Genomic DNA, 288,358 nt, shown 5'->3' on the forward strand with positions numbered 1-288,358 from the left:
AAAAGTCCATTCCGGGCGAAAAATTAAAGAGGACAGATCAGAAAATTAAATTGACTTTTTTCTTGTTATTGACTTTCAACTTGGGAATTTACGCCACATAACAACCGATGAACTATGGAATCCTATTTTATTTTTTTTATTATTAGTTTTAATTGTGACATTAATAGATGTTCAAGATTCAAACATTTTTTATGTAAAAAAAAAAAAAAACACCCCCACACGCAGAGGAATAAGCTATTATCCTACAATAATAAATTCGTTCTTTGTTACATTAATATTTATTTGCAAAAAAAAAATTTGGGAGTTGCTTTTACTCTACGGTGGAATATACTCTTTGTATCTAAAAAAAAAAAAGTAATCCCGTTATTTTTCATAGGAAATAAACTTTACAATCACAATTTTGTTGTGATTATAAACTAATGTTTTTGTTCATTTAATTTAGAATAATATGATCTTTTAGGATAATATATTATAGTTAATAAAGAACCTAAAATTACAATATTATTACCTATAAGATTTGAATTATCAATATATATTGTGTTTACTTTACAATAGTTAAGAATTAAAGTTCATTTTAATGTCTATTATAATAATAATAAAAAAGGTCCATGTTTAATGTGCACTCAATTCTTGAAATGACACTCTGTATTTATCTTAGAATTTAATTTGTTTCAATAATTCAAAGGGGTAAAATTTTTTTGGAAGGTTTTTATTGAAAAAATATTTAGTAATTAATGACTAAATTGATAGGCAAGTAATCTTTTCAATATTAAATTAAGAGATTTCATTTTATAGACTAATATAAGAAAAAAAAAATTTCAAAGACGAAGTTATTGACATACTTTATAAAAAAATTGACAATTTGGCAGGAAAAGATTTTCGACAAAAAAAAATTGTAATTTCTAACCAGGTTAATTATATAGATTTTTTTTTTCTGTTGCGATATGGATGTATAGATTAATAGCTTTACCTAAAATATATTAATATGAATTTTTTTGGGGCCAAAATTGAATTTTTTTAATAATATTAATATGGATTTTTTATTGTCAAAATTGACTTTTTTTTAATGATATTACGTGATCGAATTAAGATACACTTGGTTGTTTCTGGTTGTTTGTATCCAAAGAAAATCATGCTCGATTTATGTTACCTAAAAACTATAGGATAAGAGAGTAATTCATTATCTTGGGATTCGTTTGATATAAGAAAAATGGAGAGAATGAAAAGGGAAGGGGATAAAATTTTAACGAGCTCCTTTCGAAAAATTGAAGAAGTGGAATGAAATTTTTTTAATTAATTTTAATTACTCTTTTATCTTAACTGTTCTCTTTATCAAAATTTTATAAACTCATTTTTTTTATTTTTTAAAATAAGCTCATTAAATTTTTTTTCCTCCTTTTTCGTTCTCTCTATTTTCCTCCTACCAAGCAGACTTTCAGGTTATCAATTTTTTACCTAAATCTCAGGTTGTCAATTTGAACATTTGGGGAAAAAAATAATTTTCATTTATGGTATTACTATTTCATCTCTAGCCAAATCTTTTATCTATTTAATTTTTTAAAAATTAAAATCACACATAAACATAATTGACAAATCGGTGTTAATGTGTTTTAATATCAATTATTACTATTTATTAATTATTATATATGAGAGAGAGAATCTCAAAAAAATGATATTGACAAGACCAAAATATGGACCTTCTTTCCATGTGTATCGATCTTTAATACAAAAACTAATTAATTAATTTAAATAAATTAAAAAAATTAGTCAAGTTAATAAATAAGTATTATTTTTCCTAAAACACTATTGCTAATTATGTGTGTTGGTTAGAACTATCATTTGATGAAAATATATAACTATTACGATGACTACCTTGATAAAAATATCAATATAAAAAACAAAGTATGTTAAAGTTTAATATTAAGGACCAAATTGAATATCAAATTAGTTTTTATATTAAAAATAAGAGAGATAGTATTTGGGAAAGGCCGGGATCCTGTCAAGTGTCAACCAGTTTAACTTTTTTTAAAACAAAACTTAATAAAAAAATAATTAATTTGAAAAATCCTACATTTGTTTTCCCAAATCCACTTGTTGACAAGTATTACTTGAAGTAATTCATTACATGATAATTATGTTTTGATTATGATTATTGAAATTACTGAATAACAAGCTACACAAAGTAAGACATATTATTGAGAACATGAATATGAAAGATAAAAATACAAATCATTTATGATTTAAACAATTAATTTTGTAAGAATAATAATATTTTGCATAAGTTATTTTGATATCACCTTTAGGTTTAGCATTCGAGAAATTAAGATGATCTCCATTCCTTTTCTTTTTTTTTCAGGCAATATCTATATTCCAAAATTCAGCAATGGACCAATTAAATGATTTAATATATTCTTTTCACATAATTAATTATTTAATCATTAATAAATATTGGCGACATTTTGATTTTCATTTTTTTTTAAGAAGGAATATAAAAATTAATTTTTTATGCTAGTAAATTTGAAAGCAACTAGTGAATATTCTTTCTGGTTATGCCATATTTTTTTTTTTTATTTCACAGATAAAATTTATGTTATGGTTTCTTTTTTTGAACGTTTGAATTGGTATTGAAACATGAAAGCTACTGAATTTATGGCATTTATTTGTTTTTTAACATCCAATATTCAATACCATTTGACTACTTGTTAAAACGAAAAAAAGGTATATATCATTCATATAATTTTTGAAATAGATAGATTATATTTTTTTTTTTGATAATTCAGATTTAAATATTTTTAGAGACTGAAAAGTCTGAGTTGTCGGAATCATTTCATTTGCATAGATCCATTTTTAAAATAATTTCCTCAAGGACCTAATTTATTTACATTTCATTCTATCAATCCTTTTCGGACAACTAAAGACATTAAGATATTGGAAAGTAAAAAGATCAATTTATTTATTTATCAAAATTTCAAATAAACAAATTTTTAAAATGAAACTACATGGCCAAGGAAAAAAAAATATTGGAAAGGAAAAAGCTCAAAAAAGTGATAATTATAACTGACTAATTAAAAAGACTTTACTACAAAAGTAAGGCAATCCACGTGAGAATCCAATGTGAGAAGGAGAAAAGGGACTCTTCTAGAAAGGCAAACGGGTCCACTATGAACAAAACTTCTGGCCCACCTAAATACTTCCCCGAATAAAAATAATTGTTTTGAAAGTGATTGTTTTAATTTTTTGCCAATTTTTTTATTCTTTGAATGATTATGAAGTCCCCCGTCACAAAAATTTACAATTTTACAATCTTGACTTGAATGAAAATGTCAGGGAATTTTCCAAATGCTACTGTTAATATAACCAAAATATATATATTTAGAACCAAATTCAATTTAAAAAAAAGTAATATGCATTTTTTATTAAAGCCATTGAAAATGTGTTCCATTGAAATAGAATTTTGGGATGTCCAATAATGGTTCCAACAAAATGAAGAATTGTCTGCTCCCTCATTAGAAGAGGTATTTACATTTAGGACATGAAAGTACTTTAAATAAAATTGTCTCTAATAAAAAAATGTACTCTTTCAGTCCTTAATATAAGACCTGATTATTGAGTTGATTTTGATGCTAAATATAAGACTCATTTCTCATATTTATCAATTTTCTCTGAATTATCCCGATAGATACTCCATCAACCGTGATCAAATAGAAGAGAAAGATGGAGTATTAAGAAAAATGATAATGGTATTTTAGGAAAAACGTTTCACATTTCTTATAATTAACTAACTTACCTAACTTTCTTAATCTAATCAAATTAGTTAAATGGGTCTTATATTAAATATTGGAAAAGTATATACTTAGAAAACTTCTATTGGTCACAGGTCACGCCCGCAAATTGGATTTGGAGACCTCATACGCGGTTCCAGTTTCTTATTGATGAGGACATGTTTGTAGGGGGGTAATGGTTGAACTGATTACGGTTTTGGAACCTGGTTATTATGTTCTGTAGACTTACTTCGATGGAATGCAATTATGAAAGTTTGTTTTCTATGGCCAAAAAATTGAAAGTCATGCTGACTATATACTTATTCTCTGAGCTTTTTTGTAAGGTACTTCCAGCATATTTCATACAGATAAAAAAAAAATTTAAATGTATTAACTTTTCATTAAAATATAATGATTTTTTAACTTTATCTATATTTAATATATACACATTTTAAAGACGATAACTACTTACACCATAATAAATGGAGGATAAAATAATACATTCATACTAAAAATTTAATAACCTGACCTATAAATGGGACAAAAAAAACATTCTATCTCTGTACTATAAATAAAACCAGAGGAGTACGTGTGTATATTAGTATAAAAGCATGAGACTTGGTCGAGTTTGGTAAATATATCATTTAATTTTATTTGTTAGGATTTTTTTAAAAAAAATTGATTCTAGAAGGCTAATCCATTTTGACATCACGACTAGAGGTAGAAACAGGCCAGGCGGCCTGTCAGGGGCCTACGGCCTGGCCTGTATTTGGCCTGGTCTGGCCTGGCCTGTTTTCCAAAAGAGACAGGCTCAGACCTGTTTGAAGGCCTGTTTAAGTTAATAGGTCAGGCTTAGGCTCTCTAAAAGGCCTGTTAAGCCTATTAGGCCGGCCTGAGCCTGTTAGAAATTTATAATTATAATATATAAAAAAATTAGTTAATGGTATTGTTAATGTGAACTTTTAATTTATTTTTTAATTTTAATATATAGTTAATAGCTTAGTTCTTCCTTAGATTTGAAGTTTAGTTGACAAGTAAAGATAAAAATATAATTTAAAATAAAAATATCAATAAATAATATGATCTTTAAATCTTAAAAATATAAATAAAATAGGAAAGAAAATTTTTGTTCCAAGAATGATAGATTAATTAACTTATGTATTATATTAATTAAATTATGATACTCTCTTTATTCATTGTAAAATTAATAGTTTTTTTCTTAATTTTTTTGTACTTAAACAAAGTTTTGTCCCAAATTTTAACGTATAATTAGAATTAGTTTTCAATAATATCCTTATAAATTGTAATTAAGATTTAAAACATTACCTATGATACTAAAATTTAAATAAAAGACAAAACTAAAAAAATTAATTATTATGTATACTTTTTTTTATTTTAGCTTTTTTCTTAAAAAAATTATTGTAATTTGAATTTTAAAAAAAAAAACAGGCTTTTTAACAGGCTTCAGGCCAGACCAGGCCTTTATACAGGCCAGGCTCAGGCTGAAAGATAAGCCTGTAACAGGCCACAGGCCAGGCTCAGGCCTATAGGCTACAAAACAGGCCTGGCCTGTTAAGAGTAAAGCCTGATCTGGTCTAGCCTGTTTCCACCCTTAATCACGACGTGCCACGCTTTCCTCCCCTAAGCTGGACTTGCGCATATAAAGAGAATTAATATTCGTGCGTTGCTTTTACGGTGGAAGTTTTTTTTTTGGGAAAAATTACTCTTTTGATTTTTTTAAATTTTAATTTAGTTATAACTCAATCTTTTAATTGCAATTTACAACCCAATCACTCAAATTTTAAACAAGTCGAGAATTGAGGGACTAATTGTACTAAATTATAGTTGAAGAATTAAGTCATAACTAAATTCAACCTTGCAGGCCTAACTGATTAATTTTTCCTAATTTATTTTGCCAGATATGTTGGACTATTAATAAGTCATATAAGATTTGTCCGTGTCTTTAAAATTTAGGATCAACTTAAAAAAAGTTGGATTTTTTTTTTTTTGAAAAAGTTAACTTTAGCGAGTGCGACTGTAGGAAGTTGGAACAAAATTTAAAGCTCAAGAGATCATACCAACGTATTGGAAATAAACTTTATTTTAGGATTTTTAATACTATCTCCTATCCTTAATATAAGACCTTATTTGATTTTTATTTTGATAAAAAATATAAGACCCCAATCTATTTTGTCTCTCATATTTATGCATTTTTTTCAAAATAGTTTTCTTAATAATGGTAGTTATAGCCAATACACTTAATTGGTAAGGATATTTTAGGAAAGACAATATATATTTATTACAAATAACTAACTTAACTTTTTTCCTTAATCTCCTCAAATTAGTCAACTATCTCTTATAATTAGAAGCGGAGGTGGTATTAGTTGCAACAAAAATTAATATATTTTCCTTTATAACGTTGAGAGCTCAAATTTTATGAATTAAAAATTCATGTTGTAATCGTTACTTCTAGTAATAATCCATTTGTTTGATCTTTTTTACTGAAAAAAAATCACCTTTTATTTTTTAAAAAATTACAATGGTTATTTAACTTCGAACAATAATCAGAATATTAAAAAAAAAAAAACAGCCGCATAAAAGTATCATAAAATTTAAAAAATTATAAAAAATAATTAGATCTAAATATGCAATAGCCGATAGAGAATATATTTATAAAACTAGGGGCACAGATAAAGATATAACTAAATTTTAAATTTTCTAAATAATAAATTTTTTTCCATTAGAAATACACAAGGATATTATACAATCTTAAAGCATTTAAATAACAAAAATTAAAGGTGATAAAGTTGTGGGGAAAGCCTGTGAAGTAAAACACACATAAAGGAGAGACTTTTAAACTCTAGGAATTTTATTGGTGGGAAGAAAAAGAAGTCACGGCGCAGACAATGGGAAAAGTCAAGATGTGATTCCATAATTTGTTTTAATAAATAAATAACTCATAATTACTTGCATCCTTCATCATTGCTTATGCACGTTTGGTGGAGGAACACTGTTAAGAAATGGGACGCTGCCAACGCAATTTATTTCGGCTGCTACAATTGGAAAGTCGACGTATTAGGATCCCAAGGATTTGCAACCTTATGACTGCGAGGGTTTTTTTAATGACCTCATCCAGTATCCTAAACAGATTATCTTTCAGCTATATTAACAATTCAGATTAATTTGGATTTTCTAATTGTAGGCGGTGAGATAACTGGTCAAAGGATTTAACACTTTTCATGTCTAACCGGAATCAAACCCGACCTTAGTTAAGGAAAGATGAGTCCCTACCGCTCAACCACACATCCCTAGTTTATGACGGTGAGACTTTGAACGAAGGCCAAAATTACAACAGTGTTGAGATATGATTTACAAAGGAGTTAATAACTTTTTTTAAAAAAATAGTTTTCACATGAATTGAAATAAAATTTATCTCATATATTTATTTTATATATGGCAAAATTATTTCAAGAAACTAATCCAAATACCCTTGATGTTATGGTAATTGTCAAGAACACAACTCGCCCTTTTTTTTTTAATCCAAGTTTAGGACCAACAATAAAACATAATCACAAGAATCAGATTTTGAATAAAATGGAATGGCATCATGCAATTTATATAATCGATCATATTTAGTGAAATAAGAAGAGTTTTGTTGTTGTTGATATTTTAACATTAGATATGATTTTCTATGCATTTTATAACTTGCTAATTGAGTCTTGACATGAATGATTTATAAGTAATAAGTTTTTTTTTGGGTACAAATTTTATTATATACAGAATATTAATATGATAAGATATGTACATATATGTTTTGCTAAGAAGACATATTAATATTAATATATGGCAAAATCTATTATAAAACATACTAACCCTAATCCTAATTATAAGATTTTATTTGTAGACTACAAACGAGATCTTATAATTAAGATCGAAGGTAGTATTATTCATAAAATGAAGTCATGAGACAAACTGGACCCAGACATCAACCAGGCCCAAAAACCTACCAATTGAGTTTTAACCAAAAGAAGAAAGAACAGGAAAGAGCAGAGATTGAAAACAATAACTCTTTGAAAAATCCTCAATCACTTTCTTTTGGGCCTTCTACAAAGAGTTAAAATGCAAATTTTTTTTTTGGTAAACATTAAAATGCAAATTTATTCCAAGAGTTTTCACTTATAAGTATTGGGTACTCATAAGTTTTTTTAGGAGTAAATTTATCCTAAAAGTTCAAAACGATAACATTATGAAGTAAATTTGCACCTAAACCCTTTTTATAAATATTTAATTAACTTGCCAACTTATGATAGATTAGGTCTACCTAAAATCTCTTACCATTTGCTGCAAAAGCTATAGATAGAACCTGTCTGCTCCACCGTGTAAGAGAGTGAAAATTGGGCACCAAGTTCACTGAGAGCAATTGGTTGGGTTGTACTTTCAGTCTAAGTAATGACTTTTCCTTATAATTACAAACAGCATCATCACACGGCGTGAAAGAAGATTATCCACATGATGGATAAGCACTGATCAAACTCTAATTTAAATTTGAATAATTCAGAGAGTAGGCCATTCATGCAAAAGCAAAGAGACACACATATATACAAATAATTATGCAGAACAATAATTAGACCCATCCGTTGTCCTCCAAAGATATGATGATGCCATTGCCCGACATTGTAGGTAAAAGCAAAAGGTTCAATAAAAGGATGGTAACAGCTCATATTCCATCATTTCTGCCATACGTCATCAAGCCAGAAAAGATTTCGTACGAATCACACAGAGTTATGCATTTGGATAGCGAATAACAAGGAAGTGATCTTATATGAATTTATCTTCTCTGTTATCTATTCCCCAATAAATATGCAGTCATTTATATGTGATTATACAGGATCTAAAACATAAGGATAAAACCCAGAACTGAGTAGGGTTCCGGGGGGGGGGGGGGGAATCTAAGCTTCTAATCCAAGGCATTTGCCATCTGGTTTCTTTGAAAAAACGTAATATGAGCAACTTTTTAAAAGACCCAATGCACATGTTGCTGAACTGTTATAGAATATATTATCTACATGAATCTCATTTTTATTCGGGTAGCAAAGATTTAAAAAAACAAAAAAACTATACCTAAATTTTTTCCAATTCAAAACTGTTTTGACAAAATATTGAGCTCAGTGAACTATTAAGGATATTTACATTCTTAAACGCACAAGAAGCAAAATGAGATACTGGTAAATCATATGTAAGCGAAGCATGGTTTTCATACACTTAGTATACACTTTATAGTACAAGATTTAGGAGCTTTCGCAGGTCTTCCATATAGCACTTTGGCTGCGTCTTTTCTTCAAACTTACCTGGAAAATAAAGGGTGATGGTTAGCAATAGGTACATGATGACTCAATATGCAAATATGGAACCTCTCGGCTCAGTTGAATCCAAAAGGCAACTACGGGAAGGACCCAACTCAGAGTTCCACACGAGTTTGATATGAGGCTGCCTTTAAAATATAAAAGGACAGCGGTGGAATTTTCTCTGGAAAACTCAATCATGTCTTGTTGAACTGTAAAAGATTTCCACTTATTGTTGTAATTTTTTTATTATAAAACTTGACAGCAAATACTTAAAACTTGTATCCCAAACTGTTCATTGAGTTGGTATCAGCTACTATCCCATTGATAAGAAAGGAACATTGATCATCCGCCAAAATACAAAAGAAATCTCATTGATGAACAAGCAGTTGACATTTCCATTCTTTGAAAAGAACTAGAACATACATGCTCGATTTGCGAACTTCAGTTGAGGTACGCTTGAAGACGAGGAAGAAAACTATTAAAACAGTTCAGATTTCAGACGTTCCCAAATGATCAGACTAAAATTATTAACTAAATTCTTTTGGCAACTCATGAACTCCACAGATCAATACTTCGACTTATCTGTCAAATTTGATTGCAATCAGATAATACAATAACAGCAAGACACACTTTCATTTTAACTAGATTAGCAACCTAACAGCTAAGGTGCTAAAAGTTAAATTATTAGTCTTATACAAATTGCATAATACTGACAGAGTTTTTATACAGCAACAGAGTTATACAGAAAGTAAAAGTTGTGTTCTTTCACCCCAGAAAATTGTAAGAATTCCAACGGTCTACATCAAATCCACTTGCCAAACAGTCCCAGGTTTTTATTTATATCATGTATGATACAAGAATATACCCATTAGAAACTTAAGGGTGAAATCATCACACTTGGTTCAGTGAATAACCTGATAAGCCTATGACTTAAGATTTATTGCTCAAGCATGCCTTCAAAGACTAGCTTCTTTATTAAAATCAACGTGATGACAAAGAACAAGTCTTACACCATACCTTAGCAGATGAGGGGGGTAAGGAAGACCCACGAACCGGGTTTCTCAGCTGTTTAATCTCTTGAAGATGGTTTGCTATCTCCTCCAGAAGCTTCAGCTGAACCTTTTTACTTTCTTCATTCTCTGAAAAGAAAGTCAATTTTTCTTTTTCATGCTTTAGCATCCTCAGTCTTTCTCCAAGCATCTCAATCTCAGAGCCAATCTTTAACTTTTCATCAATGTTGGCATCAGCACCATCATCACTTTCTGCCTTACTTGCCATAGGAAAGTCACTCACTGCAATACTGTTCAGAACTTCAAGACTTCCTGAAGTGAGATTATCTCGAGGTTCATCTGAAGCAGTATTAAATGAAACGCCATTTGTCTTTTGAACTTCCTCCTTCTTAAGTTCTACGTTGTCATCTATGACATGTACATCAAGAACATCTGGCTCAGTATCAAGGCAAGAACTGAGCAGAGTCCCATGATACTGATCCTTGAGTTGTCTGCTTTTCTTTATCTCTTCATCATTTATTTTGATACAAGTTTGATCCACTGTATGATTTGATTGAAGATGTGCAATCTTGGCCATTGAAATGGAACTGTCAGTCTGCAGGGGAGATTCATGTGTTTCAACTGAAAATGATATCTTTTGTCCCAAATCATCTAGCTGAAAATTTGACTTTCCATTTGGTTGCTCAATTACTCTTAAATTCATCTGTCTATAGGTCTCAAGTTCCTTTTCAAGAAAGTGATTCTCCCTTTCCCTTCTTATAAGAATTTCTTGCAGAATATTCATCTCTTCTTCCTCATAAGCAACTCTTTCTTCTATCATCCTCTGGTATTGCCTGGTTTCAATTTCTATGAAAGCCTTCTCTTCCTGCAGACGAGATATCATTGCCATCGCTTCATCGGCAGCAGTTGCAGCAGCAGACCTCTCTTTCTCTAGCTCTAAGCAAAGAGCAGCATAGGCAGCTTTCTCTTCTTCAAGTGCTGCCTCCAACATCTTGATACGGCTCTCTCCACTCTCAACAACCTGCACCTTGTCTTGCCCATTACTCATGTAGATTTCAGTTGAGGATGAGGATTTGTCCCGTGGTGGGCTATCAACCAGGGATCCACGAAATTCATAGCTGCGGCAGGTTCTTTCTTCCATATCATGATCCATGTGAGCATCTTTGACATCTGAGTAGAAGAATCACGACAACAGAAAGTTAAAAACCAACATCCAGCATGCACAACAAAATAAAATATAGTGATCAGGTTTTAAATAAAATTCGACCACATATAATTGCTAATCAAACTCAATTTTTCATCCACTTGCCAAAGTAGTTTGAAATCAAAATAGCTACTACATATCAATGTAATCGCAATTAGTTGAACTTTTTTTACAATTTCAACCAGGAAGGATTGAATGAATTATAAATCCATTAACATAAGGTAGCTCAATGCTGCAGAAGAATCCATATTCACATTAAGAATATGCCAATTGAACAAAAATCATAGACAAAGAATAATATAAGCAAAGATCATTTCTCTCACTTACCAAGTAAACTAACTTCTCTCCCTGAAGTAGGATTCGTTTCAGTCGTTTTACTTCCAATTGCATCACCCTCATAAGGCAAGGAGGAAACCCGGGTAACATCAGACCGAGGATTTTCAGAAGGAAAAACTGAAAAGAACTTCCCGCATTCGTAATTACCCTTCCTCCTCCTCCGAATTCCTGACCTTTTTCTCAGATTGACAGTTCTCTTACCCTTAGTATCATATCCATTTTCCCTATCAGTTGAGGCAAGCAAATGTGGGCTAGACCATGAACTGCAAGATGCCTCATCTTCCAAATCGCGAAGCTCATTCGCAGATTTCTTCTGTGCAGTTATTTTCTCATTCAAAGTGCATGTATGATCCTTAACCCTCACCAGATCATAAGGAAACCTCTTTACAGCCATCACCTGAATTGAGCATATCTTTCTTAACGGCCAGTCATAAAGCACTTTATGCAGACAGAAATCACCATTCTTATACCCCAAAACTCCCTTACAAGGACACGGCAAGTAAAGTCCGAAAAGCATCAAGAATTTCGAGGCAAAGAAAGCAACAGCCGATCCACATAGCAAGAAATAGGCAAGAACTAGGTCAATAAAGGCTCCCACAAGACCTCCCAACGTCCAAGAATGAATTTCCCGAAGAGCCATCCTTCTCTAAAAAGCTCAGAAACCCATAGAATTTCACGCGGAATCTCAAGAAGCAATTGACTATTTACAAGAGCCAAAATAACAGAACATGCAGGAACACGAGTAACAGAACCCCTGAAGCAAATTACAAAGCTTTCATTTGACCAGGATAGCAAAACCTCCGATCAAAAGAACCCACGAACACAAAGCACAATTCAGATCATTACAGAAGACCAAAAGGAACCCACGATAATACAAGAAAGTTCACAGCAGCTCAAAGCTTAGCTCAAAGGAAGAAAATGAACGGGGGAAAAACATAACCTTTATAATCTGAAATCATAACCCCAACAAGAATCAACGAGATGGGTAACGATGATTCTGCCAGAACTTGAAAGATTCCCATAAGAACTTAAAGTTAGCGAAATTGATTATTGCAACCTCCATTGCTCCAACAGTCCAACGACCTTTTTTGCGTCGGACAGGGACTCACCTGAGGACATTCCTGCGCGGGTTTTTAACCAGGTGATGAAAGTGAAACAGGAAGCCGCTGATGGAAACGACGTCGTAGGAATGTTTTCGGCATGTTGGAGAAACGACAACAATGAAAAATGCACGTGGCTCATGAAGAAGACGAGCGAAGTCTGACTAAGAGATGAGTTGGCTTCGTCTTCAAGGAATCCATCGATAGGCCGAAGAAGTGATGCCAAAACTACGCCGAAAGCTCCAGTTTCCGCATGTTCCCAGTGAGATGGCGGTTGCTTATAGATTGGCTTTAAATCTGGTGAATTATCTCTTGTTTTTTCTTTGAGGTTTCAAAGGTTCAATCATATCAACATTTTTATGCATTTCATATCAAATTTTAGTTCTACTATTTATAATTTATAAATTATTAAAAAAAATGTGGAGAAGGCAAGCGTTGTTTTCTTAGTATAATTCTTACAAATAGCCAAAAAGAAGAGAAAATTACACTCAGGTCCCATATAAGACAATTAATTCACAAAAAGTCCCTCGAAATCTCAAAATAACTCTCAAATCCTCAGGGACCTGTGTGTAATAAATTATAATTATGAAATTACCTATTTACCCCATTCATTTACAACTTCAACAGTAGCTGTTGACAACCCGAGGAGAAGTGGTTAACAACCTCAGCAGTGCTCCTGATATCTCACAGAGTGAGTTGTCAGGGGCATTGCCGAGGTTGTTAATCACTTCTCCTCGAGTTGTCAACAGTCATTGTTGAGGTTGTAAATGAACTACTGTAATAAAATTAATGGGGTAAATGGGTAATTTCATAATTTCAATTTATTACACACAGGTCCCTGGAGAGTTAGGAATCATTTTGGAATTTTCAGAGACATTTTATGAATTAATTATCTTATGTGGGACCTATGTGTAATTTTCTCCAAAAAGAAACCAACACGCTTCTCACTGCCAGCCAACTTTACATAGATTAAGCTATTTACTTAAAAAGTTAAAATTAATTGTTTTTAATAATTTTAAAATTATCTTTAATAAAATTTATTATTGAGTATAATTAATATAAGAGTTAAAAATTTTTTATCAATGAATATAAGAGCTAAACTTAGAACTTTCATCTGCTAGTTTAAATAATGAGAGCATATATGTCAACCTAAGTTGATAGAAAATATTTTATTTAACTGCAATATAACTGTTGACTAAATTATATAATATAATTTTTGATTTATGAAGTTTGCAAGAATCTTGATTTTAGTTCCTTAGAGAATAAAATGATTAAAAATTTTATTAAATTAAAAAGATTACTATTTTAAATAGAAAAAAAATTCAAGAAGCCAAAACTTATAATTTAAAATTTAATGAATCAGAATTAAAATGAGTACAAATTTAAGGAGCCAAAAAATTGTATTAATCCTTATTCTTTTATCTCCTAAATGTAATTCCAACCCCTTTCACTTGACTCTTCTTGTTATGCGAATAATCAATTAATTTTATTTTTTTTGTCTTATTCCCAAAAAATTAATTTTATTTTTAAAAGTTCACATATAATATTATAATTCGATCTTACTACACATGGCCTATTCCTATTAATTAAGATAATGAAAAAGTCAGGAAAAGGATCAACGCACGTGCCAATATATAAGCAAATTTCTTTTAAAACATTCAAAATGTGTTGATAGAATTTCACTTTAAAAAAAAAATGTGAATACAAGTACTTTTTTTTAATATGTATTTATTATTAAAGGTAAGTGACTTAAATGCATAACAAAATAATTTTGGTTATAATTTCTGCCCTCTCTTGCTCTCAAAATAGACATATGTCATATATACCCCACATATATTTATATAATAAATACTCCTCCGGTCCTTAATATAAGACCCATTTAACTAATTTGATTAGATTAAGGAAGTTAGGTAAGTTAGTTAATTATAAAAAAAGTGACGCATTTTTCCTAAAACACCATAATCATCTTTCTTAATACCCCATCTCCCTCTTCTACATGATTATGGTTGAGGGAGTATCCATAGGGGTAATTTAGAAAAAATTGATAAATATGAGAAATGGGTCTTATATTTAGGACCAAAACCAACTCAAGAATTGGGTCTTATATTAAGGACCGGAGGAGTACTACATATGATATCCAATCGAATTATTTCCTTGTGACATTATTATTTGCAAATTATGCGAGTTATATATTCTCATAAAAATATAATAGCAAGTGTCCTTAGCATGCTGGTGGGAAAAAAATCATATCTGTTACCGTTAAACTATATGCCTTCATATTGAATAAATATTATGCATGTCGTCACCTCTCCCTTGTGTTGTCTCTCACTCGTATACAGTCAAAATATTGGCTTTCCTTTAATTTGATTTCAAATGTAACTAGTTAAGAGATTTATTTTAATTTTAAATGTGAGACATTAAATCACTTTAGCTTAAAAAGTTATAATTAATTTTTCAACCAATCATATTGATTGTATGTACTAAAAAGCTCTAATCTTTTTCTTTTTTTAAAAAAAATAAACAAAAGAGACTTTTACCAGTAATAGTAATTTCCAATGTAAATGGTTATAAAATATATTTTATAAATCCAACAGATATTTGCCACACATGTACCGGGTAAAAAATCAAAAGGCACAAACTAATATTGAAATAATTTTTGAACTTTATTGAAATTTTTACGTTGAATATGATAAATTATGAATAATGATGAATTTAATTTTAATGATTTGATAATTTCTCATGATATCTTTTATTTTTAAGGAGGTTTTCTCTATATGACTCTTTTATTGAATTTGTATTTTGAATATTTTATCTTTTACTTTATAACATGATTACTTTTTATTAAGAAAATTCAGTGATTAGAATTTAAAATATAGTTAATAAAATTATTGTCATTTTTCTATTTTAATCATTTAATTATATAGTACTTTTAATAACTATAACCATTTATTAATAAAAATAGAGTACTATAAATTTAGCATCCGAACTCACTCTATGATCAGTTCCTGCGAGTTTGACAATCTTGACCCTGGTTTTGTATCATCATTTTTTTTTGGGTGTAGTGCAAACTCAATAGGTTTAAGGGTGTGTTTGGATGAAACCAAATCATGGTTTGGAGAATAGCTTCTGGAGAATAGATTCTAAAAAAAATAGATTTTGGGACGAATAGATTTTGTGAAAAAGTGATTTTGAGAAGTGTGAGTGTTTGGATAGTTGTTATTAGAAGTACTTTTTATATATACAAATTGGCATAAATTAATATGATAATTATAGAAAAAATATATTTTATGATATATTTTAATTTAAAGGAATAAAATTGTTAATAATATATTTTTTATTAACATATATTAATAATATATAAGATAATATAATTAATAAATAATTAATATGTATATATATTTATAAGATATAAGATTAAATATGTTTATAAAAAATATGTTTATAAAAAAAACAACAAGATACATATCCTATAGGCTCTCACACTCTCCCTTTTTCCTCCAAAAGTAAAAAATTTCTGCTTTTCCCAAAACCATGGTTTTAGAGTCAAAACTATGGTTTTGAACCCAAATCATGGTTTTGATTTTTTTAAGGGTGTTTGGCTAACATTTTTCCCAAATCATGGTTTGGGTCCCAAAACCATGGTTTGGGTTGCTTGCCAAACACATCCTTAGACTAATTCAAATTCGAGGCATGACAAGAATTATTAAGGTTGGTGTCTTTGACTCTTAGGTCTCGTTTGGTATAAAGCATTGAAAATAATGGATTAGAATTGTGATTGCAATTGAAAAAAATTACTCCTCCGGTCCTTATTATAAGACTCAATTGACTTTTATTTGGTCCTAATTATAAGACCCAATCCATTTTCTCTCTTATATTTATGCATTTTTTTCCAAGATAATCCTTCTAATAATGATAGTTTTAGCCAATATACTTAATTAGCAAGGATATTTTAGGAATGACAACACTTATTTATTATAAATAATCAACTTAACTTACTTCCTTAATCTCCTCAAATAAGTCAATTGGGTCTTATAATTAGGACCGGAGGAGTATTAAAATAGTATTTAGCATAAGTAATTGCTTATTATATAGGATTAAACAAACCAATAGAGGTGGGATTGGGAATACCACTTTTTCCCATGGTATTCTCCAATCACACGTACATGAGTTTGGCTAATTTTATATAACAAGTAATCTCTTATACTAAACACTTTTTTAATAAATTTTCTCAATTGCAATCTCAATTCAAATCCCTCATTTTTATTACTTTCTACCAAACATGACATTAGGGTGCTACATTTCCATGCCTCAAATTCGAAACCTGTGATTAAGTTGGAACGGAACGGCTCCGTATAGTTGATACAATTTGTCAGGGTTACTTGTATCATCATATTCATCCATATGAAGTTGCCTTGAGATAGAATATTATTAACGGGTAAGTAATGGTGTGATGGGAAACCTTCATGATAAACACTCCATAACCTTAGAAAGAAACTACTCTTTTAATCCTTAATATAAGATTTATTCAACTAATTTAGTTAGATTAAGAAAGTTAAGTGAGCTAGTTAATTATAGAAAATATTAAATGCTTTTCTTAAAATACCATAATTATCTTTCTTAATATCCTCACTTTCTTTTCTATTTGATAATAGTTGAGGGAGCATCAATATGGATAATTTTAAAAAAATTGACAAATATAATAAATGAGTCTTATATTTAAGATCAAGATCATTTAATAATTTAGTTCTATATTAAGGATTAGAGGAGCATAAGACATGAAAATAATGTTGGTTGTATTTTCATGCTTGGCTAACAATTTGTTTTGGAATCATGATTTCTTATGAAACCCATATTTTACATCTTCGTGGGATGCTTGGTCACTTAAAATCTAAGCTACGATGATTCCCATGCCTAAGAGTGGATTCATTGATCATCTTAACACATCTTCATTGGTCTCTCTTTTCTTTTTATTTTTATTTTTTAACTTTTTGTTGTGAAGGGTAATTTTGTTATTTTACTTTTCTTGTACATGATCAAATATTAAAAAAAATTAATTTAAATATATTTTAAAAAAATTAATTAATTGTAACAAATATCACCCAATACATCTAAAAAATTTCTTATTTAAAATTAGATTATATAGTAGTTTATAAGTTTTTTCTTACGCATAGATATCTTACTATTGAAAGTAATTTTATTCAAGACATTATCAGATACTGAATGTGTGTATTTCTTCTAACGGAAACACCATGTTGTAATAGACTTGCCCTTTTCAGTAGATCTAAAATAAATTAGTTTAAACAAATATAAATATAAAAGATAAAATTAATTAAACTTTTATATTTAGAATTAAATCCCACCTTTCAACTAATTGTTATGTTAAAACTTAGAGCCGCTGTTTCGTTTCACTGCTTCATCATAACACCTATTTGGCTTCTAAATTAATTATCCATTATGGTTTTTAAACTCTATTTTAAATCACACTATTTATACATTTTAATTTAACTCATCTCATATTTCTGAAATGACTATCTATACCCTTCGCACCCTTCGCCGCTGAGTCGACGCTATCGGCTACAGTACTACACCCTTTCTACTGACTGCAATGGTTCGCACCCCAAGCTTGTCTTAATCAGTCGTTCGCCGTCGCCATCGTCAAGCCATTGGTCTACGTCAGCTCGGGCTCATCAAATGGTTATGTTGGTTTTTCTCAATCTTATTTATAGTCTTTTTCCGCTTTTTATTCTCCTGCAATGGAGCCTGTTCAGGAAATCATCTGGTATCGACTATCGGATCTTTTCTTGAACAGGGTTCGTGCCAAGGTTTGTTATGGAGAAGTTCGATTGCCCTGATGTGGGGTTTTAATAACAAATGTGGGGTTGTCCGTGAACCTTATTTTATGGGATCTTGACAAATTTGGGTACGTGGCATTGAATGTCCAAACCATGAATTAACAGTTCCTTCTCCGTACTATATGTGGGAATTTTATTTTTAAATATCGATTTTATGGTGACGATCTCTTTTTCAATTCTCGATTGTTTGTCAACATGTTAGGTAATTTCTGTTACTTCCCGCTTTAACATTTATCTCGTTCCAGTGGCATGCGAATTTGGGCGATTATATTTGCCCGTTTTACTGTCATATGGATGTGAGGAGCAAACTTAGAATTAGTAGTCCTTAAAGCTTAGTATTCTTCCGTTTTTCAGTGGCTTTCACTCCTACCTCTCAGAATTTCCCTATCTGAAGCAATTTTCTTACTGTGGTGTTTCTAGCATTCTACCTTATGCATATATTCTTTCCCTTTGTTTGTACTGCTTTGAGAGTCCGGCTGAGAATCCAATGGCTCCCTGCTCTCTCTCATGTCCTACATGGCAAAGGTTTTTTCTTGTAACCAAGTCTGACTTTGAAACGCTATATCAGCATTGAATGTTTTCTAAAATTTGACTCGAGCCAGGCCATTTGATGCTTGCTCAAGCGATAAAGGTGAGGTGGGGTGTGGCGTATGATCAAAGGTTCACCTTGAGATGTAATTTGACTTGAAACAGGTGCAAAGTGATTGCAAACCTAACTATAGGGGGGTAAATAATTGTAACTTATCCAGGATTTTCTTATGAAACAAACATACAAGATTCCGTTACAGTATTGCTATGATTAGAAAAATTATATGAAGAACTAACTTTCTATATATGCATGCAGGTAAATTTTCCTGTAATTTTTTCCTTCAAATCATTCAAGTATAGCTCTCATTGTGTGTTTTTCTAACTTTTTTACTTTTAATCAATTATAATTGTTATTCTTGATTACTAGTAGGCTATTAGGCTCCTTGGTATTAATTGAATGGAGGAAACAAGCTTTTGGTGCCAGCTGGGAGCCTATTGGGGGAGGGGGAGTGGGGAATCAAACCTCATTTATGAAGCCTTGCCTGGAAATAAGCACCTATAATTTCCAAGGAAGTGCTACTTGAACCAAGACTCTTGGAAAGACTAAGTGCCACTTGAACCAAGACTCTTGGGAAGACTAAGTTCTTTTGATTTCTTAAAAGTTGAGGTTAATGGTCATTTCTTTTATTTGTTTTGAGGATGTGAAATTAAAATGCCCAAGTCCTTTGGTTTTTATTTTTGGGTAACTTGTTTCCTTTATTTGGCGACTATTTTGGCTAGGTTTGATTCTATATGGCTGCCAAATGAAACATTGTAAATAGATTCTTTTAGAGCTTTCAGCTGAATTAACATTCAATGAAGCTTTGCTTATGACAATTCTGAAGTGGACTTATTTTCCCAGGAGATTCCAAGGGAAAGAAAAAAAAGAGAAGAAAGAAAAATTAGCAGTTGGTGATTTATCACCATGAACAAGTTGGTAGACTTTGGGAGGAGAGCCTTATTTTACGTGCGAGTCCTTTCTGGTTATGAACAATGGAGAATAAGATCTTGTAGGCTGCAGCTTGAAAACCGTCTCCAGCAGGTCTGGCATCGTTCCATATCTTAAAAGTTATATTTTGGGTCAGTAGCTTTTCTCTTTCAGAACCCACAGGTGTGGTTGGTAACCCCTAAAAGCGCTTAAAAAAAATGCTTTCACACAAGTCAATATAAAGCTCATCTCATGTACTTATCTCGCACACTATAAAATCACTTCTAACAAGCTTATCCAAACACCCTTGAGCTGGAACTTGGGTTTTCGGTTTGAGTTGATGCTCTAAGCAAGGCCCAAGTAATGAGCACCATATCCTAAAATGTAAAAACCAAGGGACAACTCTCAGTATCTATTGAGAAAATGGAAGAAAGTTTTCTGAGATAGCTGGGGATCGAAACCTGAGCATTTTTCAACTCAAAATGAAGCAATGATATATCTAGTAAGTGGAAGTTAGTGTAATATAGTTTCTGTAGAATACCAAAGGTGATTAATTATGTCAAGTGTTATAGATGTACCAATCTGGGGTACTAAAAAGCACTACTTCAACATGCGCCACATAAGGCGTGTTCTTGTTGAAGAAACTTTGGCTCTTATACTGGGCTAAATGATGATATTTCATTTGTGTGTCATCATAATTTGTCTTCTGTCTTGTCATCAAGCTCGCCACGAGGGTGTAAATTAAGCTTAACCTATTTCTGTTCCAAGTGTGAAGGCAAATGGGGATTTTGCGCTTAAATGCCACTAACCTAATGCTTGACCTCTTGGTCTTTTTACTGTGTAATATCTTCCTTTACGTCCTTTTGATGCGTGTGAAATTTTCCCTGGAAAAGGCACAAGAAAGGAAGGAAGCAGTTAGAAAAATACCTGAGCAGATTATTTTATCCGAGGTTCGTCGTATGGTAGAAGAGATGCAAGCTTTAAACAAGAAGCTTGAAGAAACAGTAAGTTGCATCTTTACTAGAATTTTAAAATTTGGGAACTTCAGATTCAAATAAATATCTGGGGTTTTTCAGTATTATTTTAGATCAAATTATAATACCAAACTTTGTTGAACTTTAGAATTTGAACCATGTGAAAATAGCCTCCTTGACCTTGAAAACTTATCCAGAAATTCTTCCAATTTTTTTTTTTTTGGGGATAAATAAACCTCTCGTCCTCAATTATTTTGTTATTTTACAAATGGAGCATAATATATTATTGTACCCCTCAAACGTTTGTTTTTTTGGTGTGGATAGAAAACTTCTTCAAACTGAGTTATAACCCTTTAAATTTTAGGTCACGTGCTGATACATTTCTTGCCAAAAAAATATTTTATTCTTTTAGTGACAATGGGATAGACTAATGGCATGGGAATTATTTGCATGCATTTAAAAATTTTGGGATTTCCATTGTTAAAGGTCAAGAAGATTACTTGCGTGATATGTGTAGAAGAGAGAAAAACCAAAATTCATTCAACAACCGTAAGAGTGACGATCATACAATCCATATACCTCCTACCAGGCACGTAGCGCCCACTCACTCTCTCTATCTTCGTAACTAACTCTATAACCATTTTACGGATATACCCTTCACTAGAGATTCTGTCATAGTAATAATCAGCAGAATATGAAATACTGTAAAATAACATGTATCAATACTCCCCCCCTAAAAAAGGATCCTTGTCCACAAGGATGGTATTGGTTGGAGGAGCCACCGTCGGAAAGTGAGGAAATTGCTGTTGAATTGCTGAAAGGTCTTCCCAAGTCGCATCCTCAGCATTAGCAAACTTCCAACGGACCAGTATTTGTGTTACTGGCAGATCATGTCGCTTGACAATTTTCCGGCCCAAGATTTCTTCTGGTTCCAACATAAAATGGCCCTGATCATCAATGGGAGGCAGAGTGGCAGTCACTGGTGTAAGAGAGCCGGCGTGTTTCTTAAGAAGAGAAACATGGAAAACTGGATGCACCCTTGTGTGAGGGGGTAACTGCAATTCATAAGCAACAGGCCCCACCTTTTTTATGACCTTGAAGGGCCCAAAATATCTAGCAGCCAGCTTATGCAGTGAGGAGTTATTGATTAAATTCCTCCTAAATGGGTGGAGCTTGAGGTAAACCATATCACCAACCTCAAAGTGTCGTTCAGTGCGATGTTTATTTGCTTGTTGAATCATTCGATGTTGAGCCTTCAACAAGTGCTGTTTGAGAACTTGCAGCACCAACTCCCTTGCAAGACAAGTCCGATCAACCATATCATTAGGAGAATCTCCTGCTATGTAAGGTAAATGAACCGGAGGAGGAACCCCATATACAGCTTCAAAAGGGGTCATGCCAATAGAAGAATGATAGGTCGTATTGTACCAGAGTTCAGCAAGAGGCAACCACTTGACCCATTGTTTAGGGAAATCACCGGTCATGCAACGGAGGTAACACTCCAAGCAGCGATTGAGAACTTCTGTTTGTCCATCCGTTTGTGGATGATACACGGAAGAGTATTGTAGGTTGACCCCATAGAGGCAGAATAATTCCTTCCAGAATTTCCCACAGAATACTGGATCTCGATCTGTCACTATGGATTTAGGGAAGCCATGCAACTTAACCACATTGTCCAGGAATAATTGGGCCACCTGTACTGCTGTGAAGGGATGCTTTAGTGGAAAAAAATGGGCAGCTTTAGATAATCGATCCACTACCACGAGGATTGTAGTCTTAGAGTAGGAGTTGGGCAGCCCGCTAATGAAATCCATAGATAATTCTGTCCAAACATGCTCTGGTATAGGCAAAGGTTGGATTAATCCTGGTGAAGCCACCAACTCAGGTTTGAACCGTTGGCAGATAGTGCATTCCCGTACATAGTTCCTAACATCCCTTTCCATGCCCTTCCAATAGAAAAAGGAAGAGAGACGTTTAAAGGTAGCATGTATACCTGAATGACCACCAATTCCGGCAGCATGGAAATAATGGAGTAAATCCTGGCGAAGTCCTTTATCAGCCCCTACGACAAGTTTCCCATTGCGCTTTAATAACTGGTGCTGCCAAGTATATTTAGAATGAGACAAAGAGTCCTGCTCCAGATCCTTAATTAACTGTTGGAGCTGGTCATCAAGTAACCAAGAGTCCCGTACTCTGTTATAAAGAGGAGAAACCGGAATTGTGATTGCAAAACAGCCTCCTTCATCCTTCCGAGAGAGTGCATCTGCTGCTGTGTTGTCACTACCCTTCCTATATACAATCTCGTAATGTAAACCCCATAACTTATGGAGCCATTTAAACTGGTCCGGGTTCAAGTTCTGCTGTTCCAGTAGATGTTTGAGGGGCAAATGGTCAGTTTTAATGATAAATTTACGACCACAGAGGTAAGAACGCCACTGCTTAACAGCAAAAATGATGGCAAGTAATTCCCTTTCATATGCTGATAAGGGCTTCTTGTTAGGGGCCAATGCTTTGCTAGCAAAAGCTACAGGATGCCCATTCTGAGATAGTACAGCTCCCAATCCACGGCCAGAAGCATCAGTCTCTACCACAAAGGTGGCATCAAAATTAGGAAGGATTAAGACCGGTGGTGATGTCATAATCTGCTTCAGCTTACTAAAGGCATCCTGAGCAGCAGATGACCAACGAAAGGGTGTATTCTTCTTAAGCAGCTCTGTCAAAGGCTGACTGATAAGGCCATAATGCCTTATAAACCTTCTATAATAGCTCGTAAGGCCTAGGAATCCTCTCAACTCCTTCAAGGTAGTTGGTATGGGCCATGAATTAATAGCATCTAGTTTTTTAGGATTTGCTTGGACCCCATTTACAGAGATAATATGTCCCAAATAATCGATTTGGGTGGCAGCAAAAAGACATTTGGAGGATTTGGCATATAGTTGATGCTGTCGCAAGGTTGATAAAATAATCTCTAGGTGTTTAAGATGAGAGCTCCAATCTCTATTGTAGACCAGTATGTCATCAAAGAAAACTAAGATGAATTTCCTCAAAAATGCTTTGAAAACTGAATTCATAAGACCTTGAAAGGTGGCTGGGGCATTTGTAAGCCCAAAAGGCATAACCAGGAACTCATAAAGCCCCTCATGTGTCTTGAAAGCTGTTTTATGAATGTCATCTGCCCTCATTCTAATTTGATGGTAACCTGCCCTCAAATCCAGCTTCGAAAAATAAGTAGCTCCAGTTAATTCTTCCAGCAATTCTTTAATTACAGGAATAGGGAATTTGTTCTTGATGGTGGCCTCGTTCAACCTTCGGTAATCAACACAAAAGCGCCACGTTCCCTCCTTCTTTTGAACCAAGACAACCGGTGCAGCAAAAGAACTAGAACTTTCCCTTATAATCCCAGACGACAGCATTTCCTGGACTTGTCTTTCAATTTCAGACTTCTGAGTAGGGCCGTATCTGTAGGGTTTACAACTTATAGGTTTGTCATGATGAAGGTGAATAGAGTGATCAAACTGGCGGGAAGGAGGCAGGCCTTTGGGTTCATCAAACACATCCGTAAAAGTCTCTAAGAGATGCCTCAACTCACGTTGCTGGCATTCAGACAGAGGGGAAGGAATCTTGAGACCCAAGTGTAGGTGAGTTGAATCCTGGATTAAGAAAACATGTGCTGCAACTACCAGATCACGTGCAGAATTAATCTCTTCAGTTTTCGAAAGTTCTCTATACCCAATCCCATGCAACTCAAGTAATGCCCCATCAACCTTGAATTCAAAAAGCTTGGCTTCCATATCCATAGAAAATTTCCCAATGGTACGCAGCCACTGAGTGCCCAAAATCATGTCATAGCTTCCTATTTTCATAACTAGGAAATCAGTCGAGAATGTATGATTACCCATTTCCCATTCCAGGTTCGAACAACACTTATTAACTGTTACCTGGCGATTATCGGCTACTGTGAGGATGACATCGCTTCGTTCTTGAGGTTTCAGCTGGAGACGCTTAGCAATGGATGTGTTTAGCACGTTATGTGTGCTGCCGGTATCCACCAGTATAACAACCTGTTGGTTCTTAATTCGGCCCAAGAGCTTCAAGGTGGATGCTCCTTCTTTCCCTTCAATGGCGTTAATAGTCCCTACAGAATCTGAAGGAGGTTCCTCCAAAGCATCTTCAAAATGTTCTTCATCGTCATCTACCACCAGCATAAAAAGGTGCGACTCTTTGCATCTATGGCTGCTAGAGTACTTCTCCGGGCACCAATAGCACAATCCCTTGCGCCTCCTCTCATCCATCTCCTTTTTTGATAATTGCCGAGAAGGTTTGGAAGACCCAGGGGTCGACGGTGATGATGCTGCAAATGAGGGAGCTGAGTTCTTGGGCACGGACAGCGACTCGGGCGATTTGGGCTTTGAGAAGGGGGACGAATTTGACATTAGGCTCATGTTAAAACCCAAAGGAGCAGTTGCTCGAGGCCCAACGAAATCCCCTGGCCCCCTGGATGATGACGGCCCCCTGGATGATGACGGAGCTGTCCTTCGACCCAACAGAGCTGCTGACGGAGCGTTCTCATGTAAAGCTCGGATCGTCCCTTCTTGTCGCCGGGCACAGCTCATCGTGCTCGAAAGAGATGTAGGTTGGAAATTAAGAACACATTTCTGGATATCTGGACGCAGGCCACCAACAAATAAACTTATCGCAACCTCCTCTGAAATGTCGATCTCAGAGAGCAGTTCATCAAACTTCTGCTCGTATTCAAGAACGGTACCGTCGAGTTGCTGTAGTTTCTTAAGGCCAATTGTGGGACTCTCCTCCCTGACATCAGCAAACTTCAGCTCCATTTGATGGAAGTATTCGGACCAGCTAACCTCAGAGAATGCTCGGTGACGCATAAAAGTCTGATGCCAGCGAAGTGCATGACCCTCCAGGTGGATACTCAGTATACGGATGCGTTGATCCGGTGGAGTGCCGTCTACTTCAAAAAATTATCGAACACGATAGGCCCAACCACGGAAATCTGAGCCGTCGAACCTGGGAAATTCCACACGACTCTGTTTCGTCGAGACAGAATAAGTAGGAGAGGAATGGGAAGCTTCTGCAAAAGAACCGAAGGCGGGGAAGCGAGGAGGAGTTAAAGAAGAGGAACCATCTTCTGCGTGCTTCCCATGCTCAGTTGACAGAGCCGAGACCTTCGCAACCAGGTCCTTGAAGTAGTCTTCAAATCTCGCAGCAGACGTTTTCAGGGAAGCAATATCCTGGCCTTGCTGATCCAAACGGCCATTTACCGATGCCATCGCGGCTTGCTGAAGCTCCAGCTGATGCTCCAGTTCACCTAAGCGCCCATTAGATCGCGTCTCCGGAGCCATTACCGGAGAGGTGGCTCTGATACCTTTGATATGTGTAGAAGAGAGAAAAACCAGAATTCATTCAACAACCGTTAGAGTGACGATCATACAATCCATATACCTCCTACCAGGCACGTAGCGCCTACTCACTCTCTCTCTCTTCGTGACTAACTCTATAACCATTTTACGGATATACCCTTTACTAGAGATTCTGTCATAGTAATAATCAGCAGAATATGAAATACTGTAAAATAACATGTATCACTGCGTGTAACCCAAAATCCAGGGAGTTGTGAATAATTTAGCCTGTATTTTATCTGGCATATTTCCAAGGTGTGACAAAACACTAATTTTTATGCAGGAGGCAACCATTCAAGAATACTTCAAACCAATCGACAAGGAAGCTGAGATGATAATGAAGATGCAGCTAGAAGAGGAAGAGAAAACCATGACGGATATGATGAAGACAATGCATCAACAAGTTTTGCTTGAGGAGGCTGAAGCAGGAAAGATCTCAAGTATGCAACAAGCAGAGGAGTCCCAGACCAAACAGAAGAACCCAACAGCATCCACAACCACTTCCACCACAAAGGAAGCTGAGATGAGATGACTTTGAGACCAGTGATGGTGCCTCAAACTGGATAACGCATTTCTTGGTGAAATTTTGTTTAGTTTGACTTGGTGAAATTTTGTTTAGTTTGAATAACCGAGACAACTTTAGGGCATTGTTCATACTTCATAGTTGTTGTGTTTTGCACTGTTAGTTATTCGATGTAATAATAATCGTACAAATCTGCTAGTGATATTGTGGTGGGGTTCAAAATGCTGTCTTGTATGAATGGTTCAGATTATTATATTATGATATCTGAAAAACAAAGGATGGAAGGCCATGACTCCCACCCCCGCCTTGCCCCCTCGGCCCGGGGGGTTGGTGGGGAAGGGTCACGGTTTTAAAAGAATAATGAATAAATTTTGTTCAAAAGTACTACCTCCGATCCTAATTATAAGACCCAGTTGACTTATTTGAGGAGATTAAGGAAGTAAGTTAAGGTAGTTATTTGTAATAAATAAGTGTTGTCATTCTTAAAATATCCTTGCTAATTAAGTGTATTGGCTAGAATTATCATTATTAGAAGGATTATCTTGGAAAAAAAATACATAAATATGAGAGAAAAAATGGATTGGGGTCTTATAATTAGAACCAAACAAAAAGTCAAATGGGGTCTTATATTAAGGACCGAAGGGTAGTATTTAAAAAACAGTCAAAAGATTACACACATACGTGTTTGTGTGTGGGTTTGTCACACTGTTGGGTAATTTATTATTACTAAGGAGGTGTTTGGATAGAATCCGAACCATGATTTTAGAAGTATTTTTACGGATTACGAAGTAAATATATGGAGGAGATTATCTCGTTTTACGGAAAAGTGCTTCTGAAACCATGGTTTTGGGTTTCCCAAACACCCCCTAAATAATTGGGCGTTTCTCAAGTCAACAATTTTCGGAGTATTTGAATGTCTCTAAGTACACAAATTGAAATAAAATTTTTCTTATATATTATATTATAAAATTATTTTTAAAACTATAATTTAGTTTCTATATAAACATTCCTGTTTATAATTATGATATTTATTCTAATTATATTTTGCTTATTGAAATTATATAAAGATTAATCAGTGTAATATAGTTTTTGTTTGTATCTGTTATTATAAAAAAGTTAGTTTGATAGAAATTATTGAGATTACATGTTCTCAGGTCATGTTTAGAATTTTCAAATTTAAAAACTAGTCAAAAACTAAAAATCAGAACATCCAAAAATAAATTTTTACTTTTCTTTTTAAACCTAAAAAGCATAATAATAAAAGAAAAAACTGTTATTTTTATGTAAATACCAAACATAACGAAGCACATTAGCTTTCTTGACACCCATTTCATTGGCACGAGCCTTTTAATCACTAACTAGGGTTCGCAGACAATGATCATAGTAACTTGTTCTTTTCATTCTTACACAAAATCCAATTTTGTTCCTGGTAAATTCTAATCACAAACAAACAAGACAATTCCCAGAGACTCCCTATCGAGAATATCCCTGTTATCTTTTGATTCGCAGTCCACGTACCTCCACATGGACCAGAAACTTCCGCTCGTCTCTGTGCCAAATGGGCACATTCCAACCCATCAACACCAGACTTGTTGCTGGTGGTGACTGGAGTTGCTCCAGCTCCAAGAACATCTCCAATGGCGGTTTTGGCACAGGGCTTAACGTTCAATCTGTGCATAACACATCCTAAAATATGTTATATGAAGCAATTGAGCTGTTTCCCCGTATGCCGCAGACTGTTTGCCAACAAGAATGGACCTGTGCTTGTCTCGCGCCTTGCCAGGTTCTTGCTTATTCTTTTGATGTGCATCGTCCATTATGTTGCTTTTCCTCTATTTGAAAACTTTCTTGACCTATTCAGAACTTATTCCAGTGGCACTTAAAATGGTTATTGCCAAAATTGAATTTGTTTGTTGATTTTGAATGGATTGAGTGTTTTACGTATTCTTTGTACAGAAGTTTACACCTTTACCTTTCTTGTTCTATTTCCATCCCTTTTAAGGGAATGTGAGGCACATGATATCTGAGATTAACTTATCAAAAACAAATGAATTCATAATTGCCAAGACTTGCTTCCAGAAAAGTTGTTCTCTTCTTCTGTCTTCTGTGGGCTATTTATCAATAAGGTTGATTAAACGGCATGCTTGTTTTCTTCTGTATTTAATTTATTATTATTTTTCTAAAAATTTTCTTTTACTCTTATCAGGGAAAGTTGTAAAGTAGCCATATTGCGTGATTGATTTGAGTCTCAAAGTTTCAGTTGTGCTATTGAGCCAATCACTGAACATATAGGTTATTATGAATATGTCTTAAATTTCTATTATTTATGGAAATTTGGGAATATAGGTGTTGTGGGAACAAGATTATTACATTCACAGAGAATCAGCTTAAGATTGCTTCTCAAGAATTTTATCCAAATGTACTGTGGTTGAAATAGGCTGAAAGTAATTATTATCATTATAATTATATGAAGTTAATGGAACAATTCTGTATGTCTCTTATTATTCAATGAGAAGGAATACATCATATGTATATATAACCGAACAAGGAAGACTAAAGATAAGATACTGTTATCTATCTCTATCTAATCTAAGACGGAAAGATAAATGAGTAACTGAAAAAAAAACTACTTAATAAATAAAACTAAGTTTATTTGGCTTGGGCCTTGGGCTTTGTCTTTCAACACTCCCCCTCAAGCTGGAGAATAAATGTTGACCATTCCCAGCTTGCTCTTTAGTCCTTCAAATGAATCTCTTGGTAATGGCTTAGTAAGTAAATCTGCTACTTGACTTTTGGTTCTGATGTAGGACAATTTGATAGTGCCTTCTTCAATTTTCTCCCTGATGAAGTGTCTATCAATTTCGACATGTTTTGTCCTGTCATGATGAACAGGGTTTCTAGCCATTTCTATAGCTGACTTATTATCACACCATAGTTTCATTGGTGCATTGTGCATAAGTCTCAGTTCTTTTAGAACTCTGATTATCCAGATCCCTTCACAGACTCCGAGAGCCAATGCTCTTAGTTCTGCTTCAGCACTGCTCCTAGAGACCACAGGTTGTTTCTTACTTCGCCAAGTCACTAGGTTGCCCCACAAGAAAGTAGTATACCCTGTGGTAGATCTTCGATCCAACCACGATCTTCCATGGTCTGCATCAGTATAAATTTCTATACTTCTAGACCCATCCTTTCCAAAAAACAATCCCTTTCCTGGATTCATTTTTAAGTAGTGCAGAATTCTCTGGACTGCTCCCATATGATGCTCTTGGGGTTTATTCATGAATTGACTTACTACCCCTACAGCATAACTTATATCTGGACGAGTATGAGCTAAGTAGATAAGTTTTCCTACTAGCCTTTGATACCTTCCTGTGTCGACAGGTATACCATCTGCTTTGTATTCTAAGTTACAGTCAGCCTCCATGGGAGTTTCTGCAGGTTTGGCTCCAAGCATCCCAGTCTCTTGCAGTAAATCAAGAGTATACTTCCTTTGGGAGACACTAATTCCCCTTTTAGATCTAGCGATCTCCATCCCGAGAAAATATCTTAGTTGTCCAAGATCCTTCATCTCAAACTCAGTTGCCAAGGATTTCTTCAATCTTCTTATGGCATCCTCGTCATTTCCTGTAATTACAATATCATCCACATATACTATAAGGACAGTTATTCGGTTGCCTGCATGCCTTATGAACAGGGTATGATCTGATTGGCCTTGTGAGTATCCCATGTTTTTCATGGTACGAGAAAATCTCCCAAACCAAGCTCGAGGGGATTGTTTCAGCCCATACAACGACTTCTGCAGTTTACAAACCTTCGGATAATTATTACTGGAATTCTGTAATCCAGCTGGCATCTCCATATATACTTCCTCTTCGAGATCCCCATTTAGAAAAGCGTTTTTTACATCTAGCTGGTAGAGAGGCCACTCTAGATTTGCTGCTACTGATAAGAGAACCTTAATGGTGTTAAGTTTTGCTACTGGGGCAAAGGTTTCCTGATAGTCAATTCCGTAGGACTGTGTATATCCCCGGGCTACAAGCCTGGCCTTATACTTACTTATGCTTCCATCTGGATTGTATTTTATGGTAAACACCCATCTGCAACCCACTGTCTTCTTTCCTGGGGGTAGATCAGTGATTTCCCATGTTCTGTTTTTCTTTAACGCTTCCAATTCTTCTTTAACAGCCTGCTTCCAATCTGGGTTCTCAATTGCCTCATGGAATGTCCTTGGTATCCTCTCATTTGAGAGATTTGTAGTAAATGCCTGCATTCTCGGTGATAATTTATCATATGAAACAAATTTACTAATTGGATGCTGAGTACAAGATCTCACACCTTTTCTGAGAGCAATAGGCCAACCGAGATCATCAGGATTTAACATTGAGTCAGAGTCCTGGTCATGCCTTGGAATGGGAGGGACTCCAGTTTCTTGTTGCTCGTCTACATCATCTGACTCGGCGTTTTGCTGCTGGTCCACCCCTATGTCATTTTCCGCACTAGTTCCCAAGTTGGTGTGGTTAGGTTGAGAGTTTTGGTGTTGTGGGGCTGTTGGTTCGAGGTTGTCTATTAGCTCAGGTTCAGGGACAATAGGTGAATTAGTAGGGATGTCGATGTTTAGGTGTGTTGAATCTGGAGTTAGCCATTCGTTAATGTCATAATTCTCCCCCTGAATGGGTATTTTGGGATAATAAGCATCGGCTTCAGAAAAAACAGCATCTTTAGTGACATAGACCCTTTTTGTTGTCGGGTGGTAACATCGATACCCTTTTTGAGATGGGGAATAACCAAGGAAGATACATTTTAATGCTCGGGGCTCAAGCTTGTTACCATCATTATGGTGTATGTATACTACACAGCCAAATACTCTCAGGGGAATGTCTGAGACTAAGGGTGAATTGGGGTAGGTTGCAAGCAATTTTTGTATAGGGGTTTTGTAGTTTAGGACTCTTGAGGGCATTCTATTGATCAGGTAGGTTGCAGTGAGAATAGCTTCTCCCCAGAATGAGTTTGGAACATTTCGGGCAATCATAATGGCTCGAGTTATTTCTAGGAGGTGTCGGTTTTTTCTCTCAGCAATCCCATTTTGTTGGGGTGTGTAAGTACATGAGGTTTGATGGTGGATTCCCTGTTGATCAAGAAATTCCTTGAAGGCTGTACTAAGGTATTCTCGTCCATTGTCACTTCGTAGTATTCTAATTACCCCTTGAAACTGAGTTTTTATAAATGCGTGGAAGCTTTTGAAAACTCTAAGAATTTAAGATTTTTCTTTCATCAAGTATACCCAAGTCACTCGAGTGTGGTCATCAATAAAAGTCACAAACCACCTAGCATTAGAAGTTGATTTAATTCTTGTGGGTCCCCAAATGTCACTATGTATTAGGGTGAATGGTGATGTTGGTTTATAAGGTTGTTTAGGATAGGAAGTTCTTGTTTGTTTGGCAAGTTGACAGGTTTCACACAAAAGGGGGGCTGAATTCTTATTAAATAAGTCTGGAAACAAGTGCTTCATATAATCAAAATTGGGGTGGCCTAGCCTAGAGTGCCACAATAATACATCTTTATTCAAGGAATCTGAACTAAATAATGCCTTGCTCACATATTTATCTGTGCCTTCAAGATAATAGAGTCCATCCCATTCCTTAGCAACGCCAATCCTCCTCTTCGCTGTCAAATCCTGAAAAATACAACCAACATCGTCAAAGATCACTCTACATTGATGACTCTTAGTTACTTTGCTTATTGAAAGCAAATTACATGCCAGTTCTGGAACAAATAAAACATTCTGCAGTTCTAGTTTCTCAAGAATTTTGACAGTTCCAACACCACAGACTTTGGAAAATATTCCATTTGCAACTTTCACTTTAGGTTCTCATGGTGGCAGTACTTTAAGGATTGGAATAAAGATTTGTTACCGGTCATATGATCTGTAGCTCCTGAGTCCACGATCCAAGTATTATCATTGGTCATTATGGCGTTTAGAGCTATGATAGAATTACCTGACTTTACCAGATTCGCCTTTGGAGTCACGGATGAGTTATTGTGTCTCTCAAGGATCCGTTTGAGTACTTGTAATTCTTCCCGGCTTAAGGTTTCTCCATTCTTCTCCTCATCAACTACTGCAGAATAGCTCTTGCTTTCAGGTCTTCTTCTTTGTTTCAGATTAGCCGGTTTGCCATGCAGCTTCCAGCAAATGTCCCTAGTATGACCATTTTTGTTGCAATGATCACACCAGCCTTTTGAATTTTTCTTTCCTCTTGGTTCAGGTACATTACTGCCTTGTACTGTCAAGGCAGAGTTTTCTGATGGTGTAAATATATTCTGAGTGAGTTGCTTTCTGCTCTCTTCACATTTTACCATGTTGAATGCTTCAAATAATGATGGCAGCGGCTTTAATCCCATGATTCTTCCTCTCACGTCTTCAAATGCATCTATAAGGCCGAGCAAAAATTCATAGGTCCTTTCTTTCTCAACTATTTTTCTGTATAATTGAGCATCACCACTGCAACTCCATTCATGGATATCAAACATATCCAGCTGCTGCCACAGGCGCGTAAGGGCAGTATAATACTGAGTTACAGTCATAGAACCCTGTTTTAGCTCTCTTTGTAGTCTCTTGATATGAAATAGTGCTGCAGTGTTGTCTATGGCAGAATAGGTTCTTCTTGCTGCGTCCCATATCTCCTTTGCTGTCTTAGCAAGTAGGTAACCTTCACTAATCTCTACGGTCATTGAGTTACACAGCCAAGTCATTACAAGGTTGTTCTCAGCAAACCATGTATTATAATTACTGTCACCAGGTTTTGGCTGTGGGGCTTCTCCCGTGATGTATTCTTCCTTCCTTCTTCCTCTCAAATACATGAGAACACTTTGAGACCACTGTAAGTAATTGCTTCCATTCAGTTTATGGGCAATTATCATTTGTTGTGTCTCAGCAGAAGATACTGGCTCTGTTCCCATCGGTGATGATGTAGAAGAAGAGGAAGTAGATTGTTGTGATATTACACCTGCTGTAAGAGCCGAGGGTGGCGCGTTTGGGTTTCCTCCGGATCGTCTCATTGACCCGAACAAGGGTGGAAGTTCCTCAAGTGTCATCGTTGTCTGTGTCCGATTCGTGTAACTGGTTCTTCAAGTCGCGACTCGTGTAACCGGTTCCTGGGTGCGTCGAGAGGCAGTAATTAGTGTACGTTGCCGAGTACCTCTAGTCACGAGGAGGTTTCAGGTCGCTGGCACACGTCTCCAAATCGCCGAGTACTTCTGGTCGCAAGGAGTCTCCTGGTCGCAGGTTCACGTCTCCGAGTCGCCGAATGTCTCTGGTCGCGAGGAGTCTTCTGTTCTGGTCGCAAGTTCCCGTCTCCAAGTCGCCGAATATCTCTGGTCGCGAGGGGACTTCGGGTCACGTTGCAAGTTCTCGTCTCCAAGTCGCCGAATGTCTCTGGTTGCAAGGAGGCTTTACGTGACTTTAACAGATCGTGAAGAACAGGGCCGAATTCGCACCCGCTCTGATACCATGAAGTTAATGGAACAATTCTGTATGTCTCTTATTATTCAATGAGAAGGAATACATCATATGTATATATAACCGAACAAGGAAGACTAAAGATAAGATACTGTTATCTATCTCTATCTAATCTAAGACGGAAAGATAAATGAGTAACTGAAAAAAAAACTACTTAATAAATAAAACTAAGTTTATTTGGCTTGGGCCTTGGGCTTTGTCTTTCAACATTATATGCTGGATCGGATATTGCATCTGTTCTTCTATACCTCTTATTATAATCAAATAGTGAACTCTTATGTGGAAACTTTGACCTTTTCTTATGATGTCTGAGATAATGTGCAGATTTTACGTAGAAGGTCACAGATATTTTGTTGAGGATTGTGATATTTAATTTGTTAGAAATATAAGGCTAAAGGTTAAGAAGTTAGTTACCTTTTTTAGCTATCTTTCTTACGCAATAATTTATTTATATTTGTTATAAATATAGCCCACTTTGGGAAGTTCTTTAGTTATTCTGCTGCTCTTTCTCTGTTTCTTAATTGCATTTGTATTCAGCATAATGAAGCGATGTTTTTCAACTACAGAATCAAAACTAGAAGCTTTAAATATGATGATAAGGAAAGTTATGAGGCTTCAAGGTCTAAAGATATGCTAGAAAGTGAAGGTAGCATCAAGAATGAGGTGCATTTAGACGGAAAAGAGGGTCATAATTTTGGAATCCCATTCCTTGCTTTGATAGCAGTTGCAATGGGCATAGCTGTAACGGCAACGCTAATATCCATTTACCAGCAGCCTATCCTTGGATCATCTTTCGTTGTGCAGTCTCTTTCTGAAAGCTCATCCTCTTCAACGGTTGCTCCAGCCACTGCTGGTTTCAGTTTCCAAGCTTTTGGATACAAAATTATACTTCCAGAATATGCACCAGGGTATGCCTTGTGATGATAGATTTGCTATGAATTAGTTTTATTCAACATCTTAGACTTGGAATCAAGCAATATTTTCTAGTTAAAAGTACATGTAAGAGCTGGCTAGTTTATAGTCCTTTTCCTCCATTGCATGGGTACTATTTTTAATTCTCCTAATTAAGGAGCAGAGCATTGTAAAGAAGATTGGCCACTCTTCTGAATTGAAATAGCATCGTTCCATTGCTATCTAATCGATGCTACCCTTCATCTGAACTTCCTGTAGATGGATCTACTTCTGGTTGCTTATGGCTGCAGGATGTGGACTTTTCATTAGTGAAGAGGCTCTAAATGTTTGGGTCTGTCTTTTTCACTGGTATTTCTGTTTTACTGGTACTTTTCATTGTTAATTTTTCTGTAATGATATACTGCTTAGTTTCTCGATTTGTTTGAATCCTTTAATTATCTTTAAGCAATTAATTTAGGTTGGCATATCACTATCTCGGTTTCTGTCTCTGGATGGAACATGGAGGTCTTTTGCAGAATCTTTCTCAAGGAATAGTTCATATGTGATATCAACGGTTTTCTGGGTTTACTGGTAGTTAGCTACTCCATCTTAATCTGCATTTCTTTCCTTCGATTATGTTATTTTTGTCAAAGAGCTGGTACTTCTGAAAATTCCAGTCAAACCATGGCATCACATCTAGTTACTGTTCTCTTGTTTCCAAAACTTGTTGATCATGGAACTTGAATTTTACTTGGCAACTCTGGATTTCAGGGGTGTTTGCATTAGCGATATGGTGCCCTTTTACTTGGGGAAGCTTTTCAGACGGTCTGGGGTATCTGATGATGTTTCTACAAGGGTTAGTTCTGCCTACTTTATTCTGTGCTCCAATGGGCTAGATTGAGATCATACATTTGGCCAAAAAAAAAAGTTCATGTTACTGTGTTAGTCCAGGCCTAGGTCCTTCTAACCCACCTTTTTTTTTTTTGGGGGGGGGGGGGGATGCATTTTCATGGTAATTTTCAATCTTATCTGATGATTTTGTTACTTTTGTAAATTTTTAATTTCTGGTGATATTTGTAGTTAGGAATTGGCAAGGAGAAGGCCCTGGAGATCACAAAGGCAGTGCAGAAGTATGGCAATCTAATAGGTTTTGGTAAGCTGAAGACCTTTGCTATCTCCAATGAGTGTATTTTGGTTTAAAACCTTTATGTGCATATAGTTATTAAATATTTGTTGACGCCAAAATATTCCCAAATTAATGACGTAACAAATATTACTTATTTGATAAAAATCAAATAGTTAATTATTATAGTAATACACAAAATTATGATGCAAGATACTCTTCTAATCCTTAATATAGGACCTAATTGTTGAGTTGATTTTGGTCCTAAATATAAAACCTATTTTTCTCATATTTATCAATTTTTCCTAAGTTACCCCTATAGATACTCCCTCAACCATAATCAAGTAAAAGAGGGAGAAAGGATATTAAAGAAGATGATTATGGTGTTTTAGGAAAAACATATCATATTTCTCATAATTAACTAACTTCCTTAATCTAATCAAATTAGTTAAATAGGTCTTATATTAAGGACCGGAGGAGTATTACAAATCTCATGTTTGTAACCGTATAAGAACCCTCTTTAGTTTCTAGGAATCATCTGTGGCTTCAATTGCATCATCATCAACACCCCCCCCCGGGGCTTCGTCCCTTCTCATCCATTCTCTCTGTGACTAGATCCCTAGTATAGTGTTGGACCCTGAAGTACTTGTTATATTATTGCATAGTTCACACTTTATATAGGCAGTTGCAGATTCTCGTATCATCTGCTCATCCTAATTATTGACTATGTCAATGTCATTCCTTTAAGGTTCTCACCAATATTTTTAGTTCTTTATTACCATATCCTCACAAACGTAATCATTGCATTGCAGACAAATATATGATGATTGGCCATGTATTGAAAGATTATGCTTTTATGAATTACTAAACCAAGGAGCATTTTTCCTAAAAGAATATCTAAAGGGCGAAGTAAACTCATCCTTTGTGTGGTTTGAGTTGAGTCCCTGTTTTCACTTATTACTCACCTGATCTTCACTTAGTTATTTATTCTGCTTGATCTCTCCGGAAGGCTACATGTGATTGTTAGGTGTCCTGAGAAACCCGTAGAGAAGATGCCAAATGGTTGTTTGCATCCACAAAAACCACAGTTGGGCAAAGTGGAATCCTTTTCTTTTATGTCTATACTATTTTCTATTTTACAGTTGATTTAGTTCTTTGATTGATTTATGGTGTTCATGTGACTTGTATTTTTGCAGTTGAACGATTTTCCCTTGGGGTAAGGAACCCCACGGCTTTCCTAGCAGGTGCCATGGTTAGTAACTTTGTTTAATGTACTTGCAATCGAGTTTTACTGTGGTCAGTCTGATTTTGATGTATAAAGTGAGGACAAATGAGTGATTTTCTTCCATGGTAAGGTAGGGTTTTGATCTATAGCCCTCCAAATTATGGATAATTGAGAACATCTTCATAATTATGCCCTCCTTTTCCCCTTTACCATTAGGATCAATCGCCTAGAAATTCTCCTTGAGTGAAGGCCCGCATCAGACCCTGATATTCCCACAAATAAATTCTTTTAAAAAAGGGATCTATATTAAATACTTGCAGCAAATTTTCCTTCAGTCCTGATGATAATTAGACTCATTTATTTTGGTTATAGGTTTTGAAAGTTGAGGTCATTGTCTTATCATTACCATGTGGAAACATAATGTTCAGATCTATGCATTGGGATAGCTAGCCTCTGTCCTCTTGTAGAGATGATAGGGATATTCATTCTCTACATAACTTCTTAAACTGAGAAACTCAGTGGCATGTGGCCACAGTGGCGTTTTAATCTTGTCTCCTTGAGGGAGGGTGCGGGCTCTAGTCTGCATAGGTGTGTGTAATGTGTTTACAATTTAATTGTTCATAGCTTTTTTTTTTAAAAAAAAAAAAACTACTAAGAAACTCACGAGCTATGATGATAAAATTTCATCTCTTTCCAGTATTTGTTGAATTATGCCTTGAAGAATGCTATTTTATCCAATTTGGCAGAAGTCAAGTAATGATGATAAGAGTCCAATGTTAGGGATAGTTTACAAATTAGCTATTTGCAGTTATTTTTAATCTTCAGTTTTAGGTGGTTATATTCAGTTATCCTTTGAGACTGTTACAGTGGGGTTATTTAAATATTACTTATTGTCAGTTATTGATAATCCTTATCCTAGAATGTAAGAGGTTATTGGGAAGTTATTAGTTGGTTATTCACAGTTATGTTTTCAGCCTATTTAAATCTATTGTATGATGACATTAGTTGTGTGAATGAAGTATGTTATTCAGGAATTTCCCTCTTCTCTCCTAGGATTTCAGATACTGATTCTAGGCTCGCTCTCTCTCTCTCTCACTCACTCACTCACTCAAACACACATCTCTCTTCTACCTTCTCATCTGTTCTTTCCCCTCTCTTCAGTCTCCCAATTCTTATTCTCTCTTCTTCGAAATCTAACAAGTGAACATAACTGTTGTTACTTACGTATTGCGTGGGTTAGAAAATAAATGACTAAAAGGGAGTGGAAGATTTTCGTGGTTGGATGTGCAGTGTTTAACTGTTCATGAGAGGGAAGAAAAGGTTTGGTGGATGATGGATATATTTTATATTTTATATTCATCTTTTGTCTGGACCACAGACACACACACACACACACACACAGAGGCTTCTTTTCACGACTGAGCTCCTTGATAGTTTTCTTGTTCTTGTTGAGGAGTTAGTTCTTCTAATTTCTTAAGCTTCAGTCAATTTCACATGTTAATCTATGCTTTATTGAGGAGTTAGTTCTTCTAATTTCTTAAGCTTCAGTCAATTTCACATCTTAATCTATGCTTTTTGGTAATTATGCTTGCCCTGGTTAGAGCTTTTCTGTACTCTGTAAATGTTGTTTCTGCCTGTGTCTGTATCTGTCTTGATTGGTAGGTGATACAGATTAATTCTGGGGAATAACCACTGGTCCTTTTCCTTGTTTTGGTTTTTGTTCATCTTTTTATTTTGAAAAAAAAATCCATTTCCGTTTAGAATTATTAATCCTTTAAAGGATTAGGAAAAATTAATCTCCCAGTCCATAATAAAAGGCTTTTGGTTAAATGCAGGGCATATCTCCTGAGTTATTTTTTGCAGGAGTCTGTTGTGGTGGTCTATTCACACTTCCCCTTCAGGTGAATATATTTTCACTGGGAAACATGCAGGATTAATCACAGCGGTTATTATTTTTCGCTGAATAATTTGTTGATAGACTTAGATCTGTTACAATACCTATTAACAATCTAATTCTTGGGACTTGGATGTTATTGCTCAGTCAAATCTCTCGTTTTTTTTTTTGGCTTCTTCTTCCTCTTCTTCTTTCTTCTGATTAAATGTTATTCGTACCTTTTTTAAGGCTCTGACTTGTTGCTTGCATCAATGAGGGTCTTCTCAATGAAAATTCTAGGGCCTGGAAACAAAATCCTGGGAGTTTCTCCCAATCTAGATGCTCAATTTAAATAAGCAAACTAAGATATTTTTTCTTATCATATAGCTTATCCTTATTTACGGCTTTGCACAGGTTTTAGACAAAGCAATAACTAGAGAGTAGCAAAACAGATAATCTACTTCAATTTTTATTCCTTGGGTTTGTCCGAGATGATTCATGATGGCTTTAATTATTTCACTTTAATAGATCCCTTGCAATGTCATAACTAACATGAGTTTTCCCTTTTCTTGTATGGTCAGCTCGGAGTAGGTTTTCTTTTGAGAGAACGCCCTATGTTTGCTCTTGCAACTGTTGCAACTGTGATGGTATGGTATAATTGACTTGTGAGAAATAAAATCCATATCCATATACTTCTTAGAATGTGCATACTTAACATGTACTTTTATACAGGGAATTTGGACCATTTTTCCATATGCTTTGGCTGGATTAACTGCATTATTCTTCTATCTTCGAAGGCGTTCCTCTGCTTAGTCATTGAATTACTTTGTAGGTCAGCTTAAATATTATCATGTATATGCGATCAATTGACATGTAAATTTTAATTGTAATCATTCTTGAACATATTCCTGCTTTAGGAGGGTCATTACCTTGGGCAAATCACGACGATATTATGGAACTTGGGTGTTGTACCATTTTTCCGGAGATAATCAAGTGGAAAATGGCAAAATATTTCATCATAACTTAATATATTTATATTACATTGATATTTCTCATGTTTTCTTTGCTTTGAGAATCCAACTTTTCCTTGCACTCAACCGTGAGTGTTAATATAACAACATAATTTAGTTTGATCTGGACTATTTTTAACTTCACTATCGTTTAGAGAGACTCAAGGTATCTGAGCTGAATATCGTAGGCTTCCTTCAGTTCTGCTAATACTTCTGCAATAGTTGGTCTGAGTGATGCATCCCTTTCCACTGACTTCACAGCAATGTAGGCGGTCTTCCTCATGCTCTCGAGATCAAAATTTCCTTTTATGCTGTCATCCACAATTTCATATGCTTCTGCCTGCAAGTAAGGTTTTGCCTGCAGTTGGTTGTTAGGAAAAGGAAGATGTAAACTCCTCAAAGTATACACTAATAGAAACAAGGAAGAATTATAAATAGGAGCAATATAGTAACTATTTGTACACTCAAGAACAAATGCTCAAAGAGTGCTTATTCATGTGAATTTTGAACTAAATAGTCACATTTTCACTTTACTGGGTGATAAACAGTAAAAAAAAAATGATGCTTATTCGTAATTACTCCATGAAGGATAGTTAAGAGATAAGGTTTCATATGGGCTTTCCCTTACATTTTTGTTTTTTTGTTTGTTTTTTTAAGTGAAATCAAGCTTTCTTTGATTGTTCTACCAGTCTCAATGACTGAGTGGCTAGAAGTCTGATGTTTCTTGCTTCTATTCTCTCAACTAAAATTATCCTGCATAATTAAGCCTATGTCTTTGTCCATGATTTAAGCCGGAAGGCCTTTCATGTGAAGGGGCATGCTGAAGATTATAATAAGAGTAATAATTTGTCATTACTTAACATCTTAAACTTTTGAATGGAGGTGGTCCTAGAAACCATGTCAAGCTATTGCATTGCAGAAAAGCCAAAAAGAAGATTTGAGTTACCCATAACACCAAATTGAAAGAATCAGGAGATCCAGAGTGATTCAATGGCTCTCTACCACAGATGAGTTCCAAAAGGACTACTCCAAAGCTATATACATCACTTTTCTCAGTGAGCTGTTGGGTGGAATAATACCTGTACATAGAAACAAGTTTAAAATAGCATAGATTTTTCAGGTAATCATTATTTTCTTGATGCTAGGAACATACTCAGGGTCTAGATAGCCAGCAGTGCCCTTGACAACAGTGGTGACATGAGTTGCATCTGCCTTGGTCACTTGCTTAGAGAGGCCAAAGTCACAGACTTTTCCATTCATCTCCACATCCAAGAGGATATTACTGCACTTGACATCACGGTGTATGATTCGTGGTTCACTTCCATTATGTAAATAATCCAATCCTTCAGGAATGGAAAAAGGAGAGAAAGAAAGAGCCTTAGGCATATAAGTATAAACATGACTTTCCTCAATCAATGAAGATACAAACACACCCATTGGAGCGACAGAATCTAACGTTGTAACAACATATTAACTTGTCCGTAGTTGTTGGAACAACAGCAATGTTTCCTTTTGCTTTATTGGCTCATGCTCGCCAGACATGACTTCGCTGGCTTAAAGATGGATCATTGAGGTAGCTTTTGAGATTACAAATATGTAATTTGTAGTCGTCGTGTTTTTCAAAATTTATGTCACAGTTTATTGAGGTACCAGTCATGTCCGTCTGATTTTTGTGTCACTTTCATATTACAAGTTTCTTTTAGAGATGTCGGATGCTTGCAAAGACATTGGATGGGAGAATTTGAGAAGGGTTACCTGTGGTACTAACAAACATTCATCTCTTGACCTAGACCAGTTCTTATTTAAGAATCTAGGTTGACAATAAAAGATAAGAATAGGGATTAGGATTGAGAAAAACCATTAAATAATGTTTAGTATGAGTAATTTCTTGTCACATGGGATTAAACAATCCAATGTAAAGGGGATTGGGGAATACCACATCCCCCCATAGTATTCTCTAATCTCACATATATAGATTTGTCTAATCCCGAGTAATAAGCAATCACTCATACTAAATATTCTTTTAACATATTTTTTCAATTCCAATCCTAGTTCTTATTCTCATTTTCAATGTTTTGTACCAAACGGGAATCTAGTTTGTACCTTTTGCTGCATCCACTGCAATTTTCAATCTTCGAACCCAGCTTAATGACCTTTTTTGGCTGTTTGTACCTGGTAGAAAAGAAAATAAGTGTTAGAACCCTTGAATCTGACAGCATATGGGAATATTTGAAGCAGAAGTAGAAAAGATAGGGCAAAATTTTTTGTTCAAGCAAGTAGAGTACCGTATAGATGATCAGCTAGTGATCCACCAGCCAAGTACTCATACACTAGTATCTGATGCCTTGATTCATGACAGAATCCTTCCAATGACACAAGATTTTGATGGCGGATTTTTGACAGAAGATGAACCTAAGCACAACAGAAGTTGAGAGAAAGAATTAACTCACCAAAAGGGAAAGAAAAATGATAGAATCAAGGTTCTCAGTAATAGATATGGCAGAGAGACAACATAAATGATTCAAGATAATGCTTAAGAGGTATTTGATTCTTCCTTTAGTAACAAAAATGAAGCCAATGCTTTTCATGTAATTCAGTGAAACCTTTATTTGATAAATTATACTCATTGAAAACTTCCTTTGAGCTCGCACCAAAGGGGAAAACAATCCAAGAATCATTATGATAGGGGCAATATGAGTTCACGTGCAAGCTCACTTAAGAACAGTTCTGCAGACCGTGTCATCGGCTAACCTAAGGGGTCCTAGAACGAGAGTCTAGTGCACTACTTCGTTAGAGATGTCCTTTTGTCTCATCTGCAAGTTAGCTCAATTATAATGCCATCGAAAAGATTGTTGTATGGAAGTCTTAATTAGTGAACCTCATTGATGAAAGAATCAGCTCCTAGTTGGGTTTTGTCCAGCCGAACTTTGACAGCGACTGATTTACCATCTGGAAGCTTTCCATAGTAAACTGATCCAAAACTGCCTCTTCCTATAACTTCTTTAAAGTTTCCAGTAGCTACTTTAATTTCTTTGTATGAAAACATTTTTGCTGCACCCCAGTTCCTCATATCAATTTCTGCTCCTGGAAGGTAGAAAGAACATCTGTATAACACAAGAAAAGCTAACGAAATACGCAGGCAGTAAAAAAAAGAAATTGCATACTTGCTGTGTGAGAAACTTCATATCTTCTTCTGGTCATGTGTAGCAGTCCTGAAAGTAAGATCAAGAAAAGCACAAGTGTGGTTCCACCAACCAAGCCTAGTATAATTGCTAGATGTTTATGTGATTTGTGCTTCCTTCTGGGAATTATTGTAACTTGTGGCGTCTCAATTGAAGGACTGAATGCTTCACCATCACATATGGCTGCAGAGAACGAAAGACACAAATTCCCAGATGTTCTGCAAAAGGAAAGAAACAAGGTATCATCGTGCAAAGTTTTAAGGAAGCAGATCTAATACTTCATCTGTTCCCGTTCCTCCATACCTGATCTCTATGGTTGGTTTGTTCAAGGACTCTGGTAGTGGACCTTGCAGCTTGTTGTTTTCTAGATTCCTGAAGAATGTAAAACAATGTATTATACAAAGCAAAGAGACAAAGTAAAACAAATGGAAAGGCAAAAATTGTCATATGATTTTATTAGATTTTTTTTTTCCCCTGATGCTAAACTTACAGAAAGTGGAGGTTTTCTAACTCTCCCAGGCTATCAGGAACCAATCCTTGGAGGCTATTGTTATGCAAGTCTCTAAAAATACAGTGAAAAAGAAAAAGAATGTAAGATTAATGTTTCACTTTGCATTTGCAATATCGTTTTTGAGATAGAATATTTTGAGAGAAGAGAAAATTATAATCAGAAGTATAGTATTCATAGAACTATTAATCGACTTTTACTTGGTTTCTTAAACTCATAAGATGAAATGGCATTTGGACATGGCATTGGAACCTTCGTAACCAAGAAGTTCACTTGGCAATTTAAGCTTATAATCATATCAGTATGATTAGTGAAGGGTTCAAACTTCTTAGGTCTGAAGTCTTGTAAACATTAAGAAGTTTTGAACTTACAATATTTGAAGGCTAATCAAGTTATCCAGCTCCACTCCAAAGGATTTTAGCTTGTTGAAACTCAGGTTCCTGAAATTTTTGAGCAGTTGTTAAATATCTTCTGCATAAAACCAAAGGTCAAGTTCTTACTCTCGGGAGGTATTACAGTTTCTCAAGTTGTTGCAGGCTACCCAAGTTCTGTATTTCACCAGCAAGCGATGTGTTGTGCAAATCTCTGATAAATAATTAACGCCAAAACAGATTAAAATAAGAAGGGAAAGAAAAAAAGAATATGAGCACACGTATAAACGATATAAATGAAGTTTTTCTAGCTGAGGAAATTTACAATTTTTTGAGGTCCAACAAGTCACCAAATGTAGGAGTAATTGATCTGAAATTTACACCAGAGAGATCCCTGAAAAAAAAAAATAATTACTACTATTAGATCATTTATTAAATACCTGGAAGAACCATTGGTTTGGAGAGGAAATAAAATGAGACACACACAGTGATGTGACAAGGCTTCCTTCACACCCAATATGATCCCATGGTGAAGGAGAGCATGGATCATCTTGCCATCCTAGATCCAACCCAGCTGACTGCTGAATAACTTGTAGTGCTGAGACTGGAAAAAGAACAGCTCATCAGTGTATTAAATCAACTGTAGCGAATTTGTAATAATGTGTATTCTCAGAAAATACGGTAAGGCACCTGTGGTTGAAGAAACTTCAGGTGGAATATCAACCATCTGATATACCTCAAATGCATTGATTTGAGGGTAAAAGCTGATGCTCTTTAATGTTATATTCAAACTGCTGATTCCCTTTCGAGTCACATATAGAGCACTGATTTCTGTACTATTTATTGTGTAGTTTGATTTTATGATATCTCCATTTATGAACACATCAAAGGTGGGAAAAACAGGAAGTATGCCGGCAAAATAAAGAATGATATAATAGTCCCCTACTGCTTCAAGAGGGAGGTTATATGTCAGCAGATTTCGCCGTGCCAGAACTCTACTGGTTTGAAGAACAGCAGCCGGTGGTTTTTCCATCAGACTGGACTGATTGAAAGTAAGCTGAACCTTGAATCCAGTTGCAATATGAAAGGGTGTAAAACTTCTATCAGCTTCCCATATTCTATCATATGGATCCAAAGGGTACCTGTGTTTTACAATGCTAGACCTTGAGATTATAGTACCAAAAAATTTGAGAAAGTTACAAATACTCCCCTTTAGCTTTGAGCCATTTTGCAAGCATTTCCATCGATTTTGAAAAGCAGGAAATAACTCCTTCAACTTTCACCCATCAAGAGTTCAAGATTTGATTCCTTTTATCCATTCTATTAATCATATCAATGAAGATGTCATCTCAAACTCTGTCATTTATCACACGACGGACTATCATTCGATTAGAAATAGCAAATGACAGAATTTGAAGTAGAATCTTCATTAGTGGAGTTAGAGGAAACTGGACAGAAAAAGTTTCAAGTCCTGAAGAGATATTAAAGAGGATGTTTGTAAATGGTATAAAGTTGAGGATATGTACTTTCAATTTCTCTGACAATATTTATATCGGAAAAGGACATGATGGTTCTTACCGGATAGACTCATTAGTGTATCCACAATCAATTCGATAACTCTTCCTCAGCAACTTATTTGAGAAATCTTCCATGCCATTTGTGTAGGCTCCTCGAGGAAGTGGTCGGATTTCGAGGGAAGAAATTACAGGAAATCCACTATTTGAGGTAGCAAGTAAACAGAAGGGCAGCGAGTCCTTATTGACAGTCCATAGAAACTCTTCAGTCCATGGACCATCTTTAGTAAGATTTACAATAGCAGCGATGGCTGTCCCAAGAGAGACAGAGAATGTAGGAGGATGTTTAAGTCCATCATAGTTGTTGTACACAAACTTAGCTCTAACAAGAACAAGACTTGTGGCATTGCTCAATGGTAATTTATAGCATTTCCGACCTTGGGAATCCGGGAAGAACCGAAGAGAGACATTTGATGAGGAATTATTATCAGTGTAACTGATGGCTGTAGTGCCTGTGCTTATGTATGCAGTGTCTGGGGTCCATAAGATGTTTGATGAGTCATTGAAACTGGTTCTTCCACCACAAGATAGACTTAAGAAACCTGTCCCATGAATGAGAAAGATCTGCTCATGTCTTTTCATATATACGAGGAATAAAGTTTCAGCTCATTTTCTATAAAAAGAACCCAAAAAAAAAAAAGCTTGCTCTGACGTGTATGACTTGCTTGACATTATATAAATTCATATCTAATCACTCATTTTGATGTGCTCTATTGGTCCTAATTTTTGGATGAAAACGTATCTATTTTACTGAAGTGGTCTGTGATCTTTCAGCTCACCAAATGCTTTAGTTCAAAGAATTTGGAATTGGCATGTGAAAGAAGTTAAATGCTGACGAATTCTGAATAAGAAAATGCAGGGATGAATGATATCGTTGAGAAAAGTACAAAACCTTACCATCTTGATCACAGAAAACGCCAACCCAGAAGCTAAACAACAGAAAGAAGCCAACCCATGAATCCCAAAACTCCATGAAACTCAGATTCCTATTTTGGAGCCAGCTGCTTTTCAATGTCTTCCTCAGAACCAAATATGCTTACAACAAACTAGTCTGAGTCAAAGGAAAAATTGTACAAATGTTTGAATGAATAGACCCATGAACATTGATCACTTTAAGGTGGCACTGAAAGAAGAAAAATGAGTGAAGAATGATTGAAAGGGACAAAGGAAAGCTTAAAGGAAGGGAAAAGTACGCAAAGTTGGAAAATATATCCTGTTTTGTTAGGTGACAGCATCATTGAAAGTAGAATAATGAAGAAAGAAACACTATAGAATGATGAAGAAAGAGGAAATAACTATGAATCCAGAAGAAGAGGTAATAATTAAAGAAGTTTTGTTGAGTCCCTGGCACTAAGCAACGATTATAGTTAGTTATGTTGCCATACTATTATCACTATCTTTACTATCACCATACTCCATAATCAGTGGTGTTCATATATTTATACTGAGTCTAAGATTAATCGCATTATTTATAGTTTGATAACAGTGTGACTCTCTATGTTTTTAATATATATAGATTATTAATTAAGATGACAGTATTGATTCAGGTAAAAGTCCTTTATATGCATTTTTCTATGTATAAGGAGCTATAATCAATTCTTTATGAAATTAAAAGAAATAATTGTAAAGATGTAAAATAGTTTTATATTTATAATAAAATAATAGCAATTATTTAATAATGATTGAAAGATATAATAAAAAATAAATGAAAAGAAAAAGGGAAAATGACAAATAAAGACCCTTGAATTAGCAAAATCACAAGGAGGTCACCTAAATAAGCTAAATTACCAAGAAGGACCCGGTCTCAAATTGTAATTATGAAATCAGGCTAAAAAGACAAAAATACCCTTCTTCTCTTTCTTCCATCACCCCATCTCTTTCTCTTTCCCTCTTCTCTTTCTCTTCGTCTCCGTCCTTCTCTCCCTCTTCATCTCCCTCTCTCTCTTCTTCCTTCTGTTCCTCTTCCTCTCAAAAATATTCATCTCCCGTCTATGCATTTATCAATATGATTAAGGTTGTGGCCATTCCCATCAATCTCTATTACAAAAAAGATGGTGACCCATCATTAATGCTAGTTGGCAGAGGTAATCAGATTGAAGTTGATAGCAATAGTGTTTTGGAGATGGTATACAGAATCAATGTTGGAGAGGATGAGACTCAAGCTACCCAAGACACTACATGTATATATACTTCATGATTGGCACGACATCATCTTGGTGGGTTGCGGTGTGGTCACTAGGTTATACGATGGAAGAGAATGAAACGTGAAGTTAATGATGGAAAATGTTAGTTGGAGGATGTTGTAGTTAGTTTGAGATACACTTGTCACCGAATCTTGCAGAAACTGGTTGCTGTCAAAACACCTCTGGTTTTTTGTTATTTGACTTACTATTGTTGTAATTTTACTTAGTAGTGTTGTAACTACAGATTGGTTAGTTTGATCACAGCAACATGATATGACAATCTGAAAATGTTAGTATTTTGTTTATGGGCAGAGCAATGTTAACATTTAGTATTTATAGTTGTTAATGGTATCAATGTAAATCCATTTAATATTCTGAATTCATGACAAATCTCCTCATAGACTTATAATTTCACTTATCACAGTTGTTATTTGGCTTTCTACTCTTGTCAATTGATTTTCATAACTTATCATTCGCCTTACTCAACTTGTCATAAATTACTTATCAGAATTGGTCATCTGCTAAAGAAATTTGAAAATTCTGTCATTTGAAAAGAGAAAATTAAATTTTTATGAATTGCTTATCAGAAGTTGTCATTCGCCTTACTAAACTTGTCATTCGTCTTAGTCAACTTGTCATTGAATGGATCTACATTGATATCATTTACAACTATAAATACTAAATGTTAACATTGCTCTGCCATAAACAAAATACCAACATTTTTATATTGTCATGCCATGCTGCTGTGATTAAACTAACCAATCTGTAGTTACAACACTACTAAGTAAAATTACAACAATAGTTAGTCAAATAACAAAAAACCAAAGGTGTTTTGACAGCAACCAGTTTCTGAATCTTGTAGAAACTGGTGTATGACAACTTCTGATAAGAACTCATAGGAATTTAAGATTCTGGATTAAAATGACAATTTGCACAATTCCTTGGCAAATGACAATTTTAGTTTTATTTAGCAGATGACAAGTTTTGATAAACAATTTATGACAAGTTTAGTAAGACGAATGACAAGTTTAGTAAGGCGAATGACAACTTCTGATAAGCAATTCATAAAAATTCAATTTTCTCTTTTCAAATGACAGAATTTTCAGATTTCTTTAGCAGATGACCAGTTCTGATAAGTAATTTATGACAAGTTGAGTAAGGCGAATGATAAGTTATGAAAATTAATTGACAAGAGTGGAAAGCCAAATAACAACTGTGATAAGTGAAATTATAAGTCTGTGAGGAGATTTGTCATGAATTCAGAATATTAAATGGATCTACATTGATACCATTAACAACTATAAATACTAAATGTCAACATTGCTCTGCCCATAAACAAAATACTAACATTTTCATATTGTCATATCATGTTGCTGTGATCAAACTAACCAATCTGTAATTACAACACTACTAAGTAAAATTACAACAATAGTAAATCAAATAACAAAAAACCAGAGGTGTTTTGACAGCAACCAGTTTCTGCAAAATTCGGTGACAAGTGTATCTCAAACTAACTACAACATCCTCCAACTAACATTTTCCATCATTAACTTCACGTTTCATTCTCTTCCATCGTATAACCTAGTGACCACACCGCAACCCACCAAGATGATGTCGTGCCAATCATGAAGTATATATACATGTAGTGTCTTGGGTAGCTTGAGTCTCATCCTCTCCAACATTGATTCTGTATACCATCTCCAAAACACTATTGCTATCAACTTCAATCTGATTACCTCTGCCAACTAGCATTAATGATGGGTCACCATCTTTTTTGTAATAGAGATTGATGGGAATGGCCACAACCTTAATCATATTGATAAATGCATAGACGGGAGATGAATATTTTTGAGAGGAAGAGGAACAGAAGGAAGAAGAGAGAGAGGGAGATGAAGAGGGAGAGAAGGACGGAGACGAAGAGAAAGAGAAGAGGGAAAGAGAAAGAGATGGGGTGATGGAAGAAAGAGAAGAAGGGTATTTTTGTCTTTTTAGCCTGATTTCATAATTACAATTTGAGACCGGGTCCTTCTTGGTAATTTAGCTTATTTAGGTGACCTCTTTGTGATTTTGCTAATTCAAAGGTCTTTATTTGTCATTTCCCCAAAGAAAAACGTTGCTTAAACCTTTTTTTTCCCCTCCAGTTTTTGGTGAAAAGACGGAGGCATGCTTCACGTATTTATTGGAGGTACGCTAGGCTTCAGATTGAATATAGACCCTCAAATGCTTTTTGTTAGAGTGATGAATGTAGGCCGTCGGATGAAAAATGATAGATGAAATAAATCTAAACCGTTATATCTATTTTTAACTTCTATGTAAACTTTCCGGTTTTGGAAAATTGAGAGAGAGGGTCTCTCTGTAAACTTGTGCGCGTGTGTGTGATCTTTAGGAAGTCTTGTCACAAGTAGTTTTCAATACTCCTCTGATCCTATTTATAGGACAGAAAGAGAAGGATTTTTTTAGTCTTATTTATAAGTCACTTCATTAAATTTTTATCATGAATATACTATATTGTCCTTCATTTATTATAGTATAGATAGTTATTCTTTTCGAAAGATATATATATTAAAGAGATATAAAGTTGGAAAGTTGATATATTTTAATAAAGAGTTAATACATTTTAATATTTTTCTTAATCTGTGTAAAACATGTTGAAAATGTCTTATAAATAGGACCAAAAGAGTATAAATTAAATCACTACCACAAGTTAATTATGGATATTAATTTCTAGTTTCTCAGATAATCAAATTGAGTTTGGTTCTAGATCCAAAACTCTTGGCAGCATTATTAGCCAGAAGAATTAAAGCTGTGATATCAGAAATCAAAGCTTAGAATACAAGTTTTAGTGTCAGTCAAAGTAGTCATAATTGGTAGGTCTCTTTATTTTATTTTATTGCCTTTCGGCTTTGCTTTAAACTTCATACAAAGTTCAATCCACTATGTAAAGAAAAATAAACTTGTCAACGAAGCCATAATCAATGCCATTCTATTTCTACTTCAAGGAACTGAGAAAGATTCACTCAATTGTCTCATGATTCTCTTGGATAAATGAAAATATAAAATAAGAAAAAAAAATTAAATTATATAAAATTCTCCCAAACTTTGAGCCAAGCATAAGTAACTCTCTTAACATTTAAACCTTAATAATGAACTGCCCTAAAAAAAATTTGTGCAAATAATCCTCAATCATCAATTATAAACCCCACAACTTTGAGTGACATACATATAACCCACTTGAATTGGAAAAAAGAAAAAGTTCATTTGAACTTTTTTTTCGATATATTGTATTTGACTAAATCATATTCAAGTTTTATCAAAACCTAACTAGAAATAGCTCTCTCAAAAATATTTTCTGCATTCATAGATACTCCTCCAGTCCTAAATGTAAGACATATTTTATAGTATATATAAGGATATTATATTTATGACTGAAAGAGTACTTAAACTTTTATTTTTGTACTTAAGCAGCCAAAGCTCTTTTTAATAAGATCAACGCCTGATAATAACTCTTTCAAACTCTAAACTGTATAGATAAGTAATGAACAAAACTAATAACAAAGCAGTTAAGGATTATTGTAAAGTTTTGAAGATAAGAATATTACCTATACATAATATATAAAGTTTAGGAGTTGTGTATAATTTATTCAATAAAAATTAATCTTATTGATAGAATTTTTTTTAATAAATTTAGATAAAAGTAATAAGCATATTAATAAATAATAATATTAAATTAATATATAATAAACGTTACGCATCTTAAAGTTGCCAAAGGAATCGTGAAGTGCTATACCGACTTACTAATTTCTTAAATAATCATGGATTAATATTATCATAAATTGTGTGATTTCTTGTTGGGCCGGTTAAATTATAATTGTTGCTTCCTTGTGTTTAAAAAAAAAAATCATCTTAACCAACATAAATTGAGTTTAGTAGAAAAGACTAATCTCCCATATCGTGATGAACGAAAGTTTAAATTCTCATTAGGAGAGGCAACCATGTTAGTGTCTCCCAGTGTATCAAACATAATTGCTTTTAATAAGAGGATATTTGTGCCTGCCAAAAAAAATCACATTTATGCAAATGGTTCTGTATAAATATTTGTTTTTCAATTGAAAAATCATTTAGATCAAAGAGAGATCACGTTTTATATATATATATATATATATATATATATATAAAAGAGAAAAATTTATTCTAATCAAATTTTCTTATTATGATGACTTAGATTGATGAAGCAAAATTGATTAAATGTCGTTAGACTGATGAGCGCACTGATTAGGAATCGAGAATTACAAATTACGTTAGTTTGAATAATCAATACATATTGTTTATATAAATAATTAAGTTCTGTTACTGATGATTACATCCACCTCGACCCTTTTTTTTTTTTTAATGAAACAAAGTAAATCCACCACAATGAATCATTACTGAATGAATTATTAGTCGGCAATTCTTTTGAACTTATACTAATACAATCTTTGATTTTTTTTCCCATATCAGTCATTATAATTGAATTTATATATTTACTTTTTTGTCGTTTATTTATACATATTTATTAAAAAGAAAAATATTCTATAATATATCTAAATCTAAATATAATTTATGTATTATTTATATGATCGGTCTAAATCTAAAATATCACTGAGTAGATATATATAAAATATGTTATGTATGCTTCTTCTTTTTTTCATGTTATCATCCAGCTAATCCGGTTCGGGGTTCATGACTTTCTTTCTTTACAAAAGTGTCTCCTCTAAAACTCTAATTCGAGATCCAAAAAGATCTTAGGAAACCAATTTATTTTTTAGAATAAAAATAACATTCTTTTAATTTAATAAATTTAAAAATATACACTATATTCAAATTCATCCAAGTGCGAAGATGGCATTGCTACTAAAATAACTTGCCATGAATTAAAAAAAAAAATTTGTGGATCGACTAAGAGTGAACAAACCTAAGTTTGGTCAAAAAAAAAAAAAACAAACCTAAGTATCCCAATTGGCTAATTTTTTGGGCTTGAAGTTTGCCCAATGCCCACAAATTTAGAAAGTATCTTGGTGCCCCTGGGCACTTCGGTGGAGTCTGCAAATACAAGCCGGTTTTATAGGGTCATAATCTTAAATGGGCCAGTTTTGTAAAGTTGAAATTTTAAAAACATCTCATTTTTCTAAGCTCAACCTTTAAACTAATGGGCTCAGAGCATACCCACAAGCTTTTGGCCCATTTAAAGAAAAATATAATTTTTATATTTTCCATCTGTTTTATAAAAAAATAAAAATAAAACAATAAAATTACTAAACATTCATCATATTTTAAACATTCATCAACCTCCAAGAACATCTAAAATATCTATCAACAAAACAACAATATTTAAAAGTTTCATTAAAAGTGTAAATGTGCAATAAACAAACACTATTATTAATTTTTAAAATTTTGTCATCACTATTATCAATTACTCTTATTTATGAGTATGCTCTTCTTTAGTGACAAAAATATCAAGTTTTTCTTTTTCATAAAAATTTTACTTTTAAATTTCGCACCCTAGCTATTAATTAAACAAATTATTTTTTAAAACCAAATAAATCAAATCATTTTATGAACTTTAATTTCAAAATTATAATAATAACTAATAATTAAAATATTATTAACAATTAAAAAATTAATAATATTATGATTATAAAAAAATTTGAAAAAAAAACAAAAAATATAAAAGGGCCTAAGTGGGCTAGCCCTTGCCTCTGCAGGACTAGCCTGTTACAAGGCTAGTTCTTTTAAGCTTGTTTCCTATTTGAATGGGAAAATTTCAAACCCTCCCTCACAAATTTTGAATCTAAATGGGCCAACCCGACGGGTATAACCTGTTTTCTCAGCTATGGGTCTCAGTTTATATCAAAATATTAGAAAAGGTTGGATCAAAAGCTTCGAGTGTGGAATGCTTTAATTTTCATCTCAGGCGAGGAGATTAACATTAATAAAATTCGTCTCTATTACTACCTTCGGTTAGGGGATGTTTGGATTAACTTTTTAGAAGTGATTTTATAGTATAGAAAGTAAATATGAGAGGAGTTTTGTCTTAACTTATGTGAAAGTATTTTTTCTTTTAACATAAGAGCTATTTAAGAATTTGATTTGGTCATAAATATAAGACATCAATCCACTTTGTCTTCTAAATTTATAATTCATTTTTCAAGGCAGCCCTATTAATTATACATATTAAGGGATTTCCATCTAAAGGTAGTGATGATCCAAAAAAGTATTTTAGAAAAATCAACTTATATTTGTTACAAATAACTAATTTAACTAACTTTCTTGATCAAATTAATTAAATAGCTCTTGTATTAATAAACAAAAATGGTATTATTTGTATCAAAAGTTTATCACCTTAGTTTCATGGGAAATCATGATTTCATAGTCTTGAAACTATGGCTTTGGCATAATTAATCAATTCGTGGGTGTTTGGGTGCTCTTCTTCAAAATCATGGTTTTTGAGTCAAACAAGTGCATTTTTTTTCCTTACATCCAAAACACCCACTTAAAGATGGGTCTAAGAGGATGCACCTGCTAATGGTAACTTGTGAAATTATCATGTCATTTTGATCAAACTCCATCTCCTAAGCATGGGAGATGGGAGGATGATGGAGGAAGCAAGACCAGTCTCTTTTCCCATTTAAAGGAACAAAAGTTATACTCCCTCTTATTCTAAATATAAAACTTGTTTTGTAATATAAATTATATTATAAAATAGATCTTATATTTAGGATCGGAAGAGTATTATCAAAAAAGAGTAAAAGTACATCTTTAATCTTTTGACTTTATACAATGTTTTATTTGATCTTTTTAATCTTCTAATTCTTTCCTGGTTACTCTCAAAAGTTAGAGGATTAAACTATAAATATGTTTTTATTGATTATTATACTATTAAAATATATGGTATTACAACAAGGTTGATTTTTTTTCTTTTTGCAATGCAAAGGTATCATCTTGCTAGAGATATTTTTTTTTGAGATATTATTGAATACTAAATATAAACATATTTTTTAGCTGAGATTTAAATTTTAATTAGCCACATTGTGAGAACTAATCACTTCCGCTAGACTCAATCTCATTGTAACAATATTGATTGTATGATTGAATAAATCATCTAATTAAGTTCAAAATGGTACAGAATTAGTGAATCATGCAGCCACCTTGACCCCCAAAAAAAAAAAAAAAGGCACATGATGATTGAAAATAGTCGATCAAATTCAACATTACATATTTATAAGCCGTCTGAGGCTAACTCGGATGATAAGAATGGGATGAAGTACATATAAAGGCCAGAAGTATAAACTTTAAATTATGATAATATATTATCTCTAGTCGTAAATATAAAAATTAGATAACTAATTTACATATATTAAAAAATTAATTAGTTAAATGGATTATTTGTAATAAATAAATATTGTTTTTCATAAAATATCACTGTTATGTCATATGCATTAGAATCATCTTTTAATAAAACTTCTTAACATGTATAATTACGGCAGGAAGATAAATAGTGGAGATATAATGGATTGAATATTATCTATCAGATTAAATCTCCAACTAACTCTTATATTAAAAACTGAAAGTCGTAATAAAAAAAATGACATATTTATTTTTAAATTGAGTTGAGGTCATGTTTTTACAGGGGAAAAAAAAGTTTATTCCACTAAAGTGTTAGGGTGTTGTTTTACAATTCAGAGATCCTATTATTGGCCATGATCTTCTAGAGCTATATGTCATCTAGCTATCTTAATATCTTAGAAGTAAATTACTCCTTCGATTATTAATATAGGACCTAATTATTGAATTGATTTTGACTCCAAATATAAGATATATTTCTCATATTTATCAATTTTTTCTAAATTATTCTTATGATACTCTCTAAACCATAATCGAGTAGAAGAGAGTGATGTGATATTAAGAAAGATGATTATAATATTTTAAAAAAATATGTCATATTTTTTATAATTAACTAACATACGTAACTTTCTTAATATAATCAAATTAATTAAATACATCTTATATTAAGAATTAGAAGAGGATTTATTTTTGTTGACTTTGTACCATTCATGGCCACATCCATTTGTAGAAAAACAAATGCGCTTTTCTGCGTGCAGTGTTAATCAAATGTACAGTGACCAAAGCAGAAGATGTGGCATGAGAAAAAAGAACATAGGCTGGATTGGACAGCTCAGTAGAAAAAAGTGACAAACAAAGAGACATGACACTGTGGCTCATCTAAGTCCACACATTTTCTGATAATGTACTTTTGAATGTTCAATATACTTTACCCAGTGGCTTTAAAGATTGAAATAATTAGAAAATAATATTGTAGATATAATACTATTACATTTTAATTTTCATGCACAAAAATTAAAAAAATAATAAATAATTAATTTCAACAAAATGTAATGTATTTTATTAAATCCCCCTTATTTACCATAACATCTTAAAATATACAATTTTCATTTGATGAATATAACAAAACAATTAATGCTTTTAAAACAAAACTAAAATGGCAATATTTCAGCACAAACTCAAATCTGACCTATTAGTACTAGTCTACTAGATTTCAGAATGTTGCATTAAAAAATAAAGCCAACAGTTCTTTGAAAAGTTGGAAATATATCAGCACGTAACATTGCTACATTAAAGAAGTGCAAGTGCCGATTTGGATTAGCCTGAGAAAAATAATTTTGAGCTATATATAGTAAATATTGTTAAAAAAAAAAGAAAAATGACCAAAAAAATAAAAATTACTAAATATCAAATAAAAAATGTCAACAAAAATTTGTTATTATTTACAAATTTAATATTTTCAAAACCAAATAAAGTGTTGTTACCAAATTTGATTTGAAATTCAGTAATTTTTAACTTTTTTTTTGTCATTTTCTCTAAAAAAATTTATTTCATAAAAATGCAAAATTCCTTGTAAGCTGACTCAAACACAGGAAAAAACTACAAAAAATAAGAAGGTAAATAATTACATAATATTGTGATTCCTAATATAAGATATATTTGACTAATTTGAAGATATTAATGAAACTAAATAAATTATATAAATTATTATATTTATTATTTTCTTTTCAATTAATTTGCGTGACTTATAAATTGACATAAGTATTTCATAAAGATTATATAATATATATATTATAATTAAGTGATTTGTTTAGTTTTCCTAGTCTTCCTAAATTAGCTTACTAGCTCTGCTACTAAGAATTGGAACTAATATGTCTATATATATTAAAAATTCTTTATATATATTTTCCAAATACTGTGCAATGTGATTAAAAAGTGGCGGTTGTGTAGACAACAACGTGTTCAATTGTGAACCAAACTCTTAGGTGCCATTCCCATGCCTTAAATGGTTCGTTCTGCGATGAGATGATTCCAAGCAAGCATTCACACTTCCTTCACTTCACTTGTAATTTTCTAAGGAAAAAAAGGCTCTCCAAAAAGAAGAAAGAGACATTATGTCTGTTCAGCTCAGCAGGGAAGGATTAGTGTCTGCTTCTTCTTCATCTTCTTCATGGAACCACAGGCTCAACAACCATACGCACACCCCTTTCCCTCTTCACAAGACCAGCAAAATCGGTGAGTTCATTAATCTGCAATACACCCAAAAGTTTCACTTTTGAAGTTTGATCCTTAGTTTTCTTCCTCTTAGTAAGAACATATTCTAAGTTTGTTCATGGGATAATAATGAGAGATATACGAGGAAGATGGAATATTGTTAGGAACAAAAGTAGAGTTCATTGTGATGATATGAGAGTAGTGTAGATTGAAGTGGATAGTGTTGCAGAAGAAAGCGATGAGGATCTGTTCAGAGTGCCGGACATGGAAGCCACGGCGGCCGGTGGCAGCGGAGAGCGTGGAGGAGGAGGAGGAGGGGCTGTTGTTTCAAATGGGAATGCGAGCTTAAGCAATGTGACAGTGACAGTGACAGAAGCTCAGCCTCAGAGTGGAAAACGAAGAAGAGGAAGAAACCCTGCAGATAAAGAGGGCAGACGCCTCAAGAGGTATATTTATCTGAAGATCTCATATTCCTAGTCACATGAAAATTGTGGTGGTTGCTTCAATCTCAATTATAATATCAGGCAGTTAGTAAGGTTAATGCAAAGTTTAGTCGTATGAGTTTGTCTTCATTTTAATCCCTCAATTTTTTTTATTTCTATTTATTTCTAACATTAATTCTTATAATTTAGTATAAATTGGACCATTTTACTGGAAGCACATTCCACACTCATCACAATTTGAATCATCCAGATATATTTTAGATGGTTAATTTAAATTTTTTATATATTTTAATCAATTCTTTGTTTTAATATATATAATTTAAAATAAATATAATATCATAACTAACATATCTTTAAAAAACAAGTTTATCATTGAAAAAATTATATATTAAAAATTTTAAATCTGAATTATCCATATTAGATTTTAGATGGTTTAGATTACATTACAGTATGCCCATCATAATGATAAGCACTAAATAAAAACCTTCATTTTACCTCCTCACCGAAAGTTGTAATTTAATATTGAGAGACCAAAATGAAGACTAATTTGAAAGAGTAAAGATTATAGTAACTCCAATTAGTATTTATCATTTTATGTGTATTTATAAGTCATTTGCATCCTAAGCCTACAAAAGAAGGGTATTAAAAATATGTTCTACATTTTTTCTACTATATTTTATGTTATCTCTTTCTGCATTTATTAAGTGAAAAAGGGATAAGATTAGGGAAAAAAATCTTTAATTATTTTATAAGTGACTTATAAATAGTTAAATAGTGGTACTTTTTTAAATTAGATTTCTTTTTCTTTATGTTTTCTCAGTTTCATGTGACCATGAGATTAACCATTGTTTACACACACATACACATATATGAATGAGCAGGCTGTTGAGGAATAGGGTATCAGCACAGCAGGCAAGAGAAAGGAAGAAGGTGTATGTGAATGAGTTGGAAGCGAAGGCTAAGGAGTTGCAAGACAAGAATTACAAGTTGGAAGAGCGTATCTCTACTGTGATCAATGAGAACACCATGCTTCGTAAGGTATATTTAATTTTGTTGAACTTACATCAATATTATTATTTTTATTATACTACTATCTCCGGTCCTAATTATAAGAGCTAGTTGACTAATTTGAGAATATGAAGAAAACAAGTTAAGTTAGTTTTTTGTAATAAATGAATGTTGTCATTCTTAAAATATCCTTACTAATCAAGTGTGTTGGCTAAAATTATAATTATTAGAAAAATTGTCTTGAAAAAAATTGCATAAAAATGAGAGATAAAATAGATTTGGGTCTTATATTTATGACCAAAATAAAAATCAAACGAGATGTTATATTAAGAACTGGAGGTAGTATTATTTATTTTCACCTAGCCTTTTCTCCTTGATATCGTATGAGAAATAGATAATAGGGAGAAAGACATTTAAACGAGATCCCAATCGTCTCTTTAAATGATTTATAATTATTTGGGTGGAATTCAAACTATGATTTTAAAAATAATTTTACAGTACACAAAGTAAATTTGTAAAGGAGTTTATCTTAATTTGTAAAAAAATGATTTTAAAAAACAATTTTGATGGTATCCAAACACCCTTAAACAACATTGTTATGTACTATTCTAGTATTTATTTCTTTTTCTGAAATGACATAATTGTCCTCTGTGAAATTACTTGCCAATGCCTTTGTTGCTACTTAATATAATAAGTTAAAGTGGTTGCTTATTGCTGTTTTCAGTTCACTATAAAATTTAATCTCAGACTAAGTTTTGAGGATTTCAAAGTGAGTAGGATATTTAGGGTCTTAAATTAAGATTTTTAGATTTGGGATTATTTTTGTGTCCGTCTCCCTGATTAATATATAAAAGAAATTAGCACGGAAAAGGGCTTTCTAGGATAAAAGTTCACAAAAAAATAAGGATGGTATAGAATCAAATAATAAGAGTTTAATTAAAGGTAAGCGGAACCAAACTATAGGCTAGATGATAGGCTTTTAAACTAATTTCTTAAGAGGATGTTTGGGTTAAAACCAAACTATGGTTTTAAAAGTATTTTTAGGATTTATGAAATAAATATGTAGAAGAGTTTGCATCATTTTGCAGAAAATTACTCTTTAAAAACACTTTTGAGAATTACTAAACACCCCCAAGTCGATTTACTTTTTCACCTTGAAGAGAAATTTATGAATATGTTAGTCTAGATGATAGGAGGGATTGCGTATAATTTCAGTAAAATATTAGGAAATCTATACAATTTACTCATTATATATAATTCAATTAAGATATTGCATGAAAGTCTGATTTCTTCTATTTTGGATTTCTTCCCCAAAAAATTATGATGACAAGTGTGTCAAAATTTAATTAATTATAACGAAAATTTTCCATGGTTAATAGTCAATTTAATTTTGCTAATGTGTGATTGGCAGGTTCTTATGAACACAAGGCCTAAAGTTGATGAAAGCAGTGAACCAAAGCAGGATCAATTAAGTAAAAGTTAACAGAATGTGTGAGAGCTATAAACACATCAATGATTCCTTCATGCTACTACAAGAAATTGGAAATTCCGATCATACCCTTGTCCTTTCTTAATTTGTTACTGAATGATTAATTGAAGATTATATAATTAAACTAAGGATAATGACAATTTCTTTCTAGGTAGATAAGGCCAAGCTTGTTCCTCTTGAGAATTCTTCCTCTGCAATTACTTGTACTGATGGATCATGAAATCGAATGTTAAAAAAAAAAAAATTATATTTTCCTCGTTCTCGTGACTTGGTGTCATGCAAACTGTTTTTACAAACCTCATCTCGTTAATACCTGCTTCTCTAATTAATAAGACTATGGACTTGGCAATCTTTACAAAAGTGATTCTGGACCCAAACCATGATTTGGACCCAAAAATTGCCAAACAGTGACAAAAATACTCAAAACATGATTTGAGCCAAAACCATGATTTGCGAAGGAAAATGAAACTACTTCTAGCCTAATAATTGAGGACCGTCGATGATGAGCTGTCAGACAATTTTGTACATGACAAAAAAACACCCTAGAATTCAATTATTCAATTATACCTTCAGCCTTCTGTCCTCTGTTATTCAATCATTTTTCTATAAACATTAATCTCATATTTTATAAATATATAAACACATTATTCATATATTATTAATTATGTTGGTAAAAACATATTATTAATAATTTTATTCCTTCAAATTAAAATATATTATAACATCTATCTTTCATGTAATTATCATATTAACTTATGTTTTTTTTAGTAATTTGCATATAAAAAGTGTTTTTGATAATAACTATCCAAACACTTTCACTTTATCAGAATCTTCCAAAATCTATTCTAAAAAATAACTAAATTCCTAGAAGCTATTTTCCAAACCATAGTTTGGTGTTATCCAAACACCCCTTATGTTTTTATCGCCACAACAAAATTAAGCAAGAGACAGATTTGGCCGGTTTTCAGGAGCAAGCTATAGATTCATGTGCTTATACTGTCATAAAGAAATATCTAACTACAAAATTTGTGTGATCGTAGAATGAATCTATATACAGCAATGCAAAAAATAGGGAGAAAAAGAATTGGTGAAAAAAAAATTGAAAAAATGAAATGCAGATCACTAACATAATATATAACTAATCAGCATCCTGATATTAGAGCTATTGGTCATCCTTGACTTGATCAAAATAGTAAAGTGAAGCCCAACATGTGAAGATGTCTGTAAGGAGAAGACCAACCACATCGAAAACAAACTTGGGAGCAAATAAACCCCATACCTGCGAGAACATGAAACATCGACTTTACTGGATTAACAACAAAAAACAGCAAATGTGTTGACCCCAAAAAAAGGAAAAAAAAAACATCTGACATCATTTTTACCATCAAGTGTCGCCTCTGAACCGTGACACATAATATTGCAAAAGTTGTTGTAATTGCTGTACTTAGCCCATACATCACATACGCCTTAACAAGACATTGTATTTAAGAGTGTCAGAAAACAGAACATTCCATGGTTAAGTAGGGGGAACCCTAACAACTTACGAGTAAAGGGAACTCACTTGAGATAATTGTGTGTAGATAAAATGTTTTGTTTGATTAGCCTGTTTCATGGTTGCTACAAGAAATGGGAGACCGAGTACTGGAAGGATGATCGAAAAACCAAAGGTATCAATTGTTAGGAGGATTGCTTGACGAATGAGAACAAATTCTTCAAACCTGAAATGAATGTATTAAAATCATTAAAATGCCAAGCAAACAGTAAAACATGTGAAAAAGACCCCATTAAGATCAGTTATTGATCGTTTCCAAGAGATAGAGAAGTTTAATGTTCTGCAATGTTGGCCTTGAATCGCAAGAGATCTAGTGATTATATTTCTATCTGAAATATGGATAAATACTATTTTAAAAATGGCAAACATTAATGTAATGTACCCCACAAATGCAGCACCATAACGAAGACCATCAAAAGCACACCTGAAAATAAAAATGCAGAAGTCTATCATGTTCAAGGGTTAATAATTAATCTGTTGAATGTGCTTAACGCACGCTGAAGGAAGATGCAGAAACCACGAGAGAGCTCACGAGATAAAGCTGAAATAATACATCCTAACCTCAGACAGAAACAGCTAACATACCAGTGACCGCTGCAGAAAAAGAGGCACACAGCAAAAAGGCTCCATTGCATCACACGGAAGGGATCAACAGCCGAACTGCTGCTTGGTCTTTCCGTAGTACGCTCTCCTGTATTATCCATCCTCAATATACAATAACCTGGAAGGTAGTTTGATAGCATGGGGAAAAATCTTAAGAAAAAATGGATGTAGCTTCATGCTCATAAAGATGAAGGAAAATACATCACTGATTTGTTAACAATAGCAGGAAGGAACCATGACAGTAACATGTTTTAAGCATTAGACAGCAGGATCTAGTAAAATAACACAAGACAGTAGTAAAGAGAACCTCCAATTGTGGATGCACAGGCAATCATGGGACCCTGCTTTCCAGAAAGAAGAATGACAGTCGAACTCCACGCAGATAAAATGGCCACTGTTTTTGTGATTAAATTTTTCTTGCAATCCAAAGAGTTATCCTCAAATAGAGCACCAAATGACAGCAATAACAGCTGCCCCAAAGAAATAGCATAGATGATCCTGGGAACGTAATTTCTTCCAATGCTTTCAGGCATCAGTGCAAAACCGATCCTATTACCGTCTGAAATCCAATGCAACAGTATTAGCATGTAACTCAAGATGGTACTCCGAATAGTATACTTCCATGCCCACTTGAAGGAACTGTTATTGGTGGCCTTGTACAGTAGAAATGCCAACAGGATCAGAGCTAGCATGGGTGCAACTTCAGCCACAAACTCCCACACTGGAAAACCGGATGTGATGTTGAGGATCCATGAAGTGTGTTCTTTCATGAAAGCAGATGTGGCAGCCTGTTTTGTCAGCCCAACTTCAATGGAAAATTGACAAAACGCGCACAAGAGAAGGAATCCAAAACTCTGCAGAAAATAAAAATGATGTTCAGGGACTTCTTACTATGAAAATCAATGGAAGTTCTTATAAGAATTTATGCCTTGTCAAGTAAGAAAGTTCTCAAATAACAATAAACTTGCCAAACAGGAGAATGAAACCAAGGTGAGATACACACCTCTGGTAATAGCTTCTCCTTCCTGACTGCGTATCGTAACATCACAATCCCAGATGTGGCCAAAAGGAAATTTGCCACTTTTCCTTCCTCCACTGACAACAAACTCCAAGCCAAAAAGAAATGAGAAGAATGTCTAGGAAAGCTAAGGTGTAATGCGCACCAATATAAATATACAAGTGCTTCAGACTTACAGATGTAACTGTTTGAAAGGAAACTGCATGCACGGATTGCCAGTAAAACATATGCCAAAGTTGAGATGGAGAAAATTCCAGAAGCTCCAGATAGTGGCATAAATATACCAAGCTGCTTGTTCCCTCTTAACATGGAGAGAATTTGAAAAATGATTGATAGAAGCATGATTAAAATGCCAGATATCATCAGTTTCAAGTCAAACTCGGTCCATTTGAGGCGAGCTAACTCAGCAACAGTAGCTAGAAAATTAAAGTATGCATCAATTTGCTTCTGAAGCGTAGGCAAAATTGTATCACTGCCATTTTTGCTGCCTGACAGTAACTTCTTAGTTGAATGCAACCAATGGCTCTCTGCTTGAGCATAAGTGCTTGCTATTCGAGACAAGTCATCAGAGGAAAATCCAACAGCTGATGAAGCTGAATAAACATCTATATATCTCTTCACCTGAAAAAGTGCATCCTCAAAATGAGTAAAATGAGACAGCGGAAGAGCATAGATATACTTGTGTGCATGCACGTGCGTGCACAGAGAACATATGATCATTCTCCTGACAACTCATTTCACTTTCAGAATTGTCAAATAAGCACCCAGAATGTCATGTTAAAGCAAAGAGGGTATACTCAAACTACAATGCTGTTGGAAAGCATAAAAAACAAGAATGTAACAATCCGAAACAAGATTTACTTGCATTAAAATTGCATCAAGTGTAAATTTTACATGCAAGTATTTTGTTAACAAAAGAGAGATGATATGAGTTTGTTAGATTATGTACAAGAATCAGCTCTATAGTATTTTGCAGCATTGGACTGTCAAATCCAACAGTAAATACTTTTTCTTGAGAATTAGCACAAGTTTTATGAAAAAAATTTAATGAAGAAACTCCACAAGAACTGATGGCAACTTTATATGTTTGTGGAGGGATAAGACTACGAAATAATGCACTAGTCCAGAAACAGAAATATGGGAACTTTTGAAGCGCATAATTGAGTACTCAAAGTTTCGTAATTACCTAGCCAAATCTGTGATTGGTAAAATTGAAGAGAAGACAATATACTTATTCTGTAATTGGGAATTAAAAGTTCAAAGGCTTAAAAACCTGCCAAGAATTGACACATAGCACGTTAGCATAATTCTGCATCCAGACATCTGATTCTGATGGCTCCTGAGGGGCTCCCAAATCCCACCTCCGAGCTCCTAGAGCATACAGCTCAGGATTGATACGACCAATACTGAGAACAAAATTAATACTGCCTCATGAGTTCTTAAATTAGTTCCCAAGACATTTCTTTTACAGTGTGAGTACACCATGATGATGTAAGGAAAGCATAATCAGACATCAAAACAGAATTTCCATATTTAAAGCATACATTGACTTAAAATAGCAATGTAACCTACAAAAAATAAAGCGAAATATCTTGGAAAGAGATTGAAAGAATGGGATAAAACTACCAAAAAGGATTTGGTCCATTCAGACAATAAACGGGGGAGAACCAAATGAATATTGCACACGCAGTCATGGCCTTGGCTTTTAGGGCAAAAAATCTGAAGGACAATGAATATATAAGTTTTTGTGTTTCCCCCTCTGTGGATTAACCAGACTTGATTGCAAGAGTAGCTCATGGGCAAAAGGACCGAATGGCTCAAATATTTGGGGAAAATGACCTAACGTGCAGAATATGGAAGAAAAGCTGCAGAATCATGGAAGAAAAATTGCAGATTCTTTTTTTTTTTTTTGGGTAAGAAAAAATTGCAGATTCTGAATTCGGTCCTTTTCCCCAAATGTTTGAACCATTTGGTCCTTTTGACCAATTTTCCCTTGATTTTATCTAGTCCTTCCTCTCTTTACAATTAATTAAACTAACAACAGTCCAAAAGTCCTCTGACAACTCTGAATCATTTATATTTTTGGACAGTACTGTTAATTTTAATTATTTGTTTGACTATTTTTGGATTTTTTGCCTCATGTATTTATAATTAGTTGTTCTATTTTAATAAGGATAATGTTATACAATTTTGATTATGATAAGATCATTTAAATATTTTGTTTGTATGAAACTTTATCACTTAATCACTTGAGAGCTATGGGATCTTTCTTTCATTATCTATAAAGGTAATATTTCCATCTAACAAAATAAATTCAGAGGAAAATTGAACCCAGAATTTTGTCTCATGATTATAATTAGGAATGAGAGAGAAAGGTAGGGAAACTAAAAGGACGAGGGGAACAGAGGGGGAAAGAGAGAAGAACTAGAGAAGGGTTGAGAGAATTCATTCACATTAAATCTGATTCAATATAAGATGAAAATACACAACAGAAACATTGACAGCATGCTTAAACCGCACCTTCCATAAGGGAAAGGGATACCAATCAATGCTGAAACTGTTGCTGCAAAGTCAAGCTGCAAAAGTACAGTCAAAGAGGGATAATTATGGGTTTTCATAAATTTAAGTGCTTGAAGGGAATCACACTAAACAAAAGTGCCTTTCAAACCTGTTGCATGGAGCTGATGCAGACATTATTCCCATCCTGTAATCAAAGACAATATTAGTGATTTTAGAGAAGAAAAAAAATATACAGAGTAAATCACTGGTCACCTCCCTTGAAAAATGCTCAAATTAAATTACACGCATAAAATTTATTCTGGGTAGATTACTCATTCCTCCCGTTAGAGATGTTCAAATCATACAGCCCCCTTTTCTAGTATAAAAATATATAAAATATATCCTATAAAACTCTGTAACATGCGTCCAACTCTAGATAGGGATTTGACATTGTCCCACAAGCTGCAAATTGTATAAGCTCTCAGCTTGTTACAAAGAATGAACATGAGTGTCACTAAGAACAGTCCCTCATAGTTTTATACTAAACTAAGTACACAAGATAAGGCTTCAAGATAATAAAAGCTCCGGAAGATGATGATAATACAATTACCTAAAGATATGTTCTGATAATTTCCTACCTAAAGAAGATTTCATAAACTAATCCATACTGATTTTACAGCTTTTATATTCCAGTCGCTCACCACAGCTTCCCCATGTATACATAACTTCCATTCAGTTGTCTATTTTTCTGGCATAATTATGACTCTGTGTGAAGCCAGTAATGAAAGATATACTAATACCATGTCAAGTCGACAAGCAGAACTATCAAATTCTGGTGGTATGGAAGATGGAGGCTTCTTAAAGTTCATAGCAAAGACAGCAGTTTCCACCTGCAAGATGAGGCAGTAGATGTCCTAAATAAAATAGAAAGAACGAAAGACAAGGGATACTCATGTACCCAAATGTGTGGACAGACACTGTATAACACACCTCTTCAGAACCTCCACCACCATGATCACCGTTTAGGGTTTGTCCATGATCACCCATCACAATAAGCATAGTATTCTCATGTAAACCCCCAGGTCCAGATTGACTTTCGAGCTCTTCAATTACTCTCTGCGTCAAAATGCTAAGTTTGTTTATTAAATTGAAATGGGATAAAGCAAACACCAAATGAGCTAAATAGGGCTTAAGTAAGATAACACAATACAATCACACAATTTAAAATAATGGGGAGGTCCCAAAAAATTAAGAGTGCAGCGGATCTTCATGATTTGTGCTGTCCACATCTTAGTATTAATAATTAATATTGTGATAAGTCTCTAAACAAACTAAAAAAAGTATTAGCATATAAAACACTTGAGAGAACTATTGAGAACAAAAATATAAACTTGAACATACACTGAAGCTGCCCAATCCCTTAACATATAAAGTGAGTTCCCCAAGAAAAACAATGAACATAACCTCATAAATCTACAAAATGTTCTACCCCATGATTCATCTAAAGACAAAGAAGTACCACTGAAGGTATGAACCAACCATATGTCCAAATTACAGAAAAGAGAAAAGATGAGGAAAAAACTGCACACTGAGAAATTATTTCCCTCCTTTGTCCACAAACTGTTGAACAAATAAAGAGAAACTTCTCTAAATCCCAGACATATCTCACCAAAGACCCCAATTGATCTAATTCCATAATACATAGCTACTCTAACGTAAAAACAAATGAGTGCCACATTCAGCATTTTACTTGCACAGATGCATAACAAAGGGATGAGAGAGAGAAGTAGGGAAGAATGGAGCAGTAGATGGCAAATAATCTCAATCCTATTCAACGGGAAAAAGTCTAATATAAAAGTAGCCCTAGAGCTGTTTATAGAGCCCAAAGTTCATTTATTAAAATAATAATATTAATAATTTAAACTAACTTAAACCTAGATAAGATAAGATGAAAACCGATACTCAGGTGCAGTTGGATGTCTCAAAGCAATAAAAAAATGGAAAACCAACAAGAAATAAATTACAACAAAGACAGCTCCTACACTTTTGGCAAGTAACTTCAGAAGGCGTTATAAGAACTAAGACACGATGATACTATAAAATATAATCAATATACAACAGAAACCAAAATTATCTATCACTATTTATTTATGCATTAATGTAACAAATATAAAATCAAATTATCTATGAACGTTTCTAGTTGAATTGAAAGTAGCAACACTAAACCTGAAAAGTCTTATCATTTAATAATAATAGTGCCAGTACATACCTCTAAAATATTATTGTATTGCTGCAACTTTTCTATCATCGGGTTGGAATCAACACCAAATATATGTCCAGCATGATCCTGGAATATACAGAAAACACATAAAAATGGTGGAAATTACTTACCCTCTGTATAATTATAATTCAGTGAAAAAAAGAAGTAAAAGACTAAAAATCATTCGTAAATTCTGTTATACAACTTTGAAACTAATCCTATGCTTTTTTATTGGTCAATAATTTATCATGAGTTATAAAATCTGAAGAAATGACCCATCAGATCACTATAAGAAATTATTTGTGCTTTCAGCAAATCTAGAACCTTCATTGACACTACACAGCATCCAGAATACTGTCATACTCCTCAGACCATTTTAAATACAACTTCTTCTAAACTACATCTCAAAGCCAAATTATTGCACACATATTTTTTTCTCACTTTAAAACATAAGATTTTAGTATTTGTTTACTTTTCATCAAAGAAGAAATTTTATTAGAAAGAATAATTTATGGCCAGCTGAAGGTAAAGATATCTTCAGACCAAAAATTACAAGGAAAGTCCAATATAGGACAAAGTGAAAGAAAACGTGTAATGGCTACGAATCTAATAGAGGTATACAACCTCTTTGCATATTAGATAAAATAATTTCCTTAAAGAGACAATGTGCTAAGCACCGAAGGGAAGCCACATGTAAATAAATATCCCATGGAAAAATTAAAGAAGTTCCCTTAAAGATGTATGCATACCATTCCAAGCATAAAACCAATGAATCCCATAAACTGCACTACCAATGCATCTCTTGATAAACCGGATACTACCTCCAGTTCTAAATATAAGATCTAATTTATAGTGTAATTTGCACTACAAACTAAATCTTATATTTTGAACCAAAGGTAGTACATCACAACTAGTACGGCTATACCCACATAATTGTCAAGCTATAGGATCTGAAAAGTTGATAAACTTCTCAAAATATTCTTTTCAAGCTAAAAAATAATCCAGAATTCAAAATCAACGTCAATAATTGAAATTGCAGTCTATTAACAAGGGAAAAAAGTAAAATAAATTGGCAGTGTAATACAAACTAATTAGGTTGGAATTTTAGCCACATAAACACACAAAACATCGTAGAAAGACATATATTTTTCCGTGAAAAATATCAAACACACCACTCCAAGAAAATGTGAAATAAGAACATCCCAATTTTCCTCATGAAGAGATGGAATAAGGTGGTCAATGCATCCATTGTCAACCTGAAGGATAACCAGCATTATGTTAGAGTGACAAAAATTAGCAGTCAAATGTAAAATTTTATGCCTATTCATTGAATGAAAAGCCACAAAAACATTTCACTAAGAAGTTGTAACCCCAAAGTCAAATCTAACTATTATATGGCATTCTTTTAAAATTAAAAACAATATTATGTCATACCGTATCAAGATCTTTGACGTTGAAAGAAGGGTATGGATATGATCTTTCAAAATGATGAGGAAACAGTTGTGTCCACGTATCATCCCCCATCATAAGAACTTTTTTCCCATTCTGAACCAACTGTAAGTGATTTGAATTTCAAAATTTGGTAAGAACCGTCAGGCATCTCAAAGTGGAATGAAATACATGAATACAAAAACTTAGTATTACAAGACAGGGAAGAGAAGAAAAATCCTACCTGATGTATGAGGTTATCTTCAACAATTGCGGGTGCACCAAAGCTATTCCCAACATCTACAAAAGTAGGCAGTCCCCCAGTAGTCAAGCCCTACCCAAAGGAAGAAACCAAAAACTGTCAGCAATAAATTTTCTTACATTTTAACAGTAAAGGACTCTCATAAAAATGGGAAGGAAGAACAAAACACCAGAGGATCAGGTATCATCTTTGACTGAAAACACATCTAATTAAATTTACATACAGATTGAAAACCAAGAAGAAACAAAGAAATCTGAAAACTTAGACTGCCACTTAGATTATACTATATGAATGAAAATAAGGACAGGTTTCCCGTCATGGGAACTAACATAGTCTAAAAAAGATTTGAATGTTCTTAGAAGGAGTTGCACCATATGTAGGGTAGCAGAATTAATCATTCACAGTAAAGAAGCACAAGTATAAAGCAAAACATGTAAAATGCTAACATATAGTGCAGGTAAAAATATGCACAGTATGGTCCACAAGAATCCAAGGAAGAAGAAAAGACTAGTTTATAGGGCCATAGCACATGGTCATCGCTTCATCGGAAAACTCACATTTTATTCCAGATTATGAGAAGATATTTATTACTGCACTGCTATAAAAAGAATGCAACTAATTTGACCTTCAGTCGCTGCAAACTTGTTGTAGGTGGATCAGCAAAGGCTTTAAAGATTCTTGCGGATGATCCATTTCTAGAAGCCACCATCCTCAATACTTGTAATTTATCCATCCATGGTTTAGATTCTGAAGCATGAGATGAAATTATTCTAAAGTTGCAATTCATTGTCAATCTAAAAATTTGTATTAAGGTACCAAAGCAACGATTCCAGATGGAAATAATACAGGTCAACTCAAGTCTTCGTTACCCAGAAGAAGAAGGAGAAGGAAAATAAGAAGAGTGGAACCAGACGGTAGCATTAGATAACTGACCAGGAAAGAATGAACTGGGAGCGACAAAATCAAACCTGAAAAGCGATAAACAAAGTCAAATGCACCCAAAACATAATCCTGACAATGAAGAACATAGAAAAAGGACCCTGTACATATCCCAAAAATATAATCAGGTGAGATGGGAGATTCATAGAAGAATGAACGAACAACATACCTGAGAGCATCAAGAACAATAATAACCAGACGGTTTATAGCAGGTTTAGTCCAGCAAGACCCATCTGAAGAATTAGTGGTGCTGTTCAAGTTATCAGAAGAAGAAAAGCAAGGGGACTGGGAAATGTCGGAGCAACTGCTGTAGTAAGGAAGCTCGGTTCTAGTAAGCAGAAAGCCTCTGGTGAATAGGAAAATGGCGACGACGTGAAGCAACAGCGTCAACCACATTGGCCATATGTATTCCCACTTTCCACTCGGGCTCCTCCGTCGTGGTTCCATCTTTCGCGCCATTTCAGGAGTTCGGAGCCCCAAACTCTGATCTCAGGAGTTTCTCAAAAGTGAGTGTCTTTCTTCACTTTTTCTTCCGCCTTGTTGAGTCCGAAGTTCCAAGTCCCAATCTTTGATCTCAAGAGCTTCTCAAAAGCGAGTGCTGTCCTTCACTTACTCTTCCGCCTTGTTGATATCCAAGTCCCAAACTTCGATCTCAACAAAGGCGAGTGCTGCTTTTGACCCCCTCGTCCGCCTTGCTGTCGAATTTTCCAAAATAACATTTATTTATGAAGTAGCATCAAGCAGGAAAATTTTAATAAATTTAATTTGAAAAAAATTGTAGAAATGGAGATGAGGCAAAATAAAAAACTAATTAAAAAATTTTTTTATTTATTTTTAAGTCAAATTCATTAAAAAAATTCTGGATAGGAGTTGCTAGAAAAATACTTTAAAATGTGTATGCATATAAAACTAGTGTAAAATTACTAAAGGGTGTTACCTAATCTTTTGACCAAAAAAAGGGTGCTACCTAATCCTTTATTTACTAAATATTATCTTTAAAAAATCTTTTATTTATACCGATCCATCCCTCACTATAATAAATCCCGAATTCATCTGGCATTCAAGGTTTCATAAATTCTCAATATAATTCAAATTACAATTTTTTATAACCAAATTTTTAATTTAAAAGATTGGTTTGAATAAGTCTATTTAAAAAATTTATAATTTTAAAAGCCAATCAATTTTCTATATTTGAATGTGTCTTTGAAAGCTAATATATATAATAAAATATAAAAAAAATTAATTTGCAAGTCTTTATAATTTCACTTGATTTCTAATATTACATCAGTCCTAATTATAAAACCTCATTTGTAATAACAAAGTCTTATAATTAAGATCGGAGGTAGTAAGTCTCAACAGTTTTTTTATTAAGTGCTTATCTTTAAATAAAGTTTTCATAATTTCACCTGATTCTAATTAGTACTACCTTAAGTATTTAATATAAGAACTAGTTGACTAATTTAAATAAATTAAGGAAACTAGTTAAGTTAATTATTTATAATAAATATACATTGTCTTTCTAAAAATATCATTACTAATCAAGTGTACTAGTTATAACTATCATTATTACAATGGTTACTGTGAGAAAAAAATGCAAATATAAGAGATAAAATGAATTGGGGCCTTATATTTAGTATCAAAATAAAAAGTCAAACAAGCTATTATATTGAGGACCGAAGGTGGTATTCTATAATTGCTTGTGATTGATTAAAAAAAAAAAAACAACAACAACAAGGCATATAACATGATTAATAATATGATGAAAAAGAAAGAAAACACCATAACACTTTATTAGAAATCATATATTTGAAGATTAATTTTCCTAGCGTCAAAATCTTTTTTTTTTTTACCAGAACCTAGCGTCAAAATCTATACTGTTTGTTCGGGCGTCACAATGCATGTGGTCAACAAAAACCTTGATTTGGAGAAAAAACCGTCCCAACATTACGTATTTTCTCAAAATCATTTTTAAATTTGAAACTATGGTTTGAATAATCACTTTTGAGTAACAAATCACCATAATTTTTTGCAAAATCATTTTTAATTTAAAAACTATAGTTTTAGGTACAAAACCATGGTTTCTCACAAAGTGAATTTCTTTTTGCTTTTGAAGCTATAAAACCTTACTTTGAGATATAAAAATATATATACATTTTAATTACTACCTTTGATTTTCCATATAAAAGCTAAATAACTAATTTGTTAATATTAAAAAAATTAGTTAAATTATTTATTTATAATAATTATGTGTCGCATTCTCTAAAATACTTGTTAATGATGTGTATTGGAATTATTATTTGATAGAATATTTAATATGTGGAAATTAACATTAGGACTACTTTAGAAAAAAAAATGAATAAATGTGTGACACAAGATAGATTGATGTTTTATATTCAAAATCAAATTAAATACCCAATTTGCTCTTATACTAAGGACATGAGATAATTTCAATTACTTATATTTTTTTCATATATTATTTATAGTTTACAGATTTATTACTTCAAACAAAAATATAAATTAAAATCTATCTTTTATCTAATTATCATATTAACTTATGTCTTTTTAAGTAATTGCATATGAAAAAAAAAAAAAGATTCTGATAATTTTCACTTTATCAAAATCACTTTTTCAAAATATGTTATCAAAATCCATTTTTTCAAAATATATTTTCCAAACTATAATTTGATTCTATCTAAACACTCCCTAAATTCTAAAAACCAACTAGAAACAACTTACACCAAAAGCCAAGTGCACTCTGCTTTGCCAGAGTTGGAAAAAAGATACTGCTGAAACTCGAACACTGAATTCACATGAAAAGAGAGTATAGAGTTGTAAGGAAAAAAGATGGAGTAGTATCTGATAACTAAAGTATGTGAAATTAGAATGGGAAATGAAACTGGATTTAATCAGTGATTAGCTTCTTAAAATTGACTTTACAGAGTTCTATATGAAAATAATTTGTCTCACGAAAATAATTTGTCTTCCCTTATGTGAAGGTATCTTTTTAAGTTTATTTGGAATCAAAGTACCCTTTTAACGAGAGACCAGCGATTAATGTTATCCCAACAGTTAATACATATTTAAAAGTAAAGCATATCTACAGCCTATAGGGAGGTAAATATATAAAGACCAAGTAAATTGAAGATCATTGGCTAAAAATAACTTATTTTATTAATGTATATATATTATTTTATTCTTTTGGTCAAAGATCATATAGTACCTATGACTCTTAATAAAAGATCTGGTTAACTAATTTAGAAAAATTAAGAAAGTTATCAAATTACTTTAAAAAATTTATACTTATTATTTTCTGCAAATTAATTTGCATAATTTATAAATTGATATATAATATAATAACCTATGTAAGTATTTTAGAAAGATTATGTAACATATATTATAATTAAGTACTGGAACAAGATGCTTAAAATATCTTAAAAGTATTCACGAAAGAGACCCAATACCTGAAAGTTTTTGTTCCTCTTATATGCCCTAGGAGTTTTTTTTTTAAAGCAAAAATACCCTGTCTATTATCCACCGTTAAGTTTAACCGTTAAATTATGCAGTTTGACCGATTTTTTTAATAGTTAAACTTAACAGTGGAAATCACTTTTAGGGCAAAAATATTATGAAATAAAACTTTCAGGGAATAAAAGAGGGGAAAAAAACTTCTAGGTGCTAGATACTCTGATATTTAAGTACTTTGTTCCTTAAGGAATCAAGGCACTCTTTGGATTATTTTTTAAATTATTTATAAGCACGTTTTATATATGTAAGTCAAGACAAAATTCTTTTAACATAATTATTTTGTATTTTATAAATCATGATAAAAAAAACTGTTTGTAAATCATTCTAAATGAGTTTTTAGTAACTTTTTTAATATCTTCAAATTAATTAACTGGCTTTATAGTAAGAATAGGGAGTAGTGTGTATATATACGCTGTACTCTCCTTTTTGCGCTCATTATAGCCACGTGCTGCCAAGAATTGAATAAGGATAAATAATTGCCTACCCACCGAGCAAGAGATGCTATAATGCAAGCATGTATAAAACGTGATTTAAGGCAAATCATGTCTCAGTCACAGAATGGGGAGAAGATGCTACCATGCAAGCCACAAGAAACCGTGCTTTGATGCTAGAGTAAGCTTTCAAACGAGAACATATCTTCAATTACCATAAATTTGTTTTCCCTCAATCACATGGAAAGAGGCACGTGAGAGTTTTCACTAGATGCACTGTCTTCTCTGCAAGAGAGGACCGGAGAGGAAAAACTGGAATGTTTTTCAATATTTTGAAAAAAGTTAATGTAATTTTTAGTTTCTTAAATTTGTTCTCATTTTGATTTTATTAAATTTCAAACCATAGGTTTTGATCCCTCTATGGACAGAATAGTCTATATTTTTATTAAATTATAGGAGCCAATGTTTTAAATGAAAAGAAACTACCAATGATTTAAAATTTGAGGGACTAAAACTTAAATGAGAATAAACTTGAAGGACTAAAAAATTATATCAACTTGAAAATGTTAATATAATTTGTAGTCTTTTTAGTTTTAAGTTTATTCTTATTTTGGTTTTGATTCCTCGAGTTTTAAATTATAGATTTTGGTCCTTCAAATTCTTTTTATTTAAAACATTAGTTCTCATTATTCAATAAAAATTTAGATCATTTTATTTTTAAGAGACTAAAACTTATGGTTTAAAATTTAAAAAAAATAAATATTATATTAATTCTTTTGAAAAGTGAGGGAGTTAGTTTTCACATATTCCACAAGCAATATTCAATACATGGGAGTTGCACATGTAAGTCTTTTAATAGATGATGAATTTTAAAAGGGAAAATTAAACCCCAAGTCCTTATTTTATAGTGAGTTTTGAATTAGGTCTTTACGCTATTTTTTTCCTTTTAAGCACTCCTTATAATTTTAGCCGTTAGTCACATTGATCCTTCCGTCTTCAAAAATGTCAAAAGGACATAACAATGTTAACTTGCTAAAGCGGATGATCGTTCATTGATCGGTTGTCTCATTGAAGAGCATCTCGATGTCTCTGTCACCAACTAGGTCACTAATCTCTCCCAGCTATTCATTTGAAACAGAGGCTAGTTCACTCTCGTCTTATCTAGTGATGAAATAGGATGTTGAAAAATCAACATATTTCAGTTTTATGAAGTCCCTGCCTACATGCACCAAAATATTAATAAGATTTGCCATTACAGGCTTTTGTATGCAGATACAGGTTTCTTTTTCATTTTTTTGGGATAAAGCGAAATAGGAGAAATCCATCTTGGGTAAATTAATAGGCCAAAACAAAATAAAAGTTTCAATTTTCTAATTGACACCATGGTTAAGTTATTACCTAATTAATGAAATTTGCGTACCAGCTACCAACAAGTGAGAGTTTTTTCCATTCTAATTCTACCTGTATTGATATAAAAGGTTTGTAAACAAAATAACAAGGAAAAATGAGGGAGACAAATAACCGTTAATCAAAATCTTCAACTCATAAGCAGTACAAAAATTCTGGTCTCTAATAACTTAACAGCATCATCGAGGTACCGGTCTCTTCATAGACTAGGTGAATTTCATAACATTCAACTATAGTAATGCCAAGCCACAACTCTGTACGTCCCTGTTTTTGAGGCAAAAAATAGAGCAAATAAAACAATGTTGTGGCATAGTCTTTTTTAATATATTACGAATAGTAGAGGTAAAAATATTAATTTTTCACTTTAATATATTCATTGTGAATATTGGTTTTGCATTTTTATTGCCTTACAATGTTGAAATATTTTGTTCCTCACAAAAGCAATCAAAGTCGTCCTCTCGTTCACCATCATTGATTTGGGTACAAAGCACCTACTTGCCCATGATGCCCCATATCCAACACACATAGAAAAAATAATGTAAGGACCTAATTCAAAACTCACTATAATTATAAGGACGTAGGGTTTAGTTTTCCCATTTTAAAATTCTAAATAAAAAATATTTGCTGCACTTCAATTAACAAGATATTTTTGTGAAATAGCTGATTTAGGATTTTTAAATTAAAAAATATTTAAGGATTTTAAAATAAAAAATCATACCTACACCCTCCCATCCCGGCTGCCCTTTTTCACTTCAAATTATTGAAAATTAAATTACCAGAGCTTTCCCGGTTTCCCACTTCCTTTCCTCTGTCGAGAGACTCGAATCCCTAACCTCCCTCCTCGGCTCCTCGGCTCCTCCCTCAATCCTGCCAAGTGTTCACGCCTCAGCCTCACGCCGACGTTGACGAGACCAGACCAGACCTCGACGCCGACGAGAGACGAGAATTGAAAGCCAATCCTCTTCCAATCCTTCATCTGTTCCTCGACACCGACGAGAGACGAGAGACCAGTCCTATTGCAATCCTTCCGCTGTTCCCCGAACCCTTATCCTCCCTCGACGCTGACGACGACTCCTTGTTCAGAGCTGAACGTCGTCTCCCTCAGTTCTCGGTCCTCACTCTGTCTCAGCCTCGACGGCAAGCAGGTGCGGCTTTCACTTTTCCCTCTTCCTCCGCCTCTCTGTTTCTGAACGGTTGCGGTGCTCTGTTTGAGAGAGCTGTGAAGAAGTGTCTGAATCAATATGCTCTCGCCTCTTGCGTGTTTGTCTGAAGTCAGATGCTTAAATTTATTTTTGAATCTCATGATGATATGCTTTACAATTCACAGCTTAGAAGCATACCTTCAAGATTCAATAGAAATGTTTTCATTGAAAATCCAACCGAAATGGATGTATGGGAAAAATAGAGTACGTTATGAAAAAAAAAGTTTATTTTGCTGTGTGTTTTGGATGATATTGTTCGGGTATGTTAGCTTGTTTTTGTTTTGTTTTAATGTCTACTTAATTGATTCATACTCTTCTTTTATAAAGAGAACAGGTTGGACTCTTTATTTGGGAGGAGATTTTCTCCGTTAGTAAAACTTCCCGAGTGTATTTAAATTAATAATCTGGAGCTAGTCAGTCATCAATTTTTCACTCTTCCACCTACCTAGAAAATTGGAAGAAAGTACTTTGTCCTAAGACCATGTCATCTGAGTCAACAAACAACCCTTTTGAAGAATTCATATCCGTATTTTGTATATCAATATATTTGTGGAGAAAGATTTGATCTGTCAAGCTTAGAGTATTAAGAGAAGGCTGCTATGGTTTTCTATATGCTCCAACATGCCTTGAACACCTGATAGAAAAGGCTCTTTTAAGATTTTGTGATATTAATATCTTGCATGAACAAGTGTAGTATTATATTCTCCTGTTTCTTTGAATTGTTAACAATTTTAAACATTATAATTCGTATGAGAAGGATTTTGTATTTCTTGTTACTTGGAATATTTGGTCGAGATGGAGCAAAGGAGGTTAAAGCTTTGTAGCAACATGAAATATTTGTAGTGACTTGGAATTGGGGATATATATTTGGAGCTGGATGCTTGTGTTTTCGGGGTGCTTCCTTATCTTTAGATGCCATATGAGCAAGAATTTCGTTTGAAGCGTCATTTGACAAACCAACATCAAAATATAGTCTGTTTTGATAGAGTAGTGGCATGCCATATGATTTTCTGATTTTTGTGTAGCATAGGATGGTAATTGCGAGTGTATAATATGCAAATGTATGTGATAGATTTATTTATCTCTTGCTTACTTTGTAATGCATTAAATCATAATTGCTTTTGTATTTCTTTTTCCCAGTGTTTCATCGTTTTGTCCTCTTCCCCCCCTTCAAAAAAGCATAACTTCTCATTATTCTTTTAACATCATTGTCTAGTTTATTGTCAATTCAACTGTTTGTGCTCCTAGCTTTGGATAAGTATAAATCTGCCATTAGATTACATTGAACAAAATGCATAGACAAGATTTGCACCTGGAGAGGTGCTGACTGCTGACCGCTGAACGCATATTCATTGTTATGTGTTTATGTATAGTATTAAGTATATTAAATATTATTTATTTATTTCTTTAAAACAACTTAGGTTATTATAAATATTCCAAAATTCTTCCTTTACATATAAAGAAAACGGAGCAGCCTCTTGACTTCTAGAGACATTAAGCTCTCTTTGACCTACACTTCTTAGGCTCCTGCTAATCCTCCTAGTTGTTTGTCTTATTTCCTCCCAAACCCTGATTTTTCATTATTCTTTTAACATCATTGTCTAATTTGTTGTTGATTCAACCATTTGTATTGCTAGCTTTGGTTCTATTTGCTAAATTGAATTGTTTGTTGATTGGACATGAAGGGCAAGAGTGGGAGATGTCACAGAAATTCTCACCAGCTCTTCGCATTGGAGATCTCAATGATTTCATTGCGCCATCCCAAGCATGCATAGTCTCTCTGAAGGGATTAAAGTCTAACACTACGAAGCCTGACAAGGTTGAGGTATTTGTTTTGGTTTCAATGTTCCATTAACATTTGGATGAAGTTATGTTGGTTACTTGGTTAGGCTTGCTCGTGAATTAAATGTCTTTTTTGTTTTAACCTTTGAGCAACCCTCCAAATGTGTGAAAAGAATATGCTATCCATGGGTGGTGATATGTAATTCTTTCTGAATTGATGGTATAGTGTTATTTAAAATTTAAAATTGGATAAATTTTTGAATTTTTTCTATATTATATTCAGTAGTTAGCAGAAATAAATTGGGAATAGATAGCATTAACTTGACGTGTTTCATGTAAATATCACTGAAGGTTTCAACTGCCAAAAAGCAATCACAACCAGAACCTGTTAAGATTTCTCTCAAGGACTGTTTAGCATGCAGGTGAGTCTTCATACTCTCTCTGCGTCATAGGGGTTGTTGTAATTCGAGTTGGAATCCGTGAATGAGCTCTTTTTATTGGTTTTATGTTATTATTTTTGAAAGCTGTTGCCTTGTTGGATTGTTGAATAATGATTTCTTGTGACAGCTTTGATGTGTCCGATTTTGCTTGGGCTTAATCCTTTTGGCAGTGGTTGCAGATGCCTTGCTAAGGGGATTCTTCTCAAATTGATTCTTGATAAATTTATCTGATCAATTTAGCCCCGCACAGAAAGAGTAGTTTTTGTGCCTTCATAGAATTGTGATGTAAATTTGTTTTTGCCCGCATTGATATTTCTTAATTTGGTTTCATAAATATAAATGCAATTAACAATGTAATGATGCTTTGTCACTAATTATTTATTATATAGAGTGAGAGAAGATCAACTATAAGTTTCATAGGTAGTACATTGATATATAAGGATATTATATGCAAGGGATTAAATTGATTAGACAATTTTAAAAGAGAGAAAATTATAAATATTCCTTTATGAGGGGGGAGATTGATTTTAGTGATATACTTTGTAGCTTTGCAATTCAAAGTCTTATGTTACAAACCCTATAGAATTGATAATCCTAGAACCCTATTGGGTAATTGGAATCAAAATGGTGAAATTTTTTAATTTCAAGTTGCAAAAATGTATAAGATTGATGTAAAGGAAGCTTTCTAATTTTATTATAGTACATGTTCCAATTGGAAGCATGATAAATCTTTTGACAACCCAGTGGGTGTGTGACATCGGCGGAGACTGTGATGCTAGAGAAACAGAGTTTGGATGAGTTCCTCTCCAATATCAATAAAGGAAAGGCTGTAATTGTGTCTCTCTCTCCCCAGTCAAGGGCTTCACTTGCGGTTCATTTTGGCATTTCTCCACTACAGGTTACTTATAGAATATTGTCTTTTGTCATCGTGATTAAATTTGGAATATATTTGTTGCGTTCATCGTCTCTTTCCCAATCAGTTTGCGAATGAAATTTTTGCTTGTCAGGTTTTCAAAAGGCTGACAAGATTTTTTAAATCCTTGGGAGTGAAGGCAATTTTTGATACAAGTTGCAGTAGAGACCTAACGCTTATTGAGTCTTGTAATGAGTTCATCTCAAGGTATAAACAGAACCAATTAATCGATGATGGGAGTTCTAAGTTGGGCCTACCGATGATTGCATCAGCTTGCCCAGGTATGTTTTTACATCTATATATTGATTACAATAACAGTTAGATGCATCAACGAATAAATGTAACGTGCTTAAGATGTATTCATCACGTGTTCTAACATGTTAGGAAAGTGTTCAAGAAATGTTAGAATGCTTCAAAAATTTTCTTGGGGGTGTTTAGGTGAAAGCAAAACTACGGTTTTAGAAATGATTTCATGGAGTTCGAGGTAAGCACGTAAGAGAAGTTTTGTCTCGATTTACGTGAAAGTACTTTTTTAAAGTGCTTTTGGGACATGCCAAACACCCCCTTAATCTAATAGGAAACGCCATTTGGGGTTTCAGAGTGTGGTATGGACCACTGAATTCCTGAAATGCGCAGGATTTGTGTGCTCAGTTGCTGGTGTTTTTGGGTGTTGCATGCACACTGATAGAGGGATGAGGGGGTTGAGGGAGCTTAAATTTACCATGCAGTATGTGGGATAGAGTTGGGCAAGGGGTCAAGAATGGGATGGAGAAATTGCTGAACAGTTTTTATTGACAAAAGCCATTTTTTTATAGGTTGGATATGCTATGCTGAAAAGCAACTTGGATCATTTGTTCTACCTTATATTTCAACTGTGAAGAGTCCTCAGCAAACAGCTGGAGCTATCATAAAGCACCATGCATGCCAAGATATGGGATTTAGGTAGTCTGTCCATTTCAATTATATATTTGCTGCCCACATAGGTTTGAGTTATACTATGATTGGACTGTCTTTTTTATCTACTGTAAAGTTTTGGAAATTCACTATGTATGATCAATTTTGTTTTGTATGCTCGAGATGATAGGCTAATTTTTTGTTTAATTTATGTTGGCTTAATGAAATGTTTAGTTAATTAATACCAAAAAAATGTTTGGTTAATTGTCTGGCAGGCCTGAGGAAGTTTACCATGTTACTGTAATGCCCTGTTATGATAAAAAGCTGGAGGCTGCTAGGGATGACTTTGTCTTTGACCTGGAGTCCCATGAAAATGGAGACCAGAGCGAGTTTAATAGAATTCCAGAGGTAGATTCAGTATTGACAACTGGAGAGGTTTTGGAATTAATTCAGGTGAGAAGTTTCTTCGTTCTCATTTTGATGCGATCTTCCTTTTAGCTCACGTTATCAGTATTAATACCTGTAACGATCCAATCTTACAGCTAAAAGAAGTTGATTTCAGAAGTTTGGAAGAGTCCCCTCTGGATACACTGTATGAACCTGATTCTAGTTGATTTTCAAAGTTTGTCAATTGTCTAACATTAGTATTTACATACATGCTGCCGCTTACAGGCTGACTAATGTTAATGAAGAAGGAGATCTTTATGGGGTCTGTGGAAGCTCGGGGGGTTATGCAGAAACAGTTTTCCGATATGCAGCAAAAACACTATTTGGGAGACAAATTGATGGTCCCCTAAACTTCAAAAATATTAGGAATTCAGATTTCCAGGAAGTTGCTCTGGAGGCAAGTTCTTGTAAACTTATTCACATTACTTGTATATGTGTCTATTCCTTGTAAGGTGGTTGTTTGAACCCAATATCTACAAATGTCTGGTTATGGTTATGGAAGTGCCAAGTAATTATACAGCAAAAACATTAAAGTATTTTCAGGATCCAGTACTTATCCTTAACAGAAAGTTGCTATGGTAACCTGAAACTGTCCTGTGCCTTAGCCACATTGTTCTTGATGACACAATTGTTAAACAGTTTCTGCAGGCTTTTTTAAGCTCCAGTTTATTTCTCTGGCTCATAATAGTAATGCAGTATTTTGTCTTATTGTCTATGCAGGTGGAGGGAAAAACAGTGTTGAAATTTGCTCTATGTTATGGTTTCCGAAACCTGCAAAATATTGTTAGAAAGGTTAAGAGTGGGAAATGTGATTACCATTTCTTGGAGATCATGGCATGCCCTTCAGGTCACGGTCTCTCTTTTATTATAAATTCCATATGCTTCAATTGATATGTTGTTGCTAGGCTAGGAAATTGGATGCGTATTTAACTATGATGAATTGAACCAGGTTGCTTGAATGGTGGAGGTCAGATCAAACCTAAGCCAGGTCAATCTCTGAAAGAGTTGAGTCAATTATTGGAAGCTGCATACATGGAAAATGTAAGTTTTATCTGACTGGCCATTACTTCATGGTTGCACTTATTTTGAATAGTAGACATGCATATACATGCATGCATGCCGGATGTTCCAGGATCTCCGAGCATATAAATTTATGGTTCAGATTCTTGTCATCTTTGTCAGTCTGACCCTTCTGAAAGTTTTGTTTCTTTTTAAAATAAATATATGTACATCATGCATTATCATTCTTCTAGAAGGAAACATAGATATTCAAAAATGACATTGGTATTTTATGTGGAAGGTGAAACCTAATTCAACCATACTTATAGTTAATGAACCCCTTCAGATAAGCTAATTTTCAAATGTTTTTATTTGTTCTTTCTTTTTGTTTTGGTTGAGGTGGGTCGTTGGGAAAGGTGAAAGCTCAAAGTCGTATTTGTTTATGAACTATATTTCTGGAAAATATTCTGAAATTAGTGTTCGTCAATTTGCTAGGTTTTGGTAGCAGATCCCTTTAACAATAGTATTGTGAGAAGTTTATATGACAAGTGGCTTGAGCAGCCTGGGTCTGAAAAAGCTAGGAAACACATGCACACAGAATATCATCCTGTTGAGAAAAGCATTACTTCTCAGTTGAACTGGTGAGAAGATTCAGCTTAGAAGATGTTCGTGACCTTCATTCGCTTTCTGGTGTGGCGTTAAAAGTTTTTTATATTCATTATTCTCAAGGTAATAATTTCAGTATCTGATGGAGGTTTCCTTCAATCCCTTTGCCCTTCAATTTTTGCATCTGTGGAGCCTCGGTTCTGTGATGAACAGTTATCATACTGAAACAATTTACGAACATGAAAGAATATCTAGATATTACTTTCTATATTTTTGGTTTAGTTGTTTACTTCTTCCATGGGGATGAGTTCTGGGTTCTCAGCAGAGTTCCAAACTTATATAGATGCGCGACTGATTATGTTGGATGATCATAGAGGCCTGTCCGTGGATTGGAATCTAAGAGTGCACCCTTTGCTCTCAGTGATAGTGAAATGCAAAGCATTGTTCAACTCAATCTTTTTTCCCTTGTTCCTTTGAAATTCATTATTCCAATTGCTTGATGCGTTGTCTGAAAATGGCTCTCCTCGAGCTCATAATTCTAGTGTACAAAGTAGTCATGCATAAATTTGGGGAACTGAAAGTGAGCAGCGGCACCGTTGGAATGAGAACTTTTTCCCCTTTAATTCTTTGGCTTTTGAATTAAAGGGATGGATATTAATGGCCTGAAGTTACAAGTGAGACCGAACCACAGCCTCTCCCTCACAGGGAGCTTCCATACCACTAGGCAACAAAGCCGTTAGCCCTTTAAAATTTTAAATAACTTTTTTGAACTTGCCATTTCTGGGTATTGGCTATAATGGGACAAGATTCTGATGTGCATGAAGGTGATATGTCTGTTTCTTTTTCCCTGTCCCAGGCACAGATAGTACAGAAGGAAAGAAACGAAAAACTACACAGGCAGGAGAGGTCGAGCAAAGTGAAGGATAAGGATGATGAAAACGAAACATCCTGAAGCAGCATTACCAAGACTTTTAAAGGGTATATATGGATTGAGGAAAGAAGGGATAGGGTTGACTTATATCCAAACTATCTATTCCTTCAAGTCATTTTTTTCTCAATCCAAATATACCCTCTTTTGAAACCTGTTTAGCTAAAGGTCATTTGCAACAATAAAAGCTAAACAGAGTATACATGGATCTTTCAGGTTTGTAAATAAATATGAACTTAGTCCATGTTGTGGATTGCAGGCTTTTAACGCTCTGGATTTATGCTCTTTATTGTAATCGCGCCTCTTGATCATTGGGCTTTCAACTCGAAATTACTATCGAATTACAGAGTTGATAGATTATTCATATGGTTTTTGACCAGTTTGAGTGATCTTGTGCAGTATAATTCATTGTCAAATTTAAAATAATTCGTGTTGTTCCTTTTTTTTCACTCATGTAAGCTGCATGGTCTTTTAAGTGTATTTTAAAATGAATTTTTCAGTAATACTGTGTTTTTAGGATGTCATTATTTTCCATTCTGAAATAAGTGTTTTTGAGTAAGTTTTTAAAATTAAAAATTATAACTCAGGCGGTTTTTTGGGGGAAAAATATTTATTTTAAATCGGATTGATTTATGGGAAGTCTTCCTTGCTTATATAAGTTAGTCTTGTATTCAAATTTCTCACTGAAATTAGTTGAGTGCAAGTTATTGTGTGTGTACTGTGGTTTTTGGAATATCAAATATGATCGGTTAAGTTGGCAAAGAGTTCCAAAAACTTTCACGGTTAAGTTGGCAAAGAATTCCAAGAACTTTCAGGTTCTAAATATTCACGGACCTACTGACAGTGTCTGGGATGATGAGCATTGTTTTTGTAACAAAGAAGTATACGATTAAGAGTAAAATTATTCTAATTGAAAATCTATTTTACCTAAAATATAGATTTTTTTTATTATGAAAATGTGCGTAAATTTTTATTAAAATTAAAATATGTCACAAATTTGTATTGTATATTGGAGATTCTATTTTTATTTATTTAACTGTTAGGTAACTGTTAAATTTGACTTTTAAATTTTTATTTGGATCAAAATACCTCTCATTAATATTGAAGTTATTTAAACTTTTATATTTGTTAAAAAAATAATTTTTAATACAACAAAATTTTTTTTAATACATGTATTTTTAAATTTTTAATATAAAATAAAATATATTAATTTTGATTATATTATAAAATTTGATAATTTTAATTTTTTATTTTTAAATGGCTAAACAATATATTAAATAAATATTTTTTTCATCATATACTCTTTCGGTCCTTAATATAGGATTTAATTCTTGAGTTGGTTTTAGTCTTAAATATAAGACTTATATATCATATTTATCAATTTTCTTTAAATTACCCTTATAGACACTCTCTCAACTATAAACAAGTAGAAGAGGGAGTGGAGATATTAAGAAAAATAACTATGGTGTTTTAGAAAAAATATGTCACTTTTCTTATAATTAATTAACTTACTTAACTTCCTTAATCTAATCAAATTAGTTAAATGGATCTTACATTAAGAACTGAATGAGTAATATAAATTGTCTATGTTTAAAGACTATAGAACTCATTTAAATTTATAATTCCAAAGTTTGAAATAAAAAATTTGTTAGAAACGTTTATAATGTATTTAATCTATTGTATATTCATTTAAAGAATTAATCAAATTTCCATTCAAGGCCTTTATGTCTAAATTAAATAAATTAACTAATTTTTCATCCCAATATGATAAAAACACTAAACAAATAGTTATTGGTGAAAAAAAAATTAAGGGAATAAAAAAATTTTAAATTTGTCAAAACTTTTTAACCAAAATTTGGGGATTTAGTGTTATGAAAGGTAAATTAGTAAATAAAAAGTATCTTAATATAAATTTTAATTAAAAAAGTATCTTTTTAGAATATTCTTAACGGAGTTATTGGTTTGGACTTAAGTGTATGTTTTCAAAATATAGGGAAATCAATGTAATTAGAGCAAAATGCCAGGGAGGTTTCTCTATAATTAATTGTTATTTGCATTTAATTCCAGATTTTTATTAAATAGCATCTTAATGCATTTGTTTAGTAGGCCGTTGAATAAATTGAATTAATTATCATTTTACTCTTTCTTTTTCTCTGTCCCTAATAATCTATTCTCCCAGTCTCCTCCCCCTCCTTCCCCCCACTCTTTCTCTCTACTCTTTCTTCCCTTTTACCCTTTTGCATCGCTTTTATTATGAGAACATTGTTTATAATGCTGATATTCGAAAGTTTGGCTCTATTTATTTAATTAAACCAAGCTAAAGGTAAAAAAATATAGTTGAATATAGCTGAGGTTAAATCTGATATTGCCTAACCTATTCAAAATGAAATTATGAATTCATATTACTTCTTTCCTACCTATTTAATTGTTTTCAATTTCAAGCTTAAATTTTTAACAAATTATTAATAAGCCACAAGGCCCAATTAAAAATTTCTGAATATTGTTAAATGATCAAAATACCTTTTTTTAAGTAGAAAGCAAAACTGATTACATTACCTCTCAAAAAGCCCCTCATCTCTTATAATCATTTTTTGGAACAAAAAACAAATCAATAATTTTACAGCGTTTAAAATTTATAATTTAACTAAAACCTTCAAAATAAAATTATATTTCAATAAAATATGTTAAATTACAATATAAGCAACCTTTAAATAAATAATTCATATTTTCAGGTTGTAAATATTTATTTTAAGATTTTAAAATATTTTAATTACGGCCACTAAATGCAAATAGATGGATTCTAACTAGCCATCTAAATGCAGCAATGTAAAATATCATATATAAATGAGTACAAGAAACTTTAGGCCTCAACATTTCCAAATTGCATGGAGTTAATACGCAAAGCAAACAAGACCCAGAAAATTAATTAAATAAGATTGCAATTTAAAGAGGGGAATGAATTTTTGAAGCTCAAGGAAGCTCAAAGTTCTTTTTTGTCCGCAAAATGCAAGCCTGAATCTTGTTCTGCAGTTGTGGGTCCAGTTGATCAAATTCAGATTCGATCTCAGGTACAGTGGCTAATTCTTTCAATTCTCCAGAACTTCCAGCAGCATCTGTTAGTTGTATCCCATCCTCGATTGCTTTGTTTGACTCCTTCAACTGCAGCAATTCGCTTCCAACTTCATCACTAGAGTGAGATTCAATCGGCAAAATCAGTTCTCCAGCATTAATTCCTTCTTGATTCAGCAAGTAATTCTCAACATCGGTACTTCCAGTATGTGTTTCAGCTCCATTGATATATGTAATTAGTTAGAAAAGGGCTTTAAAGTAAATTGCTGCTAGAGTTAGTTATAGAGAGAGAATGTCGAATAGGATGTGGCGAGGGTGTTATATGCTCTGTAATGCCTTGATTGGATTTTTCGTGGAATGAATATACCCTTTTCTCTCTGTCACTAACAAAAAGGTATCGGAGCCTCCGTTTTCGGCCCATAGCGCCACCGGAAACGCGATCCTCTGATCGTCTTACTGAGCCAGAGCACTGTCTCAACAAGAAGCAATTGGTCCTTGACCAACAATCGCAAGACATTTATGATTTGAAGGTCATGCTACAAGACATTTCTTCAAAGCTTTCTACTATGAACCAGAATGCGAGCAAGCAGACGACGTTAGGGGAAAGTGGTCCTGCAAGCTCCCCTCGTATTCTTGCCTTTGGCTCTTTTCATGAGCTCCACTACAACAACTCGTCTTCATCTTCTTATTCCATAGCTACCAAGCAGAGCTGAGTAGATTTTCCCAAGTTTGATGGCACTGATTTCTGTGGGTGGGCTTATCCGGTTTGCCAGTTTTTTGCTGTGGATGGGACCCCGCCAGATCATCGTATTCGTCTTCTGAGTATTCATCTTGAGGGTGATGCTCTGCGTTGGCACCAGACGTTCATGCGCCATCGCTCCTTCACAGATATCTCATGGGCTGACTATTTCAAGAATATGGAAACCAAGTTTGTAGACGTAAGGGAGGAGAACCTGACGATTGCCCTAAAGAAGCTACAACAATCCATTGATCCGATTGCTGACTATGAGAAAAAATTTGACGAGCTTTTATCTGAAGTCGATATTCCTGAAGAGGTATCTATCTATCTATCTATCTCTTCACTGGGGGACTACATATTGACATACAAAAATTCATCCTCAACTCAGCGCCCTCTTCTTTAGCTGGCGCGATGTCTTCTGCTCGGCTACATGCAGCAAGCATTCAGGCGGTCCATGATCATTCTCCTGCGATGACTCGTCGTTCTGGGTCTAGCTACTCGGTGGGCTCCAAGTCTAGTACGTTTATGAACTTCTCTATACAGGACAGGCCCAAAACGCAGACACAGGGGCTATCGGCAAAACCTGCAAACTCCTCCACAGTGTCGTCTTCCCAGATGTCTTTTGCTATTAAACCCACACGTCAGTTGTCGAAAAAGGAGATGGACGACTGGTGTATAAAAGGTCTTTGCTATTGGTGCCCTGAGAATTACACCAGTAGCCATAAGTGTAAGGATTCTCATCTGTTTACACTAATGGTTGATGAAGAGGAAGACTGCTTTGAGGATGCGATAGGGGATGCTCAAGTTGACGCTGTGGGCATGATTAACGTTGTCGAATCTACTATGAAACTTGTGGGTTAGATTAAAAACCAGAAGGTTATCATTCTGATCGACATGGGCAGCACTCACAATGTGCTCGATGCTTCAATCATCAAGCGTCTCCAGTCGAAAGCCTAGGAACGCAGTGCTGTCTGTCTCACGGTGGCAGATACCTGGAAGGTAATAGTCTCTTAAGCATTGCCCGAATCTTTCTTGGGAAATGGGAAACTCTGTTTTCTCAGCTGACTTTTTGGTGATGAGGATAGGGAGTTACAATATGATTCTGGGTACATAATGGTTGACAACTATTGGTAGATTTACTATGGATGTGGAATTGAAAATTTTTGAGTTCAACTATAAGGGCACTCAAGTTGAATTGCATGGGTTGGGATACCACTCACCTTCCCCTGCAAGGGAACTCACATCTAATCGTGATATAGTGGCTTCTGTACATGTCTTCCTGCTTCAAGCTTCATCTCAATTATAACTCAGCTTGCATGTTACTTCTTCGTTGGCTAGCTCCCCGCAACAAGAGTTGAATCAGCTCTTAAACACATTTACTAATGTTTTTGTGGAGCCTAAGGAATTACCTCCTTCTCGTGCATTTGATCATGCCATTCCGCTTCAACATGATTAGCCTATTAGTTGTCGGCCATACTGTTATGGTCCAGTTCAGAAGACTAAGATTGAACAACAGGGGAAGGAGATGCTCTGTAGTGGGATCATACGAGAGAGTACTAGCTCTTTTGAGGCCCCAGTAGTGTTAGTTCAGAAGAAAGAGGGTACTTGGTGGTTCTGTGTGGATTATAGGAAGTTAAATGAAGCTACAATCAAAAATAAATTTCCCATACCAGTGATTGTAGAGCTTCTGGAGGAGTTAACAGGGGCTATGTTCTTTTCTAAGCTAGACCTTAGGTCTGGTTACCATCAAATTAGAATGAAGCAAGATGATATTCCCAAAACAGCATTCAGGACCCATGAGGGTCTCTATGAGTTTGTAGTGATGCCCTTTGGGCTGACTAATGCCCCTGCCACATTCCAGGGACTTATGAACTTTGTCTTCAAAGCTTTCTTGAGGAGGTTTGTATTAATTTTCTTTGATGACATATTAGTATATAGCAAAGATTAGGGCCCTCACTTACAACATTTGGAAATTGCCTTATTGACATTGCGACAACATCATTTATTTGCTAAAGCTTCCAAATGCATTTTTGCTGCCACCCAAATTGACTATTTGGGTCATATTATTTCAGCAAAAAGGGTTCAGGCTGATCCAAAGAAGCTCAAAGCAATTTCTTCTTAGCTTGTTCCGGTTTCTATCAAAGAACTAAGGGGTTTTTTGGGCCTCACAGGATACTACCGAAGGTTTATTCACAATTATGGAGCAATCAGTAGACCTTTGACAAGCTTATTACAGACAGATACTCCATTTAATTCGTTAGATGCTGCGAATGATGCTTTTGTCAAATTGAAGCAACTCATGACTTCCCCACCAGTTTTGAAATTACCAAATTTTAATGACACTTTTGTTGTGGAAACATATGCCTCTGGTACTGGATTAGGGGCTGTCCTATCTCAAAATGGGCATCCCATAGCTTTCGCTAGCAAGGCTTTAGCTTCTAAAAAGAAACCTCTATCTACCTATGAACATGAATTGTTAGCTATTATTTTGCCGTTAAGCAGTGGATATCCTACTTGTGCAGTCGCAAGTTTATAATTAAAATTGACCATCTACCCTTGAAACATCTATTGGAACAGTGCGATCTGAACTAGGACCAATTCAAATGGCTACATAAATTGTGGGGGTTGAATTATGACATTTAGTACAGAAAAGGCAGTGACAATACAGTGGCTGATACCTTATCTAGGAGATCTGAGGGCTCTTGTTTAGCATTATTAGTTCCAGTTTCTCCACTATATGAAAGGGTTCGAGATTCGTCACTAGTTGATGAACACTTATAGCAGCTAATTAAGGATTTGGAAATGGATCCTACTTCCCATCCTAAGTTCACATGGCAGCATCAATTGCTGGAACGCAATGGCAAGCTAGTTGTAGGAGCTAATCGTAATCTTCACAACGATTTATTGTCATTTTCCCATGCTGACAGCATTGGTGGACATTCTGGTATGAATCCTACTTTTAAAAGATTGTCTTCTTTCTTTTATTGGAAAGGCTTGGAAAAGGATGTCAGAAATTTTGTACGTGAATGTTCAATTTGTCAAAGGCTCACACCTGAATTAATTGCCTCCCCTGGCCTGCTCCAACCACTGCCTATCCCAGAAAATGTGTGGATTGATCTTTCTATGGATTTTATTAGTGGTCTCCCTAAGTCCTTTTCTAAACCCACTATTCTAGTAGTTGTTGATCGATTATCTAAGGCAGCATATTTTATGGCTCTTAAACACCCGTTTACGGCTGTAGAAGTGGCTCAGGTTTTTCTTGATAATGTGGTGAGATTACATGGGTTTCCAAAAACTATTGTGACTGACAGGGACCTAGTTTTCTGTGATAAATTTTGGAGAGAACTCTTCTGCTTATATGGTGTTAAATTGCATTATTCTTCTGCCTACCATTCTCAGACGGATGGTCAAACTGAAGTACTAAGCAGATGTTTGGAGTATTGTCTCTGTTGCATGACTGGGGATTTTCCTAAGCAGTGGGTAAAATGGTTGTCTCTAGCTGAACTCTGGTATAATACTACCTATCATTCCTCTATTGGAATGTTATCTTTTGAGACTGTGTATGGGATGCCACCTCCGGTCCATTTACCCTATATTGCTGGGGATTCTTCTAATGACCTTGTAGACCGTACTTGTTTATCAAGGGAATTGGTTCTGCAGCTCCTGAAGCAACACTTACTTCAAGCTCAACACATGATGATTCAGCAAGCTAATAAAGCTAGATCAAAACGTCATTTTGTGGAAGGTGATATGGTTTACCTCAAACTACATCCTTTTAGAAGGAACTTATTAAACAATTCATCTCTTCATAAATTAGCTGCCCATTATTTTGGTTCTTATAAAGTCCTGAAGAAGATTTGGCGCTGTCGCCTATGAACTTGAACTGCCTCAGGGTACAAGGATTCACCCTGTTTTCCATGTATCCTTACTTAAAAAAACATATTGGCCTAGCTGCGGTACTTGCTCTTACCTTGCCACCTGTTGATAATGAGGGCCATTTTGTGCTGGAACTAGAGGAAATATTGGGGCGCAAACTGATCAAACGTCATAACCTCCCAGTGACTCAAGTGTTGGCTCGTTGGAAATTTTCCTAGCCTAAAGACGCAACTTGGGAAGACCTCTCACTCATTCAGCAACAGTTCCCTCACTTCCAGATTACTGCATCACCGAGTAACACCATCCTTGTGGACAAGGATTCTTTATAGGGGGGAGTATTGATATATGTAATTAGTTAGAAAAGGGCTTTAAGGTAAATTGCTGCTAGAGTTAGTTATAGAGAGAGAATGTCAGACAGGACGTGGCGAGGGTGTTATATGCTCTGTAATGCCTTGATTGGATTTTTCGTGGAATGAATTTACCCTTTTCTCTCTGTCACTAACATCCATGATCTCTTTTCAAACCTTCATAATGCTCTTGGTCGAATCTGCCCTCCTGTGCAATTTTTGCACTTTCAAAGTCCGTAAAGAGTACGAATTTCTCTAATTGAATTCACATCATGCGGCAGTAGTGAATTTTCTTGCTCTCCATATGAGTCTTGGGGTCATGGAGCTCCAAATTCGCCCGTTGATGTTCTCCATAATATATGATCCTCATATCTACTGAAGAAAGATTCAAGTTCTCTTGCCTCCTTTTGTATCTTCTCAGGGCACCCAAGCATCACCATTTCAACACCCAATCTGTCCCATCGGCCATCGCACCTTCTTTTGATCATAAAGTTCTTTCAATGCCTTTGTTTGTCTATCAAACGTTGAAGTGAAATTCTCTCGTTCAAGAGGCAATCTTATCCCATCCATAATGTTCAGTAGGGAGGCAGCGTAGGCATGCTAACTCCGTGGTTGCTTGAAACGCAGGAGAGGGGTCCATATGGTGCAAGGGAGGGAGAGTTGACTCCCACATCCTTTCCTCTTGAATGGTCTTAAATGGGGAATGAGAAGGTATTTTTGGTTTTTGAGGGCAATCCTTTCCACTTTGCCAAAATGAGTTGCAATATAAGCACTGTGGTTCCTCAGGTTCTTGCGCTGTAGGATAGGAGGTTTCATGTTGCAAATGAAAGTAGCTTGGCGTCCACATTCTCCCTCCTTGAAAACCTCTACTTCCTGTGTCATAATCCAAAAAACCATTAGTAGGCATAGCGGAGTAAGAATTGAATCTTTCAATATTCGAACACTATTCCATGACTCAATTGAATTGGAAAATTGCCCAGTTCAACTCACAAAATTCATGCAACAAATTGGTAGCAAAATTCAGCGTAAACACAGCAGATTTTCCCAAAATTCGAGGACTAAAACTAATGCATAAACACAGCAGCAGGTCAAAAAATTTCAGAACTCGGGTAATGACAGCAAGAAAACCAGTAGAATTCTTAGCTCTTAGGTTTTCTGGTTCTGTGCAGCAAGTCAATGACAGAAATTTCACAGAACTTGACAGTAAAAATTGCAGTCAGATTAGTGAACTTCAAAAATTCAACAATAATTCAGCAGCATTTTGGCAATTCAGAACAGCAGCAAGAGTTCAACAATGCCAAGTCAAGGGATCACTAGAAGTTCAGCATACAAGCAAGGAATCAGATCTATGCTAATGCATCAGCACGTAATTAACTCAATTTCAAGAAGCCTTCAGCAAACTGTGCAAAATATCTAACAACGAATGGTTGAATATTTTCAGCAATGCACACTCAAAATGGTGAGAAATCGACAAGCATTTTTTTCAGCTTACCTTAATGAACTAAATAAGTTTACAGTATTTCGAATAAGTATTAGCAACTCCAGTCACTGGATTCAGTCAAGTTAGAAGAAAATGCAATTTTAGCAAGAACTTGTGGGTGCAATCCCAAGTCAATCAAGACAGTACGTCGATCCCAAGTCACAAAAATATATATTTTTTCTTGCAGTGAATAACAGAAAGCTTTATTTGATTTTTAGACAGAGAAATGGTATGGCTTTGTGCACAATTCAGAGTTTTACTACCAGAAACAGTGTTAAGAAGCAAAAATCAGACAGTAATAGTAGCAATAAGGTCCAGCACAGCAAGTTTAATCTTCAAACACACAGAATGCGAGGCAATATTATTCAGCACATTACACAAAACACGCCAAAGCAGGTTCATTCTGTTAATGAGCTGAAATAGCAAATAATCTGCCCTGTTGACACAGAAGTAATGTAATCGGGACAAGGGACTCTTCGTTTTATTTTCTCAGAATTGGTGCAAGTGTGATATTTAGCAGAAAATCTTCACCCAATGGTGCGAGATGCTGGCCAGAATGCAATTTTGTACCTGAGCATAACAAATCCCAGCTAATTCCACTAACAGGATGAACAGAATGCACAACAAAATATTTATATTTTTCCAGAATTCACAATGTACATAGGCTGCCAGCCACTAAACCAAAAAATAGGACGATTAAAATCTACTTGCCAGCAAGCAACTTTTATCCCTTAAGAGAAATCAGTCAAGAACAGTCAAACCAGAGGCAAAATATCTTTCAATGCCCACCAAATTCAGCAAGATTCAGAAGCTAGAACCTAAGCAAATGCACTAAAAAATTCAATAGAACAAGTCAAAGAAAAATTTGACACTCGATCAATGAAAGAAGCTAAGCAACCATGCCTCCCAGCAATGATGCCAGTTTGATAAGACTTGTCATAGGGCTCTCAAAAATACTAAAATTAACCTCTATAATATAATAGCTTAACCCTAGGTCAGATCACAAGGAGGCTAATTGTCTTGGGATTTTAGTTAATTAAATGCCTTTACAAGTGACTAACTGTGAGAATGGAGTGATTTTATCTACGTGATCTACCTATCTGTTCTACTTTTTATATTGATTTTCTGGTTTTAGATGAATGATGAGTGACGGTGATGGGAATGACAGGATATGATAATTGCAATGATGATAATGATCTTCCTAAGAGTGTGACTCAACCTTCATAACCTCGTAAAATAATGGAGCTAAATGCATTCAAAAGGAAACATGCATCACATTATGAATTGATGGACTGAAAATTCCTAAAATAGCATCAATCTATAGCTACCATATCTCATTTGATTCAATTGCAACATCAAGGCAAGCAAGACCTAATAATCCAATTAAATCTACTGCAAGTCAAGGAATAAACCATCGGTTCAATCACATCTCTAATCTGAATATACAATATCCTTAAGAATACAAACCAGATCTAATCCAATAATCACGAATAGCTTATACAACGAGATAAGCTAATCACATATATGAGAAATTGATGAACTCCCTTGTTGGCATAATGGATCTGGCTTAGCTCCACATCTTAGGAAGGATGAAAGAATCAGCCACACATGACTGTAGGAGAGGCAACACCAAGCTTAGATCAAAACTTGATCATGGTGGAAAGTGAACAGAAGTGATGGTGGTGACGGAGAACATGAAGGTCCAAAGAAAGAGATAGAGTGAGATCCAGAAAGAGTGATGATACTTCTTTCCACTACAAGCACAAACCTCCTGATGAGCCCACAGGATCGACATATATAAAATGTTGAAAACCAATCCCTGTGCATTCGCTCCTATTTATCTTCTTTTTGTTTGGGTTCTAAGACGAAAACCAGATGGGGTCTATAGATTTTTGATAACCCAACAACTTTTAGTTAATATGTGAAAGCAGCATATATAGTAATAACATAAAAGAATTTAAAATCACGGTTTTCTTAGGATGTATTTAAGACTCATTATCTAATCACGAGCATTGGTTCAAGAAGTAATAGCTCAAACCATTCATGTGTAGTCCAACTTCTATAACACAAAATATTCATGCATCAGCAAATTCATGCTAGATCAACATAAATATGCAATTTGAACTTGAGCCATAGTGCCTCAGCTTGCTTCATTTTCGTAACAAGCCTCTATCAATCATGTCATGAAGAAGTTGTTCTGCCTTATCAATCTCTTCTCCTTCAAGAGTGCCTCGAATAATTACTTTGTAAGTTATAAAACTAGGAGAGCAGCCTCTTTCTTCCATTTTATGAAGCAACGCATGTGCTTCATCAAACACCCTCTTTACAAAGTCCATCAATCACAGTAGTATATGCATGAGCATTTAGAGGAAGACCTTTGGCCAACAAATATTGAAAAATATCTACTGCAGTATTTAGTCTACTGCCTTTGATCAAACCATCAATTGGTGTAGCGCACGTGATCACATCAGGCAAAATACCATGATTGAAAATTTGTGACAATAATGTAATTGCCTCGTCAAGTCGTTGGCTTTTGCACAATCCATCTAATAAGATACTATAAGTAATTATATTGGGGAGACAATCACTGTCATGCATCATATAAATAAGATCTTAAACATATGAAATTCTCCCTGATTTGAGACAGCCATCAATTAGAGTATTGTAAATTACAGTATCAGGTACAACATTTTCTACCCGCATTTCTTTAAAAAGATTCATGGCTTTATCCACCTTTTTAATCTTACAATACCCATTGATCAAGATGCTATAGGCAATAATTGTAGGTTCCAACCCACTTTTGAGCATCTTATCAAATACTTTGCTTGCCTCATTAACATTATTAGTCAAGCAATAGCCATCCATCAAAGAAGTGAAAACCTTAACATAAGGTTTCTGATCAAACTTCATCATCTTACCAAGCAAAGCTTGACTCATGCTGTAAAAACCATAGATTAGAGAGTTATATGTGACAATTTCAGGAGATATTCCTTGATCAAGCATTTCATAATACAAATCTCGTGCCTCAATTAAAAGTTCACTTTTACAGAGGCCCATCAATGATCGTGTTGTACATGATTGTGTCAGGCTTAATTCCCAATCCCTCCATATTCCGGAGCAATTTAACGGCTGATCTTGTTTTTCCTGACTTGCATAGTCCATTGATCAAGGTGTTATAAGTGACTACCATGTCCACCAAGAGGTTGGGGCTACATAACTTTTTTTTTCTTTAATCATGTCATAGTGTATTTGTTTTATAACTTAAGACAGATACTACCCTTTTTTTTGAGCAAAAAGATAGATACTTCTTTAAAATTGCGTGTTTTTTAAAATAATAATAATTTTTATTTCATTGCTTTATCTCCTATAAATTCTTAATTTTTTTTAGAAGATCGAATGTGTAATAGATTGTGAAAGAAAATATATGTTTTGACTCAAATATGATAAGTTGTCAAGATTTTTTTTTTTGGTAATATAAATTATTTAATGATTATTAAAATGTGCATATTTTACATCAAATAACATAACAGCTATTCTAAAAGTTGATTTCACAGCTATACCATCCAAGTACAACTTGTTTTATGGTTTAGTCAATATCTTTGAATAATCAAAATTGTTATGAATACAATCCATTACAAAAAGCCTGGAATAGACCAAAAACCACAATGTATAATTCAACTCTACCACTCTACTTGGACATTTGAGAGTGCAAATCGCCATGACTAATAGGGAACTTCATGCATCTACAAATAGCCGAATAAAATCTATCTTCACTACCTCAAGTCCTTCAATCTTTCTTCACTTGGCTAATATTGTCTTTTGACTAGCAATGGCGTCTTTTCTCATCAAAATTATTTCTTTTACGGTTATTTAATATCTGATACTCCCTCTAATTCTTTTTATAGAGCATTCTCAACTAATTTTTACGTATTAAAGAATGTCAATCAAAGTATTAAATCTGTTTGCAATTGATAATTTTTTTCAAGTTTACCCCATCTTAGATGACGTAGATGGATGAACACAGAGTTCGGTGAGCTTTTTAACACTAAATGTTAATTATTAACAAGAGTAAAATTAGAAAGTAGCAACTAATGAGTCGGTTACTGAGTTATGTTTAGGACCAAAAATTAATATTCAAATATTGTTGGGCTTATATATTTAATTCTCTTAAGACGTATTCTTTCCATGATAAAGTTTTCACCGTATACCCCAATCTAGTCAGCAACAGTATTTCTACAAAAGCAATTGCATATAATCTTTAGCATGCACACAATCTTCAACACACAAGGACAACAAGATTGCCATGTGTTTTGACATTTTTGATCCCTTCGTCAACCCACACCACTGAATTTGGACAGTTGAGGGATGCCATTGCCATAACTGATACGGAACTTGACTAGCAGATAAAAACAAATGTAGATAAATACGTATCAAATAACATGTGTGTTGACATTTATGCACAAAACGCCGATATCTCTTGTACATAAAACCTTACTGGTGTGCTTCATTTTTCATATATCTCTGAATTCTAGTTTTGAGCTCCAGTTTTGTATATGGGACTGTCTTGGTTCCTTAGTAAATCAATGTTTAATCTTCCTCTTTATTTTCTATTCACATTCACAGTCATTAATTGTTTTGTTTTTGTGCAGCCTGCACCGTGTCATCAAGCTGAAAGTTCTGCTTTGCTGCAACTTAAGAAAAGATTTGCCATCACTAAGTTTGCTTCTCAAAGTTCTCTCAGTTATACTAAAACAAATTCTTGGAATTCAAGCTCAGACTGCTGCTCATGGCTTGGCGTGAAATGTGATGAGCAAACAGGTCATGTGATTGGCCTTGACATTAGCAGCAGTCAGATTTATGGTTCTATTGAGTCTAATAGTACTCTCTTTCAGCTTTCCCAACTTGAAAAACTTAACCTTTCTGATAATCACTTTAATTACTCTCATATCCCATCAAGCTTTGCCCATCTTTCAAGGCTTACCCATTTGGACCTTTCTGGGTCCAAATTTTCTGGAGAAATCCCAGAAGAGATTTCACAACTATCCAACTTGTTGGTTCTTGATTTGTGCTGTAACTATGATGCCTTATCTCCTCCAACAAATCTGCTGCATTTCAAGCAGCAAAACCTGGGAAACGTAGTTCAAAACTTAACTAATTTGCAAGTACTTTCTCTTGGCTATGTTAATATGTCGTCTCCAATACCTAGTGCACTCACCAATCTGTCTTCTTTGGAATACCTTTGTCTGCTCAGTACTGGAGTATATGGCGAATTTCCCATAGGAATATTTCTTCTTCCAAATTTGGAGTATCTCAATGTGGGAGCGAATCAGGGTCTCTCTGGGTATTTGCCTGAGTTTCACTCTAGCATACCCTTGCAGTTTTTAACACTCCGAAGTGCTGGCTTCCGAAGGAATCTACCTGGTTCAATTGGAAACCTCACTAGGCTCATTTATTTGGATCTTGGATATAACCAATTCAAGGGAAATCTACCTTCTTCCTTGTTAAATATCACCCAGTTATCTTATCTGGATGTTTCAGGCAACAAGCTTCACGGGAAAATACCACTCTCAATTTTCTCACTAGAGAATCTTAGCTATATGGATCTGAGAGGAAATCACTTGTCTGGGCAATTAGAACTTGGCATGTTTCTCTGGAGCTTCAAGATGCTATCCGTTCTCTGTTTGTCATATAACAATCTGTCATTGATTATCAAGCCAAGTGCATTCAATGCAAGTCTTGCCATGAATATTACAACATTATTTTTGGCTTCTTGCAGCATGAACGAGTTTCCAGAAATTCTGAAAGACCAGGACCAGCTGGAAGAACTTGACCTGTCAAACAATAAAATAAAGGGTACCCTCCCAAGCTGGATATATAGAAAAGAAAACCTCTGGGTATTATGACTTTCTAACAACTTTTTTGTTGGAGAAATTCCACCATTGATCTGCAATCTGAAATAACTTGAGTTCCTCGAATTATCGTATAACAATTTAAGTGGTAACATTCCACCATGTTTAGGAACTTTCAGCAGAAAGTTGCAAACACTCAAGCTGGGGAACAACAAGTTTTATGGTTTCATTCCTCAAACATTCATGAAAGGAAGTGCCATCAAGTTGATTGATCTTAGCCAAAACAATTTACAGGGTCAGATGCCTGAAACATTGAGCAATTGTAGAATGTTAGAGTATCTTGATGTCAGCAACAACCAAATCAATGGTTCTTTTCCTTTCTGGTTGGGAAATCTACCTGAGTTGAAAGTCCTTGTGCTACGTTCTAACAAGTTTTCTGGAGTTATAAGCTCCCCAAGAACTTGCACATTTCCCAAGCTGCACGTCATTGATCTTTCTCAAAATGATTTCTCAGGAAACTTTCCCTCAGAGTTACTTGAGGACTGGGCATCCATGAGAGCTTCTGCCGCGAATCACCTCAAGTATGAGCCATGGTATCACTATTACAAGCAAACAGAAAGCTACTGGGGCTTCACTTACCCTTAGTCCTTCACAATTTTCAACAAAGGAAAACTCATGGTCTATGAGAAGCTCCAACAACTGTACTTCTTTATAGCCATCGATCTCTCAAGCAACAAGCTTAATGGAGAAATTCCAGATAACATTGGAGACTTGAAGGGGCTTGTTTTGCTCAGTCTGTCTAATAACTTGTTCACTGGACGTATTCCATCTTCTCTGGGAAAGTTATCTCAACTTGAGGCATTAGACCTTTCCCACAACAATTTAACAGGGAAGATCCCTCAAGAACTTACAGAACTCAACTTCCTTGAATTCCTCAATGTGTCCTACAACCATCTGTCTGGTCCAATACCTCAAAACCCTCAGTTTGACACATTCGAGAGCAATTCATTCGAGGGGAACCAAGGATTATGCGGGGTGCAATTGTTGAAGGAATGTGAAGATCATCGTGGAGAGCGTGTGATTACTCCCCCTTCAGAAGATGATGAGTACCTCTTCGAATATGACTGGAAGATAGTTGTGATCGGATATGGAGGTGGACTTGCTTTTGGAATAGCTATGGGAAGCACTTTTATTCCAGAGAAGTGGGCATTTCTTGTCCTTAAAAGATTCCATATAAGAAGACTTTATAGGAGATATTGACAGACAAAAATTATGCAGTTTGCTTATTGCTGCACTGAGTGGTGTTTGTAGAAGTTTCTTTATAAGTTTCTTCATGTTTGTAAAAATCATCTTGATCTTTCTTTTTTGTCAATGTTGCTTGCTATATAAGTTATATAAAAAATGAGATGAACTATATTGTACAATATATATTGAAGTGAACCGCAGCTGCGGTAGAATGTATGAATTCCTTGTTTATAACAATAATTGTTACTGGAATCTTGTCAGCATTAATTTATCATCTAGGTTCACAATGCAACATGTGATTATAATAAATTGTTCCAATAATTAAATGACAGATTCGTGGACTCAACAGTTTATGGCTTGTTCCGAATGATTTATATTTCTCAATCGTGATTTACGATAAATACGTAAAAAGAATTTTGTCACAACTTATAAAAGCCTATAGCCATATTCTGAGGTCGTTAATCCTGTCCTTTGTTGCCTGTATATTGACGGCTTGTCATGTATTTTTATGAGCTCATTCGCTTGGCCTCTCTTGGAATTGTTGCTCTTAAATTCACTTTTTCCATTTTTGGCTGATCATACTGCTGGAATTAAATGATTAACGATTTGCTTCTACTATTTTTATAAGTTGATTTTATGTAATTAATGATATCTGCTGTCTTCTTCTTAGCAAGTTGAATGGCTTCCTTTTGATCATTTATCGTTTTAATATATTGCCAACAAAAAATGGTTAAGTTAGTAAGGATTTAACCCATAATCCACAATATTATAAATTTAAATTTTGTCATTAACTTGAGAATCTTATTGGTAGGTGATGAATCTGTCTATAAGTTAAAAAAAAAAATTCAAATATCATTAGAATATAAAGAAGTGAAAAACTAATGTCCTAACCAACTTAAGTCGATACATCAGCAGTTGTAGCTTGGGCTTTCATTTCTGTGTTAGGAGTTTGATTCTCAGCTTTTAAGTATGAAGCAGATCCAATTGTGATTGATCCTGATCAACTCTTAGGGATTAATATTAGCCTTATTACTATCAGCCAAAAAAATTAGGGATTAATATTAATTTATTCGGATTTGAATATTAATTTATGACATTTACTAGTATGTTTTTTAATTTCATACATAAAAATTAACAATTAAAAATACATTAATTTAATTATAATGAATTCCATATAATAGGACTCAAGGACTTAAACGAACCAATTTGAAAAATTTTCAACTTCTATAATGAGTGGTGCCATTTGTTTTTAAAAAAATATACGTAACAAATTGAAGCATTTAATTTAAAATACATAATAAAAATAATATATATAAATATTGTTGAGGAATGATAAACCGCAAATCAAAAAACCCTCTTTAACTTTTGTACCGGCTGGTCTTGTATTAGGAAGTCAAAGACAAAGATTGTTTATTTGACCTGACTGAAGTATAACTCTGGGCTATAGTTTATTATTAATACTACCCCTAGTCCTAATTATAAGATCTAGTTGACTAATTTGAGGAGATTAAGAAAATAAGTTAAGTTAATTATTTGTAATAAATAGGTGTTGTTTTTCCTAAAATATCTATGTTAATCAAGTGTGTTAGCCAGAACTTCTATTATTAAAAGGACTATCTTAAAAAAAATGCATAAATATTAAAAACAAGATGGATTGATGTATTATATTTAAAATCAAAATAAAAGTTAAACAAGATTTTATATTAAAGACCGGAGATACTATCCAATACGTTAAAAAGTGTAGACAGCAAAGCATTGGACTTTACGAGCACCTTAAAAATTCGCCCATGTTTTAATGCATTTTCTAGATACTCATGATGGAGAGCTCCGAATGGAGACAACATCACCATATAGACAATCATATGATCTAACTTTGTACCAAACATGATCAACCTGTCATTAAATGCTATTTTCCAATCTAAATTTTATTTAAAAACTTTATTTCCCTTTTTAAAAAAAAAAAACCATTTTTCAAATTCAGATTTCTTTAGTTGCCTAACTGATGAAGCGAGAAGATACATGTCTGCAAGCAATGCAAGCCGAGGTCCCGTTTAAATGGAAGAATTGCTAAAAAAATCATTCATTGCAAAATTTGTTACGCAGAAATACATTTCTTTATATGAATGTAATCTATCTTCAACTATGTGCAAAATGAAGGACATTTGTACACAACTAGAGATATGTTACATATAGTTGAAGAAGAGTTGCACTTATTAAAAATGAATTGTACCCGTTCAATAATTTGAGTCCCTAAGTACTTTTAAGCAATAAATTTTGTAATGGGAAAATTTTCAGCAATTTTCCCCATATAAGTTTCATTCTATTTCTATCCCTCCCCTTGCATGAGGAATCCAAATCTAACAATTGCTTACCATTCAAATAAATTAATAGGTTAAGATATAAATTTGTCCTGAAAGTTTTTACTATAAATTCGGAAGTCTTTTTAGATTAAATTTACCCTGAAAGTTTAAAATCATGGGTAACATTTTAACTATTAACATTAGCTTTTTAATCGTAAGGGGTAATATTGTTACGATTTTAAACTTCTAAAACAAATTTACTCTAAAAAAAAATTCCATGCTCCTGAGTGAAGACTTCCAGTACAAATGTGCATTTTAACCCTAAATTAATTTGCACATTGGAATGATTGTGATGAGATGATGAGCTTGCTTCTTCAATAAGTGATCAGAATTTTCAAACAGGGCCAAAATATCACTTCTTGATGAAGAATTATTGATGTTCATATAAGATGACTACTGCACATGTGCATGGCTTTTGTGTTCCCGCCAGCCCTACATGGTCACGCGCCACTGGTAAGGCTCTCAATCAAAAGACTTTGACTTGGACCCAAAACCCATTTTTTGTTTTCATCTTCGTGAAAGGAATGGTAGAAGATAGCTATTAGTGGAAGATATCATATCGTATCTGTGTAATTATTATTGTATGGGACCCCAATAGATACCCCACTTCATTAACTATAGCCAACTTCTTTAGTGTTCTTCCCAATTTTTGACGTTTCCTGCTTGCTATCTCTGTTTTCTTTCACGTGAAAAGGCATATAAATGACAGTGGCAAAAGGAATATTACCTTTTTTCCCATTCAATTTTAATTCACAGTTCCATTCTGATTATGTTATGGTGAATCTGAAACTATAAACTTTTATTTCCCATTTCTGGCTATGTTTGGTAACTACTTTTGTTCTTGTGTGTATCTTTGACTTTGTTGTTCCTGCTGTGATTTGCCTCTATATTTAGACTTGTAGACCTTGCAGTTTAAGAATTATGAAGTCTGAACAGATTGAAAGGGTGATTATCAAAAAAGCAAAGTATGACCCACAAGTGTGGCCCGTGGCTCTGGACAACTACAATCTATGGTTGAACACCACCTGTTTGATGAACGTGGGCAAAGAACTTCCCCAATATCGACATCGCCATTCGGGGTCTCTGTCTCTTTCTCTACTTCACTACCTTAAGCCCATCACTGCTATACTTTTTCTTATCCTCTGACATCTCATTTCAATATCATATTGCTGGGTTTTCTCATTCTTTATGGATCGTACTGACAAGCAGCAGCAGCTGTCCTTGGGAAAGAGTTCAAGGCATCGATGCAGTGAATGGTTTGTTTCATGATTTCTTAGTGCATTTGTTGCTTAATTTGCTTATGCCTTTTTCATTTTCTTTCTGTGAATAGTATTGTTTTGGGTAATTTTGACTATGTCTGGAAGCTGAACTTAGATCCTTATTCTTGCTGACAGCTTTGATACCATGGAACCGAAAATTGTAGATTTTGTGGTTGACTTTTATCATTGAACTTTCCAGGTTTTATTTCTGTTTTTTTCCTTCTTAAAACATTTTTATTGAGGGTTTAGTCTCTGTTTTTATTCATTGAGCTTCTGATATATATTTTCCTTCTTAAAGCACTTCTTTTTCTTTTTCTTTTTTTAAATAAAACATCTCTTTTCCCCCCTTTTCAATTCGTTGAGCTTCTGATATATATTTTCTAAACCTTCCAAATTCTAACATTCTTATGATGTAATGTAATTAGTCTCTGTTTCCAGTTTTCTTTATGGTGGCCAAGTGGTATTATATTGAACGGTCACTCTGTGGCTTGGCATGTATTGAACGGTGTTAGAAAAAGTGAGATGCCGCTATTTGAGTCTCAAATATAGGACTTGTAAGTAAAGGAATAAGCTAGGTGCATAATATTTGAACGCACATGAATTCTGTTGTAATTGATGTTAATGCGTTTTCTTTATACAATTTGCTTATAAGTTTGATGCCAGCAAGTGCTGAGTCACATCAAGATCTATTTTTTCTCCCTGAAAGCTTAACGATGTACTGGATTGTAGAAAAATGATACCCCATGTGTGGTAAACGTTTTGCTTGACTCTTTTGAATTTCAAAATACTGGATCATAGAAAAATGATACCCCATGTCAAGAAACTTATTGTTTATCAATGGATTCTTAAAATCTTGAGTTAGTCTTTATCTTCACAAGTTTATACCTGCAACAAGTTATTTCTTTTGAAGGATTAACTATTAACCATTTGTAGGATTTTCCGGGATGTACCGAGTGACATGACTATAGATGTGAGTGGAGTAACATTTTCTTTGCACAAGGCAAGTATCCATCTTGTTAACTTGAACTTACTTTTGTTCTGATCCCAAGCATGACGGTTCTGATTGTCCTTCTCTTTATATGAAGTTTCCTCTTGTCTCTAGAAGCGGGCGAATACGGAGCTTAGTTGCGGAACATAGAGATTCTGATATCTCAAGAGTTGAGCTTCTTAATTTACCAGGAGGAGCTGAGTCCTTTGAGCTGGCTGCAAAATTCTGCTACGGTATAAACTTCGAAATTACATCTAAAAATGTTGCTCAGCTCTGTTGTGTTTCTGATTACCTTGAAATGACTGAAGAATTCTCGAAAGACAACCTTGGCTCGAGGGCTGAGGAATATCTAGATAGCATTGTTTGCAAGAACCTTGAAATGTGTATTGAAGTCTTGCAACAATGTGAAAACCTACTCCCTCTTGCTGATGAACTAAAAATAGTTAACCGTTGCATAGAAGCCATAGCCTCAAAAGCTTGTGCAGAGCAAATAGCTTCTAGTTTCTCACGGCTAGAGTATAGCAGCTCAGGGAGGCTACACATGAGCAGGCAAGCCAAATGTGATGGTGACTGGTGGATAGAAGATCTTTCTGTTCTTCGCATTGACATGTATCAACGAGTCATAACTGCAATGAAATGTCGTGGGGTCCGGCCTGAGAGCATTGGTGCCTCCCTTGTAAGTTATGCTCAGAAAGAATTGACAAAGAAATCCAGCTTGTGGAATCCTTCTAGCCAGACTAAAGCTGATTCTGATTTAATTGATCATGAACAGCTTGTGGTTGAGACTATAGTAAGCCTTTTGCCAGTTGAGAAGCTTGCTGTTCCAATCACTTTCCTTTTTGGGCTTTTGAGAAGTGCAGTGATGCTTGATTGTGCTATTGCTTCCAGACTTGACCTAGAAAGAAGGATTGGATCACATCTTGATGTGGCCACTATTGATGACCTTCTTATTCCATCATTTAAGCATGAGGGTGACACCTTATTTGATGTAGACACAGTCCATAGAATTTTGTTAAACTTCTGTCAGCAGGATGATAGTGAAGATGATCTGGATGATGTTTCTGTTTTTGAATCCGATAGCCCTCCTTCTCCTTCACAAAAATCATTGGTTAAAGTGGCAAAATTAGTGGACAATTACCTTGCTGAAATTGCCCCTGATGCAAACCTGAAGCTTTTGAAGTTCATGGTCATTGCAGAAACCTTGCCAGCACATGCACGAACTGTTCATGATGGGTTATATCGAGCCATTGACATTTATTTGAAAGTATGTTTTGTCATCCTTCCTCGCATTTATGGGCACAAGATTTTTGCCAATCACATAGATGAATTTTCAGAGGGAAGAAATGGAGTGAGCCTGTTAGGAATGAACCCAATCCATTAGATTATTAGGTCTTTGGTTTCTTCAACTTAAAATTATCAGGTCTACAAACGGATTCTATACATCTTTCCTATAGTTCAATTCCATTTAACATAAGACTTTTTCTCACTCTTTACTCTCACTGGGCCCCTGACATCTCTGTTTTAATTCTTCTATCAATGTTTTCTCAGGCTCATCCAGGCTTGTCAGAGTTGGACAAGAAGAAGCTATGCAAATTGCTTGATTTCCAAAAGCTTTCACAAGAAGCTGGGGCTCATGCTGCACAAAATGAGCGCCTCCCTCTTCAGTCAATAGTACAAGTTCTTTACTTTGAGCAATTAAGGTTAAGAAATGCCTTGTGCTGCTCCTCTGTGGAAGATGACCCCAGGCCAATGCATCAGTCATGGCGCATGAGTAGTGGAGCACTAAGTGCAGCAATGTCTCCCCGGGACAATTATGCATCATTGAGACGAGAAAATCGTGAGTTAAAACTCGAGTTAGCTCGGTTAAGAATGAGATTAAATGATCTGGAGAGGGACCATGTGTTCTTGAAAAGGGATATGGCAAAGTCAGGTTCAAGAAAATTTATGAATTCCTTCTCAAGAAGGATCAGTAAGCTTAACTTCTTTGGACTTGTCTCTTCTAGAGGATCTAGTTCTCCTCCATCTAGGAATTCTCAGAGAATAGATTCAAAGGTGATTGAGAGAACCTGTGCTAGCACTGAGTAGGTATAGGTGCAACTATTGATTCTCACAATAATGCATTTGGATAAACACACACTAAAGAATGTAAATGTGTATCAGACTCACTTTCACTTTTCACAGAGATTCCCTCTTTTTATATTTTTTTTCTGAATACACTGATATTGATTCTGATTCGTAAACTGATTATTCTATTTGTTTTCTTGTTATGTTTTTCACCAAAATTACTATTCCTCCTCTCCTTAATATAAGATATATTTAACTAATTTGATTAGATTAAGAAAATTAGGTAAGTTAGTTAATTATAAGAAATTTGACATATTTTTCCTAATACACCATAATCATCTTCTTTAATATCTTCCCTTCCTCTTCTACTGATTATAGTTGAGGGAGTATCCATAGGGGTAATTTAGAAAAAATTAATAAATATGGAAAATAGGTCTCATAGTTAGAATCAAAATCAACTTAACAATTATGTCTTATATTAAGAACCGGAAGAATAATAGTCATGCTTGTGAAGGCAACTTATCAATTCATTTTTATGTTTACTTCTTTCTTTCGTGGTCACCTTGCATATTAGAAGTGACATTTGTTAGTATAAGGAGGTACCTTTCTTTGATTCAACTTCAGGTCTCTCGTGATGACTGCAACTGTTTTGTCTGATTATATATGTATGTGAGTATATCATAGAATGTTATGCTCAATTTACAGAACTTTATGAGTATTTAAATCAAGTGTAGATACCCTTAGTTTGAATACTACTTTTAGCTGAAATATATACTTTACTAATTGAAATAGAAATTATATGTCATCTTCTTTTAATCAAGTTTAAATTTAAATTGCACATTTTTAAAAAAAATTAAATATATATTTTAGCTTCAAGTTTTGAAAAATTTTCTCATATCAATTTGATGTGCCATGTTATTATTGCTTAACATTTATATGGCGAATTTGAAGAGGGAAAAAAATCACAAAAGACTTTTTTTTTTTACACTATCTCAAAAGACTTCTATAAATTATTCACAACAAAAAAGAATAGTCTCATCTCTATTTATTAAGATGGATTTGTTTCTATCTTGTCTCGTTTCATAAATGGCCTTATTTCGAGCCAAATATCTTTTTTGACGGCTTATAAATTATAAATTAAATGTAGAATTATAAGCTGTGGTTAAAAAAAAAAAAGGTAGAATTATAAGACACAAAGCACAAGAATCCTATCTCCAGGCCATATATCTTTTATAATAGCTTGTGAGATGGCTTGACAGAGTCGTTAATAGTAATATATTGGATGAATACTGATATTGATATCAAAAATTATTTGCCATTAAATATTACAAATTATTTGAGATTTTATAATTATATGAATGTAAATATAAAATTAATTCTCAAGTTTGCCTTCAATCAATTTAGTCTTTCTTATCACTATATATATTCTTGCCAGTTACTAGATTAAAAAGAAGGATATCTGTGTTTGAAAACAAATGAGTTAATGAAAGTTTTTATTTTATTTTAATTAAATTAAAAATATATATATATATATTTGCATAAAATTCAAAACCAACTTGAGGCTTGCAAATAGTAGAACTATACATATGATTAAAAGTAGCAATGGCCTTTCAAATATTCGGAGCATCAGAAATATTTTGAAGTGTTAGGTTATTAACTAGCATGATTAACTTTACTCTTTAACTATCAAAAGAAAATGCAAGGTCAATAAACCTCCCTTTTGCAGTCAACAGCATATATTGAATAATATTGTACACACATATATACATCCATAGGTAATCTCTATACTTATATAACATAAAATTTATAAAAAGTTGTATTATTAATAAATTATAAAAAAAATATGATTCATCTCTTTTTCCATGTAAAATATGAATTTATAGTCTAGTTTTATATTAAACATCCATATTGATATGAAGGGAACATTTTAACTTCTGTAATTTATAGTTAGATTATTCCTTTTTTCCCACTAAGTCGTGATATTATGAAAATAATAATACTATTTTGGTTTTTCAAGTTTATTTAACATTTTAAGAGAATTGTTTTAGCCAATCATTTTTTAAAATAATCTAGCCTTGTTTCAATGAACCATCATTGAAAAAAAATCCTCACAAGACCCTTTTTTTTTTTTTTTAAGTAAAAGTCTGTATTCAACTGAGGGTAAAACCCATCAAAGCAAACAAAAGTCGGCATCCTTCATCAAAATCTACCTCAGGACAACGCGGTGAAGGGTGACCGAGGATGTAAAAATTATCAAACATCACATGGGAGGATTTAGCTAGAAAATTAGGCCTTATTTTTGTTTTAGGGCTATCTTCTTTTCTTTTTTCTTTTCCGGCTAACTAGGGTTATCTTCTTTTATTTTCTTTTTTGGAATGAAAATACGTATCCACTAATGAAGTTTTTTTTTCACAGTTGTTAATAAAGTTTAGTTCTTGGGATATTTCCTTGCTGTGCATCAGGTTTTCCTTTTAATTTTGTGTTCCATGTTTTAGACTTTCCAGCAATCCTTTTCTAGTTTGTTTGGGTTACCTGTTTGTGTTGAATAAAATAATGAAAGTTTAGTTCTTTGCGAACCCAGCCGGAAGACAGCATAGGTCTCCCTTCTTCCCGTTCATTCCTTCATTGTTCAAGTTTAAAATCGGCGGCGGCCAATGGTCGGCATTTTCTCCCCGTCTTTCTCTGGCTCTTTCTGTCTCAGGGCTTATTGTGAAAATTCCTCCTGCTTCTGCATTTCAGGGGTACGAATTCTTCTGTACGTAGTTTGCTGTCACTTGTTTGGATTCCTCGTGTGTGGAATTGTTATATGCCTGTTCGTTTCATTGCTAAAATAGTATAGTATAATGGGAGATTGAAGTTCTACCCGAGATCTTTTTCTTCTTCTTTTTGTGTAATTTCCCGGTGAAGAACTCACGACTGCATTTCAAAACTTTGTTTACGTGAGTTTTGCTTGTTTGGCTTCTTTTTTTTTTCCCTCCTCCCCCGTGTGTGGTTGCTAAAAATCTGTTTTTGATAGTTTGGTCTGTGTTGGTGGACCTTGTTTCAATTCCCCTTCCTTATAAAGTTACATTTGTAAAGTTGAATGTGTAACTATGTGACAACAGTTGTGGTTCCAAATCAATGTTTGTTGCCTGAGCTCGGGAAGGTTGAAATATAATTATTATTTGAGTTGGTATGCACGTTTCCTTTAAATTAACATAACTAGAATTTGCTTAATGCATTTGGAATTTGACATGAGCCGTACCTCTCTACAATTTATATAAATATATTAATGTTTATTATATAACATGGAAGATTTTTGTAATCTTTCTCCTTCAATAATTATTTAACGTCTCCCTGACCTAGTCCCTGTCTCCCTCATTTTGCCTTATCCAGAGTATAAGGAGCAGCTGACCCTACTCAGCAAACATTGCTGCTTTCATGCCAGTGGTGAATTCTGGTACGATTACTTTAGTAAGTAATTCATATCGAATTTGCAGAAATGGCAGTGCGTTTGTGAATTTTTCTTCGCTTGGTGCTCTCAGGACAATGGATTTGACGGATGTTAGTGAAGCCCATGATTGTAATTATATAGAATTGCAGCATATAATGAATAATTATGCTACCTCAGGCTACTTTGAAAAAGCTGTGGAGACACTGTGTTGCATGAGAAATACAGCTGGGAAGCCTACTGTTTATGACTATAATGGTTTGATTTATTGCTATTTGAGATCCCATAATGCATCAACAGACAAGCTAGAGCAGTTATATCTAGGAATGAGACGGTTTGGTCCTGTTCCAAATGCATTAACCTTTAACACACTTATTAATGGGCTGCTGGGTCTCAATAAGCTGAAAACTGCCTTTTTGATTGCAAAAGAGATGCATAGTAGCGGGTTTGTCCCATCATTCAGCTTATTGTCTGGAATGCTGAAAAAACTGATATACTCAGGGCATTTTATTGATTCCCTCAACGTTTTTGACTTCATGGTGCAGTTGAAGTACTATCCTACTCAGCACACTGTGGATTCTTTGATTTCTATGCTTGGCAAGGCTGGGATGATCCAAAAAGCATATTTTGTACTATCTACCCTTCTGGAAGAGGGTTGCTTCTGTGGCACGCATAATTATAATAAAATTCTGTGGGCTATGTGCAAGTCTGGCCAGAGTTATGCCGCTCTGCAACTTTTTCATTTAATGAAAAAGAAAGGTATAGTCCCCACCGTCTGCTCTTATACTGCTTTAGTATATGGATTTTGTAAAGAAGGTTGGCATGAAGAAGATCTTCTACGCTGTCTAGATGACATGGAAGGTGATGGTTGTAATCCCAATGTCAAAACATACACTATAATCATCAAATTTCTATGTGATAATGGGAAAATTGATCAGGCACTAGAATACCTAGCCAAGATGCAGAGTAGAGGATGTGAACCAGACTTGACCACCTATAATGTAATTCTCCGTGAACTTTGTCATCAAGATAGAGAGAATGATGTTGTGGGACTCCTTCAGGTGATAAATCAGAAAGGATATCTTCCTAGTCCACATACATGTGCTGCTTTGTCTGGAGGCCTGTTGAAAATAGGCAAATCAGGGTTGCTTTGGAGATATTACTAGATGTGATTTCAAAAGGCTATGCTCTGGATACTGCAGTTTTAAACATATTATTCCACTGTCTATGTCTCGAGGGAAGATTGCAAGAAATGATATCTTTGTTGAAAACGATGATGGAAAGTGGATTTTCTCCAAATAATGTTTCATATAACACAATTTTGAAGGGATTCGCTCAAGAGAATCTTGAGGAAGCTTTTAAACTCCTAGATTGTTTTGAGTGGGTAACTAATAAGCCAGATTCAGTTTCCTTCAATACAATTTTGTGTGCTGCATGTAAACAAGAAAACTCTTCAGTTATTGAGAGAGTCTTGTCTCGCATGGAGTGTGAAGGCATTAAGCCAGACACTATTGGTACAACTTGTTTAATTCAGTATTTCTGCAAAGTGGGGAGATTCTCTGCATGTCTGGAGCTTCTAGAAATGATGGTGCGTGATGGTTGTTATCCAACAATTACTTTTAACGTGGTTCTGGACCAACTTTGCAAAAACGGGTTACTTAAGACTGCATGCGACTTTTTCAGATATATTCATAACTCTTGTTTTCCGCCTGATATTATTTCATATAACATTCTTATAGATGCTTCAATCAGAAAACACAATAAGATGCTTTTAAGCCAATTATTCAAAGGCATGTATAGGCAGCACCTGAAACCAGATCGATATACTTATGGATCCATGATAAGTGGTTTCTGTAGGGAAGGAAAAATATCAGTTGCTCTGCATATAAGAAAGCGAATGCTTGAGAATGGGATTATTCCAGGCATTGCAATATACAATGCCATACTAAAAGCAATGTTCCAAAGAGGCAAGTTTTGGGATATTATTGGGTTATTAAAAAATATGGCCATGGAAGGGTGTCAACCTGACTATATTACATGTGAGATTCTCAAACGAGCTACATCAAAGGGCTGGTTGAAGAGATATCCTAAGCTTGCAAGAATTCTGGAGCTCGTGATATGTGATAAATAAGAAATAAAATCACCAATGACTGACATTGGAGTTTTGCCACATGTTAGCAAACTCTTGGTTTGGCAGGCTCAAATTGGACACCTTCTGATCTTGATGACCATAATTTTGTGTGCCCTTCAGAACTTTCAGAGTTTTAGTCAGGTAAAAAGGTTTGACACGGATTTGTTTTCTGATAGTTTCATGTTTTAATTGTTAATTTTGCGCCCCACCGAGAAGAATTAAGTCCTCATTGTAAATAGTTATAGGGGATTGTTTATGTCCCACCCTGCATGAAGAAGTCACTTTGTTTGGGTTAGGTTGTCTATTGTATCATGTCTGTTGTTTCTAGGCTGGAATAATGCTTTCTTATTTATAGGACTCTTTCTGTCAAGTGCCAACTTTAGTTTGTGGATGGAAAATTTTTTCCTCCTTGTTAATTCAATTTTAATAGTTATTTTATTTAAATTTGCAATTGTCATTGCATTCACCATATATGGATGTCGCAATGCATGCCCCCGCCCTACCTATCCTTCAGAAAACAACTATCTTTTCCACCGGGTATGTTTCAGGTCATTCATGCAGCAGAGGCTGTTACGGGTCTGTTTACCTCTCCTGATGCAAACACGCCATTATCTTTCATGGTACCATCAATTTTCAAATTCTATATAGACAAATATTTTTTTATTGTATATAATTTCTTTTGTATATTCTTATCACACTTGCTAGTGTTAAGCTGTTAATCAGAAAAGCGAACAGTCAGTGGTCCTCTCCAGACCTTGAAATTGAAATTAAATATGGATTCCACTGATTCATGATCTCATTTGGGTCACAATTCTCCGCACCTAATGGGGCAATTAACCATTGGCCAAAAGGCCAAAAAAAAAAAAAAGCGTTTAACCACTGCCGTTATTTTTGTCCGTGTCTGTCTTAGGCTGCACATCTCTCTCCCATCCATATGCCCAAGCCAATATCCCTTTCCGTTGTGTTGCTCTTATAATCGAATATGATTAGAATTATATGCTTCTTGAAATAGATTGGGGTTGTAAAATGAAATTCAAGCGCCCCGTCTCAGATTATATTCGTTCTTCGTTCCAATGGCAGTTTGATGCTGTTTCTACACTTCCCTCAAATTATAAACTAAGTATGATTTATAAGAACAAAGATGTTCCTAAGACTAAGATATTTCTCAACATGACAAGTTTGCAATGCATATGTTTTGTAGGTGATGTTGAATATCTTTTCCCAGGAAGAGGAATGAAGTGGCTTTGACTGACTGGGGGTTTCGATATTTATATACAAAACCTTTTATTCCAACAATGCTTCTTACACCACAAGATTGATTTCGCCGCATGAAGGTTGAAGAGTTTTGTAAGTCAGCATATCCATTCTGGGCAATTGTTGACTGATACACTTGATATCATTTTGGACTAAGATATAATTTAGAATATATTTATTGTTGCATGCAGAGATATATTGCTGGATAAAAATGTAATGGGGATGAAGTGTCTTGCACTCTAGCTGAAAGCTGTAGCTGTCACAAATCGTGATTGCCAATGGAGTGAGTCAGCAGAAGTTGTTAATATGATCAACGGAGTAAACTCTGCTAAATATATGGATGCTAACTTGGTGGAAAGATATCGGATGTTTTCTTCTTTGGATAGGATGTTATTTTGAATCATGTACATAGGCGCATAGGGAGAGGTATGTTACCCTCAATGGGGTAGTTACCCCCAACCGAAATCCTGAAAATAGTCGTACGTGATATTTTATTCTTAGAATCATAGTTTTGATTGAAAACCAGATTGGATTGGCTGAACTGGAAATTGGTTCAGTGTCTGGTCTGGAGATGGTAGAAAATCAAAGGGCTTGAGAACCAGTCAAGAATTGGCCAAACTGGTCTTGAACCGCTGGTTGAACTGATCACTTTTTATTTTTATTTTTTCAAATTTCAGTCCATACTTCTAAATTACAATGCATGCACATGTACACCCCTAATAAGCATTGGAAAGGAAAGAAAAATGTGTTGTAAATATAATATTTTTACTCTAAAATGACAGAGTTTTTGTTTATATATACATATACACACACATATATATGGATTCTAAAGACTTAAATGTTGGATCGTAAATAATTGTCAATGAATCTTTAGATTTTTAGTTTATACAATTAATTGTTTTTGTTGTCACAGAACTTTTCATCAAGTAAATATGATATGGGAGAGATTGTTACTAAAATGTAAATTTAATAAGGATTAGTTGCGCATGATTTAATATTTAGGGATTAACAAGAAAGCCACATCAAAATATTTAAAGACCAAGGTGCATTAAGGTGATAAGATCATAAGCAAATGATTCAAAATTCAAAAAGTTTTATGTAATCTAGCCTAGGTTCTAATCTAAGTTAACGAGTATTAAGCCAAAAAAAGTCTAAATTAACAACCTAAGCAAAAGTAGCAGGCGTATCTTTTATATTTGCAGTGAGTTGTCATTTGGAAGGAAAAAAAAAAAAAAAATCAAAAGTCTCACATTGCACTTTTGAATTACCAGTATGGGAAGTCTACAAGTATATAACACCCCATAGATCAATCTAGGAAGAATAGCAATGTTATTCTGCAATGTCCCAGCGATTTTGTGCACTCTGGCAACTTTTGCGATCATTAAATATAATTGAGATTTCTAGCAACATACAAATGATTAATGCATTTCCCAGTTCGGTTCTCCTTCCCCCGCTCCCAAATGAATTGAGTCATCTGTATCAATCTCGAGGTGAAGAAAACCAGAGGTTACTATCAACCTCGAGAGCACAGGTGCAGTTAAAAAGGAAAACAGAAAATATAATTGAATCAGACTATAATCCATCAGTTATCCCCCCTCGAGATATCTCATTCCTGCTTCAGTCAGATTGCACTGTTTCTGCAACTGGAGGTATGCAATCCACCTTATACCGGAGCACCTACGATCCATGTAATATGGATACACGTCAGAAAACCGTAGTGCTCTCAGTTATTCATGCATCAATTGAAAAAGCGAAAGAAAAAAACAAAAGAAAGGCCCTGTCAATGCATCACAAATCAATCACAGGAAAGTAAACAGAGAATTAGCCTAGTGGACAAAGGGTCTAATAAGACAAGGATTTTGTATAGGAGATTGCAGTGTCTTCCGATTCCCTTGTCCCATAAAATTCCGTTGGTAGGTGACAGCATGATTCCAATTGGAATAATAACACAATTCCCGCTTTCCATTCAATTTAATCAGTCAACAATTATTTACCTTCTTGAAAAAAGTGGAGTATGTATTGTCCCAAATCAGTTTATAGCTCCCAGCCTCTAATGTGCAGAAGTTACCCTAAATTTTTTTTCACAAATTCAAAGATAAGAAACTCTTCAAGAGCTTGATGAAACATAAAATCTGCAATAAACTTGCCAAACTCACTTGGTCAGAGTCATAACGCCGGTAAGGTAACATCAGCTGCATCATATCCAGTCAACCAGCATGAATATCAGAAATAAACACACAAATAGAGAATATGATGCGCAATACTAATTTCTGCAGTGCATAGAGCCTAAAGGATTGATGAGACAAGCTAACTGAAACTAACAGAGCAAATGCTTTTCATTAGCATTAAAGGTTCAACTACATGAAACTGACATTTCAATTAGAACCTAAATAAAAGAGAAACTTCTGAACTTGAATGCCAAGTGCGTATGCTTGATTTTCTGGTGCATATCCTGTAGGTATTTTCTGTACTTTTCTAACCAATCTATGACTGTGTAAAAAATTCATTTACTTATAAACCATTATGAAAATCCAAAAATCCCCTTGAAGTTCGAGTATTGCTTAGACAGTGGCCCTTGGTAATAAGATCAACTCTAATGGACTAAAAAATCTCAACAGTCCAATTATTTCTCCACGGCATGACATCCACTCTTACTTGGAATATAATGTCTAGTGCTTTGAAGGAAATATAGAAATCCCTTTTTCTTCCGTTCTTCTTCAGAAATACTTCTTTAACCCACCAAAAATAAAATGCTATCAGAAAATTTAACAAAATAAGACTGAGATATTAATGCATAATGGCATTGCAACTTACAGTTTTTTCACCAGATGGACTAATAAACTCCAAACTAAACCCAATATCCTGACAAAAAACAACATAAAAGTCAATATCATAATGCAGGGAAAAATATACATTGACCTCTTCAAGAAAAGGTTGAGCAGAAATACCATATTTATCTTGCCTTGCACTAATGAAAAATCCCAAGCGATGTATGAGTTTACTGAGTCCACTGTGAGTAAAACCTAACCAAAGAACATCATCATAGAATTTTATACTATACATATATATAGCAGGACGTGAACTTCTGTTTGAGTGCACCAAAATAATTGGCAAGCTCTATTAAGTTAATCTTCATTATTGTTTTAAATTGTTTTCCTCATGTTTAAGGACCACCTGTCCTCCCATGATGTATTGGCTTCTCTTTCCATCAACAAATTCTTTGTTAGATGAAAATGTCACCCGTTCACAATGGTCTATGATCATTTCAGAACAATATACTCTTTCCCACCGTTAACCATACCATGCAAACATAATTTACGCTTGAACTTGTCAAGAGTATTACACAGATACAAAAAGAAAATAAAAATAGGTTGCCCTCAATCAAAATTCATTCATACTTTTTGCAAGAACTATAATCATACCTCATAACTTTTTCCAGCAGGTACACTTATCTCCTTGTAGTCATCATTTTTCCTAAAATTTGACAACGTGTCTTAAGAAATGCTAAATCAAAACTTTTATTCCAACAATGACAAGATAATATTCCAAAATTACCCTTCTAATGCCCCAGCAACTTCGGCAGAAATGAAGAAAGGTGCATTTGAAAAGACCTCACTGACCAAAATGAAATGTTAGTTGATACAAAATGAACTAAAAATTTAACGAGTAAAGGGAAGACATAAACACGTTCAAGGAGGCTAATTAATTTGGAAAATTCAAGCTAAAAGCTTAATTTGTTTGCTACAAGCAAAGCGCATAAGTTGCAGAGCTGTCCCAAGAAAACTAAGTAACACTTCCACAGCTTTTAATTCCCGAGTCAAAAGCTAATACTTGGGTGGTTGAATCTGGAGCTACAGATTCCACGACTAGTAATTATTTTGTTCAAAATTTTACTCCATGAAAAGGAATTTGGCAATGACAATTGTCAGAAGATTTGATTCTGAAAATGTCCTTCTTGTGCCTAATTGAACAGTAACTTATTATCAATTATTCGAACAACTTAAAAGCTTAATTGCGCCACTCACTCCTCTTCTAATTGCTACAAATTTTAGGACTTAAAAGTCGCTACTATATGGAAACCCACTATACCAAGATACCGATTGATACATGGTAGGCAGCAACTAATTTTCATAAATTCTTCCTGCATATGATGTATGTACCTCCTGTAATATTATTAGTAGTTTATTATAATTGACTACCATAGCATGAACAATGTGAATAGAAGAGCATAACAGTACCTGAGAAACCTAATGAACCTTTCAAATTCCGCTGTGTAGACATCAACAGCTTGTTCCAAGACAGTAATTTGATCCTTTTTCCTATCAGGTTACCAAGAAAAATTGAATAATAGAGGAATTACTATAGTCCGCCAAATTACATCTGCATTAAAGCCAAAATCAAACATACGGACAAAAGAACATGACAAAACTCCTAGCAGTCATTATAAAAGGTTAAACACCAAATATAGGAGCATCAATAATCTTCTTAGGTAAGTTTTACGTATAATAACTAAACAATAGCGAGAATACTCTGAAAAGCTTACATAAATAGGCTTATACAGAACAATTTTTAAATAAGCTAACCTATAGAACATATAATATAGGCAATGTGAGACCGAAGAACATCAAGGCCTAAAATTTACTCTTAACTCCAACACACCTTTTTTCATAGGAAATGGAGAATTTATTATGAAAAAAAGATTTTTAAATAAAAACAAAGACCAATCCTCAAAATTAATGAAGGAAACAGTTAAAATGACAACATTGCTCGATCTGTAATAGAATCAGACTAACAACAGAATCACCACATCCAACCTACGAGCTGAGACCAAAGAGAATAAACAATCAAGATGCATAATGTCATCACTCAATAGCCACTCATAACCGATTACAACAGCCACTGTGCAGTTTGAACCTGTAGCTGGGGGTGCATGCATGGCTCAGCAAGCTGGTCAGGTCCACCCAGCCATCTTAGGCCCAGCCAACTAACTGGGCTGGCCCTCTGACCATGCATGGCTCAGTTAGGTTTTTTAGGAAAAATAAAGGGAAAACCAGGGCTATACAAACTTTTAGTTTTTTAAAAGAAAATTGTAATTTTACAGGGATTTATATGGGATTTCAGAAATCTGATGGAACCTGATTCCAGAACCATGATTCAAGTATTAAAAATAAACCACAAGGTGCAAGTCTAATGGATTAAGCTACAGTTAGTGAAGAAAATGGATAAAATACATGAGAACACTCTATACTCCAGTTGTTCAAGAGAACAGAATCCCCCATACAGCACTCACCGAATGCTTATCCTCTCCAAGCCCCATCAACCACAACTTATATCTCCCTCCCTCACTTCAAATGTTATGAAGCTTACAAAGTCTCCTGGCCCATTATTTAATATTTATAAGTTACAACCGAAACATTATATAATTTAACTGGACTGACTGCAGGCTACAAGACTTTCGAGCTTCAAAAGTAACAGTAGCTTAATGAAACCAACCATAAACTTTGATATTTGGTAGTGGAAATTAAGAATAAGACTTCACAAACTGCCAAAAATGCATGTTATCTCACAATTTATTAGTCCCAAGCCGCTCCCATGATAATGAAAGGAATAGTCGAATAACAAGAATCATCATCGTGAGGCTGTATAATGGCGGTCCATAGCGATGTCGTTGCTCTTCCATGGGTCTGACAGTAAAAAGAGTTCTTGCATTATTGTTTTTTTTCAAACATTATCATGTTCAGATATCAAGCCAAAGAAATTCTATTAAAAAATGAAAACAGTGACGTTATACCCATCATCATCATTTATCTGCCGAATAAAATCAAGCAATACCTGCAACTCAAACAGAAAATAAAAAATTTAAAAAGAAAAGATGAATCATTACATAAATTAATGAGGGGGAAAATTGAAGGAAAAAAATCCAACAATTATCCAAATGCATCCAGAGGCATACTTGTGGAACTCCAACCAGATACTTCACAAGTGTTTTATAGACACCTGTCGCAGAACCAAGCTGAGCTAACTGCCTTCTCCTGCAAACCATAGATAGCTAAACATATTATTATGTAATAGTTATAGACAACAGGGCAGACAAAAGAAATGGGCCTAACCTGTCCATTTGTTGTCTCCATAGCAACGCATATCGATCCCGTATACTTCCTCCAGCATTTACTAGAGCGTCAACCTCAGCTTGCTTATTCCTTTCAGACCGTTCACGTTGCTGTCTGAGGAGAGTTCCTCGAAAATCTTGAGGCAAATATGTCATAACTGCAAATAATTTTTAGTTTCTTAAACTCAGACTTAGGAAGTTAACAGAGGAATTATCAAAGACACACTGTCAGGCAGTTAATTATGCAGCTTGGAAAAAAATCAGTAGCATCAAGTTCCTTCACTTATGACTGTTTGAAAATCCAATACCGTACAGAAAATGAAATCTCGAAGGCCTTCAGCATAGAGGACACCTTTGCATTCTTTAAACAGCAACCTTGCCCATACTTAAAATATTCTATGACAATAGTTTCTTATAGCATATTATGTTTCATTCTATGGAATGCCAAAAGTTCTACCGGATTCTCCACTATGAAAAAAAAAAATCAAAAAGAACCAGAGCAAGGCAATTTTATGCACCAAAGAAAGATAACTCAAATGGCTACAACAGCAAATTAGATGCATAAAATTCTTGCACGTAACATTTTTTGAATAATATTACAATGAACATGTCCTATAATCTGAGAAACATATGAACAATAAACTGAAAACATGAAGTAATGTGGAAATACCAGGAGAGAAAATGTAGTTAGAAAGCTGGCAGGGTTTGAATGTATAAACCAAGGATCACATGAGGGTTAATTTGACATCTCTGAATTATCATTGTTTGCATCCTTGAGTTATCAATATTGAGTAATATAAATGGTAAATAAACGAATCAGCACATGTAACCAAAAAAGAAAAATTCAACTGACACCACTTCGTGAACTCATTAAACAACATGAGTTCCTCTACCATAAATCTTGCAAATGTTAGTTAACATTGGAATCGTCTCATAAGATCTTGGGTGGATGGCCCTTTTTGTAGGTTTGGACTTTCAAGTGCAAGACAGTACGTCACGTATGCATGTTTTTAAAATCCTGTAATCGGAATTTTATAATCAGAGTTAGCTTATTTATTTCCCATTTTATTTCCTTTTTTATGTGATTGTAAGCAGAACTTAATTGGGTCCCTTGTTATGCACTCGTTTCTCTGTTTTATTGTGTTATTGTTGTCATATATTAGTCATCTGATCTGGCCATTTAGTGTGGATAGGCAGCAGTTTTATTTTATTTTATTTTTTTTAAAAAAAAGGGGGAAATCTTTTTAGAGCCTAGGATTGGGCTGCATAAATGTTCACCTTATTTCAAGACCGAATGACAGATTTGTTGCCATATGGTTCCCAACATAAATTCATTTCCCACGATTAATAAAATAATGAATTTTCAGGGTCATTATTTACTTAAATTGTTCACGTATAACTAAGATCATGCATGGATACGTGTGATAACATGATGTTAGGCCCAAAGTTGTAAGTTGATGGACTTTCTTGACCTTATATGACTAGCTGCTTTTGTGGTAAGTGAATTTACTGCTCCAGTCTGGTTAAAATTGAAGTTCTTCATCAATTATCATAACTATACTATTAATAATCTGGGACATTACGTTGATACCTTCAATGATAGTTTGAAAAGAAGCTTAGACTGACAAGATATATCAAGCTTTAAGTATACAAATTTACTAATAACTAATTGTTAAGAAAGTTAATATGTATATGGACAAGAAATCCCTCAACTGGACTTCAATAGAAGTGCAAATCATTTGATTGAGCTTGTGAAAATTATCTGTACCAGGTAAATTAGCTCCAGGAATGAGCTTGTGAATAACAGAACAAAATGATAAAAGCCCTACAAAACGGACCTAATCTATCAATAACAGCTGCCCAATCTCATCAAACACAACACCAAAGCGAAGCCAACAGTACAACTCTGTTCGATGAAAAATGTAAAGGATAAGATACGCCCTTACAGATGTGTCCATTGCCGACAAACCATAACCTACAAACTAACTATCGTCACAAAATCCCATGAGCATCATGCTGACTTGGACAGGCACCCACAAAATGGCCCTGGATAAGGTACATATGGCTGAAAATGGCTCTAATACACTAAAAGGTAATAACAAGCTAGTTTGAGGGGCATCGGAAAAGTACTTGGATAATTGCAAACCACGAAGGGAAAGGAATGAAAAGGCAAGACCTGAACTACCAAATGATCCACAATGAAAAGCAGAGCTGTGAAAAGCATTACTAAAATCTTAGAAACCTCAATAATTGGAATGCCCACAAGCTAGAATTCCTCTTGCTACATTGAGAGTCCATTTCTCTCAATCCAGATAGAAGAATCGGGAAGCTTTGACTTTTTTGGTGTTTACTCTTGTGAATCTTTCTTTCAATTTCTATCTCATCCAATTATAGAAAAGTTAGTTATAGATAAACCCATGAGGAGTTCATTTTTTCCCCCCCTTGTTTTTAAGTTTATAAAGCCCATCTGGTTAGTTTATGCCCTCAATTATCGGAAGGCTGTCTATTGATAGGGTGCAGAGTTTGGAAGGAAAAAATAATCTAAAAGTACTGCGCCATTGCACACTACATGCAGTCATAAGGTGCATGTAGTGTAGGACAAAAACTTAGATTTTTAAGGATGTTTCATTAGCACTAATGTAGGGAAAGGAGTATTCATGTCATTAATGTGGTATTCTGCCCGTGGCTTTTTTTTTTTGAAGGCTTATAATCTTTGATTGACAAAGAGACTATTCCACAAAGAGATGAAGAGAGCAGTGAGCGAAGCACGTACTAAAGCTTATGAGGGGTTTTATCAGGAGTTAGGAACAAAGACGGGAGAAAGAAATATTTATAAGATTGCGAAGTAAAGAGAGAGGAAAAAGAGAGATCTAGACCAAATAAAGTGTATAAAGGATAAAGATGGTAAAGTACTAGTTACTGATGGTGATATTAAGGACAGACGGGAGGATTACTTTTACAAGTTGTTTAATGAGGGAAGCAATTATGTGACTCAGGACTTAGAAGACTTGCTAATTAACGAAGATGATCGAGATTTAGCTTTTTACCGCAGGATCCGTATCAAAGAGGTTAAGGCAGCTCTCAAGAAAATGGACAATGGTAAAGCCGTTGGGCCTGATGGTATCCCTATTGAAGTTTGGAAATGTTTGGGTGATGAGGGTGAGGTGTGACTAACCAAGCTTTTTAATGAAATTTTACGCTCTAAGAATATGCCAGATGATTGGAGGAGAAGCATTTTAGTTCCTATTTACAAGAATAAAAGAGACATTCAAAACTGTGCAAGTTACAGAGGGATAAAACTTATGAGTCATACAATTAAGTTATGGGAAAAAGTGATGGAATATAGGTTAAGGTTGGAGACTTCTATTTCGGAAAACCAATTTGGATTTATGCCAGGGAGATCCACATCGGAAGCAATCTATTTACTAAAGGAGTTAATGAAAAGATATAGGAGTAAAAGAAGGGATTTACATATGGTTTTTATTGACTTGGAAAAGGCTTGTGATCGTGTGCCAAGAGAAGTAATGTGAAAGGCTTTGGAAAAGATGTATGGGTTGCTTATATCAAAGCTATACAAGATATGTATGAGGGGGTAACTACCAGTGTAAGGACGCTTGGAGGTGAGACAAAGGACTTTCCCATTAAGATTGGCCTACATCAAGGATCCTCTTTAAGTACGTACTTGTTCAACATTGTTCTGGATGTTCTAACTGAACCTATTCAAGAAAGAATCCCTAAATCCATGCTTTTCGCGGATGACATAGTTCTCATGGCGGAATCAAAAGAAGAGATTAACATTAAATTGGAGTTATGGAGAAAAACTTTGGAGTCGAAAGGTTTCTGCTTAAGCAAGAACAAAACAGAATATATGCATTGTGATTTTGGGGGGAGACAAGGCAATGGAGATTTGGAGGTGAAGATGGGAGATCAAATCATTCCTCAAGTATCAAAGTTTAAATATCTAGGATACATTATACAGGAGGATGGGGAAATTGATGGAGACATTTCTCATAAAATACAAGCTAAATGGTTAAAGTGGAGGAAAGCTACCGGAGTTATTTACAATAAGAAGGTACCTGAGAAGTTTAAAGGAAAACTTTATCAGATTGCTATAAGACCAACTATGTTATATGGTAGTGAATGTTGGACAATAAAAGAAAAACATGAGCACAAAATCGGGCTAGCAGAAATGAGGATGTTGAGATAGATGTGTGGTCATACAAGAAAAGATAGGATTCGAAATGAAAATATCAAGGTAAGAGTCGAGGTGGCACCTATCCAAGAGAAAATGATTGAAAATCGCTTAAGATGGTTTGGACATGTACAGAGAAGACCATTGGAGGCCCTAGTAAGGAGGGTGGATCAAACTAGATGTAGTCCCATAAAAAGGGGCAGAGGAAGATCGAGAAGAACGCCTAATGAGGTCATTGAACGAGACCTCCTAGTCAACAACATATCTAAGGACTGGGTTGTTGACAGAACACGATGGCGTCACCTCATCAAATCGGATAAGGCTTGTTGTTGTAGTTTGACTAAAGTTTTTTTCTCCATCAGCATAAAAATGACACAAGCTAATATACAAGCAAGCATAAATTGTTCACATCCACTAATAATTGAAATACAAGCAATTATAAGTTCGTTATCTATTGAAAGTAATTAGATCAAGTCAAAGGCAAGAAGGTACCTGTGTTGAAAACATGGTCTGCATTTTTAGCTTGGAAAGACTGCAATAGCTTCAGATTATTATGAACTCTGTCTTTAAGCCGGTCAAGTACTATAGTAAATTCTACATCGTCAGGTGTTGACTGCTGCTTAAGCTGAATTCACAGCATAAAAGCTATCTAAGAATGGGTGCCATTTTTTCAGTTCTAGACAAACTTGGGAGGAGGGAAAAAACTTATACCAAGTAGGATGTTAAAATTATGGCTATTCTGTTGAAGGAAAACTCAAAAATGAATTCACTTTGTTTTACGAGTTAAAAAATTCACCTTCACAAAGTTGAGTTGAACAGGAGGAGAAGAAATGTAAATAAGAGATTACCCCTTCTGGCCAATTGGACCTTTGTAATAAAAAGACTGTCTCTTCCATACACTCTCGATTCTTCCACATATTCTCGTCGATTTTATGCGGAGGTTGATGGTCAGCTTCATCTATTAAAATTCTTTCTCCTGGAATGACATCAACTCCCAAAATTATTTATGTAAAAAAAATAAAATAACTACACAAGGGCACAAAAGATTTGAGAACAAAGATGCCCATACAACATATATTTACCTTGATAGTCATGCAGGGTTGTAAATTTTCGGCATCTTGGACGCGACATACAGATGCAATGCAATATATGAGAATGATTGGTGTGATTTAAAAGATATTCAGGATTCATATATGACGCCTATGCAAGGTTAGACAAGGTAATCTTACATATTCAAGAGCAAATCTATTATCTAGGATATATTTAGATACCCAATATATCTGAATATTGTGCATTTCAATGTATGCCCGAGAATGCAGAGATCTTAGATTCGATCACTCTATGCAAGAACCAAAATTCAATCTATCCCCATTTCGTGCTCTTAGGATAAATAGCACTTTCTTTGAAGGCAGTAAGATGCCGAGGTCAACAGCTAAAACCACTGAAAAAAAAATCTCAACTTCCTGGCACAAATTCAAACTCATGCGCCATCGGAGAAACTCCCAGCTGCGAGCTCAGCAGCTTCGCAGGCGAGAGCAGAGAGGGTAAAAATTACAAGAAACATAAAAAAAAAGATTGCGTGAGAAAAATGAAACCTTCAGTAGGAGGATAATCATTGAGCAAATCATTGGCCATAGAACGAATTTCCGAAGTAAGACGAGACACATCATCGGAGAGAGGCTCAAAAGGGTACTTGTCATAGTAAGACGCCAGGAAACTCCTGGTTATAGGTACTAGACCCTCCGTAGAAGCCATCGGATGGTATGATCAAATCAACCTTCCTTCAGACTTCGGTCTCTCTCTTTCTCCTTCTCGTCCTCCTTGGGTCTGAAAACTTTCAGAGACACAGTTTTGAGTGCTTTATTCTTTGGGCATATTCTTTCATACAAAAAAAAAGTAGTAGCGTATGACAGTGGAAGATTAGACGAGTTACTACATGACGACCCCCACCGACTTCTCCGTTACATTTACCATCTTTCAGTCTTTTTGTGTTAAATTAATGGACTAATGGGCTAAAATTGCTTGAAGATATTTTCGAGAGTTCTAAATCCAAGCAGTTAGTATTCTTTGCACTGATATAACCTGATCTATCTCTAATTTTTAATATAAGATTTTATTTAATTTTTTTATCTTAAATATAAGAACTGAATTTTTTTTATCTCTCATGTTTATATATCTTTTCTCAAATAATCTTTCTAATAATAGTAGTTCTAAACAATATATTTGATTAATAAAAATATTTTAAAAAAGACAGTATATATTTATTACAAATAACTAATTTAATTTAATTTTTTAATTTGACTACTCCATTACATTTACTATCTTTCACTCTTTTTGTATTAAATTAATGGCCTAATGGGCTAAAATTGCTTTAAGAGATTTTCAAAAGTTCTAAATCCAAGCAGTTAGTGTTCTTTGTTCTTTATAGCCTGATACTACTTTGGATTCTTAATATAAGATCTTATTTGATTTTTGTTTTAATCTTAAATATAAAACTCCAATTTACTTTGTCTTTCATATTTATGCATGTTTTTTTCAAATAGTCCTTCTAATAATAATAGTTGTAGCCAATACATTTTATTAGTGAAGATATTTTAGAAAATATAACACATATTTATTATAAATAACTAACTTAACTTATTTTTTAATCTCTTCAAATTAGCTGACTACTCCATTACATTTACTATCTTTCACTCTTTTTGTATTAAATTAATGGACTAATGGGCTAAAATTGCTTAAGAGATCTTCGAAAGTTATAAATCCCAGCAGTCAGTGTCTTTTGTTTTTTTACTAGCATAACCTGATACTACCTCCGATTCTTAATATAAGATCTTGTTTGATTTTTATTTTGATTCTAAATATAAGACTCCAACTCATTTTGTCTCTCATATTTATGTATTTTTTTAAATAATCCTTCTAATAATAATAGTTCTAGCCAATACACTTGATTAGTAAGGATATTTTAGAAAAGATAATACCTATTTATTACAAATAACTAACTTAATTTATTTTCTTAATTTTCTCAAATTAGTTGACTACTCCATTACATTTACTATCTTTCACTCTTTTTGTATTAAATTAATGGACTAATGGGCTAAAATTGCTTTAAGTGATTTTCGAAAGTTCTATATCCAAGCAGTTAGTGTTCTTTGTTTTTTTTACTGGTTTAACCTAATACTACCTTCGATCTTTAATATAAGATCTCGTTTGATTTTTATTTTGATCATAAATATAAGACCCAAATTCACTTTGTCTCTCATATTTATACCTTTTTTCCAAATAGTTCTTCTAATAATAGTTTTAGCCAGTATACTTAATTAGTGAAGATTTTTAGGAAAGGCAACATCTATTTATTACAAATAACTAACTTAACTTATTTCCTTAATATTTTCAAATTGGTCAATTAGCTCTTATAATTAGAACAGGAGATAGTATTAAATATGGGTACTTTTCAAAATATTTGATTCATTATCTTATAAGGGACTAATTTTTCTTACTAAACTCAATTCTGTCTATTCTTCACATGGGATCTTTGAAATGACTGAAATCATAAAATGTAAAATTTATGATAATATTTGACATTAATATTTCTGTATAAAACATAGAAAAATCATATTATAATCTCTTCCATCATAAATATAGAACTTAGGAAACTAGTTTGTGTTAAAAAAAAAAAAAGGTCTGTGTTAATATTGTTAAAATGCAATTTCTAGTTTTTTGGCATTGGAAACTGGATCCTTGATAATCACCGTAGTGAACATGACAGGTTCCGGAAAAAATTTAAAATTCATGAAATAAGGTGTATTAAGGTATTATATTTATAATCAGAGTAAATTCATTTACTACCTCTTATATGTGGAGTTGAAGACTGTATAAATTATAAATTATAAATACTATGCAGCCATAAAATCTACACTTTGATTTGTACAATCTGTAAATCATGAGTAAGATCCTTCAAATTTCTTATAACGCACGAAAAAAAATACAAGCAATGTAAGTGGTTGTTGATTTAAATGAATGAGTTACGGAAAAGTGTGGAGATATATCTATAGTTAAGATAATTAGTGGCTAAATTTACTTCTTTTTTTATGAAACATCAGGGTATCCACCACGCGGACCCGGTAACTAATCCCTTCGCTGGCTTGTAGGCACTTCAATGGGTGGGACAGCTCGCCCAGGGTTTTAAAGTTTTTTCATACCCAAGACAAGGATCGAATCCTCGACACTTAATTAAAGGAGAATGAGCCCTACTAAATTTACTTCAAGTCCGCTTTAAGTCTTGTGCGTGTGTGTTTGGACTTGATTTTTTCTTTGGTGAGTCTTTTTTGCTAATTAGATAAGTTTAGTTTATTGGAGAAAACAATGGTGAATAAAAACTCCAACACAAATAAAATGACTGCAAATCTTGACATGCAAACAAAAACAAACAATTGTGTTGCAGTTTTAAAAACTTACAATAGTAAAAAGAAAATCTTTATTTATTTGACTTTTTGAGAAATGCTGCCTATGTATTTAGGTTGATTGGATTTATGATCAGGTTGAATCGGCTATTATAAGTTTGTTGATTATGCCACTCACGCTAATTGTAAAAGTTGGTTTTTAGATAATTAAGCACTTCCTTCAATTTTAAATGTATAAACTAAATAATTAATTTAAAAGATTAAAAAAATGAGTTTAGTCATTTATCTGTAGTAAAAACAGTATTATGTTTTTAAACTCCCCTTCAATTGTTTGCGTCGAAAATTATCTTTGATAAAAACCCTATTTAGCATGTGCAATTAATGGAGTTGTTTGAAAAAATAATTATAAATTTGTGAGACAAAATAAATTAAAATATTATATTTAAAATCAAAACAAATTTATCAGTTAAGTTGGAGATGATATCTTGCTCTTTTCATACTTAATGTGTTTTTTCTTAATCGAAATAATTTAATGCTTGAAATAAGATGGGTTAAGGTGAATCCAGCATCCTAAATATTTTGTGGTGTATCCAATATCCTGAAATATTTTTCAAATGTATCCAACATCCTGAGATATTATTTTTATAATGGTGTTGGATGTATAAAAAAATATTTTTACGTGCTAAACATATTAAAAAAATATTTTGGGATACTGGATATATTAAAAAATATTTCAAGTTGCTAAAAACACTTAAAAAAAATACTTTATAGTGTTAGATGTACTTGAAAAATATCCTGCACCTTAAAAGATTAAAAATTTTCCTTTTTAAAGCACATAAGAGAACTTTCTTGCACATGCAAGAAAAAGATAGAAAAAATAAGGCCCACCCAGAAAACGTAAAAGACGACATAAGTGCCAAGCCAAATTGGGAAATCAGAGGGTAATTCCTTCCATATATTTTTATGGCAAGAAGAAGAAGAAAACAGGCTTTCCAGGGAACGTGACAATGAACTTTTCATAAATTTATTGTCACTAACGCATTTAATCAGGACACACCAATCGCTTTCACAAGTGTTGTTTCCTTTTCTTGTGTTATTATATTGTTAGTAATGTCACATTCCTCATCCTATATACTAAAAGTTCGTTCAAAAAATATTTTCTATTTTTATCATTCATGGGTAAATTTAATTCTATATTTATTTTGATTCTCCATTTTATATTTTTTTGGTGCAAATGACATGAGAAATATTTAGATGCGCTAGAAGTGTCATATCATTTGAATTCTATCCAATGAAAACACAACCACTCATTTTAAAAGGTTTATTTTTCTTAAAAATAAAATAAAATTGTAAATGAGTTATCGGCCAACTAGGATGAACAGGTTCTTAATTGTTGTGTTTTCATTAAACAATGTTCAGACAACATGGCACTCTTACATCCCGTTTGGTATAAAATATTAAAAATAAGAGATAAGGATTGAGATTACAATTAAAAAATATTAGAATAATATCTAGCATGAATAATTGCTAGTTATATAGGATTAGCCAAACTTATATATATGGGACATAGGTTTGGCTAATCCCATGTAACAAGCAATCTCTTATGCTAGATACTTTTTTAATAATTTTTTTAATACCAATCACTATCCCTATTTTTAATTTTTAATGCTTCCTATCGAACAAAACCTAGAGTATGCAAATATTTCTATAAAAGATATTAAAAATTTTGATTCTTGCTATTCCTTAATAAGCTTCACAAAAGCATTTTTCATATCACGATCAAAGCATTTTCAACATGATTTCTAAGCAATCAAATTAACTCAACTTATTTAGTTTACCCAATGTCATGGGATGTTTTAACCTTTAAATTCCATCAAAAGATCTTCAAAAAATTAACGTAAAAGAATACTACCTCCTGCCTTAATTATAAGAGCTAGTTGAATAATTTGAGAAAATTAAAAAAATAAGTTAAGTTAGTTATTTGTAATAAATATGTGTTGTCTTTTCTAAAATATCCTTACTAATCAAGTTTATTGGCTAGAATTATTATTATTAGAGGAACTAACTTGAAAAAAATACATAGAGACAAAGTGGATTGAAATCTTATAATTAGACTCAAAATAAAAATTAAACAAGATCTTATATTAAAGATTTAAGTAGTAATTTTGTTATGTTGCCAACAAGGTACGCTCTGTCGTCAAATCTGTGGCCAACTTTTCGTTTTTGTTGACAGTTGTGTCCTTTAGTTAGGGTGTGTTTGGATGAAACCAAACCGTGGTTTGGAAAAGTGATTCTGGAGAATAGATTCTGGAAGAATAGATTCTGGAAAGAATAGATTTTATGAAAAAGTGATTTTGAGAAGTGAGAGTGTTTGGATAGTTGTTATCAGAAGCACTTTTATATATCCAAATTACTAAAAAAAAGAAATAAGTTAATATGATAATTACAGAAAAAATAGATTTTATGATATATTTTAATTTAGAGGAATAAAATTGTTAATAATATATTTTTTATTAACATAATTAATAATACATAATATAATATAATTAATAAATAATTAATATGTATATATATTTATAAAATATAAGATTAAATATGTTTATAAAAAAATATGTTTATAAAAAAAATAACAAGATATATATCCTATAGGCTCTCACACTCTCTCTTTTTTCTCCAAAAGCAAAAAATTTTTGCTTTTTCCAAAACTATGGTTTTGGAGCCAAAACCATGGTTTGGCCCAAAACCATGGTTTTGGTTTTTGAGGGGGGTGTTTGGATAGTATTTTGTGCAAATCATGGTTTGGGCTTCCAAACCATGGTTTGCAAGTGCATCCAAACGGTGCCTAGCTGATGTGCATGTATGCTCCTTTTAAGTTTTAATGATAGAGCTAACATTGCAACATTTTTATAACTATAAATCAAACATTACACTACAAATGTTTAGTCATGCAAATAGCTCTTTTAAGAATAGTTGAGGGGTGAAAATGCCCTTTAATACAATTTTTTGCTGACTTAATGTAATGTTAAGATTAATCCATTTTTACCCCTAATTTAATGACTTATAATTAATGACTAATTGTAATGGCTTGATTACATCAGATAATTTTTTTGGCAAAAAATAATTATATAATGTGACTTTTTTATTTTCTTAATAAAAAATACATATATTTTTTAAAATTATATCTCACTTTTTTTTTACCAAAAAAATTATATCTCACTTTCAAATGTCACACTTATAGGTGTTTGAATTAACTTTTAAAAGTAATTTTATGATATTCAAAATTTAAAAAAAAGCCTGACGACCCTATTTAAATACTTAAAAAAAATGTTTTCATGCAGAATCTCATATAGTGATTTTTAATTTTATAAAATTATTTTTAAAAAGTTAATCTAAAAGTCCATATCACCATTTCACTTTCACTCCATGTTGCCGAAAGGGCACTATGTTCCCCCGAATAAAAGGAAAAAAAACAGAGAGAGAACCAAAAGAATCTCAACCCTAGTAGGTCCCTGGCTAGGCGGGAATGGAAAAGGATGATTATTCTCCAGACTGAAAGGGAATTCTGGAAATCGAAATTATCGAATCATGATCTGTAAGGTATCACTTTCCGTAATTTTCTGGAGCTAACTTTATTCTTTGATATATAGGATATAGAAATTACTTTACCTTCGTTGGTGCTGCTGCGAAAGAGGGACCGACGATGGGTGTTGAACCGGAAGAGAAGCGCTTGGCTGCGAAGATCTTAGCGTCGTGCTTGATCGGAGGCGTATTGGTGGGAGTTTCACTGTATGGGTTGTACTCAGGCGGAGTATTGCCGCCCCAGAATCTTTTGCCTCTGGGAGGATGGAAGAGGAGGAGGAAAAAACCTATTCGTGTCTACATGGATGGCTGTTTTGATATGATGCATTATGGCCATTGTAACGCCTTGCGTCAAGCTCGTGCCCTCGGTGACCAGCTGGTCGTTGGTGTTGTCAGCGACGCCGAAATTATCGCTAACAAAGGTCCTCCCGTGACTCCTCTGAATGAGAGGTTTGTTGTCCTTCCCACTCATAATTTGCTTGTTGCTGCCATTTTTGGTAGGAGGTGTACCAATTACAGAAGCAATTGTACTTCTATTCAATCGAAACTCTTTATTGCCTAATTTCACTCCGACTTATAGTCTTTGACGGGTCTGTTAGCTGGATATTTATAACTTATGACAGTGCTAACAATTTATCAAACTTTTATTGACTGTCATGAAATAATTTTCTATATCCGACAATTTGTATAACTGGATTTGTAGCTTGCTTTGATATTGCCTGGCAAATTTGTATTAATTATTTTTAGAAACTTGCTTAAACTGCTATGCTTGTGGGGATCCAGCATTTCCTGGAAGGAATCTTTGATGTTTGATGCCTTGCATCTTATTCTCAATCTGCGCTTATTTGGAGCAACTTACTTCATTTGTTGTTGAAAATTTGTATGGTTTATCAACAGTTTCCTAACAGGTAAAAATATGTACGCTGTTGTAGGTTAACTATGGTTAATGCTGTCAAATGGGTTGACGAGGTTATTACTGAGGCACCTTATGCTATAACTGAAGAATTCATGAAAAAGCTTTTTGATGAATACAAGATAGATTACATTATCCATGGAGACGATCCTTGTGTCCTGCCTGATGGAACTGATGCTTACGCCGTTGCAAAAAAGGCTGGTCGATATAAACAAATAAAGCGCACGGAAGGAGTCTCAAGTACAGATATAGTTGGTAAGAGTTATGGTTATTTGTTGCCTCTGTTGATCTGATATCACTGAAATACCGTGGAGGCTATGCAATTGGTATGTGGTTGTAATTTGAGGGTCAGTCTTTTATCTATGTACTGACTGAAATTTTATGTGGAGAGAGGATCAACTTCATCAGCATTCCCAACTGAAGAATTGTAGTAAAGTTGAATCATAGATCAGTATGTCGTGAAAACTGAAAAGAAAAATTTAAAATTGAAAAAGTAAATTGCTAAATGGCAAGGAAATAAAACCCGTCTCAGTGAGATGAACGTGATATTTTGATATTATCTTTCCAGTGGAATTGATCTCAGGTCTATGGAGTATAAGAATATCTACTTTAAAATCAGAGAAGTACTTAGTTATCATAAAATATGAAATAATTGAGTGACCCCAATACATTGCCCAAAGGGCATAAAATTTATATGTAACTTCCACAATAATACTGCCTCATCTTCAATAAGTGATAATTTAGTTGACAAAAATGATCATTTTGGTATTAATACTAGATTTCAGAGCGAAAGAAAAGAACAAAGCCATTTCTTTGCTCCGTTTTCAATCCAATTTAGAGCATTGGATAGTGTTCCTTCTTGGATTTTCTTATTTGTTAGAATTCTAGTATGTTACAATTTCCAATTTCCAATTTTAGCAAAAGGTGAAATTTCTAATGGAGAAAAGGACTCTCAACTTATCGCCGCTTTGAATTATCTCTTGCATTTTGCATTGAAATTGTGGTTTTTTGGCCCAAAATTGGGAATTAAACTGAAGCCTGTGGCACACCTCATTATTTCTTTCTGGTTTTGCACATAGTTTGGTTCAATGTTGGCTGGTTGTGAAACATATCATCAAGCTTTTGTTTCTTTATATTTTTCATTTCGAGTATTTGACTTTTTTCCAATCAAAATTTTGTTTGGCTATTGTTCATAATACTACATTGATACGCATTTAGCGGTAATTCAACAATTTTTTGTGCAGGTCGAATGCTTCTCTGCGTGAGAGAAAGGTCTGTTAGTGATAGTCATAATCACTCTTCTTTACAAAGACAGTTCAGCCATGGTCATAGCCATAAGGTGGAAGATGGTGCATCTGCGAGTGCAACTCGTATATCTCATTTTCTTCCCACATCTCGCAGAATTGTCCAGTTCTCAAATGGAAGGGTATGTTTATGTACATGCTCTTACTCAAGTTTTTCATCAATTTCCTTATTTCCTTGTTATCTGGCTGTTTTCAAATGATGTCCTGTCCCTCCCTTCCTTTCCAAATTCTCATTTAATAACATTTTATGGGAAAAAACAGCATGCTTGGCACATCTGCTACTCCTGATTTAGCTTGCTCTCGTGCCTCTTGTTCCAGGGTCCAGGTCCTAATGCTCGCATCGTTTATATGGATGGTGCTTTTGATCTCTTCCACGCTGGACATGTGGAGGTATGCTGCTATGCATGCAATCTTGCATTTTTCATACTCAATTGCCTTCTTTACTTTCTTGACTGCTGTTATTTGGCGTGTTGCTGGACTTCATAGTGATGAGAATATTGCGTTGGCAGTGCTAATTTCTTAGCACTTTGAAGTTCAACGTATTAAATTATATAATAAGGCATTGTAGTTGATAAATAAAATTAACAAGGTGGGTATGGTAATTGGTGCCAGGTCAGTAACCCCAAATCAGGTTTAGTTTGACTGAAGATGTGGGTTACTGGCTGAAGAGAGGTTTCATGAATAGCAGGACATTCTGTACTCCTACTTGTCATTCTGTAGTTAACAAATATTTGAAATTCGGGATATTTGGTTGTAGGTAAATTTCTTGCATTTGGACATTTTTCATTGTGCAAATGAATCGTTATGGAAAATTTCTCGTCTTGAGATTTATCTTTCATCGATGCCTTTTACTTACTATCTCTTATTAGAGCAGATTTCGTTGACAATTCTCCCCCTTGATAGTATCATTACTGTTATATAATAGTATCAATACTATTATACCTTTTGATTATTGGCTTTCATGTTGCTCAGATCTTGAGGCTTGCTCGGAAGCTTGGGGACTTTCTTCTTGTTGGAATTCACACTGATCAGACTGTCAGGTTATTTAAACTCTTTATTTCCCGACTGCTTGTTATTTTATATTGTGCTTCTTATTTGATTAATTTTTACTCTTTTAGGCAGTTTAAATCATTGTATTGCTACCCTTTTATACGACTAATTTTATCCTCCAGAAATTCTTACACTATTTACAGTCACCCTAGGCACAAAGTCTTCCACTTGAACACAGCAGAGATTGTAAATTCTGATATACATAAAGTCCTGATGCAAACTTCCGTTTGTTATAAAAAAGCACCAAGATAATGTGGTCTTTTTGGATCGTGCATGGCAATTAGTCAATGGTTTTCAAGATGGTATCTCCATGCTATGGGATTGGCAAGCTTTGCTTTTATTTTTAATCTTTCTCAATTAATGCATCTTTTCCTTTGCTTGGTTTTTTTTTTTTTCCTTCCCTCTCTTTGCTCATTGATTCTACCCAGATGTTTTGTGCTTGTGCGCTGTGTCACTATTTCTATATGCTTTTTCAAGTTGTCTTATTATCTCCCAAAATAAGGGAGGAAAAACTCTACGGATGTTAAATTATCATAAATAGGAATTAGGATTTTACCCTATTGTATAGCACATCCTTGGTTAAACATTAAGGATGTCAGATGAAGGTCATGCTTCTTTCTAGTCCTTTTCAGCATTCATTATGTCACCTTGTGCACTTTCTCCTCATTCTGACAAATAATCAGTTAAGACGTTCATGCGAGCAGTTTGTTGGATAATTTTAAGACTGTTGGAATGGATCTTAGCCTCTTCCTAAGGATATTCTTGTTAGTTCAGAGGTGTTAACTTTTCTCTACAATTTGTGGATGACGCACCTCTTTTACTGGATGATGAAACATCATGAACTCCATAGTAATGCTGTTCTTCTTTGTTCTTCAAGACTAACTTATTCACAACCATCTTAGCAGCTTTTGCTTTGGATAGACATTCTCTGATATTCCTGTTTTCTCTGTTAGCTGACAGACTCTTCAGCAGCCTTTATAATTTAGAAGTTCCTTTGGGAAGTAACCAAGGGATATTTCTTTTTTGAGACCCTCTTGTTTAAAAGACTTCCAAGAGGTTGAGTACCTTGTAGATTGAAGCCTTTTATCTTTGGAAAGGTTGTATTGCTCCTACTTGTGTCCAGCATTGTAGTTTATCTCTTTCTAATCGCACACTGTATGTTCCATATGCTGAAGAAGATAATGGAGGATGTCCTTGGTTTGATGTTGTTGAGTTGAGATTGAATCTTATTGGCTGGGGAATTTGTTTTGGACCTTAAAGGTGAAAACAAAACTTCATATTCAAAAACACTGCATCAATGGAGACTACTTTATGGCACTGGGTCATCCAAATTTTTTCCCTGAATAGACGGCAATCTGGCATTCAAAAACGTCAGTCATTTACCTCCTTGGTGACTTATCCCAGGACCTTGTTTGTTTAAAGTGATTTCTCGTCGCTCAAAACATGTATACTTATTAGACTTGTCATAAGTAAAGCTTCTATTAATGTACATGTTTCCATTATGCTTAGGATTGTTAATGTTAGACAATTTTGACATATTTTGCTAATGGCTTTATAGTGCAACTAGAGGAGCACATCGTCCAATCATGAATCTGCATGAGAGAAGTCTAAGCGTTTTAGCATGCCGCTATGTGGATGAGGTTATAATTGGGGCACCATGGGAGATTTCAAAGGATATGGTTAGTTCATAAATTCAGCAGTTCACTTATTTTGGAATCTTTCTTTGTTCATATGGGTAATGTTGTTTTGATCAATGATCATTTAATAGAGGGAATAATTGAATTGGTCTATCTGTTATGAATCTATTTAGAAGTATTAAACTTTAAACTGAATGACAACCAGTACATGACATCTTTCTTTTTCCATGTTTTGAGTTTTGAGCCATTGTTAGGTTATTTTAAATGCTAGAGAAAATAAGTGTGGGAGGAGGGCTTGAGGGAACTAGAATCCTTCCATTCTTTCATAACATATCCCTTTTCAGGAGATGAAATTAGCACGTGAATTAGCTTATTTTATGTTTGTTTGTCAGCACAGCTGCAAAACATGTCTTCTAAATGCTGCGTTGTTTAAGGTGTCTTGCTAGGTTCAGTGGCAAAGATGTAGCTGCTATTTAGCTAATATGTTTGAAGAGATCTTTAGTTTAATATGAAGTGTTGATGCTTTTCTTTTTATAATATTTTAATTTTGATGCTTTTCTGTTTATAATATTTTAAAAAGCTGTAGTTAAGTAATTACGCATGCATCCATTGTTGTGATGTACTGATAGTTGAATTTCTGTTGAGTGCAGATCACAACATTTAACATCTCATTAGTTGTCCATGGTACCATAGCAGAAAATAACGATTTTCAGAAGGCAAGTTTGCATAACTTATGCCAAATTCTGATATATGTACAGTTATCTCTACTTATGTTACCGATGAAGGTAAAATTTCATGGAAAAATACTCTTATTTTACTGTCAATAATCTGAATTACAAAGGGCAAGAACCAAAAAATAAATAGTTACCAGAGCAAGAAGATAGCACGCAGGCCATGCACCAGATAAGGGAAGAAAGAAGAAAATAAAACACAATAATTGGGGTAATAAAAGCGTAACTATAAACTAAAGAAGGTGAGAAAGTGAAACAAAGAAAAAGAAGAAGTATCTGTTGCAAGAAATCTGGGGATTAAAAGAAGATTTGGGTCAGTAATTATTCATGCCAGATCTGGAATGTTTTCCAGATCCGGTCACCCTTAATTATTTAACCAAATCAGTCTCCGATCCTTATAGATTTCAGCGCTGGTGCCCACAGAAGGCACTAACCTGCTTTTGTTAGATATAGAACCACACTATTTAGGTGGCTCCTGACATTGGTTTTCATACAGGAAAATAGCAATCCATATGCTGTTCCCATTAGCATGGGCATCTTCCAAATCCTAGACAGTCCTCTAGATATCACAACAACTACAATAATTAGAAGGATTGTAGCAAATCATGAGGCTTACCAGGTAATTATCTTTTTCCATGCGTTTTGCATTCAAGTGTATTATTTTTTTATGCTATTCTGTTACTTAGGTTCTGCTCATGGTGCGCATCTCTCTCTGCCTTTGTGATACCGTTGGTCCCTTTTTTGTGTGCGCTTCTTTTTCTTGAATTGAACTTTTGCAAAGATGGGATTTGAACTTGAGATCTTACAAAATTTTGAGCCTTGCAAGCTACCAAGCTGCTTTGCACCACGATCTGGAGGTGACTTTAGAATTACTAAAGAAAGAACGATTTAATGGATCCTTGTATCATGCATGCACTAATAGGAACCCATGTTTTCAAAATGATGGCGGAAAACCTATTGCAGTTGATTATCATAGAAGAATATAGAAAAATGGAGAGAAATTTTCATTCATAACAACTTGATTTTGGTGCTTCGTACAACTAACATGGATAAACTATTTCAGGAAGCCTCTGTCCAGATTACTCCTGATCTCAAAAACTAGCACCTAGTCACATGTTTAAAAACGAAGATGAAGATGTTAGATGCACTTTTACAGTGATGATTGTAACTTTCCATTAATTTTCCATCTATCTTGGGTATTTCTTCCCTTTTTTTTTTGGGGGGGGGGTGACGGATCAAATAATCTTTTTATTCTAATTTTTGCCTCTTCTCCCTCTAATTTTTGTTGGAATCTCAGTGATTTTCAGTTTATTCATGTCCTATTGTCCCTTATTTACCTCACAGGATCTCAACACAACAGTAGTTTTTTTTTTTTATCAGTATATCATGCTTTTGTTATGTAGTGTTACCTCATGTCATGGGCTTACAATTTTCGTTCTAGTATCATTGTCATTAATGTTTTCCATTATGCATGCAGAAACGCAATGAAAAGAAGGGAGAGAGTGAGAAGAGATACTACGAGGATAAGTCATACGTGTCTGGTGACTGATTTTATGGATCGTTCATCTGCTGTGAAGGATACATGTTTTTGGTTTTTCTGTCTCTCTTTTCTCTCTTAACCATATATTTAGGATTTCTTGCAGTTAGATTACACTTAGTTGTCGGCCAAATGATTATGTGGTCTTTACAAATCAGAACCTTAGGGTTATTTAATTACTTTTGTTTTGGCTATAATGTGATTCCTGTATTGCTTGTTTTAGACTATGATGTGATTATTGTATTACTGTAAGGGGAGGACATGATTAGGAAATTTTGTTTAGGTACTTATACTCTTTCTTTTTTCCTGTTTCCTTTGTCCCGCCTTGGAGGAATCATAATTGATCCTTTTGGACTGACAAGGTTGGTGCTTGTGAAAATGTGCGCAAATTTCAGGTATTCATGAATCCCCTCCCCGCGCAACGTGGAAGATTTTAGGACGTTAAGTTAAAACTATGCATGTTTCTTTGCATAATGAATGAAGTCAAAAAAAAAAAAAAAACCTAGCTGAATTATTGATGATTTATGAATAGTAATAGTATGGTTGGTTATGTATCTCATTATATGTCAACATATTGATGTATTATATTTTTTGATCTTATAATATTATAGTTTACGTATTACTTTATATGTTTTCATAGCGTTGTATGAGATATTTCAGAAAATACTTCTAAAAATATATTATAAAACGTATTCATTTATTAAATATTTAAATTAAATGGTTTTCCCCACAATTTACATGGGTTAAGAGAATAAACACAAAACGTTGGCCCATAAAAAAAAAAAGGTTAAGATGTATTTAATATTCTGTGCTAATAAAACGTTCATAACTTTCGACATAAATCAGAAATCTTATTGCAGTAAAATCAGTAGGCACAGAGGATCACTCACCATCATTACAAGAGTTTTTATGGAGAAGCAGAAATTACCAAGGTAAGATCATTCTTTGGCTATGCTTAAGAGCTTCCTTTCTTTGGATTCAAAATTTTGGGTTGTTAGTGCATCATGAACTGCAATCATTAACTGTGAGCTGCATGTAAAAATGCTTCATCAGGATTCCACTCAAGTCTCCTCCTTCTGCTGATTCAGTTTGGAAGGAGATCTCCCCCCCCCCCCCAAAAATATTAAGAGTTATAAATTTAGAGTAGTTTTTCTTCCTTTATTTTTAAAATCTTCTTATGACACTCAGGTTTTATCGTTTGGGACTTTGTAATCCTTTTAATTTCAATATCATTCTGTCCTTTTACTTAAAAAAAAAAATGAACAAGTATTTATAGACTTAAGGGAAATAAAATAAATAAGAGCCATGAACTGAAATGGACATGAATTAGCATTAATCAAATATTTCAACTCACTCCTACTGCAGGGAACCAGAAAAAATCAGACTTGGCATTAATTAACCGCTACCTCCATAACATTTTCATGTTTTCCCTACAGGGGAGAAGAGAAAGAGGTTCAGTTGTTCCAGCAAATATGATACTCAAGGGCTTATCTCATGTTTTGACTTATTATAGATCAAATGAGCATATAAAACTTAAAAAGGAAAAAAAATTAACCAATACAAGATCAACTAATTACCATGGATTAGTCATGCGCACAAGAGTCATGGAGTGTAAGAATACAGTTGGCAAGCGGCTGGTATAAATTTGAGTTCATCACAGAACCATTTAAAAAGATTAACCTCCAGGACAAACTGAAATTTCAACCGTAAAAAATACAAACAGTAAGCTCTAGCAATATCTACCTACGGGAAAATTCTCAAAACAATATCAAATTGTAATTTATTTGCCTCAACCTACAGAGTTTGTAATTTATTTGCCTCAACCTACAGAGTTTGTAATTTATTTGCCTCAACCTACAGAGTTTAATTTAGTTTTCTTTGCCTCAAACAACCCTTCTACTCCAAAACTGCTACTCCTGCAGCAGCTTTAATTTTTTCTATCATGTCATTTGCCTCTTCTTTAGTGACCCCTAATTGTTTGAGCACAGCGCATACTTTTTCAATATTTGGCCTCTTTCAAACCCAGGTTGGTAAATGTTCTGACCTCCTTAATCACCTTGATCTTTGCTGCAGCATCAAACTTATCCAACTTGACGTCAAATGCTGTTTTTTCTGCTTTTTTCTCCTCACTCTTCAGTCCAGCCTCACCACCTTGTGAAGCCAAGTCCATGCCTTTTGTTGAAATTGGCTGCAACTTCGGAAGCCTTGGTCTCTCTGCCAAAGTAGGCATAATCTGACGGCGTGCTTTACCAAGCAGTGCAGCAATTCGCTCTGCTAGCTGAAGAGCTTTCTCTGGGGGAGTAGGTCTGGGGCCATATGGATCATAAAATTGAGGAATTTTGTACTTTTTTCGCCTGGCCTTTGGATATCCGGGTACAAAATCAGGTTGGAATGCACGACAATTCCCAACTGCGTATGTACTGGGCCAAGTGCAGCGACGAGGAAGCAATCTGGAAATTACAGTAAACCTCATGTTTTCGTTCAATCAAGATTGTGACTCGGAATCAAAATGCAGGGGAAAGTTTCTCTCCCGACACAATATTTGCTTCACCCCCGTCAAAGTTCAAAATCACTCTCTTTAACAAACACTTGAGAAGCAACGAGGTCATATGGTAAAGCACAAGTCATGAGTTACATGATAATTCATACAAGTGCAGATGCTCATATCATATCAACATTCTACCCAAATATTTTCATGGAGAAGAGGAAAGTATCATCAGAGTGCATCAGAAGATAGCTGGAAATGATAACCCATAAAATATCACGTCTCTTACTCATAATCTAATTGATCAAAATTGTTAAGAGTCACAAGCATAATACCCAATGCGACATTCTAAGATGATAAAATTGTCAAAAAATTACATGGAACACCGATATTCCCACTATGGGAGGGGGTGGGGTAAAAGTCCCACTTCCAAGTACTCATACTTAATAATACATGTCTTGTCCAATTCATTTGGAAGCATGGTGAATACTTTTAACCATGATCCATCATCTTCATTTAAACCAACCAATGTTCAGATGCCTTTAGATGAGAACCAATGAAACTAAACACTGTAATTCGAATTAATGGCTGCTTCTTTCAGTAATTGAACAATACCAATGCTGCAAAAGATCTTCAATTTTCAATACACACCCATATGTACTCATTCATTCAGTACCAAGGGCCCAAAATTGTGATTCAAATAAAAAACCCTGCTTGAATTCTTTTTACCACAAGGAATCAATGCATAGACAAATATAGATAAAAGTTCAATAAATAGAGTTAATGGCCACCCAAAAAAAAGAGTCGAAAAGGGCCAGATAAAAAATTAAAGTTAACATTGTTATTACAAAAAGCACTTGCAGGATAAATTTGTGACTGCATTGGACATTTGATATCCGGAACAAAAGAAGAAGTTACATTTCTAAGCTCTGAATGGCCTCTCTTTTTAATTACAGAAGCAATTCAAGGTTACAAGTAATGTTCTAACTTTGTGAAGGGTAGCATCATAACTTTGTAACAGCTGGCAATTCATAAGTTCATGTTGTTCAAAAACTTCAAATGGGAGAGGACATCATCACACGTAGTAAGGAGTTATTGCCTAACGAGCATAATGTCCTCCAGAACGTCCATGTATTTTATCATACACTTGATAAATTAAATTCAACATACAAGACCTTCCCATTATAACGGGCCGTTCAAAAGGATCCCCTATTGTTCCATAAAAGAAAACACTGCTTTTCCTCTCGACTCGAGTCTAAATATCCATGGATTTGTTATTCTCTGTTTGCTTATTGGCCTTAGGTAATTCAGAAGACACTAGTTTTATCTAACCTCATGTTCATATCTCTTTTTGAAAGATACTATTCGATAATGTCTATCTAGCATAATCCCCTGCTGACACTAGTGAGCATTCAAAATACAAGGTTCGTACGGAAGTATATGGAAGCATAAACAGATCATACCAAGTCTTTACTTGTATGGCCCACAAGAGAGCGACGCCGACGATATCTGATCCGAAGCGATGACTCCGATAAGTCCCTTCTGAATGAAAAGCCAATGGAGCGTGACGTGAGGCCGATAGGTTTTTTTTTTTTTTTTGGGGGGGGGGGGAAGAAGGGGAAGATTCAGAGGAAGAAGGTAGGCTTAGGGTGCCGGCACACTGAAACGCACCGCATCGGGATTTTATTTTGGGTAGAATTTCTATTCATGTCTCTTTATATATATGTGTGTGTGTATATGTATATATGTTGTTAAGAAAGGGAAATTTTTAGGTTAAAATGACATTTAAGATTAAAAAAAAAAAAGTAAGTTTCAAAGATCTTTATTAAAAGATAATTCTAAATTCAATTTGATTTTAAATTGATTTTTTTATTTTGCACGATATCTTTTTTTAATAAAATTAGAAATTTTTATATTTACATATTATACAAATATTATATAACTATTTAAAATTATTATCTTAGTCATTAATTTGATATTTTTAGTGTTTATTAGGTGGCTATGTGATGTGAGAGTTCTCAAGTTTGGATAAATATTATAGAACACCAGGCGTAGTTAGAGCTGTCAATAAGGGCTAGCCCTTGAAGGGTCAGGGTCTAAAAGGGCCGGCCCTTTAAAGCCCACATACCTTAAAATTATCTAATTATTAAAGCCCGGCCCTTGGACATGCGGGCACAGGGCTTAAAAGGGCTGGCCCTTTTATGTTCTTTTTTAAAATTTAAATTCTTTTTAATTATTTTAAAATAAAAAATAAAACAACAAAACTTCTAAGATTTTTTATTCAAATTATAAATATAAGTAAAATAAATTAGTGGTGTATAGAAAAAAAATTAAATGCCAATAAACTATTATCCAAAATTTAAAAAAATCAAAATCTAACAAAACACGAAAAACAGAAAGATCAAATCTAGCAGTTAAAGATTAACAATATCAACATAATTATTATCTTTATCATCATCTTCATCAGTATCATCAAGATCAGCAATATTTGATTGTTCTTTACTACAAATGAGCTCTTCTTCAGTGATAAAAATATTAAGGTTTTTGTCTTCATTTACCTTATCTAAAATAAAACTATGCAGTAATTATAAGTACAAATAAGAGCCTGAACATTTCTTCGAATAAGAAAAGTTTTACACTTTGTTAAGATATGTAAACCGATGGTAAATGAAGATCTACTAGCTATTATGGTGATTAAAATGTTAAGAATATCAGCTGCCATTCTTGAAAGAATTGAAAATTGATTTTAATTATTCTTCCACAAATCGAAGACATCTAATTCTTTTCAATTATCTAGCTTGAGTATTAATTCTTCTAAGTATTTTTCTAATTTAAACTTATTCATAAAAGACTAATATATAACTTTATAAATATATTGATAATAATAAAAAAATAGGCGGGCTTAAAAGGGCAAGCCTTTGGCCCTAAAGGGTTAGCCCTTTTATTTTTGAGCCCTATAGGGCTAGCCCTTTTAAGCCCAATTTCCTTTTAAACCACCTAAAATACAAGCCCGGCCTTCTACTTAAAAGGGTTTAAAAGGGCTGGCCCGATGGACTCGGCCCGTTTTGACGGCTCTAGGCGTAGTATATCAATCATATTTAATTATTAATTTAGCAACCTTTAAAAAAACAAAACAAAAAACTTTGGCATCCTCAGCTCTTTTTTCCCCCTAGCTTTTTTAGGGCCAGCGAGATCTCCACTTTCTTTGCACCAAGGTTCATGGTAGGAATGGACTGAAATGTGAATAATGGATTACTGGTTAAAAAATAAGTTTACAGTACAGAAAATAATGGAATGTATTTGTCGGATTCCCAAGCCATAGTTATTTTTCATACAATTATTATGGATCCATTTGAATGCATGGGCCTTCCATCCTTTTAAAATACCAGATCCTGGACATTCCAACAATGTTTTATACAATGTTCAAAATACCCTTCTTCTATTTTCCAATTTCCCCTTTCATTTTCTTGAAAAAGAATTTGTATGAAGGTCCTTAAAATTGACAAAATTATATTGTTGTGCTTGGAAGCCTGATGAACCAAAGCAGTCACATGCAAATCAAATGAAATAAAGTGGAAAATTCATTATGTAAAACTATTTAGTTATTTCACAACAGAATAATTAAAGTCATTTGCTCCCTTGTGTGAATTATTAGATTTTATTTATAAGATTTTCATTTCATCATGAAATTTAAATCATCCGAAATACTTTCGAGAGATAAGTTAGAAATGGATAAAATAAAATAATGAGTATCATTGCTGCTTATATACAGGGCTAAGGCTTACCTTTTTTGTCTTAACGTATTTTAATTTCTTCATAAAGCATTTGTGTTCTCATCATTTATAGCTTCCTTATTCATTGTCACAGGTATGTTAGTTATAGTTCCTAGGCAAAAATTAAACCAATATTATGATTTTTGTGGATGTGAAAAAGTCAAAGGGCTAATCCCTACCTATGTTATGATTTTTGTTTCCATTCCATGTTGTTAAACTAATATTATTATATTATATAACTCGTGATTGATGAAGTACATCTGTAAATTTAGATCCGTTCCAACTTCTATACTATCTTGAATCTTGCAAAACAAGAACCTGGAAATTTATTATTTTTCTACCCACAACCTCGAATGATATTGTAAATCCTAAGATTCAGTTCACTTAGCGCACTAGTTGTCTTGCTCATTGCCCAACATAACTTTTTTTTTTTTTTTTCCTTTTCCCAGACGAACCTCACATATATAAACATGGAAATATGCAAATTTAGTGCACTCTGAGCCCATACCAAAGGTAGAGGGATATATGAATATCATTCTAAATTGAATGAAAAATTAATTGAAGCATTTATTTGGTTTCATATTTTATGTTTGCATTTTAGATAATTTGGATTGAGTTGTTATAATTTTGAATTAATTTATATATGTTTAAAATTTTAAAAAATACAGACTTTTTAATAGGTTTCAGGCTAGATCATGTTTAGTTACAGGCCAGGCCCAGGTTTAATAAAAGGTTTATGACAGGTCGCAAGCCAAGCTCAGGCTAAAAAGCCTCCATACAGGCTTGGCTTGTTAAAGGTGAAGCCTAGTTTGGCCTGGCCTGTTTCCACCCTTACTTGAAAACCTAATGAACCAAAGTACTTGCATGCAAATCAAATAAAATAAAGTGAAAATTTCATTATGTAAAACTATTTAATTATTTCACAACAGAATAATTAAAGTCGTTTGCTTCCTTGTGTGAATTATTTGATTTTATTTATAAGATTTTCATTTCATCATGAAATTTAAATCATCCGAAATACTTTCCAAAGATAAATTAGAAATGGATAGAATAAAATAATGAGTCTCATTTCTACTTATACACAGGACTTAGAATAAGACTCACATTTCTTTTTTCTTAACATCCTTTAATTTCGTCATAAAGCAGCTGTGTTCTTGTCATTCACAGCTTCCTTGTTCATTGTCACAGGTATGTTAGTTAGAATTCTTAGGCTAAAATTAAAGAATTTTCTAAAAACAACTTGTGGAAAATCTTATACTATGTGTGTGAAAAAGTCCAAGGGCTAATCCCTACCTATGTTTTGACTTTTGTTAACCAATATTATATTATACAACTGGTGATTGATGAACCACATATATAAATTTAGATCCATTCCAACTTCTATAATGTCTTGAATCTTGCAAAACAAGAACCTGGAAATTTATTATTTTTCTACCCACAACCTCAAATGATATTATAAATCCTAAGATTCAGTTCACTTAGCGCACTAGTTGTCTTGCTTAGGTTTTGCCTCTGCTGCATAATTTTGTATTTGGTTTGTTTCTCCAGACATTATTTTCAATACCCCAAGGGGTACCCGTGTCCTAACTTTAGCGATTATTAGTTGTAACTTTTGATTTTTTTGCTCTACATTACTTCTGATGGAAGGGATGCTTGTGATCATCTTGTTTCGATGCTCTCTGTTTTCTATTTAGAGCCTGGTCTTTAATTTGGCCTAGTTTTCTTTCTAGGCCTTACAAGGATGTTTGGGGAATAATCAAAAACACTTTAAGAAAATCTTTCCTTTCCCTCTTAACCTTACATTTAGGATTTCCTGCAGTTAGATTACACCTAGTTTTCGCCCAAATGACTATATTGTCTTTACAAGTCAGAACCTTAAGATTATTTAATTACTTTTGTTTTGGCTATAACTAGACGCTGTACCCGTGCGATGCAAGAGGTGATACACTCTCGATTGTCTTTTTAGTTAGATGTAAGTTCTGGAAGTAATGAATTTATCATGTTTATGAATAAAATGATTAGATGAATAAGCGAGCAGAGATTGTGAAATCTAGAGACATTTCAAGTCCGAAGAAGATAGTACTTGAATATTCAATTGACTGATTTTATTAAATAATGCTCCTTCCAATCTTATTTATAAGCATCAAATTCAGGGAGGGACATGATCCATTTTATAAACTTCAATTTGGATTTATCTTAATATTTAATTTATTTTGCAAATTTTACTCTTAATTATTTATTCTATCTCTTTTGCCATAATCTCTCATCACATTTACCCATATACACTACAAAAAAAAAAACAAAAATGTTAGTAGCGACAGAAACAGATTAGTGACAGAATTTGTTCAGTCGCCACATCATCACCGGCAACCACCTTCACATGTCCCTACCACCTTGATGATGACTACCACGTGTTGTTGCGACCTCACTTCTACCTGCGACGTCACATGTCACCTTTGCTTGCCACATGTTATTTTTTAGTAAATAGGTGTCATTTTCAAATAAATTATGGTCATTTTTAATTAATATAAATATTACTTCTTATTATGTATCCATAAAAGTTGCTTTGTTAATCTCAAATTTAGACTTATTATTTTTCAATTAAAACTTATCATCTTCAGGTAAATTGTTGTTCCGGGTTGGAGTCACAGCAAAAGAGTTAATTTATATATTTGTTTGCATTATAAGGTTAAAAAGTTTTTGATGGCCTAATAGTCATCTTCTCTTTTGTTGGCCCAAATGGCCAAGGGTTTATGGGATCAAATCCTATTCCCTCCGCTTTGAACCAATATTCTCCCATGCAAAATACACACACACAAACACACACACACACCATGACCAAAAAGCTTGACGGGCAGCCACCACATTGGTGGCCGGCACCAGCAGCCAGTGGCTGGCAGTGGCTGCCGGCCACCAGTAAGGGGTTGAGTTTTTTTTTTTAAAAGGATATTTTTGTTATTTTACTGAATTTTGAAATTCTAATTTGGAAAGGACTTCCCTCTCTATCATTACATTTTCTTAACTTCTCAAATTGGCATTTCACATTTATTTTCAAGCTTTTTTATATGTCATTTTTTTTTTAATTAACCCAAAACGCGTCATTAAGATTATTATAATGAATTAGATGGAAAACTTTCATGTTGCCAGAGTTACTTATGCTCTTTTTCCGAATAGATATATACATTATATGAAGTATAAAGCGAGTTATAAATTAGTAGTTTACAAAGAGAGCAACTTCTTCCCAATCAAATCATCACTAACATATCCCATGGAAGCACCTCCTCTCATCACTGCTGCTCCTACTCATTATTTTCCCACCTTCACCAATGTTTGCTTCAATCTTACTAGTTTTTTTTTTCCTCTCGAAATTTAAGTAACAAAATAAAAATATTCCTTTTTTCATTGCTAAAGAAAACATATTCCTAGCATCTATATTAAGTAAATTTAGTAAATATGTTGCAAATAAATATAATTGCATGGAGTCCAATGAAACACGAATGAAAACCCACCTCAGACGTTTCATATTTCAATTCAAGAAAACAAATATAAATATAAGAAGCAAGGAATCTTCACTGAGCAAGAGTCATTTTTCTAACCGCCTCTGTATTTATCGCATGGTAAAGCTCCTAGATCATACACACGCCAACGAAAGTATGACTCAAGTGAACTTCACAACTTGAGTAATACTACCTTCAATCCTTAATATAAGATTTTATTTGATTTTTATTTTGGTTCTAAATATAAGATTTTAATATATTTTGTCTATCATATTTATCTATTTTTTTCTAAGGTAATCCTTATAATAATGGTAATTTTAGTTAATACATTTAATTAGCAAGAATATTTTAGAAAAGACAATATTTATTTATTACAAATAATTAACTTAACTAGTTTTCTTAAGCTACTTAAATTAGTTAATTAGCTCTTACATTAAAGACAGGAGATACTCCTCCGGTCCTTAATATGAGACCCATTTAACTAATTTGATTATGTTAAGGAAGTTAGATGAATTAGTTAATTATAAGAAATATGACACGTTTTCTTAAAATACCATAATCATCTTTCTTAATGCCCCCTCTTCCTCTTCTACTTGATTATGGTAGAGGGAGTATTCATAGGGATAATTTAGAAAAAATTGATAAATATGAGAAATGGGTCTTATACTTAGGACCAAAACTAACTCAATAATTGGGTCCTATATTAAGGACCGTAGGAGTAGTATATCAAGTTGATTTTCCTTCTATCTTCACATACGCTGCATTCCGCAGCATCAAAAGAATACACAGGATATGAGCTGCTGGATGATTTTGCGCTGGGGTTAGCTGCTCTGAAGATGCCATCACCCAAGATGAAAACAAATCAAATAATTCACGTTCAACCATGAAAGTAACATATATGCCTTTAATCAAAAAGACTATGAAAAGAACATCACAGGGAATATAGTGCAAACATAATGTATTAATTCAGAAAAATAATAACCCAAGGGATAGTTGATTGCAGAGCTTCCATTAGTCAGTAAACTCTTGGTCAGAAAGAACTTGAAAATATTAGTTCCGATTCTTCACAATCGTCCAAACATGCTATGACCAAGAGACGAATGATATTGGACTAAAATGTATCATATGATAAAATCAACCGCCAAAAGTTCATTCAGCAAACAAACATAGCATAACAAATGCGGCAAGTTCTGCTGGCCATTAAAATCACGCCTCAGACAAAATCAAGCCATGACATTTCCCGCCTGACAATCCCAGATCGCGTCTAGTCTAGATTGTCAAGTCATCACTTCAAAATATGAATCTTTTAGAAAAGGAAAATTATTCCCTTGGAAACTATTTTAAAGGAAAATTATTTCCTCCAAATTAAAATATATTATAAAATCTATTTTTTATGTAATTATCATATTAATTTATATTTTTTTAGTAATTTACACATATAAAAAATGTTTCTAATAACAATTTTTCAAATATTCTCATTTTATCAGAATCATTTTTTCATAAAATCTATTTTTCACAAAATTTATTCTTTCAAAAATCTATTTTCCAGAAGCTATTCTCCAAACCATAATTTGATTTTATTCAAACACCCCTTAAAATCCAATTAAAAATTCAAATGAAGTGACGCACCTATACCATGATTCGACAGAAGGTCATCAAAAAATAATTATATAGCATACTCAAACGGAAAAAAGGATATCATTTATATATTGTGGAGAGATTACTGAATTTTTGTAAATATAATTTAAAAATAATATTTATAAAATATAAAAATCAATAGCAATGAATAATTTGGACAGATAATCCAATAAATGAAAATATTTGTAAATATAATTTAAAAAATAATATAAGGCTTTGTTTGATTTTTATTTTAGTTCTAAGTATAAGATCCTAATCCACCTTATCTCTTATATTTATGTATTTCTTTCCCAAAGTACTACAAAAAATGTGGGATTAGTGACCGAATTTTTTATTTAGTGATGGATTAGTGACGGAATCGAATTAGCGATAGAATTTGCTTTATCGCTAATTCCTATGTGGCTAATTAGATCAGTGACGGAATTTTCCGTTGCTACTTACCAAAAGAAAATTGCTATTTCTAATTTATCGCTAATTACTGATAGAAATTTTCGTCACAAATTTCCATCGCTAACCTGATTTTTGAAAAAAAAAAAATTTAAATGCCATGTGGCACTTTTACCAGTCACCACATCACTGCCAACGACAACTGTTGACCACCTCCACATGTTCCTACCACCTCGGTGACAACCGCCACTTGTCCCCACCACCTCAACTCTGCCTGCCATGTGTGCTGCAACCTCACATGCCACCTTGTATCGTCATGTGTCGCCACCGTACAATTCTTCTTCAAAGTGACTTTTCCATGGCTCAAACTTGAGAACTTCGTCTGTGGATGCATGTGGCTTTACCACTTGAGCTACAAGGAACCTGTTGACTTACCATACAAAATTAAATATGTATAATATTCTTTTACACAAACAATTATATATGGATATATATTATTAAAAACTAAAAATAAATTATGTGATAATTTTAATCATAACTATTTTAATGACAAAATAATTTTTAAATATTTATTTTATTATTTATTTTATGATGTTTTATTTTTAAAAAATATTTTTTATATAATTTTACTTTACAATGACCCTAATCTTGAATTTTAAATCATAAATAAATTTTAAAAAAGTATACAAAAAAAATAAAATTTAAAAAAATTTATTTTTTAATTAACATTGATAAGATATACAATTTAATTATATATGTATTATAGTACACTATATTATATTATCTATATGTGTTTTATATGTTTGATGAAAACCATTTATAATTGTTAAAAAAAAATCTAGTTATTCAAAAAATAGCTACTATAATAAAATCTAATAAATTATTCTATATAAAAAAATTAAATGATTTGAATAGATTATAATAAATAATATTCTTATACTTGTATATGTATCCCATATAATTTTATTAATTATATCATGATTAAATTTTAGAGTAAAACACTCTAACCTCTCTTATATTTTGTTTTAATTACACAGATTTCTCCTCTATTTTAAAAACATACATTTAAATTTAAACTGTTAACTCCATTAGGAATATTTCAAAAAGATTTTTTTAATTCAAATTTATATTGAAATACTTTTTATTTGCTAAATTACCATTCATAATACTAAATCCCAAAATCTTAGTTAAAACTATATCAAAGAATTCAAGATTTTCTCCTTTGCCTTAATTTTATTTTTTTATTTTTAAAAATTGTTGTTGGTTTAATATTTTTATCGTATTGGGCTAAAAAATTAAGTAATTTAGTTAATGAAAACATAAATTTAAATGATTTATATAAGTTTCTAAACTTGCATAATTTATATTATGTGATAAGAAAACAAGCATTCAAAATATTTTCTAGCCATCTAAAAAAAATCTTAAGTTTCAATATTTCAGGAGGAACTAAAATTATATAATTCTATAATATAATTGAAATTAAAAATTTTATAACATATTAAAAATTTTGAAAATGTATGTACTATAATTATTTTTTGTTGCATCAAAAATTATTTTTTTATAGATATAAATGTTTAAAGAGGGATATTTTGGTCAAAATAAAAATTTAAAAGTCAAACTTAACGTTTAATTAATGGTTAGATGGATGGAAATTTAATCTTAAAAATGTAAGGGAGGTTTGTGTAACATACATTTTAATTTGAAGAGAAGTTTATATAAGTTTTCAAAATAGAAGGGAGGTTTCTGTAATTTAAATAAAATAGAATGGTACTCAATATATTTTACTCTAAATTTTATTATTTAATGATTGAAATTCAAAAATTTTATTATTTAATGATTGAAATTCAAAATTTACTTCAATATTAATTTGTGTTCATATAAATTTACTTTTTTGGTTTTGAATTTCTGTCATATATTATATCTTTCAATATATTGTACAAATGATAAAATTATTTCTTTCTTCTATCAATTTATACAAGAAAGTCATTAATATTCTTATTATATTTTTTAATTATTATTAATAATCAAGAGGAAATGATTTTAACGAAATATAAGTAAGTTTTCTAAAAAATTGTCTTTCTATTCTCGGTATGTACCTAATGATGACATGAATGATAATGATACCTTTGTTAACACTAATTCCACAAATATATCAATTTATTTTACAATTCAAAATATATTTATATTATTATATTCTTAATTATGTTATTATATAAATTGTTGTAAGATTATAATTTAAATTAATGAAATTTAAAATTAATAACGGATTAGTGATGGAATTGCAACGGAATAAAATTAGTGATAGAACTAGTGACAAAAACTTTTGTGACAAACAATTTAGCAACAGAAATTCCTGACGGAAAAAATTCTGTTGCTAAATATTTATTGATAGATTTTTTGATTGATTAGCCACGGAATTGATCGACGGACAAAAACTCGGTCGATAATCTATTGTTAAAATTAGTGAGAAAATTTTCGTTGGTAATCCGTTATAAATTAGTGACGGAATAATTTTTCATCACTAATTCTGTCAGGAATGAGCTGTTAGTTTTTTTTTGTAGTGAAGTAGTCCTTCTAATAATAATAGTTCTAACCAATATATTTGATTTGAATGGATATTTTAGGAAAGACAACACTTATTTATTACAAATAACTAATTTAACTTATTTTCTTAATCTCTTTCAATTAGTCAACTAGTTCTTATAATTAGAATCAGAGGTAGTATTATATAGGGATAAAGTCTATTTTTTGTCTCGGAAGTATTCACTTAGGAACTGAATATACATGACCCCAAGACTTCCGCATTTTATTTTACTAAGTTATTAAAAAAGATTTATTTTGGAATTATGAGATGTTATTTATGTTTGGAACTGAATACGTTTTTTTTTTAATGATTTGGATACTAAAAACACTTATGGGCTATTTATGAAATATTTTGTTAAGTATATAGACTATATGTTTAAGGTGTTATAAAAGGTATAACTAAAATTTCACCAAAAAAAAAAAGGTATAACTAAATTGTTGCCTTTGCGGTCTCTAAACGATGGAGTGCCATGACCAACTAAATACGTAACTAAATTGCTGCCTTCAAGGTCTCTAAATGATTACCAGAAAATAATAACATAATTTGAGAAGAATAAAATTTTTAGCAATTCCTAGGCATCTTTAGCAAAATATTTGTGTACCATCAAAATCAGTCCTTTGATACCAAATAATTCTTGCAAGTGCCTCTTAGAAACATTCATGCTCTAATAAGTAGCTGAAGATGAGGAAGCAGAACCAACGGCAATTTCAAATGCTATCTCATAAAGTCGCAAGACTGAATATGTGGGAACATATTTACTTATGAATATTTTGACGGATTAGTGACAAAATTTTTTTGTTGCCAATATTAGCGACCAATTAGTGACAGAATTTTTATTCGTTGCTAATCCGTCAAAAAATTCGTAAGCAAATATTTAGCGACGGAATTTTTTCTATTTGAAATTTCAGCTGCTAATTTTAATTATAAAATTTTTAGTGACAAAATTAGCGACAAAAATATGCCTTTGCTAAATTATTTGTCACAAAAGTTCTTGTCATTAATTATGTCGCTAATTCTACTCTATCGCAATTCTGTCACTAATCTATCACTAATTCTAAATTTTATTATTTTAAATTATAATCTTACAACAATTTATATAATAACATAATTAAGGATACGATGATTTAAATATATTTTTAATTATAAAATGAATTGATATATTTGTAGAGTTGGTGTTAATGAAAGTATTGTCATCAATCATGTCATTATTAGATTATATATTGAGAATAGGAAAACAATTTCTTAGAAAACTTGTTTATATTTCATTAAAATAAATTCCTCTTGATCATTAATAATAACTAAAAATATAATAAGAATATTGATAGCTTTATTGTACAAATTGATATAAGAAGAAAATTAATTTATTATCCGTACAATATATTGAAAGATGTAATATATAATAGAAATATAAAACCGAAAAATACATTTATATAAACATTTCAATTTATGCTTATAAATCAAACTAATATCGAAGTGAATTTTGAATTCAATAATTAAATAATGAAATTTAAACATGATATAATTAGTATCCATGATATAGATTGATTTTGGTAGTCAATGTAAAAACAAATAATATATGCAAAGAATTTTAAGAAAATAAATTATATAGGATACATATATAAGTAGGAGAATGTTGTTTATCATTATCTATTCAAATCATTTAATTTTTTATATAGAATAATTTATTAGATTTTATTATAGTAGCTATTTTTTGAATAACAAGATTTTATTACTAATTATAAATGGCTTTTATTAAATATATAAAACACATATAGATGATATAATATAATGTAATATAATAAATATATAACTAAATTATATATCTTATCAATATTAATTTAAAAAATAAATTAAAAAAATATGTATGAAAAAAATTATTTATGATTTAAAATTTAAAATTAGTGTCATTGAAAATTAAAAATATATTAAAAATATTTTTTAAAAAAATAAAACATTATAAAATTTGTGATGAAAATTAGCATCAGTAATTAGCGACGAATAGCATCAAAAAATTTCCGTCAATAATTAGTTAATCCGTGATTAATTAGTGACAGAATTTTAATTCTGTGGCTAATCCAATTAGCGACAGAAGAATTAGCGACAAAACAAATTTCGTTGATAATTTTGTCGCTAATTCGATTCTGTCACTAAATAAAAATTTTGTTGCTAAATTTTGTCGCTAATCGTATGTTTTTTTTTGTATTACTTCACTAAGTTGTATTTAAATCATTTTGGAACTTTTGATTAGTAAGTTCCATGAGACATTTTCACAGTATTTTGTATTCCTTAAAACTTTAGTGTCTTTTTCCCTTTTAAATGCATACATTTATATATGTGTGTGTGCTATTCACTTCTTGCTGCGCGTTTGTTTGGAATATGGATGAGGCCAAAAAAACAAAAGAAAAAAAATCTGGGGCATGTGATCTTGTCTTTAATGTTGCTGTTATAGTTCCCATTTTTTATTTAATCTCCCTTGAGCGTCTTCACATGGGAAAAATGACCGAACAAGACAAGTTGGAGATTAATAAATGCCAAAAAAGAAAGATAACATTTTACAATACCTGCAAAGAAAAGAATACTAGAATGAGATTTTGAAATTCAAGTTAAAACAACGCCGCTAATTTTGACTCTGAATGGGGTTTGTGAACATTCTTCTTTAAAATAATAAGGGGTTTGAGCCTTTCGGCCGAGTGGTGTGCGCGTTTGGGTGTATGCGGGCGGGTTCGAGCCTGCTTCCTTATATTAAAAAAAAATCTTTTTAACACAATCTATGTCTTGGATTGATTGAATTTTTGCAAACCCCTGGTATGAATTTATGATGTAGTGGGAGAGCTAAGGCATGAAAGGGTAAAATATTGATTTATTTTGTTCACCGACTTCGGTAATGGTAAATTTGTGAGCAGTTATATGAAGAAGCTTTTCGTAACTGGAGAGTCAGCTTGCCCTCTTTCCTAAATTACGAATCGAGTGAGTTTCTAGTCCTTCATTTGAAGGTGAAGATGAGGGTCTGAGTTGCGTCCAGTGGAAAGCTTTCATAATTTGTTTAAGGTTGAACAGAAGGTTGGAATCTTTTGTTTTCCCCTGTTAGCTGTATGGTTTGTTGGATATGTAATTTCTTTTGGTTGTTTTGTGACAAGTTTGAACTTTAAATATTTTGCATTGTACGTTTGATATGGGTCTGATACTTCGGATATTAATTACTTTGTAATGAACTCTGTTTTGAATACCTAAATAAGTGGCTTTACTTTTTCTGATGTCCTGTTTTCGGTGTTAGATTATTGAATTAGTATTATGCTCTAGAAGAGCAAATTTTGAAAGATGATAGAGTTAATTGGACAATTGAGCACGTCAAATTTATTTTATGTTATGCGTCAGTATTTGTCACATGCATTTACGTCACCTCACATCCCCACTTTGAATCCCAATTGCCAAAGCCCCGATCACGAGTTACGATCCTTTTGTCGTCGCCACAATTGTGTGAACTGTGGGGGGAACATTTTGTTGAGGTCAGTATGTTTCCTTGATCCTCTTTTTATTTGGCCAGTAGCAGAACTCCTAGGACAATCTTGGCTATGCCCTGTTCTTGGATTGCGTGTGGAATAAAACACATTTGATCTTTTTCCCATGTTTAGATTCTCTGTTATGCTTTAGCTGAGCTTAGCCTGCATATTTTTTCCTCATAACTTCAGGCTGTTGCTGATACATGGCCAGACACCAGACAGATCGTGTAAATAAGTGGACGATTTGGGATCTTGTGGCAAGTGTGTCAGCTATAAATGGCCTGGTTTGCTTTGCTCTCGGCGACATCTACAAAATGTCATTTGGAAAGTTGGGTAAGGGCGGTCTCGTTATTTATCTGTGTGTCGGATTAGTTGTGTGGATGCTCATACGTCGAACCCAGAAAATTGAAGTTCCAAAAGGACTCCGTGCTCTTGTGGTAGCTCTGATGTTTGGTCTAACATGTTTTGTCTCCACCATCCTGGACATGCTTCAGCCTGGAAAATCAGATGTATTTAGCATTATCTCGTATGGTTCATTTGCCTTGATGTCCCTATCCATGTCAAGGGAGTCTAAGCTTGGATTCGAAACTGGCTTCTCCTCTTTTTCCCTGTCATTGTTTGCCTCGCAATTTCCAAAAATCAACCACCTGCTTACGCCGTTTGTAATAGTCGTCTGCTCGGTCGTCTTTTACTTTTTCCTCTCAACACAAAGAGAAGGAGGACAGCATGATTCCACCAATCAAAATGGCGATGCACATATAATGAACGTAGAGCAGGTTTTATTTGGGTTTTGCAGCAACATAATCAAGCAATCAAACCTGTTGCTTGAACTAACGTGTATTTTATCCTTGTGGACGTTCCTTTTTTGCAGGGACAATATCCCCCAAGGATGCAGGAATATTCAGCGCACAACTCATTACCTGGGAACAATTGGCCAATAAATGTAAGTGACCAAAACGGAATATAAATATTTAGTTTACTGATATACTTCTCTAGTCTCCTATTAAGAGAAGGAGGACAGCATGATTCCACCAATCAAAATGGCGATGCACATATAATGAACGTAGAGCAGGTCTTATTTGGGTTTTGCAGCAACATAATCAAGCAATCAAACCTGTTACTTGAAGTAACATGTATTTTATCCTTGTGGATGTTCTTTTTTGCAGGGACAATATCCCTCAAGGATACAGGAACATTTAGGGCACAACCCATTAACTGCGAACAATCGGCCAATAAATGTAAGTGGCCAAAATGGAATATAAATATTCAGTTTACTGATGTACTTCTCTAGTCTCCTATTAAATAACTCAACACTTATTATAGCTTTCATAAAGATGTATCATCCCCAAAATACTGGAGGGAAAGCATATTAAACATATTAGATTCAGACAATCAGCAAAATATGGAGGAAGAAGAAGATCATTTCTCCTTCATGGCTGTGGGAGATCAAATCCAATATTAATGTTTATTTTGCTGTAAATTTTTCACTGGTGTTAGTAGTTTCCATTTTGTTGCAGCAATCCTCGGGTCATCATAAAGAACATACCAAAATGGTGGTGGGAGATCAAATCCAATATTAATGTTTATTTTGCTAATTAAATTTTTCACTCACATTAATGGTCTCTATTTTGTTGCAGCAGTCCCCAGGCGATCATAAAGAGCATACCAAGGTGGTGATGGGAGATCAAATCTAATATTAATGTTTATTTTGCTGATTAAATTTTTCACTCATGTTAATGGTTTTCATTTTATTGCAGCAATCCTCGAGCAATCGTAAAGAACATACCAAGGTGGTGATGGGAGATCAAATCTAATATTAATGTTTATTTTGCTAATTAAATTTTTCACTCATGTTAATGGTTTCCATTCTGTTGCAGCAATCCTTAGGTGATCATAAAGAACGTACTAAGGTGGTGGTGAGAGATCAAATCTAATATTAATATTTATTTTGCTGTAAATTTTTCTCCAGTGTTAATAGTTTCCATTTTGTTGCAGCAATTCTCGGCCGATCGTAAAGAACATACCAAGGTGGTGATGGGAGATCAAATCCAATATTAATGTTTATTTTGCTGATTAAATTTTTCACTCGTGTTAATGGTATCTATTTTGTTGCAGCAATCCTTAGGCGATCATAAAAAACATACTAAGATGGTGGTGGGAGATCAAATCCAATATTAATATTTATTTTGCTGATTGAATTTTTCACTTGTATTAATAGTTTCCATTTTGTTGCAGCAATCCTCAGGTGTTCGTATCTTTGAAGCAAACCTCCGACAAAGGCGAAACACAAAAACAAGGTCCGGCACTCCAATACCACCATCCCAAGTTTTCATGCCCAATAATATTCGGAGTCATGTCACAGTAAAAATTAATTAAACGATATTGCCTTTTCTTTTCTTTTCTAATCTCCTCTTCATTTCAGAATTTCCAGCAACAAGATTTAAATGCATATTACTGTGCCCAAGATCCCACACTAATAAATCACCGACCTCCTTCGCTGTTTTTACAGTTTCAAAAGTGAAGGAATCGTAAGCCTTCGGGCTTTCAGCGGGCAAGAGAGGATAGAGGACCCAAGGGTACTCCTCTGAAACACCCATCATCTACAATGTTCATGCTCAATAGTTAAAGTCGTGTCAATATTAATGCACAGTAAAAATTAATTACACGATATTGCCTTTTCTTTTCTATTCTTTTTCAATCTCCTCTTCATTTCGGAATTCCCGGCAGCATGATTTAAATGCATATTATTGTGCCCAAGCTCCCACACTAATAAATCACCGATCTCCTTCGCTGTTTGTACACAGTTAGCGCGTACTGAGTACCAGGCAGGACAGCGACAATAAACCAAGGTGAACCTGTGAAATTGAGTGTGGGTCAGAGCATCCAAACGCAGTTGGGTCACCAGTGTTGGAGAATGTTGTGGTCCCTCTCTCTCTCTCTCTTTGATTTTTGTTATTGCTATGATTTCCTAAGATTGACTAGAGTACTGTGGCTGATATTTCTCTTTGCTTATGAACTTACGAGACCCTTCGGATGATATTTCTTTTTCCTTTGGAACTTATGAGACCCTTTACCTCCATTGTGCTTGTTCTGATCTATATTATACTGGTTAATTTTTTATTTTAGACAACCTTATTATTACATTGGTGCTATTATTGACCTCCCATAACCCAAAAAAAAAAAATAGAGAGAGAATCACTATAAGGTCTCCAAGAAAGAATTTAATTATTAAAAAGTCTTAGTGACAAATAAACAGCATAAACCAGTTGTCATTTTCTACACAGAAAATTGTTATTACATGCTCATCAGTTGTCAATGGATTATAGAATAATTAAATCTTTTCTTTAGGATCAAATTGCAATTCTCCAAAAATAAAAAATAAAAAGTAAAATTCACCTTCTATTTAAGCATGCATCTTGCCGGCTTAGGTTTATTTTCTACTTTTTCTTTCATTTACTTTGGGCCTATGAGTGTTGTTTGGTTTAAACTGATGTAAAGCCCAATATATTGGTATCATTTTACTTTATTTGAATAAATTGATTTTTTGTCCCAAAAAAAATTGACTTTTAATAAAAAAATCAAATAAATAAGGCCTAGTCTGATTATGTTTAATTGGAACTTAGCCCTTTATATTTTCAAAATGAACATGTGTTTACATGTTTAAATCACAGCCAATCAGATTATATTTATTTATTTTTTCCAAATATCAAATTAAGCTGTTTGCTACCATGACAAATCAGTATCCAATTTTTATTCTGAATTGCTGATTGGTTCATCTTGTAAATTTTGAGAATTTTCACTTTTTATTTATTAATATATTGACTATTGATTGAAAAATTCCCTAAAGCTTGATTGATTCTAACACACACGTGGACAGAAAAAATAAAGCTAACCAATCAAAGTACTAAACTGATGACGCGGCTGCTTCATGAACTTGGAGAAAGAAACGACCCATATCAATACTTACTCCCAAGGCCCTTGGGAGGAGGATTGAACTCATCAATAAATGCGGAGAAAACAAAAAAGCAGATAATGAAACTAAGTGGATAAAACCGCATAGTAAATACCTGCTGACATCAACAAGCAAGGGCCAATGAGATTCAAAAAATACTATCACCGTCATGTGGACCATTCACAAAACAGCTACAGGGTTTGTAAAATATATAGATAGATAGATAGATTTTGTGCACGTCAAACACATATGCGCCACACTGGTTTTGAAAAAAAAAAAAGAAAAGATCCTTTTTTAATTTCATTAATTATATATACAGGGAAAATGAGGGAAGTTGGGTTATAGAACATAGGGGGAGGGGGAAGAAGGCAGAGGCGAAGATGGCGTTAAACGACTAAATGGTAAAATCAATGCTACATAATTATTATTCCTTCTATCCTTAATATAAAACCTATTTAACTAATTTCATTAAATTAATAAAGTTAGGTAAGTTAGTTAATTATAAGAAATATAATATGTTTTTCCTAAAATCTCATAATCATCTTCCTTAATATCATTCCCCCTGTTCTATTTGATTATGGTTGAGGGAGTATTTATAGGAATAATTTAGAAAAAATTGATAAAAATAAGAAATAGGTCTTATATTTAGAACCAAAATCAACTCAACAATTAAGTTCTATATTAAGAACTAGAGGAGTAGTATTTAACAGTTACTTTTACTCATATTTAACGGAACCCTCAAATTAAAACACATCAAATATTCTCTGATGGCATCAAATTTTTCAAGAATATTTTACAGTTTTTTTTGTTAATAATCGTCAAAATTAAAAAAGTGTCAAATAAAATGCCCATGCCTGTGAAAGATTTCAGAATCTTTCTTCTTAATAAAAAATATAGAATATATAGTGGAAAATAAATCTAAAATATTCAACTAATGAATTCAAATATAAATAATTCATCATGGGTTCAAAAGTTATTGTTTTTAAAATTTCTTAAGTTTTAAATTTAAATAATACATAAGAGGCTAAGTGTAAAGAAAGAGTGAAGTTTAAGTTTAAAAAATATATACATCAATTCCAAAGCTAAAATTATAAATCAGTTCAAAAATTTTAACCATTAAATAGAAATAAAAATAATTAATCATGATTTATAGTTATTAAGCGGTCCAATTTTTTTTTTTTTTTTTGCGATTTTTTATAGAGAAGATTAAGGCATCTACTATATATAGGAAGGTGGCGCTATGCATTCTTATACTGTTTTCCCCCATTTGATTTTTTTTTTTTTTGTGATTTTGTATGGAGAAGATTGAGGCATCTATTAGTTGTCAACATAAGCTTTATTTTAATCTAATATTTCATGGAAAAAAATTAATCTAATATTTATGATCTTTGTTAAGTTTATAATTATCTTTTTATTTGATGATGTTCAGTAAACTTCATAGAAATTTTTATATTGAGTATGTTAATCTATTGGGGTTGGTAGATTTAATTTCAATAATTTCAAGGGTGAAAGTATATCTAGCATCATGAAGTTTTTTTTTTAGGTAGATCTAGTATTTTTAAAGTACTATGTATTGTATCAGGCACTTTAAAATACTTTTTTATATGCATCTAGGATGCTAAGATATTTTTTAGTATAATTTTACACTAAGCAATTTAAGGTGCTAGATTCATTAAAAAATAATTTAGGCTAATGGATGCAACTAAAAAAATATTTTAAGGTGCTAAATGTACTAAAATATAATTTAAGATATTGGACACATCTAAAACAAAATATTTTATAGTTTTGGATGCACTACAAAATACTTAAGAATACTGTATGTACTTTATACTTTTAATAGCTATTTACTAATAGTAATAAACTCTTATAATTATATCTAATTCAAAATTGAGATAACCTATAAAGTTATGTGCATTAATTTTTTTTGGTTGATAATTATAGGTTATTTGGAAATGAACAAGGTGAAACCCCATTTTGTCCGGGCCCTCAAGAAATAATAAATAAAATAAATAAATAATAATTAAAGAAAAAGTATTCTTAATTCTTTCTTGGAGGTCAAGTTTGAAAGGTTCACCATATAGTAAATAAAAAAGAAAAATTAAAAAAAAAATTCTCCTCATAATAAATGGTAATACAGTAAAAGGTGAGTTTAAATGTTGATTGGCTCATGTTTAGGAAATAGAATGTGGAGTCATTAAACAAAAATTCACAAATTGAAAAATAAGAAATAGAAAAAATCTCTCATTTAGGATGATTGGCTCCCAATTTAAAATATCTTTTAGAGTCATAATTGTGAAAAAATAAAATAAAATAAAAAATCATAATTGATGATAATTTGGTGCCAGCAAATAGCCTACAAATAGGAGAGTAAAAATTGAAAGAAACAAGGTGGAAAATTTTTCTATCATTTTTTTTTTTTAAAGGGCAGTAAGGGTTTGGTAATGGTAGAGGTGACTGAAACAAAGTGAAGTTCATTGCTTATCTTTTTTTTACTCCCACGGAAAGCCTACGTCTTTATAGTGGCTGTCACACATGTGAGCCTTAACGCCAATGGCTAGAGGGTGTACTCCAATTGACCAATTCTTATCATCTTTGTCCTGCCGGATTTCTTCACTGTCCAACCAAGATTAAAAAAGCAACCCACCTTTTAAGCAATCGTCCACCATCACGCTCCGACTCCGTTACCTCCGGAAGCGTCTTCAGCCTCTGCTTCTTCACCAAAAAGCGAAAATAATATTTGAATCGTGGTTAACATTCATCTTGATCGGAGACCCTTTTTTCTCTAGTCTAATAGATTCTCAACAGATCTCGATTTCCACGGAAAACCCATCACCATTCGCGTTTGTTCTGTAGATTTTCTAGGAAAATTTTCAAGAATGATTGTGCTTCTGAGCCTGCTCTTGTATCTGTTTTTTTTAAGGATATCCGGTAACAATCAGATAATAAAAAAAGGGATCCAACTGGCCAGTTCAACCAGAAAACTAGTGAACTAGCCAGTGATTCGGCTTGGTTTAGATGTTAAATCGGGAGGAGTTGAACCGGAAGCAAACTGGTCAAACCGATAAAAACTGATAATGAACTGGTTTGGATCATTATGTTATTATTAGTCTTATTTTTTTCATTCAGTTCCTAATATCTCAGGTCCTATAGATTTAAATGAATTTAATGATAATTTTGGCATCAATAATTATTATTTGAGTTAATGATGAACCATAAATATCAAAATTCTCAATATTGTTATACTTTGTTATTCTTGCAATAAAACTATTGTTATATTTTCTTATATTTTATTATTAGTGATTAGTAATGTTGTTATATTTTGTTATTTTTAATTAAATTATACTATTTTAATATAACCGGCTGGATCGTGAGTTGATCTCAATTAACTACTTCTTGGACCACTACCTTAATTGGTTTGGTGTCCGGTTTGCTTTTTTGTTTTTTTGGTAACAATGACTAATTCCCTCTAAATACTTAAAGAACACAGCTAAGCGCTAATTGTGCCAGGCCCCGTGATTGTTCTTGTATCTGCTTTGAATTTGATCAAATGTGATGAGAGTGTGGTAAGGAAAATTGCCGGCAAAGTCCTTGGACGCAAAGAAAATCGCTGTAGCTTCCACATAATCCATTGGGCTGGGATACAATCTCACACAAATGATCTCAAGCTCAAATCCCGCCAGGGAAATGCTCCAAACCCAAGGTTAATTATAATTACTATATAAATTCTCCCGCACGGGTTGCCTTCTTAACTTCGGGCTGGGCGGTGAAGAAATCCGGCGAGATTCTATTTTCTATACACACCTGAGCTAAGTTGGAAGACACACTTGCAATTTTCAATGGTGTTAAAGTAATTTTTTAACATGTAGGATAATTATTTAATGAGTCAAAATAAATTATATATGACAAAGATTGCATTATTAAATATGAAAAGATTAAATGTTAAGTTACAAGCAAGTCAAAAGTATAAAAACTAAGTTACAATAAGTCACAGTTGATGGATTAAGTTGCAAGCGAATGAGGTGCTGCGCAACTAATTAAAAAGAATTAACGGCATAAGAAGTTAAACTGAGAACAAAACTTGATATTTAAGCTTGGTGTGCTCTAATTGCCCCACCAATCAACGATAAAGAATGTCCTCATAAAATATTAGCAAGGCATCTAAAAGGAAAACAACGAAACAAGCTTATAGACTTGAGGAAATAAAATGAATAAGAGCCATGAACAGAAATGAATATGAATTAGCATTAATCAAATATTTCAAATCCAGCCTGCTGAAAATACAGGGAACCAAAAAAATCAGACATGCATGAACTAACCCCTACCTCCAAAATATTTTTCCTGTTTTCCCTGCAGGGGAAAAGTGAAAGAGGTTTAGTAGTCCAAACAATTATGATACTCAAGGGCTTATCTCATGTTTTGACTTATTATGGATCAAATGAGCATATAAAACTCGGAAAAAAAAAATTAACTAATACAAGATCAAATAACTATCATGGAATAGTCATGCGTAGGAGAATCATGGAGTGTAAGAAAACAGCGGGCAACCGGCTGATGTAATTTTTGAGCTCATCACGGAACCATTTAAAAAGATTGACATCCGAGACAACCTGCAACTTTAACCGTCAAAAATACAAACAGTAAGCTCTAACAATATCTACCTACAGGAAAATTCTCAAAACAATATCATACCCGTTTGGATTGGCGGTAAAAAAAAAAAATTTTAATTTAGTTTTTAAAAAATTTAGATTGGATAAAAATTAGATTGGTTGATGTGATTTATGTTTAGATTAGTTTTTAAAAAAATTAGATTAGATAAAAATAAAATTTGTTTAGATTATGATTAAATAAGTAAGTTTAGTTTGTAAAATTATTAAAATGGGTATGACTTTTATTCAATAAAAAAATGAAAAAGAATTACCAAGTTACATAATATAAATGCTAAATTATTTTAGTAGGAAAAAGTTAAATTTAAATTTAATAAATAAAATATATTTAAATTAAAATTATTATACAGTGAAGACAACATTCAATGGATGCCGCCTTTGATTGCTTCAATACCCAATAAACATTGGCTTTCACTCCCTCCAAACAATGGCAGAACTTCCAGCTCGAAGACCACACACTATCAGTACAGTGGTCATCAATTTCTTCATCTCTCTAAACTTGTGCTTGCTGGTTCTTAGATCTGTGTTCCCTGAGCTCATATCTAGTTGGCCTGCAGCTCCTCCCTTGTGTTTTGGTCGCCGCGAAAAATCAGAAGATGAACAGTGCCTAACCAGTCTCGTCGGCCGTCAGAAAAAAGTCCAGTCAGTGAATTCTCCCTCTCCCAGCATGATGAAGACGATGATCACTGCTCCCAAAGGCGCCTTAAAAGCACGATTTGGAGGGTCCTACTTCTTCAATCGGGCTTAAAAATCGCAGCTTTTGGCCATAAGTAAGATTGAACAAAAACTGAACCAAACATCCCACTGAGAAGCCAATCGTGCTTATGCCTTCAAAAGCTACTTAACCAGTGCTCAAACGCTCATCCAAACAGAGCCACCAAATTGTAATTTATTTGCCTCAACCTACAGAGTTTAGTTTAGTTTTCTTTGCTTCAAAAAATCCTACTCCATAACTGCTACTCCTCCGGCAGCTTTAATTTTTTCTACCATGTCTTTTGCCTCTGCTTTAGTGACCCCTTGTTTGAGCACAACAGGAACTTTTTCAACGAGATCTTTGGCCTCTTTCAAACCCAGGTTGGTAAATGTTCTGACCTCCTTAATCACCTTGATCTTTGCAGCAGCATCAAACTTTTCCAACTTGACGTCAAATGATGTTTTTTCTGCTTTTTTCTCCTAAGCCTTCGGTCCAGCTGGACCACCTTGTGGAGCCAAGTCCAAGCCTTCAGTTGAAATTGGCTGCAACTTCGGAAGCCTTAGTCTTTCTGCCAAAGTAGGCATAATTTGACGGCGTTCTTCATCAGGCAGTGCCGCTATTTGCTCTGCAAGCTGAACAACTTTCTCCGAGGGAGGAGGTCCGGGGCCATATGGATCATAAAATTGAGGGATTTTGTACATTTTTGGTTTGGCTTTTGGGTCTCTGGGTACAAAATCGGGTTGGAATGCACGAGAATTCCCAAGTGCACATGTGCTGGGCAAATTGTGGCGACGAGGGAGTAATCTGGAAATTACAGTAAACCTCATGTTTTCGTTCAATCAAGATTGTGACTCAGAATCAAAATGCAGGGGAAAGTTTCTCTTCCGACATAGTATTTGCTTCGCCCCCTGTCAAATTTCAAAACCACTTTCTTTAACAAATACTTGAGAAGCAACAAGATCATATGGGAAACCACACGTCATGAGATACATGATAGTTCATAGAAGTACAGATGCTCACATCACATCAACATTCTAGCCAAATATTTTCATAGAGAAGAGGAGAGTATCATCATGGAGCGTCAGAAAATAGCTGGAAATAATAACCATGAAATATCACGTCTGCTACTTATAATCTAATTAATCAAAATTGTTAAAGTCACAAGCATAATACCCTATACAACATCCCAAGATGACAAAAGGGGTGCGGTAAAAGTCCCACTTCCAAATACGCGTACTTGGTAATAGATGTCTTGTCCAATGTATTTGGAAGCATGGTGAATATTTTTAACCATGATCCATCATCTTCATTTAAACCAACCAATGTTCAGATGCCTTTGGATGAGAACAATGAAATTTAACACTGTAATTTGAATTAAAGGCTGCTTCCTTCAGTGATTGAACAATACCACTGCTGCGAAAAATCTCCAATTTTCAATATGCGCCCATAGGTACTCATTCATTTAGTACCAAAAACCCAAAAATATGATCCGAATAAAAAACCCTGCTTGAATTCTTTTTACCACAAGGAATCAATGCATAGACAAATATTGATAAAAGTTCAATAAATGGAGTTAATGGCCACAAATAAAAAAGGCCAGATGAAAAATTGAAGTTAGCATTGTTATTACAAAAATCACTTGCAGGATAAATTTGTGACTGCATTGGACAGGTATATTTGATATCCGGAAAACAAGACGAAGTTACATTCTTAAGCTCTGAATTGCCTTTCATTTTAATTACAGAAACAATTCAAGATTACAAGTAATGTTCTAACCTTGTGAAGGGTAGCATCTTGAACTTGTAATTGATAAGTTCATTTGTTCAATGACATCAAATGGGAGAGGACATCATCACATACAGTAAGGAGTTCTTTCCTAAACAAGAGCATAATGTCCACCAGAGTGTCCATGTATTTTATCATACACTTGGTAAATTAAATTCAACATACAAGACCTTCCTAGTATAACAGGCAGTTCAAAAGGATTCCTTGTTGTTCCAGAAAAGAAAACACTGCTTATCCTCCGAACTCGAGTTTAGATATCCATGGATTTGTCATTCTCTGCTTATTGGCCTTGGGTAATTCAGAAAACACTAGTTTCATGGAAGCCTCATGTTCATGTCTCTTTTTGAAAGATGCTATTCGGTAATGTCTATCTAGCATGATCCCCCGCTGACACGAGTGAGCATTCAAAATACAAAGTTCGTACGGAAGCATATGGAAGCATAATTTATCATGATAATTATTATTTTGTCTGTATTTGAGTGGAAATGGCGTTTGAGCTGTGGTGGCTGGCTACTGCTGAATTCAATGGACCTGGCTCCTCCTATTGTTGCACTGGTCATGAGGAAAAGTTAATCCCATACTAAACACATATTTTCTTGGTCAACATATTAAACAGATCAACACTCTTTGGTCTTAGAAAGCAGTTATATGAATTTTACACTTCTGTGGATTCCTCATGCCCCCAGTTTTATTTTGATAAGCGGAATTATAACCAATCCAGTGGAATTGGAAAGCTATACATAGGATTTTTCAGCTGGATGCTGCGTTATTGAACCACATGAGAAAGAAGACTGCATTTCTACAAGGTGTTTTCCAATCCATAATTTAAGACAAGACTAGCAAACAGGTATCAAAAGAAAGAGAGTTGCATTGTACAGCCCTAATAAGCAGGAATGGCAGAAAAACTGTATCCTTTGGCACCCCTCCATGCATAATATGCGGTCGAGTCTCGTAAAAGCCTGCATCTCAAAAGACACATGCATGTTAAGAGTTCACCCACGGAGAGATTGAGACGGATAAAACAGATAGCTACACAGTCGCATGGCAGAAGCAGCCATATTATTCTGTAATATCGCAGCAGATTTATGGACTAGAGAACACGGGACATTAAAAAAGGCTACCATAATATGCAATGTAATCCTTCAGTTCCCATAGGAATGCACGACTGAAAAAAATATGATGCTGACCATTAGGTCAATACCAAGCAACTGAAATGGCCTTCGCAAGCCAACTTTGAAAAGGTGCTTGGCATTCATTTATAAAAGTCAACCCGTGCAAAATTCTACAGACAAAGCATGAATGTAATAATAAGCAAGTTTCAAAATTTTCGTTAAAAGATAAATTCTAAATTCAATTTGATTTTAAATTGATTTTTTGATTTTGCACAATATCTTTTTTTATTTTTTTAAGAAAATTAGAAATTATTATATTTAAATATTATGCAAATATTATATAACTATTTAAAATTATTATCTTAATCAGTAATTTGATATTTTAATTTTTTATTAGGTGGTTATGTGAGAGTTCGCAAGCTTGGATAAATATTATAGAACGCCAGGCATAATATATCAATCATATTTAATTATTATGGTAGAAATGAACTGAAGTGTGAATAATGGATTTATGGTTAAAAAATAAAACATTTTTTTATATAATCATAACAAACAAGTCTACAGTCCAGAAAATGATGGAATGTGGGATTCTCAAGCCGTAGTTATGTTTCATACAATTATTATGGATCCATTTGAATGCATGGGCTTTCCCGGTAACACTAACTTCCTTCATCGAAAGCAATGAAGCAACAGGAAATAAGTCTCCAAGAATTATAAAGGTGAATGCAATGTCTAGATCAACGGTTTCTATTACCCATCAAAATCAGTCCTTTGATATCAAATGATTCTTGCAAGTGCCTCTTAGAAAAATTCGGCTCCAATAAGTAGCTGAAGATGAGGAAGCAGAACCAACGGCAATTTCAAATGCTAGCCATGAAGTTGTAAGACTCAGGGGGTGTTTGGATGAAACCAAACCATGGTTTGAAGAATAGTTTTTGGAAAATAGATTTTGGGGAGAATAGATTCTGTGAAAAAGTGATTATGAGAAGTGAGAGTGTTTGGATAGTTACTACCAGAAACACTTTTTACATATGCAAATTACTAAAAGGGACATAAGTTAATATGATAATTATATAAGGAATAGATTTTATAATATATTTTGATTTGAAGAAATAAAATTGTTAATAAAATAATTTTTACTAACATAATTAATAATATATAAGATAATATAATTAATAATTAATATGTGTATATATATATTTATAAAACATAATATTAAATTATCCTTGTAATGGAGAAAGAGCACAGCAGGAAGGCGTTCTGAAGAGTGAAGAGCGAAGGACCGAGGAATGAAGGGCTGAAGGCATCAATTATTGGGGATTGTTTTGTCATCTGCCATGGGACCCATGCCAAACGTTCCAATAATTTAAGTTAGAAGCAACTCCCAACTGTTTTCGGTGAAACCATGGTTTTGGGGTTCCAAACCATGGTTTGACCCCAATCCATGGTTTCATATCTTTTGATATTGTTTGGATGGTATTTTCCCCAAACCATGGTTTAGGTCTCCAAACCATGGTTTGAAGATACATCCAAACAGGCCCTGAATATATGGGAAAAAATTTCTCAGCAAGCAGAAGAGAGGAACACGGTCACTACATTTTCCCGAATGCCTAGTTTTAAACACCAACTAACACAATCTACTTGCTCATCCTTCTTCCGTCATCAAAACTGGAAACCCACACGCACACAAATACACTTATTGTTGTGGAAAGACTCGTCTTTCTTGGCCACCCATTAAACAACATATGGTAACCACCCAAATCACACAAATAGCATCAATGGAACACAAAAAGCAACAGAGTATCAAGTTAACGGAAAAGTAGAATCACACCAAAAATTGAACGCGGAAGGTGGTCGACGATAGCTTATGAATACGAAATTAGGAGTAAATGGGAAGGAACACGCTGGAAGTTTCGGTTAATGTTTGCCAACGCCTGATGCAAGTGGAGTAGCCAAGATTTTCATTCAGACGTTCAGCTTTCTTGTTGCCTTGTACGAATAGTAGCTGAGTTTACAAATGAAAATAGAGCAACTCTCAGTTGTTTTAAGTGTATCTCATTAGAGGCAAAGACGTATATTCGCACTTCACTAAGTTGTACTTAAATCCCTGATTTTAGCCCGGGCTAAAATCTGGTGATTTGGTTTCCACGTTAATGGGAAGACCTCCTGCCATACATGTGGCTCCATGTGGTCCTCTGCCCCGCTTTGTTACCGCCCTTATCGTCAATGCATGGCCAATAGAACTGTCGCCTTCGAACCTGTCCGTACGTGAACCCGACCCAGTTGCTCCGCCCATAAAATGACCAAAAAGTGCACTCTTATTCGCCGGTGGCTAGCTGACCTGACTCTTCGCCCCAAGGCTGAACAAAATTTTGAGGCCGTCTTTCTTCCTTTTGTCTCACATTCTCGGCAACTCCTGTTTCCTATTCAGATCTATGACCAGGTATTCTTCTCGTTTCTTTGCCTTGCCCTCTGTTGTTTTCAAATTCTTCGATTGAGTTTTATGTCTGACAATTTTTTTTAACAAATTAAAAACTCATTCAAGACATGAACCAGTTTAGCCTGTCAAAGCACATACTACCACTGTCACCACTGCCTCTTCTTTTCCTCTTTTATTTCAGCAAAATTTACAAGCAAATGCCGATTATATCAACACCTTTTTCCTTTGTTTTTTTTTCAAAGACTTCGCAGAGAATTACAATTAATGACCCCTCTTTCATTTTTTTACCTTTCCCCTTCGTTCTATATTTCCAGCAAAATGAAACAATACTATTATATTTTATATTTTACAAGATATAAAAAGATATGAATGAATTTTACTTTATATCCTAATAATTAAATTTTAAAAATATATATAAAATAAATTTATTGAATATAAATTATTTATCAATATGATATAATATATGCAAAATTTACATCTATTTAATATAGTCAATGGACGGATCCAAGGTCAGAGATTTGAAGGAATGAGTGGTGTTACAACTTATTAAAATTAAACACTAAAATAATTAAAACTTATCATATATCTAAACAAGTTGCAATATGCTAAAATAAAACGGACTTTTTTTAAATAAAATATTCAAATATAAATTATATTTCAAGAAACTTATGTTTGGCTAAATTTAAACTTGCAAATTTTAAACCATACACGCGCATATTTTGTTATTTTTCATAAATTGTTCCATAAATGTACATACTTTCTGTAAAAAAAAAAATTTATATATAAGAATGCCATAAGGCGGCTGCACATAATTATTTTAGTGTTTAATTTCCTAATGGAACATGATCTTGACTTGCGTCTGTATGAAACTAACAAAACATATTCAGTCATTTAATAGAAGATAGATGTCATGTAACACACGATGCCACTGATCCAAAGAGGGGAATCTGGGGGAGTTACAGAAACAGAGGGGAAAAAAGGTTATGTTTGCATCGCATCACGGACTACTTTTTGAGGAATTCTTATGCGTCAATATTTCTTACATGCATTTATGGTCTTCTGCATTCAGAGTCAACAAGGTGTGACCTTTACCGCTCCTTCCTCTGTTTCTCTCCGCGTCAATCCCAATTGCCAAGACCCTTATGCCGCGTTACGATCCCTTTGTGGTCGCCATGATTCTGGGAACCGTGGGAGGGAGCATTTTGTTGAGGTCAGTATGTTTCTTTGATCCTTTTTTCTTTGGCCGGTAACAGAACTCCTACTACAATCTTGGCTATACCCTGTTCTTGCATTTCGTGTGGAATAAAACACATTTGATCTTTTTCCCATATTAGATTCTCTGTTATGTTTTAGCTGAGCTTAGCCTGCATATTTTTTCCCCATAACTTCAGGCTGTTGCTGATACATGGATAGAGACCAGAGAGATTGTGCAATTAAGTGCACGATTTGGGATTTTGTGGCAAGTGCGTCAGCCGTAAATGGCCTGGTTTACTTTGCTCTCGGCGACATCTACAAAAAGTCATTCGGAAAGTTGGGTAAGGGCGGTCTCGTTATTTATCTGTCTGTCGGGTTAATTGTGTGGATACTCATACGGCGAACCCAGAAAATTGAAGTTCCAAAAGGACTCCGTGCTCTTGTGGTAGCTCTGATATTTGGTCTAACATGTTTAGCCTCCACCATCCTGGACATGCTTCAGACTGGAAAAGCAGATGTATTTAGCATTATCTCGTATGGTTCATTTTCCTTGATGTCCATATCCATGTCAAGGGAGTCTAAGCTTGGATTTGAAACTGGCTTCTCCTCTTTTTTCCTGTCATTGTTTGCCTCACAATTTCCAAAAATCAACCGGCTGCTCTCACCGATTGCAATAGTCCTCTGCTCGGTCATCTTTTATCTTTTCCGCTCAACACAAAGAGGAAGACAGCATGATTCCACCAATCAAAATGGCGATGCACATTTAACAGACGTAGAGCAGGTCTTATTTGAGTTTTGCAGCAACATGATCAAGCAATCAAACCTGTTACTTGAACTAACATGTATTTTATCCCTCTGGATTTTGTTTTTTGTAGGGACAAGATCCCCTAAAGATGCAAGGAGATATAGGGCACAACCCATTACCTGGGAAAAATTGGCCAATAAATGTAAGTGTCCAAAACGGAATATAAATATTCACTTTACTGATATACTTCTCTAGTCTCCCATTAAATAACTGAACACTTGTTATCACTTTCATAAAGATGTATCATCCCCAAAATACTGGACAAGTTTCGTGGAAAGCATATTAAACGTATTAGATTCAGGCAATCAACAAAATATGGAGGAAGAAGAAGATCGTTCGTCCTTGACGGCTGTGGGAGATCAAATCCAATATTAATGTTCATTTTGCTGATTAAATTTTTCACTCATGTTAATGGTTTCCATTTTGTTGCAGGAATCCTCAAACGATCATAGTTCTCCAGGAGAAGAAGAACAGACCAAGGTGATGGTGGGACATTGAATCCAATATCAATGTTGACTTTGCTGACTAAATCTTTCACTCTTGTATTAATGGTTTCCATTTTGTTGTAGGAATTTTCAAGCCATCATATTTCTTCAAAAGAAGAAGAATCGACCAAGCTAGTGGTGGGAGATCAAATTCAATATCAATGTTTATTTTACTGATTAAATTTTTCACTCATGTCATTGGTTTTGATTTTGTTGCAGGCATCCTCAGGCGACCATTCTTCTTCAAAAGAGGAAGAACAGACCAATGTGGTGGTGGGAGATCAAATCCAATATTAATGATTATTTTCTTGATTAAATTTTTCACTCGTCTTAATGGTTTTCATTTTGTAGCAGGAATCCTCCTCAAGCCTTCGTATCAATGAAACAGAACTCCGACAAAGGCGAAAGAAAAGGCACTCCTCTGAAACACCATCAACTACAATGTTCATACTCAATATTTAGAGTCATGTCAATGTTAATGCACAGTAAAAATTAATTACACGATGCTGCCTTTTCTTTTCTTTTCTATTCTTTTCTATTCTTTTTTAATCTCCTTTTCATTTCGGAATTCCCAGTAGCATGATTTAAATGCATATTACTGTGCCCAAGCCCCAAAACTAACAAATCATCGATCTCCTTCGCCGTTTGTACACAGTTCTGGCCAACAACCAGGCGAAGCCCATGATGTGTTCCCAAAAGAAAAGGGCAAAACCTATAAGCCTTCCAGCGGGCAAAAGAAGATACTGGACCCAAAGGTACTCCTCTGAAACACCCACCATCTCCAAGGTTCATGCTCAATATTTAGAGTCATGTCAGTGTTAATTCACAGCAAAAACTAATTACACGCTATTGCCTTTTCTTTTCTTTTCTATTCTTTTTTGATCTCCTCTTCATTTCGGAATTCCCAGCAGCATGATTTAAATGCATATTACTGTGCCCAAGCTCCCACACTAACAAATCACCGATCTCCTTCGCTGTTTGTACACAGTCATGGCATACCTTAGAGACTATAAGACGACGCCTCACGACAGGAACCAAACACATTTGAGTCACCAGTGCTGGAGCATGTTGTAGTCCCCCTCTCCCCCCCCCTTCTTGCTTTCGGAATTTCTCTCTTTGATTTCTGTTATTGCTATGATTTCCTGGGATTGTCTAGGGTACTGTGGCTGATATTTCTCTTTGGTTATGAACTTATGAGAGACCCTTTGGCTGATATTTCTTTTCGCTTATGAACTTCTGAGACACCTTACCTCCATTGTGCTTGTTCTGATCTAGAGTATATTATACTGGTGAATTTTTTATTTCAGGGCAACACTATTATTACATTGGTGCTATCATTGACCTCCCGTAACCCCAAAAATAAAATAGAGAGATAATTACTATAAAGTCTCAAGGAAAGAATTTAATTACTAAATATCAAATTAAGCTGTTTGCTATCATGACAAATCAGAACCCAATTTTTAGTGTGGATTTCTGGTTTATTAATATATTGATTAGTGATTGAAAAATTCCCTAAAGCTTGATTGATTCTAATATCAATTCTAATTTTGTGCACGTCAAACACCTATGTGCCACACTTTTTTTTTTAAAAAAAATCCTTTTTTAATTTCATCAATTATATGTACAGGGAAAATGAGGGAAGTTGGCTTATAGAGTATAGAGGGAGAAGGAAAAAGGCAGAGGCGAAGATGGGACATGAAATGGAAGGCGTTAAACGACAAAGTGATAAAAATCAATGCTGCATAATTATTAGGAAAAATTAGGGAGAAGGACCTAAAAAATAGTATTTCTAGAAGGGATCATAAAAATCATAATTATTTAGAAGGACCAAATACTAAAATATAAATTCAAAAATAATAAATTACCCCTAACAAAACCTCCTAAATTACGTCCTATCTTTATAGTTTTTCTTAAAAAACTAAATCTAATACCAAAACCACCCATCATCCCCATGTCCCTATATATCCTTTATTAATTCAATCTTTCTCCCATCCAGATTGGTATTTATATCATCAATATTTCATTTAATTATTAACATTAGTATTTATCAATTTTTTATTCATCATCACGTTTCTTTGCCTAAATTCATATTATCAACATTAATGTCTACCAACGTCTTTCCACCAAAACCAAAACCAAACTTATTTTATATCTTGTGAGAATTATCTATGTAAACTTAAGTGATAAATATAAGAGGAAATATTAAAAGATTTAAATGAAGATGAAAAAAAGTATATTTCACTTACAAAAATAACAAGGGAGGACGCCCCAAAAAAGTTTAACCTGTAAGCAAAGAATAGACTAATGTAGAAGATGTTAAATTTTCTACTTCATATATATATATATATATATATATATATATATATCTTAATAATTGGTGCATCAAAATGTTAAAAAAGCATTATCCCCCCAAAAAACCTCATTATTACTTTTTTTTAATTGTGATTTATCATAAATTTTTTTAATTACGGGGAAATGTTTATTGACAATTTTTTTTTTGCTTATACACAAGTATTTTCTAAATTCTAACGGACGTAATCAAAATTTCACATGAAAGATATATATATTATTTGTTTTCTATTTTATTGAAATTATATGTATTTTTTATTTTTGAAATCGCAAGTTTTACTAAAACTGGCTAACTTTTGATTTCAATCGAAATTTGTGCTGATTCTAAAAATAAAATTCTAATTTTTTTTAACTGAATAATACAATAGATATTTAAGTAAGTTACAAAATTTGACAGAAACACTGTTTAATTTAATAAAGCTTATAAATTCATAGTCGTTTTAATTTTTAACCAGAATGTGGGAGAGAAATAAGGAATGTGGAAGGAAATTTAGGAGGTTTGGTTAGAGGCAATTGAGTAATTTTAAATTTATATGTTATTATCTGGTTCTTTTAAATAATTATAATTTTTATGATCCTTTAAATTAAATATTATATTTTCTGGGTCCTTCTCACTAATTTTTCCTAGTTATTAATATTTAACAATTACTTTTAATCACATTTAACCGAACCGTCAAATTAGAACACATCAAATATTCTCTGATCACATCAAATATTTCAAGAATATTTAACAATTCTTGATTAATAACCATCAAATGATGTGATTTTATTCGACGGTTCTTTCTTAATAATTGCCAAATAAAATCATCTAATTTGAATACTTTTTTTATTAACAATTAAACCTTATTTTAATTAATAACCGTCAAGTAAGATTAAAAAAGTGTCAAATAGAGTGCTTATGCCTCTGAAAGATTTTAAAATCTTTCTTCTTAATAAAAAATATAGAATATACAGTAGAAAATAAATCTAAAATAGTCACCTGATGAATTCAAATATAAATAATTTATCATAGGTTCAAAAGTTATAGTCTTTAAAATTTCTTAACTTTTGAAGACAAGTGTAAAGAAAGAGTGAAGTTTAAGTTTAAAAAATATATAAATCAATTCCAAGGATAAAATTATAAATAAATTGAAAAAATTCAACCATTAAATAAAAATAAAAATAATTAATCATGAGTTAAAATTTTTAAGCGATCCAAATTTTAAATTTAAATAATAAATATGATATTATGTGCCTAAATAATACTCCTCCAGTCATAAATATAGGACCCTTTTGTAGTATAAATTACATTATAAAAAGAGTCTTATATTTAAAATGGAAGAAGTAGTACATAGATTTATTTTTTCATTTCCAATTTTGTCAAGGTAACTCATTATTCTGGTTTTCCAATTCAGCCTCATAAGGGTCCCCGTGAACCCTGCAAATGTTCCATGTTCCGCGGCGAGAGGGGCATGGAATATAAGACCCAACCATGGGAGATTTCAAAGGATATGGTTAGTTCAGTTATTTTGGAAATCTTGCTTTGTTCACATGGGTAATATTGTTTTGATCAATGATCACTTAATGGAGGGAATAATTGAACTCATGTCTACCTATTATGAAATGTAGAAATATTAAACTTCAAACTGAATGACAACTAGTACATGTTTTTTTCTTTTTCCATGTTTTGAGTTTTGAGAAAACAAGTATGGGAGAAAGGCCTGAGGGAACTACAATCCTTCCATTCTTTCATAGCATATCCCTTTTCTTGGGATGAAACTAGCACGTGAATTAGCTTATTTTATGCATCTTTGTCAATAGACATGTTTTGATTATTGTCAGCAAAGCTGCAAAACATGTCTTCTAAATGCTGAGTTGCGTTGGTCTTGCTAGGTTCAGTAGCAAAGATGTAGCTGCTATTTTAGCCTTGTTTGAAGAGATCTCTGGTTCAATATCAAGTGTTAATGCTTTTCTTTTTATAATATTTTAATTTTAATGCTTTTCTGTTTATAATATTTTTAAAAGTGGTAGTTAAGTAATTACTCATACACCCATTATTGTTATCCACTGATTGTTGAATTTCTGTTGAGTGCAGATCACAACATTTAACATCTCATTAGTTGTCCATGGTACCATAGCAGAAAATAACGGTTTTCAGAAGGCAAGTTTGCATAATTTATGCCCAATTCTGATATATGTACAGTTATCTCTACTTATGTTACCGATGAAGGTAAAATTTCAAGGAAAAATACTCTCATTTTACTGTGAATAATCTGAATTACAGAGGGCAAGAGCCAAAAAATAAATAGTTACCAGAGCAAGAAGATAGCACGCAGGCCATGCTCCAGATAAGGGAAGAAAGAAGAAAATAAAACACAATAATTTGGGTAATAAAAGCCTAACTATAAACTAAAGAAGGTGAGAATGTGAAACAAAGAGAAAAAGAAAAAGTATCTGTTGCAAGAAATCTCCTCTTCATTTCGGAATTCCCAGGTTCGTATGGAAGTATAAACAGATCGTACCAAGTCTTCACTTGTATGGCCGACGAGAGAGCGACGCCGACGATATCTGATCCGAAGCGATGACTCCGGTAAGTCCCTCCTGAATGAAAAGCTAACGGAGTGTGATGTGAGACTGATGAGATGGGGAGGGAAAGGATGGGGAAGAAGAAGCTAGGCTTAGGCTGCCAGCACACCAAAACGCACCGCATTGTGGATTTAATTTTGGGGAGAATTTCTATTCATATCTCTTTTTAATATATATATATATATATATATATATTTATATATATAGAAGCGAAATGTTGTTAAGAAAGGGAAATTTTTAGGTTAAAATGACATTGAAGATAAAAATAAATAAATTTATAAATGTAATAATAAGTAAGTTTCAAAAATTTTGTTAAAAGATAAATTCTGAATTCATTTTGATTTTAAATTGATTTTTTGATTTTGCACAATATCTTTTTTATATTTTTTAATAAAATTAGAAATTATTATATTGACATATTATACAAATATTATATAACTATTTAAAATTATTATCTTAATCATTAATTTGATATTTTATGTGTTTATTAGGTGGTTATGTGAGAGTTCGCAAGCTTGGCTAAATATTATAGAACACAAAGCATAGTATATCAATCATATTTAATTATTAATTTAGCAACCTATAAAAAAAAACAAAAGACAAAAAACTTTGGCATCCTCAACTCTTTTTTCCCCCAACTTTTTTAGGGCCAACGAGACCTCAACTTTTGTTGCCCTGGATTGAAGTGTGAATAATGGATTACTGGTTAAAAAATAAAACATTATATATATGTTTTATACACTCTCAACCCATAGTTATTTTTCATGCAATTGTTATGGATGCATTTGAATGCATGGGCTTTCCATCCTAATAAAATATTAAATATTGGACATTCCAACAATGTTTTACACAATATTCAAAATACCCTTCTTCCATCTTCCAATTTCTATTTTTATTTTCATGACAAAGAATTAGTAGGAAGGTCCTTAAAATTGACCAAATTAGATTGTTGTACGTGGAAGCGTGATGAACCAAAGCACTAACATGCAAATCAAATGAAATAAAGTGGAAAATTCATTGTGTAAAACTATTTAATTTATTTCACGACAGAATAATTAAAGTCATTTGCTTCCTTGTGTGAATTATTAGATTTTATTTATAAGATTTGTATTTTGTCATGAAATTTAAATCATCTGAAATACTTTCGAGAGATAAGTTAGAAATGGATAAAATAAAATAATGAGTCTCATTTCTGCTTATATACAGGATTTAGAATAAGGCTTACCTTTTTTCTCTTAAGGTCTTTTAATTTGTTCATAAAGCATTTGTGTTCTCATCATTCATAGCTTCCTTATTCATTGTCACAGGTATGTTAGTTAGAGTTCTTAGGCAAAAATTAAAGAAGTTTTTAAAAACAACTTGTGAAAAATCCCATACTACCTATGTTACGACTTTTGTTTCCATTCCATGTTATTAAACCAATATTAGATAACTCGTGATTGATGAAGCACATCTGTAAATTTAGACCCATTCCAACTTCTATACTATCTTGAATCTTGCAAAACAAGAACCTGGAAATTTATTATTTTTCTACCCATAACCTCAGATGATATTATAATTTATAAATCCTAAGATTCAGTTCACTTAGCGCACTAGTTGCCTTGCTTAGGTTTTGAATCTGCTCCATAATTTAATGCCAAGCATTTTGTATTTGGTTTGTTTCTCCAGACATTATTTTCAATACCCCAAGGGTTACCCGTGTCCTAACCTTAGCGATTGTTAGTAGTAACTTTTGATGTTTTTTGCTCTCCATTACTTCTGATGGAAGGGATGCTTGTGATCATCTTGTTTTGATGCTTTCTGTTTTCTATTTAGACCCTAGTCTTTAATTTGGGCTGGTTTTCTTTCTAGGCCTTATAGGAATGTTTGGGAATAATCAAAAGCACTTTAAGAAAATAAGTACTTTTTCTATCTTCCTTTTCCCTCTTAACCTTATATTTAGGATTTCTTGCAGTTAGATTACACTTAGTTGTCGACCAAATGATTATGTTGTCTTTACAAGTCAGAACCTTAAGATTATTTAATTACTTTTGTTTTGGCTATAACTAGACGCTGTACCCGTGCGATGCAAGAGGTGATACATTCTCGATTGTCTTTTTAGTTAGATGTAAGCTCTGGAAGTAATGAATTAATGCTTATGAATAAAATGATTAGATGAATAAACGAGCAGAGATTGTGAAATCTAGAGACATTTCAACTCCAAAGAAGATCGTGCTTGAATATTAAATTGTTTGATTCTATTAAATAACACTCCCTCCAATCTTATTTATAAGCTTCAAATTTAGAGGGATATGGTCCATTTTATAAACTTCAATTTGGGTTTATCTTAATATTTAATGTATTTTTTTAATTTTGCTCTTAATTATTTATGCTCTCTCTTTTGCCATAATCTCTCTTATCACATTTACCCACATATTCTCTTTCATTCTTTTTCTCATCTATTATAGCCAAATTTTCTGGAATTTCAATGTAGGTTTTTTTTTTGGCCTGAATATCCCGTTTTCATTTGATCAAGAGAAGAACCAAGTCTCACGTACAAGCAAAATGAAGCAAGAAAAGAAAATAAAACTGTCAAAATGAACTAAAGACATGCAAATACCAGTAACTAGCCTGGATCAACATTAACTCTATGAGCATCACGATCCAAAATCTTCAAAAGAGGGACATGCGGTCTCCAAAGCCAATCTTATGGGCATGACCCATCCAGAATAGCCTTAGCAAGCCAATCAGTGGCAGCATTAGCTTCTCTAGGAATCCATTTAACCACATGGTTCCTAAACAGTTTCCTTGATTCCAAGATATTATCAAGGAGAGCACGCATCTCCAGTCTGGAAGCTCCTGTTGAGTATTAATATAGTTGACAGGAATCTAATTGTCTAACTCAAATTGCACATCATCAATTTGATTTTCAATTGAGTACTCCATTGCATCATTAAGAGCAATTCCTTCTGCCATGTACGGTCCAATGAATGTGAGGGCGAGACATGGAGCTTAGTATTTTATTACCTTTGTTGACGACTTTTCATGATATGGTTATGTCTATTTGATCTCACATAAGTCTGAGCTCTTGAGTGCTTCAAATGATACATAAACAAGGTAAAGAATCAAATGGACAATAAAATTAAAGCATTACGCACTGATCGAGATCGTGAATATTTGTCTAAACAATTCAAGCAGCTCTGTGAAGAAAAAGGGATAATTAGATAACTGACTATCCCTAGTACTGCACAACAAAATGGAGTTAAGAAACATAACTCTTCTAGACATGGTTAGGTCTATGATGGCTCAAGCAAACCTGGCAATTTCATATTGGGGTGATACTTTATTAATAGCAACCTTCATACTTAATTGTGTGCCCTCAAAATTAGTCGCTTCCACACCCTACGAGTTATGGATGAAACGCAAACTAGATATAAGCATCCTAAGACCCTACGGCTCAATGGCATATGTTCATGACAGTTCCCATAAGCATGGGAAGTTGGATCCTAGAGAAAAGAAGTGTATCTTTATAGGTTACTCTAAACAATCAAAAGGATACGTTTTCATAGATGAAAACGAAGATGGAATGGTGACTGAAATAGAATCAAGAGATGCCACATTCATTGAGACTGAATTTCCTAATAGAGGAGATGTTGACCGTACTTTCTCTCTTCATGAGACATAGGAACAAGATAGTACAAAACAAATTGACAAACCAGAATCATCTAGGTGTCTCAATTTGAGTGGGAGCCAAAAAAAGTCAACACCGAGATTTGAACAAAGAAAGAAAGATAAGCAAGCAATTCCAGTCAAAAGGAGTAATAAAAAAAGTGTTCCCAAAAGACGCTTTCAAATAGAAGGCAAATCTTTCTTAGTTACTTTAGAAGGGGATGATGAGCCCCGTTCTGCATGAAAAGCCTTGTCAAGTCCTGCCAAGGAGGAGTGGAAGAAAGCGATGGAAGAAGAAATGGACTCAGTGATAAAGAATCAAGTTCGGGTATTAGTTGATCTGCCAAAAGGACGTAAAGCCATTGGAAACAAGTAGGTTCTCAAGATTAAAAGAAAAGTGGATAAATCAATTGACAAACATAAGACTCGATTAATGGCAAAGGGATAGACACAATAGGAAGGCATAGATTATGAAGATACCTTCTCACCTATTATGCGTTTCAACTCTATTAGACTTATTCTGGCAATAGTAAACAATTTAGACTTGGAATTACATCATATGGATGTAAAAACTGCATTTCTGAATGGTGATCTGGATGAAAAAATCTATATGAAACAACCATTAGGTTTCATTGAAAAAGAAAAGGAGAACAAAGTTTGTAAACTTAAAAGGTCTATTTATGGACTAAAACAATCATCCAGACAGTGGTATTTGAGGTTTTACTAAGTAATAACCTCATATGACTTCCAAATGATAGAGAAAGATCACTATATCAATTGAATTCAATTCATTCCAATTGCAACATAAAACATCTCATAATAAATATATCATCATGGCAATTCCTAAAATTGAAAAAGACATAAAAATTACTTTTACAAGTAGTGGAGATTTTACGTATAACATAACAAAAATCCAAAGATTATGAGAACAAAGCTTTCCATTGACCACTAATTAATGCATAACAATCTTTTTAATCTTCAAATCCATTATCCAATTAATAAAAAACTAATTTTTAAAGCTTCCTCTTGAATGTAATCAACATTCTAATTCAATACATATAGGAAAATTCTTTTTTAGACATTTTGACAAACACTTTTTACGTATTAATTTTCAAACAAGTTAATTAATAAGGATTTCAAACTTCAAATCCATTACCCAATCAATGTAAACAAATTTCAACCTATCTAAATGCAATTTTTTCATTAATAATTTAATGTATACCCAATCCTTAATCTAAATTCAATACATATAGGAAACTATCTAAATGCAATCTCTCTTAAGCATTTTGACAAACACCTTGTATCATTATTTTTCTAACAAGTATTAACAAGGCTTGAAATCTTTAAATTTTCTACCCAATCAATATATACAAATTTAAAACTATCTAAACACAATTCTTCAATAAAAGTTTAAACAAAAACCTTAGAAACCAACTCAAACTTCCTCAAGTCACACAAACCCACATACAATATATTAAACCCACAACACAACCATTGAATGAACTTACCTTCACTGTAGGTCGAAAATGTTCTGGCTCACCTTCGAATAAGAGAGTATCACAGCCTGGAGAGAGGAGGAGGACGGCGAGCTGCTATGCGTGTGAACTTCACTGCTTCAGCCTTGTTAATCGACGGTGACGAGCTGCTGCAACACGAAAATGGAAGCTGATGTAGAACGACGGCAATGGAGGGAGGGCTAGCTGCAGGATAACAGCCTTGAGAGAGCTGAAATGAGAGGGAGAATTTCAGAGCAGCTCACGGCTGCTGCAGGTAGAAGACGAAAATGAGAGGGAGAGAGCGAAAAATCAGAGTTCCCACGTGCACTAGCTGCTGGCTGGTGACGGATATGGAGTTGATGAGGGCAAATTTTCTTAAAAAATAAGCCACATTCACTCTGTTTCTATAAAAACAGACATGAAGTAACGTCTGTCTGTTTGACAAGAAAATACATGAGTTCACGTCTGTTTGGGATGAACAGAAGTGGGTTCACATCTCTTTTCTCTAAACAGACGTGAACTCAAGTATGTTTTTATTAAACAAACGTGAAATCACATCTTTTTTTATTAAACAGATGTTACCTCACGTCTGTTTTGTGTAAACAGATGTGAAGTAACGTTTGTTTTGTGTAAACAGACATGAACATTATATATTTCTCCTCTGTTTTTCAGAACAGACATAAATGAGAGAGGTAAATAACATATTTTGTTGTAGTGTTAGTCAACTAGCTCTTATATTAAAGATTGGAGGTAGTATATCAAGTTGATTTTCCTTTTATCTTCACAAACGCTACATTCTGTAGCATCAGGAGAATACATATAGGATATGAGCTGCAGGATGATTTTGAACTGGGGCTAACTGCTCTGAAGATGGCATTACCCAAGATGTCTGAAAACAAACCAAATAGTCCACGTTCAACCATGGAAGCAATATATATGCCTTCAATCAAAAGACTATGAAAAGAGCATAAGGTATATAGTGCAAACATAATGTATCAATTCAAAAATAATAATAATCCAAGGGATAGTTAACTGTAGAGCTTCCATTAATCAGTAAACCATTGGTCAGAAAGAACTTGAAAATACTACCTCTGGTCCCTAATATAAGAACTAGTTGACTAATTTAAGTAGATTAAGAAAACTAGTTAAATTAGTTATTTGTAATAAATAGGTGTTGTTTTTCTTAAAATATCTTTGCTAATCAAGTGTATTGACTATAACTACTATTATTACAAGGACTATTTTGAGAAAAAATGAATAAATATGAGAGATAAAGTTGATTAGGATCTTACATTTATGATCAAAATAAAAGTCAAATGAGCTCTTATATTAAAGAGCGGAGGTAGTATATAATAAGGCTTTCACAGTAATCCAACCATGCTAGGACCAAGAGACAGATGATATTAGACCAAAATGTATCATATGATAAAATCAACCAGTAAAAGTTCATTCAGCAAACAAACATAGCATGAAGAATGCGGTAAGTTCTGCTACGCCATCAAAATCACGCCTCAGACAAAATCAAGCCATGACATTTCCTGCCTAACAATCCAAGATCGCGTTTAGATTGTTAAGTCATCACTTCAAAATATGGATCTTTTAGAAAAGGAAAATTATTTCCTTGGGAACTAAATGAAGCATCCCATCAGGAAGATTTGAGAACCCTTGTTAACAACTAAGCATCCCATTGGGAAGCCCCAATCACTCATCCACCTGGTAAATTTCATGTTGGAGTCTTAGTGTATGAGTCTATCAAAAAAAGTCTCATATTACTTAAGATTAAGAAAACCTTAGTGTTTACTAAGATAACAGCTTGAGCTAATAAAGTGGTGGAAAAGGAGAGTCTTTAGAACTGACTGTTAGATATGGCCATTGAAGCATTTATGTGTCTTAATTAGTCAGCTTTATTCTTTCATAAAACATATTTAACGGCCTTAAAATGATTTAATTCACCTTAATTATTAATTGTTTAAAAGCTGCTCTTTTAATTGTCATTAAATCCATATTTAATTACCATTATGACGGCCCAATGGTCACATACTATCTGCCTATAAAAAGCAATATGTGGTGCATGGTCAACATGCATTGAGTTTTATCTCCAAGCTCTCATTCTTTCTCTCTTCTCCTGAGTTTTAAATTTCTGTTGTTCTGTTACATTGCTTTATGCAAGAAGGGTTTGTTTAATCTTGAGGAGTGCTGCCTTTTATTCTAACCTGTATGGTAGAATAATTCTTAAGGACAGTGTCTTTGGACATAAGTCGAATCATATTTTTATCATTTTTGCAGGTGTTGCCAACAATCTCAAGAGTTATTCTTTGCTGATTTTGGAAGCGCTTCATGATGTGTATTCTTCAATTCCTTGGGTTGATTACAAAAGAGATAAGTTTTAAATTCCAATCGTAGGAGATGATTCTTGCTAATCTTTTGTTGGGGCGTGTTTCTAAGTGGAATATAAGTCTCAGATTCAATCCTGAGTAATTTGTGAGGTAGGTGCCTCCACCATCTGCTACCTTATCGTGTGGTGGGTATTCCAAGAAGTCAAACTAGATCGTTTGATGCTCTCAAACAAGGTAAAACCGTAAAACTTCCAGCTCTATGTCTTGTGATATTGATGAGGCATTGATCATATAAACTGACAAAAATAGCAATAGAATGCTTAAACATATACGTGTGAATTGTGATAGTGTGCGACTGTGGGTCTATAATAATAAATATTGGTGAAAGTCATAGTTTTGGTGACTGGATAATTCAGACCTAAATGTGAAGGGTTGCAAAACTACTTTCCACATCTGTCATAACATGAGTTTTGTGGCAATAACTATATTGTGAATTTGTGATACCTCATCAACTTGGGGACTTCAAGTGTACCTAGTTGTTGTTATAATACATACCTGGAAGATTGAATTTTATGCTGAAGTATATTTATATCAAATGTGGATTAAATTATTTGTGAAGTGAATGATTATTATCAATGAGAATTCTAATTTAATTGGTACTCTTACTGAAAAGTGGTGATTAAAATTGTCATCGGATGTGTTAATTGAAGCGTCTGGTTGAGAAGGTAACTCCTAAAGCATTGAGAAATAATTTGTCTATACGGGATCGAAAGTTGAGTTTTGGTGCTGGTAATATAATCACTACTTGGATTATAATCTCTATTTGATAGGTTCTTGTGGTCCTATAAGAACAAATTTAAATTCATGGGGATTGGTACACGTGTTTAGGGAAAAAAAAACAAGATCGTAGTTTTGGCGTTATTCTTCATTGCATTTTGAATATTAAATTGTCTACCATTTATTTATTATACATCATGACATAATTTTCGATTATGGATTTGCGATAAAAGGATTTATCATTGGTTTCTTTAAGGAGTTTAACTCCACCTTTGTCAACCGTTTTGGAGTTTACTATGATGTCACAATAATGGTTACAGTTGGCAGTGTTTATGCGGCTTTCAATCTCACGTCCTAAGATAATCAATTGTTGTTTGATTGTGGCCAGGTTAATTATCTATGAGCTTTTGTTCACATTTCCATGTGTCCGTATTGGGTTTTTGCTTTTATGGCACGAAATGCTTATTCGCTTGTGTTGATGCAATAGACGTGTTTTGGGTTGAGAAAAGAAAAATACACGTATTTTGGTTTAGAATTATATAATGATTATGAAATGTGATAATATATGTGCAGCATTACAAATATAAATATTTGGTGATTTCTTGACGGCATTGAGAAACGGAAGTACACTATATATGTTTTACAAACGAAATGTTAGTGGGATTGTTATTGGCAGAAATGCAGAATGATCTTAAATGTAAAATATATGAGTGTTGTTTAGCCGTTGGTAGATTTATTTCCTTTAGAGGTTTCAGTATTTCCTGTCAATTAATAAATTAAATTGACGTTAATAATTTATAACATCTTTGTTATAAACTCTTCAATGTTAACCTAATTGGTTGTTGCTGTGTTATTACATGTGTGAAAGTCATACTTTGACTACGCCGTGAACCCCATTTTTGAAGAATATATATTTACAGTGCTGTCGGTCTTGGGGGTTTTGACTGATTATATTAAATAATACTCCCTCCAATCTTAATTATAAGCTTCAAATTTAGGGAGGGATATGGTTCATTTCATAAATTTCAATTTGGGCTTATCCTAATATTTAATGTATTTTTTTAGTTTTGCTCTTAAGTATTTATTCTTTTTCTTTTGCCATAATCTCTCTTATCACATTTACCCACATATTCTCTTTCATTTTTTTCCTCATTTATTATAAAGGTATATTTGGAAACATTAGTATATTTCTAGCCTATTTATTACTTTTAACTAATTTTAATTAATTGTTTGTTATCTGTAAATTAGTTATTTGAAACTTATAATAAGGACTGGAAAGAGGACATGTCATTTGGATATGTGGAGTTCACAGTGGCTTAGAGGGGCCTGTGCCATCCTCTATAACTAAATTTTCCGGAATTTCAATGGAGGTTATTCTATTTTGATCAGGTCCAATGCGTACTTCTCCAATTTTCAACAACCAATGTAAGAAGTTCTTGATCCTACTTTGTTCTTCTAGTGGAGAATTAGGCATGAGTCATCCAATAATTTGCGGTGATTCCATAACCCAGAGGAGTGTCAAGTCCATCATCATTTGGCTTTATCATGTAACTTCTTCACAAAATTGTGATATTCTTTTATATGTGTGTGTATATATAGAAGAATTTTGGGAGAATTACAAAGAGGTCCCAAGAAAGAAAAACAATTACAAAACAAGTCCCAGAGGTTGTTATTCTCCACTTTAGAATCTATCATTACAGGCTGCTCAGGTTGTTATTGGACCTTTTAGTAATTATTTCTCTTTCTTATGATTTGATTATAATTCTCCCAAAATATTTTGGCATTTGATGTTAGGCTGGTAGTGAAATTTACTTAAATATCTATCCATATATATATTTACTGTGAAACTTAATTGAAGTTATGTCCATTGTGCTTCAATTTCCAGGGGTTAGACGGCTAAGGGTCCGTTTGGATGAGTAATTAGAAAAGTAGCTTATAGGAAAAGTAGCTTATAGAAAAGTGAAGTTGGTAAAAGCTAAATTGGATAGGTTGAATTGTATTTGGATTGGAGTTAAAAAAAGCTAGTTTGCAGAAGTGAGATTGGTAAAAAGTTGTTTCGATTATAGTTGAGTAAAAGTAAGTTTGGTTATAAAATGACCAAAATGGGTATGAGTGTTAATAAATAATGAAATATGATAAAAAAATGATTTGACATAATACAATGAAATTAAAATAATTTATTATGAAGAAGTCAAATTAATGAGTGAATTAAATTTTAAAATTTTAAAAAAATCATAACAAATATTTTAAATATAAAGTGAAACATGAAAAAAAATGAATTGATATAATACAATGAATTATTGTTAATTTAATATGAAGAAGTGAAATTGATTGAGGGAATTAAATTTGAAAACATAAGAGAAATGGAAACAAAATTGCAAATATAAAACAAAACATAATTTGAATGGGTAAACATGTTTTTAACTCCAATTTGCAGTATTGTAACAAAGTGAAACTAAATAATATTACATAATTAATTAATAGATAAGCTATGGATAATTTGGTCTCTGATTGCATCATGGACGCGATTCATATGCGATGAAGACTGTGATGTGACATTTGAAGACGATGGTTGACTAGCTTCAGCCTGATCATGTTCGCCCACATTATTACCATTTTCAGCTTGTTCAAAAAAGAAGTCGGAGCTTGAATGTCTCCTTATAAGGTTATGAATAGCCATTGTTGCACAAACCAGATACACTTATGTTTGGAAGTCGTAACTGCGCATATTTCGTAGGACTTGAAATCTATTCTTCCAAACATCGAATGTTCTATTGTGCACCTTAAACTGGAATGATAATAATTGAAGGCTTCATTACTATTTCGGAATCCTACTTGTCATCCAAAGTCTGGAAGGTGGTAGCGCTCAGATCTGTATGGACCTAGATATCCATTTGGTGTTGGATATCCCGCATCAACCAAGTAATATTTTCCTAATGATTCATGAAACAATTTGAGAGATTGTGAAATGAATAAAAATATGAAATAATTAAAAAAAACATGCATGATTGGAACACATAAACATATACCTGGAGGTGGATGAGGAAAATTAAGAGATGAATTTGTAATATCACTGTCAAATATATGAGCATCATGTGCAAATCCCTCCTATCCTGCCAAGACAAAAGTGAAACACATATCCCAATCACATACAGCCATGACATTTTGTGATGGATTTCCCTTTCTGCCAATAAATTTGTCTCCTTTTGCAACGGGGACAACACACTAAATATGAGTGCCATCAATTGCTCCGATTGCGTGCTTAAAAAATGGATAGTAGCGTGGATCGTTCTCAATTTTTCTATGAGTTTCGCGAAATGTTGGATCTATGGGTCGACTAAGTTCACTTGATAGGCTAAGACAAGCTTGCAGTACATTGTGAAAGTGCCTACTTACAGTTTCCCCTGAATGTTGAAATCATTCCTGAATCATCCTATTGCATTGTCCATGTGCAACCGTGTTTAAAAACATCGCAACCATTTCTTCAATTCCTACGTACTTAGACTTTTGTAAACCATGTTCCTCCAATTTAGTACATAAGAGGTGGAAAACATCTTTATCCATTCTAAACATTCATGACATCGATCATCATGCCCATTCATAATGCCTTGTATCCATAAATTTCCTGTCTGCTCACTAGTTCTGCACGGTTGTTTAAACATGTACATTTCACAATAATAACCAACCAATGCACCTACTGCTTCATATTGTGTTAATTCCTCATTAATTATGGATAACCGTGTTGAATGGTCATCTTATTCGACCGTGAATCGTTATTCCAATTCCATAAAGTATCTTCATTCCATGGTGAATCATCGTTCCAATTAGCCATTTCTGGAATTAACCCTGTAACTGTGGTGAAAACAAAATGTAAGCATTATAAGGATTACACTAAACAAAGTGTAAATAATTTTCATACTGCAAATAGAAAAACCAAACGCATAGATGACAAGTAGAAATTAGCGTAAATATATTACATAATCATTAATAAAGTTCTTACAACATGCCACATCAGTTTAGGTTAAAACAACAAGTAGTTCAGGTTAACAAGTGCAATAACAATAGTGAAACAATTAAGTCCTAAACTAAATCCTATTCTGCAGGTCCCTTCCATGTGTCTGGGTCTTGTGCTGCCGGTATCAACCACGCCAACAACTTGCTTCTATCATGCATAAACCCCAAATAGGCTCGCCTAGCCCACCTCAACCGCATAAGCATCTTGGCACATGCATAATATAGTTGATTGTCACCATTAAGCTCCTCAACGGTAGTCAGGTGTGCCAAAACCTTATCAACTACTTAGGGATCTTCAACCAATGCTGCTGCTCGCTTGTCAAAAGCAGCTGCTATGACACTCAGGCTATCAGAAATTTTAGTAGATGCAGCAACTTTTTTCTTCTTCTTTGCATCTGATGTCTCACCCTTCTTTCTCTTTCCATAGCTTCCTGAGCCACTTGGTCCAGTACTCGCGGGGTTGTTTATGTTGCAAGCAGCGAAGTCATCTGTGACCCCTGCACGGGCTGTTGGATCCATACCAAAGTTTTCATCCTCACTATCCCCTGACCCTTCCTGTTGGTCCAGCTCGACTCTATAAACATCCTCCTCCTCTTCTGTGTCAGGCTATGGAGCAAACACTGGCTAAGGCTGTGAGGCTGATGGTGCGTATGCATACTCTCCCGAAGCCACAACATCTTTGAATATTTTCATCAGATCTGATGCAAACATCAACCCCTGATGTCTAAATTTCTTGAAATTAGGGTCCACCTACATGAACATAATTAGGCATAATTAAGCGATGTTCCTTCTGATATTCAAAATTAAAACTCAAAAAACACAAATAGTTACCAGTATTTTTTGCTGTCACCACTCATCAGAGGCCGGCACCCTATTTGTGGCTGCATCATAACCAATGCCAGTCTCCCCAGACATCAGTTTTTCCCACAACTTCCAATCTTTTCTCAATACATCAAATCTGTTCTTCAGTTGCCTCCTGTCATACATTTTCCCACTCCTTTCCTGAAAATTCTTTTCAATTTTCCCCCAACCAGGTCTTGTAAACGATGTTCCTTGTCTTTCTTTGTGCACTATTTGCTCGGCACAAACATTAATTAGAATTTTTGTCGTGTAATAATCCAATGTCGCTTTTCCCCTATCATTATCCATTTCTCTATGCCCTTTGATCAAGATAAGAGTAATTGAATCAACCAAAGCCCTAAATATGTAATAATAAAAGCCGTATTATATAACACATACGTTGTAACCAAACAAACATGTATAACCAAGTAACACATTTTAATTGCATAAGCTGTTTAGTTTTCTTATTCAAAATTTTTTAAAATTATAAATATATAATCACAATGTCAATGTCCACTATTTTCCGGTGGTAATTGATTGTGAACATTTTAAAATTAAATTTTTAATATATCATATAAATTGAACCTAAACTGCATTACATTGATTAATTTTTATCCCAATTTTACTGTGTAAAAGTAAAATAAAAACCAAATTAAGAACGATGAACAAGATTATTTACAAAAATATGTTATATTTATTATAATTAACTAATTTACCTAACTTTTCTAATATAATCAAATTAGTTAAATAAATATCATATTAGAGAGAAGTAAGAGAATATAACAGGAGAAAGAACAACATTAAATTTATTCTGATTGAGACTAAAGAAATTAATTCCAAATTATTTTTAAGTAATTATCCACATAGTCCTTAATTTCTTTGTATAGTACAAATTAATGTCTTATTACTTTGCTCTATCAACGCTGTTAATTAGCTCTATCAAAGAAGTCAATTACTTTGCAAGTGAATGATAATGTTTGTGCCTCTATTTTTTGATAAAAGTAATCGATCACGTTTGTTTGGGCTTTACTTGGAGAGACCAAATCTAATGGTGATATATGTAGCAATTCTTATCTTCCTTTATTTCCTATATCATTCGGCCAAACATTTTGAATATTCATTGGCATTATATTCCAGTTAAACAATTACCCTTTAATAACTTGTAAAAATCTCAAATAACTTAAAACCAATGAATTGCTGACTTCATTTAGGAAAACTCTAACCCATCCTTTAATTTATCACTTCATTTAACAATCCCCCCTCTCTCAATGAACCATTCGGACACACATATATACACATATATACACCATGTTACCACTTCATTCTCTTCTACCCTATCCTCATAGAGATCGAATCCTGTAACCATAAAAACCAAGAGACCGAAGCTAAGGACATACAAAACAACAACCATTGTAATTCTGAAAATTACAATTCCAGAGTTACATGTCTCACCATTTGCAACATAGACATATACACAACACTTTAAATCCCCAACACTGCACACCCAAGCTTTCGGTCATATACACACATTTATGCTCTTCATTTTCTCATTAAGCTAGAGCCGTTTCCTTGAACCATTAATCCCTGTTTCGTCCTTCAAAAATAGAGGCAGAAAATCCACATGCAACCAGAAATTTTAAGCTAGATTCCCTCCTTCAAAAATTCAGAGCATCCAGCACCACTCTCCAAAACTTTTAACCAAGTTTTGACAGTCAATATCTCTAAACAATTAAGCAACATCCAACAAAAGATTGTAGTAACCGAAAACCATAAAATTCAAAACATAAAGCCCCTGTTTCAGTGTCAAAACAAGTCGGTCCTCAACATGCAGCAATCAGTAACAACATGTAAATTCAAGGACAACAGCAAATTCAAGGACGACAGCAAATTCAACCACAGGGATCAAATCGGAAAAGCAACATAACAAAATTAAACCGGCCAGCCTGTAACAGATCCAACCAACCAAAGGCTGCCAGAGGTAGATCCGACGGTGTATTGCTCTGGGAAGACAAGATCTCCACGAACTGCTCAAATGCAGAGGCAGACGGTGAGAGCAGCTCCGACTTGTGATGAACGAGCAGCATCCACACGGCCACGCACACCTCACACCTAATAGCTGACCTCACGATGATGATGGGACGGAGCTCACGGTCACCAACGACAGAGCTTCTCGGAGGCGACCACCGATAGACCTTGTCAAGGCGACCACAGACGGAGCTCACGGTCAAACAACAAACGACTTGTGATGAACGAGCAGCGCACACCTCACACCCAACAGCTGACCTCACCACGATGACGGGACGGAGCTCACGATCACCAGCGACAGAGCTTCTCGGAGGCGACCATCGATAGACCTTGTCAAGGAGACCACAGACGGAGCTCACGGTCAAACAACAAACGACTTGTGATGAACGAGCAGCGCACACCTCACATCCAACAGCTGACCTCACCACAATAACGGGACGGAGCTCACGATCACCAGCGACAGAGCTTCTCGGAGGCGACCACCAACGGACCTTATCGAGGCAAGCACAGACAGAGCAAGCGTGGGGGCTCGGGTTTAAAAAAATAAAAGGAGTCTCACTCATGGGGGAATAGAGAAGGCAGATGAATTCAGAGAAAAGTAAAGGGAATAGATTCCCTGTGAGAACGGTCCATAAGCTCTTCCATGTGATCAGAAGCTCCCCCTCCCCAGCTTAGCTCAATCGTGCGTTGAAGGGGCTTAAAAATTCATAAGCCCAATTGTTAAAAAGCTCTGCCAAATGGACCATTTTTCCCACTAAGCTTATAATCACTTATAAGCCACGTTTGGGCCAGCAAACGCTGACCCAAACAGGCACTAAGTGACTTATAACCACAGCATTTATCGTTTGTTTGAAGCTGTGAGACGGAACTCTTTTTACTAAAAAATTATCTTTAAAGGCTTCAATTACCATTCCAAACAATTTCTTAGTATCCTGGCAACAAAATTAATCTCTATTCCCATAACCCGAAAAATCAACAATCATTATGGACACATTGAAATAACTAAACAATCATTATGGATACATTGAAATAACTAACTTAGGGGGTGTTTGGTAACATGAAAAAGTGCTTTTCAAAAACATTTGTTTGTAAAACGAGACAAACTCTTCTATATATTTACTTCGTATACTGTAAAAATATTTTTAAAACTATGATTGGATTTTCATCCAAATATTTTTTTTCACTAGGAAAAACAACCTACGTGACCCAAGCCGTCATAGATTCCTCCAATCTGCATCACATTCAAGGCAAGATAGAATGACAGAGGACAACCAATAGGCTGATCTAATAATTGCTCCATTCACATGTATCTTTATGGGAGAATTACAGTCAAGTCTTTAAAAAAAATAATTACTAAAATGTCCTAATAACAATCTGAGCAGCCTGTAATGATAAGTTTTAGAATGGAAAATAACAATCTTTAGGATTTATTTTGCAAGTTTTTTTTCCTTCCTTGGATCTCATTGTAATTCTCCCCATCTTCAACTTGGAGCGGACCCTTGTAAATGTCTTATTTTCATTCCAAACTCATTTTTATCTTCAATTTCATGTTCACATAATTTAATCAACCCTATGCATTATTAACATTATGATTTACATGGAAAACTTGAGTTGCTAGAGTTCACTTCACACGCATCCCTATCTTCAATTTCATTTTCACATTTAATTAACCCGAACCGCGTCATTAAGATTATTATAATGAATTACAGGGAAAACTTTCATATTGGTAGATTTATTTATACTCTTTTTTCCGAATAGATATATACATTATATGAAGTATAAAGCAAGAGTCATTTTTCTAACGGCCTCTGTATCTGTCGCGGTAAAGCTCCTAGATCACACACACACACCAACAAAAGTATGACTCGTGAACTTCACAACTTGAGTAGTACTACCTCTCATCCTTCATATAAGATCTCATTTGACTTTTATTGTGGTTCTAAATATAAGATCTTAATCCAGTTTGTCTCTCATATTTATCAGTTTTTTCCTAAGATGGTCCTTATAATAATGATAAATCTAGCCAATACACTTGATTAGCAAGGATATTTTAGAAAAAACAATATTTGTTTATTACAAATAACTAACTTCACTAGTTTTCTTAATTTACTCAAATTAGTCAACTAGCTCTTATGTTAAGGATCGGAGATTGTATATCAAGTTGATTTTCCTTCTATCTTCAGATACGCTACATTTTGCAGCATCAGGAGAATACATACAGGATATGAGCTTTTAAAAAAAAGGTTTTGAATATGGACGTATTCCTTGATATTATTTGAACTTGGAGAATTCTAATTTAATTAAAATAGAAAGAGATTATATGGTGTAAGATTCTAATTTAATTTGTTAAGTTGCGAAAGGATTTTCACATATAAACGAGATATTTGAAAGTGTGGAGGTGCCTAAAATGTGGGCTACCTTACAGAAATAATATTAGTAGAGAAAAATATATTTTTACTTTTATTTTAAAACTGTTTGAGCCTCATTTTACAAATCCCAATATGTGTGCTGTGTTTTTTTCTTAAAAAAATGGAGACCTTTTTATTTGCTACAGGGAGCAAATTTTATGAATTATCAATTTTTTTTTGTGTGGCTTGGAACAAGCATTATATTGGTGACATGAAAATTTAATTATTTTTTCGAGTATAGAGATAACTGTGTTTTAATTTTCAGTGGGGGTTACATATTTATCTTGGTATAAGTATATGCATAATCAGCTTTTAATGATATCGTTGGTAATGTTATGCTGTTTCAAGATTTGAGTTAGAAGCATAGATGAAACAAATGTGTTTTTGAGTGTTGAAATTATAAAGGTAGTGACAAAATCTCTCAACTTGACAAGTGTTTCTAGAGTTTGGTTCCCAAGGACCAATATGTGAATATTTCTATAATATTTTGTTTAGAATAGTTGTACAACTCAATATGTATATGCACAAATTTTTGAGAATTTGTTACATTAAATTAAACTAGTTCCTGTGATAAAACCTGTATTGTAAGGTTGAGCATATGTTTAAATAAAGTCCTATAAGAAAAATGAAACATTTGAGGGATACTAGAAATGTTGGTATCTTATGCAGTGGATTCACAGTGTATTAAGATACATAGATGTTAATTGAATTTCAAGTTTTATGAGAAAATCTACAAGTGATTACCTTTAGTGGTGATTGGGGGCTAATTTGTTGAAAACCTCTTAGTAAATATTTTGGCGTAAAACCGACACTTAGTGTCGATGAGTTGTGATTGCCAAATGGCAATAACCGTTGTAGAGAAACCAATGGTGCAAGTACACATCATTTGAGATACTATGTAAATAAGCTAGCTTAAGAATTGTAGAGTTATCTTAATCGATTTTGTGAGCTCGAAAGTGGATTAGCATATCCGTTAACGAAACCCCTAGCGAAGAAACAGATTATAAAAACATCAAGGAGAATAGGATTTAAGCCAATATGAAATTAACAATGATGGAAACCCAACATTTGTGATTTGAGACCCAATAAAGAAGGTTTAAATGAAAAAAAAAAAGTTGTCTGTTAGTTTTACTAGCACTATTGTAAATTCGTAGTCCCTCCCTATGATGTGAGAAAGTGTTAGAATGCATTTTTTAGTAAGGCTGAGTGAAAACTCTTAATGATTTCATAATCCTATAGGACGGTGTGCTCATTGTAAGTAAACTTAATGAAATCAACTTTATGAATGTGGAGTGGGGCCGCTCTCATGAGATTGTAGTGAAATTTATAGAACATTCATTAAGAACCGGGCACGCACATGGTCGTTATAAGGGCAAAACTGCCGTTAATAGCGAAAATTGTGCTGGTATAATTTGACTCTAAATGCCTCTAGTGCACACCCAAGAATTGTTGGTTCATGGAAGCAGACTTCACTGACATCTCTTTGTACTAAGTGTTATTGGTTTAGGTCTAGTTCAAAGTCCAAAAGACACCAGATTCAAAATGGTTATACTGGTGTGTATAACTCAGATGATAATGCTTCTTTTGACATATGTGGGGGATTGTTGGAGTTTCAGTGTATGAGTATATTAAAAGAAGTCCCATATTACTCAAGATTAAGAGAACTTTAGTGTTTACTAAGATGTAAGCTTGAGCTAATAAAGTGGCTAAGAAGAGGAGTATTTAGAATTGACCGTTAGAGATGACTGTTAAAGCATTTGTATGTCTTAATTAGTCGGTTTTGTTCTTTTATAAACCATATTCAATGGCCTTAAAATGATTTAATTCACCTTAATTAATTGTTTAAAAATCGCTCTTTAAATTCTCATTAAAATCATATTTAATTACCATTATGACAGCCTAATGGTCATATACTATCTGCCTATAAAAGGCAATGTGCGGTGCATGGTTAGCATGCGTCAAGTTCTATCCCCGAGCTCTCCTCCTCTCTTTCTTCTCCTGAGTTTTAAATTTCTTTTGTTCTATCACCTTGCTCTATGTAAGAAGGACTTGTTTAATCCTTAAGGGTGCCGTTTTTTATTCTAACTTGTGTGGTGGAATAACTTTTAAGGATAGTATCCTTAGACATGATTCGGACTATATTTTTATTATTTTTATAGGTGTTACCGACATTTCATATCTTCAGGAAAACTGTCCTTGTCTTTGATAAAAGAATCTAACCACATTAAAAATCACATAGGCACTAGAATCCCATGAAAAATTCAAACGAAGTGACGCACCTATGCCATGATTCGACAAAGGGTCATCAGAAAATAATTACATATCATAATCAAACTAAAAAATGGATATTAATTATATATTGTGCAGACATTACTGGATTTTTTAAATATAATTTAAAAAATAATATTTATAAAAAAAAATCAATAGCAATGAATAATTAGGACAGATAATCCAATACATGAAAATCTTTGCTTACAATCCATCGATTTGATTATAGATAAGAAAATCAAATGGTGATCAAACAAACATAATTTTATAATTTTACCCACAGAAACATTATATTATATAGGGATAAGGTCCATTTTGGTCTTAGAAGTATTCACTTAGGAGCAATGGTTATCCGGAAATATTTTTTAGAGCACTGTCGCCCCGAAAGTAATCAAAGCATAGCAATGTCAACGTCATCCAACGGATACCTAACGTTTTGCCATTAACTTGACACGCTGGAGTCTGAAGTTACACGCTAGCGATAAGCGAAGGTCAGATGTGGCTAGAGAGACATTGGAGAGTAATTACTCTGTCGTTAATGGAGTGCCCTAGGTCTGTGGTCGTTCAGAGGCATTAAAATCGAGCAACTATCCCACCAAATCCATCTTCGACTCATTAAGACCAAGTAGTGGAGTGAAGAAGAGAGGCGATGGGCGACCTGACGGCATTGTCAGTGACTGGAAGCAGGAGGAGGGTTACACTTCTCAGACGTCATGGACGAGAGCTGCAATGTGAAGGTCCGTCCAGGATATGTCACTATGGCCTCGTAGCTCCTTTGTCCACGTCGTGGGCACAGTTGAACCCAAGGAGAAAATTCTATGGCTGTCAAAATTATCAACGGGTATGTGTGTGTGTTTTTTTTTTTTCATTTAGTGATCAAGCGATTCAATTGGTGGACCTTGATGTTGTGTCTGAGTGAGATCGACCAACGTATAGAGATGAGGTTGTGATTTTTTTGAATGGCATGATGATGAAATGAGTCAAAGGGCGACAGAGGTGATCAATGAGTTGCTTTGTCATGGTGATAGGCTGTATGATGAGAATATGAAATAGAGAACAACAGATGATGAGAAAGAAGGAGTTGCAAATGTGGAGATGAAAAAGACCGAAAGTAGATTGAGGCTTGCATTTTGTGCTTTGATGCTGACATGGATTTTTTTCCCCCCTTAACATTTTGGGGTAGTAGATAGTTTAAGTGGGATAGTGGCTCATGTGGAAGGGAAGTCTAATTTAAATGAAACTTTAATTTTGATGTCATTTTATTGTTTAAACGAAGCTTCACTTTTGGTGTCATTTTGATGAAGTCACTATAAGTGTTGGAGCGATAGTGTCTTTGTATTGGAATGATTGTTGTAATGAAAATTTAAGTTAATAGTTAATATATGTAGGGCTGTTCAATCCAGTTCCGTCCTGGTCAGCCCATCCCTATCTAAATCAATTTAGAATGGGATAGGACAAAATGGAGACTGGACGGGATGTAGGATGGGTCGTCCCATCTTGAGATATTTATTTGTTTTTTTAAAATTTTTTGTTATACTATTTTATGAATCATGTTTTATATTTTTTTTATATAGATATTAGAAATATATTTGATATCTTTTTAATATGAAAGATATTAGATATATATATATATATATATCTCTGAACAAACCGTTCCGTTTTTCTCATTCTCATTGTTCTTCTCCTTCTAACTATCGCACGCATCGCAGTCTCCCCTTCTCTCGCCCCGTAGCCGCTCGCATCCTTGCAGTCTCCATACTCTAGCTAGCCTCCTCGCTCTTGGTTGCCTTCGTTGTGCCCTCCGCCGCTCCGTCATCGTCTGATAATATAAGCACCCAAATTTGACAACAACTCATGTTTTAAGATTTTTAGAGTTGAGAAAAAGAATAGGGTAGTTGTAAGATTTTAGAGCGGCTCTAGAATATTTTAAAGTTATGTATATATATGGATAGATATTTATGTGTGATTTTCTAGACTCTTTCACACTGAGCGTTTTCGAGTAACTTTGTATAATTCCCTTGTAAGTTAAGAAATAATAGGTAACTTAGAAATTACTTGTATATACATATTAATTATTTGTAAATGTTATTGTTGTTATTTTTCTAGTAAAATAATTATTTTAGTATGAAATGTGTGTGTATAGATATGTTTATGTATGATAAATATTGAATTTTCAAACAAATAGAGCTTTGATTTATATACATTTCTATTTCATCCATGACTTATGCTATTAAATACTGTTTGTAATAATTAAATATCCAAATGGTTATGATTATTGAATTATAATAAATTGTACTGTTGATTATCTATATTGGATTTTTATTATTTTTCTGATTAAGAACAATGGTATATTTGTTATAACATTATTTGTCATGAGATATGTATTTTTTGATGGGCTGAGGTTAGAAGGAAATTAGCATGATTTAATTACACTAGTCGGAATTGCATTGGAGTTGTGACGCTGTGACATTTTCTTTCTTTCTTTTTTTTCCTTTAAGGAGGGGAGCCATAGTTCAGACTTGAACTCTATACCTTTAATTGGAGATATCTCAAGTATTGGTGAGCTTGAGACAATCTAATTAAATGGATTAGTTTTGGTTAAGCTATATATTAGTCTATGGCTCCTATAAGCAAAATAAGAATGGATGGTGATATAAGGGTGGTTGCATAATGCATTTAATGTCATGAAATACATGTTGTAAATGAATATTGATTTTTCTGTTGTGGATTTAATGATAAAATTTTGGTACAATTTAAACACTAAATGTATATAAATATATACATATAGTTTTGATAAAATATACATGTGTTTTAATTTGTTTGTATATGTTTGAACTCTATACGTTTGATCTCGTCCTTTCCATTAACATTTTCATGTGATGGATCTAGTACGAATCAAAAGAAAATACTAATGGATCGAGTCATTAAGGCTTTTCTGTGGTCCTCAAGCACATCTTATATCATATTTATATGTCATGACCCTGAGACTTTCGCATTTTATTTTACTGAGTTATTTAAAAGGATTTGTTTTGGAACTATGAGATGTTATTTATTTTTGGAGTTGAATATGCTTTTTCTTGATGATTTGGATGCTAGAAACACTTATGGGCTATATATGAAATATTTTGTTAAGTATATGGATTATATGTTTGAGGTGTTATAAAAGGTATAATTAAAATTTCACCCAAAAAAGGTATAACTAAATTTCGGTCAATGTTTGCCAACACCTGATGCAAGTGGAGTAGCCAAGATTTTCTTTCAGACATTCGGCTTTCCTGTTGCCTTGTACGAATAGCAGCTGAATTTACAAATGAAAATAGGCAAACTTTCAATTGTTTTAGGTGTATCTTATTAGAGGCAAAGACGTAACCAACCAACAAAACTACTTGTTAGAAATAAAAATTAATTGTTGCATCGAAACATATAAATGTTGACTAATCTGGCTAACATTGAACTTGGTAAAATGAAAAGGTTCAATAACTAAAAAATAAGATTATTCAGGAATATCCTTTGAATGCTATATTATTTTAATTTTACTATATTAATCTTAGTATTTATTAATTTCAATTTCAAATTTAATAGTTACTTATTAATTTAAAATTTCAATTTAATTCATTTTTAATTTAATAAAAAATACAATAGATAATAAAATAAATAAAATAGAATATATAATATTAAGTATAAGTAAAAGTATAAGAAAACTTCGCATAAACCAAACAGTCAAGAACCCTTTAAATCAAGTAATGAAGTGATTCAAGGGGTTCTCACAAACACCAAACGTATCCTTTTATGATTACTAACCACCCAGCAGCTATTCCATCTCCATTGTCCATTGAGCCCGCTCTAAAAAGGGTATTGTTTAGAGCGGGCTCAATGGACAATGGAGATGGAATAGCTGCTGGGTGGTTAGGACATCCTATCTTTGGAGATAAAGAGGGGCGTGAACTTTTTGTACGTTGTATGCCTACTTTTTTTTGGAAACATTTCTGGTTGTTTTAGTAGATGGAGACGGAATTGTTAGAACCAATGTTCCTTTTCGAAGGGAAGGGTGGAACGTCTATTCACACTTCACTGCAAAAAAAAAAAAACAGCTTATTACAGATGAAATTAGCGACAAAACATTATTCCATCGCTAATTTCTGACGGATTACAAACAAAGATTTCGTCGCTAAATTTAGTGGCTGAATTTTTTTGTCGCTAATATTAGTGAGGGATTAGTGACGGAATTTCTATCCATCGCTAATCTGTCAAAAAATTTGTCACTAAATATTTAGTAATGGAATTTTTTCCCTTGGAAATTTTTGTCGCTAATTTTAATTATAAAATTTTTAGCAACAAAATTATTTTGTCACTAATTTCATAGCTAAATTGTTTGTAACAGAAATTTTTATCATCGCTAATTCTATTCTGTTGTCACTAATTTTAAATTTTATTATTTTAGAATATAATCTTACAACAATTTATGTAAAATGATTTAAATATATTTTTAATTGTAAAATAAATTGATATATTTGTGGAGTTGGTGTTAATAAAGATATCATCATCATTCATATCATTATTAGATATATACTGAGAATAAGAAGTCAATTTCTTAGAAAAACTTGTTTATATTTTATTAAAATCAATTCCTCTTCATTATTAATAATAATTAAAAAAATATAATAAGAATATTAATAACTTTCTTGTACAAATTGATATAAGAAAAAATAATTTTATCATATGTACAATATATTGAAAGATGTAATATATGATAAAAATTTAAAACCGAAAAATGAATAGCTAAAATATAATTTTAGTCCTTTGTCTTTAAACAAAATTTTGAATTTGGTCCATTAATTTTAAAGAGTATATTTTTAGTCCTTTAGCACTAAAATTGCTAATATTAAATGATGATGTTTTGTAATAATCATAGTTCTTATGAAAATTAAGCTTAATATGTCAGCATTTGAAAATATTTTATTAACATCCAAGATCTCCATATCATTGTTTTTTGTTGACAGTTTTAGGATTAAAAGACTAAAAACATACTTTTTAAAGTTAAGAGATTAAAATAAATCCTTGTCTAAATTTAAAAGACTAAAAGTATACTTTAGCTAACATAAATTTATTTGAACACCTCAATTTATGATTATAAATCAAACTAATATTGAAGTGAATTTTGAGTTTCAATCATTAAAAAATAAAATTTAATTATGATATAATTAATACCTATGATATAGATTGATTTTAGTCTTCAATGCAAAAAAACAAAGATTATATACAAAGAATTTAAAAAAAATAAATTATATAGGATACATATATAAGTAAGAGAATGGTGTTTATCATTATCTATTCAAGTCATTTAATTTTTTTTATAGAATAATTTATTCAATTTTATTATAATAACTATTTTTTGAATAACAAGATTTTATTACTAATTATAAATGGTTTTCATTAAGGACAAAACCTAGGTCCAGTGCTTTAGGTCCATTATATCCAATGAGCCGATCTCATGCTGCCACTTTGATTATTCTTACCCATACGCACTTAACTCTGGTCAACACTCCGTTAGGCTGCAAAAATGTTTTTAAAAAAATTGTAAAAGATCAGATGCACTTGTTACGAGACTGCTTGAATGTGGAGGATCGTTGGAGAGCAATAGTAGAACCAACCAAATGGCAAACTTTCTTCTCTCTAACAGGTGTGGACTGGATCAAATGGAACCTCACCCATGAGGTAGGACACCAGTTTACTAAGCGAGTACCTTGGAAGACACTCGTTGGATACATATGTTGGGACATCTGGACATCTTGATGTGGTAGAATGTTTAGTGACCGGGAATTCAGTAACAAGAGAGATGCAAATGACAGCTTCTTTAGAGCTTCTTTGGATTACAATTTAGCAAGCAATTGTGAAGTTTACAGGGTGGAGCCTACTCCAAGGCAAGTTATGGAGGCTACCGATGTTTCTTTTGTTAAGCTAGAAGTGGAGGGTTCGGTTCTCAGGAATGGGCTCAGCGGCTGTGGAGGAGTACTCAAAGACTATTCAGATAACTGGATATGTGGTTTTTGTGCTAAGCTCACAAATGTACCTCCAACCATTGCAGAATTGATGGGGATACTGCACGGCTTGAATTTAGGTTGGACTAGAGGTCATTGAAATATTCTTATTTACTCAGACAGCATGGAGGCTATCAACTTGGCGACTCGGGGATGTGAAGGAAGTTACCCTTTTAAAAATTTAGTTGATGATGTCAGGTTTACTATTAATAGAGATTGGTGTGTTGTCTTTTGTCATGTAGGAAGGGAATCGATCCCTCTAGCTGATTCTTTAGCTAAGTACGCCCATAGGATTGACGGAAACTTCTGCCTGTTTGATCACCCCCTTCCCGACTTATCTGAGATGGATGGGGAGTAGTTTGTAGGGGCTGTTTTTGTTTTTGCGTTGTTTTTCTGTATTTCCTTCCTGTTGTCCTTTTTCATTCAAAAAAAAAATTGTAAAAGGAAACACAGAGGAGCTGTGGTAATTTCATCGACGAAGATGAGCTCATCGTCACACCCCATGGTCTTCTGGGTAACTGGTGGAAAAATAAATCTAAGAGGATCCCAATGCTCTCTATTCAGTAACTTTCGCTATGAATTTTCACTATCTTGCTTCTACCATTCTCCTCTCCCTCTCTCCCCCTCTCCCTGGGCAGCTCCCATAGCCCACGCCTTGGACGTGGTGATGATGGGCTTTACATGTGAAGATTCTATATATTGATCTCTTTTTACTTTCTCCCTTCGTTAGTCTGATCATCCTGTGAATGGTGAAATTTGATTGGAGTTTTGTGGGTTTTTCAGTCTGATCTTTTAGCAGAACGAACCCTAATATGGTCTCAAATATTGATGAATTGTGTGGGACTCTGTTGGTATGATTTGTGATATCGTCACTGTCGATTTTCTCGCTGATTCTCCTTGGCCACTGTCCTGTCTTCACAATGCTAATGCATCTCCTTGGCCGCTATGTTTATGTAGAATTCATGCAGCCCCTCTCTTGCAGTTCCTCTCTCTTTTTTGCAATTTTTTTTTTCTAGAAATTTTTGCAGGCTAACGGAGTCTTCAACAGAGTCAAGCGCTGTGTAAAAATAATCTATGTGGCTGCATGTGATTGGCCCACTGGAAAGGACCTAAAGCACCAGGTCTAAGTTTTGTCCTTTTCTTAAATATATAAAACACATATAAATAATCTAATATAATGTAATGTAATATGTATATGACTAAATTATATATCTTATTGATATTAATTTAAAAAAATATTTATGAAAAATTTATTTATGATTTAAAATTCAAAATTAGTATCATTAAAAATTAAAATTATATTTAAAATATTTTTTAAAAATAAATAGTAAAACAAATGTTTGCAAATTATTTTGTCATTCAAATAATTATGATTAAAATTATCATATAGTTTATTTTTAATTTTTAATAATATATATAATTATTTGTGTAAAAAAATATTATATATTTAATTTTATATAATAAGTTAATATCTTCATTACGGCTTAACTAATAAGCCGTACGTCAGTACGTGCACGCCAACAAGGTTTCGGCTCGGGTCACGAAGAAGTCAGATTGAGGAGGATGTTTGTTTGGACGGAACATTCCGTCGCTAGCGTCGTTCTCCTTTCTAGTGCATACATTTATATATGGGTGTGTGTTATTCACTTATTGCTGCACGTTTGTTTGGAGTATGGATGAGGCCAAAAAAATAAAAGAAAAGAAATCTGGGGCATGTGATCTTTTCTTTAATCATTCCACTGGGCCCCACGTTGCTATTATATTTCCCATTTTTTATTTAATCTTCCCTGAGCGTCTTCCCATCGGAAAAATGACTGAACAAGAGAAGCTGGAGATTAATAAATACCAAAAAAAAAAACCACCTCCTATCCTAAATATAAAGGTTAGTTAACTAATTTAAATAGATTAAAAAAATAAGTTGAGTTAGTTATTTATAATAAATATCTATTGTCTTTTCTAAAATATTTTTACTAATCAAGTACTAAAACTACATTATTAGAACTATTTTAAAAAAAATAAACAAATATAAAAAACAAAGTGTATTCGGATTTTATATTTAAAATCAAAATAAAATTCAAATGAATTCTTATATTAAAAAACGAAGGTAGTAACATTTTACAATACCTACAAAGAAAAGAATACTAGAATGAGATTTTGAAATTCAAGTTAAAACAACGCCCCTTATTTTGACTCTGAATAGGGTTTGTGAACATTCTTCTTTTGAAAAATAAGGGGTAATGTCTTTTTAACACAATCTTTTCCTTGGCTTGGTTGAATTTTTGCAAAACCCCGGTATGAATTTATGATGTAGCCTGAGAGTTAAGGCATGAAAGGGTAAAATGTTGATTTATCTTGTTGATCGACTTTTGTAATACTCCTCCGATTCTAAATATGAAGAAGCTTTTCGTAACTAGAGAATCAGCTTGCCCTCCTTCCTAAATTACGAAGGTCGAGTGAGTTTCTAGTTCTTCATTTAGAGGTGAGGATGAGAGTGTGAGTTGCGTCCAGTGGAAAGCTTTCATTTTGAAGATTCCAATCATTTATTTATCTTTTTTTAAACGTGCGAGTTTCTTTATGTCGGCATGATAAAACTGCTATCAAGTGAAATTTTATTTGTCTTTTAATCAATATATTTCATCTTTTTTTCCAGGAGAAAGTTTGATGATTCATACATATTCTATACCCAACAATTAGCATGCCATGACCTTAAATATTGAGCACAAACAGCGTAGGATATGGGGGCTCTAAGAGGAGCACCTGAATTAGGAGTTTGGGGTGAGTTAGTCAAATTTTAATACGATCATGATGTTGATGGTGATGACATAAAAATTAAGTCACATCGATCACTTTTCGGATTCATGTGAATCAGACAAATATGCATCCCCTTTCTTTTGCAATCTCCGTCACTTTTCTTCCTATTGCATGGCCCCCCCAAAAACCAAACCTTTTGGCTCAGTCACGTGCTAAAGCTGCCACACAATTCTCAGCCATGCAAGTGATCACGGACTACTTTTTGAGAAACATTCATGCTGTGGTAAGGAGCTGAAGATGAGGAAGCAGAACCAACAGCAATTTCAAATGCTATCTCATGAAGCTGTAATATCTGGGAACAAATTCCTCAGCAAGGAGGAGAGAGGAACACGGTCACCACATTTTCCCGAATGCCTAGTTTTAAACGCCAACACAATCTACTTGCTCATCCTTCTTCCGTCAACACACAAATACAATTGTTGTTGTAGAAAGACTCGTCTTTCTTGGCTACCCATTACAACATATCGCATCAATGGAACACAAAAAGCAATAAAGTATCAAGTTAACAAAAAAAGTAGAATCACACCAAAAATTGAACATGAAAAGGTGTTTGACGACAGTTTTTGAATTCAAAATTAGGAGCAAAGTGGTTTTTGGATGAAACCAAACCATAGTTTGGAGAATAGATTTTGGGAGAATAGATTTTGTAAAGAATAGATTTTGGTAAATAGATTTTGTGAAGAATAGATTTTGTGAAAAAACGATTCTGATAAAGTGAAAGTGTTTGAATAGTTGTTATCAGAAGCACTTTTTATATGTACAAATTACTAAAAAAGACATAAGTTAATATGATAATTATATAAAAGATGGATTTTATAATATTTTTAATTTGAAGGAATAAAATTGTTAATAATATATTTTTTACCAACATAATTAATAATATATAAGATAATGTAATTAATAAATAATTAATATGTGTATATATATTTATACAATATAAGATTAAATATGTTTATAGAAAAATAATTGAGGGATGTTAAACACATTATCGTTGGGATCTATTCTGACAGGCACAATCATATTCTTCAATTTGAGCCAGAAGCATAATAGATTTACTTCTTCTTAAACCATGGTTTTGGACCCAAAACCATGGTTTATTGATTTTTCCCCTTGTTTGGCAAATTTGAGACTCAAACCATAGTTTGGATCCCAAAATCATGATTTTAAAGATTTTCGAAACAGGCCCTAAATGGGAAGGAACATGCTGGAAGTTTCGGACAATTTTGCCAACCCCTGATGCAAGTGGAGTAGGCAAGATTTTCACAACTTTTATCAAAATGCTACACACAGTAAAATAAATTACCACAATACTCCTCTAATCCTAAATATAAGATATATTTTATAGTGTAAATTATATTATAAAATATGTCCTATATTTAAAACCGGAAGAGTACTGTATTATGAAAAGTATTTTCTTAAATGTTATAGTTAAACTCGTTCACCCCAAAAACGAGTTTGAGTTTTCAAAAAAGTTATTTACGAGGAGAATGAGTCTCATGTCTAACAATTTTTTTTTTATAACAAAATTGAAAACTCATTCAAGACAAGAACCATCGTAGCCTGTCATATCACATATTACCACTGTCACCACCACCTCTACTTTTCCTCTTTTATTTCAGCAAAATTTACAAACAAATGCCCATTACACCAACACCTTTTTTCTTTTTCTTTAGACTTCACAGAGAATTGAAATTAATGACCCCGCTCCTTCCCAATCACCTCTCTCATTTTTTTCCTTTCCCCATCGTTCTATATTTCCAACAAAATGAAACAATACTATTAGATTTTATATTTTACAAGATATAAAAAAAATATGAATGAATTTTACTTTATATCCTAATAATTAAATTTTAAAAATATATAAAATAAGTTTATTGAATATAAATTATTTATCAATATGATATGATATATGCAAAATTTACATCTATTTAATATACTCAATGGACGGATCCAAGGTCAGAGATTTGAAGGAATGACTGGTGTTAAAACTTATTAAAATTAAACACTAAAATAATTAAAACTTATCATATATCTAAACAAGTTGCAATATGCTAAATTAAACCGACTTTTTTTAAAAGAAAATATTCAAATACAAATTATATTTCAATAAACTTATGTTTTGGTTAAATTTGAACCTGCAAATTTTAAACCAAACACGCGCATATTCTGTTATTTTTCATAAATTGTTCCATAAATGTGCATACTTTCTGTAAAAAAAATTTACATACAAGAATGTTATAAGGCGGCTGCATAATTATTTTAGTGTTTAATTTCCTAATGGAACATGATCTTGACTTGCGTCTCTATGAAACTAACAAAACATGTTCAGTCATTTAATAGAAGATACATGTCATGTAACACACGATGCTATTGATTCAAACAGAGGAGAATCTGGGGGAGTTACAGAAACAGAGTGGAAAAAGAAGGGGAATACAGAAGAGAGATGGTGGGGCGTTGCTACAGATGTAAAGCTTTTTTTATTAAAAAAAATTTATTCATTTGTAGCAATTCATTTATGAAACGACTGCTCTGATAAAAAAAAAAATTTATGAAACGACTGCTACAAAGAAAAAGGGATTTTTTTTCAATATTTATTTAAATTTTTTTAAATTGAATAACAAGCAGGACATAATTACTACAAAATAAAACATTCCGGACATATTAACATCACTAGCTTACCCGAGTACAATGGGGCACGTAGAATCCAAGGCATTTATGTCACGGACTACCTTCTGCTCGGAGTTAACAGTGGACCTTTGCCGCTCCTTCCTCTGTTTCTCTCCGCGGGAATCCCACAATGATCGAAAAATAAAATAGCAAGTACAAAAATGAGTAATGACCCCCAGTGGAGACTGGTACGATTCACTTGAACATTTTGTTCGTTTGAGTTTGATTTGTGGTCGCCATGATTTTGGGAACTGTGGGAGGGAGCATTTTGTTGAGGTCAGTATGTTTCTTCGATACTTTTTTGTTTGGCCGGTAACAGAACTCCTACTGCAATCTTGGCTATACCCAGTTCTTGGATTCGTGTGGAATAAAACACATTTGATCCTTTTCCCATATTAGATTCTCTGTTATGTTTTAGCCGAGCTTAGCCTGCATACTTTTTCCCCATAACTTCATGCTGCTGCTGATACATGGATGGGGAGACCAGAGAGATTGTATTAATTGCACGACATTGTATTAATTGCACGATTTGGGATTTTGTGGCAAGTGTGTCAGCCGTAAATGGCCTGGTTTGCTTTGCTCTCGGCGACAACTACAAAAACTCATTCGGAAAGTTGGGTAAGGGCGGTCTCGTTATTTATCTGTCTGTCGGATTAATTGTGTGGATGCTCATACGGCGAACCCAGAAAATTAAGGTTGGAGAAGAATTCCATGCTCTTGTGCTAGCTCTGACGTTTGGTCTAACATGTTTTGTTTCCACCACCCTTGAAATGCTTCAGACTGAAAAAGCAGATGTATTTAGTATTATCTCGTATGGTTCATTTGCCTTGATGTCCCTATCCGTGTCAAGGGAGTCTAAGCTTGGATTCGAAACTGGCTTCTCCTCTTTTTTCCTGTCATTGTTTGCTTCACAATTTCCAAAAATCAACCGGCTGCTTGCACCGATTGCAATAGTCCTTTGTTCGGTCATCTTGTATCTTTTCCGCTCAACACAGAGAGGAGGAGGACTGCATCATTCCACCAATCAAAATGGCGATGCACATTTAACAGACGTAGAGCAGGTTTTATTTGAGTTTTGCAGCAACATAATCAAGCAATCAAACCTGTTACTTGAACTAACATGTATTTTATCCTTGTGGATTTTCTTTTTTGCAGGGACAAGATCCCCCAAGGATGCTGGAACCTTTACGGCACGACCCCTCGCCTGGGAACAATTGGCCAATAAATGTAAGTGACCAAAACGGAATATAAATATTTAGTTTACTGATATACTTCTCTAGTCTCCTATTAAATAACTCAACACTTATTATCACTTTCATGTTGATGTATCATCCCCAAAATACTGGACAGGTTTCATGGGAAAGCATATTAAACATATTAGTTTCAGACAATCAGCAGAATATGGAGGAAGAAAAAGATCGTTCGTCCTTGACGACTGTGGGAGATCAAATCCAATATTAATGTTCATTTTGCTAATTAAAATTTTCACTCATGTTAATGGTTTCCATTTTGTTGCAGGAATCCTCAAACGATCATATTTCTTTGAAAGAAAAAGAACAGACCAAGGTGGTGCTGGGAGATCAAATCCAATATTAATATTCATTTTGCTGATTAAATCTTTCACTCTTGTTTTAATGGTTTCCATTTTGTTGCAGGAATCCTCAAGCCATCTTATGTCTTTAGAAGAAGAAGAACAAACTAGGGTGATGGGGGGAGATCAAATCTAATATTAGTGTTTATTTTGCTAATTAAATTTTTTCTTCGTTTTAATGGTTTCCATTTTGTTGCAGCAATGCTGGTACCATCGTCTCCTTGAAACAGGCCTCCGACGAAGGCAAAACATAAGGCAGTCCTCTGAAACACCATCATCTACAAGGTTCATGCTCAATATTTAGAGTCATGTCAATGTTAATTCACAGTAAAAATTAATTAAACGATATTGCCTTTTCTTTTCTTTTCTTTTCTATTCTTTTTTAATCTCCTCTTCATTTCGGGATTCCTAGCAGCATGATTTAAATGCATATTACAGTGCCCAAGATCCCACACTAATAAATCACCGATCTCCTTCGCTATTTGTACACAGTCATTGCGTCCCGGCCAACCCCAAAAGACTAGAGATCAAAATTGGGTCTGGGTGAGAGCAGCCAAACGCAGTTTGGGTCACCGATGTTGGAGAATGTTGTGGTCCCTCTCTCTCTCTCTATCTGCTTTCCGAATTTCTCTCTTTGATTTTTGTTATTGCTATGATTTCCTACGATTGTCTAGAGTACTGTGGCTGATATTTCTCTTTGCTCATGAACTTATGAGACCCTTTGGCTGATATTTCTTTTTCCTTATGAACTTATGAGACACTTTTTTTTTTGGTGAATAACTTATGAGACACTTTACCTCCATTGTGCTTGTTCTGATCTATATTGTACTGGTGACTTTTTTATTTCAGGCAACACTATTAATACATTGGTGCTATCATTGGCCTCCCATAACAAAAATAAAAAATAAAAACAGAGAAAGGATTACTATAAGATCTCAAGAAAAGAATTTAATTATTAAAAAGTCCCAATGATAACTAAATAGCATAACCTAGTTGTCATTTCTTACACAGAAACTTGTTATTACATGCTCTTCAGTTGTCAACAGATTTAAGGTAATTAAATCTCTTTTTTGAGGCTAGATTACAATCCCCCCCCCCCCCAAAATGTAAATTTTATATTCTATTTAAGCATGCATCTTGCCTGGCTTAGGTTTATTTTCTACTTTTTCTTTCATTTACTTTGGGCCCATGGGTGTTGTTTGGTTTAAACTGATGTAAAGTCCAATATGTTTGTATCATTTTACTTTATTTGAGTAAATTGATTTTTTGTAAAAAAAAAGTTGACTTTTAATTAAAAAAAAGCAAGTAAATAAGGCCGAGGTTGATTATGTTTAGTTGCAACTTAGCCCTTTATATTTTTCAAATCATGACCACGTGATTACATGTTTAAATCACAGCCAATCAGATTATATTTAATTTTTGTTTCCAAATATCAAATTAAGCTGTTTGCTATCATGACAAATCAGTATCCCGTTTTTATTCTGGGTATCTAGTTGGTTCATCTTGTAAATTTTGAGAATTTTTGTTTATTTATTTATTAATATATTGATTATTGATTGAAAAATTCCCTAAAGCTTGATTTATTCTAATATCAATTCTAATTTTGTGCACGTCAAACACAAATGTGCCACACTGGTTTTTTTTTTTAAAAAAAGATCCTTTTTTAATTTCATTAATTATATATACAGGGAAAATGAGGGAAGTTGGGCTATAGAATATAGGCGGAGAGGGAAGAAGGCAGAGGCGAAGATGGCGTTAAACGACAAAATGATAAAATCAAGGGAAAATAACAATAAAATACCTTTCAAATTTAAAAATAACAAATAAGGCATCCGAATAAATAAAATGATAAAAGAAGACATCAGGTATCAATTTAGAATTTTGATTTTTGGCCTCAAAACATATCGCAAAACCCATTGACAAAGTAGTAACTCTCAATATGGAAGTTGTAAATCCCACTATATGTTTTGTAAAATTCAGGATGGAATTGTATTGTTTTTTACAAAAAAGTTGCCCAACCCCTCAAAATAGGTTGCAAAACCCATTGACCAAGTAGTAAGTCTTATTATGAAAGTTGTAAATCTCACTATGTGTTTGTAAAATTTGGCGTGGAATTATATTTTTTTACAGAAAACTTACCCAGCCCTTCAAAACAGGTTGCAGAACCCATTGACGAAGTAGTAACTCTCACTATGAAATCTGTGAATCCCACTATGTGTTTTGTAAAATTCAAAATCAAAATTTCATATGGTACTTGATGCCTTCTTTGTCATTTTATTTATTCGGATGCCTTATTTGTCATTTTGAAATTTAGAAGGTATTTTATTGTCATTTTTCCTAAAATCAATGCTACATAGTTATTAATATTTAACAGTTACTTTTACTTATATTTAACGGTACCCTCAAATCAAAACACATCAAATATTCTCTGATCAACACTAAGAAAAGCTCTAGGTGAGTTGTGTTTTCTCTCTCTTGGGTTTCGTGCCAAGGGCTTGTGTGTATGGAAGACACAGGTCAACACAAAACACCACCTGATCGGCCAGTGGAGGCGACTGGCAAAGATTGGAAGAAGAAGAAGAAATTGGGTGAACTGGTCACTGAAATAATGGATGATCCATGGAAGATAAGAATCTGGATACTAGAACAGAATATGAAGAAAGACAGCTTGAAGGAAAAACACTGGATGCTACGGGAACAAACCCACGAAAGACACCAGCTCTGTCATACAAACAGTCACTACTTGGCTATAATGGAGTAGCTAACGGAGGAGGGTGCATGGAATCAAAGGACCTTCTCTTTGATGAGGAAGAAATTACCTGGAAAATGCCAGAACCAACTGAGGAAATTAAAAGGCTAATGTAAATATATCCGGTAGTCCCTATCTCGCCGGAAGAATACAATGAGTGGTGTAAACCATGGAACTATTCACTGATTGTTACTGTTTTGGGGTGCAGATTCAATCTGTATATGGTTAAAAGCCATCTTGTCAGGATCTAGGGGATATCAGAATTTGAACTAGTAGACCTACCTAATAACTATTTCGTAATTAAGTTCACTAGCTCGGATAATTGGAAAGTGCACTACAGGAAAGTGTTGTATGACGGTCCATGGGTAATAGAGCAGCATTGTGTCTTAGTGCAGAGATGGACACCATATTTTGATCCTTTCAGGAACCCACTCCATCGCTGTATAACTTGGGTTCGTGTCCCACATATACCCATACACTGCTACAACCATCAATGCATGGCTCGTGTTGGGGAACGGATTGGACGACCCCTTAAGGTTGATTTGAATACACTGGCACTCAATGGATCGAAGGTGGAAAGGGGAAGATATGCTTGCATATGTGTGGAACTAGACCTCCAACGCCAACTGGTCCCTAGGATCATTGCAGCAAGAGACATATTCAATGTTGAGTATGAAGGATTAAACCTCATTTGTTTTGAATGCGGGAGATACGGTCACCGTGTGAAGTCTGTCCATGGAAACAAAGCACTAACTTGTAGAGTACCCAGCAACAACAAGGGTACGAAGACACGAAACAGGAACAACGTGGCTCTCCGAAAAAACACCAGCGACGGAATCAAAAGGAACGACTGAAACCTTTGGTCCATGGATGTTTGCATCAGGCCCAAGGAAAGCTCGAATATTGAGTAGAGGATATCAGAAGGAAGGACATAATGGGTCAGGCGCCTTACCTAAACCGGTCAGACAAAGGGAGCTACAGACCTCACAATCGAGGTATGCAACGCTCAGCAACCTCGAGGAAGAAGAAGCAGATAACCAACTCTGGGTGGCGTGCGAGGATAAAGAGAAGGAAAACACTGACAACGAAGGAACCAGAAACACAACAGGACAAAGGAAACAAGTCTTGACCTTAACTCAAAGTCCTCCATGTACAGTGCAAAAGGGTGGGCCGGTTAAGCCCAGAAACAAAGGTAAGGGAAATAGTCAAGTCCAGGGCAAAGAAAATGAAGCACCAAAGCCAGAGGGCAGCGATAAAATAAAAGGCGAAGGTCAAGCATCTGGGAAAGGAAAAAAAAGAGAGGCCCAAGTAGAGCCATTTTGGAAGAAGCCCAATGTGACTAGAAAGAGAGTGCATAGAGTAGTCTAAGGCCAAATGGAGCGGCTAGTGGAGACAAAAGGGGCTGGGCAAACCTCTCATATAGACCAGGAACGTGGAAAGGCAATGAACAGTACAGAACTCAAGATGGGGGAACAACGAAATGGACTAGAACCCACACTGTGTGAAATGGTAGAAACACACATGTGGGCAACCCGAAGCCTCGGATCTGAAGAAGGAAGACAGTGGTGGAGAATCCGAAGAGATGATAAATTCACCAATTGGGTCAATAGAGGAAGGAACAAAGGAAACGGAAGTCATGCCAAATACATATGGCAATAGTTAAGTACCCTTATATGTTCCATATCTCAATTTTAATTTTAATTATGATTATCGCTAGTTGGGATTGTAGGGGTGCCGGAAGGCATGCATTCCCTATCCTGATCCGGATATTGTTTACAAGAACAAAGTTGATATTCTGTGCTTAATTGAGCCACGAGTAAGCTGGGAAAGAGCTGAAAAAGTAATTCGAAAACTTAATTTCACAAATTGGATCCGAGTTGAAGCCTTTGGTTTTGCAGGAGGAATCTGGTTGCTCTGGAATCAAAATGATGTGAATGTACATTATATTTCCTCAAATAAGTAGATCCTTCACTGCCTCATCAAGAATGTAAACTCAACCAATAGATTCTATGCTTCTTTTGTCTATGGTGAACCTGACTATTGAAAAAGAGCTCCCCTCTGGCAGTCCATACAAGCAATTGCAGACGTCACAGAGGAGCCCTGGCTACTAGTCGGCGACTTCAATGCATACAGATTCCCATCCAACAAAATGGGAGGGACAAGTCCTAATCTTCAAGCAATGGTGGACTTTAATGATTGTATAACACAAGCAAGACTCATGGTGGTAGATAATAACCAATCTGATTTCACTTGGGAAAGAGGGGACTTGCGGGAAAAAATAGATTTGTCCTTGTGCAACCTTGCTTGGAAGAAGAGGTTTCCCCACACATCGGTACACCTTGATCTGAAGTATAAATCTGATCATAAGGTTCTTGTAGTCACCTGGTCTAATCACAGCACTCACAGAAGGCCCAAGTCTCACTTCCATTACCAAGCTTCCTGGTTATTAGAAGAAGGATTCCAAGATATAGTGAGGCAAGCGTGGCAAGATGAGGATTGGGTACACGGAGCCAGAAAGTTCCAAATTGAAGCTGCTAAATGGAATATGGAAAAGATTGGCAGCATCCCAAGTCGAAAAAAGAAAGTTCTTCAACGACTCAGTGGGATTGAGAAAAGAAAAACTACACAGTGGCATACTGGGCTTAGACATCTGGAAGAAAGACTGTGGAGTGAATATAATAAATTGATCTTGCAAGAAGAACTAATGTGGTTCCAGAGAGCTAGATGTTAATGGCTTCAGTGGGGGGATAAAAATATAAAGTACTTCCATGCTACAGTTATGATAAAAAAAAAAAGAGAAGTGTGATTGCAGAGCTCCAAAATGATGCAGGGGAATGGGTTAAAGACAATGAACAGCTGAAACAAATGGCAAGCAATTATTTCAAAAGCTTGTATACAAGTGAAACAGATCCAAACAGAGCGATAAGTTGGCCCAATGCCTTCCCAGCAATTCAACCGCAGCACTTAGACCTGATACACAAGGAAGTGAGCAACATAGAAATAAAAAATGCAGCTTTTGTAATGGGAGCCTTTAAAGCCCCAAGACTAGATAGACTTCTGGCCCACTTCTTTCAGACACAATGGGACAGAATTGGGGAACCAATTTGCAGGCTGATAAAAGAAGTTTTTAGGAATCCTTCAAAAATCAAAGAAATTAATTCAACAAATATAGTTCTCATTCCTAAAGTGGAACATCCAACAACTCTAAAAGAAACGAGGCCAATCTCGTTGTGCTATGTGAGCTTCAAGATTGTGACCAAGATCATTGCGACACGGTTGCAGCCAGTGATGAATTATTTAATAGGAGAGGAACAATGTAGCTTATCAGGGGCAGATCCAGTTGTGATAACATTGTGGTTGCACAGGAAGCCATCTACCTAATGAGAACCAAGCCTAGACGGAAAGCATATGTTGCAATCAAGGTGGATATGGAAAAGGCCTATGACAGATTAGAATGGCCATTTCTTGAGGATACACTCAAAAGTATTGGAATTAATGAGAACATGGTAAGGGTAATCGTGGAATGCACAAGATCAGCTACAATGAGAGTCTTATGGAATGGTGAAGAAGGCACTGCTTTCACCCCCTCAAGAGGTGTATGCCAGGGAGATCCTCTAAGTCCATATCTTTTCGTTCTGTGCATGGAAAGACTGGGGCAACTTATAAAGGCTGAATGCGCTAACCAATGATGGAAACCTCTCCATTTACATGGTGAGGGGGCCCACCTATCCCATCTTTTTTTCGCGGATGATCTTATACTGTTTGCTGAAGCTTCACAGAACCAAATCAGAGTCATTAAGCAGGTCATGGAAAAATTCTGTATAGACTCAGAACACAGGATTAATCTAAGCAAGTCCAAAGCTTTTTTCTCTAGGAACGTCAACTTCCATCGGGCTTCTAGTCTATGTCAAAAACTTGGCATCGGAATAACACCTGACCTTGGTGAATACCTTGGAGTACCTCTCATCCACAAGATGGTAACCATGGAGACATTTGGGCACATCACAAGGAAAGTCAGAGCCAAGCTTTCATGCTGGAAAGGAAAGTTTCTTAACATGGCAGGATGTACTGTACTCATCAAAGCAGTCATAGCAGCTCTTCCATCTTATCAGATGCAATCTACTCTCATACCTAAAGGAGTTTTGAAGGAAATTGAGAAGATCAGCCGAAACTTTCTTTGGAGTCAAGATGAACATGCACAAAAAATGCACCTTATTTCGTGGGAAAAAATTATGCAAAACAAAGGAATGGGTGGGCTTGGTATAAGGAATCTTGAGAAGCAAAACCAAGCTTTTGTAATGACGCTGTGTTGGGGCCTGGTGATGAAACCTGAAGCTTTATGGGTGCAATGCCTTAGAGCCCGATATGATTGTGGAAAGGAGACTATTCCTACAGTTGTCAAACATAAGCAAAGCTCACTAACTTGGAAAGCCATCTTCGAGGTTTGGGAGAAATTCACTCAAGGACTAGGTAGGAAGCTAAATAGTGGAAGATAGACCAAATTCTGGCTGGACTTATGGACACCTGTTGAAGGACCTCTGATTCAATATGCTTCAAAAAGCTTAGACAGAATTGACCCCAATAGCCTGGTTGCGAATTTTGTCTTGCCAAGTGGTCAATGGGATGTTGGGCAATGGAATGAGTTTTTTTCCAAATAACATAACACAAGTCCTTCAACAAATCAGACCACCAAGTACTGATGAGGAAGTGTGGTATGCTGGCATAACGCCCCGGATGGCCAGTTTACAGTTAAAGCAATATATAAATTTTTATCTGAGTCGACTACCAACACTGGAAGATCAGTGTGGAGGAACATATAGCATTGGCAAGTGCTTGAAAAAATCAAGTACTTCCTTTGGTAGATAGCTCATGAGAGACTAATGACCAACTCACTTAGAGCTCAAAGAGGGATAGCGGATTCTAATCTATGCCCCTTAGGCTGTTTATGCGAGGAGAGTATCACACATACCTTGAGGGACTGTAAAAGAGAGTCAGATGTGTGGAAGAAATTTATTCACTCTAACTATTCTGCTGTCTTTTTTTCTCATAATTTGCAGGATTGGCTCAAATGGAATATGAAGAACAATCCAGCAAAAGAATGATTTCAATGATGGCCATGGATGAAGATCTTTGGTCATGTATGCTGGCTCATTTGGAAAGCACGGTGTAATGAATTATTTGGAGGAGACAATAGCACATGCTCAGAAATCTACCACCAAAGGTTGTTTCACATCATGGAAGATATATCTGGAGCAAAACTCCGCCATCAAATCTTCAAGGATCATCAAAGCCTATCTAGACACTGGACTGGACCACCGATGGGTGAACTCAAAGTGGACATAGATGCAATGGTTCGAGAAAATAAACGAGCAACATGTGGAGGCGTAGTTCGTGATTACCAAGGAAAGTGGATTATAGGATTCACAAAGAAGCTTGGAAATTACCCGGTTGTTGCCGCTGAAATCCTAGCTATTAAAGCTGGGATGGAGGTATGCAAGAACCTTCATATAAGTGATTTTCATATACGCTCAGATTCATTGGAAGCAATTGGCACTCTGATGAGAGATAGTGGCATCAATCATCCATTCAGACAAGAGATCGAGGAGACGAGGAGGATCATCTATGAAGATTGGAATATGAAGCTCACATATGCTGCCCGAGAGTCACTACAATGTGCAGATGCGTTAGCAAAGCATGCTCACTCAATTGAAGATCCGATGGAATTTTATCCAGATGTCACCGACTGCTGCAGGAGACTAGCTTTGATAGACAGAGAAAATAGGGGAGGGGATATAAATATATAACTAAATTTGTCAAGCGTAGCTTGTCCTTGTATTTTAAAAAAAAAATTCTCTGATTGCATGAACTTTTTCAAGAATATTTTACAGTTTTCTTTTGTTAATAATCATCAAATAGGATTAAAAAAGTGTCAAATAAAATACCCATGCCTGTGAAAGATTTCAACATCTTTCTTCTTAAAAAAAATATAGAATATATAGTAGAAAATAAATCTAAAATATTCAACTAATGAATTCAAATATAAATAATTCATCATGGATTCAAAAGTTATTGTTTTTAAAATTTCTTAACTTTTAAATTTAAATAATACATAAGCGGCCAAGATAAGTGCAAAGAAAGAGTGAAGTTTAAGTTTAAAAAAAATATATACATCAATTCCAAAGCTAAAATTATAAATAAATTCAAAAATTTTAACCATTAAATAGAACTGAAAATAATTAATCATGATCGATAATTATAAAGCGGTCCAAAATTTTTTTTTGGTGATTTTTTTATAGAGAAGATTAAGGCATCTACTATATTATAGGAAGGTGGCGCTATGCATTCTTATTCTGTTTTCCCCCATTTGTTTTTTTTTTTTTTTGTGATTTTGTATAGAGAAGATTAAGGCATCTAATAATATTATTATTTTAGTTGTCAACATAAGCTTTATTTTAATCTAATATTTCATGGCAAAAAAATTTATAATTATTTTTTTATTTGATGATGTTCAGGGACTTTATGTATAAACTTGATAGAAATTTTTATATTGAGTATGTTAATCTATGAGGGTTGGGGGATTTAATTTCAACAATTTCAAGGGTGCAAGTATGTCCAACACCATTAAATATTTTTTTAGGATCGAGTATTTAAAAATATTATATATTGTATCTGGCTTTTTAAAGTACTTTTTAAGATGTATCTAGCATTCTAAAATATTTTTTAGTATAATTTTACACTAAGCAATTTAAGGTGCCAGGTTCATTAAAAAATAATTTAGGGTAATTTATGCAACTAAAAAAATATTTTAAGGTGCTGAATATACTAAAATATAATTTAAGGTACTGCACACATCTAAAAAAAATACCTTAGAGTGTTAGATACACCACAAGATACTTAAAAATACTGGATGCACTTTATAATTTTAATAGCTATTTATTAATAGCAATAAACTCTTATAATTATATCTACTTCAAAATTGAGATAACCTATAAAGTTATGTGCATTAATTTTTTTGGTTGATAATTATAGGTTGTTTGGAAATGAACAGGGTGAACCCCCATTTTGTCCGGACCCACAAGAATAATAAATAAAATAAATAAAAACAATGAAAGAAAAAATTAATGAAAAATTATTCTTGATTCTTTCTTGGAAGCCAAGTTTGAAAGGTCCATCATGTAATAAATAAAAAAAAATTTAAAAAGTTCTCCCCATAATAAATGGTAATAAAGTAAAATTTGAGATTAAATGTTGATTGGCTCCTGTTTAGGAAATAGGATGCGGAGTCATTAAACAAAAATTCACAAATTGAAAAATAAGAAATATAAAAAATCTCTCATTTAAGATGATTGGCTCCCAATTTAAAATATCTTTTAGAGTCATAATTATGAAAAAAATAAATAAAATAAAAAAATCATAATTAATGATAATTTGGTACTTAAATGGGAATCATTATTGCTAAAAATTAAAAAACAAAAATCAAAGAAAATAGCTTACAAATAGAAGAGTAAAAGTTGAAGGAAAAGAGGCAAAATCTTTATAAGAAAAAAAGAGGTAAGGTAGAAAATTTTTCTATCATTTCTTTTTTTTTAATGGTAGTAGGGGTTTAGTAATCGTGCTCCGACTCCATTACCTCCAGCAGCGTCTTCATCCTCTGCTTCTTCACCAAAAAGCGAAAATAATATTTCTTCTCTAGTATGGTAGATTCTCAACAAATCTCGATTTCCACAGAAAACCCATCACATTCGCGTTTGCTCTGTAGATTTTCTAGGAAAATTTTCAAGAAAGATTGTGCTTCCGAGCCTGCTTTTGTATATGTTTTTTTAAGGCTATCCGGTAACAATCAAATAACAAAAAACTAGATCAAACCGGCCGGTTCAACCAGAAAACCTGTGAATCGACCTGGTTTGGTTTGTTTTAGATGTTAAACTGGGAGAAAGTTGAATCGGAAGAAAACCAGTCAAACTGGTAAAAACCGATGTGAACCGATAATGAATCGGTTTAGATGATTATGTCGTTATTGGTCTTATTTTTCTTCATTCAACTCCTAATATCTTAGTCTTTATAGATTTAAAAGAATTTAATGATAATTTTGGTATCAATGATTATTGATTTGAGTTAATGATAAACCATAAATATCAAAATTTCCAATATTGTTATACTTTGTTATTGTTACAATAAAACTATTGTTATATTTCTTTATTAGTAATTATTAACGTTGTTATATTTTGTTATTTTTAATTAAATTATACTATTTTAATATGACCTATTGGATCTTGAGTTGATCCCGGTCAACTGATCCTTGGATCACTACCTCAACCGGTTTGGTGTTCGGTCCACTTTCTTGTTCCTTAGTAACAATGACTAATCCCCTCTAAATACTTAAAGAACACAGCTAAGTGCTAATATAATTGCGCCAGGCCTCGTGATTGTTCTTGTATCTGCTTTGAATTTGATCAAATGATGAGAGTGTGGTAAGGAAAATTGCCAGCAAAGTCCTTGGACACAAAGAAAATCGCTGTGGCTTCCACAAAATCCATTGGGCTGGGATACAATTTCACACAAATGATCTCAAGCTCAAATCCCACAAGAGAAATTCTCCAGACCCAAGATTAACTCATTACTATATAAACTAGACCATTATACCCGTGCGCTGCACGGGGAACTACTTTAAAACACAAAGGACAAGGGAAATGTTAAGGGATATTCCCACAAGCAGTTAGTGCTTGATCAGCGTGAGTTATTTATGTCATAACTTAAACAATTAAATTGTAACGGTTGACAAACATAATGAGCTATGGATACCAGTATTTACTGCTAATGGTAAAGAAACTATAAAAACAAAACAGTGAATACCACGCGCCATATTACTTACATTACCATGAACCTCAAACATTCCTAAATATTGCTGGGTATACCACATTTGTTGTTGTGTTCAATGCATCAGAACCAGTTTGGGCAACAACAATCTTCAACCCTTCCATGCTCTTAACTCTAGACAATGCAACATATAATTGACCATGTGTAAAAACAGACTTGCATAAGTATAAACCAACATAACGAAGAGATTGCCCTTGACTTTTATTGATTGTCATGGCAAATGAGAGTGATATTGGAAATTGCCTTCTTTGCATTCGAAATGGCCACCCATTCTCTGAGGGATTCATATCCATTCTATGAATAAGGACTTTTTTGTTTGGATTGGACCCATTCAATGTGACAGCTTCTATGACTGATTTCTCCAACTTTGATATACGAAGGCGTGTGCCATTACATAGTCCTGATGCTTGATCAATGTTTCGTAATAACATTATAGGTGCGCCCACCTTCAAAATTAACTTATGGGGAGGCATGTCTGAGCAGTTAATTGTGTTGAGAAATTCTGTTGTGTATAGATCATCAAAAGTATCGGTTTTATCAGTGGTCTTGCAAACAGAATCGCAGCTTAGAAATTCAAATGACTCTCCTGGCAATGATGATGACATGTAATCATTGATAAGGTTAACCATCTCAATTGTGGGTGCCAATATTGCTCTTTCGTTGAAATATTCATTGCAGTCTAAGTTATCTATCAAATCTGAGTATGTAGATTGAACAATAGAATGCATTGGGTCCATAGGGTTTGAAATCAAGATCTCTTTTGGAATTTCAATCTGTGCAATTCCATCCACTGGGGCACCTAATTTCCCATCTCCAACATCCAATAACCATTGTGAAAACCAAGCCAATTTTTCTACATCCACAGGATTTTTTGGTGCAGACAAACGCATGTTTTTTGTCAACTTGAGAATAGTGCAGTAATCCCACAAGTGAGATGAATTAATACATGCATCTACAATGGAGGCCCTATTTCCTTTAGGAATAACAGGGAGAATCTGATGGAAATCACCACCCATAATAATGCATTTTCCACTAAAAGGTTTGCTAGATTGCATGATATCTTGCAAAGACCTACTAAACGCCTCCACACATAACCTTTGAACCATAGGAGCCTCATCCCAAATTATTAATTTTGTACTCTTGATCAAATTTGCTAGTGGAGAGTTCTGATTTATAGAACACATGGAAGACTCATTTATTTGGATAGGAATTACAAACCTTGAATGAGCAGTCCTACCAGATGGCAATAAAGTAGCTGCAATCCCACTTGAAGCAACAGTTATGACTATATCACCTTTTGCTCGTAATGTAGAGGTCAATGCATTCCACAAAAATGTCTTGCCAGTACCACCATAACCATATACGAAGAAGAATCCACCTTCACCTTTTTCAACATGCAAAATAACCTCATCATAATTTTTTTTTTATCAACATTAAGCATGTTGAGCAATTTGATCGATTCATGTTGCATCTCAAGCCTATCATAGCTTAACTCTTGAATGATTAGATAGTTCCTAATATCTATTGGTTGAGTTCCATTCGGAATTGGTAAAGAAGGAAAGTTGTGGAGGCTCTTCCCATTTTGACGAAGTAAGGAATCAATGTCTTTAAGTGTTGCTTGTTCTTTATCATCCAAACTAATGTTTAAACCTAAAAAGTAAATATACTAAAAAATCATAAGTATGAAGTACAGGTATATAACTTAAGTGACATAATAATTGATTGCAAAAGTACTTACAGTTACCTGTAAATGTAGGATCATGTCGAGGGAAGTACAACATATCCTCTGAAATAAATTTTGATGTCTCCCTCCATACATAGTCCGGATGCTGAAGACTACATGACAACAGCATACTAACAAATAGTTTTCGCAAGGAAGTCCCAGTTGCCCAAACAGATGCTTCTTTTATAGCTGCTATGTATTCATTGTCATAATCAAGAAGACCATATGCAAAGCATGCATCCTTAAAAGTCGTATATACAATACCATCAACTGTCTTAATTGTATCAAAAGAGGATGGACCTTTAACTTTGGTCAATAACACACGGAGATAATACAATTCCCCTGCAGATGGTGAGATATGCGTCATCCTACCAACGGCAAAGCCTTTCTTCCTACGCTTCCATTTCCGTTTATCCTTTTGGTAGACGTAATGATTAGGGAACTCAATATATGTCAAACTTCTAGCAAAACCATCATTTGAGTTTTTTCCATCCAAGATAGAAACTGTGACTCACATACCCTCGGCTTCTCCAACAATGCAGCAACATTGTCTGTATTGGCATATATGACATGTTGTTGGTTTGGTAAATGGAAACTCAATCTTTCTACTGCAGGATTTCTATGATGGATATTGAATCCAAATATACGCCATGCACCTTCACATGCAGATATATATCTGCAATTGTAGTATTGTTGCACCTCATCAATTATTTTGTTGTTACCATCAGCATTATTCTGAAAAAGTGCAGCAACTACTCTATCATTTCCTTTGCTGATATACTTGAACAAATATTTGACTGCAGTTGAATGGTTGCACTTCTCAATATTGATGTGCCCTTGAAACATTTGTAGCAATATTGGATTATATGGTACGACATACCGGTTGTCTAGATAAACACCTTTGCTTTCAATAGTTCTACCGTCATCTCTTCGTCTATAAGTAGGATACCCATCCTCGTCAACAATGGTGTGGTGATTGTATTTTTTGGGAAAATATTTGGTGCATTTTCTTTCCTTCATGCATGGTGACTTTGGGTTACTAACACCACATGGACCATGTATCATATATTTCTTCACCAACTCATACAGAATGGGGCTTGATGATTTGTCTGGTATTTCTGCGCACACAACTGCATCAATGGCTTCGGGATCTTTTATTTTGTCTCTAGGGTGAAGGAATAATAGTATATGTGCATGCGGGAGTCCTCTCTTTTGGAATTCGATTGTGTAAATTTCTGAGAAAGTGAATGAAGAGATGTCACAGTTTAAAATTGCATAATTAGAAATGAAGTAAATACAAAGAACAGTAAATAAGGAGAATATTATTATATGAGCTGACCTGCTATGATTTCACCAAGTATCTTCTCAGTCTTGAGAAATTTCATGAGACATTGTAACTTCAGTTTGAAAATGCAAACTAATATATCTGGACGGTCGGATGGCTTGACTGCGTGTTGTGAGCAAAACCTTGTGATCTCTGGCCAGGCAGGATTGCAAGTAAATGTCAAAAATAAATCAGGATACCCAACAGACCGACAAAGAGCCATTGCATCTTGATAATTGTTAACCATATATCTTGCTCCACCAGTGAAAGAAGATGGAAGAATGATTTGCTTCCCAATTGAAGCAGCATTTCGTTCCCCTCCAACAATAGCATCAGATAATCCTTGGTATAAGTCTACACGCAGCTCCTTCTGATGTGTCTTGACCCATAGCAACCTTTGTGATTCTATCATTGTATATCCATCGACTATAAATTGTTGGAGTAATCTAGAAGCATGCAAGATGGTAGAGGGCTCATTTGTTCTTACCATCAAGCGATAGCTAAAGAACTCACGCATACTTAATCTTTTTCTTGTTTTGGTCACCCTAACGGTCTCTTCTCTATGTTCAATATCATCTCTATAGCCATCTTCTCCAAAAGGGAATAGGATAGGATATTGAAGAGGTAAATAAGATGCATGCAATTCACTAATCCTTTGAGGAGTCCCAGAATGTTCTTGTATAATAATATCCCTAACTGAAGATGTCATGTCTAAATCACCAACAATTAATGCTGCAACCTTAGAAGCTGTAGACACATTATAGATTCTACCATCTGTTTGTCTTGCACTAAGCAAACACAGTTTAAGTGGTCTATGTTGATAACTATTGAGTAATGATGATGCAAGACGGTATTGTTGGACAAAAGGATTCACTTCATTTAACTCCTCCTTAATTTGTTGTACTATATCAGAATTGATGATGACTTCATTTTGATATTTACTGCAAAAATGCCGAGCAAATTGGTCATCAGAGGTTCGAAGTATTTGTATAGATAAAATTGAATTTATATTTAAATTTGAAGTAAAGATTAATACCTAACAGCAACAATTCTGTTGGTGACCTCATTTTCGGTGTCATATATGTATAGTTGTGAGAACACCGGACGACAACCCTCGGGTGGCAATAAACTACCAATGTGATGGTAATTCATTCCTGATAATACAAATGTGTATGGACCTCCACCATTATTTTTAGAGTGATCTACCTTGCCTCCCAATGATGTGAATGAGAACATATTATTATATTGTCTAATATTATGATGGAAGTTTCTAGAGTTAGGTGACTCCTTCTCAAAGAACAACCTTGCTAACGTCGGTGGAGGTGACTTCATTAGAGGCAAAACTACTTTGCCTTTTAGGCAACAAAGTGAGAATGTGTCCACGTGCCTTTGCTTCCTATCTTTCTTCACTCTTTCATTGAACCAAAGATTTGCTCCACAAAACTTGCAAACATGTATAGGATCCCCTTCATCTATATATCCTGTGAACAAATGCAATGTATAAGCTGTGCATTACATAATTAGACACATCGTTTTCTAATGCAAAATGTAATGTACCATCGAATGCAATTATAGAGTCATCACGATCAGTTGAAATACTGTCTTGTGATAGAGAGTTAAACCCACTTGACTGTGTACCTGACATTTGGAAAAAAGACAGCCAACTAATTTGAAATGATATAAACTTACATGCTGCTTATTTCTCATTTGGTAACTATGGTTAATGGCAATAGCTAACCTTCGTTTAGATCAAAGTGTTCATCATCTGATCCGCTGTCATCATTGCTATTATTTTCGAAGTTGAAAGTAATGTTCCTATAAGCTACACGTTAAAAGAAACATAAGTCAATGACTATTAGCTGTTGGTGTCACTCATAAGTTTTAATAACATTATCTTGTGTATAACAAAACATTAAATAGGAACGAATGGCTACTATATACATATACCAGATTCTGTTTCATTGATAGATTTGTTAGCCTGACGATGTGATTGACTGGCATGAAGTGATTCTCCTTGATGACAACCTTTACATTAAAAAAACCAAAGCTGAAAATGACGAATTATTTTATTTCCCATGTTGCTTCTAAGGGATTTTCCCAATATCATTTCCCTATTCCACAGCTATCTACTCTCACATAAATATATATTTGTTTTATACACACACAAAAAAAACTGCCAACCTGTGCATTTAGAAAAAAATTTATTTCTTTACGATTTCATTAATACTACAAAAACGAAGTTAGTTAAGACTCTTCATTTTTTTTTTCCAAATGCCACATGTATTGTTAAAGCCTACACTGTCATACCCACCAAAGTTCTAAATTATGAATTCTTAATGTGATTAAAAATATCCTTTTGACATATACATACACCCAGATAAGGTTTTTTCGCAAGTAAAACATAAAAATTTATAGACATATTACATGCCCGAAACCTTTATATATAGGGTATAATATTTCATATATGTAATTTGAATTGATTTATACAATATATAACCTAATTGATTATCACCTGATGTTGGAGGCCTAATTGCATCTTCTCCTGGTCGTTCTGATAGGGTCCTTTCTACGCATAAACTTGTATCACCCAAAAACCCATTTGCTGGAAAAACTAAACGAACATGAACGAAATATAGCAACAGCTTAATAGGTCAAACTCTTACTTTGTGGTGCAGCAAGAAATGAAAGAACATGCAACACGGGTTTTCTAAGTTGGTTTGCTCATCGTATACAACATCTAGATGGGAAAAATATGAGCATTACCTTCGTTGACATCTTTTTGTATTCTTTTCCTTGTCCTTTTATTGGCAATGCACATATTTTCAATGCTTCTCATTCGTGCACTCTTTCGTGTTAAAGGCTCTTTCCTTCCTGTTGCATTTGTCTTTTCTGTAAGAGATGAAAAGAACCATTAATAAACGTCTTGAAGAGTCTACTCAAGATTGCCTCCAAGGGTATCATAGCAATACCGGTGTCAAAGTGCACTGCCAAATTCGAAACCAAGTTTGTTACATCTGTCAAAGCACCAGACTTCCTTCCTTGCCTTCGTTTGCTAGTCACACCAAGTTGACTAAAAACACTAGATGTCGGGGTTTGATTTGAAGAGTTAACATCCACCATTGCTGTTGAGAAATGAACATACAATGCGAATGAGATTCGTAATATGAATATATGTTGAATGGACTGGCTAAAAACTATGACAGTATCTTCAACTTTCATATATAACAGCATATACATGTTTGTATAAGCATAGAAATGAAAGAGAGTAATACCTGGTACAGATAAATCACAATCATTTAGTTCATTGGAGTATGTCGGACTAACCCCGTATGGTTCTTTGGAAGCCATACTAATGACATCAAAGCTGAGAGAGCTTCGTGAAGTTGATATTTATATGGTTAGCATTTTATATTGATTATTTTCTTTGACCAAGATTGTAACTTTAACAGTCAAACCGTACACAAATTATGTGAACTGTTAAAAGCAAAGTTGATAGGGACATGGCTTATGCAGTATAAGCATTAGCTGTTGATGTCTGCAAGCAAGCATTAAATACATGACATTGACCTATCATTGACATGTAGCTATTGGTAATCTCAGGCATCAATTGAGATTATATAGTATAAAATAGTAGTGGCTAGTAGTAGGGAGACTCTAGAAATTTTTTATTTTCTCTTCTTATTGTGATCATCAAAGATTTTTTACTACTTACATTAATATGCAGATTGTTTTTTCCCCATATCGAGAGTGAGAATTTTTGGTAAAAAAATAATGATAGTAAAAGACTGAGAAATATTTCCTTTTTATCCGCCACAACAACACGATGAATTTTGTATGGGTATTACTAACGTTTTCCTACCAGGTATTAACTAATGGATAAGAGACTTTTACTCTGATATTCATGAAAATACTATTTAAGTTTTTGTAGTACATTGACTACCTGGGCTTTAACTAATATTAGTAACTGCATTTGACATAATGGCCTAAATAATAAAAAAATTAGTTACTAATTAAATAACCCAAGACAGCAAAAAAAAAAGAGAGTAAAAACTCTTATTGTTAGGAAGAGATGGATAATTTTTTTATTGGTGATATTTATAATCAAGAAAGACAAGATATTTACCCATAAATTAAAGAATGAGAAATCTTCTCCGTTTATCCACGACAACAACATGATGAATTTTGTATGGGTATTACTAACAATCTAACATTTTCCAACCAGGTATTAACTGATGGATAAGAAACTTTTACTGTCATATTCATGTAAATATTGTTTAAGTTTTTATAGTACACACTGACTATATAGCCTTTTACTAATATCAATAAATGCAATTGACATAATGGCCTATATAATAAAAAAAATTAGTTACTAATCAAATAACCCAATACAGCAAAAAAAATAAAAAGAGTAAAAACTCTTTTTGTTGGGAAGAGATGGATAATTTTTTATTGGTGATATTTATGTGGATTATTTATTCATTTTATAAAGCTACAACTTAAGTGTCCCATGTTTCTATCTAGAACTTCAAATGTGTATTCCTTAATTATTAGGGGTCAATTAAGACCCACTTGGAATAGAAATTAACGTATACACATTTGAAAAACACAAAACATGGGACGCTTATTTTTTTTTAGCACACATTTTAAGTAGTAAAAAATTGACATAGGAATTTAAGTTAAAATATTTGTTATAAAGTATTAACATCTAAAAAGACCATGGCAGTAAATTTTTAAAAATTTGTAAGACGCTTATAAATCCAATCTTTAGAACCTGACCAAAAATTCAGAACCTCCACCTATGAACAAATGTCCTTAATAATTGGAATTCCTTTTGACGGTCATATATTCTAGTAAAACGCTAAACCTGACAAATATTATGAATCAGGCAACAATAAAAAAAATGCAAGAAATCATAAAGAGGGCATTTGTAGTTTAGGTGTATCCCAAAATGGGTTGAAATTTCAGTCCATGTGATTTACACATATTTGAAGTATGGAAATACCAAGTGACTAAATACCGATTATATAATATATTGGTTATTATTTTTATAGTATTTGAGGGAACAAAAACCATAGCTACTGAGACATGTATACATACATATTATGTACAAATACAAACTCAGAATGAATGTTCCCACTAAATATAAAGCACTCCATTTATTTTTGTGTTTACTTCAATTAAACCTTGCCGTTAGTTGAGGAGATATGGTCTTATAATATTTGTTGATTCAATGATTTGTTGATTGTTGCTTACCTAGTATAAATTAGTAATCAGTAATATTTTGAATAGTGTTTGATGCAGAGCGCATGACATAAAAGGCATATCAGTACTGGACTAAACTAAACATCACTACATTCACTTAGACGATATGAAAAAGATAGGTACAGATACTCGAACTGACATGGGAATAAAACGCTGAAATAAAATGTGGGAATTTAGTTTTCCTAAAGCTATGATAACTTCACACAGGGACAACATAGAACTTATGAATCTAACTTCATAGTTCTTCCTACTGTTACAGAAAGTGAAAATGGGCTCAAACACTCTAACATATGACACATTACTTCTCCTTCTTGATGACCTTATAAACTCTTTCTGCTTCTGAATCTTTAGTAGGCAAGCTCTGTGAAGAACTGGCAGAAACATCCACTCCAACATTTCTCTTGATCGCCGACCTTCTCCTCACTCTATTAGTTACTGGTGTGACCTGGTTAGCAAGCTCGACAAGAGTGACGTCTTCAAGTTCATTGTTCTGTGGTGCAGCAGGCTGAGGGATAACGGGTGACACATTTTCATGGCTATCCTGATTATCAGTGATTTCAACCAACGAAGGAACATCCTGGAGCATCAATTTTCAAATAATATTTAACTCATATTTACTGTCTTGAACAATAATGTAAGGATGGTAATATTATGGACCATTTTTTTGTTATTATTTATGGATCCAAACCTGGCTGTCATTGTTCGCATTACGGGCATTAACTTCACCGACTTCAACATTTGCATCCATAAACTGGTCCATGAGGTCTTCACAAATAGCAAACTGGCCTACACTAATTGCAGATGTTGGATGTTTTTTGTTGTACTCATTGAGCTTCATTTTCACTAGTAGAACCTTTCCTACAGGATCTTCCAGCTCATCTGGAAAATCATATGCTGGGTGATTATCCTGTGAACATTTATATTGTTATATAGCAAAATACGTACATTTAATTGTGGAGTACTTTCAAAGCAACCAAACCTGTTGCATGAGAAGTTTCAACTCTGTGGCTGTCTTGTTAATCAATTGAACAGCTTGTTTATCCCAAAAGATTAATGAAGCAGATCCAGTATCGTCTTCCACCATGTAATGAATGCGAAGCCTACAGTAAAAGACGTGACGGTCATAATATGTGAGGATAAAAATCACATACCAAATAATACTAACATCTCCTTCGACCATACTTTGGTTTTATGGCATCTGGAACTTTCTTGCAGATCAGGCACGTAACTGATGTACCCTCGAGTCTGGTTTTCGCAACACACTTTGAACATCCATCATAGGTCCATCCGTGATATGTTTCTAGCTTCTTAACCGTGCATTTAACAACAAAACTCTCACCCTGATGTTGGGGGGAAAAAACAGACTTACATATCATAGCCATAACTTATAAAATTGACAGATACAAGCTTGTTGGGACAGAATTTTTGTATCTCTAACATAAAAAGACAATATACTAACTATTTGTTGTAGTTGAACTTCTTTGATAGTAACTTTCGGCTGACTGTGGAGTGATGTGGCACTTGAGGATTGACTTGACTGTGAAGATAATTGCTGACCATATAGGTGCATCACAGGGGAGCTATCATCATCGACACTATATATATAATGATTTCAAAGTAATGAGTAACATGTGGAAAAAGATAACCGACACTGATAGTTGTGATGCATGCTTAGTTATATTAATATGTAACTATATTATTGAATGTGGTAATATAATAATAGTAGACCCCACAATAATACAAAATAAAATCCGTCAAACAGGGTAGGTAATATCACTACAAACTAAACCAAATAAACCACATAGAAAGTATATAAGTATATGAACAACACCATCTTCAGAGAAACCAATTCTAGCGAGATTGAATAGGCCAACAACAGGTGTTTCTGTGTTCTGTAACTGAGCCATAAAAGCATCAATTGCACAGTCATCAAATAGTACGCACTCAATATCATTCTCCCTGCCAATACATAATAGTTAATATTACGCCATTAATGAAGTATGAAATACGTATATTCTCTTCTAAAAATAGGTAGGTGGTCAGTACCGGGCATCAGTCAATATCATGCGAAGTTTAGACTTAGTTTCATTATCCCTACGGAACTCTTCAAGCGTACCCATGGCTTTCACAAATGCCATCACATCTGCAAAAAATAATTTACTTACAACTATACCACACAACTATGTTAATACCTATTGTGTGAAGTCATCTGTATAAATAATTCACCATACCAAAAAGGTGTTGAACGTGGTGCTCTGGAGTGGCCTTCAAAATCTCAGAGATAGGGAAGAATGAATATGAATATGCTGGAAGTGATACGTTGTGGTCTGCAAAGAAAGTTTGTGGAGTGAAAGTGATCTTGAAAGGGTGTGTTGAAGCTCTGTATTGATTTCCATTTTGTGACACAATGAAGTTAGCGAATAAGTAAGTATTTCCTTCCACAATATTAGTTTTGTATCTGGCCATGATATTCCTATTTAGCACAGTCGCTTGAATGGTAGTACCCTGTGTTATAGTCAGCACATGTAAGTAACACACACTAAGTGACTAAGTTGAAGAATATTGACACATGATAGAATACCTCCTCATCCAATAACAGCATGGTCACGCCAAAAACATCAGCAGGAGTATTTTTTTTGTAGATGTTCCACTTGCGCATAACCCTCACTATTATACTCCAACAGTCTGTGCCATCATGCAAGTTCTTAATCAAACTCATACGCACCATTTCTACAGATCTGAACCAAAGAATGCACACTAAATAAGATATGGAAGCTAGAACAATATATGAAGATAAAAAAAATATGAAATAAACCATTGGAGCAATGGAAGAGGACGAATATAAAATATAGAAGCATTATTCACCTCTTACGTATTCAAAGATGAAGGGCAAGGATTACAAGAAAGAGTTATGTGATACCACCAGCAAACATCCTTATATAAGCCGCTACCTATGATGCATGGGCGGGAAAATTTTGAAAACCATTATCCAGCTTGCTGCCCTCACTATCTTATTCGTCTTATATACCTACAACAATTAGAAACAATTTGAAATAAGTTTATTATCCACACAGCTACAACTTACATCAAAAAGGGGCTTTATCAAGAGAAAGCTATTCATAATAAGGATTTTAACTAAAATTGTGTACAGTTGATATGACTATTCATGTATGATATATTATAAGATAAGCTGTCAATGTTCTTTCTGTGCCTTATATTACCCATGACATTGGCTATTCCCGATTTTGTGTAATTCTATGGTCTTCGATATAGCTATTACTTCTTTTATACAATTAGCTAGACCGTTATACCCATGCGCTACACGGGGAACTACTTTAAAACACAAAGGACAAGGGAAATGTTAAGGGATATTCCCACAAGTAGTTAGTGTCGGAAAAACTTTCAGGCATACTCTCCGCAGCCTACATTGTAGCTCAACTTGCAGAGATCATATGGAAAATACCCAGTTATAAAGATTTTATATATGAGAATATTAAATAATAAAATAAGTGGTCCGGAGAATGATTTCAATTTACATATAGGTTTCACAGCATCCATGTATAATATTAATGGAGATGGGGACATATCGTTCTGTTTTATATTATATTAAATTACAGTATATTAAAGGACATCAAAAGATACCTACGACAACCTATATGTTTATTAGACCGTGGTATTAAGTGATTGGACATGCATAGATAAACTATTAATTATACATTCGTGGAATCCAGTTGTAATGGATATGAATAGAATGGTACCCATGATGATATTAATTTCATTTCACATTAGCATATTCCTTAACTTTAAGTTTAATTTTTTTAAATATTGCCTGCATCTATTACGCATTTTTGGTAATTTTTAATTTGATTTTACCATTCATAATATTTTATCTATCCTTTCAATTTAATTTAAAATATCAGAATTAGAAGCTACATATATAATTCTATTCCTTTCATTTACATATATATATATATATATATATATATATGAAAAATAAGGGCATATTTATTTTTTCTAATACTACATTTGATCCTTAATATAAAAGCTAGATAACTAATTTTGGGATTTAAAAAAAATTAATATAGTTATTTGTCATACATGTATATTGATTTCTCTAAACTATCCTCTTTAATCATGTGTGTTGGATGATTATAATTATATAACTGTTATAATAAGAAGAATTTTTATTTTCAAGATACATATAAAGGGGAAATTATTATTTCCATGATATTAAATTGAACCATAAATTGGAGAATCAATATAAGTTAAGTGTCTCATGTTTCTATCTAAGTTAAGTATAAACTATAAGTAGGAGCCAATTTACATCATGTGCACTAAATATGAGCCAATGTCTAGTAAGACTATAAACACGTGAAATCAACATCTTGTTGCTCTAACAACTGTTCTGTAAAGTTTGGAAGAAAAACCATATTTGAGGTACTTATACTTTCTCTCAATTTTTAATTTGGTACCTATGTGTTTTTTTCCCTTTAATTAAACATTTAATTTTATCTTTTTAGCAACATTAGCTCTTATGACTTTGTTCTATTGATATTTTTAGTCTCTACATAAGGATTAATGATGTTAATAGAGTAAAATTAAAGATTTAGTTAAGAACAAAAAACACATAGGTACCAAATTGAAAATTGAGAGAAAGTATAGGTACCTCCAATATGGTTTTTCCAAGTTTGGAAACAAAAGATTCGAGTTAGAATTAATAGCTCAAGACAAACAAAATTTCATACGTAACTATACATATCTGACAAAAAGAATCATTTCCACTTCCATAGGTATTTTGCTCACACTGGCATTGATAAAGTTTAAGGATCTTACCTTAATTATCAAACATACCTGATCTCTTCTACATTAATCGATGAAGTGAGGAGTCTAATATATATGATAGTCAAAGAGATTTGTAAACATGTTCCGTCATGTTCATTATTACTGCAATCAATCCCTGTGTAACTTCCGATGACATTATACAAAAGTATAACTCCACCGGTCATACAATTTGTACTGTACTTTTTCATTTTTTTGACAAGTGCTTTTCTCATAAACCCATGTAAAATCAGTATCATCTAGTCCTTTTGACCATCTGTGAAATAAAGTTTAAATGAAAAAGACTATGACACCATCACTGTCTACATGTTCAGCGGCACCTATGACTTTCATTAAGCTCCAAAAAAACTTTCCTCCCTTAGCAAAGTTACTCTCATCGGCTTCCACAACAAATAAAGTGCATGCTTACAAATAGAGGTATTTCTACCTTGTGATATACTCATAAAGAAGCGGGCCGCTGAGTACTCTAACACTGCAGCAAAAGACTATAATAATTGCGATAATCCATAGCTGTTTGACCTAGTATATGGAAGTACCTTGATAGGTAAAGAGGTAGATAAAGCTTCTTATAAATAAATATGGTATATAAAAAGCACTATGATTATTGCCATACCCAAATAAGAGATGGAAGCTAGAACAATATATGAAGATTAAAAAAATATGAAATAAGCCATTGAAGCAATGAAACCAGACGAATAAATATTATCCAACCTCTTACTTACTCAAAGATTAAGAGCGAGGACTATAAGAAGAATTTTGTCATAAATATATATTGACTTCCCTAAACTATCATCTTCAATCATGTGCATCGTATGATTATAATTATATAATTGTTATAATAAGAAGAATTTTTATTTTCAAAATACATATAAAGGGAAAATTATTAAACTGAACCATAAATTGGAGAATCAATATAAGTTAAGTGTCCAATGTTTCTATCTAAGTTAAGTATAAACTATAAGTAGGAGCCAATTTACATCATGTGCACTAAATATGAGCCAATGTCTGAGAAGACTATGAACATGTGAAATCAACATCTTGTTGCTCTAGCAACCGTTCTGTAAACTTTGGAAACAAAAGATTCCGATTAGAATTAATAGCTCAAGACAAACAAAATTTCATACGTAACTATACATATCTGACAAAAAGAATCATTTCCACTTCCATAGGTATTTTGCTGACATTGGCATTGATAAAGTTTAAGGATCTTACCTTAATTATCAAACATACCTGATCTCTTCTACATTAATCAATGAAGTGAGGACTCTAATATATATGATGGTCAAAGAGATTTGTAAATATGATCTGTCATGTTCATTATTATTGCAATCAATTCCTATGTAACTTCCGATGACATTATACAAAAGTATAACTCCACCGGTCATACAATTTGTACTGTACTTTTTCATTTTTCTGACAAGTTCTTTTCTCATAAACCCATATAAAATCAGCATCATCTAGTCCTTTCGACCATTTGTGAAATAAAGTTTAAATGAAAAATATTATGACACCATCACTGTCTACATGTTCAGCGGCACCTATGACTTTCATTAAGCTCCAAAAAAACTTTCCTCCCTTAGCAAAGTTACTCTCGTCAGCTTCCACAACAAATAAAGTGCATGCTTACAAATAGAGATATTTCTACCTTGCTGTTTGACTTGCATGCTTACAAATAAAGAAGCGGGCTGCTGAGTACTCTAACACTGCAGCAAAAGACTATAATAATTGCGATAATCCATAGCTGTTTGACCTAGTATATGGAAGTACCTTGATAGGTAAAGAGGTAGATAAAGCTTCTTATAAATAAATATGGTATATAAAAAGCACTATGATTATCGCCATACCCCACGTATACATGAATATGTGAAATACACCATCAAGATGGGAAAGAAAGAATGTATAGTAAATAAGAGATAGAAGCTAGAACAATATATGAAGATTAGAAGAAAATGAAATAAGCCATTGAAGCAATGAAACAGGATGAATAAATATCATCCAACCTCTTACTTATTCAAAGATTAAGAGCGAGGATTGTAAGAAAGAGTTATGTGATCTACGACCAAGAAACATCCATATACAAGCTGCCACTGATAATACATGGGCGGGAAAATTTTGAAAACCATAATCCATCTTGGCACCCTCACTATCCTATCCTACTCATATGGCTACAGTAGTTGGAAACAATTTGAAATAAGTTTGTTATCTACATAGCTACAACTTGCGTCAAAAAGGGGCTTCATCAAGAGAAGGCGATTCATAATAAGGGGTTTAGCTAAAATTGTGTATAACTGATATGACTATTCATGTATGATATATTATAATGTAAGTTGTCAATGTTCTTTCCATGCCTTATATTAGCCATGCATTGACTATTGCTGATTTTGTGCAATTTTGAGTTCTTCGATATAGCTATTACTGCTTTTATACAATCAGCATATGCTACGTGATGAGTGATATCCCACTTCAGACAACTTTCAGCCATACTATTTGCAGCCTACACTATAGCTCAACTTGCAGGGATCCTATGGAAAATGCACAGTTATCATGATTTGATAGGTAGACAGGTAAATAAATTGTCTAATAATAAATATGGTATATAAATAACGCTATGATTGTCGCAATGCCCCATGAATGCACAAATATGTGAAATAAATAATCAAGATGGTAACAAAGAAAGAAAGTACCCATCAGAGTAGACAAATTTTGCACCTATTGTCAGGTTACCCCATGGATGAAAAGACAATACCAACATTGATTGAACCCTTCCTTTTATCTACTCTGACTTATGTGAGCTACGAAGCCTAGCTCATCAGTAAGAATGATTGAAATTAATTAATGCACAATAATTTTTAAATATTACCACCATCACGTTTAGCTGGGGGGGCTAAGCGTTATCAATATCCACATCACCAACCTCACTTCTTAATAAGTCCGTCGATCACTTCCACAACCAACACAAGGTTCAACCTATCAAATAACAACAAAGGATGAGCAACATGGAGGCATTCGTTGGCATAGACTTCTACAACTTATTACGTTGCTAGAGGAACCATGGTGTCAGCCTTATTCGAGTCATCTGTGGTCCATTGATTGTTCTCATCACAAGGGATGCAACTACTAAAGAAAAAATGTTCCACACTGCTATTATGGAGGAAGTCATTGTGGGTTCCTCAAGTTGGTATGGAGAACAATATTTCATCATCAAATGTATTTATGGAATTTTGAGGGCACAAGGTTTTTACTGCAAACCATTGGAGCGTGCAGAAATCTACAACTATAATGACTACAATCATTACAAGAAGATCTTACGTGAACACACTCCTCACATACGTGTGGGAATGCCACGGACGAGTTATGAACCACTGTTGATTCACGACCCGGATTCGCACACATACATGAAGATCATCCCTATCGTGCGACCTCATTCAGCAAGGAAGTCTCATATGGTGTACCGAAGAATTGAACCAGTGACCCAATGCAAGCGCTTACCTCCAGAAAACAGTGAGATATCATGAAGGTCAAAGCAAAGAACCAAATCTTCCCCGTTCTAGTGATTTTGATGCAGATTTAGGTTTCGTATCAAGCAGCGAGGAGGACGAGTGACTCAAATTTTCTTGATCACTTCATATATGAAAGAAGCCATTCACGATACGTGGCACTTATTTTCCATTCGTAATATGTTTTTATTTTCGTTGTGGTGAGCCATTAAGTTTTCTCTCTAGCATCATCCATTTAGTCTAACCTTATCCTTGACACAAAATGTTAACGTCAACTTTAATTATTTAAGTTATTGGATAGTTTTATTACTTCAACTTTAATTATTTAAGTTATTAGATAGTTTCATTACTTCGACTTACGATCATGAATATACAAAATCACATGGTAGCATATCACTGATAAGGAATTATATTTGATTTTTTTCATCAATATAATTAGAATTTAGATAATATGAAATGACAGAAGTTTGATAAACATGCTAAGTATCGTTATGACACGTCTTGTAACCACCACTGACAAAAAAAAATTGTTCAGAAACTAAAACTACATAAACACACCTTTCTACTGGACATATAGTACCACAATTCAATACCTAATACTATTCCACTAAAGGTACACTGACACAACACCATGCCTCAAGCTAAAACATTAAAACACAGCCTTTTCGCATTTGTCCTCCTCCTCTCATATCAACTCCTTCTTCAACTTTAGGACCTTAGGATAAGGTGGGTCAAACTTCACCTTCGTAGCATCATTGTAAGAAAGCTTCACTGGGCAACCTAATAAACAGCACCACACATTTGGCAACAGTAGGTGATTATTTAATAATGCACTAAAAAGATTAAATACCAATGAGCTTACATAGACTACGATCCAAATCATACCATTCTCAGTGGGCATCCTACTAACTAAATACTCTACAAGAACAAAAAGATCCTTCTTCATTGTGATTGCATCGTACCCTTCCCTCACCGCTTCAACCCAGCTACCACGTAAGATGCATCTAACATGGTCCTTAGCCCTGTCGATTGCAAGCAAAGGAATGGAAATCACACGTGTGTATTATATTATACTTAACAGCCAAAATAATATGTGGGAGAAAAAAAATACTCACCATAAAGTACTCTTCCGGCGAGTCTCCAATATCATAACCAACTCCTTCTCATAGAATCCTCTATATTTATTCAGCTTCACTTGGGAAATATAGTTGAGGAAGCCACACACGTCTGTAATGTCAGTAAAAGAATGTCAGCCATATGGCAAACATTTAGTTTCTTTATTTACTTACAAGATAAATGTTCATAATGGGCTATCAGAAAAGCTAGTATATACCAACCTACAAATCTGTTATCATCCTTCAAACCCCATGGTATATCATACACAGCCTTCAAATTCAAGCTTCTCTCGGGTAAGAGCTGAAAACACTAACTCAACACGAATGATGGAATGAGCTCCATGTGGTACATTTTGTGAACGCCCTCACCTCCGACTATGACACGCATTCCAGAAATGCTATAACAGCTACCCCTAAACATCCTCCATGTGAACCGTGCCATGGCTTCATCGCTCTTCATGTAGCAAAGCATACGAGTACCCTACAAAACTTACAACCAAATATTAAACACCCCTTACCAAAATCACAGACTGATAAAAAGTGCACAGGAACAACCTTCTCATCGTATAACACAAAATCCATTGACATATTCTCCTTCATTGGCCAATGCTGGTCGCCTATGAAATGGATGACATCCCTATGGAATATCCTATCAATCTTTACTGTCACTATCTTCATAGCCACACCTGGCTCTAAATCATTGAGAAAAGCCTTTGGAAAAGACTTCATCATTACTAACAAACAACACCTGTGAAGATCAAATTAGCGATTGAGATATAAGCATGAGTAAGACTATCAGTTAGGAGATTACGATATTGTCTGAATAGTAACAGCAAATAACGGCTCATCAATCGTCTCAACCACCACAAATAACTAATAAAGACACATCATTTATTTTTAAAAAATAACGGAAACCATACGAAATACCACGCACCTGCACAAAATGATGACGGCAAGACGAAACCCCTAAACCACGATACACTAAACAAATATAATAGATATATAGAATGTGAGAAGTGGAGAGATGAATAGCCTCATAGATGATGAGTTCGCTATATATACAAATGAAACCACAGATGCAGAACACCACGTGATTGATCACCAGACGGCTTGGACAAAGCCCAACAAATATAATATTTTATTCATATGGAAAGTATGTCGGCTTGTGAACAGTGTTAGAGTCAGGAGCCGAGGATAAGCCATATAGCTAACGGCTTGCCGGAACAGTATCTGATTATATATTGATTCTCCCGCTGGGCGGTGAAGAAATCCGGCAAGATTCTATTTTCTATTCACACCTGAGCTGATTTGGAAGACATATTTCCAATTTTCAATGGTGTTAAAGTAATTTTTTAACATGTAGGATAATTATTTAATGAGTCAAAAAAAATTATATATGATAAGGATTAAATTATTAAATATGAAAAGATTAGACGTTAAGTTACAAACAAGTCAAAAGTATAAGAGTTGAGTTACAGCGAGTCATAGTTGATGGATTGAGTTGTAAGTGAGTTAGGTGCTGCCCAGCTAATTAAGAAGAATTAACGGTATAGAAAATTAAATTGAGAGCAAAACTTGATATTTAAGCTTCGTGTGCTCTAATTGCCTTACAAATCAACGATAAAGAATATCTCCATAAAATATTAGCAAGGCATCTAAAAGGAAAACAACGAAACAAGCTTGTGGACTTGGGGAAATAAAATAAATAAGAGCCATGAACAGAAATGAACATGAATTAGCATTAATCAAATATTTCAACCCAAGCCTGCTGAACATGCAGGGAACCAAAAAAAATCAGACATGGATGAACCAATCCCTACCTCCAAAATATTTTTCCTGTTTTCCCTACAGGTGAAAAGAGAAAGAGGTTTAGTAGTCCAAACAATTATGATACTCAAGGGCTTATCTCATGTTTTGACTTACTGTGCCTCTTTGGAGTCACGTTTGAGTGGCTTTTAATATGTTTGAATATGTTTGGAAGACCTTAAAAAATTAAGAACTTATGTCAAAATCACATATTTAAGTCAAAAGTTAAAAATTGCAGCTTATAGAGTTGGAAAAGTGGAAAAGTGGAGAGAGAAAGACAAAATGTGGGTCCTATTTCTTTTATTCAAACAAACTTACTTTTACTCAATTATAATCCAAATAACTTTTTACCAATCTCACTTTTACAAACTGACTTTTTTAAACTCCAATACAAATATAATTCATCTTATCCAATTTAACTTTTACCCAATCTTATTTTTTTAAAAATCATATTGCAAATGAGCTGCTTTTTCCACTATCAATCCAAACAGACCCATTATAGATCTAGAACTTGAAAAAAAATTAACTAATACAAGATCAAATAACTACCATGGAATAGTCATGCGCAGGAGAATCATGGAGTGTAAGAATACAGCTGGTAACCGGCTGATATAATTTTTGAGTTCATCACAGAACCATTTAAAAAGATTGACCTCAGGACAAACTGCAATTTTAACTGTCAACAATACAAACAGTAAGCTCTAACAATATCTACCTACAGGAAAATTCTCAGCCTTCGGTCCAGCAGCACCATTTTGTGGAGCCAAGTCCAAGCCTTCAGTTGAAATTGGCTGCAACTTCGGAAGCCTTAGTCTTTCTCCCAAAACAGGCATGATTTGACGGCGTTCTTCATCAGGCAGTGCCGCTATTCGCTCTGCAAGCTGAACAACTTTCTCTGAGGGAGGAGGTCTGGGGCCATATGGATCATAAAATTGAGGAATTTTGTACTTTTTTGGTTTGGCTTTTGGATCTCTGGGTACAAAAGCAGGTTGGAATGCACGAGAATTCCCAAGTGCACATGTACTGGGCAGATTGTGGCGACAAGGGAGTAATCTGGAAATTACAGTAAACCTCATGTTTTCATTCAAGCAAGATTGTGACTCAGAATCAAAATGCAGGGGAAAGTTTCTCTTCCGACATAGTATTTGCTTCGCCCCCTGTCAAATTTCAAAACCACTTTCTTTAACAAATACTTGAGAAGCAACAAGATCATATGGTAAACCACAAGTCATGAGATACATGATAGTTCATAAAAGTGCAGATGCTCACATCACATCAACATTCTAGCCAAATATTTTCATAGAGAAGAGGAGAGTACCCATCATGGAGCGTCAGAAAATAGCTGGAAATAATAACCCATAAAATATCACGTCTCTTACTTATAATCTAATTAATCAAAATTGTTAAAGTCACAAGCATAATACCCTATACAACATCCCAAGATGATAAAAAGGGGTGGGGTAAAAATTCCCACTTCCAAGTACACATACTTAATAATACATGTCTTGTCCAATTCATTTGGAAGCATGGTGAATATTTTTAACCATGATCCATCATCTTCATTTAAACCAAGCAATGCTCAGATGCCTTTGGATGAGACCCAATGAAATTTAACACTGTAACTTGGATTAAAGGCTGCTTCTTTCAGTGATTGAACAATACCACTGCTGCGAAAAATCTTCAATTTTTCAATATACACCCATATGTACTCATTCATTCAGTACCAAGAACCCAAAAATGTGATCCAAATAAAAAACCCCGCTTGAATTCTTTTTACCACAAGGAATCAATGCATAGACAAATATTGATAAAAGTTCAGTAAATGGAGTTAATGGCCACAAATAAAAAAAGAGTTAAGAAAGGCCAGATGAAAAATTGAAGTTAGCATTGTTATTACAACCATCACTTGCAGAGTAAATTTGTGACTGCATTGGACAGGTATACTTGATATCCGGAAAACAAGACTAAGTTACATTTCTAAGCTCTGAATCGCCTTTCGTTTTAATTACAGAAACAATTCAAGATTACAAGTAATGTTCTAACTTTGTGAAGGGTAGCACCCTACACTTGTAATTGATAAGTTCATTTTGTTCAGTGACATCAAATGGGAGAGGACATCATCACACACAATAAGGAGTTCTTTCCTAAACAAGAGCATAATGTCCACCAGAGCGTCCATGTATTTTATCACACACTTGATAACTTAAATTCAACATACAAGACCTTCCTATTGTAACAGGCCGTTCGAAAGGATCCCCTATTGTTCCATAAAAGGAAACACTGTTTTTCCTCTGGACTCGAGTTTAAATATCAATGGATTTGTCATTTTCTGTTTGCTTATTGGCCTTAGGTAATTCAGAAAACACTGTTTTATCGAAAGCCTCATGTTCATATCTCTTTTCGAAAGATGCTATTCGATAATGTCTATCTCGCATACCCCTGCTGACACTAGTGAGTATTCAAAATACAAGGTTGGTACGGAAGCATATGGAAGCATAATTTATCATGATGATTATTATTTTGTCTGTATTTGAGTGGAAATGACGTTTGAGCTGTGGTGGCTGGCTACTGCTGAATTCAATGGACCTGGCTCCTCCTACTGTTGCACTGGTCATAAGGAAAAGTTAATCCCATATTAAACACATATTTTCTTGGTCAACATATTAAGCAGATCAACACTCCAGATATGGTTTAGACTTTTCTCGCGTAATACAGGGGGAAGCAGTTAAAAAACACCTTTGGTCTTGGAAAGCAATTATATGAATTTTACATTTCTGTGGATTTCTCATGCCGCCAGTTTTATTTTGATGAGCGGAATTATGACCAATCCAGTGGAATTGGAAAGCTATGCATAGGATTTTACAGCTGGATGCTGCGTTATTGAACCACGTGAGAAAGAAGACTGCAATTCTATGAGGTGTTTTCCCATCCATAATTTAAGACAAGTCTAGCAAACAGATATCAAAAGAAAGAGAGTTGTATTGTACAGCCCTAATAAGCAGGAATGGCAGAAAAACTGTATCCTTTGGCACCCCTCCATGCATAATATGCGGTTCGAGTCTCGTAAAAGCCTGCATCCCAAAAGACACATGCATGTTAAGAGTTCACCCACAGAGAGATTGAGACGGATAAAACAGATAGCTACACAGTCGCATGGCAGAAGCAGCCATATTATTCTGCAACATCGCAGCATATTTATGGACTAGAGAACACGGGACATTAAAAAAGGCTACCATAATATGCAATGCAATCCTTCAGTTCCCATAGGAATGCACGACTGAAAAAATTATGATGCTGACCATTAGGTCAATACCAAGCAACTGAAATGGCCTTCGCAAGCCAACTTTGAAAAGGTGCCTAGCATTCATTTATAAAAGTCAACCCGTGCAAAATTCTACAGACAAAGCATGAATGTATAATAATTAGCAAGTTTCAAAAATTTCGTTAAAAGATAAATTCTAAATTCAATTTGATTTTAACTTGATTTTTTGATTTTGCACAATATCTTTTTTTTATATTTTTTTAAAGAAAATTAGAAATTATTATATTTAAATATTATGCAAATATTATAAAACTATTTAAAATTATTATCTTAATCAGTAATTTGATATTTTAATTTTTTATTAGGTGGTTATGTGAGAGTTCGCAAGCTTGGATAAATATTATAGAACGCCAGGCATAATATATCAATCATATTTAATTATTATGGTAGAAATGAACTGAAGTGTGAATAATGTATTGATGGTTAAAAAATAAAACATTTTTTTATATAATCATAACAAATAAGTCTACAGTCCAGAAAATAATGGAATGTGGGATTCCCAAGCCATGGTTATGTTTCATACAATTATTATGGATCCATTTAAATGCATGGGCTTTCCCGGTAACACCAACTTCCTTCATCGAAAGCAATGAAGCAACAGGAAATAAGTCTCCAAGAATTATAAAGGTGAATGCAAATGATGTCTAGATCAATGGTTTCTATTACCCATCAAAATCAGTCCTTTGATATCAAATGATTCTTGCAAGTGCCTCTTAGAAAAATTCGGCTCCGGTAAGTAGCTGAAGATGAGGAAGCAGGACCAACGGCAATTTCAAATGCTAGCCCATGAAGTTGTAAGACTGAATATCTGGGAAAAAATTTCTCAGCAAGGAGGAGAGAGGAACACGGTCACTACATTTTCCCGAATGCCTAGTTTTAAACACCAACTAACACAATCTACTTGCTCATCCTTCTTCCGTCGTCAAAACTGGAAACCCACACGCACACAAATACACTTATTGTTGTAGAAAGACTCGTCTTTCTTGGCCACCCATTATAACAACCACCCAAATCACACAAATAGCATTAATGGAACACAAAAAGCAACAAAGTATCAAGTTAACAGAAAAAGTAGAATCACACCAAAAATTGAACGCGGAAGGTGGTCGACGACAGCTTATGAATACGAAATTAGGAGTAAATGGGAAGGAACACGCTGGAAGTTTCGGACAATGTTTGCCAACGCCTGATGCAAGTGGAGTAGCCAAGATTTTCATTCAGACGTTCAGCTTTCTTGCTGCCTTGTACGAATAATAGCTGAGTTTACAAATGAAAATAGGGCAACTTTCAGTTGTTTCAAGTGTATCTCATTAGAGGCAAAGACGTATATTCACACTTTACTAAGTTGTACTTAAATCCCTGATTTTAGCCCGGGCTAAAATCTGGTGCTTTTGTTTCCGCGTTAATGCGAAGACCTCCTGCCATACATGTGGCTCCATGTGGTCCTCTGCCCCGCTTTGTTACCGCCCTTATCGTCAATGCATGGCCAATAGAACTGTGGCCTTCGAACCTCTCCGTACGTGAACCCGACCCAGTTGCTCCGCCCGTAAAATGACCAAAAAGTGCACCCTTATTCGCCAAAGTACCATGCTCCTCAGTGGCTAGCTGACGTGACTCTTCGCCCCAAGTCTGATCAAAATTTTGAGGCCGTCTTTCTTCCTTTTGTCTCACATTCTCGGCAACTCCTGTTTCCTATTCAGATCTATGACCAGGTATTCTTCTCGTTTCTTTGCTTTGCCCTCTGTTGTTTTCAAATTCTTCGATTGGATTTGGACAACTTTCTCTGTTCTCGGAGCTAAGCTGTGCAGTAAGAAATAAGAATCATGTTTTAGATCCCTGGTTAACACATTTTCTTACTTAAAAAGGGCTCAGAGGGACATCCCATGAGCTTGCAATTCCTTGTTTTTTTTTTTTTGGGGTTATGTTGGAATAACCCGGGTTCCGGTCAGGATGGGTGCGTCAACGCGTGTTCTACAATGCAGGTCGTCAACGCTTGGACTTGGCGACCCATAAGAACTTTTTTTTTTTGGCGCGGCATAGTCTCAAAAAATCAGAGAAGTTGGCTTGGAAGCTGAAAGTCTCGGTTAAAGTTTGCCAACGCCTGATGCAAGTGGAGCGGCCAAGATTTTCGGGATTGTTATCAAAATGCTACACACAGCAAAATAAATTATCATGATGCTGTACTGTGAAAAGTATTTTTCTAAATGCTATACTTACGGGGTGTTTGGCAAATGCCGATTATATCAACACCTTTTTCCTTCTTTTTTTTTTTTAAAACTTCGCAGAGAATTACAATTAATGACCCCACTTCTTTCCCAATCACCTCTTTCATTTTTTTTCCTTTCCCCTTCGTACTATATTTCCAGCAAAATGAAACAATACTATTATATTTTATATTTTACAAGATATAAAAAAAATATGAATGAATTTTACTTCATATCCTAATAATTAAATTTTAAATATATATATAAAATAAATTTATTGAATATAAATTATTTATCAATATGATATAATATATGCAAAATTTACATCTATTTAATATAGTCAATGGACGGATCCAAGGTCAAATATTTGAAGGAATGAGTGGTGTTACAACTTATTAAAATCAAACACTAAAATAATTAAAACTTATCATATATCTAAACAAGTTGCAATATGCTAAATAAAACCCACTTTTTTTAAAATAAAATATTCAAATATAAATTATATTTCAATAAACTTATGTTTGATTAAATTTAAACTTGCAAATTTTAAACCAAACACGCGCATATTTTGTTATTTTTCATAAATTTTTCCATAAATGTACATACTTTCTGTAAAAAAAAAAAAAAAAAAAGTTATACACAAGAATGCCATAAGGCGGCTGCGCATAATTATTTTACTGTTTAATTTCCTAATGGAACATGATCTTGACCTGCGTCTGTATGAAACTAACAAAACATATTCAGTCATTTAATAGATGTCATGTAAAACACGATGCCACTGATTCAAACAGCGGGGAATCTGGGGGAGTTACAGAAACAGAGGGGAAAAAAAGGTTATGTTTGCATCGCATCACGGGCTACTTTTTGAGGAATTCTTATGCGTCAATATTTCTTACATGCATTTATGGTCTTCTGCATTCAGAGTCAACAAGGTGACCTTTACCGCTCCTTCCTCTGTTTCTCTCTGCGTCAATCCCAATTGCCAAGACCCTTATGCCGCGTTACGATCCCTTTGTGGTCGCCATGATTCTGGGAACCGTGGGAGGGAGCATTTTGTTGAGGTCAGTATGTTTCTTTGATCCTTTTTTCCTTTGGCCGGTAACAGAACTACTACAATCTTGGCTATACTCAGTTCTTGGATTTCGTGTGGAATAAAACATATTTGATCTTTTTCCCACATTAGATTCTCTGTTATGCTTTAGCTGAGCTTAGCCTGCATATTTTTTCCCCATAACTTCAGGTTGTTGTTGATACATGGCTGAAGACTAGAGAGATTGTGGAGTTAAGTTTACGATTTGGGATTTTGTGGCAAGTGTGTTAGCCGTAAATGGCCTGTCTTGCTTTGCTCTCGACAAAATGTCATTCGGAAAGTTGGGTAACGGCGGTCTCGTTATTTATCTGTCTGTCGGATTAATTGTGTGTGTCCTCATACGGCTAACCCAGAAAATTGAAGTTGAAGAACGATTCCATGCTCTTGTGGTAGCTCTGATATTTGGTCTAACATGTTTGGGCTCCACCATCCTTGACATGCTTGAGACTGGAAAAGCAGATGTGTTTAGCATTATCTCATATGGTTCATTTGCCTTGATGTCCCTAGCCACGTCAAGGGAGTCTACGCTTGGACTCGAAACTGGCTTCTCTTCTATTTTCCTGTCATTGTTTGCCTCACAATTTCCAAAAATTAACCGGCCGCTCTCACTGATTGCATTAGTCCTCTGCTCGGTCATGTTTTATCTTTTCCGCTCAACAAAAAGAGGAGGAGGACAGCATGATTCCACCAATCGAGATAGCGATGCATATTTAATAGACGTAGAGCAGGTCTTATTTGAGTTTTGCAGCAACATAATCAGGCAATCAAACCTGTTACTTGAACTAACATGTATTTTATCCTTGTGGATTTGTCTTTTTTTTTTTTGCAAGGAGATCTGCTAGAATCTTTACGGCCCTATCTTAGTTCTTCAGAAAAAATACAGACCAAGGTGGTGGTGGGAGATTAAATTCAATATCAATGTTTATTTTCCTGATTAAATTTTTCACCCATGTTAATGGTTTTCATTTTCTTGCAGGAATCCTCAAGCGATCATATTATTTCAGAAGATGAAGAATATATCCCAATGGTGGGAGATCAAATCCAATATTAATGTTTATTTTGCTGATTAAATTTTTCACTCGTGTTAATGGTTTCCATTTTGTTGTAGCGATCCTCAAGCGATCGTAAAGAACATGCCAAGGTTGTGGTGGGAGATCAAATCCAATATCAATGTTTATTTTGCTGATTAAATTTTTCACTCGTGTTGATGCTTTCCATTTTGTTGCAGCAATCCTCAGGCAATCACAAAGAACATACCAAGGTGGTGGTGGAGATTAAATCCAATATTAATGTTTATTTTACTGATTAAATTTTTCACCCGTGTTAATGGTTTTCATTTTCTTGCAGGAATCCTCAAGCGATCATATTATTTCAGAAGATGAAGGATATATCCCAATGGTGGGAGATCAAATCCAATATTAATGTTTATTTTGCTGATTAAATTTTTCACTCATATTAATGGTTTCCATTTTGTTGCAGCAATCCCCAAGTGATTGTAAAGAACATGCCAAGGTTGTGGTGAGAGATCAAATCCAATATCAATGTTTATTTTGCTAATTAAATTTTTCACTCGTGTTAATGGTTTCCATCTTGTTGCAGCAATCCTCAACCAATCGTAAAGAACATACCAAGGTGGTGGTGGGAGATCAAATCCACTATTAATGTTTATTTTGCTGATTAAATTTTTCACTCGTGTTGATGCTTTCCATTTTGTTGCAACAATCCTCAGGCGATCACAAAGAACATACCAAGGTGGTGGTGGAGATCAAATCCAATATTAATGTTTATTTTACTGATTAAATTTTTCACCCGTGTTAATGGTTTTCATTTTCTTGCAACAATCCTCAAGCGATCATATTATTTCAGAAGATGAAGGATATATCCCAATGGTGGGAGATCAAATCCAATATTAATGTTTATTTTACTGATTAAATTTTTCACTCATGTTAATGGTTTTCATTTTCTTGCAGGAATCCTCAAGCGATCATATTTTTTCAGAAGATGAAGAATATATCTCAATGGTGGGAGATCAAATCTAATATTAATATTTATTTTGCTGATTAAATTTTTCATTCGTGTTAATGGTTTATATTTTGTTGCAGCAAGCATGGTACCAACATTTCCTTGAAGGCCTCCGACAAAGGCGAAAGAGAAGGCAGTCCACTAAAACACCATCATCTACAAGGTCCATGCTCAATACTTAGAGTCATGTCAATGTTAATTCGCAGTAAAATTAATTTCACGATATTGCCTTTTCTTTTCTTTTCTATTCTTTTTCAATCGCCTCTTCATTTCGGAATTCCCACCAGCATGATTTAAATGCATATCAGTGTGCCCAAGCTTCCACGCTAACAAATCACTATCTCCTTTGTCGTTTGTACACAGATTTGATCCTTCATCGTCTACGAAAAGGTCTTGTGAAACCCATCAACTTTCCAGCGGGCAAGTGAAGACAAAAGACCCAAAGGTACTTCTCTGAAACACTCGTCATCTACAATGTTCATGCTCAATATTTAGAGTCATGTCAATGTTAATTTACAGTAAAATTAATTACACGATATTGCCTTTTCTTTTCTTTTCTGTTCTTTTTTAATCTCCTCTTCATTTTGGATTCCCAGCAGCATGATTTAAATGCATATTACTTGCCCAAGCTCCCACACTAATAAATCACCGATCTCCTTTGCTGTTTGTACACAGTTATCTGCTACAACAACAGACTCAGAGGAGGTCTTATTTGAGTTTTGCAGCAACATAATCAGGCAATCAAACCTGTTACTTGAACTAACATGTATTTTATCCTTGTGGATTTTCTTTTTTGCAGGAAGATCCGCTGGGATTACTGCCCTATCTTAGTTCTCCAGAAGAAGAAAAACAGACCAAGGTGGTGGTGGGAGATTAAATTCAATATCAATGTTTATTTTGCTGATTAAATTTTTCACTCGTGTTGATGGTTTCCATTTTGTTGCAGCAATCCTCAAGCGATCGTAAACAACCAGGCAAAACCCATAATGTGCTACGAAAACGCAAATCCCGTCGGCATGTGGTGGTAGGAGGTCAAATCCAGTATTAATATTTATTTTGTTGAGTAAATTTTTCGCTCATTTTAATGGTTTCCATTTTATTGCAGCAAGCCTCAGGCGATCCTAAAGAACATACCAATGTGGTGGTAGGAGATCAAATCCAATATTAATGTTTATTTTGCTGATTAAATTTTTCACTCGTGTTAATCGTTTCCATTTTGTTATAGCAATCCTCAAGCGTTGGTATCGTTGATACGAACCGCCGACAAAGGCTAAAGACATATGCAAGGGCCGACACTCCACTACCACGATCTCAAGTTTTCATGCTCAATATTCAGAGTCATGTCGATGTTAATTCACAGTAAAAATTAATTAAACGATATTGTCTTTTCTTTTCTATTCTTTTTTAATCTCCTCTTCATTTCGGAATTCCCAGCAGCATGATTTAAATGCGTATTACCGTGCCAACGCTCCCACACTAATAAATCATCGATCTCCTTTGCTGTTTGTACACAGTTCTGACAAACATCCAGTCGAAACCCATAAGCATTCCAGCTGGCAAGTGAACACAACGGACCCAAAGGTACTCCTCTGAAACATATTAGATTAAGACAATCAGCAAAATATGGAAGAAGAAGAAGATCGTTCGTCCTAGACGGCTGTGGGAGATCAAATCCAATATTAATGTTCATTTTGCTGATTAAATTTTTCAGTTATGTTAATGGTTTTCATTTTGTTACAGCAATCCTCCTCAGACGCTCGTATCAATGAAACAGAACTCCGACAAAGGGGAAAGAAAAGGCACTCCTCTGAAACACCATTATCTACAATGTTCGTGCTCCATATTTAGAGCCATGTCAATGTCAATTTACAGTAAAAATTAATTACACGATATTGCCTTTTCTTTTCTTTTCTATTCTTTTTTAATCTCCTCTTCATTTTGGAATTCCCAGCCGCATGATTTAAATGCATATTACCGTGCCCAATATCCCACACTAATAAATCACCGATCTCCTTCGCTGTTCGTACGCAGTCCCCCAAAGACTAGAGATCAAGAAGCCATAACCAAGGCGCCCCTGTGAAATTGAGTGTGGGTGAGAGCAGCAGCCAAACGCAGTTGGGTCACCAGTGTTGGAGAATGTTGTGGTCCCTCTCTCTCTCTTGGCTTTCCAAATCTCTCTCTTTGATTTCCGTTATTGCTATGATTTCCTGCGATGGTCTAGAGTACTGTGGCTAACGTTTCTCTTTGCTGATGAACTTGTGAGACCCTTTGGCTGATATTTCTTCTTGCTTATGGGCTTATGAGACACTTTACCCCCATTGTGCTTGTTCTGATCTATATTATATTGGTGAATTTTTTATTTTAGACAACACTATTATTACATTGGTGCTATCACTGACCTCCCATAACTTAAAAAAGAAAAAAAGAAAGATAATTATTATGAGGTCTTAAGAAAATAATTTAATTACTAAAAAGTTCAGTGATGAAGAGCATAAACTAGTTGTCATTTTCAACACAAAAACTTATTATTGCATGCTCATCAGTTGACTTATCAACAGATTTAGGGTGATTAAATCTCTTCCTTGAGACCAGACTGCAATCCCCCTAAAAAAAAAAAAAAAAAGAGAGAAAGTAAAATGCACCTTCTATTTAAGCAGGCATCTTGCCGGCTTTGGTTTATTTTCTACTTTTTCTTTCATTTACTTTGGGCCTGTGGGTATTGTTTGTTTCAAACTGATTGGCAGCCCAATATGTTAGCATCATTTTACTTTATTTGAATAAATTGACTTTTAATATAAAAAAAATCAAATAAATAAGGTCTAGTCTGGATATGTTTAATTGGAACTTAACCCCTTATATTTTTCAAATCATGACTATGTGTTTACATGTTTAAATCACAGCCAATCAGATTATATTTAATTTTTATTTCCAAATATCAAATGAAGCTGTTTGTTGCCTATCATGACAAATCCGTATCCAATTTTTTTTTTTCTGGATTTCTGGTTGGTTCATGTTGTAAATTTTGAGAATTTTCACTTTCTTATTTATTGATATATTGACTATTGATTGAAAAATTCCCTAAAGCTTGATTGATTCTAATATCAATTCTAATTTTGTGCCCGTCAAACACATATGTGCCGCACTGTTTAAAAAAAATCCTTTTTTAATTTCATTAATTATATATACAGGGAAAGTGAGGGAAGTTGGGTTATAAAATGCAGAGGGAGAAGGAAGAAGGCAGAGGCGAAGATGGGACATGAAATGGAAGGCGTTAAACAACAAAATGAAAAAAATCAATGCTACATAATTATTACTCCCTCCGTTCCTTATTATAAGAGACGAATAACCGAATTACGTTGATCAAAAAAACAGTTAAAATTAGTTAAGAACAATTAATGTGCAAAAAGTATAATTTTTTTCCAAAAATGCCCTCATTAATAAGGAGAGAGAGCATGAGAGAGAACAATAGTAAATTCTTAAAAGAAAGATAAGTGGGAAGGAGAGAGAGTGTGAGTTGGAGACAATAAATATGGGTAAAAGAGGAAATCAACACAAAAAAGTAGAGATAACTTTTAAGTGTCTCTTATATTTAGGAACATATTATAAGCATCAAATGTCTCTTATAATAAGGAACGGAGGGAGTAATATTTAACAGTTACTTTTACAATATTTAACGGAACCGTCAAATTAGAACACATCAAATATTCTCTGAGCGCATCAAATACTTTAAGAATATTTTACAGTTTTTTGTTCATAACCACCAAATAAGATTAAAAAAAATGTCAAACCAAGTGCCCATGCGTGTGAAAGATTTCAAAATCGTTCTTCTTAATAAAAAATATAGAATATATAGTAGAAAAATAAATCTAAAATATTCAACTAATGAATTCAAATGTAAATAATTCATCATGGGTTCAAAAGTTATTGTTTTTAAAATTTCTTAAATTTTAAATTTAAATAATACATAAGAGGCTAAGATAAGTGTAAAGAAAGAGTAAAGTTTAAGTTTAAAAAATACACACATCAATTCCAAAGCTAAAATTATAAATAAATTCAAAAAATTTAACCATTGAATAGAAATAAAAATAATTAATCATGAGTTATAATTTTTAAGCAGTCCAAGTTTTAAATTTAAATAATAAATATGATATTATATGCCTAAATAATAGTACATACATTTATTTTTTCATTTTCAATTTTGTCAAGGTAGCTCATTATAAGCCATTTTCTCTCTTTCATTATTGTTACTTTCTCATTCCTCGAAAATATCTGCTCATTATTGATTTGTTTGACTCTTCAAATGTATTATGTTATAGGAAAGTGGCACTACCATATGCATCCTCATTCTGTTTTCCCCCATTTGATTTTTTTTTCCTTTTTTTGTGATTCTTTATAGAGAAGATTAAGGCATCTAATAGTATTATTATTTTAGTTGTCAACATAAGCTTTATTTTAATCTAATATTTCATGGCAAAAAAATTAATCTAATATTTATGATCTTTGTTAAGTTTATAATTATTCTTTTATTTGATGATGTTAAGTGACTTCATGTATAAACTTCATAGAAATTTTTATATTGAGTATGTTAATCGATGAGAGTTGGTGGATTTAATTTCAATAATTTCAAACGTGAAAGTACATCTAGCATCATAAAATTTTTTTTAGGTAGATCTAGTATTTTAAAATATTATGTATTACATCCGGCACTTTAAAGTATTTTTTTTAGATGTATCTAACATTCTAAAATATTTTTAGTACAATTTTGCACTAAGTAATTTAAGGTACTAGATTCATTAAAAAAATAATTTAGGGCAATAGATGCACATGAAAAAATACTTTATGGTGCTGCATATGCTAAAATATAATTTAAGATACTAAATACATCTGAAAAAATATTTTAAAGTACTGGATGCATTATAAAATACTTAAGAATACTGGATGCCGTTCTAGGATGATGGATGCACTTTATAATTTTAACAGCTACAACCTCCGGTTCTAAATATAAGAGTTAGTTGACTAACTTGAATAGATTAAGAAAATAAGTTAAATCAATTATTTGTAACAAATAGATATTGTCTTTCTTAAAATATCCTTGCTACTCAAGTTTATTGGCTAAAACTACCTTTATTAGAAGGATTATCTTAGAAAAAATAGATAAATATGAAAGACAAAATGAATTAGAGTCTTATATTTATAACAAAAAAAAAGTAAAACGACATCTTATATTAAGGACCGGAGTTAGTATTTATTAATAGTAATAAACTATTATAACTATATCTAATTCAAAATAGTTGATAATTTTAGGTTGTTTGGAAATAAACAGTGTGAACGCCTATTTATCAGGGCCCACAAGAAATAATAAATAAAAAAATTAAAGAAAAATTTTTCTTGATTCTTTTTTAGGGGCCAAGTTTGAAAGGTCCACCATGTAGTAAATAAAAAATTTTAAAAAAAATTCTCCTCATAATAAATGTACCAAATTAAAAAGTGAGATTAAATGTTGGTTGGCTCCTGTTTAGAAAATAGGATATGGAGGTATTAAACAAAAATTCAAAAATTAAAAAAATAAGAAATAGAAAAAATTTCTCATTTAAGATGATTGGCTCTCAATTTAGAATATCTTTCGGAGTCCTAATTATAAAAAAAATAAAAAATACAATTAATAATGATCTGATGCTTAAATAGGAATTATTATTACTAAAAATTAAAAAAGAAAAATTAAAAGAAAAATGCAAAACCCTGACTAAAACTTACAAATAGGAGAGTTAGGGTTGAAGAAGCATAATCTTTATAAGAGAAAAAGGAGATAAGGTAGAAAACTTTTCTACGGTGGTAGGGGTTTAATAATGATAGAAGCGACCGAAACAAAGTGAAATTTACTGTTTATCTTCTTTTACTCCGCGGCAAGGAAAGCCTGTCTTTATATGGTGGTTATCACGCCTGTAACTCCAATGGCTAGAGGTTGTACTCCAATTGACCTATTCTTATCACCTATGTCCTGCTGGATTTCTTCGCCGTCCAACCAAGATTGAAAAGGCAACCCAACATCTAAGCAATTGCCCACCATCGTGCTCCAACTCCATTAACTCTGGCAGCGTCTTCATCCTCTGCTTCTTCACCAAAAAGCGAAAATAATATTTGAATCATGGTTAACATTCATCTTGATCGTACACCCTTTCTTCTCTAGTCTGGTAGATTCTCAACAATTCTCGATTTACACGGAAAACCCATCACCGTTCGCGTTTGTTCTGTAGATTTTCTGGGAACATTTTTAGGAAAGATTGTGCTTTTGAGCCTGCTCTTGTATCCCTTTTTTTAAGCGTATCCAGTAACAATCAGAGAACAAATAGCCGGACCGACTCCAATTTGGTTTGGATATTAAACCGGGAGAAATTAAACTGATAGCAAATCGATCAAACTAGTGTAAACCAATAATGAACCGATTTTGATAATTATGTTATTATTGGTTCTATTTTTGTTTATTCAACTCTTAATATCTCAATCCCTATAGATTTAAATAAATTTTAATGATGATTTTGATATAAGTGATTATTAATTTTAGTTAATGATGAACTATAAATATCAAAATTCTCAATATTATTATATTTTGCTATTGTTACGATCAAATTATTGTTATATTTTGTTATTAGTGATTATTAATGTTGTTATATTTTATTATTTTTAATTAAATTATATTATTTTAATATGACTTGTTAGACTCTGAGTTTATCCCAACCAACTAGTCCTTAAACCATTATCTCAACCGGTTTGGTATCCGGTTCAGTTTTTGTTCTTCAGTTTTAGTGCCGGCTATGAAACCTTATCTATACGTACCGTCAAAGATTAGACCCCTAAGTAGATACGTCAAAGACCCCTAACTAGATACGTCAATAACACAGCTAAGTGCTAATTGCGCTAGGCCTCAAGATTGTTCTTGTATGTGCTTCGAATTTGATCAGATGTGATGAGAGTGTGGCAGGGAAAACTGTCAGCAAAGTCTTGGATGCAAAGAAAATCGCTAAAGCTTCCACAAAATCCATTGGGCTGGGATGCCATCTCACACAAATGATCTCAAGCTCAAATCCCACAGGAGAAATTCTCCACACCCAAGATTAATTAATTACTATATAAATTCTCCCGCATGGGTTGCCTTTTTAACTTCGGGCAGGGAGGTAAAGAAATCCGGCAAGGTTCTACTTTCTATCACACCTAAGCGCTGATTTGGAAGACATATTTGCAATTTTCAATGTGTCAAGGTAATTTTTTTTAACCTGTAGGATAATTATTTAATGAGTCAAAATAAATTATATATGATAAGGACCACATTATTAAATATGAAAAGATTAGAGGTTAAGTTACAAGAAAGTCAAGCATAAATACTAAATTACAACGAGACATAGTTGATGGATTCAATTGCGAGTGAGTTAGGTGCTGCGTAGCTAATTAAAAAGAATTAACGGCATAGGAAATTAAATTGAGAACAAAACTTGATATTTAAGCTTCGTGTGCTCCATTTTCCCCACAAATCAACGATAAAAAAAATATCTTCATAAAATGTTAGCAAGGCATCTAAAAGGAAAACAACGAAACAAGCTTATAGATTTGAGGAAATAAAATAAATGAGAGCCATAAACAGAAATGAACATGAATTAGCATTAATCAAACTTTGGAAGCCTTGATCTTTGTAGCAGCATCAAACTTTTTCAACTTGATGTCAAATGCTATTTTTTGTACTTTTTTTCCCCCAACCTTCGGTCCAGCCGCACCATCTTGTGGAGCCAAGTCCAAGCCTTCAGTTGAAATTGGCTGCAACTTCTGACGCCTTAGTCTTTCCGCCAAAGTAGGCATGATTTGACAGCGTTCTTCATCAGGCAGTGCCGCTATTCGCCCTGCAAGCTGAACAGCATTCTCTGAGGGAGGAAGTCTGGGGCCATATGGATCATAGAGAGGAGTAGAGTATCATCATGGAGCATTAGAAAATAGCTGGGAATGATAACCCATAAAATATCAGGTCTCTTACTTATAATCTAATTAATCAAAATTGTTAAAGTCACAAGCATAATACCCTATACAACATCCCAAGATGATAAAAGGGGTGGGGTAAAAGTCCCACTTCCAAGTACATGTCCTTGATAATAGATGTCTTGTCCAATGCATTTGGAAGCATGGTGAATATTTTTAACCATGATCCATCATCTTCATTTAAACCAACCAATGTTCAGATGCCTTTGGATGAGAACCAATGAAATTTAACACTGTAATTTGAATTAAAGGCTGCTTCCTTCAGTGATTGAACAATATCACTGCCGCAAAAAATCTCCAATTTTCAATATGCACCCATAGGTACTCATTCATTCAGTACCAAAAACCCAAAAATATGATCCAAATAAAGAAACCCTGCTTGAATTCTTTTTACCACAAGGAATCAATGCATAAAAAAATATTGATAAAAGTTCAATAAATGGAGTTAATGGCCACAAATAAAAAAAAAAGGAGTTAAAAAAGGCCAGATGAAAAATTGAAGTTAGCATTGTTATTACAAAAATCACTTGCAGGATAAATTTGTGACTGCATTGGACAGGTATATTTGATATCCGGAAAACAAGATGAAGTTACATTTCTAAACTCTGACTCGCCTTTCATTTTAATTACAGAAACAATTCAAGATTACAAGTAATGTTCTAACTTTGTGAAGGGTAGCATCCTAAAGTTGTAATTGATAAGTTCATTTTGTTCAATGACATCAAATGGGAGAGGACATCATCACACACAGTAAGGAGTTCTTTCCTAAACAATAGCGTAATGTCCACCACAGCATCCATGTATTTTATCATACACTCGATAAATAAAATTCAACATACAAGACCTTCCTATTATAACAGGCCGTTCAAAAGGATCCCCTGTTTTTCCATAAAAGAAAACACTGCTTTTCCTCCGGATTTGAGTTTAAATATCCATGGATTTTTCATTCTCTGTCTGCTTATTGGCCTTGAGTAATTCAGAAAACACTAGTTTTATCGAAACCTCATGTTCATGTCTCTTTTCGAAAGATGCCATTCGATAAAGTCTATCTAGCATAATCTCCTGCCGACACTCGTGAGCACTCAAAATACAAGGTTGGTACGGAAGCACATGGAAGCATAATTTATCATGATGATTATTATTTTGTCTGTATTTGAGTGGAAATGACGTTTGAGCTGTGGTGGTTGGCTACTGCTGAATTCAATGGACCTGGCTCCTCCTATTGTTGCACCGGTCATGAGGAAAATTTAATCCCATATTAAACACATATTTTCTTGGTCAACATATTGAGCAGATCAGCACTCCAGATATGGTTTAAGACTTTTCTCGCGTAATACAGATAACTACACAGTCGCATGGCAGAGGCAGCCATATTATTCTGCAATTATCGCAGTAGATTTGTGGACTAGAGAACGCGGGACCTTAAAAAAAGGCTACCATAATATGCAATGCAATCCTTCAGTTCCAATAGGAATGCAGGACTGAAAAAAAATATGATGCTGACTATTAGGTCAACACCAAGCAACTGAAATGGCCTTCGCAAGCTAACTTTCAAAAGGTGCTTAGCCTTCATTTATAAAAGTCCACCCGCGCAAAATCCCACAGACAAAGCATGAATGTAATAATAAGTAAGTTTCAAAAATTTTGTTAGATAAATTCTAAATTCAATTTGATTTTAAATTGATTTTTTGATCTTGCACAATATTTTTTTATATTTTAAAAGAAAATTGGAAATTATTATATTTACATATCATGCAAATATTATATAACTATTTAAAATTATTATCTTAATCAGTAATTTGATATTTTAATTTTTTATTAGGTGGTTATGTGAGAGTTCGCTAGAGTGGATAAGTATTATAGAACACCAGGCAAAGTATATCAATCATATTTAATTATTAATTTAACAACCTATGGAAAAAACAAAAAACTTTGCCACCCTCAACCTTTTCCCCCCCAACTTTTTTAGGGCCAGCGAGATCTCAACTTTCTTTGCCCCAAGGTTTATGGTAGAAATGCACTGATGTATGAATAACGGATTTATGGATAAAAAATGTAACATTTTTTATATAATCATAACAAATAAGTTTACCCAGGAAATAAGTCTCCAACAATTGTAAAGGTGAATGCAATGATGTCTAGATCAATAATACTCCCTCCGTTCCTTATTATAAGAGACATTTGATGCTTATAATATGTTCCTAAATATAAGAGACACTTAAAAGTTATCTCTACTTTTTTGTGTTGATTTCCTCTTTTACCCATATTTATTGTCTCCAACTCACACTCTCTCTCCTTCCCACTTATCTTTCTTTTAAGAATTTACTATTGTTCTCTCTCATGCTCTCTCTCCTTATTAATGAGGGCATTTTTGGAAAAAAATTATACTTTTTGCACATTAATTGTTCTTAACTAATTTTAACTGTTTTTTTTATCAACGTAATTCGGTTATTCGTCTCTTATAATAAGGAACGGAGGGAGTAGTTTCTAGTACCCATTTATTTTCTGTACTTAGCTCCCTAGTCACTCGTTCAAATGATTCTTGCAAGTGCCTCTTAGAAACATTCATGCTCCGATAAGTAGCTGAAGATGAGGAAGCAGAACCAACAGCAATTTCAAATGCTAACTCGTAAAGTTGTAAGACTGAATATCTGGGAACAAATCTCTCAGCAAGGAGGAGAGAGGAACACGGTCACTACATTTTCCCGATTGCCTAGTTTTAAACACCAACTAACACAAACTACTTGCTCATCCTTCTTCCGTAATCAAAACTGGAAATCCACACACGCAAATACGCTTATTGTCGTAGAAAGACTCGTCTTTCTTCGCTACCCATTACAAAAACATATTGTAACCACACAAATCACATCAATGGAACACAAAAAGCAACAGACTATCAAGTTATCAAAAAAAGTAGAATCACGCCAAAAATTGAACACGGAAGGTGTTTGACGACAGCTTTTGAATTCGAAATTAAGAGTAAATGGGAAGGAACACGCCGGAAGTTTCGGGTCAATGTTTGCCAGCGCCTGATGCGAGTGGGGTAGCCAAGATTTTCTTTCAGACGTTCAGCTTTCTTGTTGCCTTGTACGAACAGTAGCTGAAGTTAGAAGTGAAAATAGGGCAAGTTTGAGTTGTTTTAGGTGCATCTTATTAGAGGCAAAGACGCCTATGCAGACTTCACTAAGTTGTACTTAAATCCCTTTGGAAATTTTGACTAATTAGTAAGTTTCATGAGACATTTTTACAATATTTTGTATTCCTTAAAACCTTAAGTGTCATTTTCCCTTTTTAATCCATATATTTATATATATGTGTGTTATTCACTTGTTGCTGCACGATTCTTTGGAATATGGTTGAGGCCAAAAAAACAAAAGAAAAGAAATCTGGGGCATGTGATCCTTTCTTTAATTCATTCCACTCGGCCCCACGTTGCTATTATAGTTCCCACTTTTTCTTTAATCTCCCTTGAGCGTGTTCACATAGGAAAAATGACTGAACAAGACATGTTGGAGATTAATAAAAGCCAAAAAGGAAAGATAACATTTTGTAATACCTGCAAAAAGAAAAGAGTACTAGAATGAGTTTTTGAAATTCAAGTTAAAACAACGCCCCCTTATTTTGACTCTGAATAGGGTTTGTGAACATTCTTCCTTTGAAAAATAAGGGGTAATGTCTTTTTAACACAATCTATGCCTTGGCTTGATTGAATTTTCGCAAACTCCCGGTATGAATTTATGATGTGGTTTGAAAGTTAAGGCATGAAAGGGTAAATATTGAGTTTTCAAACAAATAGAGGTTTAATTTATATACATTGCTATTTCATCCATGACTCATGCTATTAAATACTATTTGTAATAATTAAATATCTTGATAGTTATGATTATTGAATTATAATGAATTATACTGTTGATTATCTGTATTGGATTATTATTATTTTTTATTAAGAATAATGGTATATTTGTTAATATATTTTGTTATAACATTATTTGTCATGACATATACATTCTGTGACGGGTTGAGGTCAGAAAGAGATTGGTATGATTTGATTACCACGTAGTATGTCATCACTTGATGTACGATGGATGACACTTGTAAGAGCTCCTTCTTCCATATTTTTCTTTAGTCGGAATTACATTGAAGTTGTGAAACATGTGACACCTCCTTTGTTTTTTTTTTTTTTCCCTTTAAGGAGAGGAGCTATAGTCCACACTTGAACTCTATATCTTTAGTCAAGTATATCTCAAGTACTGATGAGCTTGAGACAATCCAATTAAATAGATTAGATTTGGCTAGACTATATGTTAGTCTATAACTCCAATCAGCGGAATAAGAGTAAATGATGATATAAGGGCGGTTGCCTAATGCATTTAATGTTGCAAAATGCATATTTTAAATGAATATTGATTAGCTCTATTGTTGATTTAATGATGAAATTTTGGTACAATTTAAACACATGATGTATAAAATATATACATATAATTTTGAAAAAATATGTGTGTGTTTTGTTTGTATATGTTAGAGATTTTAGTTGTTACTAAAACGTTGGATCTCATCCTTTCCGTTAATATTTTTATACGATGGATCTAGTACAAATCAAGGGAAAATAGCAATGGAGTGAGCCATTAAGGCTCTTCTGTAGTTCTCGAGCAGATCTTGTGTTATATTTATTTGCCATGATCCCGAGACTTCTGCATTTTATTTTACTAAGTTATTAAAAAAGATTTATTTTGGAACTATGAGATGTTATTTATGTTTGGAGCTGAATACTTTTTTTTTTTTTAATGATTTGGATACTAAAAAACACTTATAGGCTATTTATGAAATATTTTAAGTATATGGATTATATGTTGAAGGTATTATAAAAGGTATAACTAAAATTTCACCCAAAAAAAAAAAGGTACAACTAAATTGTTGCCTTTGCGGTCTCTAAACGATTGAGTGCCATGACCAACTAAAGGCGTAACTAAATTGCTGCCTTCAAGTTCTCTAAATGATTCCCAGAAAATAATAACATAATTTGAGTAGAATCACAAATTTTAGCAATTCCGAAATAGGATGTGAGAAGTTTACTCTGCAAATCTGGTGCATAATCTTTCCTGGCAACACCAACTTCCTTCATCAAATGCATTGAAGCAACAGGAATTATAAAAGGTGAATCCAATGGTATCTAGATCAATAGTTTCTATTACCCATTTATCTTCTGTACTTAGCTCCCTAGGCACTCGTTCAAAATTTACATGAAGCTTAGCTTTAGCAAAATATCTGTGTACCATCAAAATCAGTCCTTTGATATCAAATAATTCTTGCAAGTGCCTCTTAGAAACATTCATGCTCTGATAAGTAGCTGAAGATGAGGAAGCAGAACCAACAACAATTTCAAATGCTATCTCATAAAGTTGTTAGACTGAATATCTGGGAACCAATTTACTTATGAATTTTTTGATGGATTAGTGATAGAATTTTTCCGTTGCTAATATTAGCGACAGAATTTCTATCCATTGCTAATCTGTCAAAAAATTCGTAAGTAAATATTTAGCGACAGAATTTTTTTTGTTAGAAATTTCAGCTGCTAATTTTAATTATAAAAATTTTAGTGACAGATTCCATCGCTAATTTTTATCGCTAAATTGTTTGTCTCAGAAGTTCTTGTCACTAATTCTATCTCTAATTCTATTCTATTGCAATTTTGTTGCTAATTCGTCACTAATTTTAAATTTCATTATTTTAGAATATAATCTTACAACAATTTATGTACTAACATAATTAAGAATATAATGATTTAGATATATTTTTAATTGTAAAATAAATTGATATATTTGTGATGTTGGTATTAATGAAGGTATCATTATTATTCTTGTCATTATTAAATAGATACTAAGAATAGGAAGATAATTTCTTAAAAAAAACATGTTTATATTTCATTAAAATCAATTCCTCTTGATTATTAATAATAATTAAAAACTATAATAAGAATATTAATAACTTTCTTGTACAAACTGATATAAGGAAAAAAAAATTATCATATGTACAATATATTGAAAGATATAATATATAATAAAAATTTCAAACTGAAAAATAAATGTCTAAAATATACATCTAGTTCTTTATCTTTAGACAAAATTTCAATTTGGTCCATTAATTTTAAAGAGTATATTTTTAATCCTTTAGCACTAAAATTGCTAATATTAAATGATGATGTTTTGTAACAATCATAGTTCTTATAAAAAATAAACTTAATATGTCAGCACTTGAAAATATTTTATTTACATTCAAGATCTCCATATAATAGTTTTTTGCTAACAGTTTTAGGGTTAAATGACTAAAAACATACTTTTTAAAATTAAGGGATTAAAATGAAACTTTGTCTAAATTTAAAGGACTAAAATTATACTTTAGGCAAAATGAACTTATATGAACACCTTATAAATCAAACTAATATTGAAGTGAATTTTGAGTTTCAATCATTAAAAAATAAAATTTAATCATGATATAATTAATACATATAATATAGATTGATTTTGGTCTTCAATACAAAAACAAACAGTATATGTAAAGAATTTTAAGAAAATAAATTATATACGATACATATATAAGTAAGAGAATGTTGTTTCAAATCATTTAATTTTTTTTTATATAGAATAATTTATTAGATTTTATTATAATAGCTAGTTTTTGAATAACAAGATTTTATTATTAATTATAAATGGTTTTCGTTAAAGACAAAACGTAGGTCCAGTACTTTACGTCAATTATATCCGGTGAGCCAATCTCATGCTGCCACTTTGATTATTTTTACCCATACGCAGTTAACTCTGTTCAACACTCCGTTAGGCTGCAAAAATGTCTTTAACAAAATTGTAAAAAGAAACACAGTGGAGCTGTGGTAACTTCATCGACAGAGATGAGCTCATCGTCACACCCCCTGGTCTTCTGCGTAAGTGGTGCAAAAATAAATCTAAGAGGATCCTAATGCTCACTATTCAGTAACTTTCACTATGAATTTTCACTCTCTTGCTTCTACCATTCTCCTCTCTCTCTCTCCCCGTCCTCCCTCCCTCCCTCCCTCCCTCCCTCTCTCCCTGTGCAGCTCCCATAGCCCACACCTTGCACCTGGTGATGATGGGCTTTACATCTGAAGATTTTGTATATTGATCTCTTTTTACTTTCTCCCTCGTTAGTCTAGTCATTCTGTGAATCATTAAATTTGATTGGAGTTTTGTGGGTTTTTCAGTCTGATCTTTTAGCAGAACGAACACTAATATGGTCTCAAATATTGATTAATTGTGTGGAACTCTGTTGGTATGATTTGTGATATCGTCACTGTCAATTTTCTCGCTGATTCTCCTTGGCCACTGTCCGTCTTCACAATGGCTAATGCATCTCCTATTCTCCTTGGCCGCTATGTTTATGTAGAATTCACGCAGCCCGCCCTCTTGCAGTTCCTCTCTCTCTTTTTTGCAATTTTTTTTTCCAAGAAATTCTTGCAGGCTAACGGACATAATGGACCTAAAGCACCGGATCTAAGTTTTGTGCTTTCCTTAAATATATAAAACACGTATAAATAATATAATACTATTTCCGGTCTTTAATATAAGACATTGTTTAATTTTTATTTTGATCATAAATATAAGACTCCAATCCATTTTGTCTCTCAAATATATGCATTTTTTTTCTAAGTCCTTCTAACAATAGTTGTTCTAGCCAATACACTTGATTAACAAGGATATTTTAAAAAAGATAACACCTATTTATTACAAATAACTAACTTAACTTCTTTCCTTAATCTCCTCAAATTAGTCAACTAGTTCTTATAATTAGGATCGGAGGTAGTATACTGTAGTAGTCTAATACATATATGACTAAATTATATATCTAATCAATGTTAATTTAAAAAACATATTTATGAAAATATTATTTATGATTTAAAATTCAAAATTAGTGTAATTGAAAATTAAAATTATATTTAAAATATTTTTTTAAAAAATAAAACATTATAAAATAAATAATAAAACAAATATTTAAAAATTATTTTGCCATTCAAATCATTATGATTAAAATTATTTATTTTTAGTTTTTAAAAATATATATACACATAATTGTTTATGTAAACAAAATATTATATATATTTAATTTTGTGTAATAAGTTAGAATGTTTATTACAGTTTAACCAGTAATACAGTACGTGCACACCGACAAGGTTTCGGTTCGGGTCATAAAGAAGTCATCTTGAGGAAGATGTTTGTTTGGACGGAACATTCCGTCGCTAGTGTCGTTTTCCTTTTTAATCCATACATTTATATACGTGTGTATTATTCACTTATTGCTGCACGTTTTTTTGGAATATGGATGAGACCAAAAAAATAAAATAAAAGAAATCTGGGGCATGTGATCTTTTTTTAAATCATTCCACTGGGCCCCACGTTGCTATTATATTTCCCATTTTTTATTTAATCTTCCTTGAGCGTCTTCACATCGGAAAAATAACAGAACGAGAGAAGTTGGAGATTAATAAATACCCAAAAAAAAAACCTCCAATCCTAAATATAAGAGTTAATTAGTCAATTTAAGTAAATTTAAAAAAATAAGTTTGAGTTAGTTATTTATAATAAATATGTGTTGTCTTTTCTAAAATATTTTTGCTAATCAAGTACTAGAACTACATTATTAGAACTATTTTAAAAAAATAGATAAATATAAAAAATAAAATGGGTTTAGAATTTATATTTAAGATCAAAATAAAAGTCAAATGAGTTTCTATATTAAAAAACAGAGATAGTAGCATTTTATAATGCCTGCAAAGAAAAGAAAACTAGAATGAGATTTTGAAATTCTAGTTAAAACAACGCCCCTTGTTTTGACTCTGAATAGGGTATGTGGACATTCTTCTTTGAAAAAATAAGGGGTAATGTCTTTTTAACACAATCTATGCCTTGGCTTGATTGAATTTTTTGCAAACCCCCGGTATGAATTTATGATGTAGTCTGAGAACTAAGGCATGAAAAGGTAAAATATTGATTTATTTTGTTCATCAACTTCTGTAATGGTAAATTTGTGAGCAGTTACATGCAGAAGCTTTTCGTAACTGGAGAGTCAGCTAGCCCCCCTCCTTAAATTACAAACTTCGAGTGAGTTTCTGGTTCTTCATTTGAAGGTGAAGATGACGGTCTGAGTTGCGTTCAGTGGAAAGCTTTCATTTGGGCCTTCTGCTTTCAGACTCAACAAGTAGACTCCTTCGTCTGTTCCTCTCCACATCAATTCCAATTGCCAAGACCCTAATCACGAGTTACGATCCTTTTGTGGTCGCCACGATTCTGGGAACTGTGGGAGTGAACATTTTGTTGAGGTCGGTATGTTTCCTTGATCCTCTTTTTCTTTGGCCGGTAACAGAACTCCTCTTACAGTCTTGGCTATACCCAGTTCTTGGATTTCGTGTGGAATAAAACACATTTGATCTTTTTCCCGTATTAGATTCTCTGTTATGTTTTAGCTGAGCTTGGCCTGCATATTTTCTCCCCATAACTTCAGGCTGTTGCTCATACATGGCGGGAGACCTGAGAGACCTTATACGTAATTGTGTAAATAAGTGGACGATTTGGGATTTTTTGGCAATTGTGTCGGCCGTAATTGGCCTGGCTTTCTTTGGTTTCAGCGACATCTACAAAAAGTCATTCGGAAAGTTGGGTAAGCGCGGTCTCGTTATTTATCTGTTTGTCGGATTAATTGCCGGATTAATTGTTGGATTAATTGTGTGGATGAACAAACGGCGAACCGAGAACACTGAAGTTCCAAAAGGACGCCGTCCTCTTGTGCTATCTCTGGTGTTTGGTCTAACATGTTTAGCCTCCACCATCCTGGACAAGCTTCAGACTGGAAAAGCAGATGTATTTAGCATTATCTCGTATGGTTCATTTTCCTTGATGTCCATATCCATGTCAATGGAGTCTAAGATTGGATTCGAAACTGGCTTCTCCTCTTTCTTCCTGTCATTGTTTGCCTCACAATTTGGAAAAATCAACTTGCTGCTCTCACCGATTGCAATAGCCATCTGCTCCGTCATCTTTTATCGTGTCCGCTCAAGACAAAGAGGAGGAGGACAGCGTGATTCCACCAATCAAAATGGCGGCGGCGGCCATTCAACAGACACTGAGACGGTCTTATTTGAGTTTTTCAGCAACATAATTAGGCAATCAAACCTGTTACTTCAACTAACATGTATTTTATCCCTGTGGATTTTGTTTTTTGTAGGGACAAGCTACCCAAGCGGAGGTTGCTGATGAAGGAAACAGACAGGTTGTCTTGTTTGTATACTGCTCTGTTTTGATTTTGTGAATAGTATCCAGCTTTCATTCCAAAAAAAAAAAAAAGATACCCAGGGCACAACACATTACTTGAGAACAATCCGCTAAAAAATGCAAGTGACCAAAACGGAATATAAATATTCAGTTTACTGATATACTTGTCTAGGCTCCTATTAAATAACTCAACACTTATTATTGCTTTCATAAAGATGTATCATCCCCAAAATACCGGAGGGAAAGCATATTAAACATATTAGATTCAGGCAGTCAGCAAAATATGGAGGAAGAAGAAGATCGTTCGTCCTTGACCGCTGTGGGAGATCAAATCCAATATTAATATTCATTTTGCTGGTTAAATTTTTCACTCATGTTAATAGTTTCCATAATATTGTAGGAATCCTCAAACGATCGTATTTCTGCAGAAGAAGAAGAACTGACCGAAGGGGTGGTAGGAGATCCAATCCAATATTAATGTTTATTTTGCTGATTAAATTTTTCACTCTTATGTTAATGGCTTCCATTTCGTTGCAGGAATTCTCAAACGATGGTATTACTTCAAAAGAAGAACAACAGGCCAAAGCGGAGGTAGGAGATCAAATCCAATATTGATGTTTATTTTGTTGATTAAATTTTTCACTCGTGTTAATGGTTTCCATTTTGTTGCAGCAATCCTCGGGCGTTCATAAAGAACGCACCAAGGAGACTCTGGTAGAGCTTGCCGGGCACGGCTCGAGCTATGCTTTCCCTGAAACAGGCCTCCGACAAAGGCAAAGCAAAAGGCACTCCTCTGAAACACCATCATTTACAAGGTTCATGCTCAGTGTTTAGAGTCATGTCAATGTTAATTCACAGTAAAAATTAATTACACGCTATTGCCTTGTCTTTTCTATTCTTTTTAAATCTCCTCTTCATTTCGGAATTCCCATCAGCATGATTTACATGCATATTACTGTGCCCAAGCTCTCACACTGATAAATCACCTCTCCTTCGCTATTTGTACACAGTTCTGGCCAGCAACTAAGCGAAACCCATAATGTGGTCCCAGAACGCGAAACCCATAAGCCTTCCAGCGGGCAAGAGAAGATAGCGAACCCAAAGGTACTCCTCTGAAACACTCATCATCTACAATGTTCATGCTCAATATTTAGAGTCATGTCAATGTTAATTCACAGTAAAAATTAATTAAACGACATTGCCTTTTCTTTTCTTTTCCATTCTCTTTTAATCTCCTCTTCATTTTGGAATTCCCAGCAGCATGATTTAAATGCATATTATTGTGCCCAAGCCCCCACACTAATAAATCACTGATCTCCTTCGCTGTTTGTGCACAGTCATCGCATACCTCAAAAGACTGAAGGACACCCCACGACAAGAACCAAGGAGCCCCTGTGAAATTGAGTGTGGGTGAGAGCAGCCAAACGCAGGGGGTTCACCAGTGTTGGAGAATGTTGTCCGAATTTCTCTCTTTGATTTCCGTTATTGCTATGATTTCCTGCGATTGTCTACAGTACTATGGCTGATATTTCTCTTTGCTTATGAACTTATGAGACCCTTTGGATGATATTTCTTTTTGCTCATGAACTTATGAGACACTTTACCTCCATTGGGCTTGTTCTCATCTATATTATACTGGTGAATTTTTTACTTCAGGCAACACTATTATTACATTGGTGCTATCATTGACCTCCCATAGCCCCAAAAAAAGAAAAAGCCAGAGAAAGAATTACTACGAGATCTCAAGAAAAGAATTTAATTACTAAAAAGTTTCAATAACTACTGAGCAGAATAAACCAGTTGTTATTTTTTACACAGAAAATTATTATTGGATGCTCCTTTATTGTTAATGGAGGTAGGGTAATTAAATCTCTTCTTTAGGACCAGATTGCAGTTCTCTTTAAAAAAAAAAAAAGTGTAAAATTCACCTATGGGTGTGGTTTGGCTTCCACGTTTTCTTTCATTTGCTTTGGGCCTAGAGGTGCTGCTTGGTTTAAACTGATGTAAAGCCCAATATGTTTGTATCATATTAATTATGTTTAATTGGAACTTTACCCTTTATATTTTAGAAATCATGACCATGTGTTTACATATTTAAATCACAGCCAATCAGATTATATTTAATTTTTGTTTCCAAGTATCAAATTGAGCTGTTTGCTATCATGACAAATAAGTATCCAATTTTTATTCTGCATTTCTTGCTGCTTCCTCTTGTAAGCTTTGAGAATTTTCACTTTTTTATTTATTAATATTTTGATTATTGATTGAAAAACTCCCTAAAGGTTGATTGATTCTAATATCAATTCTAATTTTGTGCACGTCAAACATATATGTGCCACACTGGCTAAAAAAAAAGGTCCTTTTTTAATTTCATTAATTATATATACGGGGAAAATGAGGGAAGTTGGGTTATAGAATATAGGGGGAGAGGGAAGAAGGCAGAGGCGAAGATGGTGTTAAACGACAAAATGATAAAATCAATGCTACATAATTATTAATATTTAACAGTTACTTTTACTCATATTTAAGTAATTTAACTGTACCCTCAAATTAAAACACGTCAAATATTCTCTGATCGCATCAAATTTTTCAAGAATATTTTACAGTTGTTTTTGTTAATAATCATCAAATAAGATTGAAAAAGTGTCAAATAAAATGCCCATGCCTGTGAAAGATTTCAAAATCTTTCTTCTTAATAAAAATATATAGAATATATAGTAGAAAATAAATCTAAAATATTCAACTAATGAATTCAAATATAAATAATTCATCACGGGTTCAAAAGTTATTGTTTTTAAAATTTCTTAACTTTTAAATTTAAATAATACGTAAGAGGCTAAGATAAGTGTAAAGAAAGAGTAAAGTTTAAGTTTAAAAAATATATACATCAATTCCAAAGCTAAAATTATAAATAAATTCAAAAAATTTAACCATTAAATAGAAATAAAAATAATTAATCATGATTTATAATTTTTAAGCGGTCCAAATTTTAAATTTAAATAATAAATATGATATTATGTGCGTAAATAATAGTACATAGGTTTATTTTTTCATTTTCAATTTTGTCAAACCATAAGGCATATTCTCTCCTTCATTATGTTTACTTTCTCATTCCTCGAAAATATCCGCTCGGTATTGGTTTGTTTGACTCTTCAAATGTACTACTCCTTCGGTTCCTTATTATAAGAGACATTTAATGCTTATGATATATTCCTATATATAAGAGACACTTATAAGTTGCCTCTACTTTTTTGTGTTGATTTACTATTTTACCCATATTTATTATCTCCAACTCACACTCTCTCCCCCTCTCACTTCTCTTTCTTTTAATAATTTAATTGTTCTCTCTCATGCTCTCTCTCCTTATTAATGAGGGCATTTTTGAAAAAAAAATTATACTTTTTATACATTAATTGTTCTTAACTAATTTTAACTTTTTTTTTATCAACGTACTTCAGTTATTTGTCTCTTATAATAAGGAACGGGGGGAGTATATTATAGGAAGGTGACACTACCATCTGCATTTTAAGGAACTAGATTCATTAAAAAATAATTTTGAGTAACAGATGTATCTAAAAAAAATACTTTAAGGTGTTAAATATATTAAAATATAATTTAAAGTACTGGACACATATAAAAAAATATTTTAAAATGTTGAATACACTATAAAATATTTAAAAATACTGAATGCAATTCAAGATGATGATGGATTCACTTTATAATTTTAATAGCTATTTATTAATAGTAATAAACTCTTATAATTATATCTAATTCATAATTGAGATAACCTATAAAGTTATGTGCATTTATTATATCTAAGCAATCGTCCGTGCTCTGACTCCATTACCTCCGGCAGCGTCTTGTCCTCTGCTTCTTCGCCAAAAAGCGCAAATAATATTTAAATCGTGGTTAACATTGGTCTTGACCGTAGACCTTGTCTTCTATAGTCTGGTGATTCTCAACCCCTATGAATTTAAACAAATTTTAATGATGATTTTAGTATTAATGATTATTAATTTTAGTTAATGATGAACCATAAATATCAAAATTCTTAATATTGTTATACTTTATTATTGTTACAATCAAACTATTGTCATATTTCCTTATATTTTATTATTAGTGGTTATTAATTTTGTTATATTTTATTATTTTTAATTAAATTATACTATTTTAATATGACAGATTAGACTCTGAGTTAACCCCGACTAAGTAATCTTTGCACCACTATCTTAACCGGTTTGGTATCCGGTCCACTTTCTTATTCGTTGTTAACAATGACTAATCTCCTCAGCGTACTTAAAAAACACAGCCAAGTGCCACTTGTGTCGGGCCTCGTGATTGTTCTTGATGAAAGTGTGGCTGGGAAAATTGTCAGCAAAGTCGTTGAACGCAAATGATCCCAAGCTCAAATCCCGCAGGAGAAATTCTCCAGACCCAAAATTAATTTTTATTTTTATTTTTGTTGGCCAGAACACCCTCTCACCCAAGATTAATTAATTACTATATAAATTCTCCCGTATGGGTTGCCTTTTTAACTTCGGGCTGGGGGCGAACAAATCCGGCAAGATTCTTTTTTCTATTCACACCTGAGCTGATTTGGAAGACATATTTGCAATTTTCAATGGTGTTAAAGTAATTTTTTAACATGTAGGTAATTATTTAATGAGTCAAAATAAATTATATATGATGAGAATTAAATTATTAAATATGAAAAGATTAGAAGCCAAGTTACAAGCAAGTCAAAAGTATAAGAACTAAGTTACAATAAACTATAGGTCGAGTGAACTAGCGGCATAGGAAATTAAATTGAGAGCAAAACTTGATATTTAAGCTTCGTGTGCTCCAATTGCCCTACAAATCAACGACAAAGAATATCTTCATAAAATTAGCAAGGCATCTAAAAGGAAAACAATGAAGGGTCCGTTTGGATCAGCGATTGGAAAAGCAGCTTATAGAAAAAGTAGCTTATGGAAAAGTGAAGTTGGTAAAAGTTAAATTAAATAAGCTGAATTGTGTTTGGATTGGAGTTCAGACAAACTAGTTTACAAAAATGAGATTGGAAAAAGCTTGTTTGGATTATAGTTGAGTAAAAGTAATTTTGGCTGAAAAATTACCAAAATGGGCATGAGTTTTAATAAATAATAAAACATGATTAAAAAAATAATTTCACATAATACAATGAAATTAAAATAATTTAATATGAAGAAGTCATAAAAAATATTTTAAATATAAAGTGAAACATGAAAAAATAAAAGTATATTTTTAGGAGCATATTTAAAAATAAAAATATATTTCTAACTTATTCATTACTTTCAACTAATTTTAATTGATTTTTTATTATCTACAAATTAGTTATTTGAGGCTTATAATAAGAATCAAAAGAAATAATAAATTTCTTAACTTTTTCTCTCTCCATATTTCAAAAGCCATAAGCCATAAGCTATAAGCCATAAGCTGTTAATTTTAGCTTATAGCTTATTGTAGCTTTTCAGACAAAAGCCCGATTGCAAATAAGTGTTGCCAAACAGACCCTACTTTTTTCAATCGAGCTTATAGAGCTTATAGAGCTTATAAGCTACTTATAAGCTCCAAATAAGTGTTTCCAAACAGGCACGAAACAAACTTATAGACTTGAGGAAATAAAATAAATAAGAGCCATGAACAGAAATGAACATGAATTAGCATTAATCAAATATTTCAACTCAAGCCTGCTGAAAATACAGGGAACCAAAAAAAAATCAGACATGCATGAACCAACCCCTACCTCCAAAATATTTTTCCTGTTTTCCCTACAGGCGAAAAGAGAAAGAGGTTTAGTAGTCCAAACAATTATGATACTCAAGGGCTTATCTTATGTTTTGACTTATTATAGATCAAATGAGCATATAAAACTAGAAAAAAAAAATTAACTAATACAAGATCAAATAACTGCCATGGAATAGTCATGCGCAGGAGACTCATGGAGTGTAAGAATACAACTGGTAACCGGCGGATATAATTTTTGAGTTCATCACAGAACCATTTAAAAAGATTGACCTCCAGGACAAACTGCAATTTTAACTGTCAAAAATACAAACAGTAAGCTCTAACAATACCTACCTGCAGGAAAATTATCAAAACAATATCAAATTGTAATTTATTTGCCTCAACCTACAGAGTTTAGTTTAGTTTTCTTTGCTTCAAAAAATCCTACTCCATAACTGCTACTCCTCCAGCAGCTTTAATCTTTTCTATCATCTCATTTGCCTCTTCTTTAGTGACCGGCCCCTTGTTTGAGCACAACAGGAACTTTTTCATCGAGATCTTTGGCCTCTTTCAAACCCAGGTTGGTAAATGTTCTGACCTCCTTAATCACCTTGATCTTTGCAGCAGCATCAAACTTTTCCAACTTGACGTCAAATGATGTTTTTTCTGCTTTTTTCTCCTCAGCCTTCGGTCCAGCCGCACCATCTTGTGGAGCCAAGTCCAAGCCTTCAGTTGAAATTGGCTGCAAGTTCGGAAGCCTTGGTCTTTCTGCCAAAGTAGGCATAATTTGACGGCGTTCTTCATCAGTCAGTGCCGCTATTCTCTCCGCAAGCTGAACAACTTCCTCGGAGGGAGGAGGTCTGGGGCCATACGGATCACAAAATTGAGTAATTTTGTAGTTTTTTGGTTTGGCTTTTGGATCTCTGGGTACAAAATCAGGTTGGAATGCACGAGAATTCCCAAGTGCACATGTACTGGGCAGATTGTGGCGGCGAGGGAGTAATCTGGAAATTACAGTAAACCTCATGTTTTCATTCAAGCAAGATTGTGACTCAGAATCAAAATGCAGGGGAAAGTTTCTCTTCCGACATAGTATTTGCTTCACCCCCTGTCAAATTTCGAAATCACTTTCTTTAACAAATACTTGAGAAGCATCAAGATCATATGGTAAACCACAAGTCATGAGATACATGATAATTCATACAAGTGCAGATGCTCACGTCATAGCAACATTCTACCCAAATATTTTCATAGAGAAGAGGGAAGTATCATCAGAGTGCATCAGAAAATAGCTGGAAATGATAACCCATAAAATATCACATCTCTTACTCATAATCTAATTGATCAAAATTGTTAAAGTCACAAGCATAATAGCCAATACGACATTCTAAGCTGATAAAATTTTCAAAAAATTACATGGAACACCGATATTCCCACTGGGGGAGGGGGTGGGGTGAAAGTCCCACTTCCAAGTACACATAATAATACATGTCTTGTCCAATTCATTTGGAAGCATGGTGAATACTTTTAACCACGATCCATCGTCTTCATTTAAACCAACCAATGTTCAGATGCCTTTAGATGAGAACCAATGAAACCTAACACTGTAAATCGAATTAAAGGCTGCTTCTTCCAGTGATTGAACAATACCACTGCTGCAAAAGATCTTCAATTTTCAATACACACCCATATGTACTCATTCATTCAGGACCAAGAACCCAAAATGGTGATTCAAATAAAAAACGCTGCTTGAATTCTTTTTACCACAGGGAATCAATGCATAGACAAATATAGATAAAAGTTCAATAAATGGAGCTAATGGCCACCAAAAAAAAAAAAGGGTCGAAAAGGGCCAGATAAAAAATTGAAGTTAAACATTGTTATTACAAAAATCACTTGCAGGATAAATTTGTGACTGCATTGGACATTTGATATCCGGAACAAAAGAAGAAGTTACATTTCTAAGCTCTGAATGGCCTTTCTTTTTAATTACAGAAACAATTCAAGGTTACAAGTAATGTTCTAACTTTGTGAAGGGTAGCATCCTAACTTTGTAACAACTGGCAATTCATAAGTTCATGTTGTTCAATAACTTCAAATGGGAGAGGACATCATCACACATAGTAAGGAGTTCTTGCCTAACGAGCATAATGTCCTCCAGCACGTCCATGTATTTTATCATACACTTGATAAATTTAGGGGAAAATTAGGGAGAAGGACTTAGAAAAAATAGTATTCATTAGAAGGATCATAAAAATCATATATTATTTGGAAGGACCAAATACTAAAATATAAATTCAAAAAAAATAAATCACCCCTAACAAAACCTCCTAAATTACTTCCTACCTTTATAGTTTTTTTTTCCTTTAAGAAACTAAAACTAAAACTAAATCTAAATCTAAATCTAATACCAAGACCACCCATCATCCCCATGTCCGTACATATCCTTTATTAATTCAATCTTTTTCTCGTCCAGATTGGTATTTATATCATCAATATTTCATTTAATTATTAACATTCGTATTTATCAATTTTTATTGATCATTATGTTTCTTTGCCTAAATTCATATTATCAACACTAATGTCTACTAACATCTTTTCGCTAAAACAAAAACCAAACTTATTTTATATCCTGTCAGAATTATCTCTGTAAACTTAAATGATAAATATAAGAGGAAATATTAAAAGATTTAAGGAGGATGAAAGAAATTATATTTCACTTACACAAATAACAAGGGAGCATGCCCCTGAAAAGTTTAACCTGTAAGCAAAGAATAGACTAATGTAGAAGATGTTAAATTTTCTGCCTAATATATATCTTAATACTTAGTATACCAACATGTTAAAAAAGCATTATCCCCCCAAAAAAACCTCATTATTACTTTTTTATACTGTGATTTATCATAAATTTTGTTGATTACAGTGAAATGTTTATTGACAATATTTTTTTTGCTTATACAAAAGTATTTTCTAAATTCTAACGGAGGTAATCAAAAGTTCACGTGAAAGATATATAGATATAGATTATTTGTTTTCTATTTTTTTGAAATTATATGTATTTGTTATTTTCTTTAAAACTTACATAATTTCTTCTAAAATAAAAATAAACTATACAAACTTTATTTGATTTATTTAAAGTTACTTAAAATTTCATTTAACTTTGTAGACATATGTAACCTTTTTTTTAACATATGTAATAAGTTATAAAAGAATCGCAAGTTTTACTAAAATTGGCTAACTTTTGATTTCAATCCAAATTTGTGCTGATTGTAAAAATAAAATTCTAATTTTTTTGTAACTGAATAATACAATAGATATTTATGTAAGTTGCAAAATTTGACAGAAACACTGTTTAATTTAATAAAGTTTATAAATTCATAGTCGTTTTAATTTATAACCAGAATGTGGGAGAGAAATAAGGAATGTGGAAGGAAATTTAGGAGGTCTAGTTAGGGGCAACTGAGTAATTTTAAATTTATATGTTATTAATTTATTATCTGGTTTTTTAAAATAATTTTAATTTTAATGATCCTTTAAATTAAATATTATATTTTCTGGGTCCTTCTCACTAATTTTTCCTAATTATTAATATTTAACTGTTACTTTTAATCATATTTATCCGAACCGTCAAATTAGAACACATCAAATATTCTGTGATCGCATCAAATATTTCAAGAATATTTTACAATTCTTGATTAATAACCGTCAAATGGTGTAATTTTATTTGACGGTTCTTTCTTAATAATTGTCAAATAAAATCATCTGATTTGAATGCTTTTTTTATTAACAATTAAACCTCACTTTATTAATAACCGTCAAATAAGATTAAAAAAGTGTCAAATAGAGTGCCCATGCCGGTGAAAGATTTTAAAATCTTTCTTTTTAATAAAAATATAGAATATATAGTAGAAAATAAATATAAAATAGTCACCGAATGAATTCAAATATAACTAATTCATCATAGGTTCAAAAGTTATTGTTTTTAAAATTTCTTAACTTTTAAAGATAAGTGTAAAGAAAGAGTGAAGTTTAAGTTTAAAAAATATATAGATCAATTCCACGGATAAAATTATAAATAAATTCAAAAATTTAACCATTAAATAGAAATAAAAATAATTAATCATGAGTTAAAATTTTTAAGCGATCCAAATTTTAAATTTGAATAATAAATATAATATTATGTGCCTAAATAATAGTACATAGATTTATTTTTTCATTTCCAATTTTGTCAAGGTAACTCATTATTCTGGTTTTCCAATTCAGCCTCATAAGGGTCCCCGTGAACCCTGCAAATGTTCCATGTTCCGCGGCGAGAGGGGCATGGAATATAAGACCCAACCAAGAAGACTCGAAGCATAAATGCATAGTCACCACAAAAGCTAAAAAAAATATATTACCTTTTCATTTCTCGAAAATAACCGCTCAGTATTGGTTTAAGAAAATTGTTAAAATTGATTAAAAGTAATTAATATGTAACAAATATAATTTTTTTGGCAAATATATTCCTATGTATAAGTGGATAGATATGAGAGAATAATAGTGAGATAAATAAAGAAAAGAATGTATTAAATGCATTAAACTAGGGTTGAAATAGGTAATAATGCATTAAATATTCAGACAAACTAAAAAAAGATATTATAAAAAGGAACAAACATATTCAAAAAATTGGATCTTATAATAAGGGACGGAGGAGTATTATATTATAGGAAGGCAGCACTACCACATGCATTCTCACTTGATTTCCCCATTTGATCCTTTTTTTTTTGGTGATTTTTTACGGAGAAGATCAAGGCATCTAATAATATTATTATTTTAGTTGTCAACATAAGCTTTATTTTAATCTAATATTTCATGGCAAAAAATTAATCTAATATTTATGATCTTTGTTAAGTTTATAATTATTTTTTTATTTGATGATGTTTGGTGACTTCATGTATAAACTCGATAGAAATTTTTATAATGAGTATGTTAATCTATGACGGTTGGGAGATTTAATTTCAACAACCTTAAGGGTGAAAGTACATCTAACATCATGAAGTATTTTTTTAGATAGATCTGGTATTTTAGATTAGTATGTATTGTATCTGATTGCACTTTAAAGCACTTTTTAAGATATATCAAGCAGTCTAAAATATTTTTTAATACAATTTTACACTAAGCAATTTAAGGTGCTAGATTTATTAAAAAATAATTTAGGATAATAGACGCACCTAAAAAAATATTTTAAGGTGTTGAAGATACTAAAATATAATTTAAGATACTGACCATATCTTTTAGGATGTTGAATACATCAAAAAATACTTAAGAATATTAGATGCACTTGAGGATGATGGATGCACTTTATAATTTTAATAGCTATTTATTAATTAGTAATAAACTCTTATAATTATTAATAGGTGGCAATCTGGCATTAGGTCATCAATGGAGACTACTTTATGGCATTAGGTCACCCAAAATTTTTCCCTGCATATGTGGCAACCTGGCATTCAAAAACAACGTCACTCATTTACCTCCTTGGTGTCTTATCCCAGGACCTTGTTTCTTTAAAGTGATTTCTCGTCGTCAAAACATGTATAAAGTGCAGTAATTATTAGACAATTTTGACATATTTTGGTAATGGCTTTATAGTGCCACTAGAGGAGCACATCGTCCAATCATGAATCTGCATGAGAGAAGTCTAAGCGTTTTAGCATGCCGCTATGTGGACAAGGTTATAATTGGAGCACCATGGGAGATTTCAAAGGATTGGTTAGTTCTTAAACTCAGTAGTTCAATTATTTTGGAATCTTTCTCTGTTCATATGGGCAACATTGTTTTGATCAATGATCATTTAATGGAGAGAATAATTGAATTGATGTCTATCTATTATGAATCTATGTAGAACTATTAAACTGTAAACTGAATGGCAACTAGTTCATGACATCTTTCTTTTTCCATGTTTTGAGTTTTGAGCCACTGTTAGGCTATTTTAAATGCCAGAGAAAATAAGTATGGCAGGAGGGCCTGAGCGAACTACAGTCCTCCCATTGTTTCGTAACATATCCCTTTGCTTGGGATGAAACTAGCACGTGAGTTAGCTTATTTTATGCATGTTTGTCAATAGACATGTTTTGATTATTGTCAGCAAAGCTGCAAAACATGTCTTCTAAATGCTGAGTTGCATTGGTCTTGCTAGGTTCAGTAGCAAAGTGTTAATGCTTTTCTTTTTATAATATTTTAATTTTAATGCTTTTCTGTCTATAATATTTTTAAAAGTACTAGTTAAGTAATTACTCATACATCCATTATTGTGATGCACTGATTGTTGAATTTCTGTTGAGTGCAGATCACAACATTTAACATCTCATTAGTTGTCCATGGTACCATAGCAGGAAAAAACGGTTTTCAGAAGGCAAGTTTGCATAATTTATACCCAATTCAGATTTATGTACAGTTCTCTGCTTGTGTTGCTGATGAAGGTAAAGTTCGTGGAAAAATACTCTTATTTTATTGTGAATAATCTGAATTACAGAGGGCAGGAACCAAAAAATAAGTAGTTACCAGAGCAAGAAGATAGCACGCAGGGCATGCTCCAGATAAGGGAAGAAAGAAGAAAATAAAACACAATAATTTGGGTAATAAAAGCCTAACTATAAACAAAAGGAGGTGAGAAAGTGAAACAGAGAAAAAGAAAAAGTATCCGTTGCAAGAAATCTGGGGATTAAAGGAAGATTTGGGTAGGTAATTATTCATGCCAGATCTGGAATGTTTAAAGGAATTACACAGGGGAAAATAAAAGGCGACTTGCATTTATTAGTTCAGAGCATGCGTATATATATACATGGAACGAGCGAGAATATCGCAATGTTTTGTTTTGTATACCTACTGTATCTTTGTGAATATTAAATAAATAATATATTTACATGCAATATCAGATTTCATATCTTAACGCACGTCCTATATCTTCGGGATACTTCTACACGGCCCCTCAAGTTGGTGCATGTAAATTGGCGATGCCCAACTTGCTTATGATTGTCTGAAACTTGTCTCTTCCAAGTGGCTTCGTGAAGGCATCCGCAAGCTATGCTTTTGTGGATATCTTGGTGGGTTTCACCTCTTTGCTTTGCACCCTTTTCCTCACAAAATAGCAGTCCATTTCGACATGTTTGGTGCATTCATGAAAGACCGGGTTAGCAGCAATGTGTAGAGTTGATTGACTGTCACAAAACAGAGTTGTAGCCTTCCCTTGTCTCTCTCCAAGTTCTTGCAACAAGTATCATAGCCATATTAGCTCACTGACTGTGTTCGCCATGGCTCGGTATTCTGCTTCTGCTGATGATCGTGCCACAAAACTTTGTTTCTTTGACCTCCAAGAGGTTGGTGATCCTCCCAAGGTAATGTAGTAGCCTGTACATGACCTTCGCGTTGATTTACAACGGCCCTAGTCTGTGTCACAATATGCTAGGAGCTCACATACTCCTTTGTTTCGTAAGAGGATGCGTTGTCCTGCTGTTGTCTTTAAGTAGCGTAGGACCCGCTCAGCAGCATCCACGTGTGTTTGTGTTGGGTTGCTGGAGTATTAACTTAGGACGTTCACAGGGTATACTAAGTCTGGCCTTGTCACTATGAGATACAGTAATTGCCCGATCAACCTCCTGTATCTTCCTTCATCTACTACTTCATATCCTTCTGGAGGCTCTAGATTGCAGTTTTCTTCCATTGGGGTAGAGGTGGGTCTGCAGTTTTCCATTTTAGCATCTTTCAGTATATCTAGCACATACTTTTGTTGACTAAGTACGACGCCTTCTTTGAGCTTGGTTACTTCGATGCCCAAGAAGTATTTGAGGGGACCAAGGTCCTTAATGCTAAAATTTTTGTGCAAATGCTTCTTTATTTCTGCTATCTTCCCTTCGTCATTTCTAGTAATTATTATATCATCTACGTATATCAATATAGCTGCAAACGTTTTTTGCATTCTGTAGATGAGAAGTGAGTTGTCAGCATGTGATTGTTTGAAACCAATTCGCAGTAGCACACTGGTGAATTTTTGGTACCAGTTCCTGGAGGCTTGTTTAAGCCCACACAATGATTTTTGAAGTCGAAAAACTCTTGTGTCTCCTTTTTAGCAGAATCCTTGAGGTATCTTCATATAAACCTCTTCTTCCAATTCCCCTTGCAAGAAAAGCATTATTGACATCTAGTTGGTGCATCATCCATCCTCTTTTTGTGGCTATAGCGAGTAATGTTCGTACAGTGACAAGCTTTGCAATAGGAGTGAACGTTTCGTGGTAATCCACTCCTTCCACCTATGTATACCCCTTTGCTACAAGACGAGCTTTGTTCCGCTCTAATGTGCCGTTGGGTTTGAATTTTCTTTTGTAAACCCATTTTGAATCTATGGCTCTCTTCCCTTTTGGCAATTCCTTCAAGGTCCATGTTCCATTTCTCTCCAGAGCTTCAATCTCTTCCTTCATGGCCTTTCGCCAACAGTCATGTCATGCTGCCACTGTAAAAGTTTTCAGCTCATTGTTGGTAGTGATGGCTATGAGAAAGGCTTTATGTCATGGCGAGAAATGTTCATAAGAGATAAATTGTGATAAAGAATACACAGAATATACCTCAGAGTTTCCTGTTGCTGGAGTGGACTGCGATGGGGCTATAGAAGGGGGAAGGTCAACTTCATAATCCTAAAGTTTCTTGGATGTCTCTCGCACACGTGTACTCCTACGCAGTGCTTCACCAACTCCCACCGTAGCTGTTAGGTTCTCATTTATAATAGGCCCATTTAAGTTCATGGGTTGTTCCATGATGGTGTCCAGCTCATTTCTAGCTCCCAAGTCTGCTACTACATGAGGTGTTTTATCATCAAGGTATATGGCTTCTATGTCACACGTGTCTTGCATTGGGGGGTGTGTCATCAAGGTGCCCTTTTATGAAAGGAAACTCACTTTCAAAAAAAGTCACGTCTCTGGACACAATGATCTCCCTCTTTTCAATATCAAATATTTTGTATTCTTTTTGTCTTATTGGATAACCGACAAACACTCCACGTCTCCCCCTTGCATCAAACTTGTCTTTCACCATGAGATCCTTATAGTACGCTAGGCACCCAAAGGTTCTCATATGATCAAAGCTCGGCCTTTTTCCAGTGAGCACCTTGTAGGGTGTTTTGTTACTAGTTGCTTTAGTGGGAATTCTGTTGATAATGTACACTGCAGCGAGTACACATTCTCCCCAAAATTCTATAGGCATCTGCGCATTGAAATGTAAGGCTCGAGCAATCTCGAGTATGTGTCGATGTCGTCGTTCTATGACACCATTTTCTTGTGGAGTATAGGTGCATGTCGTTTGAAGCATGATCCCTTTCTCCTCATAAACTGCTGTCAAGCAACGAGACTGAAACTCACTTCCATTGGCTACTCGTAACTGCCTTACTTTCTTTTCGAATTGAGTTTCTACCATGTTGAAGAACATTGGTAGTAATATGCTCACTTTAGATTTACTTTTCATTAGGTAAACCCATGTCGCCCTGCTGTGATCATCAACAATTGTAAGAAAAAATTGGGATCCATAAAGAGATTGAGTTCTGTAAGACCCCCAAATATCACAATGAATGAGCTCGAAACAAGAAGTACTTTTTATTGAACTAAAAGGAAAAGACAATCGAGTTTGTTTTGCCTTCATACAAGCATCACAAGGCCTTATGGACTCATCTTTAGAAATACTACGAATCAAATCTAACTGCTTAAGTTTTTCATTTGAGACATGCCCTAGTCTCTCATGCCAAGCCGTGCCATCTACTAATTCTCTAACTGCTAGCTCCCTTAATTCTGGCAGCGGCGGCTCCACTATGTATAGCCCATCACAGTGCCTCCCCACACCAATCAGGTTCCTCGAGTGTACGTCCTGTATAACACAAAAATCTCTTGTGAACATCATGAAGCAATCATAACCCCTAGTGATTTTACTTATGGAGAGTAAATTACATTTAAAAATAGGTATTTTTAGGACATCTTTTAGCTTCATTCCACCCTGTAAATATATGTTTCCTGAGCCCTCAACAGCAATGCTTTGTCCATTTAGGATTTGAACAGGTCTGTGTGCCCCTTTCATTTCTTCTCCAATTAGCTCACCGTCACAAGTGATATGGTTGATGGCTCCAAAGTCAATAATCCAAGGTTTATCAAATAAAATTCTACCTGCCATATTCATGCTGGGTTGCTGGTTCTGTTGGTTGTCCCTTGCTGTAGCTCCTTCTTTCCCAAAATATCTAATCAGTTGTTCATACTGGCTCATGGAAAGTCTTGGAAGTGGGCTCTCTTCCAACTCCACATATGCTACTTTTGGCCATCTCGATCTATCGGTCTATGACCCACTTCGTCTGTCTCGTTTAGACTTCTTCCAATCAGGTGGGTAGCTGATGATCTCGTAGCATTGATCCTCAGTGTGCCCCAATTTTTGGCAATGTGCACACTTCAGCTTATCTTTCTTCGGGCTTGTCCTTTCTGTTGACTCTCTCTGGCTCTGAGGATGTTGCACATGGAACGCCATCCCTTCTACTATGGGTCTTTGCATAGAAACTTCCCGCTGCTTCTCATCTTCAGCTACCAGATGATACACGTTCCCGAGGCTCATCATGGGCTTGGTGCTAAGGATCTGCATTCGTACAGTGTTGAACGTTTCATCCAGCCCCATGAGGAAGTCATATAATTGCTCCCTTTCATGTATCTGCATCAACTCCTTTTCCATTTCACAGGTACAGCCCCCTCATCTGCGCTTTGGTCACGGCATCAAAGATTCCATCTCATCCCATAAGGATTTCAACTTGGTGTAGAAAAACGGTACATTCTGTCTCTCCTTCTTGAGAAGTGCGACCTCTCTTCGCAACTCATATAGTCGAGGTGCAATCCCCTCTCTCTTCTAGATCCGTCCAAATCTCTTGTGCTGTTTTGGCATATCTCACGTTGCTAC

The 288,358-nt window shown here is 33.8% G+C and overlaps 17 protein-coding genes, 1 long non-coding RNA gene and 4 pseudogenes across 26 annotated transcripts; 11 read left to right on the top strand and 11 right to left on the bottom strand.

Annotated features, from left to right (window-relative positions):
* Positions 1–8,858: 8,858 nt before the first annotated feature.
* On the bottom strand, positions 8,859–12,721 carry LOC114763095 (probable myosin-binding protein 6). Of its 2 annotated transcripts, none has more exons than XM_028952698.1 (3): positions 11,648–12,721; positions 10,124–11,277; positions 8,859–9,109 (listed from the first exon to the last, which is right to left on the bottom strand). In XM_028952698.1, exons 1-3 carry the CDS (start codon positions 12,294–12,296, stop codon positions 9,050–9,052), a joined length of 1,863 nt encoding a protein of 620 aa, XP_028808531.1. In that variant the 5' UTR covers positions 12,297–12,721; the 3' UTR covers positions 8,859–9,049. The 2 variants fall into 2 exon arrangements, with proteins under 2 accessions (XP_028808531.1, XP_028808530.1); XM_028952697.1 differs by having other exon boundaries at positions 10,124–11,286; positions 11,648–12,718.
* Positions 12,722–18,355: 5,634 nt separating this feature from the next.
* Positions 18,356–27,090, top strand: LOC114763099 (uncharacterized). 2 transcript variants are annotated; one of them, XM_028952704.1, is made up of 4 exons: positions 18,356–18,455; positions 20,038–20,217; positions 20,997–21,107; positions 26,781–27,090. In XM_028952704.1, exons 2-4 carry the CDS (start codon positions 20,101–20,103, stop codon positions 27,027–27,029), a joined length of 477 nt encoding a protein of 158 aa, XP_028808537.1. In that variant the 5' UTR covers positions 18,356–18,455; positions 20,038–20,100; the 3' UTR covers positions 27,030–27,090. The 2 variants fall into 2 exon arrangements, with proteins under 2 accessions (XP_028808537.1, XP_028808539.1); XM_028952706.1 differs by having other exon boundaries at positions 18,356–18,450.
* Positions 27,091–28,394: 1,304 nt separating this feature from the next.
* On the top strand, positions 28,395–40,688 carry LOC114763103 (uncharacterized). The gene is made up of 11 exons (XM_028952709.1): positions 28,395–28,449; positions 28,530–28,803; positions 35,103–35,444; positions 35,707–35,779; positions 35,906–36,018; positions 36,199–36,283; positions 36,508–36,580; positions 37,747–37,802; positions 39,611–39,676; positions 40,230–40,295; positions 40,381–40,688. The coding sequence occupies exons 1-11, from the start codon at positions 28,395–28,397 to the stop codon at positions 40,459–40,461; spliced, it is 1,284 nt and encodes a 427-aa protein (XP_028808542.1). The 3' UTR covers positions 40,462–40,688.
* Positions 40,645–54,867, bottom strand: LOC114763094 (probable LRR receptor-like serine/threonine-protein kinase At5g48740). 2 transcript variants are annotated; one of them, XM_028952696.1, is made up of 18 exons: positions 54,855–54,860; positions 48,623–48,627; positions 47,191–47,270; positions 46,298–46,835; positions 45,410–45,861; positions 45,206–45,323; positions 45,045–45,113; positions 44,865–44,933; positions 44,720–44,788; positions 44,331–44,402; positions 44,144–44,212; positions 43,823–44,058; positions 43,537–43,742; positions 42,944–43,070; positions 42,762–42,830; positions 41,812–42,001; positions 41,605–41,737; positions 40,645–41,016 (listed from the first exon to the last, which is right to left on the bottom strand). In XM_028952696.1, the coding sequence occupies exons 3-18, from the start codon at positions 47,264–47,266 to the stop codon at positions 40,810–40,812; spliced, it is 2,700 nt and encodes an 899-aa protein (XP_028808529.1). In that variant the 5' UTR covers positions 47,267–47,270; positions 48,623–48,627; positions 54,855–54,860; the 3' UTR covers positions 40,645–40,809. The 2 variants fall into 2 exon arrangements, with proteins under 2 accessions (XP_028808529.1, XP_028808528.1); XM_028952695.1 differs by lacking the exon at positions 48,623–48,627 and having other exon boundaries at positions 47,191–47,344; positions 54,855–54,867.
* A 3,082-nt stretch (positions 54,868–57,949) lies between these two features.
* On the top strand, positions 57,950–61,265 carry LOC114763101 (transcription factor HY5-like). Its single transcript, XM_028952708.1, has 4 exons — positions 57,950–58,091; positions 58,300–58,516; positions 59,395–59,551; positions 60,933–61,265. The coding sequence occupies exons 1-4, from the start codon at positions 57,971–57,973 to the stop codon at positions 61,002–61,004; spliced, it is 567 nt and encodes a 188-aa protein (XP_028808541.1). The 5' UTR covers positions 57,950–57,970; the 3' UTR covers positions 61,005–61,265.
* A 711-nt stretch (positions 61,266–61,976) lies between these two features.
* On the bottom strand, positions 61,977–72,180 carry LOC114763100 (GPI ethanolamine phosphate transferase 3). Its single transcript, XM_028952707.1, has 20 exons — positions 71,741–72,180; positions 71,566–71,600; positions 71,258–71,379; positions 70,615–70,704; positions 70,377–70,496; positions 70,115–70,198; positions 68,952–69,029; positions 67,673–67,798; positions 67,483–67,572; positions 66,852–66,887; positions 66,704–66,759; positions 65,457–65,589; positions 64,360–64,804; positions 64,169–64,260; positions 63,473–64,019; positions 63,148–63,283; positions 62,945–62,986; positions 62,572–62,728; positions 62,393–62,476; positions 61,977–62,289 (listed from the first exon to the last, which is right to left on the bottom strand). Exons 1-20 carry the CDS (start codon positions 72,028–72,030, stop codon positions 62,173–62,175), a joined length of 2,880 nt encoding a protein of 959 aa, XP_028808540.1. The 5' UTR covers positions 72,031–72,180; the 3' UTR covers positions 61,977–62,172.
* Positions 72,181–77,719: 5,539 nt separating this feature from the next.
* On the top strand, positions 77,720–85,568 carry LOC114763098 (protein NAR1). 2 transcript variants are annotated; one of them, XM_028952702.1, is made up of 13 exons: positions 77,720–78,079; positions 79,822–79,961; positions 80,270–80,340; positions 81,103–81,256; positions 81,366–81,552; positions 82,087–82,213; positions 82,441–82,618; positions 82,708–82,757; positions 82,838–83,009; positions 83,333–83,459; positions 83,562–83,653; positions 84,107–84,340; positions 85,074–85,568. In XM_028952702.1, the coding sequence occupies exons 2-12, from the start codon at positions 79,836–79,838 to the stop codon at positions 84,254–84,256; spliced, it is 1,434 nt and encodes a 477-aa protein (XP_028808535.1). In that variant the 5' UTR covers positions 77,720–78,079; positions 79,822–79,835; the 3' UTR covers positions 84,257–84,340; positions 85,074–85,568. The 2 variants fall into 2 exon arrangements, with proteins under 2 accessions (XP_028808535.1, XP_028808536.1); XM_028952703.1 differs by having other exon boundaries at positions 79,822–79,955.
* A 2,394-nt stretch (positions 85,569–87,962) lies between these two features.
* LOC114763078 (uncharacterized) lies at positions 87,963–93,415 on the bottom strand. The gene is made up of 2 exons (XR_003742313.1): positions 93,333–93,415; positions 87,963–88,432 (listed from the first exon to the last, which is right to left on the bottom strand). It is a non-coding gene; the product is annotated as an uncharacterized LOC114763078 (long non-coding RNA).
* Positions 93,416–97,715: 4,300 nt separating this feature from the next.
* On the top strand, positions 97,716–100,559 carry LOC114763086 (receptor-like protein 9DC3). The gene is made up of 2 exons (XM_028952686.1): positions 97,716–97,826; positions 99,306–100,559. Exons 1-2 carry the CDS (start codon positions 97,716–97,718, stop codon positions 100,557–100,559), a joined length of 1,365 nt encoding a protein of 454 aa, XP_028808519.1.
* Positions 100,312–101,827, top strand: LOC114763085 (receptor-like protein 54; annotated as a pseudogene).
* Positions 101,828–104,818: 2,991 nt separating this feature from the next.
* LOC114763080 (BTB/POZ domain-containing protein At5g48800-like) lies at positions 104,819–108,604 on the top strand. The gene is made up of 5 exons (XM_028952677.1): positions 104,819–104,935; positions 105,022–105,366; positions 106,303–106,369; positions 106,455–107,621; positions 107,906–108,604. Exons 2-5 carry the CDS (start codon positions 105,299–105,301, stop codon positions 108,440–108,442), a joined length of 1,839 nt encoding a protein of 612 aa, XP_028808510.1. The 5' UTR covers positions 104,819–104,935; positions 105,022–105,298; the 3' UTR covers positions 108,443–108,604.
* Positions 108,605–110,947: 2,343 nt separating this feature from the next.
* LOC114763084 (pentatricopeptide repeat-containing protein At3g53700, chloroplastic-like) lies at positions 110,948–115,915 on the top strand. Of its 4 annotated transcripts, XM_028952685.1 has the most exons (6): positions 110,948–111,162; positions 111,797–111,860; positions 111,946–114,123; positions 114,531–114,602; positions 115,184–115,329; positions 115,428–115,915. In XM_028952685.1, the coding sequence occupies exon 3, from the start codon at positions 111,950–111,952 to the stop codon at positions 113,015–113,017; it is 1,068 nt and encodes a 355-aa protein (XP_028808518.1). In that variant the 5' UTR covers positions 110,948–111,162; positions 111,797–111,860; positions 111,946–111,949; the 3' UTR covers positions 113,018–114,123; positions 114,531–114,602; positions 115,184–115,329; positions 115,428–115,915. The 4 variants fall into 4 exon arrangements, with proteins under 4 accessions (XP_028808518.1, XP_028808514.1, XP_028808516.1 ...); XM_028952681.1 differs by having other exon boundaries at positions 111,797–114,123; XM_028952682.1 differs by lacking the exon at positions 110,948–111,162 and adding an exon at positions 111,541–111,593 and having other exon boundaries at positions 111,797–114,123.
* On the top strand, positions 113,125–113,982 carry LOC114763087 (pentatricopeptide repeat-containing protein At3g04760, chloroplastic-like). The gene has a single exon (XM_028952687.1). It carries the CDS (start codon positions 113,125–113,127, stop codon positions 113,980–113,982), a length of 858 nt encoding a protein of 285 aa, XP_028808520.1.
* Positions 115,916–116,455: 540 nt separating the features above from the next.
* On the bottom strand, positions 116,456–127,394 carry LOC114763081 (uncharacterized). The gene is made up of 15 exons (XM_028952678.1): positions 127,133–127,394; positions 126,386–126,513; positions 126,030–126,162; positions 121,347–121,503; positions 121,190–121,268; positions 121,028–121,068; positions 120,804–120,920; positions 119,475–119,555; positions 118,792–118,851; positions 118,659–118,710; positions 118,185–118,259; positions 118,051–118,098; positions 117,393–117,428; positions 117,231–117,305; positions 116,456–116,913 (listed from the first exon to the last, which is right to left on the bottom strand). The coding sequence occupies exons 1-15, from the start codon at positions 127,290–127,292 to the stop codon at positions 116,854–116,856; spliced, it is 1,302 nt and encodes a 433-aa protein (XP_028808511.1). The 5' UTR covers positions 127,293–127,394; the 3' UTR covers positions 116,456–116,853.
* Positions 127,395–133,412: 6,018 nt separating this feature from the next.
* Positions 133,413–141,046, top strand: LOC114763082 (ethanolamine-phosphate cytidylyltransferase). 2 transcript variants are annotated; one of them, XM_028952679.1, is made up of 10 exons: positions 133,413–133,534; positions 133,629–133,966; positions 134,449–134,684; positions 135,674–135,855; positions 136,052–136,123; positions 136,706–136,773; positions 138,342–138,462; positions 139,071–139,136; positions 139,648–139,770; positions 140,629–141,046. In XM_028952679.1, exons 1-10 carry the CDS (start codon positions 133,523–133,525, stop codon positions 140,698–140,700), a joined length of 1,290 nt encoding a protein of 429 aa, XP_028808512.1. In that variant the 5' UTR covers positions 133,413–133,522; the 3' UTR covers positions 140,701–141,046. The 2 variants fall into 2 exon arrangements, with proteins under 2 accessions (XP_028808512.1, XP_028808513.1); XM_028952680.1 differs by lacking the exon at positions 133,413–133,534 and having other exon boundaries at positions 133,541–133,966.
* A 1,489-nt stretch (positions 141,047–142,535) lies between these two features.
* LOC114763077 (50S ribosomal protein L7/L12-like) lies at positions 142,536–144,736 on the bottom strand (annotated as a pseudogene).
* Positions 144,737–168,110: 23,374 nt separating this feature from the next.
* LOC114763104 (50S ribosomal protein L7/L12-like) lies at positions 168,111–176,522 on the bottom strand (annotated as a pseudogene).
* On the top strand, positions 174,401–176,145 carry LOC114763088 (uncharacterized). Its single transcript, XM_028952688.1, has 6 exons — positions 174,401–175,174; positions 175,269–175,340; positions 175,631–175,684; positions 175,768–175,821; positions 175,903–175,956; positions 176,038–176,145. Exons 1-6 carry the CDS (start codon positions 174,605–174,607, stop codon positions 176,143–176,145), a joined length of 912 nt encoding a protein of 303 aa, XP_028808521.1. The 5' UTR covers positions 174,401–174,604.
* A 16,631-nt stretch (positions 176,523–193,153) lies between the features above and the next one.
* Positions 193,154–194,017, bottom strand: LOC114763089 (L10-interacting MYB domain-containing protein-like). The gene is made up of 2 exons (XM_028952689.1): positions 193,739–194,017; positions 193,154–193,474 (listed from the first exon to the last, which is right to left on the bottom strand). Exons 1-2 carry the CDS (start codon positions 194,015–194,017, stop codon positions 193,154–193,156), a joined length of 600 nt encoding a protein of 199 aa, XP_028808522.1.
* A 39,732-nt stretch (positions 194,018–233,749) lies between these two features.
* LOC114763091 (uncharacterized) lies at positions 233,750–236,179 on the bottom strand. The gene is made up of 8 exons (XM_028952690.1): positions 236,033–236,179; positions 235,683–235,956; positions 235,498–235,594; positions 235,278–235,410; positions 234,634–234,791; positions 234,431–234,551; positions 234,140–234,358; positions 233,750–234,028 (listed from the first exon to the last, which is right to left on the bottom strand). The coding sequence occupies exons 1-8, from the start codon at positions 236,177–236,179 to the stop codon at positions 233,750–233,752; spliced, it is 1,428 nt and encodes a 475-aa protein (XP_028808523.1).
* A 41,640-nt stretch (positions 236,180–277,819) lies between these two features.
* LOC114763076 (50S ribosomal protein L7/L12-like) lies at positions 277,820–278,596 on the bottom strand (annotated as a pseudogene).
* A 6,370-nt stretch (positions 278,597–284,966) lies between these two features.
* Positions 284,967–285,861, bottom strand: LOC114763092 (uncharacterized mitochondrial protein AtMg00810-like). Its single transcript, XM_028952691.1, has 2 exons — positions 285,704–285,861; positions 284,967–285,363 (listed from the first exon to the last, which is right to left on the bottom strand). The coding sequence occupies exons 1-2, from the start codon at positions 285,859–285,861 to the stop codon at positions 284,967–284,969; spliced, it is 555 nt and encodes a 184-aa protein (XP_028808524.1).
* Positions 285,862–288,358: the final 2,497 nt, after the last annotated feature.

The sequence above is a fragment of the Neltuma alba genome, unplaced genomic scaffold, assembly GCF_004799145.2.
Source record: "Neltuma alba isolate B1F8T4 unplaced genomic scaffold, ASM479914v2 tig00011253_pilon, whole genome shotgun sequence".
NCBI classification, from domain to species: domain Eukaryota; kingdom Viridiplantae; phylum Streptophyta; class Magnoliopsida; order Fabales; family Fabaceae; genus Neltuma; species Neltuma alba.

Bases quoted from the DNA above. Each gene is read 5' to 3' on its own strand.
- LOC114763103 (XM_028952709.1), top strand. From the start codon at position 28,395: ATGATCATAGTAACTTGTTCTTTTCATTCTTACACAAAATCCAATTTT. The intron at 35,780-35,905 runs GTCTGTCTTTTT...CAATTAATTTAG, and splicing joins AAGAGGCTCTAAATGTTTGG to GTTGGCATATCACTATCTCG. The intron at 40,296-40,380 runs GTATGGTATAAT...ACTTTTATACAG, and splicing joins CAACTGTTGCAACTGTGATG to GGAATTTGGACCATTTTTCC.
- LOC114763099 (XM_028952704.1), top strand. From the start codon at position 20,101: ATGAACAAGTTGGTAGACTTTGGGAGGAGAGCCTTATTTTACGTGCGA. The intron at 20,218-20,996 runs GTCTGGCATCGT...TCCCTGGAAAAG, and splicing joins TTGAAAACCGTCTCCAGCAG to GCACAAGAAAGGAAGGAAGC. The intron at 21,108-26,780 runs GTAAGTTGCATC...ATTTTTATGCAG, and splicing joins ACAAGAAGCTTGAAGAAACA to GAGGCAACCATTCAAGAATA.
- LOC114763101 (XM_028952708.1), top strand. From the start codon at position 57,971: ATGTCTGTTCAGCTCAGCAGGGAAGGATTAGTGTCTGCTTCTTCTTCA. The intron at 58,092-58,299 runs GTGAGTTCATTA...ATAGTGTTGCAG, and splicing joins TCACAAGACCAGCAAAATCG to AAGAAAGCGATGAGGATCTG. The intron at 59,552-60,932 runs GTATATTTAATT...TGTGATTGGCAG, and splicing joins AGAACACCATGCTTCGTAAG to GTTCTTATGAACACAAGGCC.
- LOC114763094 (XM_028952695.1), bottom strand. From the start codon at position 47,266: ATGGAGTTTTGGGATTCATGGGTTGGCTTCTTTCTGTTGTTTAGCTTC. The intron at 44,213-44,330 runs GTAAGTTTAGCA...TACATTCTTCAG, and splicing joins TTAGAAAACCTCCACTTTCT to GAATCTAGAAAACAACAAGC. The intron at 43,071-43,536 runs GTTCACTAATTA...TGTTGTGCTTAG, and splicing joins CTGATTCTTTCATCAATGAG to GTTCATCTTCTGTCAAAAAT.
- LOC114763091 (XM_028952690.1), bottom strand. From the start codon at position 236,179: ATGGTGCGTATGAGTTTGATTAAGAACTTGCATGATGGCACAGACTGT. The intron at 235,411-235,497 runs GTACTGACCACC...ATGTATTGGCAG, and splicing joins ATGATATTGACTGATGCCCG to GGAGAATGATATTGAGTGCG. The intron at 234,552-234,633 runs GTATGGTCGAAG...CTTTTACTGTAG, and splicing joins CCAGATGCCATAAAACCAAA to GCTTCGCATTCATTACATGG.
- LOC114763089 (XM_028952689.1), bottom strand. From the start codon at position 194,017: ATGGATAATGATAGGGGAAAAGCGACATTGGATTATTACACGACAAAA. The intron at 193,475-193,738 runs GTGCCGGCCTCT...TTTGCTCCATAG, and splicing joins ATGATGCAGCCACAAATAGG to CCTGACACAGAAGAGGAGGA.
- LOC114763100 (XM_028952707.1), bottom strand. From the start codon at position 72,030: ATGGCGCGAAAGATGGAACCACGACGGAGGAGCCCGAGTGGAAAGTGG. The intron at 69,030-70,114 runs GTGTGTTTGATA...TGTATATTCCAG, and splicing joins TTTCACATTTTCTTGGAGTG to GATCATGCTGGACATATATT. The intron at 67,799-68,951 runs GTATGTACTGGC...ATTTTGACGCAG, and splicing joins AATACAATAATATTTTAGAG to AGAGTAATTGAAGAGCTCGA.
- LOC114763088 (XM_028952688.1), top strand. From the start codon at position 174,605: ATGGATAGAGACCAGAGAGATTGTGCAATTAAGTGCACGATTTGGGAT. The intron at 175,175-175,268 runs GTCTTATTTGAG...TGTTTTTTGTAG, and splicing joins ATTTAACAGACGTAGAGCAG to GGACAAGATCCCCTAAAGAT. The intron at 175,341-175,630 runs GTAAGTGTCCAA...ATTTTGTTGCAG, and splicing joins GGAAAAATTGGCCAATAAAT to GAATCCTCAAACGATCATAG.
- LOC114763080 (XM_028952677.1), top strand. From the start codon at position 105,299: ATGGATCGTACTGACAAGCAGCAGCAGCTGTCCTTGGGAAAGAGTTCA. The intron at 105,367-106,302 runs GTTTGTTTCATG...AACCATTTGTAG, and splicing joins AGGCATCGATGCAGTGAATG to GATTTTCCGGGATGTACCGA. The intron at 107,622-107,905 runs GTATGTTTTGTC...ATGTTTTCTCAG, and splicing joins CCATTGACATTTATTTGAAA to GCTCATCCAGGCTTGTCAGA.
- LOC114763098 (XM_028952702.1), top strand. From the start codon at position 79,836: ATGTCACAGAAATTCTCACCAGCTCTTCGCATTGGAGATCTCAATGAT. The intron at 83,460-83,561 runs GTCACGGTCTCT...GAATTGAACCAG, and splicing joins GATCATGGCATGCCCTTCAG to GTTGCTTGAATGGTGGAGGT. The intron at 83,654-84,106 runs GTAAGTTTTATC...TCAATTTGCTAG, and splicing joins AAGCTGCATACATGGAAAAT to GTTTTGGTAGCAGATCCCTT.
- LOC114763084 (XM_028952681.1), top strand. From the start codon at position 111,842: ATGCCAGTGGTGAATTCTGGTACGATTACTTTAGTAAGTAATTCATAT.
- LOC114763082 (XM_028952679.1), top strand. The intron at 136,774-138,341 runs GTTATTTAAACT...ATGGCTTTATAG, and splicing joins CACACTGATCAGACTGTCAG to TGCAACTAGAGGAGCACATC. The intron at 139,771-140,628 runs GTAATTATCTTT...TTATGCATGCAG, and splicing joins CAAATCATGAGGCTTACCAG to AAACGCAATGAAAAGAAGGG.
- LOC114763086 (XM_028952686.1), top strand. From the start codon at position 97,716: ATGATCGTGTTGTACATGATTGTGTCAGGCTTAATTCCCAATCCCTCC. The intron at 97,827-99,305 runs GTGTTATAAGTG...GTTTTTGTGCAG, and splicing joins TGCATAGTCCATTGATCAAG to CCTGCACCGTGTCATCAAGC.
- LOC114763087 (XM_028952687.1), top strand. From the start codon at position 113,125: ATGATGGAAAGTGGATTTTCTCCAAATAATGTTTCATATAACACAATT.
- LOC114763095 (XM_028952697.1), bottom strand. From the start codon at position 12,296: ATGGCTCTTCGGGAAATTCATTCTTGGACGTTGGGAGGTCTTGTGGGA. The intron at 11,287-11,647 runs GTAAGTGAGAGA...TCTTCTACTCAG, and splicing joins GAGAGAAGTTAGTTTACTTG to ATGTCAAAGATGCTCACATG. The intron at 9,110-10,123 runs GTATGGTGTAAG...TTTATTTTCCAG, and splicing joins TACCCCCCTCATCTGCTAAG to GTAAGTTTGAAGAAAAGACG.
- LOC114763081 (XM_028952678.1), bottom strand. From the start codon at position 127,292: ATGGCTTCTACGGAGGGTCTAGTACCTATAACCAGGAGTTTCCTGGCG. The intron at 126,163-126,385 runs GTAATCTCTTAT...CTGTGAATTCAG, and splicing joins GGTCCAATTGGCCAGAAGGG to CTTAAGCAGCAGTCAACACC. The intron at 121,069-121,189 runs GTATGCCTCTGG...TTTGAGTTGCAG, and splicing joins ATCTGGTTGGAGTTCCACAA to GTATTGCTTGATTTTATTCG.
- LOC114763092 (XM_028952691.1), bottom strand. From the start codon at position 285,861: ATGAAGGAAGAGATTGAAGCTCTGGAGAGAAATGGAACATGGACCTTG. The intron at 285,364-285,703 runs GTATACATAGGT...TCTCATCTACAG, and splicing joins GCTCGTCTTGTAGCAAAGGG to AATGCAAAAAACGTTTGCAG.